The sequence below is a fragment of the Pelodiscus sinensis genome, chromosome 13 (genome assembly GCF_052426305.1).
Source record: "Pelodiscus sinensis isolate ZL-2025 chromosome 13, ASM5242630v1, whole genome shotgun sequence".
NCBI lineage: Eukaryota > Metazoa > Chordata > Testudines > Trionychidae > Pelodiscus > Pelodiscus sinensis.
In genome coordinates, this window is record NC_143064.1 from 48,254,342 (window position 1) to 48,511,708 (window position 257,367).

At 62.5% G+C, this 257,367-nt stretch overlaps 7 protein-coding genes across 40 annotated transcripts; 2 read left to right on the plus strand and 5 right to left on the minus strand.

The window, feature by feature from the left end:
- The first annotated feature begins 60,700 nt into the window (after positions 1 to 60,700).
- Positions 60,701 to 78,849, plus strand: LOC102446217 (uncharacterized). Of its 7 annotated transcripts, XM_089781691.1 has the most exons (6): positions 65,269 to 65,502; positions 70,370 to 71,503; positions 71,923 to 72,036; positions 73,034 to 73,228; positions 74,547 to 74,735; positions 75,887 to 78,849. In XM_089781691.1, the coding sequence occupies exons 2-5, from the start codon at positions 70,375 to 70,377 to the stop codon at positions 74,693 to 74,695; spliced, it is 1,587 nt and encodes a 528-aa protein (XP_089637817.1). In that variant the 5' UTR covers positions 65,269 to 65,502; positions 70,370 to 70,374; the 3' UTR covers positions 74,696 to 74,735; positions 75,887 to 78,849. The 7 variants fall into 7 exon arrangements, with proteins under 7 accessions (XP_089637820.1, XP_089637818.1, XP_089637817.1 ...); XM_089781694.1 differs by lacking the exon at positions 65,269 to 65,502 and adding an exon at positions 60,701 to 60,904 and having other exon boundaries at positions 74,547 to 78,849; XM_089781692.1 differs by lacking the exon at positions 74,547 to 74,735 and having other exon boundaries at positions 65,260 to 65,502; positions 74,895 to 78,849.
- Positions 78,850 to 82,575: 3,726 nt separating this feature from the next.
- LOC102446450 (uncharacterized) lies at positions 82,576 to 106,716 on the plus strand. The gene is made up of 15 exons (XM_025185443.3): positions 82,576 to 82,705; positions 83,182 to 83,307; positions 85,315 to 85,467; positions 87,535 to 87,671; positions 87,939 to 88,083; positions 90,848 to 90,958; positions 91,858 to 91,957; positions 93,745 to 93,866; positions 94,636 to 99,021; positions 99,887 to 100,384; positions 101,959 to 102,074; positions 103,161 to 103,207; positions 103,599 to 103,657; positions 105,628 to 105,685; positions 106,555 to 106,716. The coding sequence occupies exons 1-15, from the start codon at positions 82,604 to 82,606 to the stop codon at positions 106,686 to 106,688; spliced, it is 6,294 nt and encodes a 2,097-aa protein (XP_025041228.3). The 5' UTR covers positions 82,576 to 82,603; the 3' UTR covers positions 106,689 to 106,716.
- A 2,709-nt stretch (positions 106,717 to 109,425) lies between these two features.
- On the minus strand, positions 109,426 to 117,070 carry RPS4X (ribosomal protein S4 X-linked). The gene is made up of 7 exons (XM_075896574.2): positions 116,992 to 117,070; positions 116,674 to 116,751; positions 115,623 to 115,803; positions 114,864 to 114,961; positions 112,249 to 112,420; positions 110,617 to 110,774; positions 109,426 to 109,589 (listed from the first exon to the last, which is right to left on the minus strand). Exons 1-7 carry the CDS (start codon positions 116,992 to 116,994, stop codon positions 109,488 to 109,490), a joined length of 792 nt encoding a protein of 263 aa, XP_075752689.1. The 5' UTR covers positions 116,995 to 117,070; the 3' UTR covers positions 109,426 to 109,487.
- A 3,088-nt stretch (positions 117,071 to 120,158) lies between these two features.
- Positions 120,159 to 122,574, minus strand: CITED1 (Cbp/p300 interacting transactivator with ED-rich tail 1). Its single transcript, XM_089781698.1, has one exon. It carries the CDS (start codon positions 122,572 to 122,574, stop codon positions 122,101 to 122,103), a length of 474 nt encoding a protein of 157 aa, XP_089637824.1. The 3' UTR covers positions 120,159 to 122,100.
- HDAC8 (histone deacetylase 8) lies at positions 122,450 to 169,973 on the minus strand. Of its 21 annotated transcripts, XR_012895617.2 has the most exons (12): positions 169,817 to 169,972; positions 167,574 to 167,626; positions 166,407 to 166,537; positions 165,157 to 165,298; positions 156,219 to 156,331; positions 154,046 to 154,123; positions 150,665 to 150,773; positions 144,630 to 144,802; positions 142,958 to 143,052; positions 131,737 to 131,800; positions 130,230 to 130,335; positions 127,033 to 127,052 (listed from the first exon to the last, which is right to left on the minus strand). XR_012895617.2 is itself a non-coding variant. In XM_075896563.2 (11 exons), exons 1-11 carry the CDS (start codon positions 169,895 to 169,897, stop codon positions 122,571 to 122,573), a joined length of 1,098 nt encoding a protein of 365 aa, XP_075752678.1. In that variant the 5' UTR covers positions 169,898 to 169,972; the 3' UTR covers positions 122,450 to 122,570. The 21 variants fall into 21 exon arrangements, 11 of the variants coding, with proteins under 11 accessions (XP_075752678.1, XP_075752677.1, XP_075752685.1 ...); XM_075896563.2 differs by lacking the exons at positions 127,033 to 127,052; positions 131,737 to 131,800 and adding an exon at positions 122,450 to 122,587; XM_075896562.2 differs by lacking the exon at positions 131,737 to 131,800 and having other exon boundaries at positions 126,413 to 127,052; positions 169,817 to 169,971.
- Positions 169,974 to 170,831: 858 nt separating this feature from the next.
- Positions 170,832 to 230,093, minus strand: PHKA1 (phosphorylase kinase regulatory subunit alpha 1). 8 transcript variants are annotated; one of them, XM_075896556.2, is made up of 33 exons: positions 229,935 to 230,093; positions 223,344 to 223,502; positions 222,130 to 222,177; positions 220,925 to 221,093; positions 218,769 to 218,851; positions 217,754 to 217,834; positions 217,135 to 217,233; positions 216,437 to 216,583; positions 216,068 to 216,121; positions 214,699 to 214,821; positions 214,227 to 214,322; positions 211,839 to 211,946; positions 211,147 to 211,225; positions 210,559 to 210,693; positions 205,507 to 205,616; positions 204,716 to 204,860; positions 203,860 to 203,938; positions 202,897 to 202,976; positions 199,175 to 199,333; positions 190,497 to 190,591; positions 189,675 to 189,814; positions 188,571 to 188,727; positions 188,157 to 188,236; positions 187,381 to 187,459; positions 187,144 to 187,273; positions 185,416 to 185,517; positions 183,321 to 183,436; positions 182,056 to 182,094; positions 178,218 to 178,262; positions 177,429 to 177,578; positions 174,897 to 174,950; positions 174,373 to 174,573; positions 170,832 to 174,258 (listed from the first exon to the last, which is right to left on the minus strand). In XM_075896556.2, the coding sequence occupies exons 1-33, from the start codon at positions 230,010 to 230,012 to the stop codon at positions 174,085 to 174,087; spliced, it is 3,594 nt and encodes a 1,197-aa protein (XP_075752671.2). In that variant the 5' UTR covers positions 230,013 to 230,093; the 3' UTR covers positions 170,832 to 174,084. The 8 variants fall into 8 exon arrangements, with proteins under 8 accessions (XP_075752671.2, XP_075752669.2, XP_075752668.2 ...); XM_075896554.2 differs by having other exon boundaries at positions 202,813 to 202,976; XM_075896553.2 differs by having other exon boundaries at positions 216,437 to 216,694.
- A 12,074-nt stretch (positions 230,094 to 242,167) lies between these two features.
- Positions 242,168 to 247,242, minus strand: BMP15 (bone morphogenetic protein 15). Its single transcript, XM_075896549.2, has 2 exons — positions 246,549 to 247,242; positions 242,168 to 244,237 (listed from the first exon to the last, which is right to left on the minus strand). Exons 1-2 carry the CDS (start codon positions 246,880 to 246,882, stop codon positions 243,390 to 243,392), a joined length of 1,182 nt encoding a protein of 393 aa, XP_075752664.2. The 5' UTR covers positions 246,883 to 247,242; the 3' UTR covers positions 242,168 to 243,389.
- Between the last annotated feature and the right edge of the window lie 10,125 nt (positions 247,243 to 257,367).

The window sequence follows — 257,367 nt, forward strand, 5'->3', positions numbered from 1 at the left end:
GGCTTTTCTTTATGGTAATAATAAACCTTTAGTTGTTAGATGCTAAAGGATTGGCCCAGCGTGATTTGTGGGTAAGGTCCAGAGGGTAAATTGACCAGGGATCTGTGGCTGGTTTCTTGGAACCGGACAGAACTTGTTCGGGGTAGGTGGGATTGGGTGCTAGGACCCCCCACCTGTGTATGAGGCCCGGGGCCATCTGGGGCATGGATATTGCTGGGGTGTCGGAGGGGTTTTGCTCGGGAGGCTTCAGGCAGGCAGCTGAAGCGCTCTGTGGGACTGGTTTGTGGCCTGTTTGGAGAGGTCGCCAGTCTGGGGGCTGTGAGGAGCCCCAAAGTTGAGCAATTCGCCCTGAGCGGACGCCCTCAGCTGTGCCCAGACACGGCCTGGTCTGTCACAACCTCCCCCACTGCAACTTGAGTCTGTTGCTCCTCGTTCTGCAACCTGCCCCCACTGAGACCAGCCCTCTCTCCGGCCTCTTTGGAACCCCCTTCGGGTAGCTGGAGGCTGCTCTCAAACCCCCCCTCACTCGTCTCTCCTGCAGACTGACCAAGCTCCAATCCCTCAGCCTCTCCTCGTAGGTCCTGTGCTCCAGCCCCCGAATCATTGCGGTCGCCCCCCCGCTGGCCCATCTCCAATGCGCCCACGTCCTTCCTGCAACGGTGGGGAGGGAACTGGACGCATTACCCCGCTGTGGCCTCCCGAGCGCAGAACGGAGGGGAAGAACCACGCCCCTAGACTGCGGGCAGCGCTCCTACGAATGCCGCCCACGGTGCCGTTCGCCTTCTTGTCTAACTGCATCAGATTCCGTTTGGCCCAACCCTCCAATGTGCCCAGGTCACTCTGGGCCCTGGCCCTGCCCTCCACCGTATCTACCTCTCCCCTGGCTTCGTGTCCTCTGCGAACCCGCCCCCCGCCCTCCCCGGCCAGGACATTACTGAAGATTTGAACAAAACCGGCCCCACACCGACTCCTGGGGTGCTCGGCTTGACACATGGCTGCCCACTAGGCCTGGCACCGTTGATCGCTGAGCCCGGCGATCTAGCCAGCTTTCTACCTGCCGTACTCCACTCGCCCAAGCCAGACTTCCTGCACGTGCCTGCGACCCTATCAACGGCTTTGCTAAAGTCACGGTGCACCACGTCCACCGCCTCCCCCAGGGCCCCGGGGCTGGCTGCCTCATCCCAGAAAGCAATGAGGTTGGTCAAGCCTGGCTTGCCCGGGGTGAACCCATGTTGGCTGCTCTTGCAGCCGGGCCGCTTCTTGTTTTTCCTCTCTTCCAAATGCTTCCAAGGGATTCTTGGAGAGCCGGCGCCGAGTTTTCCAGGGACTGAGGTGAGGCTGCCTGGCTCGTAGGCCCCTGGATTCTCCTTCCCTTTTTAAAGACAGGACTGGCATTTGCCTCTTTCTAATCGTCCTGGCCTCCCCTGAGCACCACGAGTTTTCCTGCAGCCACCTCAGCCGGCTCCCTCAGCACCCCCGCGTGCGGTGCATCCAGCCCCGGGACTTGTGCACGGCCAGCTTTTCTAACTGGTCCTTCCCCTGCTCTTCCAGGCCGCAATGGCCCCTCCTCCCCACACCGCCCACCCAGTGCAGGTGTCTGGGGGCCGACCTCGGCTCTTCAGCTCTTCCCACGCCCCTGGGCTCCAGCCTGCCTCCTTGTTACTGGCACAAATTTCTCTGTCCCTTCCACACTGCAGGGACACGCACCTCTATCCACTTCCTAGGGCTCAAGGTGCAACCCTGTGATTTTACACACCCACCCTCACCCAATTCCTAGGGCTCAGGGTGTAACAACCCGCAGGTTGGCAGGGTCTTTAGCCACTGAAAGAGCCTCACACAGTAATGTCCTTATCCTCTTGTGATGGCACGTTGGGGTCCCCCATCTCCTGCACCCCCGAAATGGCACGAACAGACTCTGCCAGCCGGTAGAATAGAGGTGGTTTATTGCTTCCCCAGTATACAGCACAGCACAGATGTAATCAGGTTACAGGGTAGGCCTAGGATGCCTCAGCCCCCCTTGATATGGGGCAGGGGTCTCGGCTTCTAAACCCCCCAGCCTGTTGCTGAGGCTGCTTCCTCCATGCTCCCAGACAGAAACTAACTCACTCTCCTCCAGCCCTGCCCCCCAGCCAGGGCAGCATTCACCTTCCTTTGTCCCTCTCCATGGGGGTTAGCTGGTCGGACCGGTTGAGAGATCCCTTTGCATAATGACCCATCCCTGTCCTTCTGGGCTGTGGTACCGGCGGCAGCCAGTGGGGTTACCACAGACCCATAGAAACCAGCAAGTTCCCCCCCACTACGTCACACCTCTATTGATTGACAATTCCCAAACTAGCAGAATGCACATGCTAAGCACACAGGGTCGTGCTCACCAATTCTGGAACAGGCAGACTTCCCCTGTTGGCCAGGCAATATCAGTCTCTCTGGTCTTAGGCTGTGTCTGGGAGATGAGTTCTTCTTTTCCAGGTCTTTCCCCCTCCTCCTGGCCCTCTTCCAGCCTTTTCTCTTTCTTCCGTTACTTCTGATTACCTTTTTTTCCTCCTTTTTGAACCCCAGTTTATATAATGAAACCTGAGTCTTGCTTAGCTAGACCCTCACCAATTAGTTTAGTATAATTTTCCTAACCAATCCTAACAAAATGACCTAACCAATCCTACCCCACCACCTCCATTGATTTACACCTGGCAAAATTACTGATCCAGCGGACAGAAACCGTTACAAACCAGACCGAGATCACAGTCGAACAATAGGCCAGTGCAGTGACAATGCTCGTAGGAGGAGGATTCCACACCATCCTCTGTGGAGAAGCAGTTTCTGGCCAGACAGAATGGTGGGACTCACGTTTCTTTACCCATCCTGAGATCTGTCTCTTTACCTGGTGACAGTGGGCGGCTGTCAGGGCAACGTCCCCTCCTCACAGCCTGGGGTGACACTTTTTAATACAATTTAGATGGAATTGTGAGGATGTGACTCCAGACCTTACAGTAACGGCTGCTGCTCTTCAGTCTGGCTGCAGAAGGCGGCTCTGGTTCAGGCCTAGCACAGGCCTTCCAGCATGGCCACAGACAAGCCAGATGGTTACAGGGCCCCCCAGGTTTCCTGCCCCCTCCTTGCTGCTCACACCCCTGTAGACCCCCCGTTGTGACGGTTCACGTCCCGTGACAGCTGCCACTCTGCTGGCGCTTGGCCTTCCTGCCTAGGGCTCTGAACGCTGGAGCACGGTTCCCATATGCCGGCTCCAGAGCAGCGGAGGCCAGGAGCGCCGTCCTGGTGCACCCAGGGCACCAGAGAGATTGCGGTGCCATGCAGCCTGTGGCAGTGGGAAGGGTGGGCTCCCAGGCTGTGGTTGTATTTAGTGCCCAGCCTCCCCATCCAGGGCTCTCCTGTGCACACAGGCAGCGCGGCGCATGGAGCAACGCCACTTCTGAGCAGCCCTGCTTTCAACACTCCCTCTGCCAGTCAGCTATTGCAACACCTGCCGGGCCCCGAGCTGCGTGGGGCTCCAGGAACGCAAATCCGAAAGCAAGTCACGAGCCTGGGCCAAGGCGTCTCAGTGACGGGCAGCGGGGTGATTGCTGGGAAAGGAGAAGCCGGCCCTGGCGGGAGGGGCAGGCCATGGGCGCCTCTCCTGGCTGAGCAGCATCCCCCGCTGGGGCAGAATGACTGGGGGCTCCAGGACCCGCCACTGCGGAGAGCCCAAGGCCCAGTTAGTGGCTGGGATCCGGCAGGACGCACGCTGCAGAGCCCCGCTCACAGGAGGGAGACTGCGTGGGGTGGAACTGCGGAGAGCCCAGGCACGGAGCAAGGGCCTGCATGGGCCACGGGGGAGCCAGGGCGACCACCACGGGACAGGGCCTGTGTCTGGGCAGCGCCTGGCGCGCCAGGGCCCTGGTCCTGGCTGAGGCTGTTGTTTTTCTGCACCATTTTCTGCCTTGGCTGCATTTTTCCACAAGCAGGAAACTTGCAATTTTCACTCGCAGCTTCTCAGAAAGGGCTTTTTGTTCCCCACCTGCCAGCTCCTTCCTCTGACAATCACAGTGCGGGTCTAGCACAACAAAGGGATGTGGGGGAATGCCCTCCGGCCCGAGCCGGGGGGGCTGAGCGCACTGCTGGGCCGCGCTGGGCAGGGGATGGGAAGAATGGGACCCAGATGTTTCCAGCGGGCGCGCCCGTGCGGATGAAAAAGCCGGTTTTCGTGGGAGCCCGGGAGTCCCGTCCCCATCAGCCACTCGCCCCAGCAGGGGCACACTGCTCTCTAGCGCCCCCTCTGGCTGGGCTGGGCGAGGGGATCAGCCCCTGGTGAGCAGCTGGCCCGAGTCTCTCCGGGTGGCAGGTGACCTGCAAGCAGGCCAGGTGGCCCTGGGGCCTGCCACTGTGATAACGAGGCGTCCGGTGGCACCTCCGAGACCTACAGATCTACTTGGGCGTCTGCTCTCGTGGGGCAAACCCGCCTCGCCAGGTGCTCTTGCCCTCACCTGGCGGCAGGGCTGGGCCAACGGAGGGTGAGGGCGACGGAGCCAAGAGAACGGCCAGGCCCCGGGGCCCAGAGGGAGGGGGCAGCATGAGACCCGGCAGCGCTAGGGCCATGGAAACCACAGCAGCAAGGCCAGCAGCCGCCCATCTGTGTCCTGCATGGGACCGGGACCAGGCCTCAAAGCTGCCAGGGCCCCCGGCCTCCTCCCGCCAAACCTGGCAACAGCCTCGACCTCCAGGCTCCCCTGGCCTCTCTCCGCCCGCCCCTTCCCTGGTGCCTGCTCCTCCAGCATCTTCCAGAGGCCTTTCCACCTCCCAGCCATCGCCCTCAGCTGGTCCCCACACGCACACACAATGCACACGCAATGCACACACACACGCAATGCACACACGCACCTGCAATGCACACGCAATGCACACACGCACACGCACAACACTCTCATATGCAATGCCTGCATGCCCCCCACACACACGCAATGCACATGCACATGCAATGCACACACGCACACGAACAACACTCTCATATGCAATGCCTGCATGCCCCCCACACACACGCAATGCACACGCACACACGCACACACAACACTCTCATATGCAATGCCTGCATGCCCCCCACACACACGCAATGCACACGCACACGCAATGCACACACGCACACACAACACTCTCATATGCAATGCACGCACACACACAATGCTTGTCCCGGAGGGGACGGCCCAAGCACACCCACGCGGGACTGATCCTGGGACTCCATCCCTCAGTGTCCAGGGCCCAGCGCCGCTACGTGAGCCACCCTAGGAATGTCGCCCAAACCACTTCAGAGCTCGCCGCCCCGCCCCCTCCCGGCCGAAGGGGTTATAAATAACAAGTGTGGGAGCACCAGGCCTCCCCGCTGTGTACAGGGACACCGCGGTTGCCACGGCGACGGTAGCGTGGTTTCCATTTCCTGCCCGAGGGTGAGGTTATGAATCGGCAGCGCGTGGCCCCAGGATGCGCGGGGGGGGCAGTTACTACGGGAGATGCAACGTCTCCCCAAACAGTGACTCAGCGCTCACGCAGCCCTGACGGGGTGGCAGCCCCCGGCCAGCGCCCCAGCTCCGCTCCTATGGCCGCCGTGCTGCGGGGATGTGCAGGCCTGCTCGGCGCTGCGGGTGCCAAGGCTGGGCTGGGGACGCTGCAGCCGCCGGGCGGATTCGGTTTACCCCTCGCAGCCTCTCCCCCCCTTAAACCGCCCCAAAGCGCCGCCGGGCAGCGGCCAGGCAGCACGTTTTCAAAAGAGCCGGCGACGGGCCGTAGGGGCGGGGCTCCACACACGCGCCCGGTCTGCGGAGCGCAAGGCTAGCCCGAGTGCTGGGGTCACAGCGCCTGTCCCCAGCCCGGGGGGCACCTGAAACACCGCGAAGGCCAACACCCCCGCTCTCTGCCCAGCAAAGAGGTGCCATGGCTGTTCCTGCAGGGGAGGGTTGTCAGACCCTGTTGCCCCGTGGTCCCCATCAGGCCGACGGGGGCTGCGCGGCCTCGCCCTTGGGGACCGGGGTTGGGACGTGTCTGGCAGGTGTCCCTGTAGCACTGTGCCACCAATGGCTGTGTGCAGCAGGCCGCTCCCACGCACCACGGGGAACGCGCCCGGGGCAGGTAACTCCCCTAACAATGACCCAGCGCTGCCCCCGGGTGCAGTTGAAAATCGGGGTGAGGGAAGGGGGACCTTGGTGCCCAGCCCGGCAAGCACTGGGCAGGGGTGTTCACGGGGCACCGGCCTGCGCTCCCGCTGCACCGAGCCGTCTGTCATGCTTGACGGCTGAAAACCCAGGGCGGTCTCCAGGGGAGGTGGCAGCGAGTCGTACTGGAGGAGGGCTGGTGCCGGGCGTCTGGTTACCAAAAGCTGGGAGATGCTCACACTGAGCTGAGCTAGGTCGGACACCCCCCGGCTCACTGGCCCTCGCCCAGCTGACGTCTCATCTCCGCAGGACAAGCCTCCTTCCCTCCCACGGTGCAGCCCCGGCTGCCCCAACGCCCAGGCCGTTACAAAGCCGGGTGGGGGAGGTTTCTCCTGTGATCACCAGCCAGGCACATCCGGCCGGAGCCGTGGCTCCTGTCCAAGGCAGGAGGTGCGGAGCAAAGCCCTTTGCAGCAGGGCCAGATTCCAGATCACGGCACGTCCCAGCAGCTGCCTCTGCTCCTGCGGAGCCCCCTGGACACTTACCCCCCAGAGCCACCCCAATACGCGCCCCTCCCTTCACTCTGTCTGCCCCACTGGCCGCCCTCTGGGGCAGGGCCTTTCCTGCTACCCAGGCAGCCCCTCCTGTGCATTGGGGGCCTCTCGGCGCCCCAGGAAAAGCTGCCCTCATCCGTCATCTCAATAGCCCTGCAGCAGGTCCCTGGGCACCGCCCCACAGGAATGGAGCCTGCCAGGGGGCTGGGTCTGAGCCGGCCCATGGCTCCGCTTGCAGGCTGGGAGTCCCTGGGCAGCTGCCCCCCGCACTGGCACGAGGACACTGCCCTGCGCTTTGCCAGCCAGCCACACCAAGCAGCGACACAGAGTCAGGGCAGGCCCTGTTCCACCGCCAGCTTCCCCGTGCCCTCAGCCCTCAGCCCCCAGGCAGGGGAAGGGCCCAGAGGGGCTGCTCAGCCTAGGGACCCGGTAGCCAAGGGGCAGGAGGCGGGCTCAGCGGGCTGGCATCCAGCCCCGGGTGCCGAGGGCAGGACGGTGAGCGGCGCTGGCGGCTGGAGGGCGAGGCAGGGCTGGGTTAAAGGGCCGTAGGCAGGGCAGGAATGGCTGTCCGGATGGGAGCAACGGCCCCGCTTGGAGCAGGTGCCAGAGTCTCCCTCCCACCTGGGTGCAGGGGGCCCTGTGGGGAGGGGCCCGGGGACCCAGGGAGCACCTAGGAAGGGGCAGGACAGGGCTTTCTGGGCCCCAGGGGGAGGGGCCAGCGATTTCCTTGGAAGGGAGAGGCCAGCGGCAGCCGCTATAAACAACCCAGGCAGCCTGCACCCACGCAGCCGGCCTGCCAGGCGAGCCAAGACGCCAATCAAACGGCCCCAGCCTGCCCCCCGCCCCATCCCCCAGCGGCCGTTGCAGCGCAGGGGCCCGGTGCTCAGAGCCACGCTCCAAGCTGGGGCGCCCGGCGGGTGGTAGAGCCCAGCGCTTTCTGACGGGAGGGAGACGGTTCGACTCTGCGCCCTCCTGATGCTCCACCCGCCGACCCCCGTTTGGGAGCCTGGCTGCGGGCGGTGTCCAGGCGGGGCCCGCCCCAGTGCCCCCCCGTGACCTCGCGGGCTGCCGGGGATGGAGACAGGCCTGCCTAGGGAGGAGGCTGCTGAAGGGATCCGGGGGCCACGGGGGTCACAAGCTAAAGAGGAGTCAACGGGCGGGTGGAGAGCCAGACACGAGCCGCCGTTCTTCCGCTCCGCGCTGGCCGGTTCTGGGCACCACAGGGCTGCTGGGTCCTGCCCTGACTAGCTGGGCCTCGGTTTCCCCTCTGTGAAACGGGACGGTGCGTGACCTCAGTGTGGGGCCTGGCGGGGGCACTGGGCCGGTTGTGGGGAGCGATGACTCCTCCCCGCATGGCCTGCTTGCGGCAGACCCCACGCCCACAGCCATGGTGGCCAGGGGCTGTCCTGGCAGCAGGGCTGGCCAAGGTTTGTGCCGTTGCCTGGTTACCAGCTGGTCCTGCCTTGACTCAGTGGGTGATTCCCCCTGCTGTGATGATGTCACAATTTCCGCCCCACACAGCCCTGCCGCTGCCAGGGTGAGACCCACAGAGGCCAGTGGAAGGGAAACACCCACATGCCCTGCTGTGAGCCCAGCCCCCACGTGCCCTGCTGTGAGCCCAGCCCCCACGTGTCCTGCAGTGAGCCCTGCCCCCCACCAGCCCTGGGGTGAGTCCCAGCTCAGCCCCCATGCCCTGCATGGGGCTGGACGCAGGTGGCCTACCATGTCCCAGGCAGGTTCCCTCTAATTTTCTCCCTCCTAATGTGGAATAAATTGTGTTCTGTGCGCCGAGGCATGTGCCGATGTGCACCACCAGGAGAAACACACGCTGCCGGCTGGGGGCGCTCTGCTAACGAGTGGGCGGCCGCGCCAGTGCTCAGCTTACAGGGGACACAGGCCCTAGCAGCCCTGCCAGCCTTGCTTTCCAGCTGTGCAGAGTGCCCGGCCCATGGGGCTCAGACTGGCACTGGCCTGCCAGCCCTGGGGTGCTCAGGCCAGGCCCCAGCAGCGCTTGCTGCCCCCCAGGCCACCCCACCAGCGTCTGCCCAGGAGAAGCGCTCTCAGGAGGCGTGGGGCTCTCCGGCGTCCCTGCCATGGCAGCGCAGGCTGCAGGGTGAGCAGATGACCTCAATCCACCCGCCTGCAGGCTGCGTGCCGGGGGAGCCATGTAAACACGGCGCGGAGGCCGAGCAGGCTCAGACAGGACTTGTTATATAAGCCGCGCTGGCAAGGCCCCGGCCCCTCGGGGAATCTCCCGTCCCTCCCCACAGATTAACAAAGCAACTGGCGGGGCCGGCAGGCGGGGCCTGGCTGGGTCTAGCGAGGGCAGGCTGGCAAACGCCGATCGCGCCTGCGGGCGGCAAGACAGCCGGACTCCAGGCTCTGCCAGCGCCAGCGTGGTTCTGAGCCCGGGGGGGGGGAGATCCTGAGCTGGGAGGGGGGCCCGGGCAGTGGGAGTTGGGGGGCAGTGGGAGGGTGAGTGTCCACTGGCTAGGGAGCTACCCTGAGACTCAGGGCAGAAGCCCCAGCTTCTAACCCTCCCCTGCCCTGCATGTCCTGGGCAAGGCATTGCCTCCTGGCCTGGGCCTCAGTTTCCCCACGTACATTGAGGCTTATCTTTTCCTCCTGCACTGGCATCGGAGGCTGAGAGCAAAGCAAGAAGTGCCCTCTCACGTGGGCATACGCGTGCACACTCACATCTGCCCCCTTGCACCCTCACGCACACATGCCTACCCCCTGCTCCAGCACACATATGCACACCAGTTCGGACTGCGCAGCCACTCAGCAGCGTCCAATGCCGCCCAGCTAAGGAGCAGGGCACCCGCAGCTGGGTGGGTTTCTGTGGTTCTAATCGGGGGGCACATTTGCACTCGCCTTGGTGCACATAACCATTATTCTGCACATGGACGGAAAGGTCAGAGGGAGCCTGGACCCCACGGTCACCCCCCCTCAATGCCCCCCTGCTCCTGGTCCCGCCCTGCGGTGCCCGGGATTCCTCTGGCTGCAGAGCGCTCGCCTCGCCCCACAAGGACGGCCCTGGTGCGGTGACAAGGTGGCCTGGCCAATGGGGGAGGGGGTGATACCAACAAATCAGGGACGAGCCCCAGAACCCACCGAGCTGGGCGCCTGGCTCAGTGCGTGAGAGCCGCGGGAGTCCCCCGTGCATTGCCCCTGCCAGCGGGGGGTGTAGACCGAGGGTACGTCTACACTACAACGTTCATTCGAACTAACCCGTCGGCAAATCCAGCCGCAAGCAGGAGCGCCCACGTTGCCTGCCACTGCACCCGCCTGAGCGATGTGCCACCGGGCCTCTCCCACACCGTGCCGTCAGGCCCCTCCCTGCCACAGGCAGAGTGCCCTGGAAGCCGGGTGCTCGTGCGGCTGCCCAGGAGAGATTCAGGGGCCACCCGGCTGATTAGCAGAGCGCCCACTGCTAGGTTGTGTGTGTGTCCGGGTGGTGCACATTCCTCGGTGCACGTACAAAGCCTGTTCCGCACTCGGATGGGAAAATATCCACACATGGGTGGAAAAGATTAGAGGGAACATTGGCCACCGCGCCCTGCCAGTGGCAGCGGGCTCCCCGGCCTGCGAGGCGTCTCCCCGCCCCTCGCTGACAGCAGCCCAGGGACTGTGGGAAGCAATTGCAGACGGGCTGTGGCAAGGCGCTTAAGCAACAGGCGTGAGGGGCAGGCCCTGACGGTGGTGGAGACTCTGTCACTTCCTAGCGCTGGGGTGATGATGCCCCCGTTTCCAGGGAAACCAGCATGAACTCGATGCCCCGGTCTCAGAGGCACGTGATGGCTGGGCAAGGCCAGGGCCTGGCAGGGAGTTCCCAGGCGCTCGGAGCCTGGGCCGAGCAGGCCGTGACTAGCCCGCCACACTGGTGTGTGTGTGCCCCAATGGCTCAGCCCCCCCCAAACCCCCCGCCTGTACCCGGGGAGGCTGTGCCGGGGTGCGGGCGCGGTGTCCTCATTAGCACCAGGCAGCTCTGGGGGACGGTGGTGTTTGAGCCCGTGGGAGCGCCCACAGCCGGGCGATGGCAGAGCACAGCGAGGGCGGGGCCACCCTCTGCGCTCACATAGCGGTGCTTTGCTGGCGGCGCGCACACCCGGTCCCAGAGTGGTTCCCGTGTCAAGCGACTGAGTTTAACTACCCCGTGAGCGTCTCCGCGAGCGCAGCCGGTCTAGACACACCTCCAGACTTTGGCTTGTCGGTGGTTATCAGTCGACCTTTAGTCTGGCGGGCAAGGCCAGTGTCCTTTTACATAACACAGCTGAGCGGGTCTTGGACACTCACGACAAACCCCCCTGTACAGAACCAGCCCTGGTAAATTTCCGCCCACGGGGGCAGGTGAAAATGTCGGGAAGTTCTAACCGATGGAGACCAGAGCGCGGGAATGAAAACACGCCAGCCACCTCCATGACAGCTCTCGCCCCACGCCACGGAGCTCAGGCGGCTGCATAGTCTGTGTAGTGCGGGCGGCCTGGTTTACACTGCCTGGGTCACATCCAGCCAGGTACCCTGCTCCCTTTTACCATGAGGAACTGTGCTTGGCCTGGCCCTCAAGGAGAATCAAAGACAAACATTTCGTACTAACGGAAGCTTTGGAGTCACGCAGCACCTCCGAGCCTGACCAAAATCCATGCACAGGGCTGAGAGGAAGTGGGCAGTTTGGGGGGTTACATACAGAGGGGATCAGTGCCTGGATGTTACTGGTTTAATGTGACAAGGGGGGGGAGTTTGTTGTTTCAGGGAACCGCCCAGAGTTGGAGCCGAGGTGTCTGGTGCCCCCAGCCCTGCTCAGAGGACACGGCAGGTTCCGGCCAGACACAGACAAGGGGCTGCAGAGGGGACCCCGGCCACTGACCCAGCGGATCCCAGCGAGGGGGGAACATTGGACGGGGAGGGAGGCAGAGAAGAGGGGCCCAGGCGACCCTCTTACCTGGGAGAAGACAATGGCGGGGGAGGGGCTATTGCTGGGGGTATTGGAGGCTCTGCTGGGAGATGGGGGCTGTTTTTTGGGGACTGAGGGCAGAGCAGGCAGGACTCAGCTGGTGTGGGGCTGGGGGCCCAGGCCGACTGGCTGGAGGGATCCTTTGCTGTTCAAAGCTCAATAACCCATCCTGTTTGGTGCTGGCTGGGAGTCACTCTGGTCTGGAGAACAGGGGGGCGCGATTCCCTCTGGGAGGGGAGGCCCCGGGGTCCAGAGGGAGGGGACCCCCCGAGGGGCTCACGGCGGAGGCAGGTGGCTGGAGGCTCTGAGAGGCACCGTCCAGGAGGCAGAGGGGTGGACCCCCCAGGTGAGAGCGGGCCCCCCAAGAGAGGGTCGCTGCACGGGAGTGGCCCCCCGAGAAAGGGCTGTCTCGCTGCCGCTGGAGGGGGGACTCCCCGAGAAGGGGCTGCCGCACTGGAGAGCGGGGGTCCGCCCAGGAGCCGAGGGGCCAAGTGTGGGCGCGACCTGTGAGCCGTGACACTGGCCAGGAGCGTTTGTGAGCAACACCCACGTCCTCGGCTGAGCAGAGTGGAGGAAAACAATAAGACCGAATAACGAGCTGTGTTCTGCAGTGAAAAGGCCTCCCGCTCTCACCGCGCGGCCCTTTGCGAGGGCTCGTCGTCCACAGCGTTACTGCTCGCGGCTTCACCGGCGCTCACAAAGCCACGGGGCCGCGGTGACCATCGTTAGCCGATGCTTGAGGAGGTGCCAGGCCTGGGCCGGGGCCTCGCCGTGCCGAGCGAGGAACGAACAGACCAAAACGACCGAGTCGTGGAGTAGCACCTGGGAACTCTCCTCAGCCAATCCCAGGGATCCCGCGGACCGGAGTGACGCTGTTCCTTCAGGCAGAGGGTGGGCTACAGGCGCTCAGCAGAGTGACACCCATTCACATCCCCGCAGTGTGAATGTGCTGCAGGGAGGGTGCTGGGCTGCACCGAACCCTCGTCTCACCCGGCTTACAGGGCTCAGGTTCACCCCCGTCTGGGGCGATAAGCAGGTAGACCAGGCCCCCACAGCAGACACCCCCGGGGGAACAGTCCATCCATGGACCGCGTGACCTCCTCTCGAGGGAATGGAGTCGCTGCAGCGCTGGAAAAGCCCTCGGCGCCGAGCCGACACGGCAGCGCCGTTGCACAGGCAGAGCCGTGCAGAGGGTGCTTGGGAGCCTTGTGACTCCCGGGGCACAGTTACATGATTGGAAGTGACAGTGTAACTTAAGGGACATGCTTGGCGCTGCCTGGACCCCGACGTGGCGAGAACAGGCGCTCGCAAAACACAGCGGCCGGGAGAAACCGTCCCAGAGTTTCCGTTGATTAAAAAACCCTCCTGGAAGCAGGCGTTGGAAGGGCCAGGCTGGTGCTGCAGCAGTCCCTGAAAGTGAAAGTGGCGGTGAGCAAAAGTGAAAGTGATTCTGGGCGGCGACTGTGACTGTGAAGCAAAACACGAAGGCCAATTGTTTGGCTTTTAACCGACTTTCCTCTGTAACAAGCTGCGCTTTGCCCAGCCAAAGGTCCCGCCTGAATGCCATGACGGGGCCTTGTGAATTGCTGAGTGATCATGCTTGGCCAGTTTGCTGGGCAACTGTGTTTCTGCTTCCAACCCTTTCTTCTGCAAAACGACGAAGGGCCCGATCCTGAGCCGGTGGGACTCAGGGCGAATGTTCTGGTGCGGTGGGGGGCAGGAGGGGATCTGGCGCAGTTGCAAAGAGCCGTCAGCCTGGAAACCCAGGCAGGCTGGTGGGGGCGGTGCCTGAGTATGCGGAGAGCCTGGCGTATCGGCTCTGACCCCGTGAGCACCCGCTATAGAGCACCAGTGTCACTGCTCCCCAAGCAGCCACAGGCTGGACGAAGGTGCTTACCCACCGCGGCAGAGACTGGCACAGGGGCCGTGGGGCTGGCAGGGGGCGACGTGGGCAGGGCGGCGGGGCCCGTTCAGCGCACAACCGGCCAGAGCGGATCCCTGCCAGCGCGTGGTGCCCAGAGAAGGCGCAGGGCTGGGCGCGGGGGGCGCTGCCCGTGCTGCGTGGCAGCTGCTACTATCCAGCCCCACAGACGCCAATGCGCCAGCGACCCCAGTGGGGCTGACTAAGCCAGACTGCTGACAGCCCCTCACCGCCTGGGAGCCCACCGCTAACCGAGGGCTCCTGCCCCGCTGAGCCCAGCTCCTGTGCGCACGCTTGGCTCGAGGCACGTGGCAGGTGCTGGTGAAACAGGGATCCACGCTGCAGGTGATCCGGGGAGTTGGGGAAGGAGCGGCCTAGGGCATCAGGGACTCCCCAGCCTAGCCGGAGAGGTACTGCCCCATGCCAGCCCTCCAGGGCACAGGCCTTGTGTTCTGCTGCAGGGCCCAGGGCCCGGGGAAGCCAGCAGCGAATGCTCAGAGACACAGGCAGCCGGGCACGCCGGGCTGGCAGATTGGCTGCAGGACGTCACGTAGAACATGAAACAACCCTGAACTTTAACCTCGCCCACACCCCTCAGCTAGCCCAGTCCTGCTTCTCCGTCCCCCCACACTGCCAGCACCCCTCAGGCCTGACCCGCGGCCCCCATCTCCAGATGCAGCTTTGCCGATGTCCCCCCATGCCAGCGCGTGGCCCCCCGAACCATCTCGGGACCCAATGGAAATCAGCGGTAGAGATGATCCTCCCGCTATCCCTGCACTGCGCGCCCCACACATCCAGGCCCTGCTATCCCCGCACTGCGCGCCCCACACACCCAGCCCCCGCTATCCCCGCACTGCGCGCCCCACACACCCAGCCCCCGCTATCCCCGCACTGCGCGCCCCACACACCCAGCCCCTGCTATCCCCGCACCGCGCGCCCCACACACCCAGCCCCTGCTATCCCCGCACTGCGCGCCCCACACACCCAGCCCCCGCTATCCCCGCACTGCGCGCCCCACACACCCAGCCCCCGCTATCCCCGCACTGCGCGCCCCACACACCCAGCCCCTGCTATCCCCGCACTGCGCGCCCCACACACCCAGCCCCTGCTATCCCCGCACCGCGCGCCCCACACACCCAGCTCTACCAGCCCCCGCTATCCCCGCACTGCGCGCCCCACACGCCCAGCTCTACCAGCCCCCGCTATCCCCGCACTGCGCGCCCCACACACCCAGCCCCCGCTATCCCCGCACTGCGCGCCCCACACACCCAGCCCCTGCTATCCCCGCACTGCGCGCCCCACACACCCAGCCCCCGCTATCCCCGCACTGCGCGCCCCACACACCCAGCTCTGCCAGCCCCCGCTATCCCCGCACTGCGCGCCCCACACGCCCAGCTCTACCAGCCCCCGCTATCCCCGCACTGCGCGCCCCACACACCCAGCCCCTGCTATCCCCGCACTGCGCGCCCCACACACCCAGCTCTGCCAGCCCCCGCTATCCCCGCACTGCGCGCCCACACACCCAGCCCCTGCTATCCCCGCACTGCGCGCCCCACACACCCAGCCCCCGCTATCCCCGCACTGCGCGCCCCACACACCCAGCCCCCGCTATCCCCGCACTGCGCGCCCCACACACCCAGCCCCCGCTATCCCCGCACTGCGCGCCCCACACACCCAGCCCCCGCTATCCCCACACTGCGCGCCCCACACACCCAGCCCCTGCTATCCCCGCACTGCGCGCCCCACACACCCAGCCCCTGCTATCCCCGCACTGCGTGCCCCACACACCCAGCTCTGCCAGCCCCCGCTATCCCCGCACTGCACGCCCCACACACCCAGATCTGCCAGCCCCTGCTATCCCCGCACTGCGCGCCCCACACACCCAGCCCCCGCTATCCCCGCACTGCGCGCCCCACACACCCAGATCTGCCAGCCCCCGCTATCCCCGCACTGCGCGCCCTACACACCCAGCCCCTGCTATCCCCGCACTGAGCGTCCCAAACACCCAGCTCTGCCAGCCCCCGCTATCCCCGCACTGCGCGCCCCAAACACCCAGCTCTGCCAGCCCCCGCTATCCCCACACTGCGCGCCCCACACACCCAGCTCTGCCAGCCCCCGCTATCCCCGCACTGCGCGCCCCAAACACCCAGCTCTGCCAGCCCCCGCTATCCCCGCACTGCGCACCCCAAACACCCAGCTCTGCCAGCCCCCGCTATCTCCGCATTGCGCGCCCCACACACCCAGCTCTGCCAGCCCCCGCTATCCCCGCACTGCGCGCCCCACACACCCAGCTCTGCCAGCCCCCGCTATCCCCGCACTGCACGCCCCACACACCCAGCTCTGCCAGCCCCCGCTATCCCCGCACTGCACGCCCCACACACCCAGCTCTGCCAGCCCCCGCTATCCCCGCACTGCGCGCCCCACACACCCAGCTCTGCCAGCCCCTGCTATCCCCGCACTGCGCGCCCCACACACCCAGCTCTGCCAGCCCCTGCTATCCCTGCACTGCGCGCCCCACACACCCAGCTCTGCCAGCCCCCGCTATCCCCGCACTGCGCGCCCCACACACCCAGCTCTGCCAGCCCCTGCTATCCCTGCACTGGGCTCCCCTCAGCTTTGCCAGGGCACTTTATTTCCGTAACTCACGGGCGCTCCCATTCCAGGCCACGCAAAGAAACGAAGATATCCGAGAAGCAGGCGTGGCAGGAGAGGCTGCTGTAACATTTGCATAACCCCCTCCCGCCTGGCACCAGCCATGAATCGCAGTGTTGTTCCTGATAAAGCATTACACAGCACAATGGCATTCGCTTTCCCTTGGAGATTACACGCGCCTGGGCTTTTCGTGATACACCGTATCAGACACAATGCATTGGCTACAGCGGGGCCAACACTCCGCAACCAGCTTACCTAGGAAACAGTGCCACTGCTGCCCGCTGGGGAGCATCAGCATGGCTCCACTGTGGATCATAGACCCCACGCTGATGATGGCGATTCTCCCGCATCTCAAGCAGCAGTGCTGCATGCTTGCCAGTTTTATAGGTTCCTCCCTCCTCCATCCCCCAGCTCTGTGACCTGCAGCCTCCTGCTAGCCCAGCCCTGGGCCTTACCGCCACGGAGTTAGCTTCACTTGTCCTCATTGCTACAAAGGGGAGATAGGAATTAAGTGACATGCCCCACTGTGATGGGGTCTGTCTACACTACAAAGTTAGTTCGAACTAACTTTCCTAGGCGCTACACTAGCGCTCCGTTAGTTTGAACTTAATTCGAACTAACGGAGCGCTTAGTTCGAACTAGGTAAACCTCATTTTACGAGGATTAAGCCTAGTTCAAACTAGCTAGTTCGAATTAAGGGCTGTGTAGACCCTTAATTCGAACTAGTGGGAGGCTAGCCCTCCCCAGCTTGCCCTGGTGGCCACTCTGGCCAACACCAGGGAACCTCTATTGCCCCCCTCCCGGCCCCGGAGCCCTTAAAGGGCCACGGGCTGGCTACACAGTTTGTGCCAGTTGCAAGGCTGCAAGCACCCGTGCCAGCAGACCCTGCACCTGCCACAACATGAGCCAGCCATCCGAGGGCTCCCAGACCTCCACTGCTCCCCAGGACCAGCCTGGCGGCTCCCAGGAGCCTGCCCGGGGGCGCAAAAGGCGGGCGCCCGCCTGGTCAAGTGCGGAGATCGTGGACCTCATCGAGGTTTGGGGGGAAGCCTCCAATGTCCACGATCTCCGCACTAGCCACCGGAACACGGCCGTCTACGGCCGCATGGCTGCCAGCCTGGCCGCCAGGGGCCACCAGTGCAGCCGGGAGCAGGTGCGCTGCAAAATTAAGGACTTGCGGCAGTCCTACTCCCGGGCCTGCCTGCCAGGGGCCGACCCGGAGGCCTGCCCCCACTTCCACGCCCTGGACCGCCTACTGGGGGCTCATGCCGTCCCTGCCCCCCGGGACGTGATTGACCCCGGGGCAGAGGGACCGCTCCTGGAGACGGAGGAGGAGGAAGAGGGCTCTGAGAGCCAGGAGCCTGCCGCCAGCCTGCCCAGGACCCGGGACCCCCGAGGCACCCCACAGAGCCGCTCGCCTGCGTCGTCTGAGGCCGGGGAGGCGTCCACCTGTGAGTACCCTCGTGTTCCCCTTATGTGTACGGGGGGCTGGGGCGAGAGGGAGCCCCGGGACCGTGCGCCTGGGCCTTGCCCACCAAGAAGCAGCAGCTGGGGATCCTGCAGGGGCCCTGGCCTTGCAGAGGGGAGCTGCGTTTCACACACCTGGGCCCCTGGGGTAATTGACCGCTGGTCTTCTTGCACCACAGCCGCAGCACCTGGGACTGCAGGGCGCACCACCCCGCCTGCAGCAGCCGCCCGCACCCGGGCAAGCAGGACAGCCAGGAACCAGGAGGAGTACCAGAGGCAGCACCTCCGGTTCCTGGATCAACAGCTCCGTCTCCAGGACCACTGGGTCCAGGAGGACCTGAGGCTGCGCCGGAGGAGTCTGGAGGCCCTGGAGGAGCAGGGCCGTGCCCTGCGAGGCCACCTCCAGAGCCTGCTCGACCGCTTCCCATTTCCTCCTCCTGCTGCTCCCCCTGCTCCCCCTGTTCCTCCTGCTCTCCCTCCTGCTTCCGCTCCTGCTTCCTCCACACCCCCTATCCCTCCTGCCCCCCCCTCCACAATCATTTCCCACCGACGCCCCCGGACCCGCAGTGTGGCGAGACGGGAGAGGCAGCCGGACTCCCACCCCTGAGCTTTCCTTTCCCTTCCTCCCTTCCCTCCTCTTCCAGCTCCCTCGTCCCAGGTTTCCCCCTCCCCTCTCCAACCCTCATTCCTCCCTTCCCGCACCCAGTTATGTTAAATAAACAGACGTTTTTGTTTGAAAAACAGGTGTCTTTATTTTACAGTAGATAGGGAGGGGAAAGGGGAAGGGGGGTAGGGTGGAAGAAGGCCCCAGTGGGGCATGCAGGGAGAGGTCAGTCCTCCTCCTCCTCCACCAGGAAGCTCTCCCGCAGGGCTTCCCGGATCCGGACGGCCCCCCGCTGGGCTTCCCGGATGGCGGCGGTGCGGGGCTGACCGTAGTGTCCAGCCATGCGGTCAGCCTCAGCCATCCAGGCTGGCAGGAAAGCCTCCCCCTTTCGCTCACACAAATTGTGGAGCACACAACATGCCGCCACCACGGGAGGGACGTTGTGCTCGGCCAGGTCCAGACGTGTGAGGAGGCATCGAAAGCGGGTTTTCAGTCGCCCGAAGGCCCCCTCCACCACGATGCGGGCCCTGGTCAGCCTGGCATTGAAGGCCTGGTGGGAGGGATTGAGGTGCCCCGTGTAGGGCTTCATGAGCCAGGGCTGCAGTGGGTAGGCGCCATCCCCCACCAGGCACACGGGCATGTCCACGTCCCCGACCCTGATGTGGCGGTCGGGGAAGAAGGTCCCGGCCTGCAGCCGCTGGCACACGGAGGAGTTGCGGTACACCCGGGCGTCGTGTGCTTTGCCGGACCAGCCCACATTAATGTCCGTGAACTGTCCCCGGTGGTCACACATGGCCTGCAGGATCACGGAGAAGTACCCCTTGCGGTTGACGTACCAGGACGCCTGGTGTTCCGGGGCACGGATGGGGATGTGCGTCCCGTCGATGGCCCCCCTGCAGTTGGGGAAGCCGAGGGCGCCGAATCCCCGGATGACGGCGTCCGGGTCGGCGAGGCGGACCACCCTGCGGAGCAGGTTGATGGCCTTGACCACCTGCGGAGAGAGACACAGCAAAGCGCCAATCAGTGGGGCGCCCGGGTGGCTGGGAGCGTGCGTGTCCTGGCAGTGCCCCGCGCCCCACTCCCAGAAGCAACCCCCCTGGCGGCGTGTAGTAAGGCCGGGACAGCCCGATCCCTCCGGTGCGGGGCGCTTTCGCCTCCTCCCGCCCCCCTTTGTCCCTGGGGCGGCCCATCCCCTCCTCGCAGCCCCCTTCCCCCCCGGCTCGGTGGCCGACGAGCACCGTACCTGCATGAGCACCACTCCGACGGTGGATCTCCCCACACTGAACTGGTTCCCGACGGATCGGTAGCTGTCCAGCGAGGAGAGTTTCCAGAGGGCGATGGCCACCCGCTTCTGGAGGGGGATGGCGGGCCTCATGCGAGTGTCCCTTCTTTGCAGGGCAGGGGCGAGCCACTCGCAGAGCTCCAGGAAGGTGTCCCTCCTCATCCTGCAGTTCTGGGTCCACTGTCGGTCCTCCCAGCGCTCCAGGACGATACGGTCCCACCAGTCGGTGCTGGTGTCCAGATGCCAGACGCGGTGGGGCACGCCGGTGCCGGGGCGCCACCGCGGCTCCTCCACAGCCCCCAGGGCGGCCAGGCGGAGAGGCAGGGGGCTGACGTGCACCAGGTGGTGCCAGGCAGCCTCGAGCCATTGGTGGCAGGCTTGCAGCAGCAAGTCCAGAAAGTGCACCAGAAGTTGCAGGGCGAGCCGTGGCTCCATGTTTCCACCTGCGGCAGCCCCCCCCGAAGGGAAGCACCAACACAGACGGGCACAGAGACCGACGCTTTGCTGTCCCTCGGCGAGGTTGGCAAGGAAGCAGGAAAAGCTGAGAACCGGCTGTCCGGGGGGGTCCCTTTAAGCACGAGCCTCAGATAGCCTCAGACAGCAGCCACACAACGCAACTACTGACCTGATGCCCTGCCAGAACCGGTTTCAGCCGCCCTTAAATGCCCCCCTGCGTCCAATCAGTGTGGACGCGCTAGTTCGAACTAGCAAAACGCTAATTCGAACTAGTTTTTAGTTCTAGATGCGCTAGTTCGAATTAGCGCTGTAGTGTAGACGTACCCATGTAGTGTTGGTACCTTGCTGGTTGCTAGGCTGGGGCTGTGGGTGACCCCCACTGGCTGCTGTCTGCAGCACGGCCCAGCAGGGCAGGGGATGAGTCACTAGGCAAGGGTCTCTCAACCTGTCCGACCAGCTACCCCCCAGGGAGAGGAACAAAGGAAAGTGGGAAGCTGCCCCTGGCTGGGGGTGGGGCTGGAAGAGAGTTTAGTTTCTGTCTAGGAGCATGGAGGAGACAGCCTAGGGAAGGGGCTGGAATTTAGGGGCCCAGGCTCCCCCATCTCAAGGGGGGCTGAGGCATCCTAGGCCTGCCCTGTAACCGGATTACATCTGTGCTGTGTCCTGGAGAGGCAATACACTCCCTCTGTTCTACCGGCTGGTGGAGTCTGTTCGTGCCACTACAGGGGTGCAGGAGACGGGAAAACCCCAACACGCCGTCACACCCAGATCACACCCAGGGCCTGCCACGCGTCACCTGCTTCTAGGCTAGGGCCGCTCTGCCTGGCCTGGCTGCTTGCTCACGTTCTGGGGACCAGGGTGCCCCCCACGCCGGGGGGACTGGAGGCAGGCGCCCCGGGCTGAGGGCTTTGGCTCGTGTGAGGCAGGAGATCAGGCGAGATAGGTCTCTGCTGGGCTTGAAAGCTCTGCCCGCATTGCTCCGGCGTGGCCCAGCGCTCCGAGCGCCCGCTGGGGGGTCCAGGTCTGATCCAGCAGCTTCTCCTGGCCAGACAGCCTTCCGGCTCCACTGCCCTGGCACCTGCTGTGCTCCGCCTCCAGCTCTGTGGCAGGGAGAAGACCCCCCAGTGCTCCCCAGGCTGCCAGCCATGCTGACTGCCACCCGGCCCCCAGGGAGTGACGGGGGGGCTGGTGCTAAGGGCTCAGCACCCAGCTCCCTCCCTGCAGTGGAGCCGAGGGCGCTCAGCAGCACAGGCAGCTCGGCAGGCCCCGGAGCAGGCTGCGCTGCCCGAGTAGGGCCAAGTGGGGCCGGAGTTTCAGTGCCAGGGGGCCAGGTGAGGCCCAGCTCGGAGCCTGCCTGCCGCACGTGCAGCGGATCGGGGTGAAGGCGAAACGCAGCCCGCACAGGGCAGCATCTCCAGCTGCAGAACTGCCAGCGGGGACAGGCTAGACCCCCCTTCCCTCCCGCTCACGCGGCGGCCATGCTCTTCAGCGCCTGCCCCGCTGCGGCTTGCCCGCACCGCCCGTCCCAGCCGCGGGGACCCCCGCTGGCCCTGAGATGGCGCAGGCCGGCAGGGCTCCCCACCGGGAACACACGGGCTCCCGGAGCCCCAGGCTGGAACCTTTCAGCCAGCGGGCCTGGCAACGGGGAGCGCCCAGCGGGAACGCTGCCTCGGTGGCATGATCCCCGAGTCACTGCTCACCTTGGGTATGTCTCCACTACAGCGCTAATTCAAACTAACTGAATTCGAATTGGTTAATTCAAACTAAGCTACTTTGAATTAGCACATCTAGACCTAAAAACTAATTCGAACTAGCATGTCCACACTGAGTGGACCCTGAACCGGGGTTAAGGATGGCCGGAAGCAGTGCCGGCAGGGCATCAGGTTAGGACTTAGAGCGTGGAGCTGCTGTCTCAGGCTAGCCGAGGGCTGTGCTTAAAGGGACCCGACCCCCACCCCGGACAGACAGTTCTCAGGGTTCCCCGCTTGCTTGTCTAACTCAATGAGGGACAGCAAAGCAGTCCTGTCTTGGAGTGCCCTGAGTGCCCACACTCGGCACATCACAGCACTCGGCCATCAGCCCGGCTGCACTTGCCGCAGGCTGCCATCCGGGGAGGTCAATCGGGGGGCTGTCAGGATCCAGGAGGCCCTGCAGGAGAGCTTCCACCCCAAGGAGCCCGCAGAGCCACCCCAGTCCTCCCCATCGGGGGCTCGTGCCCCATTCCTCCCTCACCTCCTTCCACTTACCCCTCCCTAGCCCCCCTTCCTGATGTAAAAAATAAAGGACATGTGTGTTCAAAAATAGAAACTCTCTTTATTTAACAAAACTGGGAGTGCGGGGGGATTAACCTCTGGGGAGACTGGGAAAAGGAGGTGGGAGAGGGGAAGAGAGAGGGTGGGTGAGGGGAGGAGGAAAACTGGGAGGAGGGAGCTGGAAGAGGGAAGCCAGGGGAAGAAGGAGGAGGGGAAGTATCAAACTATGATACGCCAAATCTTCAGTACTGTGTACAGATGTGGTCTCCTCACCTCAAAAAAGATATTTTGGCCTTGGAAAGGGTTCAGAAAAGGGCAACTACAATGATTAGGGGTTTGGAACAGGTCCCATGTGAAGAGAGGCTAAAGAGACTGGGACTTTTCAGCTTAGAAAAGAGGAGACTGAGGGGGGATATGATAGAGGTCTATAAAATCATGAGTGGTGTGGAGAGGGTGAATAAAGAAAAGTTCTTCATTAGTTCCCATAATAGAAGGACTAGAGGACACCAAATGAAATTAATGGACAGCAGGTTTAAAACTAATAAAAGAAAGTTCTTCACACAGCACATAGTCAACCTGTGGAACTCCTTGCCACAGGAGGCTGTGACGGCTAGAACTATAACAGAGTTTAAAGAGAAGTTAGATAAATTCATGGAGGTTGGGTCCATGGAGTGCTATTAGCCAGGGGGTAGGAACGGTGTCCCTGGCCTCTGTTTGTGGAAGGCTGGAGATGGATGGCACGAGACACATGGCTTGGTCATTGTCTTCGGTCCATCCCCTCCGGGGTACCTAGTGTTGGCCGCTGTCGGCAGACAGGCTACTGGGCTAGATGGACCTTTGGTCTGACCCAGTACGGCCGTTCTTATGTTCTTATGTTCTAGGCTCAGGGCTCAGGGTCGGGGGTCTCACTGGACCAACTTGATTTTCATGCAAACCTGCTCCTGGGTTAGCATGTGGTCTTTGGTGGCCAGGCTGGCAGCTCTCCTGCCCTAGACGGCCGCATTCCTGTGCCTAGTGCGGCGGTCGTGGCCATTGGAGGCCTCCCCCCAAACCTCGATGAAGTCCACGATCTCCACACTAGACCAGGCGGGCGCCCGCCTCTTGCAGCGCCGGGCAGGCTCCTGGGAGCTGCCAGCCTGTTCCTGGGAAGAGGCAGAGGGCTGGGTGGCAGCGGGGGGCTGGCTCATGCTGTGCGAGGTGCAGGGTCTGCTGGCTGGGTGCTGGCAGGCTTGCACCTGGCACAGGCACTGTAGCCAGCCCGTGCCCCTTTAAGGGCTCCGGGGCCGGGAGGGGGGCAGAAGAGTTTCCCTGGTGGTGCCCAGAGTGGCCACCAGGGCAAGCTGGGGCGGGCTAGCCTCCCACTAGTTCGAATTAAGGGGCTACCCAGCCCTTAATTCGAACTAGTTAATTGGAACTAGGCTTAGTCCTCGTGGAATGAGGTTTCCCTAGTTCGAATTAAGCGCTCCGCTAGTTCCAATTAAGTTCGAATTAACGGCTGTTAGTTCGAATTAGCTTTGTATTGTAGACATACCCCTCGTGCACAGCAGCCCCTCTGCACCCCTGCCCGCCCCCACCCCCGCCAGCTGCCAGAGACACCACATCTGGGAGGAATCAGGGCCCCTGCCGCTGGTGACAGGGACGGGCTAGTCACGGCGTTGGCTGCCAGCATCAACGCTTCCAAACAACAACAGATCAGCCGAGGCCGACACACGGGAAGGGGGGATAAATCTTCCCTTGTTTTCCGGCTTTCCTTGTCCCGGACGTGCAGCACGTCCCAGTCCCCTGGGAAGCTGCCAGGGACACGTCTCTTGGACGGTGGCCGCCCGGATGCGGCGGTGGGAAGAGGCCAGAGCCATTTTCTGCTGAGGCAGCGAAGCAGCCCCGGAGCCGGCCCTCGGCAGCGCAGCCACGGGCTGGGAATGGCGGCACCACGCCCGCGCCGGCATCGGCGGGGAGCTGCTCTTCCGCTCCGGGCCACGGAGCAGCGAGGCGCCAGGCACAGTCCAGGCCACGGGGCCGGCCCCCCGGGTGCGCTGCTGGTGTTACACGGGAGTCAGGCCCAGAAGCGTGTGCCGGGGCGGGGGCGCGGCTGACAGCGCTGGCGACGGAGGCTTTGCTTGCCCGCAAGACGTCCTGCCTGCCTGTCCCCAATGCGCCGACGTGGGCCCAGCTCCATGCGCCTCTCCCCGACCTGGAGGGGCCACGTCTCGGCCTGGGGAGCTGCTCGCTCTCCGTGGCCTGTGGGCTGGTGTCGAGGGCCCTTGTCCACCAGGAACTGGACTGAGGCCTCCCCGACTCCTCTTGCACATGAGTGGAGCGGCTCGTGGGGGGTGTCTCTCAGGAGAGCCCCCCTCAGCAGCGACCCCCATGTGCCCGGCTAGTAACCGTGCACCCAACGCTGGCTGCACTACCCAGGCCCTGCCCACCCAGGCGCCCCACAGGCTGTGTGGGCCCCGCTGCTGGGCCCTGGGGGCATGTGGAGACACTCCAGTATGCACTCAGGGGTCCTGGGGGGGACCTGTGACAGCTCTTCTCACCACAGCTAGCTAGAGCCTGCCTGCGTAACAGCCAGCTCCGGGCCTGTAGCCAGGCCGGCGTGAGCAGCCGAGGTACTGTCTGCGTGGCACCCCACCACGGCCTGAATGGCGCATTGGTCCAGGAAGCCACGGGGGACACCCACCGGGCCGGCCTTCCAGCCTTGTCTGTGTCAGTGCAAAGCCAGAGAGCCCCAAGCAGCAGGCACCCTGGGAACCAGCCATACATGGCAGGGGGTGAGTAGAGATTTGCTTGGCTGTGTTGGCCGCCTGTTCTCCCACCCAGCAGCAGCAGAGCCAAACATGCCAGGCACTGGCCGCTGGCAGAGGCTCCTGGGTGAGACAGACCACGAGTCTGACCGTTCTTACGTTCGTAGGGGTCCTTCAAATCAGGTCAAACTCCAGTTAACAGCAGCAAGTGATTGTGCAACTCTGCTTGTCCCCATGATTCCCGGGGAGGGGCCGTGTGTGCGAGCGAGTGCTCCGGCTGGGAGTGACAGTTGCACATCTGCACCCCAGAAGCGAGCGCAAGGATCGGCCTGAGTAACGCTGAGAAAATCACTTTCATTTCAGCCGGAAACACTTGGTCCGGGGGCTGCCGCCGAACCGCCAAATCCATTCTTGGTGCCGCGGAACTAGCCGGTCGCCAGGCCCGGGAGTCAGAGCGTCATGCACAGAAACCTTCCCAGGCTGGTAACTCGCGTAACAGCGGCTCTGCTGAGTCCTGCCTTGCTGCCCGTTGACGCTGCCTCGTGGAGGGAGGTGGGGCTGGGGAGCTAAGCAAGCCGAGCCGGCAGCCTGGGCTGAGATGGGGTGAGGTGACGCGCACCTTCCTTTGGGAATTACCCTTCCCAGTTCCTAGTGGTGCTGAGTCATCCCTGCCGCACTGGGCCTCTCCTCCTGCCTCTTCTCGGAGCCTCCGGGACGTCCTGACCAGGGAGCATCCCTGTAGCAGTCAGACAGTCGCCGCCTCGGCAAGGGGCCACGCGCGGGACCCCAGCGTCCCCGGCCATGCTGGGGTGCAGTGTCTCCACCCGCAGTTCTCGGCGGAGGGGGGCGATGGGCCTGCAGCCTGGGTGACTCATCCATCGATCAGCCTCTCGCCATGCCCGGGGCCCACCCACCTCCTCCCTGTGCCAAGTGGGCGCTGGGCGGGGACCAGCGCAAATTAAATTACAGCTTCTCCCGTCTCACTGGGAGGCTAGTTACTGCTGGCTGAGACCGGCTGATCCATGTGAACTTCCTGGATGTGTCAAACGACAACGGGCCCCACTCCAGACACAGCGATTGCATCAGACAGCGCCCAGGGCGGGCGGCCGGGGGAGAGCGACTCCGCGCCAGGAAGCCGGCTCCCCAAAATAATCTCCCTCCGCCAGCCACAATGGGCTGACACGCACGGGCATCACAGGCCGCTGGGGTGGGGGCAGGGGCTGGAGAGCACGTCTGCAGCACAGAGGCGAACAATGAGGCAACCGCATGCAAGAGCTGCTAAGGAACAGAGCCTGTCCGCCAGAGCTCACCCTGGATTCCCTACCCAGGCCCCCCCGGCCGGAGCGCCCCGCATGCTCTGCTTCCCACGGGGCTTCAGAAGTGCCCTGAGCGGGAGGCTGGGAGCCTGCCCCTGGGCTGGAGGGGTGGGATGTGGGGTGCCCTGAAGTGAGAGCTGGGCTAGCCCCCTGGCATGAATCCGAGCAGGCCCCCTGCAGCCCAGGCGGCTCCCGAGAGAGATGGGCAGGAGGCGGGATCAGGCCTCGTCTGTGGCTGGAGGGCTCCCCTTGCTGCTCACTCACCACTGTGCTCCCCCAACAGCCCCTGCCGGCCCTCCGGCTGGGCCAGTGCCCATGGGGAAAGGAGCAGGCAGCGGGAAGGGAGGGCCGGTTTGCTGCGTGCACAGAGGCGGCAGGTTATGCGGGGGGGTGGGAACCAGCGTGGTGCCCTGTCCGTTCACGTCTTACGAAATGCGCCGCTGCCGCTCCGCAGGGCAGGCCTGCGCTGCCCAGTGGGATGCCCAGCCGGGTGGGAAACCCTCCCCCGCTCTGGCTGGCCTCTTTATGAAGCTGCCAGCAGCCAGGAAAATAATTGAATGGTCGTGAAACTTTGTGTTGTTCACACCGATCCCGGGCCAGCTACTCTTCGAAGTGTCAGCCTGTTGCACATACAGTCGCTGGCTGCCCACCACTGCACAAGGGCATCGCATGGGTGTGCAGAGCGGTGTGAGTGCTGGGGAGCGAGGAGCCGTGTGGCGGTGTCAACCTGAGCCGTGTTCTCTCTCTAGATACCGTACGGGGCTGCTGGGGGGACGCCGCGTTCCCTGGAGGGGGGTTGCTGGGTGTTTTGCTCCCCTCCCATCGCACAAGGAGCATCTACACTGGCGTGCTGCAGCGGGGCAGTCGGAGCCGTGCTGCTGCAGCGTTTCAAGCGCAAAGAAACCGCACTGCGGAGCTGGAGAGTCACCCCCGTCCCTGCCCCCTCGCTGTAGCTACCCCACCTCCCCGAGGGTGGATGGACGAAGCCGGCCGTGGCCCCAGCACGTCTGCACCCAGGCGAGGTCCCCTTCGCAATGCCACTCGGGAGGGTGGATTTTTCACACCCCTGCTGCAGCCTCCGAGGATAGAACAAGCAGCAATGGGCTTAAACTGCAGCAAGGGAGGTTTAGGTTGGACATTAGGGAAAAGTTCCCAACTGTCAGGGGGGTCAGACACTGGAATCAATTGCCCAGGGAGGTTGTGGAATCCCCTTCTCTGGAGAGATTGAAGAGCAGGTTGGATAAATGTCTATCAGGGATGGTCTAGGCAGTGATGGGTCCTGCCATGGGGGCAGGGGACTGGACTCGATGGCTCTCGAGGTCCCTTCCAGTCCTAGTGTTCCATGGTTCTATGATCACAGCTGGCTGTAGTCCCCTGTTTACAAAGATTCAGTCATCCAATCAGAGCACAGAAACAAAGGCATATGACTTAGGCAGCCAATCCAATCCATAATACCCACCTCTGGTAAGAGCCCCAGCACAACTGCTATTCCAGATGGGGAAACTGAGGCACGGGTGCTCTATCCACTAGGTCACACTGCCAGCCCAAACACTGGCTAGTGAATGGGGCATGTGAACCAGCCCATAGGCTGGCATTTTCCTAGGCTGTTTGGCGACCCCCTGCTAAGGAAGCAAAGGCAGATGGAGCTCTCCGGTCGCCGGACAGAGATTCGCCCAGCTCCGTGGCCAACTCCCATTGAACTGCCCTTGGAGTGGGGTGCAAACCCCCCCCCAGCCAGCTGGTTTCACCCTGGTCCTGGCTGAGCCTGGATGGAGCGGGCTGGGTTCCCAGAGCATGCGGCTAGCAGCCACCTCGGCGCCGGGGTCACCCACGACAGTCGTGTCACGTTACTGGATCTTGAGGGGAGCAGCCAGATCACTGATGCACCTATAGATGGGGGTGTTGGCCCCAAAAATGGTATAGAAGGGGGCCATGTGAGGTGTTGAATAGAAGCTTATTATCTGCTAATCCTATGTACGCTGTTTATGTGATTGTATAATGTCTGTGTGTGCAATTATTAGCATGTATTTGTATGGACACTGAAGATTTCCCTGCATGTGGTTGAGCATTGGGCAGGGCCCGGCCTATGGACATGCTAATTAGTGAGGCCCTGTGGGACAATGGCTCTCAATGGGCCAAGGACACACCTAAAGAATGGGGGCTGTCACCTGAGAGCTGCCAGCAGGGAACACAGAGATTGGCCTCTGGCCAGGTGACCTGCTACAGCCAAGAAGAGGCCAGGAAGGAGTATAAAGAGGCCATGTGGTCGACGTCATCTTGTTCTCAGCTCAGCACTTCATCCCAGAGGCAGCATTGCAGGGATCGAAGAGCCCGGAAGACCTGTGAACCCATCCTGATGCTAGGATGTGCAACAAGGACTTTTAAACCAGCAGCTGTAACATCTCTGCTAGAGCCTGCATCAAGAACTGGGAGATTCGGTGCATGTAACGTACTATCCTTTAACAACCTTACTCTCAGACTTTTCTTTATTGTAGTAATAAACCTTTAGATGGTAGATGCTAAAGGATTGGCCCAGCGTGATTTGTGGGTAAGATCCAGAGGGTAAATTGACCAGGGATCTGTGGCTGGTTTCTTGGAACCGGACAGGACTTGTTCGGGGTAGGTGGGATTGGGTGCTAGGACCCCCACCGGTGTATGAGGCCTGGGGCCATCGGGGGCACGGATATTGCTGGGGTGTCGAAGGGGTTTTGCTCGTGAGGCTTCAGGCAGGCGGCTGGAGCGCTCTGTGGGACTGGTTTGTGGCCTGTTCAGAGAGGTCTCCAGTCTGGGGGCTGTAAGGAGCCCCGGATTTGAGCAATTCGCCCTGAGCGGACGCCCTCAGCTGTGCCCGGACACGGCCCGGTCCGTCACAGGTCGTCCCGCTGGTGGCTGTTCCGTCCCCACCACAGTGACTCGTGCCTCCCAAGCCAGGGCTGCTTTAATCGGGGGGAGGGGAGGGCTTTCCTCACCACCATGGCTCATCCTGCCCAGCAGACGGTCCGGGACCCGGCCAGGAGCGGCAGCAAACCAGTCCCAGTCCCAGTCCCAGCCCCTGGGAAGGGCACAGCCATGTGCTGGCTCCCCCTGCCAGGCCCTGGGTGGCTGCCATGTGGGCTGGGACGCGTGAGTCAGAGCTGCTGATGCAAGCCAAGGGGATCCCCGCGTCAGAGCTTTCCCAGCGGGATGACTGGAGCTGCCGGCTCAGCAGGAAGCAATTAAAAGGCTCCTCAGCCCCTGCCAGTGCGGGGACAGGACACGACCAGAGACTCCCCCGACGCTCCCGGAGCTGTGCCGGCGCCTCCCTGCCCCGCCCCTCCCTGCCCCGCCCCGCCCCGCCTTTCGGTGGCTCTCACTGCGCTGCCAGGCCTGGCGTCCTCCCAGCTCTGGGCGAAGGGCTGGTGCCCTGGCCAGCAGCTCCACCTGGGCTGCCCAGCCGCCAGGGCAGGCTGCGCCGCAGGCTCCGGCTGTGAACAGATCACGCCTGAACTCCCAGACCACGGGCTCCTGGGTCTCTGGCTGACTCGTCTCGCTTCCCAGCCAAACGACGGCTCTGCCACGCCGCCAGGGGGCCAGGTTGGGAGGATCGTGCCCACCTGCCCTTGGTGCAGGGGAGCCCCGTCCACGCCTGCCCTGGAGCAGCCCACGGAGACCACCCCGTGGCCAGGCCTCCCTATGGGTCCGGAGCCTGGCACCGCTAGGTCACTGGGTCGAGTTCTCTCTTCCCATCCAGGGACCAAGGGGCTGATTTCTGGGTGTAACTGCTGGGCCTGGCAGCCCTGCAGGGGGGAGCTTGCTCTGATGCTGGGAGCAGTCAGGGACTCCAGCCAGCCCCGGGGGCGCCTGCCTTGCGCCAGCCAGGCCTTAGCAATAAGAGTCCGGGGAGCTGGCGCGCCCCAGGCACGAGCCGACCGAAGGGATGGCACCGGCCGGTCTCCTGCTTAGCCCCTGCCCCAGCTGTGGTCATGGCTCCCTGCAGGTCTGTGGGCAGAGGAGCAGGGTCTATGCCCGGTGCCCCCGCTGCCTCCTCTTTGCAGAGTTCCCCGGCTCCCTCTCCACCCACCAGCACCCCCCGAAGCCCGGCAGGATTCGCCCCTCGGGCCAAGGGAGCGCCCACGGGCTGGTGGGGCCGCAGGGTGGGATGAGCTATGCAGACTCCCTTGGGGGTGCCGCCAGAGCGGGCCGGACGGCGCATGCCGTGACCACGGGCCCCAGCCGGGATACAAACGCCCTGCCAGAGGCGGCAGCCATCGGGGCGGACACAGAGCTACCTGGGGCCTAGGGCTCTGTTTCAGGAGTGGGGGGCCTGCAGCGTCAGACTGGCTCCCAGTGGCCCGGCGTCGGTGAGGCTGCCTTTCCGGGCGCGGCTGCCGGCAGGGTGAGTAACACCGGCCCACGCGGGGCCTTTGCAAGAGGGGCTGGCGCGCTCGGACTGGCAGCGTGGCGCAGTGCCAGCGTGCCGGGGACGAGCCGCTGCGACGGGCGGTGGGGCTGGCGGATTTCTGGCCTCCGTGCACACACGTCCCGGGGCGGCACACAGCAGGAGCCTGGTGGGGAACCGTGTCCCTCCCAGCTCGGTGGGAGAAGCGGAGAGGAAGGGGGGGCACAGGGACTGCTCATGGACCACGGTTCCCCATGCAGGACCACCCCCCCCCCACTTTATGCAAATTGGCTTATGAATATGCAGAACTTGAACCCGCATTATGCATCATGTAACGTCAGTTTTCCAGCTCCAGCCTGATGACTCTGATCCCGGGTTGTGCGCGGCCCCCTCCTTGCGTGCGAAGGGACGGTTTGAACGGGGAAGGCGCTAATGAGGCCTCTAGGGAGACCCTGGGAACCTCATGGCTCAGTTCCCCCACTGACCTGTGAATGGCCGTGTTTGTCCGTGAGCCCAACCGTGGCGGGCCTGGAAGACGCGGGACCCGCCACCTGGGACTGGCTCCCTCTTGCCCGGGGGAACGGGGCGTCGCGGGGAAAGCGAGCAGGTCTCTGTCTCCTGCAGGCCCTTGGGGCAGCCTCGCCCCCCACGCGGAGGCCCCGGAAGCTCCTGAGCACACGGGACGCGGACAGAGTGCACCCGAGGGATGGCAGCTGGCCCCAGTTGCTAAGTGGAGGGGAATTAGCTGCCGCCTTTTTATTTTAATCGTCCCAGGTTAGGAAAGGAGGTGGGGGGGCACAGGACTTAGGAGGAGAGGTGGGGGAGGGGGCTTGGGGCTTGTTCACTCTGCAGCGGAGAAGAGGGAGGGGGGATCGGACAGCAGCCTCCAGCTCCCTGCAGGGGCGAAGGGGGGGAGACTGCCCTGCCCCCCTCCCCATCTCTGGGGTGAGCCCTGGCCCCCAGAGCTGCAGGTCACAGCCAGGCAGGCTGCTGAGCACTGAGCAGTTCCTGGGCACAGACGTGTGGAGGGCCCTTCGCGCCCCGCAGGGAGGGTTATTGGAAGGGACAGAGCCGGGTCCCTGCTCCCCGACGAGCTGAGCGTCTAGCGGGTTGTGAACCCCGGATGCCAGGCGGGTCAGGGCGAGGCCAGAGCCGGAAAATCGCTTTGTGAGACGCGCTCCCCCACCCGGCTGGGGCTGGCCTCTCGTCGCTTTCCCGCACGTCCCTTGGGAGGGGCTGGTGCCGCGCCCCGCGGTGCCAGGGGCCGGCCCGGGTTGTTTGCTCCCAAAGGTCCCTGCCCTCGCCCAGGCGACCTGGCTCAGCAGATTCCAGGGAAATGGGAGATAGCCTAGCAGGAAGCAGGAGGACTTTGCCTTGCCGAGGCCAAGGTGAAGGGCTGTAAATTCCTCGCTGTTTTTCCTCCGAGAGGCTGATCTGGGGAGGAGCAGAGGAGGGCTGGGCAGCCGGAGGAGGAGGTGGGGGAAGGGACGGCGAGGTCTTGTGCCAGCCAACCTGGGCGCAGAACCCCCGAAAGAAACCCACCAGGTCCCAGGCTGAGCAAGTGGGCGCATCAGCCGCGGTGTCTTTGGAGAGGGGCCTTCGCCCCGGAGCTGTGCAAACCCCGAACCCTGCGCGGGCCGAGCACCGGCGTGGGAGGGGGGCTCCAGCGGGTGGAGGGCTGTGTCTGTGGAGGTTTTGCAGACGGCTCTGGTCACACCGATTGCCAAGGAGCTGGGGAACACCCCGCGTCTGGAACTAACACCGTTGCTGGCACTGGGACCGCACAAAGGGGCCTCTCCAGCCCACCCCACGGAGCCTCTGCCCTGTGGGGACTCTCCAGCGGGCGGCCCACTGCCACCTCACAAGGCAGAGGGCAGGAGGGGAGATGGGCCAAGCAAAGGGCCTTGCCTGAGGCCACCCAGCTGGTCAGTGGCAGAGCCGGGAGGGGACCTCAGGCCAGTGCCCCGTGCCCTGGGTCTGATTGCCAGGACAGGTGCACACAGAGCGATGGGGAGGCGGGCGCACCCCAAACATCCCTGGGCACGGCAGAGGCATAGGGCAGAGCCAGGAACTCCATGGCCTAGGCGGCGCCCCCGAGTGGACGGGGCCCCGCCTGCCTGAGCAGCTGCCTTCCCCAGGGCAGCCCTAATCCCCTCATCCTGAGCTGCCCAGACCATCAAATGAGGTCAAAGGAGGCGATTTGGAGGCCCACGTGGCTGCTCGCTGGAAGCCCTTTGTGCTCTGCAACTCAGCGTCCTGGGGGGGCTGCCCAGGGCCGACCCCCCGAGCCTGCGGTTCTCACCCCCCTCCCGCGACAGGGCCCTGGTGCCGCACTGACAGGTGGACCCGGGCCCTGCGTGATTGCGAACGAGGGAGGCAGCCGCGTTGTGCTCAAAAGAAGCACCCGGGAGCTCTCTCAGGGGGATAAGGCAACAGGCCACATGTATTGACCACACCTAGATCCATCCATACTTGATCACATGCACAGGGTACGTCACACACACACACGCACACACACACTCGCGTGCACACACTCGCGCGCGCGCACACACACACACATTCACACTTGTGCGCACACACACACACACACACACACACACACACACACACACACACACACACACCGTCTTGTTGCTCCCCTCACTGCACTGGCCAGGTGAGCTAGGTGGCTGCTGGGGAGCCGTGTCCATGGCGACCCTGTGCCGGTGTGCTCTAGGGTTGCCCGGAGATGACAAGCTACGGAGAGAGCTTTGGAGCGGTGAGCGCCGCACGCGCCTCGCGGCCAGAGGCTTCCCGCCACCAGCTGCATCGCTAGTTAACGCTTCACCAGCGTGGCGAAGGGAGCGCCCGGCGGATTGTGCAGGGCGCTGCTCACACAGCCGGCCCGGACCCGGGGGCAACGCCTTGGCTAGCCCAGACAGACCCAGGGCCGAGATCAGGGTCCCGTTGTGCAGGGCACTGCTCACACGGCCAGCCCGGCCCCGGGGGTGACGCCTTGGCTAGCCCAGACAAACCCAGGGCCGAGATCAGGGTCCCGTTGTGCAGGGCACTGCTCACACGGCCGGCCCGGACCCGGGGGTGACGCCTTGGCTAGCCCAGACAGACCCAGGGCCGAGATCAGGGTCCCGTTGTGCAGGGCACTGCTCACACGGCCGGCCTGGACCCGGGGGTGACGCCTTGGCTAGCCCAGACAGACCCAGGGCCGAGATCAGGGTCCCGTTGTGCAGGGCACTGCTCACACGGCCGGCCCGGACCCGGGGGTGATGCCTTGGCTAGCCCAGACAGACCCAGGGCCGAGATCAGGGTCCCGTTGTGCAGGGCACTGCTCACACGGCCGGCCCGGACCCGGGGGTGACGCCTTGGCTAGCCCAGACAGACCCAGGGCCGAGATCAGGGTCCCGTTGTGCAGGGCGCTGCTCACACGGCCAGCCCGGACCCGGGGGTGACGCCTTGGCTAGCCCAGACAGACCCAGGGTGATCAAGGACCATCTTTTAATCCAGCTTCAGCACCAGGCACTGGACTCACTTCCGGCTGCTCTGTCGCTCTCCGCACACGTGAAGGAGCCAAAGCCCAGCACACCCCACGCTGAGCTGGGGCAGGGTCACGCTGCTCTGCACGGCTGACGCAGGGCAAGTCGCCGGCGCGTTGCAGCGAACGTGGGACTGCGCCTTCCAACTCACCAAAGCACCACCTGGAGCGAGGCCACGAGGCAGCTGTTCCCCCTCCCCCGTCCTGCATCCAGCCCCTCCATCTTGCAGATCTACGGGTGGCCAGCAGCATTCAGCCACTTGTGCGTCAGCAGAGCACCCCAGTGCACAGCAAAGAGGCCGCTGCGCTGTCCTCCCGCTTGAGGAACCTAGCCAGAGGCCAGACTGTGCTTGCGGGCAGCAGGCGTGTTAGGGCCTCTCCCCCGTGTCCAACGGGCGTACAGCGACTGTGTTCTCCGATTGCTCCCCCCCCCCCCCCGGCTCACATGCAAGTCAGTCACTTTGCCTCACTTTGGAGCAGGTCTTCTCTCATGCATCACATCGGGGCCCTCTCTGTGGCAACTCACTGGAACCGCTATGGTAAACTACGCCAGCAGAGCGCTCCCCGCTGGCATGCGGCTCCTAAAGAACAGCGACGGCTCCGGAACAAGCACAGTTCTCACCAAGTGGAGCAATCATTCCCCAACAAAAGTAATGTGTCCCCAGAACAGCGTGTCCACGTGGGGAGTGTGGCCGGGGACACCCTTGCAGGGGCTGAGACACCAGAGCCAGCCTGTTCTGCCAGCCTCAAACCCCGTCTTGCTGAGGCAGGCACCAAAGCCTCCTGTAGCAAATCTCACAGGCAGGGCATCACCCCGCTGCGGATACAGTCACTGAGCACGGCTCTGGGAGGATCCAGCTTAAGGGACTTGCCACAGCCCCGGGTGTTCGCTCCCCTTGGGCTACAAACCCAAAGTTCCATGAAGTTTGCCTCCTCCCTCAATGTGGAGGCCGGTATGCACAGCCCCCTCCCCCATTAGAAATTAAATAAACTGGATCATGTTATAAACTGGGAATATTTCAAATATAAAAAAGGTGGGTTTTAAGCGATCAAAGAGATAGCAAACAGAACAAAGCAGATTACTAAGTAAATAATATAAAGCTCACAAGCTAATCTAGATTCACTAAAAAACTGGTCCCAAATAATAACTTCTCACCCTAGTTACGGTTTCAGGTAGAATCCTTCACCAGCAAGACCTCTCTCTAGCCTGGGTCTGGCAGTGCTTCTCCTCCACCCCAGTTTTCAAGTATCCCTTTGGGGCAGGGAGGCAGAGCTGAAGCCAGCTGAAGACCAACATTGTTTTCTTCCCCCACCTTATCATTTCCATAAGGCGATTCCCACCCCCGTCCTCAGCAGGCTGCTAGCCTGACTCACGTGACTCTCGCCCAGGGTCAGTAGCCACATGGAACACCCGCAGGAAGGCTCAGCCAGTTTGCAGTCCACTGTCCTAGCTGATGGGCCGTTGTCCCTGTCTGGCTTTTCCACTGTAGTCCCTGACTGGCCCACGCCCAGCCCTCAGGCTCCCATTCACACCGGGCCAGGAGAAGTGCGGGCTGGCTTGTTTTGCACCCACGGTTTCATGATTTCTGTGGGTGCAGCTGAACCCGGGAACTGACGCGAAAGCCACCTCCGCTCCAGCTCACCAAGACTTAGTGCACGTGCACCAGCAAACCCATGGGACACGCACGTGCGCAGAGACAGGCGTTTGCATTGCAGCTGAATGGGGGCGGTTGCTGACTGGTCCCAGCCAGCAAGGGAAGGCAAAGGCTGTGTCCAGCTGATTGTGGGACGAGCTGTAGGCGTAAACCCAACTACCCATGCTTTGCACCCAGGCGTCTGCCATTACAAGATGCCAAAGGTGCCAACTGTCTAATCACACAGACCCAAAGATCCGTGCGCTGGCTCCGAGCACATCAGAAAAAGGTGAGAACATCTGGTGAAAAACAGGAAAAATGAACTTTTTTTTTCATTTTATTCAAAGTTTCGTGTGAAATCTTTTCGTTTCCAAATCTGACGTGGGAAAGCAAATACTTTTCTTATCTGCCTTTGTTTCATTTCCACGGGGAGGAGGGAACAAAGCAACTGCGGGGGGGGGTTTTACCTTTTCTCCTTCTTCCACTGGGAACAAAAGCAGGGAAGAATCCAGCACTAACCACTGGGGCTGCCACTACTTCCCAGGGGAAACTATCACCGACTTCCACACTCATCCCTCCGGCCAAGAGACAGCCCAGGGAACGACAGAGCAGCCAGCAAGAACAAACAAGCCAGCTCTCCGTCTCGATGCCCCTAGAAGGCAGGCGGGGGACAAGCAACAGACAGCATGGGCTTGGCAAGAACAAATCTTGTTGAACCAAGCGTCTTTGCCAGAGTCTTGTGGCTAGGAGGAAGCGGGAGCTGTGCTATATTCCAACTTCAGTAGGACTCTGGATGGGCTCACGGCACCTCCTCATACACAGGCTAGAGAAATCTGGTCAAGACAAACCTGCCCTCTGGTGCGTGCAGCCCTGGTTGGAAACACCCACTCAGTGAGTCACGGTCAGGCTGGACCCTACATGCACCGGGCCTGGGTCGAGCTCGATTCAGCATCTTCATAAGCGTGCGAGGAGCAGGCCAGCGAACACGCTTGTGCAGTCTGCAGACAATAGGCGGCTGCACGCGCGTTGGAGAACAAAGGTCTCGGCAGGAGCCTCGTCAGGCTGCGTCAGCCCGACCCACAGGGCGTCTGGCAGCACTTTGAAGACTCGCAAGTGCATGAGACTCAGTCTGTGAGTCTTCAAAGTGCTGCCGGACTCCTGGTCGGCTTTGACAAACGAGACGGGCTGGACGTCAGTGAGCAGACGCCACGTCCAGCCGCGGGGCGGGGATACTCAGCTGCAGAAACCCAAGCGGGGCCGGGTGGGAACTGCCTGCCTGCCCAGGGCTGCGGAGAGCGCTCCGGGGGGCTGGCTGACTAAACAGGAGCCAACCTTGTAGCTCTGCTGCACCGAAAGGGAACCTCCTGGGCTGGATTAGCTGGTGTGCTGTAAGCAAGAGCTGCGAGGTGAGTCTCCCGCGCTCCACGCTGCTAAGGCCTCCCCTGCAGGAGCATGGCTGCTTCTGGGCGCCACCGCTCGGGACAGTCGCAACCCAACGGGCAACTCCCGAGGAGCGCGACAGAAGTTACCCGGAAAACGCGGCGAGGAGGGGACCTGGGAAAGTGCCGGGTGTAGCCTCAAGAGAAGGCGCCAGCGGAACAGCCTGCCCACGTGTACAGGGCTGCTACGTGCAGAGGGTGATACGTTATTCAGGAAGGGCCAGACTAGCAGCAATGGGTTCCATGGCACCGAGGGCGGGGCTGGCTGAAACACTTCCCACTGTCAGGCGCCTAGCGCTGTGAATCGCCATCCGGGCGCTGATAAGAGCAGGTGACACACACCTGTCAGGGACGAATTCAGGGCAGGGGCTTGGGCTCAGCGGCCTCCCCAGGTCCCTTCCAGCCCCACAATGTCGGGATTCTGATTGACCGGCTGCTCTGCAGCCTCCATTTCATTTCTCGTCTCCTCTTCACGGCTCTGGGTGCCCAGCTCCGCGGGGCGGCTGGGGGGCAGGTCAGCTGGTTTCAGGGGTGCGCCGGGCCCCTGCCAGGGCATTCGGGGCGAGGCGGGTGAGGTCAGACCTCGGAGTGGCCAGCTGCGGTGGGTGACACCCGGCTGGCGGCCGGAAGCCCGGCTCGAGGCTGCAACGGGCAGGTTGCTGACGTGTCCCCTTGGGCCGGGAGCTCAGCCCGCAGCCTGTGCTGCTCTTGGTCCCCAGACAATTATAGCTCAGGCACTTATATACCCTCCGCGCAGCCCTGGGACAGGAAGGAAGCTCGCAGGCTGGGCCGTACGCGGCAGCTCCCCACCCCCGCCGCTTCCCCTCCCCCCGGCGTGGGAATTGGGCTCCTCCGACAAGACAAGAAAGTTGCTTTGTTTTGCAGCGGCTCAGCACAGACCGCAGCTTCTCCTTTCGGAGCCTGGCGCAGGCCCTCGCACGGAGCCGGACGTGGCCCTCCGGGCCCAGGTGCTGCCTCCAGCACCCCCCTCCCCGCCCACCTAGGCTTCTGCAATGCAGGGTCAGGGGCTGCCGGCCCACCCTGGCCAGGCCCTTATTGCCGCAGAAACTGCCCACGGGCTCCGCCTGGCCCCCTCACGCCATGTCACAGCGCAGCCTCGCGCCCCCCGCCATCGGGGCACGGTCTGCCCCAGAGCCCAGTCCGGCCACGCTGAGTGGCCTGGGCCACGTCTGCTTTGGGAGCATCTGTCCCCGGCTGCTCCCCGGCCCGGCCCAAGGCCAGAGCCAGCCCCACCTGGCAGGCTGTGCTGGGAACAGCTTCCCCCTCCCAGCCCCGCGCAGGAGCGTGGCCCCTACGCTGCGTGGCCGGGACACATGGGGGCAGCACCTCCTGCAGCTCTGTCTGGGGGAGGGACCAGGCTCGTCCCTATGGCCCCGTCCCCCCAGCACGGAGCGTGTGGCCCTGCCTGCCTGCTGGTTCCAGCGCAGCGCCCGGGGACGGCTCCCGGTCGGGTCCCAACGCTGCCAGGCCGGGCACAACCCCAGGTACCCGCCAGCAGAGAGCAGGGGCAGCCGCCGGGGGAAAGCTCAGCTCTGCCCGTTCCTTGGGGAGCCTTCTCGCCGGCCCGCGCTAGCCGGGCGCTCCCGGAGATGCGCAAGAGCCACGCGGGGCCTTGGGAAACCTGCGCCCACTGCAGCCACACAGGGGAGGAGCAACGTCCCCGCGGGGCGCCCCTGGGGGTCCGGAAGCCCCTCCCCGCAGCAGGGGCCGGGGCAGCTGGCAGCCCGGCTGGGTCTGTTCTGCTCGGTGCCCGTGTGCCGAGGCTGCGGGGGAGGGCGCTTGCACCCCAGGGACGGCGGAAATCAGCAAGAGGTGCAAGAGCCCCGCACTGCCCCACGCCAACCGGATTGGGCCCGGGGCCCGGGTGGGGCGCGCCACAGGGGGGCACAGCAGCGTCCGCCCCTCTGACCCGCCGCGCCATCGGGAACGGCTCCGGTAACCAGCCACCCCCGGGGCCCAGGAGCGGGCCTGGCCTGTGCTAGCACCAGCAGAGACCGTGGGCGGGAGCCCCGGCCCAGCCCTGCATCTGGGAGGCTCCCCCGGGAAGTTCTTGGCCTCTCACTAATATGCAAATTCCCCTCTCCAGGGCAAGCGGGGCCATGCGAAGGGCTTGCAAACCCTCCGGGCTGGGGCCGGAGCCAGCCGGGCGGGGTGCTGCAGCCAGGCCTGGTGGAGCGGAAGAAGGCAGGGCCAGATGAGCACTGACCACGCGCCCCAGGGCCCCACGGGCAGCTCAGGGCCTGGATCCCCGGGGGAAGCTGCCTCTCCCCAGCCTCTGCCAGGCTGGGCTCTGGCACCATGCAGCCCCCACGCCCCTCCCAGCCTGCAGGGACAACCCAGGCCTGGCCCCTCTGGCTTTGGCCCGGTGTCCTCGGCTGGGCGCTGCCACGGTGCCGTGCTGCGCCTCGGGGCAGGGCCGTGGGCTCTGGTGCACAGACAGGCTGAGCCCCGGGTCCAGAGCTCCCCGGTGAACGGAGCTGGCGGGGCCAGGGAGCGGGCGCTGCAGCCCCCGCTGGGCCCGTGTCGGGGCCGGGCCAGCCCCTCGCCGGGGCCGGGCCAGCCCCTCGCCAGGCAGCTGCTGAGCGAGGACGAGGGGCGGGACCCGCAGCCCTTGTTTTCTTGGCTTGGGCGGGTCGAGAGCTGCAGCCGCGGGGAGGCCCGGTGTCTGCACAGTTTGTTCTTTCCGACTTCCGCGTTCTCTGCTGCCGCTAACCACAGAGCTGCTCTCGCTGCCAGCCTGGTGCGGAGCTACCTCTGGCGGCGGGGCCCCGGCACCGCCCTGCGCCAAAGCAAAGGGGCAGCTACGCACCCACTGGAGACCCCGCCAGCCCACTGGCCCCAGCTGCCCCCCCGAGCCCCAGTCGAGCCACGATTCACCAGGAGGCCTCGCGCCCCCTCAGGCCTCCTTATTGTCATGCACCAGCCACGGCACCAAGGGCAAGGGGAGCCTGGGGACTAGCCCAGCCCCCATCCACTCCAGCCCTGACGGCTGCCCCCGGGGCACCGCTGGGCCGGCTGCTCAGCGCCTATAGACAAAGGCGAGCGCTGCCCCGGCTCTGTGCGGGGAGGTGAGGAGGCGGCTGAAGACGCCTTCCCCGCGGGGCCCAAGAGCGAGTCTGCGGTGTGGCTGCCCCGGGAGGGGAAGTGCTCCTGGGCCACCCATCCAGAACCAGCACTGGCTGCCAAAGGGCAGGCACTGAAAAGGCAGCACCTGTGGAACTCCACACCGCAAGATGTTGCTGTGGCAAACACGTCTGAGGGGGGAGAGTCCTCTGGGGCCAGTTTCCCTGGCAGCTGCAGGGGTCACTGGTGGGTTTCAGTCTTGCCCTAGGGGAGAAGCAACTCTCGCCCCATGGGCCAGGAGGCGTTACACTGGGACGAGTGAGCCGGGTTTAGAACCAGCTCCTAGAGCCTGCCGCAGGGTCGCGGGCTGAGCCAGGATCCTTGCCTGGTCTAGCAGCTGCTGCAGACTGCGTTCCAGGAGGCCTTGGGCTCCACCGGATCCTCCCCTCCCTGGCAGAGCCTGCTGCGGGGCGTGCAGGGGCGTCCCTGCCACCTCGCCCCCGACAGCCCCACCCCCGTGATTCCCAGCCATGAAGGGGGGGGCTCTGGGGGCGAAGAACATGCCACCCGGGGGGCAGTTCTGTGTGACAGCAGAGTCCTCAGCCACTGTCTGCTGCGCCCCCGGGCTGCGGGTCCGCCCCGCCTCAGCGACTCTCACGCCTGCGCTGCGTGGCCAAGCCAGCCTGCGCCTGCTCCGAGCTTTGCTGGGTGTTCGGTGGGCAGCCCCGCCAGGGCACAACCCAGCCCTCAGGTCCCCAAACTGCCCCACACTGCAATGCCGGGGCACCGCGCCCGTGTAGGCCTCTCGTGGGTTCAGGCATGGCAGCGCCCGGGCAGCTGGAGCAGCCTGGATGCCTGGGTCCCAGCCCAGCTCTGCTGCTGCCTCGCTGTGTGACCCCAGGCATGTCACTTAGTGCCTCAGTTTCCCCTGGTGGCAGCCCTCCGGCTCGGAGGGGCGCCATGAATGAAAGGTGCAGCGGACGTGCAAAGGACGTGCCCAGCTTCCCTGAGCAATACTCCCCCCGGGGCAGCCCCGGCCCAGGAGAGGAGTCAGGCCCTGCCATGTCTATCCCCGATGGGCACCCGCCTCTGCCCGTGCTGCCGGGCACCGGCCCTGCGCTGGCTGAGGGGCTGCCCTATCCCCACGCGCCAAGCAGGGCCCTTCCCCAGTGCACTGTGCAAGCCGGGCACGGGGCCAGGCGGGTTCCCAGGGCTGTGGCTGTCCCCTGGGAGGCCTCCCGGGGCAGTAGCCAGGGGACACCATTCTTCCCCGGACAATGGGGAACGGGGCGCGCGCTGCTGGCGCCGGCTCCAGGTGCTCTGGAGACGCCTGGCAGGGGCCCAGCCTGGCGGCCAGGGCAGCGAGCCAGCCAGAGGGACAGGGCAGGGCTGCCAGCTGCCCAGGGCTAGCGGGGATGACAGGCGGGAGCTGGCAGGGCGGTGGCAGCGGAGTGCTTGGGGCTGGCTTTGGCCTGGGTGGCTGAGCCAGGGTGCCGGGAGCTCCGTGCGGAGCTGGAGGCAAAACTCCCTGCAGGACCAGGGTGTCACCCTGGGAGGGTGGCGGGGAAACCTGCCCTGGCTGCCAGGCTGGCCCAGATGCAAGGCTTGTGCTCAGGGGGCTCACGCTGGCCTCTGCTCGCCCCCCGGCAGCGCAACAACCTCGGTCAGGGCGCCTGGGCCCATCTCCTCAGGCTGGGAATTATCTGACATGGTGCCCGAGCCATTGGGCGACCTACTGGCCTGTCACCCAAGCACTGGATCCTGCAGGGGGCAGCACTGAGCTTTGGGGGTCTGTGGCCCAAGCTGAGACATTCAGGGCTGTGGGGGTCAGGAGGGACAGTCTGTGAAGGTCGGGGCGGTGGGGGGTAGGGGGGCAGGCTGTGAAGGTCGGGGCGGTGGGGGACGGGGGGCAGGCTGTGAAGGTCGGGGCGGTGGGGGACGGGGGGCAGGCTGTGAAGGTCGGGGCGGTGGGGGGTAGGGGGGCAGGCTGTGAAGGTCGGGGCAGGGGGGTAGGGGGGCAGGTTGTGAAGGTCGGGGCGGTGGGGGACGGGGGGGCAGGCTGTGAAGGTCGGGGCGGTGGGGGGTAGGGGGGCAGGCTGTGAAGGTCGGGGCAGTAGGGGGTAGGGGGGCAGGCTGTGAAGGTCGGGGCAGGGGGGTAGGGGGGCAGGCTGTGAAGGTCGGGGCGGTGGGGGCTCAAGACACCGACACACAGTTCAAAGCAAACACAATGTATTAAAGAACAATCTCTAAAGAGAATAAGGAACAGAGGGGTGTGACGGCGGGTTGGGGGTCCCCCGTCTCCTGCACCCCAAAATGGCACAAACAGACTGCACCAGCCGGTGGAATAGAGGAAGTTTATTGCCTCTCCAGGATACAGCACAGCACAGATGGACTCTGGTCCCAGAGCTGGGCTAGGATGCCTCAGGCCCCCTTGAGATGGGGGAGACTGGGCCCCTAAACTCCAGCCCCTTCCCCTAGGCTGTCTCCTCCATGCTCACAGACAGCAACTAACCAACACTCTTCCAGCCCTGTCCCCCCAGCCAGGGCAGCATCCACCTTCCTTTGTTCCTCTCCATGGGGGGTGTCTGGCCATACTCGTTTGCATAGTGACTCATCCTGTTTTGCTGGGTCGTGGTACCCACGGCAGCCAGTGGGGGTTACCCCAGAGCCAGCAGCATAGAAACCAGCCAGGTACCCCCACTACGTCACAAGGGGTGAAGAGAAGACCCGTCGCCCCGCCCTGTGCCAGGGGGCATCGCTGTGTCCCAGGACCGGCTCCGGCGCCCTGGCTCCGGCACACTCTGGCAGGCCCCGCTCTGCTCCTAGCTCTCCCCTTAGCTCTGCCCCTCTGTCTGACCCAGGCAAATCCTGTTCACACCCCCGCCTCCTGACCCCCTCATTGGCCTGCCTGCCCTGTGTGACGGCACGTTGGGGGTTCCCCGTCTCCTGCACCCCGAAATGGCACAAACAGACTGCACCAGCCAGTGGAATTGAGGGTGGTTTATTGCTCCTCCAGCACAGCGCAGCACAGATGTAGTCTGGTTACAGGAACTGGGCTAGGATGCCTCAGGCCCCCTTGAGATGGGGGAGACTGGGCCCCTAAACTCCAGCCCCTTCCCCTAGGCTCTCCTCCATGCCCTCCGACAGCCAGCAACCAACTCCCTAACTTCCAGCCCTGCCCCCCAGCCAAGGCAGCATTCCACCTTCCTTTGTTCCTCTCCATGGGGGGTGTCTGGCCACTGGTTTGCATAGTGACTCATCCTGTTTTGCTGGGTCGTGGTACCCACAGCAGCCAGTGGGGGTTCCCCCAGAGCCAGCAGCATAGAAACCAGCCAGGTACCCCCACTACGTCACAGTTCTCCCCCCTCCGAGAGCGAACTGAGCAGGGTCACTCCGCTCGTGACCTAGGGAAGTTCGGGTCCTCTGCGTGGGAACCCGCCCTGGGGACATGGGTGCTCCCCTTGACTCGGGCCGGCCGTGGCGAGGCCCCACATGAATTGGCTTCCCTCTGTCCACTCGCCGCCCCGCTCCAGGGTGACTGGCCCAGGCCTGTCCTCGGGGGTCACACCCACCCTTCCGCTGGCCTTGATCTCTGGCCGGGGTCTCTCGGGCCAGGGCCATGAGCCCAGCGAGCCTTCTCTGGACAGCCAGGGTGGCTTCCACCCCCGATGCTCCATCCAGGGAGGACTTCCCCTCCCATAACTCTCTCAGCAAGCCCAGAGGGTCCTCTATCTGGGGTAGAGACCCCCAAGCCGCGTTCCTCCTGTCTTGGGCCTTCCCGCCCCTCTGGCAGGAGTCACAGGACCGGCAGTACCGCTGCACGGCTGTAAAGATTCCCGGCCAATAGAAGTGCTGGAGCAGCTTCAGCCGGGTGCTCCGGATCCCCCGGTGGCCCCCAACGGGGACATCGTGGGCCAAATACAGCAGCTTGAGGCGATACTTTCGGGGGACGACCAGCTGCCGCTGGACACCCCATGCCCTCGCCTTCCTGGGGGGGAGCCACTCACGGAACAGGAGCCCACGCTCCCGCAGGAATCTCTCCTGGCCACCTCTCCCCCGGGGCTGAGCTGCACGGAGGCCAGCCTGGTCCCTCAGCCTCTGCAAGGAGGGGTCTGCCTGCACCTCAGCCTGGAATTCAGCTGCTGAGGCAGGGATCGGGACCTGTCCCCCACCTCTGCCTAGGTCCGGAGTCCCAGCCTGGCTGGACCCCGTGTCCACTGGGATGGGACCCTGAGGACGCTGCCAGGAGTCCTTCCCTGGACCCACGTTGTCAGCCCCCCGCTGGCTCTGGCTCCGGGTAGTGACTAGAGCCCGCTGGGATTCATGGGGCCACTCCTCTAGGTCGTTCCCCATCAGCACCTCGGTGGGCAAGTGCGGGTGCACCCCCACTTCCTTGAGGCCTTCCTTCGCCCCCCATTTCAGATGCACCCTGGCTACAGGCACCTTAAACGGGGACCCGTCTATGCCCTTCAGGGTCAGCTGCGCGTGGGGTAGTATCCGCTCCTGGGCCACTATGTCAGATCGGGCCAGAGTCACCTCCGCCCCCGTGTCCCAGAAGCCCGTCACCTTCCTACCATCCACCTCCAGGGGTATGAGGCACTCGCTCCGCAGGGGCCGTCCTGCCCCCACCCGGTACACGGAGGAATCCGCCTCCTGAGAATCAGACCTCCCAGGGGAGGTGCACTGAGCATCCTTCCCCTCTCTCTGAGCTGAGGTTTGCCTGCCAGCCCCTGCCTCTGGGGCAGCCTGCCCTTCCTCCCGCCCCAGCCAGTTAACCCTGGACAGTCCCCGGTCCTGGGACCTGGTGCACTGAGCCCTCTTGTGGCCTTTTTGCCCACAGCGATGGCAAGTTAGGCTTTGGGCTGTCTCTGTCCAGGCCCTGGCTGGTTCTCTGGGGCGCAGACGACCTGTTCCTTGGTCTCGCCCCGTAGTTGACTCCCTCCGTCGCTCAGCCGAGATCCGGTCTCTGCGCGGTTCCCTTTCTCTCCGGGACTCCCGTTCACACCCGGACCGGCTCTCCGTGAACTCATCCGCCAGTCTCCCGGCCTCCTGGGGGTTCTCTGGTCTCCGGTCCTTGAGCCACAGCCTCAGTTTGGGTGGGCACGCTTCATAGAACTGCTCCATCATGACCAGCTTGAGCAGCTCCTCTGCGGTCTGGGCTCCAACTCCAGACACCCACTTGCGGCAGTATTGCGCCAGGTGGGAGGCCAGGTCCACATAGGTCTCCCGTGGCCCTTTCTGTACCCCCCGGAACTTCTTCCTGTATATCTCGGGGGTCAGCCCGAACTTGTGCAGCAGGGCCTCCTTGACTCGGTTGTAATCCCCTGGCTGTAGGTCCTCCAGCTGACTGAGCACTCCGGCCGCCTCCTGGCTCAGTGCGGGGATGAGCTCCTGCAGCCAGTCAGCTGGGGGAACCCGTTGCAGTCCACAGGCCCTCTCAAAGGAGCTGAGGAACCCGTCTATGTCACCCATGTCCTTCAATTGGGCCACCACGAGCCCCTCCAAGTGGCTGGCAGCCCTGGGACCTTGGGGCCCATCCGCACTTGGCGCAGCCGGTGCCCCGCCGGTTCTCCGCTCTGCCATGGCCAGCTCATGCTGTCGCTGCCTCTCTCGATCTTGGCGCTCCTTCTCTCGGTCCTGGCGGTCCCTCTCTCGGTCCTGTACTTCCAATTCCCTGATCCGCAGCTGGATCTCCAGCCGCCGCAGCTCCGCTGGGCTGGCCCCTGCCCTAGATGGGCTACAGCTTGCAGGCCTCCCGGGAGACGCTGTCTCATCTCTCCGTTGGGTTCCAGCGCTCCTCCCCCTCTCTGAGCCTGACACACTCTCAGGGGGGGTCTGGCTGCTTCCCCTGGGGACAAGATCCTGGCCCTGTGGCTGGTCATTATCTTCCAGCTGGGCAATCAGCTGGGCCTTGGTTGCTTTCCGCACAGGCAAGCCCCTCTCTCTGCACAGCCCCACCAGCTCTGCCTTCAAGAGTCGGGCGTAGGCCATCTGCCCGCTGGGCCCCTCGGTGCAGACTCACCAGTCTAGTGCTGCAGCGCCCCACGATTCCCAGGAACCGCTTCGCTCTGTCTCCAGCACGCCTGGCTCCAGGGCTCTTGCTTCTACTGCGCCTTGTCGCTTGCCGCTGGGAGCTTCATCCACGGGGTGCAGTGCATCCCACTTCTGACACCAGTGTGACGGCACGTTGGGGGTTCCCCGTCTCCTGCACCCCGAAATGGCACAAACAGACTGCACCAGCCAGTGGAATTGAGGGTGGTTTATTGCTCCTCCAGCACAGCGCAGCACAGATGTAGTCTGGTTACAGGAACTGGGCTAGGATGCCTCAGGCCCCCTTGAGATGGGGGAGACTGGGCCCCTAAACTCCAGCCCCTTCCCCTAGGCTCTCCTCCATGCCCTCCGACAGCCAGCAACCAACTCCCTAACTTCCAGCCCTGCCCCCCAGCCAAGGCAGCATTCCACCTTCCTTTGTTCCTCTCCATGGGGGGTGTCTGGCCACTGGTTTGCATAGTGACTCATCCTGTTTTGCTGGGTCGTGGTACCCACAGCAGCCAGTGGGGGTTCCCCCAGAGCCAGCAGCATAGAAACCAGCCAGGTACCCCCACTACGTCACACCCTGTCAATCAGGCGGACCTAGGGCGATGGCCTCTCCGCATTGTTCCTAGGCGCTGTCAGTCTCAGGGTCCTGATCTCTCATTGACCCTCCCCCTTCCTTTTGGTGCCAGGACACAGCCCGCTGAGTGTGGGTGAGGGGCCAGCGGCTGCAGGTGCTTGGCCGGAGCCGGCCCACGGGGACGGGTGCGGAGGGCGGGGACGGCCTGGCGAGCTAAGGCAGGTCCCAGAGCCCTAGGCTGAGAGGCGCCTGCCCACCCAGGTCCGGCATCTATTCCAGGAGCACCGACCCGGCAGCGCCTGGCACTGAGCACGCGGCCCCTCTCCGGCTAGCACGGCGCCAGGCTCTGGATCCAGGCCCCCGCCCCCTTGCAGCATGGCTCTGGGCGCCCCAAGGGAGCGGGCAGAACCAGCCGGGGAGGCAGTACTCGCTGGAGTGAGCCGAGGAGATAGGATCAGCAAGCCTGCCAAGGCATGCAGAGCTAATCCCACATTGTCCTGTGCTGGGAAGGCGCCTGGGCGGGCGGCTGGGGACAATGGGGCAGGCGGGCCGTGGGGCCTAGCTGTGGAATGTGGGGGGGCTGCCAGGCAAAGCCGGCGAGGAGACGGGCAAACCGGCGGACCCAAGAGGAGGCAGCGGGAGGTGGGCGCGAGGCTGGGGAGGGCAGCAGCGGAACGGGGACTCCGCCCCTGCGGGCAGACAGATTCCAGCACACGGCTTTGCTGGGCTTCTTGCTTGGTCCGTGGCTCTCCCCCTCCCCGAGGGGGGCCCTTGCACTCGGCTGGGCGCAGACCCAGAACACAGTCCCTGCCTGACAGCCTCCCAGACCCATTAGACAGGGTGCACATGTTGCCGATGGGGAAACTGAGGCACAGGATGGCCCTGGGACTTGCCCAGGCAGAGTGTGGCTGAGCCAGGCTCTGAATGCAGTTCTCCTGCCGCCTGTCATCCGGGACCTGCCCAGACGCTGCCTGGCTTGCCCAGTCCCCTCCCCCCCAGCAGCAGGGCATGGACATGACGCAGCCCGGGGCCAGCCAGACATGCCACCAGCCCTGCGTCCCCGTGGCCAGCCCAGAACCCGCCCCTGGTGCCTGGCGTCCCGTGGCTGTCACGCTGCTGGAGGGATGACTGGCTGTCATGTGCCTCTCCGCCGGCAGGGAAGGCAGGCGAGAGGCAGCCACGAGTGAAGCACCCAAGGCCTGTGGCGGGGGCGAGGCGGCTGCACGCTGCAGGGCACCGCCAGGCTGGCTCAGGCCCCCTGCGCCCCCCGCAGACGGACGGCACCCAGGCCACCCCCTCCTATCCCGCTGCACCCACTGAGGGAGGGGCAGCCCGGGCAGGTGGGGCCACGCCGGGACCTGCCTGCTGCCGTCAAGAGGAAGGGGCGGGGCCAGGTTCCTGGCTGTGCCACAGCCTCCCTGGATGGCCTTGGGGGAGTCCGTTCATCTCTGCTGCCTTCCCAGCGGCACAGCGGGGTTCACCACCCGCCCGCCGCGTGCAGCCAGACCGCGAGCCCGGGGCAGGACGTGTGCTGCCTGACTGGACGGGAGCCCAAGGAGCCCCCCTGCTGGGGGCACAGTCCCTACGCTGCTGCCGTGAGGCCAGTGCAGCCCCCAGCCCTGTGCAAACACGCCGTGCACCCCACACTCGCACATGGGCAAACCGAGGCACAGAGCTTGGCCCGAGGCCATGGCGGCTCAGAGCACGGGCCCCTGGCTCCGGCCCCTACCTCTCACGCCCTGCACACCAGAACGGGCATGCACAGCCGCGCCCCAGGTGGGGGCCCGATCCTGCGAAGCGCAGTGTGTCTGGGCGCTTAGCCAGATCCCACGGGCTTACCGGGATTAGACACGTCTCTGGGGCACGGGAACATCCGCCGTGACAGGAGACGGGACCTAATCCCGCCGCTCCGGGGCCAAGAAAACCAACCCCCGGGGCGGCCCACCCGCCCGCTCCACCACGGCCCCTCCCTGGCTGCATGCGGCTCTAGGTACAGAGGGAGAGAGGCTCGGTGCCAGAGGCGAGTGGCCCGCGAGCCGTGCGCAGCAGCCCTCCAGGAGACTGCAGCATGCGCTGCGGGCGCTCCGGGCCTGGCCAGTCCCACCAGTGCACACAGCTCCGGGCGGGAGCCAGCCCACAAGGTCAGCAGCCCCTGACTCCAGAGCTGAGACACCTCCCCCGGGAACCTCCCAACTGCCCGAAAGCTGCCTAAAGAGCCCGCGCCAGCGTCCACCTGGGCACAGCACCTCCCCTGGCACTGGCCCTCCGGAGCACGACACTGGCCCTCCGGAGCATGGCACCTCCCGTCCCCTGGCACTGGCCCTCTGGAGCACGGCACCTCCCCTCCCCTGGCACTGGCCCTCCGGAGCATGGCACTGGCCCTCCGGAGCATGGCACCTCCCGTCCCCTGGCACTGGCCCTCTGGAGCACGGCACCTCCCCTCCCCTGGCACTGGCCCTCCGGAGCACGGCACCTCCCCTCCCCTGGCACCGGGCCTCCGGAGCACGGCACCTCCTGTCCCCTGGCACTGGCCCTCCGGAGCATGACACTGGCCCTCCGGAGCATGGCACCAGCCCTCCGGAGCACGACACTGGCCCTCTGGAGCACGGCACCTCCCCTCCCCTGGCACCGGGCCTCCGGAGCACGGCACCTCCTGTCCCCTGGCACTGGCCCTCCGGAGCATGACACTGGCCCTCCGGAGCATGGCACCAGCCCTCCGGAGCATGACACTGGCCCTCCGGAGCATGGCACCTCCTGTCCCCTGGCACTGGCCCTCTGGAGCATGGCACCTCCCCTCCCCTGGCATCGGGCTCTGGATCATGGCACCTCCTGTCCCCTGGCACTGGCCCTATGGAGCATGGCACCTCCCCTCCCCTGGCACTGGCCCTCTGGAGCATGACACCTCCCGTCCCCTGGCACTGGCCCTCCGGAGCATGGCACCTCCCCTCCCCTGGCACCGGGCTCTGGATCATGGCACCTCCCGTCCCCTGGCACCGGGCCTCCGGAGCACGGCACCTCCCCTCCCCTGGCACCGGGCTCTGGAGCATGGCACCTCCCGTCCCCTGGCACCGGGCTCTGGATCATGGCACCTCCCGTCCCCTGGCACCGGGCCTCCGGAGCATGGCACCTCCCCTCCCCTGGCACCGGGCTCTGGAGCATGGCACCTCCCGTCCCCTGGCACCGGGCTCTGGATCATGGCACCTCCCGTCCCCTGGCACTGGCCCTCTGGAGCAATGGCTAGGCCGCCCCCACCGGCCGCTCTGGGCGCGTGGAGCCAGGGAGTCCCCCGGAGCCAATTGCTGGTCTAATCTCCCCTTGTCCGGCTGTAATCCACCCTTGGCACGACGGCCACCTCGCCGCTGACCCCAATCCCCTTGGAGCCCGGGGGTGGAGGTGCAGGTCGCTGCCACCAGACACGGAGCCGCAGAGAAGCGGCCGCTGAGAAACGCTGCCCTGGAGAGCAGCGCCGGGGGAGGGGTCATCTGTTAGGGTGCTGGGGCATGTCAGCATCCCCGCCCTTCCCGAGGGGACAGCCTGCTCCGGGTACGTCCTCCACCCCCAGACACCTTCCTCCTTGTCCTCTCCGGGGCTGCGATGGAGCAATCCCTGCCACACCCCAAGGGCAGCAATTCCCACTGGGCCCTGCAAGGCTGGGGTATATAGTGAGAAGTTTCCTTCCACCCCGGCCCTGTGCCCTGTGTGCAGGACCTGTCCCAGGCCAGCTCATCGCTCTCAGAGAAGGGGCAGGTGGCTGGTTCTGGGACGTTTGCAATATCCAGCATAGCGGGCACTGAGCAGGTATGTGGCTAGCTGGATTTTGTAGCGGCCTCGGGCAGGACTATGGTTAGATGAGGCTCAGAGGACAGACCCAAGGCCGAACCTGGCTCTGGCTCTGGCTCTGGCTCTGGCTCTGGCTCTGGCTCTAACCTGGACTTGCTGCTGCCAGGAACGCAACTCTTGGTCTTGCATGACTTTGGCCCCCACAGGCAGAAATCATCCTGAGCATATTTCTCTGTCTGTCCTGCTCACCTAGTGCAAAGGGAAGAGCACTAGGCCATGTCACGCACCACATAGCCAACCTGCGGAACTCACTGCCACAGGACGGCGGGAAGGCCAGAAGTATAAATGGATTTTTAAAGCACTAGCTACATTCCTGGAGGACAGGTCCATCAATGACTATTAGCCAGGATGGGCCGGGATGCACCCCATGCTCCTAACCCTCGGCCCACCTGGCACTGTGAGGGATCAGTCCATGATTTCTGTTGGCGCGCTCTGAAGCAGCTGGCACCAGCCCCTTGGCAGACACGGGTGCTGGGCCAGAGAGAGCATTGGTGCAGCCCGTGCTCATGTTCTTCACCGGGGTAAATGGCCAGGGTGGAGCGGGCCCAGGGCCTTTCAGACGATGGATTTCATTTCCCGGGGAGTCGATGCTTCCGCTTGGAACCGACGACATGGCTCCCTGTGAGCGCACGCTGCCTGCGATCGCAGCGTCCCGCGTCGGGCCTGGGGAACCGCTGGTTTGAGTGCCCGTGAGAAGAGAGACGGCTCGCACAGGGGCGCGGACGTAGGGCTGCTCCCCTGAGATCCCAAGAGAACCGCCACCAGCCCTTGCGCACGCTCCTCAGGCCAGACCGCGGTACGTGCCGTCGATCTTCTCCCCCGGGCCACTGTGAACCCGCCGTCGAAGGGCCATTTCAGTGGGGGCAGCTGCCTGGCCATCGGTGCTGGAGTCGGAGCGCTGGACCCCCCCGGATCAGCTCCCATCTCCTGGGGATGCCCGGGACACAGGAAGAACGGAGCTAACCCAGCGGGACCACGGCTCTCCAGCCACCACTGCCTGCTCAGCGCTGCACCGCGCAGAAGGGCCTTCGGGAACAGACGCTCATTTGGGGGCATCTCAGCCCCTGCCCTGAGCCTCCCCCGGGCCTGGGGGCTATGGCGTGCGCCACCCTCCGTGTACGGGCAGGATGCACAGCAGCGGCTTGGAGAACAGGGCCTGAAGCTGGGGCCGATTCCTCCCTCCCTGCCACCCGGCTTCCTTGGTGCATCGCCGCGGGCCACTGGTGCCGAGCTGGGACACCGAGCGGAGAACTGGGCTGTCCGGCCGGCTGTCCCGGGAGCTGCCCCCGCTGCAGCCCAGAGCTGGAGAAAGGCCATTCGCTTGCCGCACACCCAGGCAGCCTGGCCCGAGGGCAGAGCCTGGCCAATGGCAGAGCCGCACAGCTTGGCGTGGGAACATGAACCAGCGCCCGCGCGGTGCTCTAACAAACGGGAGACGACCCGCGGCCCTGTGGCGGACAGGCTGTGTTGTGAGCCCCGCCGGCATGCGCCAGCCCGGACCCTCTCCGCCCCTGCCCACGCAGGCTGTGCCTTTCACTGCCTCTCAGCGCGCACAAGCACCGCCCTGCTCACGCAGGTTCTCGTCTGGCCTGGGCGGCCCACCGGGACTGCAGCCGATTAGATGCAGCTTGTTTCTCGAGCCACCTTTCCCGGGGGCAGCGTGGCTTGCGACTGGGGGTCCAACCCTGAACGTGCCAGGCGCCCGCCAGCGCCAGAGGCAGGTACACGCGCAGCGGGAGGGGTGTGATGTCTGAAGAGGTGTTGCCACGAGACACACTGTGCAGGGCAGCGGGAGCCAGGCTGCGTCCTGGGACGGGGAGCGCCGTGGGAAACGGGTTTCCTGCCCCAGGAGCATTTTCAAGATTTAAACAAAACAAAGATCCCGATCCAGGATGCGGGGTCCAAATCTCAGAAGATGCTGGGTCTGAATTCCGCCTCCCCAAGGGGGGCCCGCTGGGTTGGTTTGTTTGCAGAACATCGAACGGGTTTGTGTTGATTTCGCGCTGGTTGCGAAATGACGTCTTTTCCCAGAGCAAACAAAGGCCGTTCCAGCCCCCAAACCCGAACGTTTCGTTCGGAAAATCTCAGAACAGGCCGGTCGGGCAATTTCCAAACCTTTTTTATTTTCCAACAAAATATTTGAAATGGAAAATTCCTCAAAGCTGGAAAGTTTTGGCTGGATCCAATCTGCCTTTTCTGAGCGACCTAGTCTGGCCTAGTGGATGGGAGCAGGAATCATGCCTACTGGTCAGAGCAGGAGTCAGGGGGCTCAGAGCCAGACACCGTAAGTCCAGTGAAAGCTCAGCCCCGGAGCCAGGACCGGAGCCAGAGGGAGGGATGAGGAGCCGTGCCCGGAGCAGTGCCAAAGCTTGTGGGAAGAGCAGGCCAGCCGCTGCCAGGGTGAGCAGACAGGTCCCTGGGCCCTCTCGTGCTTCAGGAGATGCCTGGGCCAATCGGAGTCGATGGGTCTTCCCTGGGCAGGATTTCCTGGGGCGCCTGGCGCACGGCTCTGGCTGGCATTGTGGCCCCGAGCTAGCCCTGGGGAAAGGCCCCATCAGACAGCTCCCAGCCTGCTGGATTAGGAAGGCGCCTGCTGGGCCGGGCTGGGCAGGCCCGTGGGCAGGGGGGCAGCGCCCAGGACAGCAGCGGGGCCAGGGCGTCGCTCAGCCCCGGAGGAAAACGCTCTCTGCTGATTCACCCCCACAAGGCTGAGGGGCGCCTGGCCCGGCGCGGCGCCTTCTTCTCAGGGCCAAGAAAAGCAGCGGCAGCCTGTACCCAGGCCCCTGGCTGCTGCCGCCGGCTCCGCTCCCGGGAGGTGCAGGGGAGGGTCAGGCTGAGGGGACGTCTGTGGCGGCGCGTCGGGGCCCCCACCCTGCACCCCGTAGCAGCGAGAGGAGACTCCGCAGCCAGTGGAACGGGGGGTTGGTGCTTCCCCGGGTACAGCCCAGCGCAGACGGGATGTGGCCATAGGGCGTCAGGCTGGCAGCTCTAGAGCCCTGGGGGCAGGGTGCCCGGGCCCCTCAATTCCCAGCGCTCTGCTCAGCCTGCTCTCTCCATGTCATCCCAGCCAAGACTGGCTCTTCCCCTCCCTTTGTTCCGACTCCGGTTGGGTCACTGTCTGCGACATGGGGGCCCTCAGGGGCACAGACAGAGGCCAGTAGGGGTCAGCCACAGCCCTCAGCCCACGCCTAGCGCCCAGCGAGTGGCCCGCCCCCCACTACATCACGTCTACACTGCCCCCCCACTCCAGAGTAACGAGCACCGTCCGGAACAACAGGCCACGTCTCCACGGCAGGCAGTTATTTCCAAAGAGTCAAGATACGGTCAAGGGGAGGACGTCTTCCTCCGCCGCCCGGAACCCCTTGCAGGAGGAGGGAGGGATGCCCGAGGACGCGGGCTCTGGTGGAAAGAGTGCTGAGTGGCCGCTGCCTATGTGGAAATAAGCGATGCAACGGACGTAGCTCCATTTGCGTGGCTGACCTGGCGCTAGGCCCTGCGGTGTCGACGCGCCCTAAGAAGGTCCCAGGCCTGTGGCACGGGGGGGTCAGAGGAGAGGGACCGTGCAAATCTCCCCGCCAAACGCCAGAGGGGATTCGGGACTCCCTCCTTCCGAGGCGGAGCCCCCGGAGGCGCCTGGCCCCTCCCCAAGGGAGAGCCGATGTGTATAGGGAGCGCGTGGGCCAGCCCCCTGCGGCTGGAAACTTGCAGCAGGGTTCCTCGTTTCCCTTCCCAAGGGGACGCCGCAGGAATGTCACACGGGCGCTGCAGCCTGAGATCTGAAACGACTTGCTTCCTCCTGTAGCTGTCCGACCCAGCCCTGCAGGAGAGCCCTGACCATCCTGGAACCAACAGGGCCCAGCATCTCGGAGAGGCACCCGCGCCCCTGCCGAGCCAGAGCCCAGCAGGTGCCCTGGCAGAATGGCAACCGGCCAAGGGATCAACCCTGGAGCCGGACACGTGAGGATCGGGCCCACCGCCCGAACGCAGGTCAAAGGCTGGGACCTGGGACCATCCGAGCACAACTGTGTGGAGGGACAGGGACTCATGGCCTGGCGGGGGAGGAGGGGGGGTTCTGTGCCTGCCAGGGGGGCATTCAGGGCTCGGGTTTCCCCATAGCGCTGGGGGGGCCGCCCTTGTCTCCGAATGAAGGAGGAGACGTTCTGGTCCCACCTGGCTCCAGCCGGCGAGGCGCAAGGGGAGACGCGCAGGGCGGCGGAGCTGGCACCGCTCGGGGGCAGTGCCCGCAGGTCCTGCCCAGCTCTCCGGGAGGCGGCGTCAGCTGACTGGAGGTTACGATGCAGAGTGACTGGAAAGCCACGTTTCTCGTGGCCACGCTCCTTCCCCCCAGGGTGCTGCCTGCACAGAAGGGGCGGAGCGCAGGGGTCTCGCGGGGCCTGCAGTGCACTGGGCTATTCTCCTGCAAAGCTGTCCCCCCACGCTCGTTCCTGCTCCCCCGGGTTATTCCCGGACGTCCCTGCAGGCCGGGGTGCAGATGGAAGTGGCAAGGGGGCAGGTGGCCCTGGGACAGCCCCGGCTGGCTGCTTCTGGCTCTCTGCCTGGACAGCGGGCGCGGGCGGGGAAGGATCCTGGCAGAGGCGAGGGAGGAGGCCGAGATGCTGCCAGGCTGGCGAGAGGGAGCCGGAGACACTGTCTCCTCTAAAGCAATCACGCAGGGAGCGCCCAGGCGGCCGGCCCGCCGGACACACGGCCCAGCACTCGCCAGGAGCTGCCCGAGCGGCGGACGTAGCAGGCTCGCTCTGGGCAGTCACTGCTGGCCACACCCTCTCCTGCGCCTGGCCTCTGCCAGGCTCCCCGGGCCTCCTGCCCGGACTCTTCTCCAGCAGGGTCTCCAGAGAGCCACACGGATGGGTCTGCGGCTCCCCCTCGCCCCCGGGCACCCCGCCCACAGCCCGGCGGGTTAGGCTGTGGCCCAGCCCAGGGCACCTGCCTCAAGTCCCATTTTGTGACCACTCAGCCGCGTGGCCTTGGAGCCGGCTGCTCTGCTCTCGCCCCCGAGGCTGGGGCATCCGGACGCTGCTGCTGCGTGGGCTCTCGTGCAGTTGGCGAGACCCTCACACAGACCCCCGCGCCGGACAGGGCGTGCGCTCCCTCCCCAGACGTGCCGCTCCCTCAGCCGGCGTGCCGCTCCCTCCCCAGACGTGCCGCTCCCTCCCCAGACGTGCCGCTCCCTCAGCCGGCGTGCGCTCCCTCCCCAGACATGCCGCTCCCTCAGCCGGCGTGCCGCTCCCTCAGCCGGCGTGCGCTCCCTCCCCAGACGTGCCGCTCCCTCAGCCGGCGTGCGCTCCCTCCCCAGACGTGCCGCTCCCTCCCCGGGCAGAGGGCAGCATCCCGCCCAGACCCCTCTTCAGTCTGGGCTTCTACCCCGGAACCGCTCTCTGCTCCTTCCCCCGTCTGAGCCAGGCTGGGCCGAGCAAGGAGCCCCGGGGACATGGAGGGGCTTTGAGGGCCGCAGGGTGCAGAAGGGGCTGGCATGGGGATACCCTGGCACCAAAGTCTGTAGCAACAGGGCCAGAAAGCAGGTGCCAGTGGGAAACACCAACCTGCAGATCAGGCCAAAGCGCCAGGACAACAAACCAAGTTACCAGCTCCGGGGGTGTGACGTAGTGGGGGTATTGGGCTGCTTTCTATGCTGGCTCTGTGGTAACCCCACTGGCTGCTGCCGGTACCACAGCCCAGAAGGACAGGGATGGGTCATTATGCAAAGGGGTCTCTCAACCTGTCTGACCAGCTACCCCCCATGGAGAGGAACAAAGGAAGGTGGATGCTGCCCTGGCTGGGGGGCAGGGCTGGAAGAGAGTGAGTTAGTGGCCGTCTGGGAGCATGGAGGAAGCAGCCTCAGCAACAGGCTGGGGGGGTTTAAAAGCCAAGACCCCCCCCCATCTCAAGGGGGGCTGAGGCACCCTAGGCCTGTCCTGTAACCTGGTGACATCTGTGCTGTATCCTGGAGAAGCAATAAACTCCCTCTATTCTACTGGCTGGTGGAGTCTGTTCGTGCCATTCCGGGGGTGCAGGAGGCGGGGGACCCCAACATGTCGTCACAGGGGGGCTCACACTTCTCCCCGTGCAACGCACAAGGGCATCCTTCCCCAGAGCTTGCTGGGTGGGGCTGCCCAGCGCCGCCTGGCAAGAGGGCGCATGTCTCCAAATGGTTATTCCCTGGCGGGCCAGGGCCATGTGGGCGTTTGCATGAGACAGAGGCCCCCTCGGGCCGAGATCTGTGACCTCCTCTCACTCCTCCGGGCACTACCATGCGGGGAGCCTGGCGCGGGCAGGGCTCAGGGGTGCGGGAATTGCAGGGGGGCTGGACACGAATAACCCAGAATGGAGAGCGAGACACGCTCCATCCAGCCTGCAGCCACAGGTGACGAGGAGCTTCCTGTGTCGGAACCCACAGCTGCAGCTAGAGTCGGCTGCAGGCGTCCTCAAGGAGGCTGGTCGAAGTTCTCACTTGCACGTATTGTTTTCAAGGTGTCTTCATTGTTTCTACCCCCAGCGCCACAGTGACAGCCCCGCGCCCAGCCCGGGGGGCTCCAGACCCACCCGCAGAAGGAAGAAATGAAAAAGAACCCACGACAAATACGGGCACTGAATCACTGGCTCCAGTTATGCAAGTTTTTGAACAAAACCCAAATTCCTTCCCTCCCAGGCAGCACCCGGGCGAGCGTGGAACATTTAACGCAGCATCCAGCGAGGAAACTATTCCAGAGTAACTTAGTCATCAAAGTGCTGGAAAAAACATGTGCAAGAAAGGAGCGGTGGCTAGGATCTTGCCAGTTCCTGAGACTGTTTGTCCCTCCCAGCCTGATCCCTGGCTCTGTTACCGGGGAAAATGCCTCGATTTCAGGAGTAATCCATGGTGAGTCGGGCATGCGTTCTGCCCTGCACGCAGCGATTGGCTTGCCCTGCCCCTGGCGAGGGGAGAGGGGGACTGTGGGGGGCGCAGCTGGCCAGGTGGCGGAAGGAAGGACAATGCAGATGTGAAGAAAATTGGACCTTCCTGCAGATACCATCCAAAGTTCTGCAGGAAGCCAGGCAGCCGGCTGGTGGGCCTGGCAGGCTCCCCTGGGGCTGGGCTGCCCTGCTCCCCCTGGGGTCATGCATTTTCCCACCCCTCCCACTTCGGCAGGGTGCTGGAACGCCAGGCTCCTAACTCCCTGGGTCCCGGGTTCCTCACACACCCACGGAGCCAGGGTTCTCTCCTGCCATCAGCCCCCGACGGAAGGGGCGCAGGAGCCGGGCTGGCAGCGGCACCACAGTGCTGCCGAATCAGCATGTTCCCTTTCAGGGCACGGTCTGAGGCTCCGCGTTTTCGTTCCAAAAAAGAACAAAACAAAGCTCGGCTACTCGGCACTTCCTGTGGGAGGGGAACCCGCGCCCTGCCAGCTCGGCTCGGCCAGGAGCCTACCGTCCCAAACAGCCCTCTCTGCGCGTGAGTGCGAGCGCTTCCTTGCCGGGTCACGGGGGCCTTGGCAGCGGCTCTGCTGGCTTTTTATAGCCCTGTTTTGCCTTCTCCCGGTCTTCATGGATCCGCACCGAGTCCTGGGAGATGGGCTGTTTGTGTGGCGCTTGGCAGGCGCCAGGCGTTACGTAAGCGCGAAGGGCTCTGAGGAATGATTGGCCGGCCCGCTCTGCAGCTTGTGAAATTAGCTGTAGGCAAGTGTCCCCTTCCTTGTGTTCCGGGGCCTGGTACCTGTCCCCCCTCCCCCCCGCCCTGTGTGTCCCCCATGTACGAGTGTGCAATTTGTGCCTGTGGGTCCCTGGAGCTGGGTGCCAGCCATGCGAGTGCGCCCGGGCTGTGGTGGGGTCCAGGGCTGTATCCAGGATGCAGACGTGTGCCTGCGCCCACAGGCGTGCGCTGCTGGGTGTCCTGGCACGAGGCTCGTCTCTCCTGCTCCCTGGGGGAGGGGGAGCCAGGCAGGGCCAGGAGCCAGGTTCTCTGGGAAGAGTGAGCTGACTGCGGCGGAGGGGTCAGACGCTGCCAACACGCCCTGTGCCTGCTCCAGCAGCCCGGCTCCCGGCCAGCTCCCACGCTGCTCGGTGTTGTTATTGATCATTGTCAGCGTCACGCCGCGGGAACAGACTGTCCCAGTGATCGCCGGGCCTGCAGCCGGCCCAGCCGCAAGCTGCCCCTTGTGTTCTCCTGCCCCAGGCGGGGCCACTCTCGGTCGCGCCGGCTCGTCCCAGGCCTGCCCAGGAAGCCCCCACCTCAGAGTGGAAGCTTGTGACGGGGGAAAGCAAAGTGGGCGGAAAGGCTGGTCGGGGCAGAGGGGTCTGTGCAGGGCCAATGCGCCCCACAGCCCAGCAGTCCCCTCAGCCTCGGCACAGGCTCCTCCTCCCAAGGGCCTGTTCTCACCAGGACAAGCAGCAATGGGCTGAAACTGCAGCGCGGGAGGCTCAGGTGGTCAAACCCTGAATTGCCTGGGGGGTTGTGGACTCTCCACCACTGGGGAGATCCGAGAGCCGGTCGGAGGGACACCTGGCAAGGATGCGCTTGGTCCTGCTGGGAGCGCAGGGGACTGGACTCGCCGGCTCTCGAGGTCCCGCCCCGCTCCGGTGTTCTCTCATTCTAGGAACACCCCGCGCACCGAGATAACCTCCGGCACAAGCTGTGCAGCAGCCTCCGCTCAGCAGAACTGTTTGTAACCAGGGCAGGAGCTGCAGCCCTGGGGGTGGGGGAGCAGTAACTAACAGCACAGGGAAAGGAGGGTTACAAAAGCAGTCCCAGGTGTTGCAGCCCTTGCAAACCAGTTCAGCAACAAGCAGCAGCCAGCCCAGGCCCTGGGTCGTGTCCCGGTGTGGACTGGTAGGGGGCGGCTCAGGGCACAGTGATTTCCTGACGGATCCCACACGGTGCAGTACAGACTGAGGCATTCGCTGTGCCCAGCGTGCCACGTGCACTCTCAGCCGGGCACTGCCCATCCAACAGCTGCAGCCACTGGGCCAGGGTTTCCCCGGCTTTCCCTTGACCTGCCACCTTCCTGAGGTGACTGGCCTGGCCACAGACAACTTGCCACGCTCACCGAGCTGTGTGCGCCCAGGATGGCCCTCAGAGACCTTGCTGAGCTTCCCAGGCAGACTGGGCGGAGGGCCCTTCAGCCGGCATCTCCTAAGGCTGCTCTTTGCTCTGGTGTGAATTGAAGGGCAGGTCCGGCCCGTCCTGCCTCCTCTCCTGGGAGTGCCAGGGCACAGCAGCGGCTTCCGTCCCCGCAGCCCACACCTGCGCTGGTGCCCAAGGGCCCACGGAGCGCTCCTGTCTGCCTGGGGCTGCCTGTTCCATGGGGTGATCCAATCCCAGGAGGCTGCTCTCTGGGCCACGCGTGGGCTGGGGTCCAAGCGGACCAGTCCCTCTGACCTTCAAGCCGCCTGAGGAGCCGTCGATGGGGAAGCACGGTCCCTCCCCGTGGCTCCCACAATACGTGTCCTAAACAATCTGAAAATGGCCCGGCCACAGCGCTGCTCATGGTCCCTCCCGGAGGGGGCAGGGAGGGCTGGCGCCTGAGTCCCGGGCACGGGTAGACAGCGTCCCCACAGCAGTGGGAGGGGAACGGCAGGTGCTGGGGGGCCCTTTTGTTCCATCAGCACAGCCAGACACTGACACTGGCAAAGGCTTCCCCGGGGATCTAGCCACGCAGACCTGGGCCGCTGGCTCCCCGCGTGGCCACATCTCCAGCACCTCGCCACCGGAGGGAGCAGGGCTTGGAGCGCAGAGCCTCCCTGGCAGGAAACAGGACATCCAGGCTTCTAAAATTAGCTCTCCTCCGGCGAGGGGCTTTGGAAAGGCCCGGGGGAGGCTCTTTCCTGAATGCAGCTAGAAGTGCCGAGTGCAGCAGCTTTCCTCCGCAGCGGGAACCGGCCAAGACGTTAGCAGGGTCAGAGGCGCGCAGAAACATCTGGCTGCAGAGAGCACGCTGGGTGAACACAGTGTACCCTGCCTACGTCCAGCAAAACTGCTCGGGAACCAGCTGGGACCCCACCCAGCCTGCCACCCCTCCATCCACATCTGCAGAGAAACAGCGACACCTCGTGGCACACGGTCAGTACGACACCACGTTGTATGGCCTTGAATTTTCCCCATGGCTCTAGGGCAGGCTGGGGAGCAGACAACCAGAAAGCAGCTGCCCGCTAGGATCCAGTTCTGGGCACTACAGTTCAGGGAAGATGTGGAGAAATTGGAGAAGGTCCAGAGCAGAGCAACGAGAACAATGGAAGGTCGAGAGAACAGGAGCCAGGAGGGAAGAACTGGGCTTGTTTAGTTTAGAAAAGAGGAGGCTGAGAGGGGACCTGGCAGCAGTTTTCAGGGATCTAAAAGGGTGTCACAAGCAGGAGGGAGAAATATTGTTCTGCTTGGCCTCTGAGGACAGGACAAGACGCAAGGGGCTTAAACTGCAGCAGGGGAGGCTGAGGTTGGACATTAGGAAACACTTCCTGCCTGTGCGGGTGGTAACACTGGAATCAATTGCCAGGGGAGGCTGTGGACTCTCCAACCCTGGAGATATTTAAGAGCAGGTTGGACAGACACTTGTCAGGGATGATCCCAGACGGTGCTGGGTCTTGCCGTGGGGCAGGGGACTGGACTCGATGACTCTCGAGGTCCCTTCCGGTTCTGGGGTTCTGTGATTCCAAGTCAAACCCTGGAGTGACTCTGCCCTCCCTGGTCCGTTTCTGCTACAGAACCGAGGGGCCCATTACGCTGACACCCTGGGGAAATGTCCAAACCAGCATGATGATCTAGGGCGTGCTGTTTGCACCGGCCTTTGGTAAATTGCACTGAGGCTGGAGACTTGGGGTGTGTCTAGACTACATGCCTCCGTCGACGGAGGCATGTAGATTAGCCAGATCGGCAGAGGGAAATGAAGCCGCGATTAAAATAATCGCGGCTTCATTTAAATTTAAATGGCTGCCCCGCTCTGCCGATCAGCTGTTTGTCGGCAGATCGGGGCAGTCTGGACGCGACGCGCCGACAAAGAAGCCTTTCTTGATCGGCACAGGTATGCCTCGTGAAACCAGGTTTACCTGTGCCGATCAAGAAAGGCTTCTTTGTCGGCGCGTCGCGTCCAGACTGCCCCGATCTGCCGACAAACAGCTGATCGGCAGAGCGGGGCAGCCATTTAAATTTAAATGAAGCCGCGATTATTTTAATCGCGGCTTCATTTCCCTCTGCCGATCTGGCTAATCTACATGCCTCCGTTGACGGAGGCATGTAGTTTAGACGTACCCTTGGTGACATCACTGTGCCCAGAGATGAGAAAGGCACGGCTCGCCCGTGGAGACAGAAATTGATGGCGGGCAGAGGGGGAGAAGAACTCCGTGGATGCCACATCAGCCAGGCTTCCATGGAGAACTATGAAAGGGGCCCAAAGCACCTTCAGCTGAGGTCTCAGTGTGACATAGTGGGGGTACCTTGCTGGTTGCTATGCTGGGCAGTGGGTTGTGAGTGACCTCCACTGGGCAGGGGATGAGTCATTATGCAAGGGGGCTTCGAACCTGTCCGACCAGTGATCTCCCAGGGAGCGGAACGAAGGGGAGTGGAGCCCTGGCTGGGGGCAGGGCTGGAAGTGAGTGAGTTAGGTTTCTGGCTGGAATCATGGAGGAAGCAGCCTAGGGAAAGGGGCTGGGATTTAGGGGTCCAGTCTCCCCCATCTCAAGGGGGACTGAGGCATCCTAGGCCTGCCCTGGAACCAGATTCCATCTGTGCTGTGCTGTATCCTGGAGAAGCAATAAACTCCCTCTGTTCTACCGGCTGGTGGAGTCTGTCCGTGCCACTACAGGGGTGCAGGAGACGGGGGACCCCAACACGCCACCATGCTCAGTGATTCTCTTTGCTAGCACGGCAGGCAGGGGACCGTGTGTCCTTGTGCAGGGGCTCCCAGAAAGCAGCATTTAGTCCAGTTGTTTCCCCAGATTTAGCCTGGAGGTGCAGCCAGAGAGCAGAGCCAGGAACAGACAGCAGGCTGGGCCAGCGTGACGTAGTGGGGCGACCTTGCTAGGGCGGTGGCAACCTCTGCTGTTTAACAGAGTCATTATGCAAAGGGGGCTCCAAACCTGTCTGACCAGCTACCCCCCATGGAGAGGAACAAAGGAAGGTGGATGCCGCCCTGGCTGGGGGCAGGGATGGAAGAGAGTTAGTTAGTTTCTGTCTGGGAGCATGGAGGAAGCAGCCTCAGCAACAGGCTGGGGGGTTTAGAAGCCGAGACCCCCCCCCATATCAAGGGGGGCTGAGGCACCCTAGGCCTGCCCTGTAACCTGGTGACATCTGTGCTGTGCTGAATACTGGGGAGGCAATACACTCCCTCTGTTCTACCGGCTGGGGGAGTCTGTTCGTGCCCTTTCGGGGGTGCAGGAGGCGGGGGACCCCAACGCACCGTCACACTGTTTCCCCAGATTTAGCCTGGAGGTGCAGCCAGAGAGCAGAGCCAGGAACAGACAGCAGGCTGGGCCAGCGTCTGATCTCCCCAAGGATTTCCCCCACCTGGCTTGTCATGGTGCCACTCTGAGGCGCCGGGGGAGGGGGGCGGACTGTCGCCCTCCCCTACATACAGAGTCAGAATTGCCTGGTGGTCAGTCCTGGTGCTGAATGGCATGTGACTTGGCTGCAGGGGCTAACCTGGATGTGGGGTCAGCCCTGAGCTAGCCAAGAGCACTGGGGTCTGTTGTGAGGTGCACAGGAATCACCAGCCCCACCCACAGCCTGGCCCAGCCAGCCAGGAACCCATCGCTAACCCTGGTCGCTATCAGCTGCTTCCCAGGAAGGGGCCAGACAGCCTCAGGGGACAGTTCTGCATAAGCAGCCACTGGGGATGTTCCTTCCCAATCCACTGTATGGGCTAGTCTCTACGGTGCCACAGGACTGCTCCTGGATCTTAAAGTTACAGACTAAAATGGCTCCCCTAAGGCTTCTCAGCAATAACATTAGCTCACTCACGCCCTCAAGCACAAGAGTCTATGCTCTACTTCACAAGGCTTTTCAGAAATCCCACCAGACGTGAGGACATAGATATCTCATCCTCCAGAGCTCATTGGTGTAGTGTGGCAGTGAGTTCCACAGGTTAGCTGTCTACTAGGTCACAACAGCCTACAGGTAACCATTTGCGCTGCTTGACAATACTCCCATGGGTTAGGCATTCACAGCTCTTCAGATGCTGACTGGTGCAAGATTTACACACAGAGAAGTTTCATACAATCCTACTCTTAGTGGGGTAGGGATCTTTCCAGCACCACAGAAGAATGGCCCTGTGGGATGAGCCCAATGGGCCATCTAGCCCATTTAGACAGTGGCCAACACAAAATGCTCTAGAGGGAACAGAGAGCAGGACGATCAAGTGATCCATCCCCCGTCATCCAGTGCCACCATCAGAGCTAGGTCCACCCAGAGCATACTGTGGCAACCTGAGCTTCTTGGCTAACGGCCATTGATGAACTCAGCTAACTTTCCTTTTAAGCCAGTTTCTCCCGCCTTTAACACCCCCATTTTCACATTAAGAACCAAGAATGGGACCATCCAGCTGACTTACACAGGGACTTCTGCTGTTACACAGATCTGGGTTTCTCCCACTGGTTTATGTCCACTCCCACTCATCTGAGGAAGTGGGCTTTACCCACGAAATCTTGGGATTCTAAGGTGCCATGGGACCACTCGTTCTTTCAGCCCAGTTCTGCTTGTGGCCTTCCAGTGCCCTGTGGCAGTGAGTTCCATGGGTTGGCTGTGCACTGCATGTGGAGGTGCTGCCTGTTTGTTGTAACTCTGCTAACTGCATGAGGCCTAGTGCTTGTGTGTGGGGGGGGGGGCGTGAAGAGCTACTGGGAGCTGCTCCTACTGCGCTGGCACCTCCTCAGGGTGCATCTGGTTATTAACACCCCACACGGCCTGACGGCCCTGCCTGCCACAGTGCAGCCCAATGGCCCCACTTGTTCCCATGGGCGCTCTCAGGCCCCTGGAGCTGCAGCACCTTCCACTGCGAGCCTGAACCCCGCATACTGACATCCCCCTCCAAACTGACCCTCACAGGCCCCTCCCACTGCGGCTGCAGGAGAACCCAGCTACACCTGGGCCCAATGCAGGGACCCTCAGCCCAGCAGCTTTTCACTTTTCTCTCTCAGCCCTTGTGGTGCGCTCCCTGGACTGCTGCCAAGGCCGGCCTGCAGCGGGCCCCTGCATCCCCCCCCCCAGTAGAGTCCGCGCCCTCGGGCCAGCTCCCCGCTTTCTAGACGCCCCGCCTGCTTCTACCCAGGTGACCTTCATCCCCAATCAAGCCGCCTAGCTCTGCTCCAGGTGCAGCTAATGGCTACCTGGCCTGGGGGGGGGGGGGGGAATCACACGATAAATGGCTCCCCGCCTCGCTGCTCGCGCTTTTCTAACTCGCTCTCCCGCCCCCCCCCTTGCTGGCTTGTTGCTCTTTCCTGGGCTGGAGCCGGCTCCCTGCCCCGCCTCACTGGCGCCGCTCTGCGCCCTGCGCAATTCCCATCGGCCTGGCTGGAGAGGGGGCGACCTGCGGCGCCCATGCGGGGGCCGGGCCGTGGCTTCGCACAGCGCCGCTCCCATCGGTTCTGCGGGTCGCCTGTCTCCACCCCGAGCGGGGCTTGCGGAGGAGCAGCCCTGGCGGGCCGAAGCGCTCTCCGAGCGGGGGCAGCCCGGTGGGTCCGGGGAGGGGCTGCTGGATCCCAGCGGGCCTTGCTCTGCCCGGCTCCGGAGAGCCCCGCGGAGCGCGCCGCGCGGCTTGGAATTCAGCATCCCCGGCGGGTTTTGCGCCGCGTCTGTCGGAGCGGGGGCGGGGGCGGGTCTGCGCTTCACCCTCCCTCCGCCTGGCACCGCAGTCTGACGGGCCGGGCTCGCCTCGGGGCCCCCCGCTCCTGCAGGAGCAGCCAGCGCAGGGCAACGCGCTCCCCGGCGGCTGGCGAGGCTGGGTTGCCACGGAGACACTGGCAGCGCGCTGCGCTCCGCGCCCCAGCGGGCGGGGACGCCTGAGAGCAACAGGCCGGCTCCAACCCGCCTGCCGGGGGGCGCATCAGCCCCTTCCCCGGCCGGGCCTGGAGCTCTCCTGCCGGCAGCGCCGCGGCCCCGGCACGGACCCCTGCGCCACAGCCTGGCCGGCTGCCGCGCCGGCCCCCGGGGGCGCTGAGCCGGGGCGGCGGCCGAGGAGGTGAGCGCCAGCCTCCGGCCGAGCAAGCGCCGCGCCGCGCCGGGGTGGGGATGCTCATTTCAGGCCTTGCAGCCGCCGCTCCGGGTGAGCAGATGCGCCCCGCGCGCACCCAGCAGGCGGCCTGGCCCGTGTCCGCGGGGCAGGTCTAGAGCAAGGCACCGGTGTGCGGGCCAATAGTGCAGCCAGGGCGCGTGTTTACAGTGGGGGGTCCATGGATCTGCCCCCGGGGGGAGGGGAGAAGGGACCTGACCCAGCGGGCGTTAGTGACCTCACTCGCTTTCTGCTCCGCCCCTGGGGTCAGTGGCTGAGGGGACTGTGGCAAGCCCACCGGAATGGCAGATATTGAAAGGCGGGGAAGGAGCAGGACAAACTCCCTGCACACTGGGCCGCCCAGCAGGTGCTGGCAGTGAGTCCGTGCATGTGGGTTTGAGCACCCGGTCAGCTGCGCCCCTCGCCACGGGCAGCAACCGAGCCCAGGAGAGCCGACAGCTTTGCAGGGCCCCAGGGCACGTGGGGAGAGGGGCCGGCTTCATGCTCCCTGAAGGGACTGGGCTTGGGGTAGAAAGGGCAGAGCTGGGCAGCCAGCCCTTGGCCCCGCCCGGACCGCAGCGTGGGCCCCTTGGCCCCGCCCGGACCGCAGCGTGGGCCCCTTGGCCCTGCCCGGACCGCAGCGTGGCCCCCTCGGCCCCGCCCGGACTGCAGCGTGGCCCCCTTGGCCCCGCCCGGACTGCAGCGTGGCCCCCTTGGCCCCGCCCGGACCGCAGCGTGGCCCCCTTGGCCCCGCCCGGACCGCAGCGTGGCCCCCTTGGCCCCGCCCGGACCGCAGCGTGGCCCCCTTGGCCCCGCCCGGACCGCAGCGTGGGCCCCTTGGCCCCGCCCGGACCGCAGCGTGGGCCCCTTGGCCCCGCCCGGACCGCAGCGTGGGCCCCTTGGCCCCGCCCGGACCGCAGCGTGGCCCCCTTGGCCCCGCCCGGACCGCAGCGTGGCCCCCTTGGCCCCGCCCGGACCGCAGCGTGGCCCCCTTGGCCCCGCCCGGACCGCAGCGTGGCCCCCTTGGCCCCGCCCGGACCGCAGCGTGGCCCCCTTGGCCCCGCCCGGACCGCAGCGTGGCCCCCTTGGCCCCGCCCGGACCGCAGCGTGGCCCCCTTGGCCCCGCCCGGACCGCAGCGTGGCCCCCTTGGCCCCGCCCGGACCGCAGCGTGGCCCCCTTGGCCCCGCCCGGACCGCAGCGTGGCCCCCTTGGCCCCGCCCGGACCGCAGCGTGGCCCCCTTGGCCCTGCCCGGACCGCAGCGTGGCCCCCTTGGCCCGCCCGGACCGCAGCGTGGCCCCCTTGGCCCGCCCGGACCGCAGCGTGGCCCCCTTGGCCCGCCCGGACCGCAGCGTGGCCCCCTTGGCCCCGCCCGGACCGCAGCGTGGCCCCCTTGGCCCCGCCCGGACCGCAGCGTGGCCCCCTTGGCCCCGCCCGGACCGCAGCGTGGCCCCCTTGGCCCCGCCCGGACCGCAGCGTGGCCCCCTTGGCCCGCCCGGACCGCAGCGTGGCCCCCTTGGCCCCGCCCGGACCGCAGCGTGGCCCCCTTGGCCCCGCCCGGACCGCAGCGTGGCCCCCTTGGCCCCGCCCGGACCGCAGCGTGGCCCCCTTGGCCCCGCCCGGACCGCAGCGTGGGTCCCTTGGCCCTGCCCGCACTGCTGTGGCCCCCTTGGCCCTGCCCGGACCGCAGCGTGGCCCCCTTGGCCCTGCCCGGACCGCAGCGTGGCCCCCTTGGCCCTGCCCGGACCGCAGCGTGGCCCCCTTGGCCCTGCCCGGACCGCAGCGTGGCCCCCTTGGCCCTGCCCGGACCGCAGCGTGGCCCCCTTGGCCCCCCCGGACCGCAGCGTGGCCCCCTTGGCCCCGCCTGGACTGCAGCGTGGGTCCCTTGGCCCTTGACTCCACCTGGACTGCGGCATCTCCCCCTCGACCCTACCCGGACCTCAGTGTGCCCCCCTTCAGCCCACATTGCTGCCTGGAGCACCTTGCACAGCACGCCAGCAGCAGTTTAAAGGCCCAGGGCTGTGCAGACCACTGCTGCTACCACGGCAAGCCCCAGCCCCTTTTGAATTGCCAGGCCCCAGGGCAGTTGTCCCCTTTGCTTCCCCCTCAGGAGGCCTGTTTGGCCCCTGCCTTCCTGGCACGGTGAGCAGAGCCAAGGCCCAGATGGGCCGTGGAGACCGAGCACACCTCTCGCCCTATCCACGCTCTCTGCAGGGCAGGACGCGGGTTGCCACGGTCAGGCTATGTATTACAATGGTAGGGCTACCCCGTGTCTCCTAAGTGACTTGCCACGGGACATCAGAACAGGTGCGTGTTAGAGATGAGGGGCTCTAATATTTATTTCATTTTCTTTCTTTTCTAGAGGACTACGTCTACACTGGCATGATTTTCCGCAAATGCTTTTAACAGAAAGTTTTCAGTTAAAAGCCTTTTCGGAACAGAGTGTCTAGATTGGCAGGATGCTTTTCCCAAAAGCACTTTTGCAGAAAAGCGTCCATGGCCAATCTAGACGCACTTTTCCACAAAAAAGCCCTGATCGCCATTTTCACGATTGGGGCTTTTTTGCGGGAAAACAAATCTGAGCTGTCTACACTGGCCCTTTTGCACAAAAGTTCTGTGCAAAAGGACTTTTGCCCGAATGGGAGCAGCATAGTATTTCTGCAAGAACACTGACAATCCTACATGAGATGGTCAGTGCTTTTGCGGAAATTCAAGCAGCCAGTGTAGACAGCTGGCAAGTTTTTCCGGAAAAGCGGCTGATTTTCCAGAAAAACTGGCCAGTCTAGACACAGCCTAGGAGTTGCATACAATGCTCCTGCCAGCTAATTGCTAAGTTATCTGCCAAAAATCACCCTAGTTCTCCAGTGCCTTAGTAGCCCTAGAAAGAGATGATATGTGTGGAGGGGAGGGGGTGAATGGGATTGGTCAGCCCTAGTTTGATGCTCAGTAACCCTGCTGTAGCTGCTGTCCTCAGTCTGCCCCCCCATGCTCTTACTCTCTTCCACCCCTCCCGATATGTACAGGTCACACACACACACACCCCCAACCAAAATCTGAAATGGTGCCCCTGCTTACCCCAGGTCAACCCCAGACACTTGCAACCGACCCTATTGTAAACTGTACAGAAGTATCAAGTGGGGAAACGGAGACGGAGCTTGATCCTGCCTTGAGGGCGGGGGGCTGGACTCGATGACCTCTCGAGGTCCCTTCCAGTCCTATTATTCTATGATTCCTATTATTCTATGAAACCAGGAGAGCTATTTCCAAGGTTAAAGCAGGTAAACAGAGCGACGCGACTGACACAATCTGACATTTCAAAAGGGAATACAAGGTTCTGAAATAAGCGAGCTCTGGGGTCCTTTAGAGCTAACCCAGACAAAGCACTGGTGATCTTTTGCTTATGCCTAGTCAACCTTGCCCCTCAGATGCCGAGAAACAGAGACAATCCGTTCCTTCTCCCTGGGGCTCTTAGCCCCTTCCTGCACTGAGCTGCAAACAGCAGAGGAGAGAATTCAGCTGGCATGGCTCATCTTTGGGTGTGGGGTAGAACAACAGAGACTTCTGTCCTCTCTCATGCCCCACACTAGACCATCTGGTGTCCCGCTAGTGTTGATGGACCGTTCCTGTTGGGAGATCAGCATCTTACACTAGTGAATGTGCCTCAGCGGTCTGGTGAGCTCACGCTCAGCTGTTCCCTTACAAAGCGGGGTGCAGATGTTCTGAGCGAGAGGGACGCCGGCTGCAACTCACAAGCCCTTCGAAAAAGACTCAGCACATTTATAACCCTGGTGCCTGCTTTACCTGTGCTGGCTCCAGTGGCTCTGCCAGGCATTTGTCACTGTTCCACTGAGACACGGGCCGTCGGCGCAGCTGGCACCTGGCCTGCTGCCATCACAGGCACACTGCAGACTAGCAGCAGTGCCAGCTGCCTACCGCCCCAGCCAACGAGCCCCAGCTCAGCCCTGGAGAGGCCGCCCTTGTGGACGAAGTGTGGCCCATTCGGTCCTTGGCTTTTCAGGGGGGGATTAGTGTCATAGTGGTTTCTGTGATGTAGAGCCCAGCCACTAGACTGGGCCCACAGATCCCTTCATGCAGGCCCACTACGCAGCTGCTGTCAGACAGGCACATCGGTCAGGCCCTCGTGCCCTGCTCCCGATTCACCCCAGAGATGTCGAGGTGAAAGGCTCCGAATCCCGCCCCATCCGCTGTCATCAACACGCCCCCGCGAGTCACATGACTTTGGGTGCCCCTCCCCCGGTCGCGAAACAGAAAGCATGCGGCCTTGCTTGACGTCTCCGACATGGTAACCTGAGGCGTTGCTTCTCCCTCTAGTTCGGATGCTGGTTGCGACGATGGAGAAGTATGAGCAGATGCTAACCATAGGCCGGGGAGCGACTGCCAAGGTCCTCCTGATGAGGGACACAGGGACAAAGAAACTGTTTGCCGTGAAAAAAATCAAGACCGATCCGTCCAAGAAAACGAGGACCAGAGAGGCAGTGCTTCAGGAGGTGACCATCCTGGGCAAACTCACGCACCCCCACATTGTAAGCTGCCACGAGCATTTCTTTGACAAGGAACACATGTTCATCGTCCAGGACTACTGCGACGGCGGCTCCCTGGACGACCACATTAAGCAGAGGAAGGAGGGCTACTTTCCCGAGAGCACCGTCATGGAGTGGTTTGTGCAGCTAGCGATGGCCGTGCAGCACATCCACTCCATGAAGATCCTGCACCGAGATATCAAAACATCCAACGTGTTCCTCACGAAGAAAGGGATGCTGAAACTGGGGGACTTTGGCATCTCGAAGGTCATGAACAGCACCTTGGACATGGCAAGCACTTTTGTGGGCACTCCCTATTACCTGAGCCCCGAGCTCTGCGAGGACGTGCCGTACAGCTCCAAGGCAGACATCTGGGCGCTGGGATGTGTCCTCTTTGAAACGTGTGCCTTGCGGCCGCCCTTCGATGGCATCAGTCTGGTCAGCCTGTTCTACAAGATTGTGCAAGGCCCCTACGCCCCGGTGCCGGAGTGCTTTTCCGAGCCCCTGCACGGCGTGATCCAAGCCATCCTGGAGAAGTGCCCCGCAAAGCGGCCCAGTGCCAGCGGCGTCCTCAACCTCCCGTATGTCCAGCACCACCTCCAGCTTTTCCTTCGTCACCGAGAGTCCCAGCTCTTCAAGCAGCAACATCGGGCAAAGCCCCACGAGGAGGACAGCCCGGATCCCCTCCCTCCCACGCCCCCAAGTCAGACGCTCCCGGCTCACCAAGGGAGGGACGCCTTCCGGCCAAAGTCAGCACCGCCGTACGTCAGCACACGCAGGCCCGAGCTTTCGGAGCCGGAGGAGCTAGACAGAAGCTCAGATTACTCCGAGGACTTTGAGCATGAAAGCGCCTCTTCCACCGAGGAGAACTTAGAAGACGACGTTCCCCTTCCGGGCCTGTCCACGCAGGCCCCACGAGAGAGCGGTAAGAGCTGGGTGCTGGCCACTGCTGCGGAGACTTTCTGCGGCTAGTCCGTCCTGAGCTTCTAACGACAGCAAAATTGGTTCAGACAGCAAGGGGCATCAGAGAGCCACCGGGAAACACTGGGTGGAGGAGGGAGGAAAGGCTCCGGACACCAGGTTCTAGGGAGAGCTCGCCAGGAACACTGGCAGGGGCATTAGGAGCAGGTAGACTCAGATCTCGGGTTAGGAAAGTAGCCCCCCTGGGGACTCCGCCAGGATTTCAGGTCTGCGCCGGGGCCCCAGGCTGGGAGCTGAAGTCTGGACCCAAACCCAGATTTGAATTCTGCATCGCAGGGGCTCTGGTCTCCCCCCGTGTTGTCATAGAAACCGCAGTGCCGTAAGGCTCCGCTCTGCCTAACAGGCCTCTTTCCTTCCTCGCAGGCCAGGCCAGCCCTCCTGACTCACCCCTGAGCACGGATTCACCAGGTACCCTCCCGTGTCCTGTCTGCGCCATCCCGGAAACCCGAGCAGGGACTCCCACCAGGACTGGCCTTGGTCAGAGAATGTGGCCCCGGTGCCAGCGTGTGCCCGCCGTGCTCTGGGGCGCAGCGGGGTTCGCGCCGGGAACAGGCTGGGAAAGAGAAACCGCAGCAAGGGGGGGTCTGGGTGTGCCGGGAATGTCAGGAGACCCCAGCTCAGCTGTGCACCCCCTGGGCACGCCAGAGAGCAGGCAGACCGGGGCAGGTCCCGGGGCTCCTGTTGCTGTGGTCGCGGCCGGTGCCCCAGGCCCTTTAAACCACCCCCAGGCCTCCAGGCGGTGCGGACCAGGCAACACTGAAGTGCTGGTGGGGGGAGACCAGCCCCCAGCTCTGCCCAGGGCCCCAGAGCCAACCCTCCCCGTTGCCCGGGAGTTCTGTCGGCAGCCCTTGTTGGGGGCTCACCCTTCTCTTTCTGAGCACCCCCCGTGCAATAAACCCCCAGCCCATCCGTGCGGCGGCAGCTGCCTCCCTACATGAGACAGCCAGGAGCTGTCAGAGCTCGCCGTGGAGCTAAGTCGCTCGGCTTTGGCTTCAGCCCTGGCTTGTGTGGCTGGAGGCCCGGTACCTCGCAAGCCTAATGCCAGCCATGCGTGGTGGACCCCTGAAACCTGCTCGTGGCCCCGGGCTCCTGGTGGAGAGCCACGGCCATAGCCAGGCAAACGTGCCTAGTGGGGCCCCAGCTAGTCCGGCCATCTCAGGGAGGCCTTGTCCCCCGGCTCTCTGGCTCTGTTGGGGAGGCACGCAGTCCTGGCATGTGTACAGGCCCCCGCCCCCCCCCCCCCCCGTGGCCCTCCCCTGGACAGGGTGGGTCGGAGCCAGGGTGGCGGTGGTACGGGGAGGGGCAGAGCGGAGAGGAGGTGCTGCGTAGGAGCAGAGATGTGCCGGGGGCAGTAAGTGTGCAGCACCTTTGCCATGCAGTGGGTGGGGGGTGGCAGGGGGTGTGCCACGTGGCTCTGTTCTGAGAGCTGCACGAGCCCAGCCTGATGCCCGGGGCTCCCTGCCTCCTGCTGCAGAGGGCAGGGATGAGGTGGAGCTGGCAGATTACCCGGACGATTTCGAGGAGGTGGAGGAGCCCAGCCTGGAGGCGGTGGTGAGCAGTGCCCGCTGCGCCATGCAGGTGCCAGCTGACAATGAGGCGTTCCAGGAGGATCCCCAAGGGCCCGCTGCTCTCTCGGCCTCCCTGAGGACTCTGCGGGAGACATGCACAGGTGAGGTGCCCCGGGCAAGACAGTAAATGCACTCGGGCCTGCTAGTCTTGCCTTCCCGTGCTGCCGGCAGTCTGCCGCGCCGAGGCAACCGGCTCCTGGGCATCTGCCTTGCAGGAGACAAGCTGGGCTGTGACAAAGGGCCCTCAGCTCGGGACAGATTCAGCTTCCCACAGCCTCTCTCCTTCGCACGCACTGTCCCAGAATCCTTTGCAACGTTCCCCATCGGGCAGTGGCATGGGCCCCTTTACCTTCAATACCTGAGTGTTAGCCGGAGGCTCAAGGTGGGCAATAGGAGTGGGGGTGACTCCACCCAGCCCCCCCTGCTACTTTTGGTGCCTTCCGGGGGCTCTGGAGGGGGCCGAAACGCAGCCACTGCTGGGGTGTAAGAGTGCAGTCAGGTAACTGATGAGCAAAAGAGGATTGGTTCATGCTCTGGACTGCACGCGTTCCCTCTCCCACCAGTACAGCTTTAGCAGCCCGGCTCTGGGACCTACCCCTGCTGCAGCTCTGCATTTAGAGTGTGTTCGGAGCCAGGCGGGCAGCCCGGCTCAGTCCTGGCTGGGTCCAGGAGCTCAGGCCCCCCAGGCAGGGGCTGCTGCCACCCCATGCTGCTGTCTCTGTATCAGAGGCAGCTGGTCCGCGAGGGGAGCTGGTTTTTAAACTGGTTCCCCCTGTGGGCCTGCTCCCGCCTGGCCCCCCCAGAGCAGTGCAGCTGTCTGACACAGGGGCAGCAGCGTGGGGGCGGGGGGCTCCTCGGGAGTGGGGCAGGAGCGCACTGGCCCTGGGGACTATAGACTCGTCGAGTACCCGAGGAGCATTCCTGAGGTTACTCGACTATTTGGGTAACCGCTATTTGACATCCCTAGTGACGCGGCCTGCTCCCTGCTGAGTCTGCCAGAGTGGGAGCGGTACCCCCCCCCCCCCCGCATGCATTGAAACCACTGAGCTTCCCGATCGCCCAGGGAGCTCATCGCCGTTACCCCTGTGCAGCGGGGAAGCTGGCGCAGAAGGTTCATCTGGCCCACCCCAGCGGGGCAAAGCAGGGCCCAGAATGCAGCCTGGCTGTTCCGTCCCATCCCCTGGCGTGGCATCCGCTGTCCCTGCCGCCTAAGAGCAGCGGGGGAGAGGAGGGGCGGAGAGAGCTACCTGCAGACATGGCGTGGAGCCAGAGCCGCCACCGACCGGCCATTGGGGAATGGCGGCCGCCAGCCCCTAAGCAGCAGGCTGGGACCAGGCAGGTGCGGTGAGGAGCAAGGGGCCCTGCTCTGCACATTCCCGCAGGGGCCCCTGGACTCACCCGTCTGACGCTTGCCTGCAGGGGAGCCCGATCCGTCCCTGGGCGACCACGTCCCGGCTCAGGCCCAGTTCGCGCCCGAGGATCTGCAGCCTCACTTTGAGCACCGGATGGGCCCTGACCACCTGGAGACCTGCTATCTGCTCCTCAGCTTGGACCAGGAGACAGCCTAGCCCCGGCGGAGCCGTGCCCTGCTGGCGGAATGCAAACAAGGTGGCCTGATGGTCAATGCTGAGTTTTCACTCCATGCTTGGTAGAGACCAGCCAGACCACAGGCCCGTCCAGCCCAGTGCCCTGCTGCCCAGAGCAGCCCGAGGGAGGGAACCCACCAGGGAATCCTCACGCGACCCCTCCCCTGTCGCCCATTCCCAGGTCCAGGGACTCGCCATTGGAGGGCCTTCCTCCACGCGCCCAGAGTAGCGTCAGCACCGCGCCTGCTGGAACCTGCGGGAGGAGAGGTCGGGGCGGGGGAGAAGTTGCTGCAGGAGCTCTGACCAGTGCAAAGCGAGGGCCTCTCTGCTCACATGACAGCTCCATTGGCCTGGGCTTATCTGGCGGCCCAGGCGAGGGGCTGGAGGAAGCAGCACAATAGGAATAAAGGGTTGTGGCGAACGTGAGCAGAATGGCCGGCGCGGAGCCCCGAGGCACATGGCACAAGCAGACGCCTCACTCAGCAGCACTTCCGGGAATCGCCCCAGTCCCTGTCCACATTGTGTCCCAGCCAAAGACCCAGCGACTTCCCAATGCTGCAGGCTCTGGCCACGGCAGCGCTGCCAGACCCCTACCAGCAGGGCCACCTACGGGGGGAATAAAAGGCAGATACTTGCAGGGATTGGCAGCTGGTTCTTGCTGGTACCCCGTACCGGCCTGCTTCCACCTCTGGGGCAGGGTGGGGGTCAGAGGCTGTGCCTGGGGGTTGGTCTTTGTCAGTTCACAGGGCCAGGGCCCAACAGGGTTGTACATTCTCTTCAACACAGAGCCGATTAGGGATAATGCACGTTAGCGAGCTCACGCCACTTCCCAGGCTCACTCTAGCAAGCGAAAGCACCACAGGACAATGGCTAAAGGCGTACAAGGCTCTCTGCAGTGCTCGCGTCCCGCTCCGCTCACCTCGCGCCCGGCCGCAGTGGACGTGGCTCCTGCATGGGGGAATCCTGCTCAGCCCTCGAGGTTGGGGGCCCGGTTGAGACTCATCTAGGGGCGGGTCTCCCCGGGATTTGATGTTAGCTGTTTACTGAGTGTGCGTGAGCGGGCCCGATGCCACTGTTAACGTTCCCACGGGGCTGGCTCTCCGCTAGCAAGCATAGGAAGCTGTGGCCAATGAAGGGCGTCTGATAGCTAACACCTGGGGTTTGTGCTTGCAGGCTACGGATACCAGGCTGTGATACAGCTAGGAAACTTCCATCCCTGCTCTCTGAGGCCTGCAGGCAGGCCTGCCAGCACGTCTCATGACAATCTTGCTGCCAGCTCTGCCCAAGAGACCCTTATTAAGGATTAACAGGGAGCAGGAAAATCCTTAGAAAACAAAATCCTGAAGCAGCATTGCCAATCCCAAGGGTTCAAACATCAGGAGCCAGGCCCCAAATCATGAGCATTTAAAACAACTTCAGACTCTTTTATCTGGAAGCCCAGACACTTCCCTTTTCAGTGAAAGCCAAGAGTCACACTTAGTGTCCCAAATTCCAGAGCCTGGTGGGTTAAAAATACCCACCAAATCACAAGCGTTGAGAATGGCCAACGGGAATTTTTGCAAAGCTCCCTGGCCTTGCTATTCTAAGCATGCTCTGTCAGCAACAGGAATGTTTTCAAACTTGACAATGTCCCTTTGAATCTGAGGCCGCTTTGAAGACCATGCCCGGGGTGCGCAGTTACTGCACTTACCATGAAAATAAAGCTACAGTGCAAACAGAGCTATTGATTACTAACCGTATCCATGCCAGCTTTCCCTAAACAAAGTCTGTAAACTGCTTTGCAGGGGAGCCCAGTTAGTCTGTAACAGGAAAACTTAAAAAACAACCAATGGTCTGGTAGCACTTGATAGACTAACAAAACATGTGGATGGGATCACATGGGCACAGCCCACTTCTTCAGATGACCGGAGTGCTGGAAGTCCAGAACCAAGAATAAATAAGGGAAGAGGGGGAGGAGGAAAAAAATTGGAGGGAGGGAGGGGAGAAGAGGACATTGGATAGATAAGTATCAGAGGGGTAGCTGTGTTAGTCTGAATCTGCAAAAGCGGCGAGCAGTCCTGTGGCACCTCACAGACTAACCGAAGTGTTGGAGCATAAGCTTTCGTGGGCAAAGACCCAGACATGCATCTGCCAAAGAGGGTCTTTGCCCACGAAAGCTTATGCTCCAACACTTCGGTTAGTCTGTGAGGTGCCCCAGGACTCCTCGCTGCTTATTGGGTAGATAAGTTTCACAGGGATCGCAGAGCCAGTCTGTAACAGGAAAACTTAAAAAACAACAAATAGCTAGTAGCACCTTAAAGACTAACTAGTTACCAGCGGTTGGTAAGAGCCATGCGTTTGCACTGGGGAAGGAAGAGGACTAACACCAGATTCTACACAGACATCAAGAACCACTGGCACCTTCATTGTTTGCTGGGCTGATAATGTGCGAGCCATCCAGATATCCCGATTCATACCATTTGCATGAGAGTTAAACTTGTGAAGGAAGTGGGGTTCCAGTCCTCTGTGGATTTGGCTGTAGAATTGGTCTGAAACAAAACAGCAACTTACAGATCCCTTAAGGAGTGTCCAGGGAGGTTGAAGTGTTCCCCGACAGGTTTGTGTGTGTTGCCTTTTTGGAGATCTGATTTGCGTCCGTTAATTCTTCCCCATAGGGACTGCCCAGTTTGTCTAGTATATATCGCAGAGGGGCACTGCTGGCATAGATCACTTTAGTGGATGTGCAGTTAAATGAGCCTCTGACTTGGTGGCTGATGTGCTTGGGGCCAGTGATGAAATCGCAGGTGTAGATGTGTGGGCAGAGTTGGCACCGGGGCTGGTTGCAGGGGTGGGTTCCTGGATGCTTATGATGTAGCGTGGTTCCTGGAAAAGATCTGTTTGAGGTTAGGGGGTTGTCTGTAGGCGAGAATTGGCCTCTAGGAGTGGGGGGTCATTTTCCAGGATAGGGTGTAGATTTTTGATAATGCGTTGGAGGGGTTTAAGCTGTAGGTGGTGACAAGTGGAATTCTGTTGTTTTCTCTTTTGGGCCTGTCTTGAAGTTCATGTCTGGGCACTCTTTTGGCTCTGTGGATCTGTTTTTTCACTTCACCAGGTGGGTATTTTAGTTTTAGGAATCAGGGGTAGCCGTGTTAGTCTGGATCTGTGTGACGGCATGTTGGGGGTCCCCCGTCTCCTGCACCCCGAAATGGCACAAACAGACTGCACCAGCCGGTGGAATAGAGGAAGTTTATTGCCTCTCCAGGATACAGCACAGCACAGATATAATCTGGTCACAGAGCTGGGCTAGGATGCCTCAGGCCCCCTTGAGATGGGGGAGACTGGGCCCCTAAACTCCAGCCCCTTTCCCTAGGCTGTCTCCTCCATGCTTCCAGACAGCAACTAACTAACCTCTTCCAGCCCTGCCCCCCAGCCAGGGCAGCATCCACCTTCCTTTGTTCCTCTCCATGGGGGGTGTCTGGCCACTGGTTTGCATAGTGACTCATCCTGTTTTGCTGGGTCGTGGTACCCACGGCAGCCAGTGGGGGTTACCCCAGAGCCAGCAGCATAGAAACCAGCCAGGTACCCCCACTACGTCACACTAGGCACGGTCGAGAGCTGTTAACAGAGACAGGTAGCAGGAGAGGCTCAGCCAGAGCCGGGCGAGGGAGTAGCAGAGGCTTTCCTTCCAGGCTGAGCTCCATGTGCAGTTTGGAGAGGGCCAGCAATGGGACAGTGGTGGTGACCTGCAAGGGGGGGCCACGTTCTTTCCCGCCCGACGCCAGACGGGCATTCCCTGTGCAAGCTGGCAGCTGTGCTGGAGAAGATTCATGGACGGAAAGGGTGAGAAGCCGCTGAGAATCAGAGAGGTGCTGAGGAGCTCCTAGCCAGCCAGGCTCAGAAGTTCCCAATAGGAAGGAGCTGGCCATCGAGGAGTCCGAGGGAGGAAAGCAGAGAGGAGGCCTGGCCAGGGAGAGATGTCAGTCACCCTGATCCACAAATGGACGCAAGCTTGCGAGCAAGAGGCACAGGCCATGCGCTCTGGCACCCGCCAGCACCCCACCTGGCAAGCCGGGCAGGCCTGGGAACTGCTCAAAGGTTTCATGATGGTTTCTCTGTAATTAGTTTGTGCTGAATAAAAAGTACTTTGCTCCATGGTACCTGGCTCGTCATCCCTGGCTCGTCACCCTGAGCCAGCAGAGCAGCAGGCGCGGTGCAGAAGCCGGCCCTGCTGAGATTGCCACAGGGAATTGTGGGAGTGTGAAAAGGGGCTTTCTGGGAACTCTGCTGAGAGCGTCAAGTCAGGGTGAATTGCTTCGAGACAGGGCTACCGACAGCCCAGGCCTGGGGCTCCTCCACCCGGAGAAACCCCAACCAGCTACAAAGAGCAGCAATTCCCTTACACACTCCAGTTCTCCTGTGCCGCCACTGGCATCCCTTCCTATCCGGAGGAGAGGTAGGGAAAACAATCTCACCAACAAAAAGGTTCTTTGAATCCCAAGGGACCAGCCCCCGTCCCAGCTCAACTTATAACTCAGAATCTTACCCCAAACGCATGCTGTAGCCAAGCCTTTAGAATCTTAGATAGATAGATAGATAGATAGATAGATAGATAGATAGATAGATAGATAGATAGAGGGGGGTGAGGGGATAGATAGATAGATAGATAGATAGATAGATAGATAGATAGATAGATAGATAGATAGATAGAGGGGGGGTGAGGGGGTAGATAGATAGATAGATAGATAGATAGATAGATAGAGGGGGGGTGAGGGGGTAGATAGATAGATAGATAGATAGATAGATAGATAGATAGATAGAGGGGGGGTGAGGGGATAGATAGATAGATAGATAGATAGATAGATAGATAGATAGATAGATAGATAGATAGAGGGGGGGTGAGGGGGTAGATAGATAGATAGATAGATAGATAGATAGATAGATAGATAGAGGGGGGGTGAGGGGATAGATAGATAGATAGATAGATAGATAGATAGATAGATAGATAGATAGATAGAGGGGGGGTGAGGGGGTAGATAGATAGATAGATAGATAGATAGAGGGGGGGTGAGGGGGTAGATAGATAGATAGATAGATAGATAGATAGATAGATAGATAGAGGGGGGGTGAGGGGATAGATAGATAGATAGATAGATAGATAGATAGATAGATAGATAGATAGATAGATAGATAGATAGATAGAGGGGGGGTGAGGGGGTAGATAGATAGATAGATAGATAGATAGATAGATAGATAGATAGAGGGGGTGGGTGGGGATAGATAGATAGATAGATAGATAGATAGATAGATAGATAGATAGATGGGGGGTGAGGGGGTAGATAGATAGATAGATAGATGGGGGGTGAGGGGATAGATAGATAGATAGATAGATAGATAGATAGATAGATAGATAGATAGATAGATAGAGGGGGGGTGAGGGGGTAGATAGATAGATAGATAGATAGATAGATAGATAGATAGATAGATAGATAGATAGAGGGGGGTGAGGGGATAGATAGATAGATAGATAGATAGATAGATAGATAGATAGATAGATAGATAGATAGATAGATAGAGGGGGGGTGAGGGGGTAGATAGATAGATAGATAGATAGATAGATAGATAGATAGATAGATAGAGGGGGGGTGAGGGGATAGATAGATAGATAGATAGATAGATAGATAGATAGATAGATAGAGGGGGGGTGAGGGGGTAGATAGATAGATAGATAGATAGATAGATAGATAGATAGATAGATAGATAGATAGAGGGGGGGTGAGGGGGTAGATAGATAGATAGATAGATAGATAGATAGATAGAGGGGGGGTGAGGGGATAGATAGATAGATAGATAGATAGATAGATAGATAGATAGATAGAGGGGGGGTGAGGGGGTAGATAGATAGATAGATAGATAGATAGATAGATAGATAGATAGATAGATAGATAGATAGATAGATAGATAGAGGGGGTGGGTGGGGATAGATAGATAGATAGATAGATAGATAGATAGATAGATAGATAGATGGATAGATAGATAGATGGGGGGTGGGGGGATAGATAGATAGATAGATAGATAGATAGATAGATAGATAGATAGATAGAGGGGGTGGGTGGGGGTAGATAGATAGATAGATAGATAGATAGATAGATAGATAGATAGATAGATAGATAGATAGATAGAGGGGGTGGGTGGGGATAGATAGATAGATAGATAGATAGGTAGAGGGGGGGTGAGGGGATAGATAGATAGATAGATAGATAGATAGATAGATAGATAGATATTAAATTGTTAAAGGAATCAAATACATACACCAATTTCAAAGTTCTTGGTGCTGGTGTCGGCAAGTCTCTGGAATACATCCCCCTTGGATGAACTCCCAGGCCCTCAGACTTGTGGCGGGAATCCCATTGTTCTCGCTGTGCAAAAGTAAATTATCCCAAGATGGAGTTTGAAGTCACATGATCAAGTCCCCTGTCCATGCAGGAGTCAGTTTTTTGCAGGTGGACACCAGGGCCCGCGTTCCAGATTGCGGGTCCATTCAGTGAAGCTGCTGCTTCCCGTCTCAGTGTCTGTCGGGTGTCTCTGGATGGGCCAGTCAGCCTGGGCAGCCGGTACTCGGAGCTGTAAATACGAAAACGGCCCATGCGCAGGCGCAGTATAAACAGAGCCAGCCAATCACACGCTTTCACTAACCACCTCGCGTGGCCCGGGCTGTCCGGGATCTGTCGCAGGCACGGAACAGCAGCTGCGCCCGTGAGCGGTAACCGGTGAGTCCGTCTCCCCGTCCAGTTGAGCAGAGGCCCGAGACCTGACTGGGGAGCCCACGCAAAGGCCCCTGTGACAGGAGCAGGGTGTGAATGACAAGGGACGGGGATTCGCTCCCTCCGGGGCACCGGGCACTGCTGGCGGCAGGCAGGACGCTGGGCCGGCTGGACCTTTGCTCGGTGCCCGCCTGGCTGTGCTCATAGTAGGCAGTTTCCGCAGTGCCGGGGTGTGCAGGACGGCTATGCCCAGACCGGCCTTGTGTGGGGACCGCTCTGGGCGAGCAGCGTCTCTCTGAAATCCCCGTGCTCCAGCACAGGGGCCTGTGGTGCTGAGCCTGGCATGGCTCAGGGTAAGGCTGGACATTCACCCCTCGCTCCAAGAGGAACAAAGCCCAGTGTGCCGCCAGCTTGGGGCCTCTCCCCGGCGGGCCCCCACCTCCTTGGCTCCGCTCAGAGCACACTGGAATTTCTAGCTCTGGGGACCCAGAGGAGCCTGGGGAATTAGGATCTCTGTAGGCAGGGAAAGCCGAGGAAGCACCCCCCACACGCAGCCGCTGTGGAGCCGGGTACTGACGCAGGAGCCTGGGAAGTAGAAGGTTCATCCTAGCGAGCTCCTCCGCTTTAGGAAGACCCCAGTTAACTCAGCAGTGCTGGCGTGTGTGCGCCAGTCAAACCCAACTCCCAAGCTGGGCGAGGAGCAGTAACGGGAAGGTAGAACTCCAGAGGGTAGGGGCGCCCCTACCTCCGACGCCCAGGGGAGCTGCTAAGCAAAGCAGCGTCCCCAGGCTGCGGCTCCCAGACGCTCTGGCTCCCAGGCCTGCAGGGGCCGTGTGTCGCAAGGGGAGCTCGACGACAGGCCCTGCAGGTCGCTACGGCCTGAGCCTGCTCCCGTCAAAGACGGTGGGAGTGGGAGCCGGGTCTCGGAAGCAGCAGGGAGAGCCTGTGCCAGGAAGGGTGGAGGGTAGGAGACAGGAATGACCCGCCAGGCTCTCCAGCAGCTGCTCCCTACGCGGGGGACGGCCCCAGAACCCCCGGCTGGCGGGACAGCCATTGTGAGCGAACACTGCCGGGCGCGGGGCGCGCTGGTTCTAGAATCGCAGCCCAGCGGCGGCAGTTGGGGCCAGTGCGCCGAGGCGGGGGGAGGACGATGGGTCCCAGACGGGGGGTGCTGAAGACGGCCATGGAGCACTATCTCTGCGCCCGCTCCCGGACGGCCGACGAGCTGCTGGGGACGGCGGAGGCGGAAGAGGTGAGAGACTCGCAGGAGGGTTTTCCTGGGTGCCCTGTGGAGCAGGGGGCGAGAGCGGGGAGAGGGAGAACGGGCTGGGAGGGGACACACCATCGAGGTTACGTATGAAAAGAGACGCTGCAGCGTGAAGCGCCCACTCTCCCCCGCGCCCCGGCGCTCGCCTCTCCATGAGGCTGCCTGGGCGTTACGGATTGAAAGGACGTTTTGGAGCCAAGTATCTCAGCCCCCGACTCCCCCGGCCCCCCAGTGCAAGTCACTCCACCCCACAGACCTCAGAGAGCTTCGTATCTGGCCCTTGGGCCTTTCAGGAGCAGTCTGTGAGGACAGGCGGCTCAGCCACGCCCCAGTGCAGCTGCAGACTGCACTCCCCACCAGAGAGCCGCACTGCATGGCTCTCCCCAGAACGCAGGCCCTTTGCTTCCGGCTAGACGGCCCCGCAGAGCACGTGTCAGACTGAACCCCCGTTCTCTTTCTAGGGCAGGCACAGAAAGCGATTGGCAGCGCTCGCGCCCAACCCACTCCTGGATTTGCCACTCGGGGCCAGGCTGCCTTTGCTACCCGGCTCCAGCAGGTTGTTCTATTCCACGCATTTGGGCAAACAGGTAAACCAATGGCTAATGAAAGGGGCCACTCGTCTCGTGTTCGGTCGCCCCCTCCTGCCGCTCGCAGGCAGAGTGCGCCGGAGAATAGCAGGCGCTTTTAGTAGCCTCCCGCGGATAACACAGCTGCAGGCTAATCGGAAGCAACGCGCTTGAGCCAATGGCCAGTGGGAACATCAGCTGGCCTGGCAAATGGCAGTTCTCAAACCAGGCTCAATCGCTTTAGAACATCTGGGCTCTGCCAGACAGAGTCCTGCTGCGCTGGGGCCGTGAGCCAGGAGAAGATGCTGAAGGCAACAAAGCCACCGAGTCCGTTCCCGGGCATGCGGAGGAATTCCGCCGTCCTGACCCTGGAAGAGACCAGGCGGGCTCAGACCCCGGATCTCTAGGGCCTCTCTCAGTCTCTAGCCATGAGAGGTGCTGCTCCAAGGGACGCTCACCAGCGACCGTACCAGATTCCTTAGGAGAAGGGCACGGGCCATGCATGCTGGGCTCACGCTTGGATTTACAAAGGCACCCAGGGATGTGGCATCTGCTTTCCTTGGCTGTCTCTGGAGATCTCAGCTCTCTGGCACGGAGGGGCAGGCCATGGCAGAGCCCTGGAGGGGACCAGCATGGCCAAGTCTGTGTTCATGGAAAAGGCCGCCTGGCAGTGCAGACTGGAGGTGCCCTCGTCTGAGTCACCAGCGGGGGGCTGGGATCGGCTGGGGTCACAAAGCTACCAAGGCTCAGCGGGGTTAGTCTGTGACTTGACAAACTTGGACAAGCCACCTGAGTAGCCTGCGGCACCGTCGAGACTCACGCCCAGAGCCACACGGCACCATGCGCTTTCGTGGGCGCAAGCCGCTTCCGTTCCCCTCTGTCTTCGGGCTGGGGGTGGGGACTGCACGCCTGCCCGGGGGCTTTGGCCGGGTCGCTGCCTCGCTACAGCCGTGTGTCATCGGCTCCTCGGGATTCACGCCTTCCGGAGTCGAGAGACCTTTGCAGAGTCACAGGAGCATCCTGCTGCCTTGAGACGTTCCCTCAAGCTCTCTGGACGCAGCAGCAACCTGCGGAGGGCTCTGGCCATGCCTCCCCCGGCAGTGAAAACAAGCCTGGGAGACTTTCCTTCTGGAGGACACCAGGAAAATGGCCCAAAGATTTTTCACTCTTTAAATCCGTATTGCTGCAGCGTCTGGGGAGGGGGAATCAAACCTGCCTGAGCCAGCCCGTCCGTGGCGCAGGAGCCGAGAATAAGAGAAAACGGCCCCGTGGGGAGCTGACTGGCGTGTGGCTCTATTCTCCAGGTGACTGTTGCGCGAGGACCTGTCATAGGCGCGGCATTTTCTGGGATTAATGTACACGGCAAAGTGAACCCTCCTTCAGGAACGGGTCCCTTTACTCTCCTACGTGTCTTGACATCTTACAGCTCATTGGCTTACTGTACGTCGGAGCAACAGCCACAACTGACAAGGGAAATCTGAGTTTTTCTGCCTGGAGTTTTTCAGAAGTCTGGCAATAGGTTTTTTTTAATTAAGGTAAAATAGTTGAATCAAGCTTAGGGTCTGGTTTTCAGACTGGGCTTCCATTTCCGCAGGGGCAATCTGGCTCTTACAGTGGATGGCATCCCCAATTTGCAGCTGCAATGCACTTTCAGAAAAAGCCAGGAATACCTTGCATGTGCCGCACTCAGGCACATCCACTGCCAGGGCTAACTGTGTCCGGAGAAGCAAATTTGTACATTTTAGTCGAGCAACTAAAAATCTCAATAAATCTCTGAAATGATTCGTCTTGTTGGCACCGCAGCCAATAGAGTTACCCCAGAACTGACACGTGTCAGATTAGGACAAGCGTAACTGTCACTTTACGAGTGCCACAAGTTCAGAAATCCTGCATTCGGGTCAGATGCATCCCCAGCGGGATTGTGCTGAAACCAGGACGTACCTACCTGCCCGAACAACACTCTCATAGAAAGAACTTGGGACCATCTCTCTCTGCCTGGCCGTTGAGCTTTTCTTCATATTTTTGCAGCTCTATCAGCCTTCTAGCGGCTTCGATCTCGGGGATCCTTTCTGCCAAATAATGGCAGCGAGTCTGCACAGCCCTCCCTGGTGCTCCTACTACAAGCGCACAGACAGTCTGCGGAGAGGCAGAAGAGCCAGCGATGTCGGCAGTGAGAGTCCGGTAGGTGAAATCGCAGGGGAGGGGTGTTCACATGCACTTGCACGCCCAGGGTGTTTCATAGCAGGCAGCCCGCACGGGGCAGGTGGCCGTGCAATAAACCAGCGCACGGCAACCGCTTGTGACTGCGCCTCCCCGGGGCAGCACATGCTCCCTGTCCATCGCGGACTGGCCAGCTGGGTCGTGCATAGAGGCACAGAACACTAGAGCTGGCAGGGACCGCCCAAGACCTCCCAGCAGGGCCAGGCACCAGCAAGACCATCCCTGGCAGGCGTCTGTCCAGCCTGCTCTTAAGTATCTCCAGGGATGGAGATTCCACAACCCCCCAGGGCAACTTATTCCAGTGTTTCACCCCCCGCACAGGCAGGAAGTGTCTCCTAATGTCCAACCTCAACCTCCCCTGCTGCAGTCAAAGCCCCTTGCTGCTGGCATCTTGGGCGTGGGTCAGCAGGTGCCTCCCCTGCCACTGGCACGGGAGCGATGGGCAGTGTCCATCTGGCTGCTTGTGCAGGGAGGGAGACGGGGTCTGCCCACACTTGTGCACACGTGCGAATAAGGCCAGGGCTGAGGCACCAGGGCAGCCTTGTCATTCAGGGCTGTGCTGCTCTCAGCGCCATTAGGCCCCTTACATTAACGGCTAATGTGCAAAGACACGTGATGGTTCCCGCCCGCTGCTCATGCAGCCACTGGACGTTCCTGGAGCTTACGCACATGCTCAGCTCCCTGGGGCTGCCGACTTCCTAAGCGCAGGGTTCAGGATGTGGGAAGGACTCAGGGCTGGGGCAGGGGGTGAGATCTCTGCCCGAGGATGTGGGCTCTGGGGTGAGGGGTCAGGGTGGGATGCAGGCTCCAGGGAGGTTGTGGAATCTCCATCACTGGAGATATTTCAGAGCAGGTTGGACACGCACCTGTCAGGGATGGGCTGGCTGGTGCTGGGTCCTGCTGTGAGGGCAGGGGACTGGACTCAATGACCTCTCGAGGTCCCTTCCAGCTCTGGGATCTATGGTAAAACGGCAGCTCCCAGAGCTCAGCCGGAGCGTCCTGTCTTGCCGTGGGAACGATCGCTTCCTGTCACTTTGCTTTGTCCAGAGCTGGGCAGCTGCTGAAGGCGGCTGCTCCTAAGCCAGTCTTGACAATTTCCAGGGGAGATGCTTTTCCCTACATACTCCAGCGGGTACTTGGTCCTTCTGAGACTGCTGCAGAAGGGAAAAGAAGAACCCACTTATTAAAAGATTGAGCGTTGTCTGCAAGCCTCCCTTTGTCTTCGAGTGATAGTAAACGCCCCGAATGCCCCTTCGTGAGCATGGTCCTGGTGCCGACTCGACAGCTCCCCTTCCCATAAGGCAGCAGACGGACCCCTGTACTGCAAAGTACCCAGCATATGGCCTACGGGCCGTACCCAGCCCAACAAAGCATTTCCTAAGGCCACCGCCTGTTCACAGAACTAACGGTAGTGGTTTGTCGTCATGTCTATACCCTTTGAGTTCACACAATTCTGTACCCAGCAACAGAGCGCAGAGAAACAAACTATCGAAATCTCTACCAACCAAGCTGAATTTAACATAAAAATCTCTGCAGGGGCCTGGAAACCTCATTAAGTGCATGGGATCTGGTGGGCCTGCCCCGGGCTGTGGTTAGGGTTACGTGGCCCTCCTGTGTGGTGAGGCTGGACATGACAGCGGATGGGAGCATCCTGGCACAGCAGAGAGCTCCAACAGCTTGTCTTTTGTGCGCTGGATAACACACAGGTAGCAACCCCACCTGCCCTCCGCCTGTGACCGCCGGAGGGGCAGACCTGTGTGCATCCACAGGCGGGTGCTTTGTTTCCTCCACGGCCCTCGAAAGGGTTTGCTGATTTTCGGTTCAGTCGGATCCAGGGCGTGGCTGCAGCTCTGCTTGCTCGTTCCCCAAGTGGAGGAGGCTGCGGGTCTGCAACGGGCTAGGTCCTGCGGCAGGGTCCCTCCTCGTGTCCGCCATCGGCAAGGCGCCCGTCTGAGGCCTTGGCACAGCCTGGTGCCGACGAAGCTGTTCCTGGTGAACAGAGCCCTAAAGCCCATTCTCCCTTTCCAGAGAGTGCTAGAAAAACCTGTTGCAAGACGCCAAGAAGCCAGTCTCCTTCCGGAAGGAGGCGACACCTGTCACTTCGGGGAGTGGCTGTCACAGCAAGGTCCCGATCTACATGATGCAGAGGGACAGGCGAGGAACAGGTACAGGAATTCCCAAGGTCTGTGCAGGCCTGTGCTGAGCTCCACGCAGGCCGCCTGGGATATGCAACATACCTCAGTCCCATTCCAATGTGCTTATTCACTGGGGGCGAATTTTGCTAGGATCTTTGTGAAATCAGTTTGACATTTTTCAGGTGGTTTGGGGAAACAGGAATCCAGGCAAAGCAAATGGCTGGAGCAGAGTAGAAAACAGACGAGTAGAGCTCATGGCAAGCGATTCTAACGAACTATTTCTGCTTTTCTCCTAAGAGAATTAGACATGATTAATAAAGAACTGGAAGAAATCAAGACGACTCGAGAGGAAAAGCATCACCTCCAGTGGGCTGAGGGAGAGAACAAGCACCATGGCCACAACCAAAAGAAACAACTTAATCTTCGTCAAAAAATGGAGGAGGTTAGACACAGGCAACTGAAAGACACGGGACCGATATAAACACTTACCCACCTTCAGGAGAGGCGCTGACAAATATTTAAGGCTGCTAGCCGGCAGTGCCACTTTCTGGCAAGTCCGGAACGAATTTTTAACAGTTGCTGAATCTTGCAAACATACATACAAGCCGTTAACTTGAAACATGTGGGCAGTTTCACTGAGTTTAATAGGACTGGATGTATCCCTAGTATAAACACATGTCTGGGTATGTTGCAAGAAAAAAACCCACCTTGTTCATTTTAAAACCAGATAGGCTTAAACCAATGTAGGCATAACCTAGGCTGAGTTACAGCTCAAATTTCCAGATACTGCCTCCCTGTTTTGTGCCTGCTTTTTACAGTCACAAATCCTACCCTTCAGACAGGTGGTAGGTACCTGGCCTGAAATCCTGGTTCCAGGGTAGTCAATGGGCAAAGCCCCTGTGGAATCGGAGAAGGCTAGGCTTCACTCCGGATCTGCATTCACAGGCAGGTCATGTGAGACAAGGTGGGTCCATGAAATCTTTTTCTAGACCAACTTTTGCTGGTGAAAGAGACAAATGTTCGGCCTTGTGCAGAGCTCTTCTGTGTGCGCTCAAAAGCTTGTCTTTCACCACCAGGAAATAACAGGGAATCTCTCACCTGCCTGGTCGCTCTAATACCCTGGGACCAAGGCAGCTACCGTTTAACGGCAAGCGATCGGGTATTTAGCAGGCGTGGGAGTAGGATTTGGGCCAGTGGTTATTTGTAGGAGCCAAACAAACAACAGTAGACGTTTTCTGGATGCAAAGCGGTGCTGGGAAGAAGGGAGACTAGGCTGAAGATGGAGCGCTAAATGTGGCATTAGAATTGTACCGTTAGAGGATCATGTGGCACATGCCACGTGGCAAGTCAGGAATATCAAACGGGGCGTTGATGGCTGATATTATCCAGGGGAGCAACTTGCCAAGAGTTGTGGTGGATTCTCCAGCACTGAGTTTTTTGATCAAGCCTGGATGTTTTTCTAAACGATCTGCTCCAGGCAAGGGCACCGACAACCTTGCCGGCTCCATGGGCAGGGGAGGGATGACTCTGTGCTCCCAGAAGGGGTGGAGCCTTGGACCAAAGGGGCGTGGCCACGCCATCGAGAGCAGGCTGCACCGGCCCCTCCCAGGCAGCCCTCAGGGTCACAGGGCTCCAGCGGCAATTTAAAGGGCCCAGGCCCTTTTGTATCACCAGGCCACCTGCCCCCTTCCCTCCCCCCGTCAGCAGACCTGGCTCCAGGGTGATTTGGGGTCGTTCGATGGTTTGTCTTACACAGGAGGTCGGGCCAAATGATGACAGTGGTCCCCTCCGGCCGTGAGAGCTACCAAGGGCCCTGGAGAGCACTGGTCATTCTGGGTTCGCTCAGGGGAGGAGGTGGGGGAGAGGCCAGGCCAGGGGCTTGCGGAAGGGGCGGAATGGGGCAGGGCGGGGGAGGAGCAGGGCGTGGGGGAAGGGGCAGGGTGAGGTGGAGGGGGCGGAATGGGGCAGGGCGGGGGAGGAGCCGGGCAGGGGAAGGGGCAGGGCGGGGTGGAGGGGGCGGAATGGGTCAGGGCGGGGGAGGAGCCGGGCAGGGGAAGGGGCAGGGCGGGGTGGAGGGGGCGGAATGGGTCAGGGCGGGGGAGGAGCCGGGCAGGGGAAGGGGCAGGGCGGGGTGGAGGGGGCGGAATGAGGCAGGGCGGGGGGAGGAGCCGGGCGGGGGAAGGGGCAGGGCGGGGTGGAGGGGGCGGAATGGGGCAGGGCGGGGGAGGAGCCGGGCAGGGGAAGGGGCAGGGCGGGGTGGAGGGGGCGGAATGGGGCAGGGCGGGGGAGGAGCCGGGCAGGGGAAGGGGCAGGGCGGGGTGGAGGGGGCAGAATGGGGCAGGGCGGGGGAGGAGCCGGGCAGGGGAAGGGGCAGGGCGGGGTGGAGGGGGCGGAATGGGTCAGGGCAGGGGAGGAGCCGGGCAGGGGAAGGGGCAGGGCGGGGTGGAGGGGGCGGAATGGGGCAGGGCGGGGGAGGGGCAGGGGGGGGCAGGGCGGGGTGGAGGGGGCGGAATGGGGCAGGGCGGGGTGGAGGGGGCGGAATGGGGCAGGGCGGGGGAGGAGCCGGGCAGGGGAAGGGGCAGGGCGGGGTGGAGGGGGCGGAATGGGGCAGGGCGGGGGAGGAGCCGGGCAGGGGAAGGGGCAGGGCGGGGTGGAGGGGGCGGAATGGGTCAGGGCAGGGGAGGAGCCGGGCAGGGGAAGGGGCAGGACGGGGTGGAGGGGGCGGAATGGGGCAGGGCGGGGGAGGAGCCGGGCAGGGGAAGGGGCAGGGCGGGGTGGAGGGGGCGGAATGGGGCAGGGCGGGGGGGGGGGCGGAGGGGGGGGGGGAGGAGCCGGGCAGGGGAAGGGGCAGGGCGGGGTGGAGGGGGCGGAATGGGTCAGGGCAGGGGAGGAGCCGGGCAGGGGAAGGGGCAGGGCGGGGTGGAGGGGGCGGAATGGGGCAGGGCGGGGGAGGAGCCGGGCAGGGGAAGGGGCAGGGCGGGGTGGAGGGGGCGGAATGGGTCAGGGCAGGGGAGGAGCCGGGCAGGGGAAGGGGCAGGACGGGGTGGAGGGGGCGGAATGGGGCAGGGCGGGGGAGGAGCCGGGCAGGGGAAGGGGCAGGGTGGGGTGGAGGGGGCGTGCGGTGCACCCCCCAGCCGAGGGGCAGTCGGGGCCTTTGCGGACAGCGGTCACCGCTCGGTACAGCCCGGCACGTGTATGCTCCTCAGGCCTGGAAAAAGAAGGAAATGTTACTTCTGCTGAAAATCGGAGCTGACGTGCGCGAGGAGCTGAGAGCTGAGCAGCTGCGACGGAAAAGCAGACCAGAGAAAGCCCCAAGGGTACGTTGAACCTGCTGCTCAGCCCTCTCGCGCCGCAGAGCAAGGGCGCCAGGCCAAGGCCGGGGGGGCATCATTCTTTCTGGGGCCACTTCCGAAATTTTTAAGTGGCTCCAGGTCACTCCGGAAGGGGCGGGGCCTCAAGTGGAAGGGCGGGCCGTCAAGCAGAAGAGGCGGGGCCAAGATACTTCCAAGCTTCCCCACTCACAGACCATGATTGGTCTGGAGGTGGGGGAGCGCCTTGGCCCCCCCCAAGATTCTCCCAGGCGCCCACCCCCCTAGGGGTGGGAGGAGACTTCATGCGCTCCCCCTTCTGCCCCATGGCCAATCAGGGCTTGGGGGCAGTGGAGCACACGAAGTCTCCTCCCCCTCTACCAGGAGCGCGTGGCACTTCTAAGTGCCACATGCTCCTGGCAGGGTGGAGGAAACTTTGTGCGCTTCCTCCCCCTCCCCCCCCCTCGAGGCCCTAATTGGCCTGGGGGTGGGGGAGTGGCAGGGCTTCTGCGGGCTGGATCAACCCGGATCTGCCCCTGGCCAAGGAAACTTAAAGACACTTAGAGGCCTAGCTCCATCCAGATGACTGAGCGCTGGGCACCTAAACATCTTCAGGAATCAGGACGCTGAGGACGAATCCCCAAAGAGCAAAGGGCTGTCCCGAATGCTAGCCGGTGCCAGACGCCCTCCTAGCAGCTTCCAGCTTGTGAGTGTTGCGCTTCGCGGGGCAGCACACGCGCCTCGAGAGCCAGCTGGAATTGCTCGCTCTGGCTGCACCGTCTAACAGATGAGATGTTCTCCCACGCACCCATCCAGCACAATGTCCGTGCACTTAAGAACAGCCGTTTGCTCTCTGCAATGGAAGTCGTGGTTGACCGACACTTCCGCGTTTTCCTTAACTTCTCCAGAGACAAATGAAGCTAGAGAAAGAAGCGGCCGTCCGCCTGAGAACGCTGTGTGCGGAAGGCTACCCCAGTGAGGAAGCTGACAGCCACGGAAAGGTTTGGGGTAAGCCATTACGCGAGGACGCAGCTTACAAAATGGGGCTGTAAACATAACGTAATCTGTACAGCCCGGCTGTTTCCTCCTGCCTAAGCCCCAGCGCCTGTGGCCACGCTTGCTGCCAATTCCACAACCTCCCCTGCTCATGCAGCCTGCGCCCTTGTGACGGCATGTTGGGGTTCCTCTGCCTCCTGCACCCCCGTAGTGGCACGGACAGACTCCACCAGCCAGTAGAATAGAGGGAGTTTATTGCTTCTCCAGGACACAGCACAGCACAGATGTAATCTGGTTCCAGGGCAGGCCTAGGATGCCTCAGCCCCCCTTGAGATGGGGGAGCCTGGGCCCCTAAATCTCAGCCTGTAGCTCAATCTGCCTCCTCCATGATACCAGCCAGAAACCTAACTCACTTCCAGCTCTGCCCCCAGCCAGGGCTCCAATCCCCTTCTTCCCATTGTTCCGCTCCCTGGGAGATAACTAGTCAGACAGGTTCAGAGCTCCCTTGCATAATGACTCATCCCCTGCCCTGCTGGGCCGTGCTGCAGCCAGCAGCCAGTGGGGGTCACCCACAACCCACTGCCCAGCACAGCAACCAGCAAGGTACCCACACTACCTCACAGCACTCCTCGGCCAAATTGGAGAAGGTGCAGAGAAGAGCAACAAGAATAATTAAAGGTCTAGAGAACATGAGCTGTGAGGGAAAACCGAAAGAATTGAGCTTGTTTAGTTTGGAAAGGAGAAGACAGAGGGGACAGGATAGTGATTTTCAAGTACCTAGAAGGGTGTCACAAGGAGGAGGGAGAAAAATTGTTCTCCTTGGCCTCTGGGGATAGAACAAGAAGCGAGGGGCTTAAACTGCAGCAAGGGAGGTTTAGGTTGGACACGAGGAAAAACTTCCTACCTGTCGGGCTGGTTAAACACTGGAATCAATTGCCTGGGGAGGTTGTGGGATCTCCATCTCTGGAGATATTTAAGAGCAGGCTGGACAGATGCCTGCCAGGGATGGTCTAGACCAGGGTTTCCCAACGTATGGGTCAGGACCCAAATATGGGTCACCATTACATTTCAAAAGGGTCACCAAGTGTCTCCCCAGGTGGCTCTGTCCTCCCTCGTCCCCCCATTCTTGAATTGCCTTGGGTCACCAAGTCGTCCTGAATTGTCAGAATGGATCCTCATCTGGAAAAGGTTGGGAACTGCTGGTCCAGACGGTGCTGGGTCCTGCCCTGAGGGCAGGGGACTGGACTTGATAACCTCTCGAGGTCCCTTCCAGGCCAGTGTTTCAGGGTTCTAAGTATTGTCAATCTGACAAGCGCCATCCCTGACGTGTTTGTCCAACCTGTTCTTAACCCCCAGTGACGGAGATTCACAGCCTCCCTAGGCAATTTGTCCCAGTGCTTAAACCTCCCTGACCGGACGTTTTTCCTAATGTTTAACCTAAATCTCCCTTGCTACAATTTAAGCTCCTTGCTTCTTGTCATTGGCTAAGGAAACAATTTATCACCCTCCTCATTTTAACAATCTTTAACCTAGTTGACAAGGGTTATATTCCTACCCTGCCCCTCCCCAGCCCATCTTCTCCAGATTAAAGAAACCCATTTTTTTCAATCTTTCCTCAGAAGGAGCCCATGTTTTCTAGACTTTTCGTCATCTGTGTCGCTCTCCTCTGGACTTGCCCCAGTTTGTCCACATCCTGCATTCACCTCAAACTCACGGCAATACATTCTCTTAGCTGCCCCACGCTATCACATTTCTGTGTCACAGTTGTACACCTGACGTTTCTGTAATTGTTTTCCCAGGAGCCTATGCCTGTAGTCGACCGTCAGGCAATGGAAAGAAAACATCACTTCCGCCAGTGGCCTCTCAGCAGCCTTTTGAGCCGACTGCTAGTAATCTGAAGAAGAAAAGAGCACGCTTTCAGGTATGGGCGGACTCCACCTTCCGATCTCAGACAGCGAAGTAAAGCAACGGACGCACGTTGCCGTGTGGCAGGTATGAGAAGGGTTCGCATGGATGCGTCACCAGACGGCGCTGGTACTTGCACACGTATCCGTTCCTTTACCTAGCATGTGAGCAGGGCACAGTCTTTGAGGAAACGTTGTATTGTTGTTACTCTGTGATACGGCCTCTTCTGGGGGAGGATGCTGCCGATGGGGAGAGTTTGCCTTAATCTCCCTGGGTAGAGTCAATTCTTGTGGCAGCGTTGCTTCCTGGGAACCAGGCACTGCTGCTGGCGTGGAGGTTTCTGGGTCCCCCCCGTCTGAACGCTCGGCATTGCCGGGGTACCAGCTGCACTCTCCCGCCAGCACGGGACGGTGTCCATGCTCATTGCAGGCCTGCTCGGAGCCCTCCCTGACACTGCCGCAGGGGCCACCAGGCAAATTTCAGTCGCCCTGGCTCATGGGGTGAGACCCTGGCTCTGCTGGAGTTGATGGCACACGTCCCAGGCACTCCAGTGGGGGCAAGAGAGGGCCTGCCGTAGCTTCAGAGCCCCCGAGCAAGCCCTGTGGCCCTAATGGGTCACCCACTGGTGAGCCTTAGCCGGTCACCAACGTCACCGCTCGTCATGGCTGCTATGGCCACCCTGTATGCTTGAAGCAGACACAGTAAGTCGTTTACACCGGGGAGGAAGGAAAAACCGGAGTAAATGAACACGTTCCCTTGCCCTTTCATATTTGCTTCTCTTACAGAAGCGCAGGACTGAAGACCTGAACAGTAAAATCCAGCATATTATGACCTGGTTCCTGGCTGAAGTAACAAGTATCTTGTACCCCGCTGTGACAAAGTATGAAGAGACAGCCCGAGCCAAGCCACCTGCGACAGCTGACGGGCCAGTCCTCTCTTCTGAGAACTCTAGTAGCTGCAATGAAGAGCTCTTTGGAAGTCTACCACCCTCCAGAACCAAAAGGGTCTTCTTTCCAGGCTCAGAGGGGAAACCCACCAGCTCACCAGCCGATCACAAGACAGTGCCGGAAGGGAAGCTGTCTCAAACGTCACCTTTCACACCTCTGACGAGGAGCACACGGGTGTCTCTGGAAAGTGAGTTCTGCAAAGGAAATATTCACAAGAGAAAAACACCTCCGTCCCAGACTAAAAATGCGTTGAGTTTTCAGAGGAAAGTCATGAGCATGGGAGGTGCAGGTGAGTTTCCCAGCAAGAACTTTGAAACAGAGAGGTTTCCGTTCATCCCAACTTATTTTACATTTGAATCGACAGCAAACGATGCCAACCCCCAACACTGTCTGAGTGGCGGGGATATTCCTTCAGCCGTAAGCCAAAGCCTTCCTAAAGACAGTGTTTTTAAAAAATTATTGGAGCAGCAAAGAGGAACTGAAGCAAATGTCACTGACAACTTGAAGATGCTCCAGGTGGCTGAGAACGTTGTCAAGGACGTGTTTATGAGGGTGCAAGATCTGGACCATTCTGTCCGCATTCTAAAGAAGGCTCCAATCGAGATTAGTGAAAGATTGTTCTGTAGTAAATTTAAAAGAACCGAACCTCCAGGGACTTTCCAGAAAGATTTCCAGAAAGAAATTGGATTAGTTGCTAGAGAGATTGTAGCAATCGTGTTTGATAACTTTCACAAGTGTTTGGCATCCAGCATCTCGACTGCCCCTGGGTCAACCAGCCGAGTTTCCAAATCAGAAAAAAAAAAAGGTGCGCAATCTGACTCGCCTGTTTACGACCGTCACATTTCTTTGGCTTCTATCGATAAAATGGCCAAAGCGACGGTTGAAAGTGTTATATTCACACTGGAGTCCTTCGTAGCCTTTCAATTTAAACATGACTTTAAATGTAAATTTTCTGAAATAGTGAAACTCCCTGTTGAAAACAGGTCTGGTGCCCAACACAAACCATTCCTGCGGCCGCTCTCAACTCAGGTAGCAAAGGAGATAGAAGTATCATTTGAACATACAGTGCCAGGGACAACCAGTAAAAGAACGCTCCCCACGTTAGAACCCTTTCATAGTTTTCCTGACCTGTCACGGGTCAGCAGTATGATTACCAGGGAGAGCATACAAAATGCCATTTGCCAAGTCCAAAGACTCCATTCGGAACTGAGCATTTATGCTAAAATTGCTGTCACCAAAATTCTGGAAATCATCAAGTGGAAACCTGAAAAAGAACCTAGCCACAGAGAAACATCTCCATTTAGTGATGTCTCGGAAGAAAACATCCTGGCGAGTCAGCTAACTGGTGCCATATTAGAGCAATGCAGTCAAAATTTGATGGAAATTACTTCAGAATCCAAGTTTGAAAATCCTCGGATGGAGAAACCCGGACGAGCCTTTGGAAATAATAAAACACCTAATCAGGGTGTCACGAGGTTGGGAGGCATGAAAATGTCTGCGAAAAAATTAAAAGCTGACTTAAGAGAAACCTTTCCGCCTATCAGTGTTCCCGACATGATGATTAATTCAGAGGAAAAAACAGAAATGTGGAAGGACATTCCACGTAATCTTCCAACTCTCCAGCGTCGCAAATTCTCTGCCCGAGAAACTTCCACTGCATCCGAGAGAATCAGAAAGTCTATTTTCAGCGTCACAGCTCCCAAACCGAGATTTTCTAGGCCAGCGCCAGAATCAACACGAACACTGAGCTCCAGGATGACGCTACCCCCGATTGGAAGACAATTTGCAAGGAAGTCGTTCTGTAAGATAGACACAAAGAAATCTCCCAAAGGGGAAGCAATGCACAGGGGTGAAGAGGATGGGGAGTGCCTGCCGTCACGTGAAGCCGAGAGGCAGGCAACACAGTCTCAGGATGGAGTTAGTTCTGCTGCTTTTTTGAAAGAAATGTGTAGCGAACTGCTAAGCAAGTTGATCATGTCTTCTCACACCAGAGACACGCAGGACAGAAAAACGGAGGTCACGGAGCCTTCCCAGGTGGTGACAAATATCATCGATTCAATGTTAAATGAGTGTTCAAAGTCCCACGTCAAGGAGCCGTCACCCCAGGAAGATCCGGACCCCCCACCGCAGGTTAGCACATTGGCCACTAAGATTATTCACTCCAGTTTGTGCGACATTTTGAAAGAAAGTGGCTCTGAAGCCTCAGATTATACAGCCATCAAAAGTGACCACAGTGCTTCAGTAGAAACGCTGGCTGCTTCAGTAAGGAGAGAAATTATTGATTACCAATTTCAGGGACCACTGGCAAAAGCTTCATCTTCTACTGTAGTTAAACCTCTAGAATCTGGGCTGATTGCTGACGAGGTCTCACAGAAGGATAACAAACCCAGCACCCAGTGCCAGACTGTTAGGGTACCACATGGATTTTTAGAAGACGTAATTACCAAGCTGTTATTGAAAATGCTCCCGGAACACTCCGACGTGTCTTCATCTGCAGAAACGGAAAATCAGATTGCAGAGTTTGACTTTATTCACATGACGCTGGTAAGTAAGGTTAGGACAGAAATCTCTAAAGAGCAGAATCGGATTATTCAGTACGTTAAGGATTTGCACCAAGATGGGGATTCCGTTATTCCAGCGGTTGTAGAATCAGTCTATCATAAGCTTCTGCCACAGTTTGGATCCCAATTAACAATGCAGAAGTGTTTAAAAAGTGGGTGCACAATTCTTTCGGAAGCAATAGCTGACTTGGTGTTAACAGAGGTGTCGGAAAATCACGTGCAGACCCTCTTTTCTGGGGAATTAACAGCTGACCAGTGTGCTGGAGCTGACAGTGTTGTGGAAGACATGCTTAGAGACCTCACCGAACCCTCAGCTCACCCAAATCCCGTCACATCAGATGTCGGGGAATTCTCTTCTCTCATCATAGAGGAACTTTCATATAAACTTTTACATAAACTTTTGTCCATATTCCCCACCGTGGAGATGGATGAACAAAATCCTTCTTCCGTGAAGCATTTAACCTCCAAAATAATGAATTCGCTGAAAGCTCTCCTTTCAAAAAACCAACTGAAGATCAGCGACAGCAGCAACGAGCCAGACTCATTGCAAGAAGACGACAGCAGAGCTTCTGGAGAAGCAGCCGGTCCTGTCTATACGCACATCTTGAAACACTCCGACTCTGACATTTCTATTCACAAAGATTTAACAAACCCGAATGACGTTTTAGCTAACAGAGTAGCTTCTCTGGTGCTTGGTAATCCTTCTAAACACGAAATCCAGCTCACGTCACTGGAAGAACCACCCCCCACTTTCCCTTTGATGCTGGAGGCTGTCAATATTTTTAAAAAGATTCTTACCAGCACAGAGCTTCCGAAACCTCCCCTGGCATCACATAGCCCTGTGTTACCGGTGATGTTTGTGGAAGAAATATTAAGCAGATTCTTGTCTAAAATCTTAAAGCCAACTCACAGCAGAAGCTCAGAAAAAAGTTTATCAAAGACTGAAGTGAATGAAGTTGCGGGGAAGCTGAAAGAGTCCATGGAAAAACTAATGTTCCAAAATAAAATCAGTTTTGTGGAAGGAGCAGGTGATGTGGCCAATTCAGAGCACAACGAAACTCTGAACCAAGTGGCTCACGCCATTTACAGTAATGTCCTGCAAAAATCTGGATCGCAACAAGACTTTTATGACAGTGTAACGAGTTCCAGAACAAATTTTCCTCAGCAAGTAGCCAGTATAATAATTAATGAAATCTCTCACTGTCACCTGGCCCATGCTTTCAAAGGCAGCGCGCCGATGGTTAGCCAGAGCGCCATGGAACTCAACAGAATCGTGGAGCGAGTCCACGCGCACGTTTCCCTTCACACCCTGCCTGAGCCCAGATGTTCCAGGGAGCCCCTCGGAGATGAAAATGCAACCGAGCAACCGACAGAACCCAGGCTGCCCATTAACATAATCCCGTACACTGGGAACAGCGCGCTAGAAATCGACCCGGCCATCGTGCCCGACCAGTTAGCCGTTATCTCCATAGAAACGGAGCCTCTGGAGGAGCTGAAAAAGGCCTGCAGTGCTTTCGCAGGGCTGAGTCTGACGGACCTGAGGAGAGCCACCGTGGCTGGGAACAGTCCCACGGCCAAAGCCAGCGTTGCTGAAGAGAGGAAAAAGAAAGAGAGGCGCCCGTCCCTGTGCGCGGCAGGCCGGCTGGATGTCAGACCGAAGGAGGTGAGCAAGCAGAATCCGACTGGCCATTGTGTCAGCCTGGGAACTCGGTTTTGTCTGCTTGTAACCTTCCCTGTGACGCCCCTTTGCATGTAACGTCCAACGTGGCTGAGGCAGCCCCATCCTTTGCACCCACGTTAGCAATGTCCAGACCACGCTGGACACGTTTATGGAGGGGAGGGTGTGATGGGAGGGCGACAGTGCCATAGAGCCGCTCTGAGGCTGCTAGCACAAATATCTCCAAAGGCCAGGGACCAGACCTAGGTGGGGAGGGCGCCGAGTTACTACAGAGAGTTAGCTCCCAGGGCTCACGTCTGGCCGGGGGCCCTCAGCAACGTGCCCAGGATCTAACTAAGCACCATATCTGGGCTTGGGAAGGAGCTTTTCCCTAGGACAGGCTGGTGAGAACCCCTGGGGTTTGCCCTTCGTCTGCAACGTGAGGCAGGGGTCACGCGCGGGTTTAAACCAGTGTAAGCCAAGGACTCCTTATTACTCGAAGCTGTTACCTCCCGCTGCGATGCCACCCGCGACTCAGCCGTGGCTCAGGGTCTGTTACAGGAGTGGGGGGGGTTCGGGGGCTGATCATAATGGCCCCCCTCAAAGTCTTTGAGTCCAGGACAAATGCGCACCGAGGTGCACGTGCATTCCGGTTTCCCTTTTGTCATATTCCCATGGGGTTTATTTTAAATTTCTAATAGAAAAATCAGGATTTTTCCGAATTCTCGATGGAAGTGAAAACGATGTACCCAAATGCAAGTCAAAAGAGCCTCAGTTTATGTCCTCTAGCTAGTGAACAGTAGAAAAAAAAACCCCTAAGAAACCTGACTCTGAAATTAAGCTCGCTTCAAAAGCTCTCTCTCCCTTGCAGCTTACCAGCCGAAATTCATTCTGGGACATGTTAAAGCCTGACCTCGCCAAAGTGGAAATTTTAAAAGATGTGAAGAACCAGCAGGACCTTATCAGGAGACTCGTCGCCCGTGATATCGAGGCAGAGGCGGGGCAGCAGCAGGAGGAGGAGGCAGCTTTTGAGAACATTTTAAAAGTCGAATCCTCTTTGATTTTTGAGAGCCGGTCCCGCCCGGGCACCGCAGGGAGAGAGGGCGCGGCGTCTGCGCGCCCCTCGAAGCAGCAGCGGTACGAGAGCGAAGCCTCTTTGCCAGCAGTCAGGCCAAGCACGAGCAGCCAGAAGAAATTTCTGTCGCTGAGCAAGTGCTGCCAAGCTCTGTCCAACTCGATCCCTGAAGACATTGAAGACATCGTCAGAGAAATCAAAGATGACCAGGATCACCTGAGCCGTCTCCCTTCGGCAAGCCCGCGGGACCCTCCAATCGCCACGCCAAGACCCGGGAAAGAGGCTCAGGACCAGGTAAGCGGAGCGTGCAAAGCTTGGACCAGGCCCCTGACGACCCTCGGCCAAAGCCTTCTCCCGCCCGTGTCCCTGAGCGCAGGGCCGGGAGTCCCCTGGGTGACCTGCAGTGCCCCTCCCAGCCTGGCACTGCTCCTCCAAGGGCCGCTGAGAATTAACAGGGAGGCGGAGCAGAGATCAGAGCCGGAGCTTGTCCAGCAGCCCCCTTCACCGGGAGGAGGAGTCCCTATGGAATTCACGGGCAGCCATGCCAACCAGCAGGCGCACCGAGCGAGCAGGAGAAGAGGGGTGGGATCCAGGCAGGGGCTCTGGCGGATCCATGGGGCCTAGAAAAATGACAGGCGCCAAGTCTGCAGCACGCAAAGCTGCGTAGGCACCGACGCTCCCCTGCCCCGCGTGGGGTGAAACAGCCAGCCAAGAATGCGCGCGCCAGGAGACGGCGCCCACCTGGGAACATTTAGCCTAGTGGTTACAGCGCTTACCTGGAGGTGGCAGCCCCGGGCTGACTTCCCTCTCTCTGCCAGCCGGGCTGACAAGATTTTGACAGAGGCCTCCCACCTCTCAGGAGAATGCTCCCTGCTCCGACTGTACTCGTCACTTAGCCCCCACAGAACAGCCTCCAGGGGTTCCCACCCCACCCCGAACATGCCACAGCTCAGAGCACTGCCCCCCAGGGCCCCCGACAGAGAGGGCAGGGATGTGACCCTGGCTCCCCAACATCCCAGGCGAGTGCCACCTCCTAGCAGCTTCCGAAGGGGCCCCGAGCACACCTAGCAGCCTGGGCCCGGCCCGCGCCAGGCAGCCAAGAGCCCGTCTGGTGACTCACTCGGCCTCAGCCCCAGACAGGCACCTGGCCCCCTCGCGAGAGGCAGCCGCATGACTGCCCAGAGGCAGAAACACAGGCACCAGGGAACTTTCACCCTGAATATTTAGGCACCAAGCGAGTCAGGGCACCTGCCAGGGCCGGTGGGAGTCCTGTGGACCATGAAAGAGCCAACACTGGGGCTCGGGCGCCTAAACCCAAGATTTATGCACCCAAGTTTAGCTGCCTAAGCCCCTGTTGGATTCCGCCCAGACCGCGTTCCTACGCCGTGCAGACATACGGGGCTTGCTCAGCTCGTCCGGATTCCTGCCAGCCTCTCCTCCTACATGGCATCTCCCGCCACTTGTCTGAGCCACTTGGCCGACCTCTTCAGTACTTGGCCTCCAGGTTACGTGGAGGTTTAATGCATTCGAGCGCCCCCGGTGTCCACCTCCCTCACTGCCATATTATTGGTTGTTACATTGTTTAACCCTGAAAATCCAGTGAAAAAATTCATCTCGCTAATGTAGAAAGGCTGCTAAGGAGGGCGGATGTCGTGAACACCCCGAGGTCAGAGAAATCCATGCAGCCCTGTGTTTGCACCGGTCCAGCAACAAGAGTCCTTTGCTACCCTCGAGTGTCCTCTCTGGGGCAGGAGCAGTCAGCTGGGGCGACCAAGGGGCACCAAGCAGGACCAAGATCAGAAGCAGGGCAAAGATCAGTGAGCCAGGGAGCGGAAATGTTGCCTGAAATAACTGTACATGTTCTCCAGGGTGCGAAAGACACTGCAGCAACTCACGGGCCCCTGCCTGACTCGGAACAGAATCTCATCGGCTCAGCCTCCAGCACAGATGTGTCCGCTCTGAACAAGGACAGCACATGTTTAAGGTAACTGTGGGGGTCTGTATGTGAGAGGGCACTGGCCCCATGCTGACCTCAAGGGGGTTAATAGCACACTAGGGAGGCTGCACTGGAGGCAGCCAGAGAAGGCCTGAGAGGAGCAGCCAATCAGGGTGAGGCAGGCCCATATAAGAGCTGCAGAGCAGAGCAGGGTCAGTTGCTCCTTGGAGCTCAAGGAGGGAGCACTAGCTGCTTTGCAGGTGGAGGGAAGCTAGCCCCCTGCACAGGAAAGTGTTACTGGTGGGACTGGTGGAGCTACAAACAGCCCTGGCTGGCTGCTGGGGTTTGCAAGCTGAGGGCCTGAGGCAAGGGCAGAGCAGGAACGGGGGTCACTGAGAAGTAGCGGGGAAGTGGCCACAGCCCTCAGCAGGGAAGCTGCTGTGTGGCGCCCTGCAAATCCACGGCTGCTGTGTGTGGCGCCCTGCAAATCCACGGCTGCTGTGTGTGGCGCCCTGCAAATCCACGGCTGCTGTGTGTGGCGCCCTGCAAATCCACGGCTGCTGTGTGTGGCGCCCTGCAAATCCACGGCTGCTGTGTGTGACGCCCTGCAAATCCACGGCGACCTGCAGCTCATTTCTGTGGATACAACATGTATCTGCACAGGGCTCTCGCTCTGGGCAAGAACAGTCTCTGGTACACATTAGACCAGCCCAGGGACTAAGCTGTGCCCTTGAGCCACCACCCAGGAGAGATTCGAATGCTGCCCAGCAGATTAGCAGAGCGCCCACAGCCAGCAGCCTGTGTTAATGCAGGTGGTGCACGTCCGCACATGCCTTGGTGCACATAACAAAATGCATTCCACACATGGCTGGAAACATTAAGAGGGAACACTGCTGGGGACTGCTTTCACTGATATTGGATGCCGAAAGCTGCCAGGAGCCCAAACCGCAGCTAGAGATCAGTACAGCATAGGGACCTCTGTGCCTGGGGCTGGTTTCAGTGGGCGTATGCCCCAAATCGACCAGCAAGGCAGGGTCCAGCGCAGCGCCTAACAGTCCAGCCAGGCCCTGCTCTGCAGATGGAGCACGCGGGCGCAGTTTGCGGTGGCGCTCAGAACCGTTCCTTTGCTTGCAGGGAGAGTGCCGGAGAGACAGCCCCGGTGCCTGTGGCGCAGGACAAAGGTGAAGGCTGGCTTGGTGCTTTGGGGTGCGATGCTTGGGAGGGTTCGATGGTTCCCCCTTTAGCTCACCAACGACCTGGTGCCAGGGCGCCGGTCCCTGGGAAACCTGCAACACTGGAGCATAAACTCGGCGAGCTCACGCTTCCGTATGGCGCCATTCGCCTTCCAGCTGCCACGCTGGCACAGCGCCAGGAGGCCCAGAGCCCCTGCGCCGTGCCCAGACGCCCACGGTAACAACCCCCCCGTGCAGACACGGCTCCCCCGCGAGGTCGGTGCACACGGTATGTCCGTGCAGCCTGAGACACGAGGCTGCGAGCCCCGGCCCGACGGCGATGGCAGGCAGCCCGGAGAGCGGAAACGAGCCCTGCTGAGCCAACGCCCGTGTGTTGCAGGAACGTACGACACCATGCACGAGGCTCGGGACACAGAAGACACCTCAGCGATTTTTGAGGTAAGTTTGTGCTAAAGCTGCCAACGACACCCACCCCCCGGGAGTGGTTTCGCCAGGCTCCCCCCTCTCTGCCCCTCCATTCCCACCGGCACTGTCCAGCAACTGGCTCTGCCGGCCACACCAATGAGCCGTTGTCAAGGGGAGTCCTCGTCCCTCGGGGGTTTCCACTGGGCTCCTGCACGGAGCTGGGCAGAAACGCGAAATCATTGCTGGGGGCTGCAAGCCTCACGCGATTTGGGGCACAGGCCAGTGCAGGGAGCGTCCGGCTCACACAGAAACCTGAGCCCCCGACACGCCTCAGCCCAGCCGCCTGCAAGGCCCTGCGCCCCGGAGCCAAGAGCGCAGGTCAGTGGAGGGGCTGTCCGGCCTCCCTCCCCCACCGCCCCGCGGACAGCGGGGCCCTGCCCCAGCACGCGTCCCGCGACTGACGCTGCAGAGCCCTGCGCCCGGGGTCCCCTCCTTGGTGCCATTGTTCCCCTGAAACGCGGGTCCTCGCCCCACCCCACCGACGGGCGAGTCCGGGCTCCTCCTCTGCCCCGGTGCCCAGTCGGAGGGTGCGGCCCTGGGCAGCCAGGGACCCACATTTCTTGGCTTTTAGAGTTTTACACCTGCCCCCAGCCCCTCTTGCCAGCCCGGCTGGCTGCTCGACCTTGCTTTGAAACAGGAGCTGGAGCTCCGATCTTACGCCCCCGCCGGGCCTGTGGCCCTTTAACGGCTCCAAGCTGCTCCCATCCTCTGCACAGGCCCCGCCGGCTCGGCAGACGCGGCGCAGGCTGGGCCCCGTGGTACCCACGGCCGTACAAGTGTCTGTGCATTTGAAAACCAAGCAGGCCAGCCGAACCCACACTGCCCTCCCCGGCGGCAGGACAGCCGAGTGCCACCCTGGCACGAGCCCTCCCAGCCGTCAGGCTCAGGGCGGGCCACAGCGTCCCGGCCAGGTGGAAATGAACAGAGCAGAGCTCCCCGGGCCGGGCCGGCTAGCGGGGCCTTGGCTGCACCAGCACGGCGCAGAGGTGTGGGCGTCATCGCGGCTGCGTGTGGGGCCGGGAGAGCCCCGAACGGGCTCTGCCAAGCATTCAGCGAACGAGCCGCAGGCCGGCAGCCTGCCTCGCCGGGAGAGCCGCAGGGTCCTGCTCTGTGTACACCCCAAGGGGGGTTTCTGGTAGCCGGGCTCCAGCTCCCGGCCGCACCGGCAGCGAAAGCAGCAAGTGCTGGAGCGGACGGGAGACGGGGTCAGGCCACGCGCTTCCCAGGGGCGATTAGCTGTCGGGACGTCTCGCCCGGGCCACCATGAAAGTGGCCCTTTTAGAGCCGGGGGGACACTCGCTCCGCCAGGCCCTGCGGGGCTCAGTGGAGGAATCGCTGGGCGGAATTATCCAGCCCCGGCCCCGCGTCCCAGGTAGTCCAACGCCAGGCCTGGCGGCCCCATTACATGGGGGGCTGCCCACAGCTTGGGTGAGAGGCCTGCACTGGTCCCTTGTGGGCAGGATTGGAGCCCTAGTCTCTGCTCTCTCTCCTCCAGCCGCCCAGTCGCCTTCCTTTGCGTGTTCTGCAGCCCCCCGAACGGCAGGCACAGAACTGCTCTGCCCCCAGGAACACGTCCCTCTGTTCCTAGCGGTGTCATAGCAGGAGCTGCTCCGTGGCCTGCTCACTCTCCACACTCCAGGCCTCCTGGCGGCTGCTTCTAGAGGCAGCTGCTGGCGGACGCCCTCTGCTTAGCTGTGCGGCTCTGCCGGGAGCACAGACACGCCTCTGAGCCCCGCAGCTCTTTGTTGCTCACCGGGAGCCGGGTGTCGGAGCCCCAGTGCGGCACCGCGAGGCACAAAACGCCCACGAATCCTCCGTCCCAAGGAGCAGCGCAGGCCTGGCAGAGCCGTTCCCGCCATGCTCACGAGCCGGGGGCCGAATGGCAGCACTCGGCTCCTGGGACGCCCGCCTGGTGCCTTCTGACTCTCCCTCTCCCCGCGCAGCTTGTCTCGCCCTACGAAGACGTGGGACAGGAAGACTCCCCGCTCCAAGAGAAAACAGGTAACGGGGCACATGGGCCCCCCTCGTGCAGCCTCTCTGCCCCTGCCACGCACCAGTGGCGTTCATCCACGGGAGCACACACGGGAATGGAGACACTGAGGGATTAAGTGACTTGCCCAGGGTCACCGGGCCGTCTGTGGCGCAGCCAGAACTGAAAGGCCACGACACCAGCTGTCACCTGCAAGCCCAGGGCCCTTCTGGCCGGTCACCAGTCTCCCCGCTGGGTCTGCAGCCAGTTTGCTTCTTGTTCCAAGCTCTTGGCTCTAGGGCCCGCTGCCTGGCTCCAGCCTGGCATCTGAGGCGTTTCTTGGGGCGTGGGGCACTGCCAGCCCTGCCCCCGCCCCTGGACTCAGGGCCGAGCCCTCCGGAGGCCGCACGCTGCCCTTTTGCCGCAAGCGCTCGGGGGCGGGGAACCGGGCCTGGCACAGGCGTGTCTTCACCCGAGGGGCTTTAGGAGCACCCGTGAGTTCCAGCTCTCGGAAACCAGGCCAAGCGCGGAGCTGCTCCCGGCCCGCTCTGAGCTCAGCCCTCCTGAGCGCGGCAGCTGCCCAGCGTCTGTCCTGCCCCCGTCTGTCCTTAGAGTCCGTCTCCTCCTCCGCCCCCTCCCCCCCCGCTCAGAGCATCTGTTCCAGCGCCGCTCCCCCGAGCCAGTGGCCCCACCTCCCACACGGCGCCAGGCACCTCCCGGTAGGGCACTGTCTGCCGGCAACCCGCTGCGTGGGGCGCCCGCACGCCCTGAAGGCAAGGTCACCGGTCCCTCGCCAGGCCCGGCGCGGGCGGTCCCAGTTCTGTGCTTTGGGAGCGGGAGCCCTCGCCGCCAGCCCGGCGGGCCCCTGCGCAGGTTACTCACCCCCGCCTGTTTGCTCCAGTCGCTGCGGCTGCCTCGGACTCCAGCGTGCCCAGGCAGCGGCCCTCGTCACTGTTCAAGAAAGTGCCGGCTGCTCTGTCCAGAGTCTTCTCGCGAACTTCTGCGGCCAGCGCGGCTGCCCCGGAGAGAGCGTAGGAGCCACGGCAGCACGGGCGCCGCTTTGCCAGAGAGAATAAATATTTTGGTCAAAACGTGTGGGCTTGAGCCGGGGGCAGCAGGGTGTCGGGGGGCAGGCAGTGGCAGGGTGCCAATGGTTCCAGCCCGGCGGGGGGCAGGGTGCCAATGGTTCCAGCCCGGCGGGGGGCAGGGTGCCAATGGTTCCAGCCGGGGGCGGGGCAGGGTGCCAATGGTTCCAGCCCGGCGGGGGGCAGGGTGCCAATGGTTCCAGCCGGGGGCGGGGCAGGGTGCCGGCAGTTCTGGCCGGGGGGGGGTGGCAGGGTGCCCACGTTTGCAGTGATCACTGGTAGGTTTTGCCTGGCGGTGTTGAAGCCCAGCAGAAGAGACATTAGATGGCCCAGCCGCGCGCGGCGCACCCAAAGGACACAGGCCGTCCAAGGAGGGGCGCCTGGCGGATGCCCCATGCAGGAGACGGGAGCTGTCCCAGTCAGCGGGCAGTGCCAGGAGGGGCGGGGGAGCGGTGCAAACCGGCCCGGTGCATTGCGGGGACCCCAGGCAGTGCCACGACAGGACAGAGCCCGCCACAGGCTCGCTGGGGTGCGGGATGGAGCCGGCCAGCGGGCAGCGCCATGGGACAGGTGGGCATCCCAGGGGCTCAGGAGCACCCCAAGCCGCCGGCAGCGAGCGGAGCACCAACGCCAGCAGAGACCGGAGGCTTCTGAGCTGTTTGGCGCTTCTGCGTGGGACTGATCGGCGCTGCCAGCGCCTACAGCGGCAAGCCCAGCTTTGTCTTGGGGGCAGGCAGGGAGTTTGTTACAGAGGGAGGCGGGTGACTCAGAGCAGGCCGGGCATTCCAGTCGCTGATGGGTCCGTAGATCCCATTGCCCGAACGCCACTTCAAACGGAGGGGAGGAACCTGGGGGAAGGGGGGAGTCCTGACCCACAGAAAAATCAGTCGAGGGCTGCACACAAGTGAGACGCCTGGCCCCTGACTGAGGACAGCCCCACGTTCCCCTCACTCCCAGAGCCGTGGGGGCCCAGCTAGCAGATTCTGAGAGCTCCAACTCCATGGGTGGCTGGCGAGGGGGCTGGAACATCATCATGGGGCCTGGGAGGGAACCCTGAGACTCAGGCCAAATCCAGGCAAACCAGGGGCCATATCTGACCCCCAGGCCTTAGTTTCCCCAACCCTGAATTAAAAGATGGGGAAGAGGAATGAGGGTTGTGCTGCTGGGATTCGCATTTGGAGCATTGAAAATGGAGGTCGACACAGCTACCTGCCTCACTGCTGGACACCAGGCGGCTCCCAGCGGCCTTGCAGGGAGGTTACTAGAGGAATGGGAAGCCCCTGTAGCCGTAGCGTGAGACAGCAGCACAGCGCAGGCAAGGCCCTAGGGCCTGGTTCCTTGGAGGTTGAAGGGCGATGTGGCACGTTCTAAGCCGTTGCCCCATGCAGAGCGCGAAGTGGAGCTAAACACACAGCTTGGCTAACAGCTCTGAAGCGTCACTGCAGGGGACACGCTGCTGGAGGTGCTTTAAGTCAAAAAGGTGCCCAGGGCGAGGTGGCCACGTGAGCATTGTACAAAAAATTCCTTGGTGTAGAAAACTGTGTGGGGAGCAGCTAGAGTCCCCAAGAACAGGAAGAGGATGAAAAACTCCTGGCCTGTGTATCTGAGCTGCAGTTAAGAATCAAAATGACAACCTGGTAAAAATCTCCTTCATATTGATGTGCAATGTCCCTTCTCCTAAGGTAGTTTCAAGAAACATGTAAGAAACATGTAAGCAGCCACATGTAGGGCCAGAGAAAACCTGCCCCAAACCAAGCACCAGGTGAGCAGCGGTTCCAGGGGGCTCAGAACCAGGTTGGGTAGAAGGGGGTATAGAACAGAGGACAGAAGGCAAAACAAGAAAGCCAAGCAGGAGCCCGAGTCGTGTGACCCAGGGAAAACTAGCACTCGAGGGCCTGATGACCAAAGGTGCGTGAAGCAGTAAGCTAGGGGACCGCACCTTCCATTCTGCTGGCGTCAGGGACTTCGTACATTCTTTGCAACAAGGTTTCATCTGAAGCAGATGGTGGGGAAAGGGCAGGCCTGGCCTGGGGGAGGAGCCTGCTCCTTGGGGAAGCTCTCAGCAGCTGAGGGCACATGCAGGGCACTCACCCCCCTCTAGCCCTGCCACTGAGCAACTGCCCAGTCCCCTTGTCCTGCCAGGGCCCCAGCACAAACAGCCACAGGGCCCTTTGACCAGCAGCACAGGTTGAAAGGAGGCACCATTACCTCTGTTCATTCTAGATACCCAACGGAACCAGCGTCCTAAATCCGCTGCCTGCGACAGAATCAAGGTTGGTTCCAGTCTGCTGCCGACCCTATTAAGGGCTGGGACTACAAAGTGCAGCAGCCCGTGAGTACTGCAGGAAATGGACAGGACTTAGGTTACACAGGGATGGCACCAGGCCTCTGGTAAAGGGCTGTGGGAGTCACGCTGCAAGGTGTGGGGGGGATACAAAGGCAAAGGCTTGTCTGGACTTTTATAAAGGGGAAGGAGACTTGCTGCCAGGTTTGCTGGTCTCACACTGGGCCTAGTACAGTAAGCGCCACTGTGACTTAGGGCAGAATTGGGTTTTTAAAAAGGGACAGGCCGTCCCGCTGCTGCCTCGTCCACGTGACCTGGTGCCCAGCAAGACCAAAGCCCTCTCACTGGCCCAGCTGCAGTGCACTGCCCCTTTGGCCATGGCTGCAGGGAAAAGGCTGCCTCGTGTGGTAACAATTTTATTTGACAAAGGAAAAGGCCGTCTGCTGTTAGTCCCCTCCTGAGCGTTTAGCTGCTGCTCTGCTTGGCTGCCAGTCTCTTGTCTCGCTCTTCGGCAATGGTCAGACGGATTCCCTTCCCGCGGGGCAGGGAGATCCAGGGCTTGTTACCCTAAAGCAAGAGGGGAGAATCACAATCTGGCACAACAAAGCAACCTTCAATAGCATGGAAAGTGCTCTCCCCCCCCCCCTCCCAGATCACTCCAGGGCTAGGAGAATCTCCCTTTGAGAAGAGAACTCCCGTCCCTGGGCTGTAGCTCCTAGGGGCTTGTTTAACACAAGAGTTGACGATGGGATTCACAGGTGCAAGCGGCCGCATGGACACTCACTTCAGTTTAGCTTTCGTCTATTGGGAGCAGATTTTAAGTTACACTGAAATAAATGCTTCAACGCAGAACACGAGCAGCCACAGAGATCTGTGCCAGTTTAACTGACCTGGTTTAAAAGCCTCGTTTAGACAAGCCCTTAGCCTAAGAAATCCATCACAGAAATCAGTCAAATTAACCCCAAAACGTGAGGCACAGTCAGCTGCTGGGCCAGCGCGTTCCCTGGTCCCAGCTCGCCGGTCAATCCCCAGCAGATTATCGGATCATGGGGGCTTTCCCTATGTGCAGGGCCTATCGCCAGCACCACTGAGCAGACAGCCACACAGTACAGAGTGACAGGCTCATCTCTCAGGAGGAGGCCCTAGGACAGTAACTAGCCCTGGAACAATTTACCAGGGCTGCGGTGGTTTTCAAGTGATGTTTTCTACAAGACGTGCTCTAGCCGGCAGGGGATTGGCCCAGGGAAGTTCTCTGGCCTGCGCGACACTGGGGAGGGAAGCACCCGAGGCAGTGGGCAGTGCCCATGGAAACGTATCTCCAAATAGATCTGTTGGGTGTTAAGGTGCCACAGGGCTCCGCATGGTTTCTGCAGGTGTACCCCTCCCCCACACACCCCTCTGCACTGGAGAACGGGCTAGATCACCAGCAGGTCCCTTCTGGCCAGCGTGGTAAAGAGCAGGCAGGTTTCCATGGCACAGCACAGGAGCTCGCTGCCCCCGCCAGAGCATGTCCGGCTCCCTTGCAGCGAGCCTGCCCCTTCAAGGGAGAGAGGGAGGGAGGGAGACACCCCCGGTTCCAGCTGCTCCCACTTACTTTGCCAATAACAAAAATGTTTGAGAGCCTAGTGGCAAAGCTGTTGCCATTGGCGTCCTTCACATGGACCACGTCGAAGGAGCCTGGGTGTCTCTCCCGGTTCGTGATCACACCGATACGGCCCAAGTTAGCACCGCCAGTCACCATACACAGGTTACCTATGCGGAAGGAAGGGCCGTTAGCCAGTCTGAATCTCAGTTCCAATCTCTCCCTGACCACGTGCATCATCTGTACCACGTGTGGCCCACTGCTAGAGATGGGGCTCCAGCTGCCTGCTCTGCTGCTGGTACGGTACGGTCACACGCTGGCAGAGGCCACGCAGAAACACTAACAGTTGGACAAAAGCGCTTCAGCATGGGCTCCTGACCAGCAGCAGCATAAAAGTATGGGCAGTAGAACCACAACTCTCTACAATAACCGTGCAACCCCCCACTCCCCTCCCCACACACTCCTTTGGAGCAGGACTCCTACAATTACAACACCATGAACTTGTAGACTTAAAAGCTGAAATTATGACATTTACAATCTTTAAAATCCCACGACTGTGAAACTGACGCAAGTGAACTGAATTTGGTAGGGCCCTAGCTATGACCCAGGGTTCTCCCCAAACCCCTCAGTATGGTCCTTCTGAAGTGAATTTCTCAGGAATTTCTTTAAGCTCCTGCATGGAGCAATACTGACACTGAGACGTGACATCAAACACAAGCCACACTTTTTGCAGAATTTACAGAAAGCTGCACCTCCCCCCCCCCCGTGGATCTGTCCCTGCCTTAGCATGGCACAAGATGTTATAGTACCAGTTACGGCCAGCCCCTCCACAACAAGGCACAAATGCATCACTCGGGCAAGAGATTAATTTGGGTTTGCAGCGGGGATCACACCCCAGCACATGCGGCACCCCTTCTGGGTTGGGCAAGGAAGAGGAGATGTTGGGCTGCCTTCTGTTTGGGGGAGGACAGTCCACATCCAGTAAATTCTCCCCCCCAGGTCACACGGGGGGCACCTCCTCCGCCTTGACAACTGGAGAACCACGGCCTCTTCTTGCAGGACTAGCAGAGCACCGGAGGGGAGAAGACCCTTCTGGCAAACAGAACGTAAGATCTGGCCCTGGCTGAGGCCATCACATTACATTATTCTGTGAGATGGATCCACGCTCCTGTGCCAGGCAGCCCGTGAGCTGCACTGTCCCTGCGCCGCTGCAGCCTGAGAGTTCAGGCCTGCTGGAGAGGTGCCGCCTTTGAAACAGCACCAGCCTGCCTCAACTGTATCCTGGGGGAGCGGCTCTCGAGCACGACAGGGCAGGGGCAGTGAAACTTCCCCCCCACTCCTGTGCCATCCCATGCCTAGAATCAAATGCTCGCAGGCGACAGGCAAGAGTTGGCCTAAGGGAGCTGCCGATTCTAGACCCACCTGGCAAAGCAACACCCCCAGGCACCACTGCCCACACGTCAGCTCTGTGCCGATTTTCACACCCACATCCCCGACAGCTGCAGGGCACTGTGCTCGGACCCAGCAAGCCAATATTGCCATTGCACTCATCACCACAGTGCGAAACTGCCCAGGCAGTTTCACAGGGAAATCCTGGTCCTCTGCTTCGGAGAGCCGAGTGGGGGAGGGGCTGGAGGAACGTACCGGTGTCAAACTTGATGAAGTCTGTGATCTTGCCAGTCTCAAGGTCGATCTGGATCGTGTCATTCACCTTGATGAGGGGATCTGGGTAGCGGATGGTGCGGGCATCGTGGGTCACCAGGTGAGGGATTCCTTTAGTGCCCACCAAGATCTTCCTCACCTTGCACAGCTTGTACTGGGAACACAAGCCAACAGCAATGAATGCAAGCAGGCTACAACGGTGGCTTACAGGGCAGGAGCTAGGTACAATGCATGAAGCGCACTTCAACCTCCATAATCCCAGCCCCCGGGATCCAGGAACACCCATGGTTTGGCCTCTGGCACAGGAGGGATCAGCTCTGCCAGAGAGCGGGGGCAGCGGCAGTGCAGCCGAGCGCTGGTCTGGATGCCCGCCCAGACCCCGCGCCCCCAGCACCCTTCATTATGGTCGGGAAAATTCCAAAATCCAGCACAGCCTATTTCCCCAGGGCACCACACTGAAGAGGTTAAAGTGTGTCACTGCCACACTGCAGCTGTGGCCCTGCTCCATGAGCCCCGTGCCGAGGGCAGAGGCCAAGCTCCACTTCAGAGCAGAGACTTTCAAAATAATCATTTACTCCCGAGTGGAATTAAAAAGAGCAACTCCCCCGTCCCAGCACTCCCACCACGAGGGTCCTGCTGCCGGCCCTGGGCAAGTCAGGAGAGAACTGCCGTCTCCATCAGGCGCTCGCTGACATCCCGGCTCTGCAACAAGGACGCGGCTGAGGCCAAACGCCACTTGAGCCTTTTCAGCTCGGCGTTCGGAGCTTCCCAACACAAGCTGAAAGCCTCTTACAAAGGGAGCTGCAAACCTAACAGGCAAGTAGAAGAGAAACCGATTTCCAGATTCTGCTTCCATTCTTGATCTCAAGACCGTGGCCCATGACAAAGAGCAGTTGTCAGAACCCTTTCCTGTGGGGTCAGTCTCCAGCTGTAGCCCACCCTACAGAGCTCTGGGTGTCTAAGGGCTTTCTGAGCTCTGCGCCCTGCATGGCTGCTTCATGTCTCTGGTGTACATACAGGAGAGACTCAGACTGCAGCGTAGCCTGGAGATCGGAGCAGTCAGGCACTGAGTTCATATCCACCCTCACCTGCTTTGCAGCAAAACAAGTTCATCTTCACCTCTTAATGCTCCTCTAATGTTACTGCCTAGAGAAGCCAAGTGCTTCAAAAGCTCCACAAGGAGATTTCAGCCTGGGTCTGCTCAGAAGTACAACCAAAGGCAGCACAGTGGCCAGCTGTCTGTTGTCTGTCATCTAAATTCCTGAGTTTACAAATCAAATGTTTTCTCCTGACCTACCAGCCTTAACGTCTCCCCCGGGACCTGGGAGTCAAGCTGAGACCTTTCCTGCTCACGGACCACCACCAAGACACTAGACTTCACTGTCCCATTAGGGACACCAGCGCAACCCGAAATGGCAACCAAAAGAAACGAACAAGTGACACTGGGACTAGAGGAAAGAGTTAAAAGCACCTGGTGGTCCAGATTTGGCCTGCAGCCCAGATATTGGCTTTCCCTGGCCTAAGGCAGCAGTTTGGGGCTGCCGAAAAGGGACTAGTTGACCACAGGTGCAGGGAGAGTAGCGCACTGCACAAGAACTCAGGCGTGAACATTTGCCCATAGCTCTTTAGTGAAGCAATTAACCGAGGAATAGCGCTGCTGATCTTGTAGCCAACTGAGTATTTTGACCATTTTTATGTTGTGTTACTTCAAGCGCTTTGTAGACACCCCAATGAAGAGCTGCACATCATCCCCTATTCAAAGGCTCCAAAAAAGGGTTTACAGCAAGGGTAACACCACAACAGACTCCTCTTTAGACCGCCGCATACTGGACAGCTAGCTACGTCCTTCTGTGCCCGGAGACTATGCAAGTCCTCTCCACTTCCACCCCTTGAACTCCAGGGACACCGCACCTGATTATCTGGGTCATTCAGTCTAAGGGCTTGGCACATTTTGTCACCAAAAACTGCCTTCTGGTGACAAAACAGTAAGAGTGTTTACACTGAGACTTTTGTCAGGAAAAACACCCAGTCTTGGCAACAAAACTTCCAGCAGTTGCAAGAGATTTCACAAGTATCCCACAATGCCTGCCCTGATAGCTGTGCTCAGTGTTGTGTGATCTTTGCTGCCCTGCAGGCATGGATTGCTGAGTGAGCTGCTCCAAAGAACAAACTACTGGAGTGCTTCTGTACTGCCTTGCACTAGGAACACAGCGGCAGGCAGGCTGCTGCTGGAAGAGGGCTGGAGAGACGGCTTTGCTGCTTTGACATCCCTCAGCTGGAGAGCTTACAGAGCAGCTCTGCCTTCCCTCAACACTGCACTGTGGATGTTTTGCTCTGCGGACAGGGCGCTAGCAATGTGGCCATGAAAAGTCGACAATGAGAGGCGGAAAAACTGGTCTGACCAGTTTTCACTTTTGTTGACCTTTGCGACACTGATCACCAAACCTTTCCAGTGTAGACACAGCGTAACTCTCAAGGCAGTAGGGCTGACACCAACTTAGACTCACACACTTGGCAGTTTGATATCTGCAGCAAAACACAGCCACCAGGTTCAAAAGCTAATGAAACATCACCAAGCCCTGCCAGAGCAGACTCACCTTGGCCTCTTCAGCTGTGATGCGGTGAACAGCAAAACGACCCTTGGTATCATATACCAAACGGAAGTGCTCACCAGTCTTCTCGATGCTGATGACATCTGGTTTAAAAAACAATCATGAGGCAGGCCAGGGAGGGCACTGTGGGTCTGTGCTCCCTGGCACAACCCCCCTCCTCACCCCCCTGCTATGGGAGGAGCAGCTCTGCGCACTGCCATTACCCCAGCTGTGGGGGAAGGGTGGGGAAGAGGAGCAGAAGCATGCAGAGCTGCTCAGCATGGAGCTTTAAGTGGACTTCCTTTATTTTCTGTTTGATCAAACTGCCAAGTAGCTACAGCAAACGTTCCCGGGATAAGGGTTCTACGCACAAATCAGTGTTTCAGCCCAAGGATGCTCAGAGAAGGGTAGTTTTATACAATTTGTTCAACTAGGAACACAAGCCAACAGTTCTGAAGACTCAGCCAGATGCTCTTCAATTTAATCAGTTGAGGGTCCCAGAAACTACCTTCAACATCTGGAGCAAGCATGTCAATGATGCACCGAATGCCGCGTTTGGCCAACTGTGGCCTCTGGTTACACACGCACTTAAAACATTAAGCAACACAACCCACACTGCACAGCACCCAGCTGCACAACTACCAAGACCAAGCACTGGCTTTTAGGGCACGGGGACGGAAGGCTCATTCTTGGCCATGCAACAGCTCCTTAAAAGAAGCATTTTCCCCCTCCCCCCCACATCTCCCAAGAGTCGTCTCCACTCACCCATGAAGCCAGCAGGATAGGTGATGTCAGTGCGGACTTTGCCGTCAATCTTGATGAACCGCTGCATGCAGATCTTCTTGACTTCATCTCCTGTCAGGGCATACTTGAGCCTGTTCCTAAGGAAGATGATGAGTGGAAGGCATTCCCTCAGTTTGTGGGGGCCTGTAGATGGACGAGGAGCCTACAAACAGAAGAAAAATTTAGTCTATGCCAACTGTGCTATCACATCAGCAAATAGTAACACTGATCTTCCAAAAGAGAAACAGCAAGTGCTCAATAAATACTGGGTTAGACTTATGACTTCTTCACAATGTCACGCAGTCTCGATCCCATTGGCTCACAGACAACCTTGCTCCTTATATGCCAGAGACAGCAACAGTAGAAGCACACACAACAGCAGTGCCTGGGTGTAAACTATTGGTGACTAGGGGCACGGAGTTCTCAATGAGCAGACTCGACTCCAATGTCATCTCACTAGCCTCTCGGGCAGAAAGCATGACCCATCTATTTTCTCAGGCTGTTGGCGGAAGGGGAGGAATAGGAGTCGAAAGTGTAAAGATGTTTGGAATTGAATTTGATACAGGTTTGACATGTTACACTGTGTATTCAGTTCTGTACCTATACACCCTAATCATCCCACTTTTCACATCACAACACTCAAGCTTCCAAAGTAAAAGCACGCAATTTGGTTTAATTAGGGCTAAATATGCAACTTAATCTACGCTTGGGGCAAACCACAAGCTAGCAGGGAAATGAGCCAGGCCAGTCTGCTCCAAACCAGTCGGACGTGCAGTTTTCAGACAGGAATGAAACCCAGCAGCCTTGCAGAGGGCGAGAAGACCCAGGCTGCACTTAGTTTAGATTTGCGAGTTTAGTGGATGCAAACGCTGAGTTCTCCTGTGACACGGCACCGAGTCGCTGTGCGAACGCAGGCCACAGAGGCAACGGGCTTCCCTCCCTTGCGAGCACCACTCCCGCCCCGCCCCGCCCCCCGAGGGCGAGCAGCCCGGAGAACGGTCCCCGCGCGGCCGGGGCTCCCCGGGGCACTTACGAACACTCCGGTCAGCTTGTCCAGCATCCAGTGCTTGGGCGCCGCGACGCGCTTCAGGTGCTTCTTGGGCCCGCGAGCCTAGGGAGAAAGAGGCGGCTCAGGACCCCGCCCCCCTTTGCGGGCCCGGCCGCAGCTCCCGGCGGCCGCTCAGGCCGGACCCCCCGTGCGGGGCGCTCCGCGGCCGGGCGGGGCGAGCGGCTCCGGGGTCCGACCCCGCTCCCCCCGGCCCCCAACGGCGGGGCCCCCTCGCGCCGGCCGGGCCCCGGCGGGCGGCGGATGGCGGCGGATGGCGGGGCAGGGCCCGGGCGCACGACTCACCATGGCTGCGCTGTGCCGAGGAAAGGGCCCGCCGCTTCCGCCTCGCCACGGATATCCGGCCGGCTGGACGGCGGCCCGGCGAGGACAAGCCCGGTTGCAAGCGAGTGCGCCACAGCGCCCCCTGCCGGCGGGGAGGCGGCAGCGCAGCCAGAGGAGTCAGTGGCCGGCCTGGCTGGTCGAGAGTCCTGGGGCTGGGCAGGAAGAGCCGCGTGCAGCTGGGCAGCCGGCTAATGCACGAGGCACCCGCAGAGCAGGCCTGGCTCCGCCCCTGGCTTGCTGGGTGCCCTGGGGCTGGTCCCCTGCAATGGGGAGAGGAACGCTACCCACCCTAGCGCCACGTGGTGCTGCGTCCCTCCAGTGGCCGGACCCCAGTCGGGCCAGCCCGCAGCCCACGCGCCGAGATCCCCGCCGCGGCAGTCTCAGATCCACCCTCAGCTGCCCACGGGTGGCCGTGGCATTGACATCCTACCCCGGAGTGACCTGCCCTGGGGCTCAGGCACGGGGCGCTGTGGGCCGGCGGCCTCTGTCCTTGGCGCTTCCAGCCTCTGCTCCAGCAGCAAAGTTCCCGTCTGTAAAGCCACTAAGCACCTGGCCATCGAGCCGATAAAGAAAAGTTATTTATTAGTTCCCTAAATAGAAGAACTAGAGGACACCAAATGAAATTAATGGGTAGCAGGTTTATAACTAATTAAAGAAAGTTCTTCTTCACACAGCGTGTAGTCAACCTGTGGAACTCCTTGCCAGAGGAGGCTGTGAAGGCTAGGACTATAATAGAGTTTAAAGAGAAGCTAGATAATTTCATGGAGGTTAGGTCCATAAAAGGCTATTAGCCAGGGGATAAAATGGTGTCCTTGGCCTCTGTGTGTCAGAGGCTGGAGAGGGATGGCAGGAGACAAATCGCTTGATCGTCTTTGGTCCACCCTCTCTGGGGCACCTGGTGCTGGCCACTGTCGGCAGACAGGACACTGGGCTAGATGGACCTTTGGTCTGACCCAGTACGGCTGTTCTTATGTTCTTATGAGCCCCTGACGGTGCATGCACCGGGGCTGCAGCTTAGCACAGCTAGGCCTTCCCACCTCCCTGCTGGGGGAGCTCTCCCCAGGCCGCGGCCGTCAGCTCTTCCGGGTTAGGACGGCCCATGGTCCGGTTGAAAAGGGACCCTGCACATCAAGCGTGGTGGCCACCCGCATGGGCAGGCAGGATGTGCCCAGCTCCTGGGAAGAGGGGCATCTCCCTCTGCTCCCTAGGCACAGGGGCGCCGCACACTGCCCCCACCCGGAGCACTGGCCCCACAGATCCCATGGGGGCGGGGTGAGCAGGGGCTCAGAGGGGCAAGGCTGCTTGTGTGCGGCGGTTGCAGTGATGGGATGTGCAATACCTGGCCCGATAGGGCTCTGCTCAGTCACTACCCACGAAGTGCAGCGAGCAGGAGGGCAGGGGCAGGGCAGGGCAGGGGCAGGGCAGGGAGCCAGGCCCGGTCCCCCCCCCCCCCTCCTCACCTGCAGCCTGGGGAATGAAGTGCTGCTGGACCATCGCTGGTGTTTCAGTTTTGCTTATAAAGGGTTAAACGCGGAGTCAGGCGGGCCCTGAGAAGCCCCAGGAAGTGCTGGCAGGGAGCCAGTGGGAAGAAGGGGTGAGGCCGGGTTTGAAACAGGTGGCCTGTTTGAGTCTCCTTTGCGGGAGCTTTAATCCAGGAGGTGGGGAGATGAACTGAACCAGGCAGGGACCGTGCCCAGAGAAGGGACGTGTGCCTTTGGACCGGACCCTGGGAGGGCGGCTCTGGAGCAGACGGGGCTGTTGTACTAGACCCCACCAGGCTGGTTTCTTTGGTTTGGCGTTTGGATCCATTCCTCTGCGCTGAGCCCGCCCCCCGCGGAATCCCGGGAAGCCGTTCTCGGGCTGTCTGGTTTCTCGGGTGCTCCGGAACGCCTCGGCTGCTTGCTTTGTGAATACACTCGCCCCTTTAAAGGCTGAGCGGGTGCTGGGCGCTCTGCGTGGGCCTGCCCAGGATTTTAAAGCAACTTACGATGGGCTTTAAAAGGCAGGTGTGTTGGGTCCGGCTGCCTGCGCTTGTCTCAGCACCCAGGGCGGGTGGGCTCCAGGGCTGGGGCTTTATGTACAACACAGGCTGGTGGAGAGGGCCCCCTCCCCCCGTCTCTGCCTTGTGGCTGTCTGAGCCCACCGGTGTGTGCGCGGCCCGGCCGGTGAAATGCCACCCGCGGGAAGGGGGCCGGGCAGGGCGCCGCAGGAGGGGGATGCGCGTGGCACCGCGGTGGGCTCCGACTCTGCGAGCAGCAAGAGCCCACGGAGCAGAGCAGGCCCAGCCTTGCAGTCAGGAGCCACTGTTGTGGGGTGAGCACAGGGCGGGCTCTCCAACCCCCTTTCCTCCCCAGCCCGGGGCCTCTGCTCTGCACTGAGCCAGGAGGGAGACTGCACAGACCCCTGAGGGCAGGCCCTGCCCCCCAGCACCACGCAGGCTGGGAGCCCAGGCACTCCCCCACCCCATAGAGTTATCCCCGCGAGCAGAGTCCTCCCCCCGGGCCACAGGCAGCCCCTCGGCCTCCCATGGCCGCCTGGCCCCTCCACTGGCTAGTTCAGCGTCTCCTGCTGCTCTGCCCCCCCCCCCCCCCAGCAGCTTTATGGTTTGCTCGGCCCCAGGAATGGTTTTGCTTGTCACCCCCTCCGGAGAAACCTCACCCGGCCTGAACCTCGCAGCCCAATGGGGAGCGCCAGGACCCTGCCAACGGGCCAGAAAGCGGGTTCGAGCTGGGAGCTGGGAGCCCTGTGCCCTCCCTCTCACTGACCCTTCAGCACAGAGCTGCCCTGGCCAGCCCCAGCCAGCCCGCTGCTGCGTCTGAACCAAGCAGGCCCGGTCGGGGAGTCCCTTTGGGTTCTCAGTGTGTGTCCCGCTGCCGCTGCCGTTTCTTTCCTCCCTGCTGGGATTTTACCAGCTGGATTCTCGCATTTCAGCAGAGCAGCAGGCAGGGCCCTTGGTCCAGCTCACAAAGGGTCCGAAACTTCCCAGGCAGCCTAGGGGCTTTAGGCACATGCCAGCTGACCAGCCAGATCCCCCCCCCCCCCGGCAGGGTGCCCTCCCCCCACGGGGAAGGGCTGGCTCCGGCATGTGGGATAAGCCCCGGCTCTGCCCTAGAGACACGTCCACCAGCCCAGAAGTTTGGTCCCACAGAGCTTTGGGGGGAGCCCGGCTCCTAAGGGGGAGGGGGGAGGGGCTCAGCCTCATTACAGAGCAAGGGGCCGATGGCCTAGCGCAGCCGTGGGGCCTGGCAGCAGCACTTGCGGGAGGGGTGCAGGGAGTTGCCAGGCCAAGCCCAGGGGCCTGGTTTGAAGCGGGGCCCTTGTGCTGGCAGCCCCCCCAGCTTCGCCGGCGCCTGCCGCTGCTCCCTGGCCACAGGGGCCCTGCCTTGCCCAATGCTGGCACCTCGCTCGCCCTGCACACCCGGGGGCTCCCCTCAGCTGCTGAGCCCCCCTCACCGCTCTGCTCAGGCGCTTGGCTCCGGGGTCACAGGCTGGAGCCAAAACATTCCAAACTGGGACCAGCCTGGGAGCTTCTCCCACAGCCCGGCCTGGGGGCTGTGCTGGACCCGGGGGGGTGGGGGGCACATACACAGCAGGGCTTGGACATGCTACTCACCGAGGGGCTCCTTACAGGAGCCCAGCTGCAGCCCGAGCAGTGAAACGCTCCCACTAGCCCTGCACAAGGGGGGGCAGGGCCCAGTGTCACCACAGTCCTTACTCCACTTTCTTTCCCAGCCCCTCCTGGCCGGGGGCGTCTGTCCCGGGGGCCCAGGGGGATGGACGAGGCTGGGCAGGTCGCGGGCCTGGCTGCTGTTCTGCCCAGGGCAGCTGGCATGTGTAGAAGGGGCAAAGGGAACCCACACGTCTGCCCCTGGCTCCCCAGACCCTGGGACGGCCCATCTCTCCCAGAGGGGAGGGAATTCACCCCTCTGCACCCCCCCGAAAAACCCAGCCCCAAGTCACCCCTGGCCCCCAGCAGGAGGCACTAGCAGCCCTGCCTTGTCACCCCCCCAGAAACGAGATGCTAGAGGCTGGGAGCAACGTGTTCCACCCTTTGGTTTAATTGGCATCAGCGGCACAGCAGGGTCAGAGGTCACCAGGCATTGCCGGCAGGTCTGGTTCCCCCCAGCTAGAACACCCTGCCCCCGGGGAGGCGGCTGCCGGGCACCCTGCCGAGCGCCTCCCCCAGGTCAGATCCCGCAGGCACGGCTGCACACGGCTGGCTGAGATCAGGAGGAGCCCAAGCCCCCGTCTCCCGCAAGCAGCAGCCCTCAGAGCTGCGCCCGGGCCAGCCGGCAGAGTGGGAGCTCCGGCTCCGGCTCCATAAATCAGCCAAAGGGTGACAGGAGCCAGGCAGCTTCCATAAAACCGGGGAAGGAGACGCCACATGGGAGCAACCCTCCCCACTGCTGCAGGAACAGCCCTGCCCCCACCCTGGTCCAGCGCCCCCAGCAGCAAAGTCCCTCGCCGGCACCTCCGTAAAGCGAGGTTCTGGCCCCCCACGGGCTGGGAGGCATCTCCGGTCCCTGGGAGCTGCAAGGGACCCTCGGGGCAGCCCCTCCCCATGTACGTATTGCGCGAGCCTCCTTGTCCGGCTTCTGCCTGGCCACGTCCCGCCAATCCACCTCCATGGCCAGTGGCAGCTTGGGATCCAGCCCCCAGGGCACACGTCCCTCCAGCACCCCCACCCGGCAGCGGCTCGGAGCCGCAGGGTCTGCCCACGCACCCCCAGCCGTGCTGCTTTCTTCAGCTGCTCCAAACGGCCTGGATGGGCCCGGGCGCAGGTTCAGCAGGGACTCCGCTCCTGGAGCACTGAGATCAGCGGCCAGAGAGCCTGGGCCGTGACGCCAGCCTGCCCTGGGGCTGTCCTTGCGCCCTCCCCTGCAGGGCGCCTGTGGCCGGGTCAGCGGCCGGAGGACCTGGTCTGTCACGCCAGCCTGCCCTGGGGCTGTCCTAGTACCGCCCCCTGCAGGGCGCCTGTGGCCGGGTCAGCGGCCGGAGGACCTGGTCTGTCACGCCAGCCTGCCCTGGGGCTGTCCTAGTACCGCCCCCTGCAGGGCGCCTGTGGCCGGGTCAGCGGCCGGAGGGGAAATCTGCAGCAAAGTCAAACTCGTTGTGGCCCAGCCACAGCTCTGGCAGCTCGTTGGCTCTGTCCAGGCCCAGTTCCACCACCAGCGACATCAGCACCTCCTCGTCCACCGGATCCGAGTCGAAAACGCCCTGGCTGGGGCTGCCAGCAGGGGGCACCAGTGTCCCTGGGCCCAGGGGCTGTGCTCCGAAGGCCCAGCTCTGGATGGAGCCAGCCTCTGCCGGGTGCCCCGAGATGCCCAGGGCATGGTACTGGCTGTTGAGTTTCTGCAGCTGCATGCTGGCCAGCAGGTGCGGGGCTGTCTGCAGGGCGAAAGGGGGCTGCTTCGAGGGCGGGGGGGCTGCAGAGGGGGCCATCATACCCGTGCTGGCCACGTGGGACCCCACGCTGGGGTAGTGCAGGATGGTCACAGCTTTGTGGTCCTTCATGCTCAGGCTGGGAAAAACCAGAGAGCTCATCTCCTGCTACGTCCTGGAGAGAAACAGAGTCCTCACTACGAGAGCCAGGCCCCCATGCGCCTCCCCGATCCCCCAGTCCTGGGCACTGGGAGAAGCCCCCCCAGGCAGCACCCTGCATCCCACCCCATGCCACAGGGGAGCCAGCATCAGGGCTCTGCCTGGTCCGGCCCAAGGCTTGCACTGGGTGCTCAGGGCCACCCCCGGCCGTCAGCCCATGAACAGGAGACGAACCCCCGGGCCCAGGACCAGCTGGTGTGGGCTGCTGGCTCTCAGCCTGCCAGGGCGCCCCCCCGGCTGCCATCCCCTCCTGCTCACCTGGTCATGCCACCCTGGGGCGAGGTCCCGCACCAAGCCTGCCCCAGACTCCTGTGCCCGGAGCCAGCACACGCAAGGGCCGGACTGATGGGCAGATCACACCGTGGTGCCGAATGCAGCCACCCCGGGAGCAAACCCAGTGGTGCCTGCACATGGGCTGGTCTAGCTGGGGTGTGGGGTCTCCCTCCCAGCCCAGCCTCCCCTGCCGCCTTCAGGCCTAGATGCTGGGGCAGGCGCTGTCTCCCGCAGCGTCCCGAGAACGAAAGTCGCTGCCCCGAGACTGAAATGCTTTAGCCACCGAACTGGCAGATGCCGCCCCTCCCCCCCCCCCCCCAGCGCAACCCAGCCTGCCCAGTCGCCGAGGGGACCGGACGGGAGGGTTGGGGACCCCCCCATGGGAGCAGCACCCCAGGCCATGGGCCTGCAGGTAACCACCCCGCCCTGCCCCGCAGCACCCACACCCAGAGCTCCCTTGTGTGTGTGTGTGGGGGGGGGGTAAAGCTTTAAAGCGCGATGGGCCGCACCTCACAGGCCAAGCCCCTGCGCACCAGTGCGGGGCGGCTCGGCGGGTCCTTGGGGGAGGGGGTCGAGCCCGAGCGCGGGGGGTGAATTGCTCGCAGCGGGGCCTGCGCACGTGCGCAGCAGCTCGGCAACCCCCCAGGGACGCCGCGGCTCGCGGGCACGGGCACCACATGGCCTAGGCCCGTTAAACCAGCTGCGCGGCGCTTCAGTCGGGACCCCGGGCCCGCCGCGCCCCGCCCGAGGGAAGGAAGGAGGCGCTAGGGGCAGGGGAACGCGGCGGGGCAGCTGCAGCCTCTGCCGCTCGGGGCACCGCTGCGGAGCCGCACGGCGCGGGGCAGGCGCGGGGGCCGGGCGCTGCGGTGGCGCACGGCGCGGGGCAGGCGCGGGGGCCGGGCGCTGCGGAGCCGCACGGCGCGGGGCAGGCGCACGAGTCCCGCAGCAGCAGAGCGCCCAGCCGCTGCGATCCCAACTTGTGGCTGCGCAGGGGAGGCGAGGCTGGCAAAGCTCGGCCCTTTCCCACGGTTCTGCTAACGTGTCACCGCCCCGCGCCGCTCACTGACAGCGGGCACGGAGAGCGCACGTAGGAGGAGAGTCGCCAGTAGCCGTACAGGGGCTATGACACAGAGCTGGGCCATTCCGAGCCTGCCTAGTAGAGGACAGAGCGATGACACAGCCAGGGCGGATAGAGGAAGGGCCCTCGCGTACCCCCCCCCTCCCCCAGTACAGCCGGACCAGGGAGGAGCCCTCGCTCGCTGCAGTCCCCAGTGAGGTGCAAGGGTGGCAGGACGGCCCAGTGGTTAGTGCACAGGAGCACGTCGGGAATCTGGGGTCACTTTCCGCAGCGACAGGCACTGCTGCTACCGACCTGCCTGGATGAACCCCCCCCCCCCCCGCGCCTCAGTTTCCCCCGGGGAAAGCAGCGCCCGCTTCCGCGCTCGCAGCCGGGGAGTGCAGCGGTCACACGGGACAAGCACCTGGGGACAACGCGGTGTCACTCGCATGTCTCAGTCACGGGGGGGGGCCGGAAATGCAGGGCCCCCCGACGCAATCTGGGGCACCTACGACGGTCACCCCCGGGCCAGGATGGAGAAACCCCCCGCGCGCAGGGCCCCCGAGACCCGCCCGCCCCCCGGTCACAAGCCGGCCGAGCTTCGCCCCCCACTCAGGCCGGTTCGGCCCCGCTCTCACCTCCCAGCGGCTCCAGCGCAGCCCCAGCTCTGCCCGGTGGCCGGGACACGCCGCGCCGCGCTCCGCCTCTTATACCCGCCGCGCTCCCGCACATGGCCCGGCTCGCCGAGCCCGCCCCAAAACGCGGCCGCAAGTCCGGGAGCAGGAGGCGGCTCCTGCCCAGCGCCTGAGCGGAGCCGGCCGCGGGGGGGCCGTGGGAGCGCTCGGCAGGGGCCCCCGCCCGGGACACACGGGGCCGGTCTCTGGCGGGGGCTGGGACGAGGCGGCTCTTGCTCTGGCTGCAGCGTCCGGCCGGACAGAGCTAGGCCCGGCCACTCGGGGACCCTGCGCCCCGGGTCACAGCGCGGCTCCGCGCCCGGGGACGGGCCAGGCCTTTCCTTCCCCCTGGCCCGGAGGGAGCGGGGGCCAGTGTGTTTTCTGGGCCGCAGCTCGCGTGGGTCCTTCGTCCCGGTCCTAGCGCTTCAGTCTGTAGCAAGAGTCCTCCCGAGGCAAGAAGCAAACGGAGCCGGGCACGCGAACCCCGCAGCTTCCCAGACGCCTTGCTTGCCTCTCCGGGCCCAGGCTGGTTGCAAAGCGTAAAGGGCAACAGCAACCGGTGTTTGTGTTTCCATTGGCCGGGGGATTGTGCAAACAGCTTCCCTGCTAGAGACAAGGGGGCAAAACTTCTATGGGACCAACAGGTGCTGGGGAGAGGGGGCGCAGCTGTGTGAGGACGCCCCCTCTTCCAGTCTCTGCTGTCCTGGCACTGGCTACACCCCTGGTGTTGGCAGAGATGTCCCTGTTTGTGCCAGGCCCTTTATTCCCTTATGGATTCCGGGGGGGGGGGGGGGGATGCGCCTAACCCCAGGGTGACCCACTACCACCACTGCAGCAGGACAAAGCGAAGGGCTTGGACCAAGGCGCTGTGGCCTGGGGCAGGGGGTATTAAGCTTTGTCCATGGTGTAAAAAGCTCCCCAGCGGGGCTTTGCCCGTGAAGGGACCCGACTCGTTTTCAACACTGCGGCTCCCTGTCCTGCTCCGGGGAACCCCGGGGCACGTGGTTTCCAGCTGAATTTCTCTCCTTCCGGTTTCACCATTTGTCTTCCAGCTGCCGCTTTCTAGGGCCAGGAGCAAGGTTGATGGTGGCTCCTGCGCCTTGGCTCTGGTCTCCCAGGCGGGCGAACAGGATGCTCCGAGCTTGTGAGTGTATTTGCCCCTCGCTCCACCAGTGACCTCCCTCCTGGTACCTTCAGTAGGGAAATGCCCCTCCCCCAGAGACAAGCCCCAGCCAGCCCTGCCCAACGAGCCAGGGTGCCAGCTGCGTGGGGAGCCCGCTGCGTGGGGAGCCTGCAGCCAGGCCCATTCAGTCGCACTGGCCCCAGTCCATCCATGTTCAGACCTGGAGTCAGACGCTCCTGCATGGTGGGGGCAGGGGGACTAGGGCTGGCGGGCCCCTGCTGTGGCTCCTGCACTCAGCACAGCTGGGACCCTAATCAGAGACACCCCCCCCCCCGGAAGCTGCCGGAATGGCCGGGCAGGGGCAGAGCCCGTCTGCGGAGAGGCCGTGAGCGTGCCGGTCCATCGGCAGCCAGGCCCTGGGGCTAGCACGAGGCCGTTTATCGGCAGGAGCCAGGGCTCCAGCTGCCGGCTGTGATTACACGGGAGCCGCCCGGCCGTTCAGGGGATGTGGCCCTGCTATCAGCAGCAGCAATTAACGGCCCGCCGGGCTTGCTGGCCACGTAGCTCGTCCTGGCCCCCAGCCAGGCTCGGTGGGCAAGCTGCCTCTGGGCTCCTGGCACAGGCTGTGCCATGCTGGCAGCTCAGCAGGAGCCCGCACAGGCCAAGGCCCAGGGGAGGTGGGGATGGAGCCCTGCTGGGCCCTCAGCCTGCGCCTTGCCATGCCCCTGCGGAGGTGGCTCCAGGCAGGTGAGGCCCACCGGGAAGGAAGGGCAACCGGCTCCCCAGCCGTGCACAGAAGCAGGGGTTAGCAGCTCTGCTCTGCTGCCCAGGAAGCCGTTTTTCTGTCCCTCCTCCAGCAGCCACAGAGAATCAGGCCCTTGGCCCAGCCCGGCGGTCGCAGCAGAAACGGTTCAACCCTTTTATTTGTTAAAAACACACCTGGCTAAAAAGACACTTGTCCCACCCACCCCTCCCCCGGCAGGGACGCAGCCTCTCGCTCAGCGCGCCCGAGGCGCACGTCACAGCGGTGTCGCCCGCAGCCCGGCCAGGCCGGGGCCCCTCACAGGACCCGCAGGGACCATGAAAGCAGGTTTGGGGAGAAGCTGTCGGAACAAGGGGCTGGACGGCAGGAGCATGGGGCTGCCATGTGCTCACAGCCACTGGGGTGCCCCCGCCCCCGGCGCTCCCTGGGATGGTCCAGAAGAGGAGGAATTCCTTCCAACGTCCCCCGCAGGCTGCCTTGGCCTCAGGAACCCACCTCTCCTTGGCAGCTAAGTGACGTGCTTCAGGTTCCCTGTAAACAGGAGAGAGCGCCTCAGAGCAGGCTCCTTTGCTTGGTCTTCATCTCTGCTGTGTCTGGGGGGGCCGCCCTCCCGAAAGCCCAGGGACTCCCCTAGAGCATGCTGGGAAACCAGCCTGGTCCCTGGCCGAGTGACAGACAAGCATCTGGCCTGGAGCCTCATCATTAGCTCAGAGAGCAGCCAGGAGCCTGCATGCCCTTAGGCCCGGGGCTCCCCAGGTGCCTGCCCGCCGGGCTGGTGGAGGGGGAGATGCTCCCTAGCAGCCGTGCTGTGTGGGCGAGGGAGGCAGGGAACTGGGCTCATGCTGCATCACAGCAAGCGGTGCATGCCTGGCCCCGGCCTGCTCTCCTGGTGGCGTTTTGCCAGCGTCCTAGTCCCTGCTGACACGCCGGCTGGGGCCAGCGGCTTTCTGCCCTGCCTGGGCCAGGAGTGCACCGGGCAGTGGACCACTCCCTGAACGGACAGCACGAGCCACTCCTGCTGCAGCTCCGAGAAGAGCCCCGGCTGGCGCGAGCCCAGCACTGCTAGAGGAAGGCAGAGCCAGGCCCAGGGCGCTGACCCGAGAAAACACTGGGGGCTGTAGCACATGGCGGCTCCCTGGCCCAGGCTGGGGCCAGCCTCCATTGCCCTGCTCTTGGCACTGTGGGGAAGCAGCTGGTCTATTTCCTGTTCTTCAGGCAGCCAGGTGAGCATCTGGGGTGCAGGCCAGCAGCGCGGCCTGTACTGGGTTCTGTTTGGTGAGCCAGCCTCTCAACACCTGCGGCAGCCTGCTGCACCCTCCAGCGCCGGCAGAGCTGCGTACATTTCAGCCGACTTGGCAGCCTGCCGCCATTTCCAGAGGCGAGGCCCGAGGCAGGCCGCCCCGCTTGGCATGTAGCTACACGCCCTTCTACCACAGCATCCTCGCTAGGGCCTCCCTGGCTCTCCGGAGCAACCTCGCCAACAGGCTTCCCAGCTGTCCTGTCTCTGGCCCCCTTCTCCTGGGCCAGCAGCCCCAGCCCGGCGCCGGGAACAGGCAACACCGGTGCACACCCGGGGCTCTGCACCCAGGCCCTGAACAGGAACGCAGAGCGCATCCCCAAGAGCCCTGCCTAGCTGCCCAGTACTGCAGAAGGCCCCGGCTCCGCTGCCAGCAGTGGCCAGCTGCACAGTCGGGTCTGTAACATGCAGCCGCACCCCAGGGCTGCCCCAGCGCCTGCACGTGAGCAGCCCCCGGAGAGCAGCTGGGCTTTGGCTGGGAAGGGAGAACACCTAAAGTAAGGGCTGAAGCCCAAAGCACTTTCCTCCACCCATCCGGTCTGAACTGCTACTAAGCCTGCAGGTCTGTACTAAGCTGGACACGCAGCAGCGAGCGAAGAGACTTCTCCCCTTCCCCCAGGCAACGGGCAGCACCGATACCCTGTGACGAGCGAGACCCAGGCCGTGCACACACCGTTTTTCTGTCCGCAGGGTAGCGAGCCTGCCCTCCATCTCTCATCACTTCTGCTGGCAGAGATGCCCGTGTGAGCTTGGCAGCAAGAATCCATTCCCGAGTGCTCTTACAGCCGGTTAGCAATACAACCCTAGCACACGGCCCCGTGCTCCACCCTCTCGACAGGCGTTATTCTGAACCAACGCCTTGAAGCATCAACCGCACCAATTTCCAGGTCAGGCTCGAGGCAGCCGTCCCGTCCTAGTGCAACCTCAGTACTAGCAGGCTTTCATTTCGAGTGCAGACACAGGCATCTGAATCCGGTCTGGCACATGGCTCCTATTAAGGACGCCCCTGTCTCTCCCACAAAGGCCCGTGCCTCCGGCGTACCTTCTGAGTGATTGATCATGTGCAGTACAGGGGCACACCTCTTCCTGCCTCCCCTCCCCCCACCGAGGAGAAGTGGTTGTCACTCCACAGGGGTAATCGTAAACCTCCGGAACGCCAAGCCAGTCCCAAAGACAGACTCTACTCCCGTCTGCGGGCGTCAGTGTTACACACCATACAGGAGGCAGAAGAATCTGTTCCCCGTTTACTTCAGACATAGTCCTCAACTCCTGTGACCTGCCACGTACCACTGTAGGGAGCCTCACCTATCTCCCTGGCAGGATTGGCTGGCAGCTGTGTGTTCACACGAGAACACGACAGTCTCTGCTTCGCAGACGTCCCTTTCTTACAAACCAGCATCAGCACTAATCCAAGAATCAAACGCCTTGTTTTCTTGTGGGCCTGTGTGGTGCACCTGAGTCCAGCGCACACCTCTGACACTGGGCGTTTGAGCACAACTTTCCTAGTGCTTCCAGCTCTACACCCGATCGTTAACACTGAACACTAAGGTCCAATTCACTTTTGCGGTTCTGCCATCCACTTAGAGCTCAGGCAGTAACACTAAACTGCTCCGCTTGTGTTCCCCGCAGCATGGCAGGAGGGTTAAACGGATCCCGTACCCAATCACAATACTTACAAAGAAAACAGGAGCAGGAAGCCCTAACCTCCCTCCAGAGCCGGGAGTGTCTCGGTAGCACTCAGTTCCTCCTAGTGCAGCATGGCAGTGGAATCTGGAACTCCAAGGAAGAGCCACACTCTAGCCTCACCTAAGCAGCTGGGCCTGGCCCACCCTTCCCCATAAGCAGCTGAAATGAATTCAAGAAATGTGGCTAGAAGTGGGCATCTTGTGAGCTGTGCGCACAGGAGGGGGTGTTGTGGGGCCCTTGGCTCTGGACACATCCTGTTAATCCAGCAGAGCCCACACCTTTGCCTTTGGGGGCCTAAACTCATTTTGCTTGGCTGATGCTCTGCTGGAGATATGAGCCTGCTCGGCTGGTAACTCAGTCTGTGCTGGCGCAGCAGCCGCAGACCGGTGTAAACAACGAAAGCTGAACAAGTGCTGGGTCTCTGCTGCTGCCTCCCCGTGCGCACGCGAACGACGGCAGCGGACTGGATTTTTCAGCATTCCATGGGCCACAGACCACAGCGCAAGGTCCTGCCTGGAGGTCTTTTGCACTTCACAACAAGCCTGTTACCACCTCCAATGCTGGGCGGAAGGAGGCTGCCTTGTATGTTAGCACGTCAGGCACATGCAGGTCAGCTGCCTAGCCAGGGCCGTGCAGACACCAAGAGAAGTGGTCTCCCCTTTGACGGACCGGTTTGCATTTCCCAGCACCCAGTGGTCTGTCTCCCAGGGCAGGGGGAAGCTCACCTTTGATGGTGCTGAGGATTTCTTGGACTCTGTGTGGCTCGTTGCGGTCTGGCCGGCAGCTCGGCGTGATCTCCAGCACGTAATCAGGACCGTACTTTGTGAAAAACTGCAGGGAAAGGAAACCAGCAAAGTCGGCACTGATCTGGGCGAGGCTCGAGAGGTGTCCCAACAACAGTGCAGTCGGGGAAGCAGCTGCAGGGCACTTGGGGTAGTGGAGACCGATTCCCAGTCAGTTCCAAATGTGCTCCTGATATTCCAGTGAGAGACCTTCTGTCCCGCTCTAGTCCAGTGGCTATTTCCCCATGTCGAGTGCGAAGCCCTGCCCTGCCCTGCCCCTCTCCTCTGCGCAGCTCCTTTAGTCCGCGCCCGCGGGATGCAACTCCACAACTGCTCTAACAATTCAAGTTCCACAGACAGCTGTGATCCAGCACTGCAGCTGTGAATGTAATTGCATTCTTCATCCCCCTTGGCACACCTGGCAAATCCATTTAGCATGGTTACATCACACGGACCCCTGCCTGTATTGAATGAGAACACACAATAAAATCCACACTCTGGCTGCATCTCCATGACACTTTGGAACCCCCGCCCTGCACTATTACTGCACGTTCTTTCCCCGGCATGATCCCTGCGACCTCAGCTCAGAAACGCAGTAAGGAACGGGGCTGTGCACAAGCCTGTTAAACACTTACACAGAATGTGCTACAGATGTGCAACTAAGTGCAGGTTTTCCTATTAGTACAGAATGCCAGGAATTATTGCCTGTGTGATGTCGTTTCATGAGCACACCACTCCAAGCACCGAAACCAGACACGCAGGAGATTTTAAAAATGTGTCTGGTTTTGGCATGCGTGTTAGAAATGGATCTGTTAGAATTCTGACTTAGCCTAAACGGTTGGCCAGTTTGTGAGAAAGGAACGGGACACGCAGGAATCTGGCTTCTTGTAGCAAATCGAGGGACTGCCCCTCCCCCCGGGATTAAACAGCACAGGGCTCTCCTTGGAGGCTGTGACCTCAGGAAAGGTGGCATGTGGCAGCTCGAGGGCAGCAGCTGGGAAAGCTCTCCACCCAGTGCACCAATACCATGCTTCAGTTCTGATGACCAGCAACCACTTCCAGAGGAGGAGAGAAATCTCCAGGACTCGAGTCAGTTCTGAACTTTGCTGGCAGCCTGATGGTGACTAATTCTGCCCCCAGGCCACTCAGAGCAGACACCCAACAGCTAAGCCTTGCAGTCACTTCCCTATCGACCTGGGCGGGATCTGAGGGTGTGGTTTGTACCTGGTCACCACCTTCCTCCTCGGACTGCGGAACACAGCTATGGGTAACTGCTCGCCGGCTTGCCAGTGGAACAACACTGGTACAGGCATTTATGGAACCCGCCACTGAAGGGTAAGGAAGCAGAGAACGTCTTTCATCCTGCCATGCCCCTGCTTCTGCCAGGAAACAGAGTTAAGGGGCCTCCAGGAACGCTCCCGGCAATGCAACAGCGGCTGGAAATTCTCACCTTCTTACTCATCCAGGCTAGATTGTGGCCAGGCTGCCTGCAGGGCCCCGGGGCAGGATTCCTCCTAGAGCAGCAGGAGGCGAAGGCCATGTAAGCGCAAGAGTCATTTCTCCTAGGGTAAGAGTTTCAGAAGCATTCAAAGCCCATTTTCAGAAGAGTCTAAGGCCTAGATCCTCAAGGGTATTTAGGTGTTACACTCCCACTGATTTCAAAGGGAGTAAGCAGCACAGATACCTCTGAGGATGTGGGGGACACCGCGGAACTCTTTGGGAATCTTAGCCAGTCTGCACATCTCCAGCAACCCACGGATTACAGGCTCTAGATTGCAGTTTGCAGGGGAGCTTAGTGGCCTGCGTCACCAGCAGGTCATGATGTGCAAAGCAAGTTACTTCAGGGACTTTACATATTCAGGTGAAAAAGCTGCTAAGCTCCACCAGGTATTTTCCTTTCCTTGCTATAAACATGAGAAATCAAATGCAAACCACTGTAACGTAAGGGCTGCAGAGTTAAAAGGTAAAAAGGTTATGGTTCGAAGAGCAACATTGCCTAGTTGCACTGTTTTCCAGTGAGGTTTATTCCTGGGACAGTACACTATGGCTTATGACATAAGTATAACAGAATCACAGAGACCTCAGGAGGCCATCAAGTCCAGCCCCCTGCCCAAGGCAGGACCAATCCCAACTAAATCAACCCAGCCAGGGCTTTGTCAAGCCGAGACTTAAACACCTCTAGGGATGGAGATTCCACCACCTCCCTAGGGAACCCAGCCCAGTGCTTCACCACTCTCCTAGGGAAATAGTTTTTCCTAATATCCAGCCTAGACCTCCCCCACTGCAACTTGAGCCCATTGCTCCTCGTTCTGCCATCCGCCCCCACTGAGAACAGCCTCTCGCCAGCCTCTTTGGAATCCCCCTTGAGGAAGTTGCAGGCTGCTCTCAAATCCCCCCTCACTCTGCTCTTCTGCAGACTAAACAGACCCAAGTCCCTCAGCCTCTCCTTGTAGGTCATGTGCTCCAGCCCCCTCAGCATTTTGGTCGCTTCCGCTGGACCCTCTCCAATGTGTCCACACCCTTTCTGTAACAGGGGGCCCAGAACTGGACGCAACACTCCAGAAGTGACCTCACCAGAGCTGAATGAAGGGCAATAATCACTTCTCTGGATTGCTGGCAATGCTCCTCCTAATGCACCCGAATATGCCATTAGCCCTCTTGGCTACAAGGGCGCCTGTTGACTCATCTCCAGCTTCTCATCCACTGTAACCCCCAGGGCCTTTTCTGCAGAACTGTTACTAAGCCAGTCAGTCCCCAGCCTGTACCAATGCTTGGGATTCTTCCCTCCCAAGGGCAGGACTTTACACTTGTCCTTGTTGAACCTCATCAGATTTCTTTTGGCCCAATCCTCTAGTCTGTCCAGGTTCCTCTGGACTCTATCCCTGCCCTCCAGGGTACCTACCTCTCCCTCCAGCTTAGTGTCATCCTCAAACTTGCTGAGGGTGCAATCCATCCCCTCAGCCAGGTCATTAATCAAGATGTTGAACAAAACTGGCCCCAGAACCGATCCTTGGGGCACTCCACTAGAAACCACCAACCTGACATGTCCATACAAAGAAGTTATGGACAACAGTCAGGATAATATTGGTGTCAGAGCCTCAACTTTTTCATTTCCAGACTTTAATGTCATACAACTAAATCACAAACTCCACATGAATACAGGTTTCTGCAATTACGTTCTCAGGTATATCTTGCTGTTTACTGAAAAAATTCAGATGTGTTGTATTTAAAAAGTAGAGTCCTAATCCTGCAATTGGCTGCATGTGCAGCCTGTTCCAAGGACTCTATGTGGATTCAGAACGTGTGAATTCTCAACTGTACTGAGATTTTCTATTTTACAACAAAATTCAAGACTCTTAAAACTCCTCAATTAAACATGCAGCAAATGACTCTGGGGTATTTACTTATTTCTGATGGGCTACAGAGGGCCAAGCATGGGAAGACATCCCTACCCCAAAAACCAAAAGGCCAGCTTTGATTCTTTCCGAGATGGGGGATTTTATGAGACTTACGGTTTCTAAAATGGCTACAAACAGCCCAGAGACAGCTGCCATCTTGGAATCAATCCCTGGCAGGCTGGACAACAGCCAAGGGAGGTTTCAAGGCAGCAAAAAGACTCGCTTTGTTTCTCTTGGCAGAACAAAGACAAAGTTCAGAGAAGGCAACTTTGTGCTCCAAGAATGACAAAACCAGATGCCTTCATTGTGCCTCACAGTCATATATCCCCGGGGGAAAACACCCAACCCAACCCAACCCCCCTTTGATATTAGAACCCAATAGTTTAGAACAATCAGTACAAACGTTTGTAGAAATCCTCAAGAGCAGAAAGCAACATGGGCCTAAGCCTGCCTGTCGGGCAAGTCAAGCCTTTGACTCTCCGCTGACATTAGCCACAACTGGCCAACTATGGGGACGCAGGGCATGGGAGAGAAGCCGGGGAGGCGGAAGACATGGCTGCTGCCGGAAAGGGAGTGGAGAGGGGAGAAAGCCAGGAGCAGTGAAAGGCGGGTGGGAGTGGAGAACAGAAAGGGGCAGGAACAGCAGTGCTCCTGAAAGGAAGGAAGCCAAATGCAAGAGCAAGACACGGAACCAGTCAAAGATCTGCAGTCACTGCATGGAAGGCTAGACTTCCTGCTTGGTCTCGCTGCAACTCTCCCACAGCAGACGGGAGCGTGCAGCCCTGCACTTACCACCTGGCCCAGCGACGACCCCGCACAGGCCTCCCACATCAAGAGATGATCTAACGCGGCTTAGCGTGGAGTGCTTCTCTGCCTCCCGGGTGGAGTCTTTGGCCTTTCTTCAAAACCAGCTGAGCTCCTTCCATTGCCTCCTGAGGAAAGCACCGCGGCGCACACGCCTCAGCCACACTGCTGATCCAATGGAAGCCGAATTTGACACTAGCTGGGCACCCTGGGTTACAGGGCCTGGTACGTACTGGGCTGTTCCACTTTCAATTGCCTCGGGGCAACATGCTTCAGCAAATGCTCTGCCCCAGGCTATGAACTCGTAACTGGTTCTCTAGGAAGGGGGCAGAGCCTGGGTTTGGATAGCAGGAAAGTGGCCAGGATTACATTCAACCTGCTCTGTGCTGCTCTCAACACAGCCCAGCCTGACAGCTTGACTGCCAGCTTTCAGTTAATCAGAAGAGGAGTGTGACGTAGTGGGGGTATTGGGCTGCTTTCTATGCTGGCTCTGTGGTAACCCCACTGGCTGCTGCCGGTACCACGGCCCAGAAGGACAGGGAGTGAGACATTATGCAAAGAGGGTCTCTCAAGCTGTCTGACCAGCTACCCCCCATGGAGAGGAACAAAGGAAGGTGGAATGCTGCCCTGGCTGGGGGCGGGGCTGGAAGAGAGTTTAGTTTCCGTCTGGGAGCATGGAGGAGACAGCCTAGGGAAGGGGCTGGAATTTAGGGGTCCAGGCTCCCCCATCTCAAGGGGGGCTGAGGCATCCTAGGCCTGCCCTGGAACCAAATTACATCTGTGCTGTGCTGTGTCCTGGAGAAGCAATAAACTCCCTCTGTTCTACTGGCTGGTGGAGTCCGTTCGTGCCATTTGGGGGTGCAGGAGACGGGGGACCCCAACGCGTCGTCACAATGAGTTCCTATTTAAAGCAAAGAAAATATGGAACCAGGAAGTGCCAGCCCTTGTTTCTCTGTGAGGTGTTGACAAGCTATTAAATCATTAGCAGTTCCTTGCCAGGAGCAGCAGTGTAAAGCCAGGAGCCTGACATTGTCAGCAGCTCTGCGCAGACACAGGCAGAGAAAGCACACGCGGTTATCTCAGAGCCGTGGCAAAGGTTCAGCTGCCGTTTCCGCTAGACGCAGGCCACTTTCCCACCAGCCTCATGTGTTTTGTCGATCTGTTTCCCCGATTCACCTGTCCCCTTATGGACAATGCAGACAGCCTGCACAAAGATCACCAGGTGCAGACGCGCTCAGAACAGTCGGGATGTAGCAGCATGAAAGCAGACAACTCCCAGGAGACATTACAAAGTTCATGACACGAGGGGATCCCCCCGGGATTACTTCAGCGACTGGCAGGTAACCCAAGCCGCTACATCCTTGTGCCTGCAGCAAAGAGACAATTGTCATGGCGGAGCCTGATCAGCTGTGAAGAAGTTTGCAGCACACAAAGGGGAAAGTTGATGTCAGACCCAAGGAGCAATGGGACAGGAACCATCTTGGATGACAGATTATTTCGACTGCATAGCACCTGGCAGCCCCACTGAGATCAGGGCCCCATATGTGACGCACTGTAGGAGCACAAGAGCTAATGATCCAGGTTGGCAAGATGTACAGCGTGGGAGGGAGAATGGAGGCAGAGAGGGATCCTGACTGGTCTAAAGACATCCAACAGGTCAGTGGCAGAGCTGGGAAAAGAACCCAGGTCTTGCGGCCCCAGGCTAGCCACAGAGGAGTCCAACACAGGAATCGCAGACTCCAGGCAGAGCGCAAGACCAGACTCAGGTGGTGAGGGCTTCTGGGATTGACGGGGAAAACGACCCGACCGAGGTGGTGACATCGCTTCGCCCCCTCCGTGCCTGGGAACGGTCAAACCCTCCATGACAGAGACGTGCTCTCTCGGATCTCACGGGGTGCCGCGGCACGTTCAGCCTGCACAAACCAACCGCCCAGCTGCTCCTGCGGGGCAGCAAACCACTAGCTTGCTGGGGATCCAGTCCCCTTCCCGTGCACAGCTTGGGAGGGGAGATTCCCTTTAACAGGTTCAGTTCTTCCGCCCCGGAAGCAGAGGGGAGTGAGGGCGGTACGGGCTGACAGCTCAGCAGGACTTCCGGGCATGAAGCCATCTGCACGTGACCGTGCCTGGAGAAGTCCTGGCCACCCCCGACTCCCCTGCGTCTCTTCGGGGAAGCAAACCTGCATATAAAGGGGAATCTCCCTTCCCTAGCTGCTGGGTCTGAACGCAGCAGGGGCAACGCCCCTTTCAGGAGACTGTCCCCTTTGTAAAGTCTGGGACCCTGCGCACACCAAAGCCAGCCCCGCTCTGGCAGTACCGGGTGAAGGGCCTTTAGGCCCCGCACTGCTGCTCTGTAGCTGGGAGTCTGCCTGTTAAGAACTCCTAGAACCACATTCCGAAGGAAGCTTCCTCTTACTGTAGCTCCAAGCAAGGCCAGGGCTTGGCTGTGCCAGGACAGTGGGGCTGCTGCTCTCAAAACCAGCAGGCAGGTGTAAGGGGCTGGCTGAGAAAGCACCTTCCCTCCTCCTGGACTTCCCCAGCCCCCACATTCGGGTACTCTGAAGCCCTCCCCTCAGCTTCGTATGGGGAGGTGGCTGGCTATTCCCTTGGAAAGGGCCCAGTTTGCTGCTTTGCTCACTCTGGCTGGGGAGCGCGGGGGGCACACGAGCATGGACCTCCCCCAGCTGTGTGCGCTGGAGCTGCAGCAGCCATGGAGCGGCACCTCTCACCCGGCCCCAAGCTGCTGCGGTACGAGGGGGCTGGGTCGTCCCCTCCCCAGGGCAGCCTTGTCCTGACCCCTCCTCCCAGAGCAGCAGTTCACATGAAGCCTGGCCAGTTTCATGGTACCCTCCAGCCCCAAATGAATGGGGTTAAGGGCCAAGCGGCAGCGGGGAAACCTGCTAGTAAGAATAAAGTCGTGTGGCTGGTGGTGGAACAGGCGAGTGCGCGAAGGAGACGCCCCGTCTGGCCCGAGCTCCCTGCAGCGTCGCCCTGGCCATGCGTTGCCTGGATTCGGGGGGAGGCACGGGAGAGCAGTTACACACACGGTGCAGAGCCGGCCTCAGATCCAACCCGAGGAGCTTCGGGCAATGCTCCCGGCTGAGCCGAGCCTGCAGGCCACTCCGCTCAACGGGGGAAATGCAGCCCGCGCCGCTGCCTGGAAGACCAGAGCAGGCGCTAGCCCCTCCAGCTGGGGCCAGTTAATAGCCAGGGGGATGAGCATGGCTGGCTTTGCCAGCTCCAAACAGCAACGCAATGACCACAGGCGACGCGGAACTGGGCACCGTTAACCCTTCCAGGCCCAAATCCAAGCTGCCCTGCCCTTCTTGCACCAAAGGGCCCAGTGCTGCTGGAGTCCCACCACGAAGACCCAGGCCAACAGAGGCTGGGTGTGTCTTGCACTACACGCTTGCTCCTTTAACCAAAGGGGTCTCCAGACATGCAAGCCTGGGCGGTTGCTCTGCTTGCCATTCGCAGCTGGGGGCGCTATCCAAACGCACGCTGGGTGCTCGCCCTGCTCCCTGCACGTCTGACCGTGTTTGATTCGCTAATCGACAGGAGCCAGCATGCCCTGGTCTTGTTCCTGGGCCCGCACGTCAGCCCTACCAACGCCGCCTGGCCCCCGTTCCTGGACCTCCGAGGAGAGATTAGCGCTAATGGGCCAAATTGGCTTCTATCACCTTCCGAAACTAGGCTCTGACTCGCTTCCTCTTGTCAGGGCTGGCAGCATTGGCCAGATCCCAGCCCGGGAGAACAAACTGTCTGTTCTCGGAGCGGTACCACGTGGGCAGCCCCATCCTGCCTCCCAGCTTGCAGGGGCCATCCGGGGGTGAAAGGCTCCTGCGGTACAAAGGGTTACGCAGATGAGGCCAGAGCACGGCATGCTAAAGCCTGCAGCCATGCCCCCACCAGGCCACGGCGGCGCTGCGGGCTGGTTCCGAGGAGCACCCGACGCCGAGACTCTCCAGACTGGGCTGGAAGGTTCCTGAATCTGCCAGTGCTTCCTGCTGCTGATTGGATGCTGGGATCCCGGCCCTGGGTCATTGCTGCTGGTACCAGGAGACGGAAAAGCAGAACAGCCGTAGGAAGGAAAAACCATCAAACCGAACTCTCGCCAACCTTGGGGTGAAAGTGCTGACGCAGGGTGGGCGTCTTGCCAGTGCCTAGCCCCGAAGCAGCTCTTCCTCGCAATGGGAAAAGGCAGAGCCCCGAGCTGGGAAACGAACCAGGCCGGGACAAAGGCTGCTACGGAAGGTGGAGGGAATGGCACCTTGACCGCCGACGCCAGGACTCTGCATCCGCTCCATCCAGCGGGCAGAAGGGGCCGGGCCTGAGTGACACCTCTCTGCTTGTGCAGCTTGCTGGCCGGCTGCACCCGCCTCGCCAGCCCCTCGCTCCATCCAGCCGAAAGCGCAGACCACTCTGGCTATTCTTTCCGACACGGGCCCCGCTGACTGCTCCTTCTCTGACAGGTCCCTGGGGGAGGGCTGGAATCACCACACCGCCACTCCCTGGAGGCCGGCCAGCGCCTGTTGGCTTGGAGGGGAGCGGCATGCGACCGTCTCTTGCGGGGAGGTGGAGTTGGCCTGCAGCGCGCGGGGAAGAATGAGCTACTCCTTCCAGTGCAAGCCGAGGAAGACTGGGTGGGAGCATGATGGGATGCAGGGCATTCCAGAATGATGGGTCCAACGCTTTTTCCTTTAGAAGCACGTGGCCAGCGCACCAGTCCTGGCACGACCATCCCGTCCCCTGGCATTTCAGAGGCTGGTGGGAACTGGCCCCCCGCCCCCTCCCTGCCTGGGCAGTGGTCACAACCCTGGAGAATCCCCCTCGGGATTCATGGTGCGTGCAAAGGGAGATGCTCACGGCTGCTCTTCAGGCCCACGAAGCTGACGGAAAGAACCTGCCTTTGAGCTGCAGCGGTTCGCGGTGGATTCATCACTGTGGGCTGCGTAACTGGGGCACACGTTACCTGGGCTGCAGGTGGCAGGGCAGCAGCAGCCTGGACCCCAGCATGCAACTCTCCTGGACCCCTCCATGTGGGGCTGGGGGCAACCAAGACTCTGGAGCCTGCAGGAAGCCCTCAACCTCGTGGGGCCAGACAGCATGCTTGCTCCCAGCTGCCCACCAGGCAGGCGAGCCAGCAGCCCGGCCAGTAACACGCAGCTGGGCTTGGAGTGCGAGGGGCAGGCCAGCCGCAGGTTGAGAGCCGCTACATCAGACTGACATAGTGCGGGAGGGGCATGTCCTTTAGTGGGCCAGCTTCTACTGGGAAGAGCCGTACTGACATGCGGCACACCCCATACGGACCGTCTGCACGAGACCCAGCTGGTCACAGCACAGTCTGGCCCAGCCCAGATGCTTTGGGACTCCAGATCTAGTCGCTACATTTGGGGAACTTGCCCAGGAGAACACTGCCAGCGCAATGCAGAGCCCAGCGGTGGGACAGGGACAGGGACAGGTCCTTTATGTGGTGCACACGCCACCCCAGAGACGGGGGGGGGGGGGGAGAGGGCCAACTGCACACGCCCAGCCCTAGAGAGAAGGCCAACTGCACACGCCCAGCCCCAGGGCGGGCGGGTGGGGGGGAGGGCAAACTGCACACGCCCAGCCCCGGGGGTGGGGGGGAGAAGAGGGCCAACTGCACATGCCCAGCCCCAGAGGGCGGGGGGGAGAGAAGGCCAACTGCTTCCCTCCATAGCTGACAGTGGGAGCTGGGGACAGCCAGAGCCAAAACCAATTCAAAGCAGAACAGGGCCTCTGCAGGCGAGGGGCTGCCCAGGGCCTCACCTCTCCTGAGGTGGTGGGTAGCACAAGCAGAGGGACTGCTTCCCTTCACCTGCTTTGGCTGCTCCTCCTGTGGCACCCCCAGCCTCTTGGCAGCAGGTACACAACGTATGTTGCCAACCCACCGGGAGGGCAAATGAAGCCAAGTGCTGAGGTGCTCCTGTTCAGCAGGGAGGGGGGGGGGGTTAAAGAAAACACACACAATCTTTCAGCGTTCTTGGCAAGACAGCCAGTTGCAGGAATTGTCCCGCTTGGTCAGAGCATGAGCACTAGAAGCGCATGCGATCGCCGTGAGGGAAACGGGAGCAGCACAGCTCGACCCTGCGACAGGAAATCCTTTCCAAGGGAACCTGGGCAGTAGCCTGGGGGTGAAAGCTGCAAACTGCTCCATGGGTTTCACAGCAGGGTTATGCATGTATCTGCCACGGAGAGCAGGAGAACCAGAGCTCTCCACGCCCACCTGGAAAGCAGCACCCACAGATGCCCTTTTAAACATGCCCAACATCGACTCCTCTGGCCACCGCGGAGCAGTGGCACAAGCCATGGCGTTGCTCCGTCCTCCTGCGTGCTGTGCTTACAGCAACACGTAGCAAGGAACCGTCGGCCCTGGCCACGGCCCACCACTGTGGTAGCTGCATTCACTGCTCACAAGTGCACTGGGTCCCTCCGCAGCTCCTCAGCCTTCTGTCTCAATTACCCTAAGTAGTTACGTTGCCCTCAAGCTGTGTCACTTGGCTCTCGCCGTCTTTACCTGGACCACTGCAGGTATTCAACAGGGGCCCTGGTATGCAACTTGTGCATGCGGACAATGGACCAGCTCTCCGGAGTGGTGCCATCATCTCAGCCAAGACCTGAGCAACGCCAGGGCTTCGGCTTGCTCTTGCAGCTTCTTCGGAGGGACTTTGTCAAAGGAGTTTAAAAGGCCTTTTAAACATCCAAATAACTGGGACTCAGCTGGCACCACGATGCTGAGACATGAGTGCAGACAGACGGAGGGAGCGCTGAACTGCAGTTCCTTTCCCTCAATGCTCTTCGCCTAGGGCTGTACAGCTCCACCCGCCTCTTTTCAGCAAGTCATCTGGCATTTAAATAAGGATCAGCATCACACTGCTTGCCCTGAGCACTATCCTGTAGAAATGGTGCAAAGCAAAGGCATGGGTCAGCCTAGGTGATCCAAGGGGCTTTAAGCAGAGGGGAGGCCATTTGATGCCTGGTAGGAGAGGCTGTTCCAGACACAGCGGGAGAAAGCACGAAGGAGGAACAGCCGAGCTCGGGGCACAGCATGCAAGCAGGCAGGAGTCCGGAGATGGTAGCTGGGCTAGCAGACCAGAAGGATGAGTGCGCCTTCCCAGGACAACCATTCCTAGGCGCTTGGGTTTGGAAACGCAGCTTACAAAGACGCAGTTCCTACACCTCCTCTGTCCCTCGACAGCTGATTTGCTGGCTGAACCAGCTGATGCCCACACTTCACTACAGGCAGCGATGCTGTTGGTACTCTCCTTCATGGCCCGACAGCCAGGCACTAAGATCACAGAACTGGCTGCAGAGCATCTGCTTAACCCTTACTGATGGCCGATGGCTCGACAAAAGGAATGGGGATTTCTGCAGGGCAGCCGGTGCAATGCCTCCCCTCACCGGATCCCAGGCCCTTCCAGCCACTGGCTCTGGGGCCACCCCCAAGCACATGGCCGTTTGCTAACATGCACTCAAGACGGCTCACTGAGCAATCCCTGGAGCATGCAGGCGCTGCAAGGCTCCAGGAAGCTGCTGGCCAATCGCAGAGCAAGCCCAGCTCTGCCAGCAAAGCTGCCCCATACCAAGCCCATACCCCAGATGCAAAAGGCAGATGGCTTGGGGCCCAAGCGATGCTGGTCTCTGCATGGCACCATCCTCCAGCTGCTCCAGGTCAGCACTGCACTAACCCCTCCGGGCCAGGAGCACTCAGACGGATTCCGAACTGGCACCTCTCTTACTCGCCACATAGACGCGAGGGTCACTCACATGCTCGCCAGCTATGGCCAGAGGTTCCCATTTACACAGGCCTCTTGCACCTTACAATCGCTGTCCCCCGCTGGCGAGCTCGACTCTGAAATCCATTTCCACCCCAGGCACTTGCTCTGTGCCTCCTCCTGGGCGCCTCCGGAGAGGGCCACTCCCGACGTCCGAGACAGCTGAGCCCTCCACTTTGGCTCGGCAGGGCTGCTAGCACTGGACCTTGGTGGGGGACAGAAGAGCCCTGAAGCATGTACTGGAAGGTGCAAATGTGTCCCTAGCCAGCATTCCTCTATGCTGCTCCTAGTCCTGGGGAACACCTTGCTTGCACTGAAAGAACAGCACCTGCCTTATGACCCTGGGGAAAGCAGCTGTTGGCACCGTCTGGAAGTTGCCTCTGGAACTTTCTAGAAATCTGGGGAAAACAGGGAGCAATTTAACAGGAGAGGGGGCTTGCTTTTTTCTGGTGAAAATATGTGCACGTCCCAAAGAGCTCTTTGTGCAACCAGGTGAACCCCTCTCAAACTGCCTGGCTTCTGAGACGCAGCTGGTCTCGGGTTCTGGAAACAAGAGTCCACTGTGCTACTGGGACAGTGTGTCATTGTTACAGGAGCGTCTCTCAGCAAAAGCCGTTTCGATTAGGTGGAATGACTCAGCTCTTGCGCTAGAAGGGCTGGTTTGTCAGAGCCTTACCTCGTGATCAGGGATCTCGGAGGATAGTGTTCTCCCCACGATGACCCCAGTCAAGTATGTCCAGCAGCGAGCTGTGTTGGCAAGGTTGTAGCCTCCTGTCTCCACCAGGAATTGTGAAATTAGGAAGGGGAAGGGGAGAGAACGAGAGAGCCCGTTTTAATGAAAGGAATGCATTGTGAGACGCAAGAGACTTGGTATCTGCCATGCAGAGGAACGAGGCTTTTTGGTTACTCTTCTCGGGTGGAGCACTGGAGTGGTATTTTTCACCTGTTGAATGCACATGCTTAGCTAAAGCAGTAAGTCACCTGAACTAAGGGAGACTTGCAAAATTGAACCCAGAGGTCACCTCAGCCATTGCACATGCAATATCATCTACTGCTCCAGCTTCGCTCCCAGGGATGCCTGCAAGCCTTTGACTCTGGGGCCAAGGAGGCATGCTGGGGAGGCAGAGGCTCATGCTCAGCATGGAAGGAGTTAGCAGGAGTGGAGCAGAGCCGACTAATCCGCTACAGCAGTTTGGGATCTGTTCTAACCCCCATTGGTGACCCACAGCGAAGTCACGGATAAACACCACTGAGCATTGCTGGTAAGATTTCCATTGGCCCCACCTCTCAGCATGCATGCCCCGAGGGGGGGACAAGAGGGGAATATGCTCTTCTTTAAAAGTGGGGAGAAACCATGGAGGCAATGGGAGCGGTGAAAGAACCCCAAGTAGGTTCAGCCCCAAATGAACACCCCCAAGTGGGGCTCCGCTAGTCACAAGGGCAGCACTGCCGATGTTCTTCCAGTCACACCACCCGGAGGCCTTTCCACGAGTGACGAGTAACAATCCAAACTCCACTTTGGAAGAGTGGCACCGATTCTCACACTGCCCCTGCAGCCCCCACGGCCATCGTCACTGCTGGAACGGAGCCATCGGGGGAACGCAGTTCTGTTTTCCCTCAGACAGCGGCTACTTTGCTCACTTCTGGACAAGTGGCAGCTGAACCCCCTCCTCCGGGCCTCTCCTCACTCTCCCAGCCCGTTGGAACAGGGGACAGCCACCCAGCAACGGCGGCAGCGAGGGCAATTTTTAGGCCCGCTCTCTTGGCCATGCTGCTAGAGGATAACGTTAGCCCCCCAACGGTAGCTGCCACTCAGACCGCCGACGCTGTGGGCAAGGCATCTGCCAAAGGAAGCCGAGGAGATCCCTGGGACAGCGCTGGCACAGAATTGCTTGTTGGCTGAGTGGCAGAATGCGCTACAGGCCAAGCACGCAAGGGGCTTCCACCACAGCCAAACCTCTGGTTTACCAGGAATGCCACCAGTGCCCCCGAGAGCGGCCTGCTGCCAAAGGCGCCAGGCGAGGCCGGGAGCAGAGCGCCTGCCTTTCAAGAGAAGCCCTGCCGCACAGATCACAAGAGCTGGGGCTTAAAGCAGCCATTGAGCAGACAGGGTCAGAGGTCACTGGGGTTACCAGCTCTGGTCTCTGGAGAAGCCAAGAAACCTTTAACCCAGGATCTGGGAGCCAGGGGCGGAGACTGGGATCTGCGGGCCCCAAGGAGGGGAAGCCTGTGTACTCAGTGTACCCCAGTGCACTCTCCGGCCCTTCAGCTGCCCTTCTCAGCCGCCGCCGCTCCCAGGAGCAAAGGGGCTCGCTTTCCAAGAGCAGCATGAGCTACGGTGCACTTACCCCCGCCCAGGACGAGAGTCGCCAGCTGCCACTGGAGAACGTACTTCAGACACTTGCCAATCCCCACCGGAGTCATGTTGAATGAGCACATGGGGTCCCCAGCGATCGTATCTGCGCCCAGCTGGAGGACTACTGCTTCCGGGTTGAACGCCGTGTACACCTCCTTCAGCACACTGCAGGCAATAAACCAAAGCCGAGTTGCCCACAGGGCCAGAGACAGCTAACCCACCCCTTTACTCAGCCTTTCCAACCGCTGGCCAGGGTTTGCAGTCTGAGCAAAGGACTTTCCTGTTTCCCAGAACACCGCTCTGGTCAGGCCTGGACTCTGCTCTCAGTCCCACGGTACACTAACCGGGCCTACAGGCGGGCGGGCAGGGATTCTGCAGTACCAGATACACCAACAAAGATCCAGCCAGCGGCTCCAAAAATGTGGTCCACAGATCACCCGTGGGAAGAAATCGCTTCTGCTTCAGCAAAGAGGGAGAAAACTATCCGCAGATCTCCCTGGACCCCATGTGACAAACTAGGGAGCTGGTTTTGGGGAAGACTCCTTCCTGACAACACCTCACGTTTCCCTGCGGGTCAGCAGGCGCATCAAGCATCGGCAGAACTCCAGCCGCGGCTGCACTAGCGCGTGGGTGCAGAACGGGGCAAGCCTCAGCCGTGTTAGTGTGTGGCTGCAAACACAAGGAGCCGGGCGGCACTGTAGCGACTAGCCCATCTGAGCAGGAGCTTCCGTGGGGAAAAAGCACTTTGTCAGCTGCACCCCACCACGTGGCTTTTCCCAGGCAAGCTGGTGCCCGAATACAGCTGCTAGTCCCTAAGGTGCCCCAGGGCTCCTCGCTGTGACACGTGGACAGTCCAAGTGAGCTGCACAGGCCTGCAGGACCAAGGCCCGGGTGAAAGCACTACTTCCCTCCTCGGCGTGGGCTTGTCTCCCTGGGGCCAGTTCGCACCGTGCTGGGGGCCATGCAGGCACTGCTGCTGCACACGCACTGTCCCGAACGCACTCGGATCTTCTGCCGGGCAGCTTGCAGCGTGCAGCAACTTCAAGCAGGAAGCACACAGCAGACGCCCCTTCCAGGGGCTGGAGCGTGCAGAGTCTGCCAGGCCACGAGTGGCCAGTCCAGCGCCGTGCCAAGGGTGACAAGCTCAGGGAGCAGCCCAGCCCGGCCAAGCTGGGGTCAGCTACCTGCGCTTACAGCCCATCAGAGGAGCGTGGCCTGGCCTGGGGGCGTGTCTAGAGGCCTCCGTCCCAGGGCTCTCAGACCAGCATCTTTCAGCAGCTCTAAATTCACTCCCAGCACGGACGTGGCCGAGGATAAGTGCCCCTTTGTTCCATACGGAAAGGGCAGAAGAATGGGGCCTCCTGACTGGCATGCAGCTGGGAAGGGAGGGGGAGGAAACCTCTCCAGTGTCTCGAGTGAAAGATGAATGGAAACCAGAATGCCATGAGCAGGGATGAGGCAGACCCAGGAAGGGCTGGAGGCGTCAGACCTTCTCCTAGCTAGCCACGGGTGAATCTCAGCACGCTTTGTGGTTTTGAAACGTTTCGAAGAGTTCCCAACGTCTGGGCTTCTCTTCAAGCATTTACCTTGCCCGCTGAAAAACGAGCAACGGAATCGTCCCCAACCTTCCCGGGACAGCGCCCCGAACCCCCAACCATGGCCCCCCCACTCTCCTCCCACCTGCCACAGCACCCAACCTCACAGGCTGGCTCTGCCTCTCCCGTAGCCGAACCAGATCCTCATCTGACCGTGGGATGCTAAATAGCGGTTAATTGAACAGTCACGTACCCTCCTGAATTCTGATTGGTTAGTCGACTGTTCTATAGTCCACGGGCAGGGCCGGCAGCCGGTGTGCTCTGGCCTCGCTCCCAACAAGCCCCCTGCCACAGCAGCGCGAGGGGCCAGCGGGAGCTGGTCCACAAGGGGAGCCCGCTGAAAAACCAGCTCCCCCCTCAGACCGGCTGCCTGTCGCCCAGTGCTGCCTCTGATACAGAGGCAGCAGTGTGGGGTGGCAGCAGCCCATCGGCGGGGGGTTGAACGCTGTTCAGTAGCCCCTATGGGACGCCTATGGGGGCAGGCAACTGACCATCACAGAACATCCTCCCCACAAACATGTTTTCCTGGCACCAAGACAAAAGGGACCGCGTGGAGAATGGGCTCTCTTCTCACTCCAGGAGCCGTCTCCCTAGTGCCGGGCGAGGCACACTCATTAGGACGGGGGCCAGGGAAAGCCCTGAAAACGAAGCTGCCCCTGGCACCCAACCCTAACCCTGCACCATCTTCAACCCAGGGAAGGGGCTGGGCAACCGCACTCTGCCCCGGGCCCCGCCTCCCTCTGCCTCCTTCCACCCAGCTTTGCTGGTCTCTGGCAGCCTTCAGCTACACTATTGTAAGGACCTATCAGACTTGTAAAAGATCAAAGGTCCTGCCTCGGCCTCCGCGCCACACTGCAGCAATTACTAACAATGACATTGAACCGGGTTCAGAGCTGCCCTACACAATTATCCAAACGCCATACCGCCCGGGAGCAGGCAGGAGTGTCTCTTCTAACACATTACCAAGACAGTTTCCCCAATTATCACCTGTAATACCATTAACTCACAAACATCCCACTCTCCCTACCTTTAATATCAGCAATTCACAGACACTTACCTTCCTTCCTTCCCCTTCCCACCCCCCCGCATCCCCCTTCTGTTCTGCAATGTGATTTGTCCTTTTCATATTTGTTCATTTTTTTTAATTGTATCCTTTGGTATATATGGTTGTGACTACTTTCTTCCACTATTTGATCTGAGGAAGTGGGTCTGGCCCACGAAAGCTCATCACCTATTAAACCATCTTGTTAGTCTTTAAAGTGCTACATTGTCCTGCATTTTGCTTCTTCTAACACAGAAGCGTTCACACACGTGCACTATTATTTAGAGAGGCCAGTTCAAAGTGCACATGGTTTAACGCCCTTTTTATTCCTTTATCTCGTTGTGCTGCAACAGATCCGTCCTAGAGGATGAGGAAGGCTGTTGCCGCCAAGACGGAGGAACGTGGCATGGGTCTGCCTCACTTCTTACTGGGACTCGGCTGCGGGAAGGCCGAAGAGCAAGCGCCGAGTCTGGCTACTGGCCAGAGGAAAAGCGGCCAATGAGCAGGGCCCGTCTCGCCAGCAGGGGTCACTGGTGAGAAGAATACAAGGAAATACTTGGCAGAGGGAGTAGTCCCGTTTACAGAATTCATTGTCTCAGAAGGTTGCAGGAGCCAACCCATGACTGCTTGGGAAATGGATAATTGACTCCATGGTTATTGTTCTAGCTCTGAAAAAAAGGCAGACGGAAGGGACCTTTTAGCTCCTTTAATGCTCTCCAGGGCAAGCCAAGGTTTTCCCACTTAGTACATTTGACTTCACAACTGTTTTATCAGGAGATTTTCAGTGTGCTCTGTTTGAATAGTTTTACATTCGGGTTTAAATCCCAACCTGAGTCACAAGTAAAACAAGGGGTGGGGCCCTTACTGGATGAGGGAGGTAACCTAGTGACAGATGATGTGGGGAAAGCTGACGTACTCAAGGCTTTCTTTGCCTCTGTCTTCACGGACAAGGTCAGCTCCCAGACTAATGCACTAGGCAACACAGTATGGGAAGGAGGCGGGCAGCCCTCGGTGGGGAAAGAACAAGTTAGGAACTATTTAGAAAAGCTAAACATGCACAAATCCATGGGTCTGGACTTAATGCATCCGAGGGTACTGAGGGAGTTGGCAAATGTCATTGCGGAGCCTTTGGCCATTATCTTTGAAAACTCGTGGAGATTGGGAGAGATCCTGGATGATTGGAAAAAGGTAAATGTAGTGCCCATCTTTAAAAAGGGAAGAAGGACAATCCAGGGAACTACAGACCAGTCAGTCTTACCTTAGTCCCTGGAAAAATCATGGAGGGGTCCTCAAGGAATCCATTCTGAAGCACTTGGAAGAGGGGAAAGTGATCAGGAATAGTCAACATGGATTCACCAAGGGAAAGTCATGCCTGACCAACCTGATTAGCTTCTATGATGAGGTAACTGGCTCTGTGGACGTGGGAAAGTCAGTGGATGTGATAGACCTTGACTTTAGCAAGGCTTTTTATACAGTCTCCCACAATATTCTTGCCAGCAAATTAAGGGAATATGGATTGGATAAATGGACTGCAAGATGGATAGAAAGCTGGCTAGACTGTCGGGCCCAGTGGGTAGTGATCAACGGCTCCATGTCAGGTTGGCGGTCGGTTTCTAGAGGAGTGCCCCAAGGATCTGTTCTAGGGCTGATTTTGTTCAGCATCTTTATGAATGACCTGGCTGAGGGGATGGATTGCACCCTCAGCAAGTTTGCAGATGACACTAAGCTGAGGTAGAGGTAGATACGCCGGAGGGCAGGGATAGGGTCCAGAGGAACCTAGACAGATTAGAGGATTGGGCCAAAGGAAATCTGATGAGGTTCAACAAGGGCAAGTGCAGAGTCCTGCCCTTGGGACGGAAGAATCCCAAGTATTGTTACAGGCTGGGGAACAACCAGCTAAGTAGTAGTTCTGCAGACAAGGCCCTGGGGGTTACAGTGGATGAGAAGCTGGATATGAGCCAACAGGGCGCCCTTGTAGCCAAGAAGGCGAATGGCATATTCGGGTGCATTAGGAGGAGCATTTCCAGCAGACCCAGAGAAGTGATTATTCCCCTTTATTCGGCTCTGGTGAGGCCACATCTGAAATATTGTGTCCAGTTCTGGGCCCCCCCACGATCGAAAGGATGTGGATGCATTGGAGAAGGTCCAGCGGAGGGCGACCAAATGGGGCTGGAGCATACGACCTATGAGGGGAGACTGAGGGATTTGGGTTTGTTTAGTCTGCAGAAGAGCAAGGGGGGATTTGAGAGCAGCCTGCAACTTCCTGAAGGGAGGTTCCAAAGAGGATGGCGAGAGGCTGTTCTCAGTGGGGGCAGGTGGCAGAACAAGGAGCAATGGGCTCAAGTTACAGAGGGGGAGGTCTAGGTTGGATATTAGGAAAACTATTTCCCTAGGAGAGTGGTGAAGCACTGGGATGGGTTCCCTAGGGAAGTAGTGGAGTCTCCATCCCTAGAGGTGTTTAAGTCTCGGCTTGACACAGCCCTGGCCGGGTTGATTTAGTTGGGATTGGTCCTGCCTTGGGCAGGACTTGATGACTCCTGAGGTCTCTTCCAGCTCTGTGATTCTATGAATTTGATGGCCCCTTCCCTACTCCTGGTTGGATGTTTATTGCAATCCTGAAATCACCTTGTCCACTGACTCCGCATGCTCAGAAGTGATCCACGACCGGAATACTGGAGGTGGTGGGGGAGGTCCGGTCGTTCATAGGTCTGGACAGACATGTATTGACAGGGCTGATTTGGGAAGCTTGCACAAGGACTGCTGATGGTGTGTCTTGAGCTAGCAACTGGTGCAACTCCTGACTTTCACAAGCACTAGTGCTAGCCTGACACACAACTGCATGCAGCAGCACCCTCAGATTAATCGCCTTTACACAAGAGCAGGCCCTCCCTGGATTTCACTGCTAGCTAGACAGACTGATTCAGTGGTTCGTGCCATGCACCTGGGAAGGGGCAGCATTAGACTCCTTAGAACCCAGCGTTCCAATTCCAGCAAAGATGGCTCAGTCCTTCTTGGATAGATCAGTCCAATGGAGCTTTGCAAACCCCCATAACCACGTCCCTCTCTGTATGGACACCAGAGAGCCCACGGCACTTATTCCAAGACTGGATATTGCCCCAGTGTGCTTGATTAAAATTGTACCCCTGGGCCCCTCAGAGTACACACCCCGTAGAACAGGGTGCTTGTGCACCCCACCCACAGGTGGATGCCATTGCTGTTGGGTGCTTCTGTAGCTACAAGGTGAGCTCACTAGTGAAGACAGCCCTGTGTCTATAAACTGACACCGTACATGGGGCCAAAACGTAAGTCACAAAAAGATTATTATTAAAAACCTGCCCCGGTTTTGTTCTCTGAAATGCTCCGTTCAAATAAATAGAAAACGGATCTCACGTCTCGCAGATCTGGTAATATTTCTCATCCCGAACGCCATCCTGGAGAGGTACGTTGACACTGTAATATCGCCCCTTCCCCAGGCCAACGTCAGTCACATCTCCTGTTCCTGAGGGACAAAAACAAACCCAAACTATCAGTCAGCTAAGGAGAAAACAAGCACAGTAACATCAGCTGCAGATCTGGGAGGGCAAGAACTGATGGCCAGCATGCTTTCAGAGAGGGCTCCGATCTACTTCCAACAGGGGAGCTTCTGGAGTTACCTCGGCCAAGAATCATCTGCCACGGGGCATGGGCTTTCACACTTCAAACCCTGCAAACTACAGCCCTGGAGAGAGGCCAGACACTGCAACCCATTAGCAACAGTGGGAGTGGAAGTGAGAGTGCCAGGCCTCCACGCAGGCTGCTAAAGCGGCAGTGGCAGACTCAGATGGCAAAGGGAGGGAGCAAAAGGGCTTTGGTAAAAGCCGCTGACCTAGTCAGGTGTCAAGGCTCTACATTTTCAAAGGCTTGTAGTAAATATTAGGTTGCCAAGCAATTACAAATGTTTTTGCTCAATAATCATCAAAACGTACTTAATATTTGTGGGTGCATTCTACGTTTTCAAACGTATTGATGTAAGTTACAACCCATAACACGACGCGGACAGAGCTCACTTTAGATTTATTTTTTGCAGTGCAAATATTTGTAATAAACAACCAGCATGTTGCACAATTCACCTAATACAAGTACCGTAGTGCAATCTTTATCATGCAAGTTGGACTTGCAAATGCAGAACTATGTGAAAAAATCACCGGAAAACTCAAACAAAGTGTGAGCGCCTAGAACAAGTTAGTTTACCTTTGCAGGAGATACTGCTACCTGCTTCTTGTTCACTGCGTCACCTGGAAGTGAGAACAGGCGTTCACCAGGCACTGCAGCAGCCCATCTCACTAGAGATGCACTAATGATTCAGACGTCCCTATAAGCTGCGCCCCCATTCCAGAAGCCAGGCACCCATGCTGACGATGGCTTCCGCTCAGTAACATCCAAAGCAGAGCGACCGACCCACCAGCCGAGTCAGGGGCCTTCAGCAGAAGGCAGATTTGCCTTTTTTCGGTTCAGGGTTTATAGTTTGGTTCAAAATGCGAGAATGTGGAAAGCAATCTACAGACAGAAGGTGCACCGCAGGCTAAGGAGACTGCGCTACGATAGTTGTATGAGCTCACTCTTTGGATTCTCCTTTGTACTCAGAACACCATTGTGCACAGTGAAATGTGCACCGTGACTGCGTCGGAACGGAAATCAGCACAGCCGAAAGGCGCTCGGTACTGGCGCCCAAGCTGGAGAGAAAAGTTCCTCTCTCAGCAAGGCGGTTAGCTCTGGAGAGCAGGGCCTGTCTCACCTTGGGCTTTGCTCGGCTGTGCACTGGCTCCCATCCACACACGCTCCGCTCTGGCCAAATGCAGTGGTGCTTTCCACAGGCAATGGCTGGCCCGTCCGACCAGCCTAAGGCCTGAATGCCGCCTGCACGCAGGCTGCCAACTTGCCTACTCCGCAGCGAGCACACAGGTCATTTGGACACCAACAGCTCTCTGACCCCCCATCCCCCACGCGCCCTGGGCACACAAGTTCTCCGGCAATCCGGGAAAGGATCAGGGAGCAGCTCAGCTTCCTGCAGTGCTAAGAACGAGGCGACGGGCCCCCCAGAAGTCCCAGCAATGGACATGGGGAGCCCAGCACCTGTGTGGACAGTCACTGGAGTACGGCATGGCTGCTCACACCCGGGCTAGGCCAACCCACATGCCAAACCTCTGCATTAACCTGGCAGTGAGAAGTGTCTGCAGAGCACCTGGCAAAAGGGGATTCCATGGGGGCCGGGCACCTGACAGAAGCAGGTCCCGTGGGGGCCGGGCACCTGACAGAAGCGGGTCCCATGGGAACTTCTGGGCATTACCAGTAACTGGTCAGAGTCTGCAAAAACACGGTGCATGCCCCACAACAAAGCCACACTCAGGGCTTCCGATTTTCACTGTAAGCAACACACAGCAATAGCAAACCAGACCCGCTGCTTGTATTCCAGGGCTCGTCCTCTCAGAGCAGCACTGCAGACTGCACATGTAGTGCACTAATTAGCCAGCGGCGACCCTGCTGCACTTTACTGTGGCGCTGGGTAACACGGGCTTGGGGAAGCAAAGCACGAGTAGTGACATTATGAACTCCTGCAAAGCAGACGCTTGGCTCTAGTGGTTACAGCAGCAGAGAATCTGGCCCGGGGTTTGCAGGCCGGCAGCTATTCTCGAGCGGCTCTGGCAGCGACGCTGCTGGCAAACATGCAGTGAAGGGACAGCTCCAGAGACGTGCTATTTTGGGCTCAGTCCTGTGAGGTGCCGAGTCCACTGGCTCCGATCCAGTACAGCTCTTAAGCATGTGCTGAACTTTAAGCACCTAAGTCGTCCCGAGGAAATCGATGGGATTGTTAAACGCTCCAAATGAAGCACGTGTGTTGTGCTGGCTCGGGGTGGGGCAGGATATGACGAAGATAAAGCTGATCTTAAGAGCTCTGTCTGGCTCCCTAGGAATCGATTCCTAGCACTGCACTGGAAGGGATTTAGACAGATTCACTGAGCATTTACAGTGCACTCGGCTCAGATGGTAAACACTAGACTCGCCAGTTTCACACACAAACAACAAAGAGTCGGGTGGCACCTTAAAGACTAGGCAAACTGGGCTCCAGGTTACTTCTGCTGAAACAGACGAAGCCTCCAAAACAGTCTGACACAGGGTTTCTGCACGGCTCTGCTGAGTTTGGGTTGCTAACAGTGCAAGGACGTGGGAACTGTCTTTACATTCCGTTACAAAAGCTGACATGAATTGAGGTGTGTCAGATTATTTAACGCTAACATTAAAAACTGGCTACGGATTTTCTTTAAACAAAACACCTGCCTGAATCCCCATGGTAGAATCCTCCCTGGGCTGCGTACAGCCCAAGCTGAGCCTCATGTCTCCTGGCTGCCAGCACCTTGCACTGCAGGAAGTGTAGACACAGCGGTTCCCAGCCTTCCTCTCCTGAAAAAGGCACAAGCCAGGGTGCCTGGCATCTCACTGCCCACTCCCCTCCAACGGTGCCCGCAGGGTGAGGTTGCTCTCAGCGCCCCTTCTGGGCTGGCGCTCCGGACCCCAGCCCAGGCAAAGAGCGGCAGCACTGGAACGGACCCAGCAGGGTCCCTTGAGGCGTAGTGTCAGGGAGAGGCTGAGGAAGTGCAGTACTGACTGTGCACACTGTTCTGGGGAAAAAAGACGCAGAAACGGGGAGGAGGGGAAGCTGGAAAGAGGGACAGGGAAAGGACTTAACCCAAATGCAGAAACTCTGCTGGTTCGTGAAAACGGAAGTTTGCTTGCCTGGGAAAAATCCTGGGGAAAACTTATGCAGCGACACAGTCATGACTTTGGAGGTGAAACTGAAGGCATCTTCCACCCCTGCCAGAGAGAGAGAAGGAGCAGCTCAGGCGTCAATGGTTCACAAGCTACACATTACGAAGGAAACGCAAGCGCATGCCCCAACCAAGCAACGGGGGGAGGGCAGATCCGACCCAGTCAATGCACGTGGGGACTTAGCGCACGGAGACAAGTTCAAATGTAATGCGGGTCACAAGCCACATGAATTTTGCTGGTCTCAGCCTCGTCTGCACATCCAGGCCTGGCAAAAGCCAGCAGCCTCGGGCTTGCCTGCTCCCACTGGAAGAGCAGAGGGCAGCCTGCAGCTCAGAATTGGGGTGCCCCAGGATAGCCTGACTCCTGATTAGAACCAGCGTGACGGGCCTCTCCCCTTCTGCAGCACACCAGTTCCAGCCCTCTTTGTAGCATGCACAGACAACGGAAAAAAGGTTGCACAAGACTTAACACAAACCAAATGTGGGGGGGAACGGACTAAAATGAAACACGCCGTAAAAGTTAGAGAGCAGGAAACGTTAAATAGGGTTGAAATAATGGCCCCAAAGCTTCAGCAAGGCCCAGTCCCGCTTTCCTTTTATGGAATCATCAGTCAGTGCTGACTGCTGCAGCCTCACAAGTCTGCACCGAGGCAGCAATGGCCGTGAGACAGTCCTGCACTCCGTGTGCAAGGGGAGGGGCAGGGTGCGCTGAGACCCTGGGCGGAGGGGCTTAAGAGAATCAGAGCTTGCTGCTTGGAATAGCTACGCTGCTCAGAACATCAGCACAAGGCCTCGGGTTGCAATAATCAGGCACAACCCCCAGGGGCAAGGCACTCACCAGAATGCAGGCATCTAAACTCTCCCTGCAGTCGATGGCTAGAGAGCTTGAAGAGCTGGGCCTAAGCGAGCGGAGGGACCCGCACCTCGTACCCTTCTTCGTCGCAAGGCAAGAGCCGCCCTCGAGGCGTCTCCTCCACACACAAGGCAGTGCCTCACTGCTGCTCACTCCCCCAGGGCACTGACGATCCCCCACCCCGCCCCAGCTCTTCACCGATACCAACCCATGTGAATCAGTCGTGCGCCCCATCGACCTGGATCTCGCCTGCCCGACAAAGACTCAACTCACTGAAGACTCCAGTCGTGGAGATTGGAGCAAACAGTTAAAAGAATCGGCCTGACTTGTACCGGCCCCCTGAAAGCGCAGAAGCCATCTCAAGGTCTGGCTAGACCCCCAGCCAACTGCGGCAAACCTCCACGAGTGAGAAGGCTGGGACTGCTCTGGATGCACCAATCCAGACCCTTACCTCTGAGGGTACCGCCACGCCCTCAGCATGGGAGAGCACCTTCAACCGGGATCAGCTGTGCGGCGGGTTCCCCTTTGAAACGCCGCCTCCGCATGTTTCAAAGGGGCCGCCGTGGAGCCCGGGGTCAGCGCAGCATTACCATTACCCCACAACCTGGGGACTCCCCAGCTGACCCTGGGTTCTGCAAACCCCCCGGGCTCCATGGCTTTGAAATGCACAAGAGCCCCCGCTGGGGAGACTTGTACATTTCAAAGCAGGCACTCCATGCAGCCCGGAGTCAGGGGACTTCTGGCCAGCCCCAGGCTGCCTGCAGATTTCCGCATTCCTCCTTGGAAATGTCCAAGAGCCTATCAACTAGTCTTTTCCAGGAGGGGCCCTAAGCTGCATCGCCTGCTCCCTCCCCTCCTACCCCTAAATAGTCAAAATAGCCTGGCTCTGCCAATCTCATCTACTTTCACAGCCTGAAGAGCACCCCTCCACCTCCTCCTCGGGAACCGCTTCCCCCTCGCCGGGGCTCATTAACTGCAGGGAGAATGTTCTAAATAGTTCTGTTCTATTCTAAACAGCAGTTCTGCTGGGGGAGACCTGGGCCCGCCTTGCACAAGTCGGGCTGGCCAGTCGCAGCTGTCCCGCCGGCCTCCGAGGCGAAGCAACACCAGTAAAGGGGAGATGAGGCTGCTCCTTCGTGCACATTGTTTGAGGACGGATATTTGTGATTTGCGGCTGAGGCATCCAGAGTGCAGGCCAGGGGCTTGCCACGTGGTTTTACAAACCCCTCGGTGATCCTGGTGCCCACAGAGGCTCCCCGAAGCAGGGCCCTCCGCGAGGCAGCCTTACCATCCCCATGATGCAAGTCCAAGTCGATGTAGAGGATGCGATCAAATTTCCGACGCAGATGCAGAATGCCCAGCACGGCGTCGTTTAGGTAGCAAAAGCCAGACGCTTCGTCTCTGCAAGGAAACAGTCGGGAAGTTAAACGTCCCCAAGCGGACACTCGACAGTTGCGCACCCGCCTTTGCCCCTGCACCTTCCACCACCGCCCCCCCAGCAGCCCAGCCTCTGGCTAGTGTGGACTGGAAGGCAGAGCAGGAAGAGATCTGAGGCCCAGCTCTCAACTAGCCCCCGGTCAGGAGCATCGAGAGCCATCCACAAACACGCAGGGTGGCTGGTCAGTTACGTGGGAGTCTGGAAACCTGGCTCCATGTCCAGCTAAATAGGAGACTGCCGGTCTCACCCTAATCCACACCAAAACGGCCACCCTGGCCTCTGGGGGCTTGACGGACGGCCCATGGCCGGTGCTGAAGAGCAGAGGGCAATCCGGAGCATTTCCCTGGCGTTACCACCACATGAATTTGGCGCTACCGTAGGGTGGCAGATTTAGGCACCGGACTGTCGAACTCCTCTGCCTGTAGCACATTACCAATAGGGAGGCAGCAGCTGGCTCTGGTTCTCAGCCCCCTTGCAGGAGTTGGCTGCCAACCCACGCTGCAGGCTCTGATACAGAGGCAGCAGCCGGCTCCCGGAGTGGGACCTAGAGCCAACGTGTAATTGTTAACAGTAACCGATAAGCTCATGCTTCTGGGTTAACCGCTGAACCGGTTCCTCCATTACACCCCTAAGCGAGACACTGCAGCGCACCTAAGGCACACACCTGCACGCGCCCAAGGCCGAGCTAACCGGCGGAGGCAGTCTCAGCGGATGGGTTAAAGTGCGGTCTGGGCGCTGGACTCCTGCTGCTAAGAACCCCCGTGAACTAGCAGCCAGCAGGTAAGTGTCGAAGCATTCGGCACTGGCCGCACTTCAAGGGAAGCAGCCAGGGCACTACTGCCCCGGGCTGGATCCCACTCCCAGCCCCAGCCGCCACCCTGGCTCCTTTTGGATTTGAGGGCTGAAATCCAGCTCTCAGCCTGCATGTGCAGGAAGCGCATCTCCCCAAGGAGGCGTTCCAATGCAGCCCTGGGGAAGAGGAGAGCAGCTTTAAAGCCCCCTCCCCCTCCAGAAAGTCTACCAGTGAGGGTGCCATTGGGGTGAGAATTAAGGGCGGCAGGAATAGTTTCTTCCTCCCTCAGGGCAAGGAGGGCCCACAAAATCAACGTGAACCGTGCTTTCCTTGGTGCCATGGACCTGCACACAGGTACATACGGGGAGCAAACGCAAGCCGTGCGGGAACGAGCTGATCTCCGCTAGCGCAGGGGACTTCTCCCTTCCCAGCTCTGCCTCCACAGTAAAGCCCCATTTGTGTGCCAGGAATTCTTCCTGTGCACAAGGCTGATTTAAGGAGGCAGCAGGCAAAGGAGTTAGAGGAACCCGCCGCCTGTGAGGAGCCAGGCATCTGTGAGCACCAGGCAGACTCAGGGGGTCTGTGGCAAGCACGGAAACCATCCAATACAGAGGCCACCTAAGCACAACCCATGGAGCTCTGGGAGAGGCAGCCCAGCATAATGGACACGATACCACAGAGCAGGAGTAGGACACCTGGCTCCCCGGTGCTGCCACTAACAGGTTGTGTGACCACGGGGCAGTCACTTAGCCTCCCCAGGCCTCAGTTTCTCCCTCAGGAAAGTAGAGGTAGCAATCATCACTCCTCTAGGAAGCCCAGCGAAGGAGAAGGAAGGAGATCGGTAACCTAGCATCCAAGACACAGTAGCGAGCCTCCTGGGCCACAAACCTTACTGTCACGTTATTGGCTTGTGAGGGGAGCAGCCGGGTCACTGCTGCACCCATGGGGGAGTGTTCGCTCAAAAGTGGTACAAAGGGGGCCACGTGAGGGGTCAAACAAAAGCTTCCTTTCCTCTGATTTTGTATCTGCTCTTCATAGATCAGCATGTGGAGTTAGGAACATGGCCCCCTTTGTACCACTTTTGGGCAAACACCCCTCCATGGGTGCAGCAGTGACCCGGCTGCTCCCCTCACAAGCCAATAATGTGACACTAACTCCCTTGCTCCTGCTAGCAGGGCATTGGGCTGAAGGAAAGGGCAGCTGCAATCCCTCCATCTTAAGGAAGTGAAGGGGAGCCCTCCAACATCTGGGACACTTTCCGGGTAACTGTTGGTGGCCCAAGTTTGAGCAGCCCTTCCCTAGGAGGCTTAGGAGGGGGCTGAAATCTAGAAGAAATGCTGGTGCCTTTCTTCTAGAGTGCAAGCCAATCACAAGCAAATCTGTGACAAAACCCCTTTTGCATGCTCAAGGCCCAGTCCCAAAAGCTGGCCTGCGATCCTGCGTGCCCAAGTCAGCCATGCGATACATCAAGAGCCTTTCTTCTCAGCCAGGGCCTTGCTCCCTTCGGCAGCTTCGCCAGAACCCTATCGTACTTGGAGCTAGGCTCCAGCAAGGCCCTGGAGCACAGCCACAAGAAGCCTTCCAGGCGGGCAGATGTTACTGGTTCCCCCTCAGTGTAGGCTGGCCCCCAGCGTGGCTGAGAGCCTGAGCCAGTCGAGTCTGTGGAGCAGAGCTGAGAGGTTCACTGCTAGAGGCAGTGTAACTCAAGAACGAAGGGTCACTCAATGAAATTAAGATACAGCAGATTTAAAACAAACCAAAGTGAGTATTTCTTCACAGAACACACAGTCAACCTGTGGAACTCCCTGCCAGAGGATGTTGAGAAGACCAAGACTATAACAGGGTTTAAAAAAGAGCTAGACAGATTCACGGAGGACAGGTCCACCAATGGCTGTTAGCCAGGATGGGCAGGGAGGGTGTCAGAAGCAAGGAATGGGTGGCAAAGGATGAATCACTTGATGATTCCCTGTTTAGTTCACTCCCTCTGGGGCCCTGGCACTGGCTCTGTGGGCAGACAGGGCCCTGGGCTGGATGGACCTTTGGTCTGACCCGGTCTGGCCACTCATATTCCTATGCCCCCTCTGGCTCAGTTACAGGCCCTCCCCGGTTCCTTATCCATGCCTGCTGTTAGCACACATCTCCAACAGGTGGAACTGACACACTAGATGGGAAGGGGTGCTGAGTTACCATGGAGACGTCTTTCCCAGGTGTCTGACTGGTGGGGTGGGTCTTGCCCACATGCCCTGGGATAACTGATGGCCATGCCGGGGTCAGGAAGGAACTTCCCCGCAGGTCAGACTGGCAGACATCCTGGAGAACGTTCACTTTCCTCTCCAGCATGGGGCCTGGGTCACTTGATATGCACTAGACTAAACGGTGGATTCTCGGGTACGTGAAGGCTTGAAACCAAGGCTTGAGGACTCTGGGGCTATGACAGGAGTGGGGAATACAGTTGTGCAGGAGGTCAGACTGGATGATCACACTAGCCCCCTCCCGCAGAAAGACAAGGCAGTAGCTGCCGCTGTCTGGCTCTCTTTGCAAGCAGAGCAGAGGAGAAACGTAAAGGAAACCAGAAGTGGCAAGTGCCCAAGTGCACCTTCCAGCAGGGAGAATTCACTGCTTCCAAGATGCCCCCGAGATTCATGGTGGATGCAAGCTTGGAGTGTGGTACCAGAGATCAAAGGGCAGCGCTGGAGCCATAAAAGGCACCAACCCTTCGCCCCAAGCCAGCCTAGGCTATTTGGAAGTAGAAGCCCTGAGCCCGTGAAGACTGTGGTTTCTGTTTCCACGTTTACGACCTCAGGAAGCAATTAAGCCAACATCCTACTTCCCCCACAAGCAGGTTATTTTGACAAAGGGGCACTTATTCTAGATACACCCATTTGGCTCAGGGCTCCAAAACAGAAGCATGTGTGCACTTAGGTGTGTAAATCCGTACAACAGTTGCAGAAAAAGCAGCAAGTAAAGGAAAGATGTAAGCTGAAGAATGGATTTATTCACATGCAGTGCTGCGTAGCAGCTCCCTCGCTAAGATAACAAGGATGGTATTAGCTAATTGCATACCCTGAGCCAGCGTGTGTCCAACAGACAAACCCTCTCGCCTCATTCTGTTGTGCACCATGCCTACCGTTTGTGAGTATTGTTCACTCTTTCAATGTGCCACTGCCAAGGCTGAATTGGAGACAGAGACCCATGATAAAAAGTGTAGGACCATCATACAATGCCTCTACCGCCCTCACAGCACTGCTAATCATTTCTGAGGACACAGGTAACTGGCGAAGTACCAACAATTAGTGAAGAGCAAGTAGAGCACCAATATGCAAAGAAAACAGGAGTCTGATCCTAGCAATGCCCATCTGAAAGCCCAAGCACAATCCCCAAGAGAAACGATGGGCCGTCCAGCATGAAGAAAGACCTCACCAAATGGACTCCAGCAACAAGCAGCAAGATTTTATAATATCTTCACATCCAGACCAAGTTCCTCCCTTCTCCACAAGTGCAATGACTTGAGGGAGGGGAACTTCACTAACAAGCCTGAGCGCTGTTGCCAAAATGGTCACCGTGCCGGGAACAGGACAATCAGAACCTTCCACCCAGATCCCCCCTTTCCAAACACCCAGCACTCCTGCCTCCTCCTCTCTCCTCCACCCCCCACCCCCAGTTCAAGTTGCCTGTCAAATGCGTAGCTCTGCTGTCAGCTCCAACCCAATGACTTTTGCAGACCAGAGCTTCTCTGGTTTTACAGCATCATTATTTCCTCTATTAAAAATGGGGGGATGGGGAAAAAACCTGGAATCATTTAACTACCCAGTGTCCCCTCTGACATTCTCTCTGCAGTTTGCTCCACCACTTTCCTGGTGCTAAAGTCAACGTTTAAGAAGCTACATTGCCTGAATGTGACCTCTTGCGGTTATGGCCAGCACCTCTGAGTACAGCGACTGAAAGGCCGCAAAACGATGGTCCCTCCCAGACCGTTTGCTTCTGTGCATTTGGCAATGCCTTGTGGGCAGCCCAATGCCCTGCTTCCCATGAACTCAGGTTCCTGTGTTGCTCCCACTGACCTGTCCCACTGCATGGGGGAGAAATATGCAGCAGACTGAGAAAACATCACTGCAAAGCCATTCGCAGTGGCGGGGTAAGGTAGGACTAGAGCACCATTCTGAAACTGACCAGATTTCACAGTGAGCCTGAAAGCCCCACAGACCCATCTATCTGCCAGAAGTGGGCCCGCAGTCTGAGTCTGGAACACAAGCCACAGCTAGCAATGGGCATCTGGCAGACCCGTGTTCGCTTGTTTGGCAGGGACACAACTTGACTTTGAGCTGGCTTTAACAAAGATCCTAGTTTAGGACTAAGCACCCATTGACAGAATAGCCAGAGGTGTTTCCTTTTAACATCCACTCTGCCTCTTCCCACCCCCAATCCACTTGTCCCCCAGCACCTGAGGCCCACCCCCTCCCCTTCAGCCCACCGCTTGTCCTCCCACCCCCGCCACGAAGCCCTTGCCTTCTTCCAGAAGAACTTGCCCATGAAGACAAGCCCTTAGATCCACCAAGCAAAGCCCAGGCCCTGCAGCGTGTCCGTAGGATTCACTGAACTACCACTTAGACCATGTTCCGAACAGGCCTCCAAGTGTCGGCTGCTGGGTGACTGTAGGGAAGGTCTCCTCCTCTGCTGCCCAAGCATGTTAACGAGCAGCCTACATTTGTCCCAGGCAGGCGATGCATTTTCAAGGCCAACCCATGGGATTTCCACCCTGGACTGGCGCACGAGCCGCAGGGGCGGCCCTCCATCGCCGCAGGCCGCAAGACTGTCTAACGGAGCCGTGCTCCTGGGACAGGGTAGTTGTGCTCACGGCGCTGGTGTCCCTAGAAATTTACTGGTTAACTGGTAACTGGTGGGGGCTGAGGCACCTTCCCAGCAATTAATTCCCTCTTCCTCAGCTGCTGTCACCCCCACTCGCCCAAGCATCTGCCCTGCTTCTGAAGGGTGGGGGAGATGCACTCCTGTATTGGAGTGTAAACGACCGACTCTCTTCTGTATTAATGCCCTTACTAAGGAACCCGTCTGGGAAGTATTTCCTGACTCTTTGTTAGGTGGCTGACAAGTATTCTGAAATCAATTACCAAAAGACCTGGAACTGGCATGTTTCGATCGTGTTATTTGGATAAGTAAGGCGTGCAGACTTTTAGGATATTGTGTGCAGAAGTTTTAATGTTTGGCACAGAACTCCCCTAGGGGTAACATACACAATCACGAAAACGTGGCCCACACCGGCGGCCCGCTTGCCTAGAAAGGTTTGTCTGGGGCTCTCCCGCGTTTGGAGCTGCAGGAGTGTGGGTGGGAGGGAATGTGGCGCTGCCTTAGGCAAGAGGCAAAGGAAGGCTTCAGGACACAACACACACGACTAGGAAATTGAAGCGCAGTGGGGGTAGGCCCGAGAGGTCTCTCTCTATAAATACACCAGAAGCAGCTGTTAAGGGTGTGACTCTGGGCTGACACTTCACCAGGGCCTTACACTGTGCAAACAGCACAAGAGTCCTCATTAAGTCCAAGCATTTATTCTATTCAATCCTGTCTGTTGCGGTTCCAGGATGAACTACGCAACCGAGCCACCAAGATAAAGATCCACTAGCGGACGAGGTCACACATCAGTGAAGGTTTATTACAAAGCAGAACCAAAGAGCCTCAGGAAACAGTGGGCCGAGAATAGAACCGCTAACAGCAGGCGCTGAATGCATCCAGGTCGGGGGAAAGGGGTGTTCTTGCTGAGGCAGTTCACTTGACAGCGGAGACAGGAAGTGGTTTTGTCTGCGTTTAGCACAGCCCCGTAACGGTTCTGCAGATGAACACAAACGTCGGGTGCCTCTAATACTGATCCCAAAGAGCACACAGCAAGACTAGTGTTTAAAATGCACGTTGTGGGCAGGAGTGACAGGGCCGCCAGGGAAAAGCCTCAGCTGCAAGTTAAACACCCAGCGGATTCACAAGCGTAACAGAGTATCTATAACCAGGTGATTTTTCTTTGGCTTTATTGGACACGTTCAGGATGCATCATCTGACACATCAGTGACCGACGGAGGCTCCTGTGGGACAACCTCCAAGCTCGCGGGAGTGAACGCTTTTCTCTGAGCAAAGCTAATGCCAAAGACACTGTTACGTCCTTGTCAATGCGCCTGTCCCGGGAACGGGAAGTGCCCTCAGAGCTCCCCAAGGCATTTTCAGTGAGACATCTGGAGACTGATTTCAAAATCCCAACTACCTGTACTGACGTTTCTGTTCGGTGCACCAGAGAAAAGAGATGGTCTCAGCTGTCTCACGGCAGGCTACGTTTCCGGCTAGTGCCAGACGCTATGGACAAGCTATTAACTCCTGAGGACAGATATTTGTCATGGAAATACCGACAGAACCTTCAACTAGAGACACAATACACAGCTAAGAGACTCCACGTGCTTGCTGAAGTGGGGGAACGCCACTGGACTTAATCGAGAGCTCTCCCTAGTGGTACTTTGGCAAAGGCTGCAGAGATTTGAAAATCAGTAAGCGAAACCTGCCGTTTTCAGCATGCAACATTTCCTCCCAAAACAGCACGAAGGACTCAGCACATCAGAGACGCTGTCTCCTAGTTCCAGGCATCACTGATCTGGCAGACCCTAGGCAGGCCAGTAAAAACAGCACAGCACAAGAAGCTGTTAACATTCATTCGACCTGAGCACAATGAAACTGTTCTGCACTCTCCTTACATCTTCCCAGACTGCTCGGGAACACAGCTGCAGTAAGTTTGACTGGCCCCATACTGGGCCACAAAGGGCAAGAAGGAATCGCACTCAGGCCCTAAATACAGCATTCCACAATCGATGAGGTACTTTGGGAGGATTTATTTTCCAATACTGCAGCTTTAGGTTACTATGGCAGGCAGGATTCCAAAACAATAGGCTATTAGGAGTGCGAATGGCTAAGTGCGGGACGGGGATGGGGGGGGGGGGCGGGCCCCACCCAGCCAGAGTGGGCCCCCACTCTATAGTCTTACATCCCGACAGACTACTGGTCCAAACTAGTCTGGAAAATCTTATGGTTGGATTAGAAGGAGGGTCACTTTTTCACTGTCAGGCGGCTGTTGCACTTCAGAAGATAAAGCACCGCTGTCGCTTGAAACTCAGCCCGTAATAAGGGGACAAGCCCCAGCTAGCTGCATACACCTGGGCTACGTCTACACTGGCACCTAATTCCTAATTCCAATTCTTGAAAGTAGGAATAAGAGATCCTCCAGCAAAGGGCTTTATTCCGGAGGATCGCGCCAGTCTAGACGCTTTTTTCCGGCTTTTCCCCAAGCCGGAAAAAAAGCGGCGGCCATGTTTATTTAAATCCGCGGGGGATATTTAAATCCCCCGCGGATTTCCCTATTCTGACTTACCTGCTTTGCATGACTTTTCCGGAATTAGGGGCCAGTGTAGACGTAGCCCTGTAGTCCAGTGACCTTCTGGGAACGAGGGCACCTTAGAGGAAAAGTCCCCCTCTCCTCTCGGGCTGCTCTGAGAACTGCCCTCTCCCAGCTGTTCGGGTACAGCGCTAACAGGTACTTTCAGAGCGCAGGAAGGACTATGAAGACCCAACCCCCAATCCCAGCCCACCTCACCTCTTCTTAACGCCTTCATTTGTATCCAAGTTTCCTATTTCTTCAGTGCTTGGCAGCACACCAGCAGTTTGCCTGTCTGTCTAGCACCGAGCAGTGCAGCGGCCCTGGGAGCACGTGAGGTACTAGCAGAGAATTAAGCGACCACTCGACGGCACACAGCAAAGAGCATGGGAGGGCTCCTCCGTGCTATGTCCCATTTCTTCCCCAGCTGCCTCTTCTCTTTCAGCCCGCCCACCCGAGCAGCCCCCGATACATTGGGATTGGCCTCTGTGGCTCCTGCGGGGCCGTGGAAAGCCAGGAGCTCCGGGCTCATTCAGACACCAGGGTGGAAAGCGCGCGGTAACAGGCTGTGTTCTTACTTCTTTGCATGGTGCCACCCTCCAGGCCAGTTAATCGCTACCTTGCACTTGCCGTCCATCAGACACTGGGCTGCAGTGATGGTGGCCCCTCCGACAGCGGCTGCATAGTCAAAGACCCCTTCAGTAGCAGGGCAGTCGTAACCTAGGGCAAGAACCAGGGAGTGTCACTGAGTGGGAACATGGCTGCATTCCTGGGGGACTAGGGACTGCACTGGGCTCTACTCACAGCTCTGGCTGCCCCGCCCATGCTGCTGCCTCTGATACAGCCATAGGGCGGCGGCTCCACAGGAGCGGATACACTTGTGGAGACGCCTGAAAGCCCCAAGTAACGGCTCCTGGCTCCCTTCTCTCCCCCACTGCTGCCTCTCGAATAGAAGCAGCAGTGGGGGTGGGTGAGCAGGCAGCTCTGTGGGATCTGGTGCTTGTGGGGAGCCAGCTTAAAAGCCAGTTCCTCACAGGCACCAGTTCCCCACCCCCAACCCTTGCTGCCTGATACAAAGGCAGCAAGGGAGGAGTGCGTGTAGTCATCAGGATTACCAATCAGTTAATCGTGTAGTCGACTACACATTGACATCCCTAGCCTAGACAAGGGCCAGAAGTCACTGTTTATTCAGCCCGGCCACCGACGTACAGTTCCAAGATGTCCCTTGGGGTCCCATGGTTATCGTCTCTGGGGGGCAGCAGCCGTGCCTGCCAGCCCACCTCGACAGGCACTCGACACGCTGTCTATGCAGCCATTCCCAGAGCACTACCACAACCCCTAACCAATGCATGTCTGCTGCAGGCAGTAGAGACTCGCCAGAGCAAATGCACTCAGTTTCCAAGTAAACGCTTGTATTGTGTCTAGCTTTCAGCCTTCCAATTTACCCTGTGACCTGAAAGATATGCTGGGTTAATTCCTCGTCACACCAGCCCCTGTAATACCGACCCTGAAACCAAAACTCAATTAGCATTGTGTTAACGGTGGACGAGACAGCTAGAACCTAGCTCCCTGTCGGACACATGCTGCCTCTTGCAGGCGCTATTTGGAGAAGAGGTCTGCACTGCATGTCACAGAGCGGTGCAGTAAGAGCAGCCCGTTTTTACAGTCACTCCCCAGAACAGAACCATCCTTTGGTTAAAAGGCTGAAAAGGAGAAAACCTTTGAAGGCTTCTTCTGGTGAAAGCCCCCTGTGAGAAACGCACAAAAGGGCAAGCTGAAAATGAACACAGCCGCCTTCCCCTGGGTCTCCGCTCAAAAGGCCCCTTACCCAGCCCGTACTCCACGGACTCCGGGTGGTCGTCGTCCCCCTCCTCGCTGACCTTCTGCAGGTGTTGCAGATAGGCATCCGTGTGAAAGCTCGCCATTTCCTCCAGGGACGCCACCTTGGGCTTGACTAGCCTAGCAAGACCGACGGAACAAGATCAGCATGGCAGACTCAGGAGGTGTCGGGAACCCCTTGGCTGCAAGCTTCTCAGTCTGGATCTGAAATTCACTTGTGCTACCAAGACAGGGGTGGGCAAACGGGCCTCCACAGGCCAGACTCGGCCCACGGAGGCCCTGCCGCTGCCCTGGCCCCAGGCCTTAGAACGAGACGCACAAGAAGCCTCCCCTGCCCTGTCCGGAACACGTGGTGCTTTTAAACGCCGCACGCTGCTCGCAGGGCGGGGGAAGGGCAGAGGAGGCTTTGTGCACTCCCCCGCCCCCAGGCCTAATTGGTCTAGGGGCAGGGGAGCGCGAGAAGTCTCCTCCCATGCCAGGAGCATGGGCACCCACGGGAACCATGGGGGGGGGGGGACAAAAGCACTCCCTCACCCCCAGACCAACCATTGTCTGGGAGTGGGGAACCTGGAAGTCTCCTGGCCCTGCCTCTTCCACTTGATGCCCCACCCCTTCCTGTGCAGCCCGAGGCACTTGAACAATTTCTAAAGTGGGAATCATTGCCTACCTCTGTAGTAAGATAAACAGGACAACGCAGCCTTTTAACCTTTCACATCCCACATCTGGCCCCCTGGCTCCAGAACTGGTGTCAGCCTTCTTGAACCCTTAGTTCCTACCTGAGAGTTCTGCTTTCCAGTTAGCACCTTTAGGGGCAGGACCACAGCAAAGCAAGGACACCCAGCTTAGCAAACCAATGCGTTACACGCATGCACCCTTTACTGTCACAAAGCACAATTTAGAGGTCAAGGAAAACTGCAAACTCCTGAATGCATCCCCCTCAGTCTGATTAACCCCCTACTCTGACCCCTCATGAGTTTCACCATATAAATCACCAACACAAGAAGTCAGTGGACGGGTTTTATGAATGCACAGAATGCAGGGCCCAGTCCTGCAAAGCGCTGCCGGGCACTGAGTACCCGGAGAGCTGAGGATACTCAGCACCTGCAGCATCAGACAATTAGCATACAGCCTTCAGGAAAGAGGTGATGTCACTTACCTCATGTGGTCCAGTAAGGAATATGCTTTGATCAAAGAATGCACCATGCTGGCCTACAGGGGAAGAGAAATGAAGAGCACAGGTTACCAGGTGACGCATGCCTGAGCCGTACGTAAAAGCATGCCAGTGACGCTCACCCTCACACAGACTTGCAGCAGACATGGCAGAGGTCCTACCCCGAAATGGTGCTGGTGTGTCCAAAGCCCAGCAATGTGTCTTGCTGATTTCCCTCCAAAATACCTGGGTTTGGAAAAATCCAGCATTCGGGTTTTACTGATTTTCATCCAAATGGTGGATTTTTCAGGACCCAGGACATTTTTGCAGGGAAACCAGACAGAGCTGTGTGGGAGGGCGAGCCAGGTTGGGGGGGGGGGGGGCTCTATATACTAGGGGCCAGTAGTCATGGGGTGCACCCTTTGCTCCCCTCACATCTCAGCACTTCACCATGGCTCCATCTGCTCCCTCTGCAAAGTGGCAGAATGAACAGGAAGAAAACTAGGTCCTGGAAGCTGAGAGGCTGACCCGCTGCAGAGAGTGGAAGGCTACTGCCACACGGCGAGACGACCCCTACCTTCAGATTTCAGGTGTTATCCATTTTAATTAATAAAAATGAAATGATAAAGAAATGTTATAAAATAAAACCCAAACCCAAAGGGCCTATGTACATCATGCAGGTGACATCCATGTGATGCGCTGCATCTAGCATGCATCTCACTTGGACTCAGTCCACTCATCCGTCTCCCAGAGACAGTCACTCACTCCTGAACTCTGGGCAACTTCAAACAGATTTTGCCTTGTTTTACTTTTTTCTTTGCCTTTTAATTTAAAAGGCAGGGTGCAGACTTTGCTATAAAGATTTTATCCAGATTTATTCAAAATTTGCCTCAAGCCAGCAGCCTGCTTTTGGCACAAGGAGGAGTTATCCTAGGAACCCTGTGCAGATACAAAATTTTGTATCTACAACTGAATCTGCAAAAATGAGCCTCAGATATCTGCACCCACATCTGCAGATACCTGCCGATATAAAGCAGACATCCATGGATTTCTAGGGTTCTACTTATCCCCAAGCCTGTTACATTCTTTCAGGCTCTAGCTATCTCAAGTTTTGTATACTCTTAAGCTTCCCTGGATCAGAGGATATTGAAAACCCCTTAGCACATATTGCTCCCCTCCACACCAGGAGACCCCGGCTACCCAAGAGCCAGGAAGAGAGCAGCTTGATTAGAGATTAGGTCTGCTGGGGTCCCCCTGCCCCCGAAGTTATCGCAGGGAGAAGGAGATTTTTACACAGAATGTACCAAAGCAAAACAGATCTGTGCCCGGTTGTTCTAAACTAGGCTCCCGGCTGCTCCCTGGCCAGGTCTGAACGGCCGGACACAGCCAGCGAGCGCCCGTCACCTGCAGGGAGCAGGGCGCGTCTCCAGCCCCCCCTGGCGCCATGCACCAGGGCCGGGCACAGGCCTTGCAGCGCAGCGCGGGGGGCTGCACCTCACACTGCTTTGTAAACCCCCCCCCCGCTACCCTGGCCCCAGGCCCGCATCGCTCCCCCAGGGCCCTCCTCGCCTCTGCCCCCCTCGCCTCTGCCCCCCGCCCCCACCAGGGCCCCCCCGCCTCGGCCCCCCAACACCCCGCCACCACGGCCCCCCCGCCTCTGCCCCCCAGCGCTCCACCCCCCACCAGGGCCCCCCCCCTCTGCTCCCCAGCACCCCGCCCCCACCAGGGCCCCCCCGCCTGTGCCCCCCGCGCCCCGCCCCCACCAGGGCCCCCCCGCCTCTGCCCCCCGCGCCCCGCCCCCACCAGGGCCCCCCCCGCCTCGGCCCCCCAGCACCCCGCCACCACGGCCCCCCCGCCTCTACCCCCCAGCGCCCCACCCCCCACCAGGGCCCCCCCCGCCCCTGCTCCCTGCCCCCAGCCCCCTGCCCCCCCCACGCCCCGCCCCCCCCCCCCCCGCCTCTGCCCCCCGCGCCCCGCCCCCACCCCCCCCCCCACCAGGCCCCCCCCGCCCCCCCCGCCTCTGCTCCCTAGCACCCTGCCCCCACCAGGCCCCCCCCGCCTCTGCCCCCCAGCGCCCCGCCCCCCACCAGGGCCCCCCCCGCCTCTGCCCCCCCCTGCCCCCGCCCCCCCCGCCCCCCCCACCCCCGCCCCCAGGGCCCCCCCCGCCTCTGCCCCCCAGCACCCTGCCCCCACGGCCCCCCCCCCGCCTCTACCCCCCGCGCCCCGCCCCCCGGGCCCGGCTCACGCACGCGCTTGGGCACTTTGCAGAGCGAGTCGCACAGCGCCAGGTACTCGGCGCCGCAGACATAGACCGGGGGCAGCGCCTCCATCGGCCCCGCGCCTCCGCCTCGGCCAACGGCTCGCCGGGCGGGCGCGGGGCACGCCGGGAGCTGTAGTCCCGCGGCGCGGCCCGTGCGCACAGCATGCTGGGAGCTGTAGCCCTGAGGGCCAGGACCCTGCGCGGGGCATGCTGGGAGCTGTAGTCCCGCGGCGCGACCCGTGTGCACAGCATGCTGGGAGCTGTAGTCCCGCGGCGCGGCCCGTGCGCACAGCATGCTGGGAGCTGTAGCCCTGAGGGCCCGGCCCCTGCACGGGGCATGCTGGGAGCTGTAGTCCCGCGGCGCGGCCCATGCACGGGGCATGCTGGGAGCTGTGGCCTCATGCGCAGGGCACGCCGGGAGCTGTAGTCCCGCGGCGCGGCCCGTGCGCACAGCATGCTGGGAGCTGTGGCCTCATGCGCGGGGCACGCCGGGAGCTGTAGTCCCGCGGCGCGGCCCGTGCGCACAGCATGCTGGGAGCTGTAGCCCTGAGGGCCCGGCCCCTGCACGGGGCATGCTGGGAGCTGTAGTCCCGCGGCGCGGCCCATGCACGGGACATGCTGGGAGCTGTGGCCTCATGCGCGGGGCACGCCGGGAGCTGTAGTCCTGTGCCCCACCTTTCTCCACAATCCAGTCTGCACTGGGACCAGGCTGGCTTCCCTGCACGTCCGAGCAGCCCCCAGCGCTGCCTGGAGCACCGCACTCCAGCGGCCCTTTCCTGGGCCTGCAGCCCCCTTGGCAGGGAACACGCCGCTCGCCCCAGTGCTGCCTGGAGCACCGCACTCCAGCGGCCCTTTCCTGGGCCTGCAGCCCCCTTGGCAGGGAACACGCCGCTCGCCCCAGCCGGCTTCGGGACGGGCAAGCAGAATGGCCCCCAGGACCCCCGGCGGGGGCCGACCCCCAGCCGCCTGGCCATGGCCCCGCGAGAAATGAACAGACACGCAAGGGAGAGGGAGGCGTTTTATTCTAGCCTGTCACACTTCAGACAAGTTGGGCTTTTTTGTTTTATTAGGGAAAAAAAAAGGTCTGATGTTCACATGCGTCTCAGCCTCACTCTGAAACCAAAGGCAAGACCTAGGAAAGGCAGATTTGTTACATGGCTGTGTAGAGGAGTGCAACTGTGCTAGGCCAGCAAACCCTCCCAGTGGAGCGCAGCACGCGGCCTGACGCTGGAACCCCTAACTACCTACGGCCCAACCGGGCCCCGGCTGGCCTCACACCCCTGAGTGTGTCATACCAGGTGTGCAGGTGCAGCTCAGCCTCTGCTCTCTCCAGAAGCAAAGCTGAACGCAGCTGAGCAGAAGCCCCCTGGCAGGACGCCGGGTTCCTGGCCCATACGGAGGCTCTCTGGAGCACACGCTGTCTAGAGCCCCTGGCCTGTGGTGCCAGAGCCGGAGATAGAGATGCCCAGCATCCCACTGTGGAGGCCCAGAACTCAGCACTGGCTGGCAGCACTCTCCTTCCATGGGGAGAAGGGTTTACTATTCATGTTGCTCCTCAGCCCCCGGTGCCCATCAGTACAGCAGGCCCAGAGGGCTTGGGGCTGGGTTCAGAGGACAGGGGTGGCAGGATGGATGGTCGGAGCCCCCGCTCCAAAAACAGTCCAGTTTTATGGCCTGTTCTGTTCCAATAAATGCCCAGGAGCGTTCCCGTCCAACACAGAGATTAGCCACTCTGCTTCCTTCCAGGCATCCACTGCCACCCGCAGCTGTTCTTCCAGGACCATGGCAAGAACTTCCAGAGGCTTGGCTGGGCAGGTCCTGCTGCCAGTTCCGCCAGCCCCTCCTCCCTCTGCCAGGAGTGACTGGTTTGCAGCGTGGAGGAACTCGGGTGTTTGAGCACAAAGCAACTTTCCAGATACACCCACGTCACGAGCCTTCACGCGTGCACTAGCGTCTCCCCCGCCCCCCAGCAGCCAGAGGCGCTTCATTCCTTTCTCAGGGGCAATAGGCATTCGTGCATTCACATCGGAGGGCCCAGGTTCAAGCCTCCTCCGCGGGTGAGCTAGCTGCATGCGAGACCCCCAGCTCCCGGAGGGCTCCTGTTGTAAGACATGGTACCGACTGGATATGAAGCAGCCCCAACTCAGGCATTCCCTGTCCCCTTCTCTGGGGGACAATCTCTCTGGCACTGGGAGGAGCTCGACTGTGACCATCACACTCCAGTAACTCTCAAGGCATCCTGCTTCCACACCAGGGCGGACCAAAGGTCCATCCAGCCCAGAGTCCTGCCTGCCCACAGTGGGCAATGCCGGGGGCCCGAGGGAGTGACCAGAGCAGGGAACGACCAAGTGATCCCTCCGCTCGCCCATTCCTAGCCCGACAAACAGAGGCTGGTGCCACTATAGTCCCAACTGCTGCAAGGAGCTTGAGGTGCACGAGTGAGAAGTGGGCATGGCGCTGGCACTCAGCATGGCTGTGGGGCAGACAGCTGGAGAGCACCAGGAAGCCTACGGGCCACGTGGAGCCCCGGGTCGATTAGAGGGACAAAGTGCGGAGGGCGGCAGGGGAGGTTTCTAGGGCACACCTGGAAGGGGCGCGCAGCCACACGGGGCCGGGCTGCGGCGGGAGGGAGGGCAGGAGAGTTGTCTGGAGGCCCCCTCTGCAAGACGAGCATGACAGAAGCCAGTCTGGTGGCAAAGGGCAGGAGTGGGGGCACGCTGGTGGTGGGCCTTGGAAGGGGCAGGGCTCCAGGAGGCAGCCCTGGGGGTGCTGTTGGGGAGAAGGGCAGAGCTTGGGCACCTGCGGGGGGTAAAAGTGCGGGGCGGGGCTGTGGCTGGGTTTGCCCTGCAGCTGGCACTGGGAGCCGAGTCACTGCTCTGCAAGCGAGGGAGCCGGGGGCAGGAGCCGCATTCGCTGCCAGGGGCTCTGAGACCAGAGTCCCTGGGGGGACAGACCCCAGCGAGGGCCCCTCCCCATTGCCGTTCTGACCAGGCACGCGAGGCAGTGAGAAGACGGCCAGGGCTCTCTGGGAGGGGCGGGGGCAAGTCGCCAGGCCAGGGGTCAGGCGCACAGCATGTCAAAGCCTGGCTGCCTACAGCATGGGATAGGGCTGGCGAGCCCCCAAGAGGGCCCAGGGGCAGCTCAGGCTCCGTGCACCCACCTGTAATTCTACCTGGTTCCCTAAAGCTCCGTGGCTCCGTGGAGTGCAGGAGCAGGAGGATTCCATGGGGCACAGGAGTGGGGGAGCGCGGTGGGGCAAAGCAGGGGGGTTTCTGTGGGGCGCAGGAGCGTGGGGATTCCGTGGGGCACAGCAGGGGGAGCGCCGTGCGGCACAGGAGTGGGGGAGAGTGCCGTGGGGCCTCCATGGGGCACAGGAGCGGGGGGAGTGCTGTGGGACAGCAGGGGGCTCTGTGGGGCACAGGAGCGGGGGGGGGGAACGCCATGGGGCACAGGAGCAGGGGACGTGCCGTGGGGCCTCCACGGGGCACAGGAGCAGGGGGAGCATCGTGGGGCCTCCATGGGGCACAGGAGCGGGGGGAGCGCTGTGGGGCACAGCAGGGGGGGTCTCTGTGGGGCGCAGGAGCAGGGGGATTCCGTGGGGCACAGCAGGGAGGAGCACTGTGGGGCACACGGGGGTGGGGGGGAGCGCCGTGGGGCCTCCGTGGGGCACAGGAGCGGGGGGAGCGCTGTGGGGCACAGGAGTGGGGGCCAGCCTGCAGCACGGGAAGCAGCATGTGGGCCGAGGGGGCAGAGCGCAGGGACGCGGTTAGGGTCGCTCCGTTAATGCCAGGAGGGTTGCTCTGGGCCCTGCCACAGCAGGACAAGCCACAGCTCAGTTTCTAAAACCCTCCTTCCAAATGCCACACGCCAGTGCAAACCCTGCCAGGCCGGAGGGAAGCCAGTGGGGTCAGGGCAGCCGGAGCCTGCCCCACTCGCCCCTCTCCGGGCAGCCCCCAGGCTGACTAAGGCACAGACGGTCCGGGGGGAGGAGCTGGGGGGCTGCATGCAAATCACACACACACACACACACACACACACACACACACACACACACACACACACACACTCTCTCCTGCCCCATCGCTGGGCCGCAGCAGAGGCCCCTCCCCCGCTGGGGGCAGCTCTCCGCAGCTGTGGGGTAACCCAGGGCCAAGCCAGATTCTCACCCCCGGCACGGAGACAGCCTCCAGCAAGCTAGCGCCACGCCCCAACGCAGCCCCGGCAGGGTGTAAACTCCAGCTGCAGGCCCAGGCGGAGCTACTGCATGGTGCAGCCACTGCTGGGGAGGAACTCCTCCACATACGTCGCCACGGCTCTGGAGAGGTAGGTCATGGTGCCAAACCTGCCACTCGGGGCGCTGTCATAGAGCAGGGTGCAGATGCCTGTGGCGGGATCCTTCTCCAGCATGTTGTCATCGGCGCCCAGTGCTTTCTAGGGGGGCAGAAGGGAGTTAGCCCCCAGTGCACCCGAGTGGCATCCCGGCCCCCCAGCGCCCCAGCCCCACTGCACAGCCTGGGCCAGCTCCAGCCCCGGCAGGGTCCCCACCTGCTCCTCGCAGAACAGGCTGTTCGCTATGTGCACAATCTGCTCCACACCAATGATGCCGCCGATGCTGGGCACCTCCACGTCAGCCAGCATGGTGAGGACAAGGATGGCCTCCACCAGGAGCTGCCTGTACTCCGGCTGCGGGACACGGTTCAGCACGGACTCCACGTGCACTGAGAACTTGATCTCCCCGGGAGTCATCTGGCGAGAGAGGAGCCCGTGAAGAGCCTTGCGCACCCGGGCGGCCCCCCGCTCCAGCCCCGCCGGCAGCACGGCGCTCCGGGTCCCGCGGTGCAGCTGGGAACAGTCCCGGCCTCGCTCGGCGCACGCGCACCCCGGCTTGGCCCCGCGCCCGAGCTGTCGGGATGGCAGGAAGGACGGTGCGTCCCCACAAAGGCGGCTGCGCTCCTCCCGCTCCCTTCGGAATGGGCAGTGCCGAGCCCCCGGAGTCACAGCCGTAGCGCTTGTGACGGGCGCGCTCACCCCATGCTCCCGCAGATCACGGCCCTGCCCAGAGCACTCACCTCTCGGGTCGTCGAGGCAGGAAGGACAAAGCCCTCCACGGAGAGGCCGTGGCACTGCAGGAGAGAGCCGGGGTTAGAGGCTGCAGCCCGGACAGGCCCGATCGCCATCCTGGGCTCCCAGCGGAGTGTTTAAAACGCTGCAAACCCATCGCGCTTCTTCCCGTCACCTTGCAGCCCTGAGATCTACAGGCAGCCTCCGGGCACACGGGGCTCCTGGCAGACTCGGGGCTTTCCCACCAGGCCTGAAACAGACCCCACAGTCCTAGAGCTGGGCGGGGCCTCAAAGGTCCCCAGGCCCCGTCCCCTGCCCTCGCAGCAGGGCCATGCGCCGGCTAGTCACTACACTAGCCACTAGCGGCTATCTGGCCGGCTGGGCGGGGCTAGCTGGCTCTCACAATGATTTACATTTTCAGAATAATGGGGCTAGTTTGCTTCAGAACGGGCTGGACACCACAGATCTCTCCCATCCCTGACCGGTGCGTGTCCAACCTGCTCTTCAATATCTCCAGGGACGGAGATTCCACAACCCCCCGGGCAACTTATTCCAGTGTAACCCCCCCGACAGGCAGGCAGGGTTTCCTCATGTCCAACCTCAACCTCCCTGGCTGCAGTTTAAGCCCCTTGCGTCTTGTCCTGTCCTCAGGAGTTGAGAACAATTTTTCTCCCTCCTTGTAACCACCTTTTAGGTACTTGAAAGCTGCTTTCACATCCCCTCTCCGTCTCCTTTTCCAGACTGAACAAGAGCAGCTTTCAGTCTTCCCTCCCAGCTCACGTCTTCTAGACCTTTCATCATTATTGTTGCTCTTCTCTGGGCAACGAAGATTTCTCCTCCTCTTTCCTGAAATGTGCTGCCCAGAACGGGACACACCACTCCAGCTGAGGCCCAGTTGGGGCAGAATTACTCCTCGGGGCCTGCTAACAGCCCAGAAGCATGTTTGCTTTTTTGCCCGTGTCACACTGTTGACTTATATTAAGCTTGTGACCCCTCTGGTCCTAGATGCCTTTCCACAGTGCTCCTCCCCAGCTATGAACAATCTCCCAACCCAATGTACAATACGACGGGGACTAATTTGGCTACTCAAGAGAGATCTTGGAGTCACTGTGGATCGTTCTCTGCAAACAGTGGGCAGGCAGTCACAAAGGCAAACAGAATGTTGGGAGTCATTCAAAAAGGGACAGAGAAAGACAGAGAATAGCTTATAAATCCAGGGCACGCCCACATCTTGAATGCTGCATACAGGTGTGGGCGCCTCTTCTCAAAAAAGATACATTGGCACTGGAAAAGGTTCAGAAAAGGGAACAAAAAGGATGAGGGGTTCGGAACGGGTCCCATATGAAAGGAGATTAAAGAGACTTGGACTTTTCAGCTTAGAAAGGAGGAGATTAAGGGGGGATAGAATAGAGGTCTATAAAATCATGAGTGGTGTGGAAAAAGCGAATAAGGAAAAGTTATTTACTTATTCCCACAATATAAGAACTAGGGGTCACCAAATGAACAGGCAGCAGGTTCAAAACAAACCAAAGGAAGTTTTTCTTCACTTGGTGCACAGTCAACCTGTGGAACTCCTCGCCAGAGGATGCGGTGAAGGCCAGGACTTTAACAGGGCTCAAAAAAGAGCTAGATAGATTCACGGAGGTTAGGTCCATCAATGGCTGTTAGCCAGGCTGGGTAGGAATGGTGGGTGTCCCTGGCCTCTGTTTGTCTGGAAATGGGTGACGGGGAGGGATCACGTGAGGGTTCGCTGTTGTGTCCCCTCCCTCGGGGGCACCTGGCACTGGCCCCTGTCGACAGGCAGGACGCTGGGCTGGATGGACCATTGGTCTGACCCCGTCTGGCCGTTCTTATGTTCCTTCCTAGGCTGACTCCCCCCACGCTGGATGTGTAGCCCCCAGGCCATTGCAGCTGCAGTCTGGCTGTGGGCACCCACAGCGGCGCAGGAGCCTCCAGAGCGCTGTGGCTCAGCTGGCCAAGTCCTCGCAAGGTGCCCGGAGGGTGATGAAGGGCTGATCACAACAGCCCCCTTGTTTCCTTGCATCTCCCAGATAAGCGGCACGTCTCGCACCCAGGCCTCGCTGGGGGACCACAGCCTTGCAGGCCGGCTGGCACCAGGACCCTCCCCTGCAGACTGGCAGCTCCGCCGGGGCAGAGCTCCGCCCCAGCGTGGCCTGCGCCAGGCAGGGGGCCCAGCGGGGCCCACAGCTGCAGCTTACAAGCTGCCAGGGGCCGAGGCTGGGCTGCCCTGGCTAGTGCAGGGGCCACACGTCCCCCCCAGCCCCTCCCAAGCGGCACCGTCAGCCCAGGGCTGCTGTGTGGTGCTGGCGGAGGGAGCAGGTCCCAGCACTAGAGAGCAGCACCCGGCTTTAGAGGCCCGGCCTGGGCTCAGACAGCGCTCCCAAGCACCCCCCAGGACGGGGCCCGGGGGAGGGGCGCATGCGGCCGGTGGGCTGTCCCGGGGGAGCCGGATCCCGGACGTGCCCCGAGCCAGGCGGGGGGGGGAGCGCCGCACAAGGGGCAGCGTGGGGCCACCTCACCTTCTGCAGAATTTTCCAGACCTTCTGGTAGAAGCCCACGGGGACCCTGTTGAGTGCTCCGTCCAGCCGCCTTCTCCGCTGCCACTGGCCGTGGCGGCCGTCCATGGAGCCCTGCTCCCCCAGCATGCTGGCAAAGGACCCCCCCGAACCCTGAGCACAAACAAGGGACAGAGAAGGCCGGAGGACCGGGGTGAGCCTCAGAGCCCCCAGCTTGCACCGGGCCCTGCTCCCCAGGCTGCGAGCTAGGGCCAGGCCGGGCGAGCACCCCAGCGGACGACCGGGGTAGGTCAGTAGAGGACACTCCCCTGCCAGCCGCATGGGCCAGTGTCCACATGGGCTAGGGGACACAGCGCCGGTGCCGGCTGAGGAGACAAAGCCGCTGGGGCCACTAGAGACCCCCGACAGCCTGCGCCCAAGCCGGGGCACGAGCCGACAAGCCAGAGGGCTCTTCCACGCCCTCCTCTCGAGCCCCTAGGGCAGCGGGCGACAGGGCCTCACAGGGCCCCAGGCCTGCTCGGCTCACCCCACGCCCGGGCTGGGGGGACAGGCCAGGAGGGAAGGGCGCTGTCTGCAGCCTCCTGAGGAGAGCACGTTAGCCCCAGCGGCCGGGCCTGGCTTCCCAAGCGGCCACCCGCTGGCTCCCTGCCCTACATGGCCGTGTAGCCTTCCTAGCCAGCCACAGGCGGCCACGCTCCGCAACCCCCACCCCGCCCGCAGGAGATGGCTCCACTCCCCCCCTCCCCGAGGCGGCCGCGCCCCATTCCCCGCCCCCCACGAGGCGCACGTTACCGGAGAAGATCCTGACTCCATCTCCAGCGAGTGGAAGCCGCAGGACTGGAGGGGAGAGAAGAGACAGTCAAAGCCTGAGGGACGCAGCAGGCGGCACATGCGCTAGCAGAGCCTGGGCAAAGCTTGCGGCCAGTCGGGGCTAGCCCAGGCGGGTGCGGTGGCCAGAGACCCGGGCCAGGCTAGGAAGTCGTGCCAGAGCAGCGCGGCCGGGGGCAGGACCAGACCGAGGCAAAGATTCAAGAGCCAAGCAGGTGCCTGAAGAGGCGGGTGAACAGTTTAGTGTGTCCAGGTCTCACGCGCCACCGTGGGAAATCCACGGAGTCGCTCCCTTCCAGGGGTACCTGGTGTGACAGCGTGTGGCTTTCAGACACTGCCGCTTCCGCCTGGGCACCAGTGATCCCTGGGGGCGGCCGCTCGGGAGAATCCAATGCCGCCTGGCTGATTAGCAGCTCGGTTCGTTTCTGCTGGTGGTGCACATTGGCTCATGCCTCGGTGCACAGAACAAAAGTTGTTCCTCACATGGATGGAGGAGCTTGGAGGGAACAGTGCTGGGCGCCGCCAGCCCCTCGGCCCAGCTAGGATCTCGGGGAGGGGAGTGCTGGAGGGAGAGAACTACGCAGGCAGGGGCTCCGGGTGGTCGGGGGACAGCCAGTGAGCTCATGCCAGCAGCACGCAGACGTAGGTAGCCAGGCCGCGTGACGGCCGGGAGCGGGGGAGGGAGAGCTGAAGTCACACGGGGGGGGGGGGAGTTTAGGCTCTAACAGGCGCCCCTCAGCGTGACTGGGGCAGCCAGCAAAGGCAGCGTCTGGCTGGGGCACAGTGCCGCGCGCTCCAGGGCAGGCTGCAGGCTCTGACCCAGGGGGCCCAAGCAGCTGTGCGCATGCAGACAGGCCCAGTCGGAGCCACAGCACCGTCATCCAGGTCCTGCGCCAGGACTCCCCTCCCCCAGCCCGCCCTGGACGCTGGAGGGCTCCTGGGAGGAGAGGGTCAGTTCTCAAACGGAGAGAGGCGACTAGGGGAGTCCCGCTGGCGTCCGTCCTGGGGCCTGGCTGCGACGTGGGGGGGTGTCTGCTCTGTGACCCGGGGCCCCCGCGCTGCGAGATTCCCACGGACTCACCCCATGCAGATTGGCCCAGACACCCCGGCCAGGCCTGGGCAGGTAACAAGGCTCTTCCCCGGGGGAGACAAAGGGAGGGCGGGGACGGCCACCTGGCTGGGGGCAGGGCCTGGGAGCTGGGCAGTCGCTGGCTGGGAAACATGAAGGAAACAGCCTAAGCTGGGTGCTGAGGGCCTGGGGGGGCGATGGACCCCTAACCCAAGGGGGCTGAGGCATCCTGGCCTTGACTCCCCTGCCCACGTCACGGCTGTGCTGGGCTGTGTCCTGGAGCAGCGATAGCCCCTCCCCGTTCTACCGACTGGCGGAGTCTGTTCGTGCTGCTACGGGGGTGCAGGATCGGGGGGACCCCGACCATCCCAGCGGCCTAGCCACCTATTCATAAGCGACCAGGGCAAAGGGGGAACCAGGGAGCCTGCAGGGGATTCGGCCTCTCACGATGGTTCGGAAGCAGGCAGACTGTGAAGGGCTCCCCAAGGAGCTCACCAAACGGCAGACGAAATGCAACGTGGGGAGTGCAATGGAGTGCCCAAAGGCAAACACAAAGCCACTGTGCATAAAGCGATGGGGACTAGGTTAGCTGTCACCACGCCAGGGAGCTCTGGGAGTCACTGTGGAGAGGTCTCTGAAACAGCCACTCCGTGTGCAGCGGCAGCCACAAACGCAAACCGAATGGGGGAATCTTTAAGAAAGGTCTGGAGGAGACGGAGAAGATCGTATTGCCGCTGGGTAACCCCCGGGACGCCCGCATCTCGAGCGCGGCGCGCAGGGAGGGCACCGTAGCGCAAGAGATCCCTCGACACTGGAAAAGGTTCAGAAAAGGGAACCAAAACCGATGAGGGGTTGGAGTAGGGATGGTAAGGACTAGTCGATACGCAAATGCTTATCGGATAGACGACAGGCTAGTCGACTAGTCACTCCCCCTCCCTTGCTGCCTCTCTCAGATAGAGGCAAAAGGGGAAAAGAAGAGGGGGTACTGCAAAGCGGCAGCACCGCACAGAGCCCGGGGCCAGCGGGGGACTCCACACGGCTCTGCTGTCACACTACCGGAGTTTAAGGGAAGCAGCCAGGTTACTGCTGCGCCCATGGGGGGTGTTTCAACGAAAGCTTCCTCCACTGAGTCTGCATCGAGAACTGAGAGATTCGGTGCATGGAATGTAAGTTACCGTAACAACCTCACTCTCCGGCTTTTCTTCCTTTTAGTAATGAACAGTGTTAGATTCTAGATTTTAGATGTTAGAAGCTAAAGGATTGGCCCAGTGTGATCTGTGGGTAAGGTCCAGAGTGTAAATTGACCTGGGATCTGTGGCTGGTTTCTTGGGACCGGACAGAACCCGTTGGGGGGAGGTGAGATGGGTTCTATAACCCCTCACCTGTGCTAGGCCCGGGGCTGTTTGGGGCACAGAGAGAGCTGGGGTGTCCGAGGGGTTTTGCTCGTGAGGCTTCTGGCTGGCCAGGCTGGCAGCTGGAGCGCTCCGTGTGTCTGGTGTGTGGCCTATTTGGGAAGGTCTCCAGTCTGGGGCTGTACGGAGCCCCGAGTTTGAGCAATTCTCCCTGAGCGGACGCCCTTAGCTGAGCCCAGACTTGGCCTGGTCCGTCACAGCTGCTGCTTTGAAATGCCACCGCGGTATTTTTAAGGGGCAGCACCACCCTATCAACTAATCGAATAGTGGATGCAAAAATGCATCAACTATTCAATGAGTCAATTACATGATACTTAACACCCTTGGTTTGGAGCAGCTGCCATATGAGGAGAGATTAACAAGACTGGAATTTTTCAGCTTAGAAAAGAGAAGACTAAGGGGGATATCCGAGAGGTCTACAAAAACATGGCTGGTGTGGAGAACGTAAATAAGGAAAAGTTAATTACTTGTTCCCATAAAAACAGAACTAGGGGTGGGTCACCAAGTGAAATGAACAGGCAGCAGGTTTAACACAAACAAAAGGAAGTTTTTCTTCATGCAGCGCAGTCAACCTGTGGAACTCCTCGCCAGAGGATGTTGTGAAGGCCAAGACTATAACAGGAGTTCAAAAAAGCACTAGATAATTTCCTGGAGGCTAGGTCTAACAACAGCTATTAGCAGGGCTGGCGTCCCAAGTCTCTGTGTGTCAGGGCCGGGAATGGGCGACAGGGGAGGGATCACAGGGTGATTCCCTGTTCTGTTCCCTCCCTCTGGGGCAGCTGGCACTGGCCTGTCGGCAGGCAGGACACTGGGCTGACTCCGCCTGGCCGCTCTTGCATTCAGAGGTCTGCTGAGTGCACGCCACCACTGACCCCCGGTACATCCCCATCCTGTTCCTCTTCCGGTCCCACTGGGCCTGACCAGGCTGGCCCCGGCCAGCAGCCAGAGAACCAGAGGAGATCCCAGACTGGGTCCCCAAATGGCAGCGCTGTTAGTCTGCCTTAGAGAGACCCTGCGCTGGAGTCCACCTGCCCTTCACGGCTTCTCCGGCCCCTGGCCACCACCCCCAAGCGCGGGAACGCAAGGCATGAACCCGCCCCACAGCCTCTCTCTAGCTCGTTTGCTGGCTGGGCCTCAGTGACGGAGCTGCAGCCCCCGGCACCTCCAGCCGGAGAGCTGACCCGAGGCCCAAGCTGCCAGGGGAAGCCAGCTCGCCTGCTCTGGCTGGACACAAGCCCGGCAGCTCATGCAAGCTGGGAAGCTTTCTGGGGACGCCAGGCTGCGGAAGAAGCCGAGGCTTGCGGGGAAAAGGGGCTGTCACCTTGCTGTCCCTCAGAGACTGCCTACGCCTATCCAGCTGCTGAAAGAGAAAAGGGAGATCGCCAGGCGTGTGAACGGGGCGGCAGCGACCCCTCCCGGTCCCCTCTGCCCCTGCGCCGGGCCCTCCGCACCACTCCAGCGCTGACCACTGGGCCGCTGTGCACGTGGGGACCGGGCGACTCGCCCCCGCAGAGCCGGCGATGGGACCTGGCGTGCCATGACCAGTGCCCTAACCACTAGGCCCTCCTCCCTCTTACGAGCCCAGCCTCTCCCCTGCTGCATGCAGCTTTTCCACCCACACGCCCCGGAACAACCTGCCTGTTTGTGCGGGCCGGAGCCCAGCAGGGGCGAGGTGCGCACAGCCCCGGGGCCAGAGCCGGAGCCGGAGCCCAGCAGGAGCGAGGTGCGCACAGCCCCGGGGCTGGAGCCGGAGCCCAGCAGGGGCGAGGCGCACACGGCCCCGGAGCCAGTGCCGGAGCCGGAGCCGGAGCCCAGCAGGGGCGAGGCAAGCACGGCCCCGGAGCCAGAGCCCAGCAAGGGCAAGGCGCACACAGCCCCGGAGCCGGAGCCCCGCAGGAGTGAGGCGCACACGGCCCTGGAGTCGGGGCCGGAGCCCAGCAGGGGCGAGGCGCACACTGCCACAGCACAGGGCCAGCAGGGAAGAGGCCCGGGGAACAGCATTCCTCCGATGCCCAGGAGGCAGGGTTCAAGAGCAGCCCCGGCTCTCCCAGGACCCCTCGGCCTGGCTCAGCAGCTCCCTCATAGGCACAGGGAACAGGAGCCAGCTGCAGAGCCCAAGCACAAGGAGGAACCCAGCTGCTCTCCAGAGAGCATCCTGAGCATGCTGGGGCCAGGCATCTACCCCCTGCTGCGCCAGGCTCCGGGACTTTCCTGCCAATGGGGGGGTGAGCCCGATGCCCTTGCTAGAGACGCGCAGTCCCTGCTGCCACTGGAGCTGGGGGAAGAACTCCCCGAGCTGTTGACAGGGCGGGGCCCCCGGCAGCGGGTAGCTCCCATCCTCTCCAGCACAGGGCAGGATGGCAGACCCGCACCAACCTACCACCCAGCTTCTCACCAGACAGACAGCCCTGCCCCCTGCTCCCTCCAGCCCCGCCCTCCACAACCCCCCCCACAGCCTCCAGCCCCGCCCTCCACGTCCCAGCCCCACCCTTCACGACCCCCCCGGACCGCCAGCCAGTTCAGCCCCAGCCCCTCCCTCCACAGCCCCTTGGCCCCCAGCCAGCTGGCCCCTAACCCCAGCCCCACCTGTTTGATCTCGCTCTTCAGCTTCACGATCCCGGCTCGCTCTGTTTTCGTGGCTCCCACGGCACCGACCTCGCGGATGGAAATGGCGGGGGTGAGGGCCGAGTCGACGGAACGCACTGCCACGGGAGGGACAGTAAGGACACGCTGCACGGAGCACAGCGACGTGGCACAGCCAGGGCACCTGGCGCCCACGGCCCCGCCCACGCACCGCCAGCAAGCAGGGCCTGGCCCCCACGGCCCACAGCCCTGCCACCACACCGCCTGCAAGCCCCTGCACCTGACACCCCATGGCCCCGCCCCCGCACCGCCAGCGAGCCCCTCCGCCTGACACCCCATGGCCCCGCCCCCGCACCGCCAGCGAGCCCCTCCGCCTGACACCCCCACGGCTCCGCCCCCGCACCGCCAGCGAGCCCCTCCGCCTGACACCCCATGGCCCCGCCCCCGCACCGCCAGCGAGCCCCCTCCACCTGACGTCCCCACAGCTCTGCCCCGCACCGCCAGCGAGCCCCTGCGCCTGACGCCCCCACGGCCCCGCCCCCGCACCGCCAGCGAGCCCCTGCGCCTGACGCCCCCACGGCCCCGCCCCCGCACCGCCAGCGAGCCCCTCCGCCTGACGCCCCCACGGCCCCGCCCCCGCACCGCCAGCGAGCCCCTCCGCCTGACGCCCCCACGGCCCCGCCCCCGCACCGCCAGCGAGCCCCTCCGCCTGACGCCCCCACGGCCCCGCCCCCGCACCGCCAGCGAGCCCCTCCGCCTGACGCCCCCACGGCCCTGCCCCCGCACCGCCAGCGAGCCCCCTCCACCTGACGCCCCCACAGCTCCGCCCCCGCACCGCCAGCGAGCCCCTCCGCCTGACGCCCCCACGGCCCCGCCCCCGCACCGCCAGCGAGCCCCTCCGCCTGACGCCCCCACGGCCCCGCCCCCGCACCGCCAGCGAGCCCCTCCGCCTGACGCCCCCACGGCCCCGCCCCCGCACCGCCAGCGAGCCCCTCCGCCTGACGCCCCCACGGCCCCGCCCCCGCACCGCCAGCGAGCCCCCTCCACTTGACACCCCCCATGGCCCCGCCCACGCACCGCCAGCGAGCCCCTCCACCTGACAACCCCACAGCCCCGCCCCCACACCGCCAGCGAGCCCCTCCACCTGACACCCCCCATGGCCCCGCCCACGCACCGCCAGCGAGCAGGGCCCCACGCCCCCATGGCCCCGCCCACGCACCGCCAGCGAGCAGGGCCCCACGGCCCTGCCCATGCACCGCCAGTGAGCCCCTCCACCTGACACCCCCACGGCCCCGCCCACGCACCGCCAGCAAGCCCCTCCACTTGACACCCCCCATGGCCCCGCCCACGCACCGCCTGCGAGCAGGGCCCCACGCCCCCATGGCCCCGCCCACGCACCGCCAGCGAGCAGGGCCCCACGCCCCCATGGCCCCGCCCACGCACCGCCAGCGAGCAGGGCCCCACGGCCCCACGGCCCCGCCCATGCACCGCCAGTGAGCCCCTCCACCTGACACCCCCACAGCCCCGCCCACGCACCGCCAGCGAGCAGGGCCTGGCGCCCCCATGGCCCCGCCCATGCACCGCCAGTGAGCCCCTCCACCTGACACCCCCCACGGCCCCGCCCCCACACCGCCAGTGAGCCCCTCCGCCTGACACCCTCCACGGCCCCGCCCACGCACCGCCAGCGAGCCCCTCCGCCTGACACCCCCCACGGCCTCGCCCATACACCGCCAGCGAGCAGGGCCTGGCGCCCTGGCTTTAACCAGCCCAGAGACTCCAACCCCACGAGCTAGCGCCAGCGAAGGGGGGTGCCTCTGGGCCCAGCCGCTGCCCTGCCATCCCGGAGCCACGCCCCTTCCCGCACTGCCAGCGCCGGGGGGCATTTCAACACTGAGTTCTGGGCGGGGCCCGTGTGAGTCCAGGCAGCCTGAACCGCAGCGGGAGGAGGAAGGACCCGGGTCTCAGGACGCCGGCAGCCCCGCCCCAGTGGGAGCGGGGCACGGCCGGGGCAGAGCGCGTGCAGGGGCAGCTGCACCCGGGAGGCGGCCCAGCCCTGCTCCCACAGCCCCTGGCGGGGTCAGCGCCCCGACAGACTCACCGCTCTTCTCCACCCCGAACTCCTTGCCCGAGAAGATGTGGTGCAGGAGACTCTTCATGTCCGAAGGGCTCAGGTTCATCAAGCTCTCGGTGGCCTCCTCAGCTAGAGAGCAGAGATTCACGGGTGGGTGCGCGTCAGCCAGGGCCCCACGGGCGGAGAGGGGGGCTCTGGGGCTCATTCACCAGCCCTCCCTGGAAGAGAGGCGGCAGCGGCACGGCCAAGCGACCCCGCCAGCCTGACGCCTCGGGGCCCAACCGAGCACTCCTCTCCCGGCTGGGTGTGCGCGGGGACGCCCACGGCCCCAGGACGCACTCGGGAAGTGGGGTATTTCCCCCACTCTACAGCAGGGGAACAGGGGGAAGGAGAATTCAGGGCACATCTACACTAGAGCCGCCCGGCTTCAGCACCCGGAGCGACACCAGCACAGCCGTAGGCTCCCCCGCGGCGCTAGGCCCGCTCCTCCCCGAGGCTTCCTGCTGCCGGCCTCGTGGTGTCTGTGCTGAGCTGCAGGTTCCATAGGCCGGGAGAGGTTCCACACCTCCCCAGGATCTAACTGTGGCACCTACCATCAGCGTGTAGACCCGCCTGAGTGACTTGCCCAAGGTCACACCGGGAGTCTGTGGCGCAGCAGGAACTGCGCTCAGCTCTCTGAAGCCCCAGGCTAGTGGCCCGTGGTCTGGGCCAGCCGCTCTCAGCCAGGGTATGTGTCTGGGGCAGGCAGAGGGCGGCCGGGGGTGCATCAGCTCGGCTACCCCCGCCTAGCTGCCCCGCAGGCTGCGTAAAGCACGAGCAGTCGGTGCAGAGCACGCTGCACGCAATGGCTTGTTCCGGCTGCTCGACGGGCTGCAGCCTGAAACGCGAGGACAGCACTGGGTGCCCAAGGACTGCTTTCCAGCCATCCGTGCGCCGGGCAAAGGCCGCGAGGGCTCGGGAGCCAGGCACCGGGACCCGGGATTTCTAGGTCTGGGTCTGTAAGCAAGTCGCTGGGGGGCACAAACCAGCCAGACTGCAGAAGGGGGCAGCGCCCTGAGCCATCGGCATTTCCTTTAACCCACATCACCAGGACGGGGGAACTGAGCGTCCCGTCAGAGGGAGGGGCCGTTTCACGCCACCCCAGACGCCGAAGCACTTCCCTTGCCGGTATCTCCGCAGCCCAAGCAGCTAGCCGAGCGCGCAGGGAGGGGCAGGCCAGTCCGAGCAGAGCCGCTGTGTTGGGGTCCTATCGGGCGCTCGGTGCGCCTACGAGCCAGGCATCTCCCTTCCACGCCCTTCCCAGCGGCGCCCGCCCAGGGGGCAGGCGGGAGCCATGCTCGGGAACTGGCTCCCACGTAGCCGCCTGCCCCGGGGCCGATGGTGGCGGGAGGAGGAGGGAGAAGGCGGGAGCTGGCTCACGGTGACGCTCGCTCCCCTCTCCCCGCCCCGTGTAAGCGTGAAACCCCCAAACATTTCAGCAGCTCCACGCCTAGACGAGATTTAACCCCAATAGCCACGTTACTCCAACCAGGGGCCCACAGAGATTCCCAGACACGCCAGGGCCTGCGGTGAGCCTGGGGGACGGAGTGTTCTCCCAGCCCTCTCCTGCCTCGGGACCCCGGCTGGGGGACACCGCGCCGGACACCTCCCCCGGGCAGGCAAAGGCAGCCGCTTGCTGCCCCGGGACACAGGCAGCGAGGGCGACGCTCCCGCCCTTTGTCGGTCTTCTCGGGCTGGACCCAGAGGGGCCGGTACCTGAGCAGTGCAGCGAGTGCGCCAGCTCCGTGGCCATCACCTGGATGATGAGCCCAATGCGCAGCCGGAACATCTCGGCGAAGAGGCCGGGCTGGGTGCGCATGTACATGGCCAGGTAGACCATGATTTCCTGAATGGGAAAAGCAGGGAGACACGGTCACAGACCAGCCCCCCAGGGGCAGGCCTCAGAGGGCACCGCCAGGCCACCCGGGCCCTGCCAGGCCTGGGCCCCCTCACCTGGGTCAGGATGGAGATGCTCATGTTCTTCTCGCTGGCCTCGTCAATCAGGCGGGTGAGCTCCTCGTAGGGAATGGGGCTGAGGAGACGAGGGGAGTGACAGGCACACAGCCAGGGAAGGTACAAGCCACAGCCCCTCCGAGCAGGGCCAACGCCCTTCGCCTGCCCTTAGCCCCCCCCCACGGGGTCCCTGCGCCCAGCTCGCGAGGGAGCACGCATGGCTGGGCCCCTTTCCTGGGGGTGGCAGAGTCCCCAGGCCAGGGGGAGCCAGGGAGAGCTGTCACCGGCTGTTCTGTTCCCCCGCCCACCCTCGCTACGGGCCCCCGGCCGGGCCCGAGGGATGCACCCGCTACGGGCCCAGGGACGCACCCGCTACGGGCCCCGGGCCGGGCCGAGGGACGCACCCGCTACGGGCCCCCGGCTGGGCCGAGGGACGCACCCGCTACGGGCCCCCGGCTGGGCCGAGGGACGCACCCGCTACGGGCCCAGGGACGCACCCGCTACGGGCCCCGGGCCGGGCCGAGGGACGCACCCGCTACGGGCCCCGGGCCGGGCCGAGGGACGCACCCGCTACGGGCCCCCGGCCGGGCCCAGGGACGCACCCGCTACGGGCCCCCGGCCGGGCCCAGGGACGCACCCGCTACGGGCCGAGGGACGCACCCGCTACGGGCCCCCGGCCGGGCCCAGGGACGCACCCGCTACGGGCCCCCGGCCGGGCCAAGGGACGCACCCGCTACGGGCCCCCGGCCGGGCTGAGGAACAAGCACCCAACTCACGCAGAGATGGTCTTCTCCCGAGGCTCTGGGGGCAGCCCCACCGTCAAGTGCTTCTGATGGGACAGGAGGTCAGTGCAGGCCTGGACAGAGACACCATCGCGCCCTTGGTTATGGCTGCTGCTCCGCCACGGAGCCTGGGGCCTCACGCTGCCCCCCTCCCTCCCAGCGGGCATCAGCGGCCCCTTCCGACACCGGGCCGGGGGATGCTGTCTGCAGGGGCCCCCCGGCCGGGCTCTCGGCCCCGCCTGCACACCCCAGTGCTCCCAAGGGACCAGGCCACTCAGCACCTCCTCCGCCTCGGGGACCTCCGTGCGCGCCAGGAAGCGGGCGAGCCCCGAGACGCACCCTCCGCCCTGTCAGCAGCCGCCTCTCGGGACGCGGCGCCTCTGGCCCAGGCCCCGGGCCCAGCCTCACCTCGTCCAGAGCTTCCACCTTCTTCTTCAGGATCCCGGAGATGTAGCGGATCAGGGCCCACTGGCGGGTGGCCCCCACGCTGGCGTACAGCTCGGTGAGCAGGTCCCTGACGGTCGCACCCGGCTGCCCATCGATTTCCGTGTCCCAGTCGGGCCCCCTGCGGCAAAGGGGACGCCGGTGACAGCGCAGGGCGGGGGAGAAGGCCCAGAAGCGCAGCAGCACGGCACGGCCGCTCAGGTCGAGCCAGCCCGCTGAGGGGCCTCGCTGGCTCGCACACACAGCACCGCGCAGCTCCCCGCGCGCCAGCCGAGTCCGCACGCGTCACAGGCACAGCGCTCATTAGCGGGGCTGCCAGCACGCACCGGCTGGGGGGGGCTCGTTAGCGGGGCTGCCAGCACGCACCGGCCGGGGGGCTCATTAGCGGGGCTGCCAGCACGCACCGGCCGGGGGGGCTCGTTAGCGGGGCTGCCAGCACGCACCGGCCGGGGGGGCTCGTTAGCGGGGCTGCCAGCACGCACCGGCCGGGGGGGCTCGTTAGCGGGGCTGCCAGCACGCACCGGCCGGGGGGGCTCGTTAGCGGGGCTGCCAGCACGCACCGGCCGGGGGGGCTCGTTAGCGGGGCTGCCAGCACGCACCGGCCGGGGGGGCTCTTTGCGGGGCTGCCAGCACGCACCGGCCGGGGGGGCTCGTTAGCGGGGCTGCCAGCACGCACCGGCCGGGGGGGCTCGTTAGCGGGGCTGCCAGCACGCACCGGCCGGGGGGGCTCGTTAGCGGGGCTGCCAGCACGCACCGGCCGGGGGGCTCATTAGCGGGGCTGCCAGCACGCACCGGCCGGGGGGGGCTCGTTAGCGGGGCTGCCAGCACGCACCGGCCGGGGGGCTCATTAGCGGGGCTGCCAGCACGCACCGGCCAGGCGGGTGTGGGGTCCCAGCACGCGAGGTTTCTAGGAACGGGGAAGGGGTCGCTCTCCCCAGCCCTGCCTCAGGACAAGGGCAGGGCCTGCCAGGCGCCAGCGCAGGGCGAATCCGTGGCCGGCCGGCCTCCCCCAGCGAGCCAGGCAGGCCGGGATGCAGGGAGACGGAGCCAGGCAAGGCCACGTCCTACCTCAGGGTGTGCAGCATGTAGAGGAGGTCGGCCTGCTCCTGCAGGGTGGGGCAGGCTCGCAGCTGGTCCACCAGGGCCTTGCAGTCCACGTCCCCAGCCTGGTCGCGGGGCAGGTTCACCAGGGCGTGGAGCGAGGGACTCTGGGGGAGGAGAGGCGAGAGCTCCAGCTGGGCCCCGAGCCCCAAAGCACCCCCACAGGGCAGCCGGCTTGGCCTGGCTCCGCTCCCAGAGCCCTGGCCCCAGCTAACGGCTGGGCAGCCTGCTCTCAGCGAGCCACCCCACAGCGAGTGGCTGGGGCAGCCTCTGCCTGCCAGGACCCTACCTGGAGGCTCTGCCGGGAACGCCTCACCAGTGCCCCACGCCCGCTTCCCGCAGAGCCACCACTGCCCCTCGTGTGACCTGCCGGAGCAGCCGTAGATCCCCCCGGCCTCCCACACCAGTTCCTCCAGCCAGGCGGTGCCGGAGCTGCTGAGCAGCTGGCCAATAGGCCTAGCCGGCCCCGGGCCACGCCGCAGGCATCCACGGGCCTAGCCGGCCCCGGGCCACGCCGCGGGCATCCACGGGCCTAGCCGGCCCCGGGCCACGCCGCGGGCATCCACGGGCCTAGCCGGCCCCGGGCCACGCCGCGGGCATCCACGGGCCTAGCTGGCCCCGGGCCACGCCGCGGGCATCCACGGGCCTAGCCGCCCCCAGGCCACGCCGCTGCTGCACCTGAGCGGCAGCCTGAGTAGGTGCCAGCTGGACAGAGAGGAGCCAGGCAGCTGACTCTCGAGCTGGGGTGCACTCAGCATTCACCACCCCCGCTCGCAGCCAGTCGGTCACCTTGCCATCCTGCTGGGCTGGGTGGGTGGAGCCCAGCAAGTGCACTGAGGGCTGGGAGGCCTGGAACAGCTTGGACGGGATGTACATGTTGACATCTGCAAGAAACAGACATTGCTTGTGGAAGGCTTCCAATGGCAGCACGGAGCCACTGCCCCCGCCATGCTCCCCGGCCCGCCCCGCCCCACGCAGGGGCCCCGCCCCACGCAGGGGCCCCACCCCAGAGCTCGGAGTCCCCGTTACCTCTTGGCGCAGCCGCCCGCTGTGCTCAGAAGGGACTGCCAGCCCCCAGCCCTGCCCCGGGGCACAGGACTGGGGGTGGGACTGACGGGCATGCCGTAGCTTCTACTCTGGGGCATTTGGGGGCTGCAAAGCATCGGCGCGAGGGCTGCCTGGCGATCCCACAAATCCAGCCAATTCCTTGCACTGCTTGGAGCAGTCGTCCAGAGCCGGTTATTTAACTCCTTCGGGATGGTTCCGCCATTTCCTTGCCGCACAGGACAGGCGCCGGAGCTCGCGGTGTGCTTGGAACGAGCACCCGCACTATGGCAGCTGCCCTCAGGAGCGGTGGCCGGAGGGCGGAAATGCACCCGACTGTTTAGCACAGCTGGCATGTAAATACAACGCGACACCAGCTTCCCCAGCCCACGCCTGCCCTCTCGTTAGGGGGCAGTGCAGACGAGAAGCAGGCAGCACTATCGCCCGTCAACGTAACCAGCGCGTCTGAGCGACCGGCTGACAGTGAAACAACCGAGAGGATCGCGGGCTCCCGGTGTCCGCTGGGGTTCGGGTCGGTACCAAAGAAATCAACCTCTGTAAATTGCACTTTCGCGGTGAAGCGAGGGCCCCGCAGCGCTTGTGTGAGGGGAGCAGAAAACCGCTTCTCTTTGCCAGAGCAAGTACTGGTGAAATAACAATCCGGGGAGCGTCGTGCACCGGCTGCCACAGAAACCGGGCCGCTGGGCAAAGCAGGAAACCATCCAAAGAACTGGGGCTCTCGTTGAGCAGGCGTAACCTGCAGCTAATCGCGCCGGGAAGCTTTCCCACGGGAGGCAGGAGAACAGCCCTGGGACGGGCTGGCCAGGACAAGGGAGGAATCACGCTGGTCTCAGGCTCTGACACCGACAACTTCGGCCACCTTGGTAAAGTCCCTTACCCTCACTTTACAGACGTGGAAGGAAGCCAAGCGGCTGCCGGGTGGGTTAATTTGTGCCAAGTGCCAGTAACGCTCGAGAGGCCGATTCGCGTCCCCTGCTCGCGGCAGAGCCACTGGCCTGGAGACAGGAAGGGCAGACGCGCAGCTCGGGCCAGACGGGCACCTCTGCACCCAACGGGGAACACGGAGCCTGCCCCACGGCCCCCGCCTCCCACGCTGGGCTGAACTCGAGTGGGGAGAGGCCTCCAGCCTCTCAGCTAGGCCCTGCCCCGGCCATGACCAGTCACATCATACGTCTCCCAGCGGTTCCAGCCCACCCTACGCCACGAGGGGCGGGCCTAGTGGCCACGGCGACAGATGGGCAAACGATTCACCTCGGCTCCAGGAGAAACCAAGCATTTCGTTGGCCCCACGAGACAAGTGGCCTTGGCTCCGTGGCTGGGTGCTGTCTGCAGGACGCGCCTCCTTTGAGAAGAGGCCAGACACCTTCCGAAGCAACCATTACCCGGGCCAGCGCGGCATTCTCAGGCTGGGAACCCTTTCGCCGTGTCGCAAGTAAACGAGTATCCACGGACTGGGCCCGCTCTCCTCGGGGCCACGGGCAGCCCCCGCCGGGAGACGCCGCCGACTCCACCTGCCCAGCGAGGCCAGCGGGAAGCAGACCCCTCTCGCCGGCAGGTTTCGGTCCCACTGAGGGAAACACCGAACCGCGCAGCAGCCCCGACCTCCCCAGGGCTGGCGCACAGGCCGGCACGAGAGTCCCACGGAACGTCTGCCCGCGAGAGGCTGGGAAGCTGCAGGCCGGCCGAGTTGGCCTCCACACAGATGGTTTGGGGCCTGCTTTCTGGCCAAGGTGCCTGTGCAGAGCGGTAACCGCCAGCCCCCGCAGCGGCCCAGGCGAGGTAGTGTGGTGCAGCCGCTGGGATGCTGGAGAGCTGGCGTCAGACACGTGAGCACCATGCTGGGTGTCCACAGGCCGGCAGGTCCAGGCTGCCCAGGCTAGAGCTGGTTGGTGGCCGGAGGGGTCGCTTGTGACACAGTTCAACTGGCAGCAGAGGCAGGGCTGGCACGGTGCCACAGCTCAGCTGGGGCAGCAGTGAGCCCTGCCGCGTCGTGCCAGGGCCGGTGCCAGCTGCTCGGCGCCCCAGCCTGGGCAGGGCCGCACAGCACCCCTCTGGCTGGGACAGACAGACAGACAGACAGACAGACGGGAAGGAGTGGAGTCTGGGATGTGTAGGGAAGGGCACAAGGAACCAGGGAGGCAGTTTTCTTGGTTAGCAGCAGGACTATTAAGTTTTAGGCGACAGAGAGAGATGGACACGCAGGAGCCCCACTTGGACAATGGGAAAAGCCCCAACCACCTCGCCTGCACTGGAAACACCTCGGGAACCACACCACTGGCAGGCAGCAGCCCTGCATACGAGCTCCCCTGGGCCAGCCCGGGGGGACCTGAGACCAGGGCAGAGGGAAGGGAGAAGGTCCCGGGGGCTGGCTCTGCTGCTGGCCCCACCCAGAGTTAAATACGACTCTGTCTACACTGGGGGAATGCAGAGCGAGCCCCAATTCGTAAGAGTGGCCAGACGGGGTCAGACCAATGGTCCAGCCAGCCCAGGGTCCTGTGTGCCCACAGCAGCCAGTGCCAGGAGCCCAGAGGGAGGGAACACGACAGGGAATCCTCACATGACCCCTCCCCGTCACCCACCTCCAGACAAACAGAGGCTAGGGACACCATTCCTACCCAGCCTGGCTAATAGCCATTGATGGACCTAACCTCCGTGAATCTATCTAGCTCTTTTTTGAACCCTGTTAAAATCCTGGCCTTCACCGCATCCTCTGGCGAGGAGTTCCACAGGTTGGCTGTGCGCTGAGTGAAGAAAAACTTCCTTTTGTTTGTGTTAAACCTGCTGCCTAGTCATTTCATTTGGTGACCCCTAGTTCTTATATTGTGGGAATAAGTAAATAACTTTTCCTTATCCCCTTTTTCCACACCAGTCATGATTTTATAGACCTCTATCCTATCCCCCTTTACTCTCTTTTCTAAATTAAAAAGTCCCAGTCTTTTTAATCTCTCTTCATATGGGACCTGTTCCAAACCCCTCAGCATTTTTGTTGCTCTTTTCTGAACCTTCTCTAATGCCAACAGATCTTTTTTGAGATGAGGCACCCACATCTGTAGGCAGTATTCCAGATGTGGGCGTGCCATGGATTTATATAGAGGCAATAAGATATTTTCTGTCTTATTCTCTGTCCCTTTTTGAATAAAAGTGACGAGGAGTCTTGTGGCACCTTATAGACTAACAGATTTATTGGAGCATAAGCTTTCGTGGGCAAAGACCCACTTCGTCAGATGCACGTAGTGGAAATTCCAGAGGCAGGTATAAATATTCAGGCATAAGAAAAGAGTTCCAATCAGAGTAAGGCTAGAGGTAACGAGGTCAATTCAGTCAGGGAGGACGAGGCCCACTTCTAGCAGTGGATGTGGAGGTGCGAACACCAAGGGAGGAGAAACTGCTTTTGTAGTTGCCTAGCCAGTCACAGTCTTTGTTTAATCCTAAAGTGATGGTGTCAAATTTGCAGATGAACTGTAGCTCTGCAGTTTCTCTTTGAAGTCTGATCTTGAAGTTTTTTTGCTGCAGGATGGCTACCTTTGATTCTGCCACTGTGTGTCCATGGAGATTGAAATGTTCTCCTACAGGTTTTAGTGTGTTGCCTTTTTTAATGATTCCCAACATGGATTTGCGTTTTGTGACGGCCGCTGCACACTGAGGGGATGTTTGCAGAGAACTTCCACAATCGCTCCAAGATCTCTCTTGAGCAGTTGTAACTAAATTAGCCCCCATCATACTGTATGTGTCGCTGGGATTACTTTTCCCGATGTGCATTACTTTACATTTATCAATATTGCAGTTCATTTGCCATTTTGTTGCCCAATCACTGAGTTTGGGGAGATCTTTTGGAAGCTCTTCAGTCTGCTTTGGTCTTACCTCTCTTGAGCAGTTTGGGATCATCTGGAAATTTTGCCACCTCACTGATCACCCCTTTCTCCAGATCATTTATAAATAGGTTGAATAGGATTGGTCCCAGGACGGACCCTTGGGGGACCCCACTAGTCACCTCTCCACTTGGAAAACTGACCATTGATTCCTACCCTTTGTTTCCTGTCTATTAACCAGTTATCAATCCAGGAAAGGACCTTCCCTCTTATCCCATGCAACTTACTTTACTTAAGAGCCTTTGGTGAGGGACCTTGTCAAGGGCTTTCTGGAAATCTAAGTCCACTCTAGCCACTGGATCCCCCTTGTCCCTGTTTGTTAACCCCTCAAAGAACTCTAGCAGATTAGCAAGGCAGGATTTCCCTTTACAGAACCCATGGTGACTTTCCCCCAACAAATTACGTTCTTCCATGTGTCTGACCATTTTCTTCTCATTTCCCGGTACTGACGTTAGACTTACCGCTCTGTAATTGCCAGGGTCGCCACTAGAGCCCTTTTTAAATATTGGCGTTACATTAGCTATCTTCCAGTCATCGGGTACAGAAGCGGATTTAAAGGATCGGTTACACACCACAGTCAATAGTTCTGCAATTTCCCATTTGAGTTCTTTCAGAACTCTTGGGCGAATGCCGTCTGGTCCCGGTGACTTGTTACTGTTCAGTTTCTCAATTTGTTCCAAAACTCCTCCAATGACACCTCAATCTGGGACAATGCCTCAGATTTGTCACCTACAAAGACTGGCTCAGGTTTGGGGATCTCCCCAATATCCTCTGCCATGCAGAGTGAAGCATAGAATTCATTTAGCTTCTCCGCAATGACCTCATCATTGTGGAGTGCTCCTTTGGCATCTCAATCATCCAAGGGCCCCACTGGGTGTTTAGCCGGCTTCCTGCTTCTGATGCACAGAAACGTTTTGCTCTGACTTCCTGAGTTTTTGGCTCGCTGTAACTCCCTTTTTGGCTTATTATATTTTTACACTTAATTTGACAAAGTTTATGCTCCTTTCTATTTTCCTCACTAGGCTGTGATTTGCACTTTTTAAAAGAGATCTTTTTATCCCTTACTGCTTCTTTCACCTGGCTGTGCTTGGGGTATACATTTAAGTTGGGCCTCTATTATGGGGTTTGATAATTTTTCATGCATCTTGCAGATATTTTACTTGTGTCCCTGTACCTTGTAATTTCTGTTTAACTAACTTCCTCATTTTGGAGTAGTTCCCCTTTCTGAAATGAAATGCCAGTGTTGGGCTGCTGAGGGGTTTGTCCCGTCACAGGGATGTTACATTTTATTACATTATGGTCACTATTTCCAAGTTGTCCAGTTCTATTTAACTTTTGAACCAGACCCTGCGCTCCACTTAGGATTAAATCACAAACAGCCTCTCCCCTTGTGGGTTCCAGAACCAGCTGCTCCAAGAAGCAGTCACTTAAGGTACCAAGAAACTGTATCTCTGCATCCTGTTCTGAGGTGACATGTACCCAGTCAGTACGGGGATAGTTGAAATCCCGCACTATGATGGAGTTTTTTAATTTGATAGCCTCTCTAATCTCCCTTGGCATTTCATAGTCACCATGGCTATCCTGGTCAGGTGGTCGATAATAGATCCCCACTGCTCTATTCTTATTATTGGAGCATGGGATTACTATCCATAGAGATTCTATGGAACATTTTGGCTCATTTAAGATTTTTAATTCATTTGATTCTACATTTTCTTTCGTGTATAGTGCCATTCCCCCACCAGCACGACCTGTTATGTCCTTCCAATATATTTTGTACCCTGGTATGACTGTGTCCCATTGATCGTCCTTATTCCACCAAGTTTCCGTGATGCCTGTTCTAGCAATAGCCTCCTTTAAAACTAGGCACTCTAGTCACCCATTTTACCATGTAGAATTCTAGCATGTGTGTCTAAGCACTTTAATAATCTGTCACTATTTATCTGTCTGCCATTTCCTGGTGTGTTAGACTCTTTCATTTGATTGTGCCTCATCTGATCCGAGCCAGACTTCCATCCTCTCCCCCTGCCTGGAACACAGAGCATCTCTATTAATAGACCCTCCCCTAAGAGATGTGTCTGTCCAATCCATGTGCTCCTCCGCACCTGTTGGCTTTGCCCCAGCCCTTAGCTTAAAAACTGCTCTACGACCTTTTCAATGTGACGTGCCAACAGTCTGGTGCTATTTTGGTTTGGGGGGAGCCCGTCCTTCCTGTCTAGGCTCCCCCATCCCAAAAGTGTCCCCAGTTCCTAATAAATCCAAACCCCTCCTCTCTACACCATCGTCCCGTCCACGCATTGAGACTCTGAAGCTCTGCCTGCCTACCTGGCCCTGCGCGTGGAACTGGAAGCATTTCCGAGAATGCCACCATAGAGGTCCTGGATTTCAGTCTCTTTCCTAGCAGCCTAAATTTGGCCTCCAGGACATCTCTCCTACCCCTCCCTATGTCATTGGTACCTACATGCACCACGACCACCGGCTCCACCCCAGCACCGCACATAAGTCTGTCCAGATGCCTCGAGAGATCCGCAACCTTCGCACCAGGCAGGCAAGCGACCATCCGGTTCTCCCGGTCAGCACAAACCCAGCTCTCTGTGTCTCTGACGATCGAATCCCCCATTGCTGACACCTGCCTTTTCCTAATGGCGGGAGTCCCCTCCCCCGGAGATGTCTCCTCAGTGCGAGAGGATCCCAGAACATCACTGGGAAGGAGGGTCATTCCCCTCTGCTCTCCTTCCCTGAGCCTTTCCCCCTCCCTAACCGCGGGGGCTGTCTGACTGGAGGTGGGCAGTTCTAGGGGAAGCCTCGCCCACGTACCTCTCGGCCTCCCTCCGCTCCTCCAGTTCAGCCACCCTGGCCTCCAAAGCCCGGACGTGGTCTCTGAGGGCCAGGCGCTCCTTGCACCGAATGCGCACACGCCAGCCGCCCGCAGGGCAGGGGAGACACACGCTACCTTGGGCGCAATGAGCCGGACAGCCCCCACTCTGCTGCTGGGCTTCTGCTGCCTTCGCCCCTGCAGCTACTTCGGCTAGGGAGGGGTTTATGTAAATCAGCTCGTTAACGAATGGCCAGTGCCCCCCCGCCCCCTCCCACTGCCCCCAAAACCGCCTGTTGGCTGCCCCGGTTGCTCACTCACAGGCGGATAAAGCCCTGGCCTTCCTGATAGCCCCGCCCCGGCTAAGGCTTGACCAAGGAACAGCGCCCCGGCCATGCGGGACCAGCATGCCAGAGCCAGAGCGAGGTGACGCTGGGGGGGGACTGCCTGCCCCGGCCCTGGCCGCAGCCCGAGGGAACCCAGGCGGGGTGCTGCGCGCTCACGGGCAGCTGGCAGGGACGCTGCGGAGCTCCAGGTCTGTCGGCTTTCGCTGCTCCAAAAGGGGGCTGGGCTGGGCCAGGCCAGGGGCAGGAGTGGTGCTAAATGCTCCCCCCCACGAGCTGCAAGAGGGAGGGATCAGACCCAGGGCACAGCGTAAGGGCATCTCCACGCAGGAGGTCCTGCCTGGCACGGCTCTGCCAGGTCTGTGCGCCACCCTGCAGCTCCGCAGCCTGGGAGCGCAGAGCGGACCGGAAGCGCTGCCGCCACAGGGCTCCCCAAGTAAAACCTCTCTGCCCCGCCCCAGGCAGGACGCGCGGGGCCTGCTCGCCAGCGGCTGATCCAGGCAGCGTTCACCCCGCTGGGGAGGCATCGGCTGCGAACCTCCTGCCCCAGGGGGCTGGCGGCCCGGCGGAGAACCCAGCGCAGCCCGAGCAGCACACAGCTGTGGCCCAGGTGCCAGCCCTGGGGCCACGCGGGTGCCACACAGCGAAGAGCCAAGAAGCGCGAGTCTGGCTGAGCACATGGCTGCAGCCTGCCAGTTACGCCGCCCTGGCACAGACGCAGCGAGGGCAGTGGCTGGTCCTCCGCCTCCCAGGCTCGGGGCTGCACGCAGATGCCCAGGCGCGCGGCAACAGAAGGGGCAGGATGGGACGACACAGCCGACCCATTTCTAGTCCTAACCCCGCCTTCTCCCCCATTTGCTCCACATCCACCCGAGCCCCAAAGCCCCCCGGGCCGCCGCCGCACGCCAGGGCTTGGGGAGCACCCGTGACAAGCCACGAAACGCCAGCAGAGGCGGATCGGGGAGGGAGCAAGGTAAGAACCTGAGCCAGAGGAGAAGCTGGAGGCGGGCTCCCTTTCCGTGGGGAGCGGCCCCAGTGGCTCTCGGCAGAGGAGCCAGGGCAGCCCCCCGCAGGAGCAGGTATTGGGCAGGGCGCGGCAGAGAGGGGAGCCGCAGGGAGGGCTGCCCACCCTCACAGCAGTGCTGGGACTCTGGCCTGGCTAGACCCCCTCGGGGCACCGGGAAAGGGCCCGGGGCACCCGGCCGGCTGTGCCATACAGCCCCCCAATGTGCCTCACGTCTGCCAGCAGTACCAGCCTGCTCCCGAGAGCGGGGGGGACGACGAATTCCCTCTGGGGAGCCCCCACCCCCCCGGGAGCCAGCGCTTGGCTGCAGAAGTGCCCATGCACGACCCGGGCAGGCCGGGCGCCGTACTCACTCTGTACGTGCAGCTCTTTGGCCTGGCACGCCAGGGCCATGAGGTCGCGAGTGGTGTGCACGGCGGCTCGGAAGCGATGCAGCCCGCCCTTCTGGGCAGCCCGGGGAGCCGCCTGCTCCAGCAGGTCTAAATACTGAGCCACTTCGTCGTAGGCATCAGCTGCAGGAGCAGGCAGAAGAGAGGGGTTGAGTCACGTGTGCCAGGCCGCCTGGCGCGCAGGGACACCAAGGCACCGCAGCCTCACCTGCCCGGCCGGCTCGCTCAGAGGGGCCCTGCGCCGACCCGGCTCCTGCCCCCAGCCCCATCTCCGGCCGGCTCGCCCAGAGGGGCCCTGCGCCGACCCGGCTCCTGCCCCCAGCCCCATCTCCGGCCGGCTCGCTCAGAGGGGCCCTGCGCCGACCCGGCTCCTGCCCCCAGCCCCATCTCCGGCCGGCTCGCTCAGAGGGGCCCTGCGCCGACCCGGCTCCTGCCCCCAGCCCCATCTCCGGCCGGCTCGCTCAGAGGGGCCCTGCGCCGACCCGGCTCCTGCCCCCAGCCCCATCTCCGGCCGGCTCGCTCAGAGGGGCCCTGCGCCGACCCGGCTCCTGCCCCCAGCCCCATCTCCGGCCGGCTCGCTCAGAGGGGCCCTGCGCCCGACCCGGCTCCTGCCCCCTCACAGCGCCCAACCCCTCCTCCGGCCGGCTCGCTCAGAGGGGCCCTGCGCCGACCCGGCTCCTGCCCCCAGCCCCATCTCCGGCCGGCTCGCTCAGAGGGGCCCTGCGCCGACCCGGCTCCTGCCCCCAGCTCCATCTCCGGCCGGCTCGCTCAGAGGGGCCCTGCGCCGACCCGGCTCCTGCCCCCTCGGCGCGCCCAGCCCCATCTCCGGCCGGCTCGCTCAGAGGGGCCCTGCGCCCGACCCGGCTCCTGCCCCCTCGGCGCGCCCAGCCCCATCTCCGGCCGGCTCGCTCAGAGGGGCCCTGCGCCGACCCGGCTCCTGCCCCCTCACAGCGCCCAGCCCCTCCTCCGGCCGGCTCGCTCAGAGGGGCCCTGCGCCGACCCGGCGCCTGCCCCCTCACAGCGCCCAGCCCCATCTCCGGCCGGCTCGCTCAGAGGGGCCCTGCGCCGACCCGGCTCCTGCCCCCAGCCCCATCTCCGGCCGGCTCGCTCAGAGGGGCCCTGCGCCCGACCCGGCTCCTGCCCCCTCACAGCGCCCAGCCCCTCCTCCAGCCGGCTCGCTCAGAGGGGCCCTGCGCCCGACCCGGCTCCTGCCCCCAGCCCCATCTCCGGCCGGCTCGCTCAGAGGGGCCCTGCGCCGACCCGGCTCCTGCCCCCAGCCCCATCTCCGGCCGGCTCGCTCAGAGGGGCCCTGCGCCGACCCGGCTCCTGCCCCCAGCTCCATCTCCGGCCGGCTCGCTCAGAGGGGCCCTGCGCCGACCCGGCTCCTGCCCCCTCGGCGCGCCCAGCCCCATCTCCGGCCGGCTCGCTCAGAGGGGCCCTGCGCCCGACCCGGCTCCTGCCCCCTCGGCGCGCCCAGCCCCATCTCCGGCCGGCTCGCTCAGAGGGGCCCTGCGCCGACCCGGCTCCTGCCCCCTCACAGCGCCCAGCCCCTCCTCCGGCCGGCTCGCTCAGAGGGGCCCTGCGCCGACCCGGCTCCTGCCCCCTCACAGCGCCCAGCCCCATCTCCGGCCGGCTCGCTCAGAGGGGCCCTGCGCCGACCCGGCTCCTACCCCCTCGGCGCGCCCAGCCCCTCCTCCGGCCGGCTGGCCCTGCTGCTACTCTGTTTCCATGGGGAGACCCTGACGGGAGAGCTGGGCCCCGTGTGGGACCCCTGGGGGAGTCGCCGTTACCCAGCACTGGGGAAAGGAGGCGGCACTGCTGGGCACCGCTCCTAACCGCGGGGGCCGGGGCGTGCACAGGCAGCACCACCTCAAGCCAGCGCAGCGCCTGGGCCCGGACAGCCTGCGGCAATCACAGGCCTGGCCTGCCCCTCAGCCCTGCCTTGGCCTGGCCTCCGCCTTGAGCGCGCTGCCAGGGCCCCGCGTCACTCCCAGCTCCCCTGGCCAGGCCCTGCCCAGCCGTCCCCCCGCTGCTTCTCTCCAACCGCACAGCGCCCCTCTGAGCAGGGACCGGCTCGGCCGTGCCCGCTGGGATGCCAGTGCTGGCTCTCGCGTGCAATCGGGTGCGAGAGAGAACCCGGAGCCACTCGATAAGGCTGGTCTCCAAGCCCGCAAATCCCGGACGTCATCCACCTTTTCTATCCCTCTCCCGCCTGGGCCAAAAAACCCAATGGCCCCGGCTGGCCGGCCCCAGGAGCGGTTTGCTGCCAGCCCAGCCCTGCCCTGCCGCCACCAGACTGGCAAACCGAGGCTTGCAAAGGACTTCTACGCACTGGCGCTCCTGGCCTGTAGCATGGCTAGTGAGCACGGCCCCGCCCTGTTCCCGGAGCCCCCGCGCGGCACAGACCCACCTGCCACGGCGGCGCCCGGCTCGCCCTTTCGCCCGCGAGCCCCCGTGAAGGGAGCGTGTTCACACCCTGGCCTGCCAGCCACATGCAGGCAGCCGCACACTCGCTCTCCACGGCGGCCCAGGCGCCTGAGGGGGCCGATTGCGAGGCCCACGCGGTGCATTAGCCTCCATGCAGCCTGAGGACCCACCCCAAGCTCCAGCCTGGTGCACCCTTGGGAGAAGGGTCGGCGCGCCACAGGCAGGGTGCAGTGCTGTCAGGCAGGCGGCCATGGCACTCGCATGCAAAGGGCCCCGTGCTGTGACGGCATGGGCATGGCCTCACAGCTCTCCTGCCTCCCCCGACTGCCCAGCACGCCTGGGACCTGCTCGAATGCGGCACTTCCCGAGGCCCCGGGCCGGGTTTGCCACCTGGGCTCCGTGCTGTGGCCACACAGAGCAGCACGGACATGGAGCGGGGTCGGGGCCCCGAGCGGCTGCCGGGGATGTGGGAAGCCGCAGGAGCGCTCGGCGGCAGCGCTGTCTAGTGAGAAGGGCTGTTTGGCCAGCGCAGAGCCCCCAACTTGCCCTAGAGCTGCAGCCTCCCAGCACGGACACAAGCCCCTCGCCCAGCCCAAGGGACCAGACGAGCCAGGGGGAGCCCCTGGGGGAGCCCCTGCCAAGCATGGAGCCGGGGGTGAGGCAATGCAAGCGGGGGACAAGCCGTTAGTGGGGGACAGAGGAGGGGCAAGGAAAGGGATCGGGACGGACACACGGATCCAAGAGCTCTTTGCACCTGATGGAGAGGAAACAAGCGACCTCGGCTAGCCGCTCTGGCCCTGCCCTTTGCCCGCAGCCCCAGGCCTGGCCCCTCCAGAGACCAGAGCCCTGACTGGGAACATCGGCGCGACCCCGGAACGGGCGCCCACTCGGGCACGCTGCTTCCCAGGGCCCGAGCAGCCTGGCCGGGGCCCCCAGCGCGGCCGCTGAGAGCCAGCAGCACCCTCGGGACGGCCCAGCCCCGAGCTCCCCCTCAGCACCGCCCCCTCAGGCCGGCTAGGCTGACAGGCTCAGGCCAGCGACCCCCCACGAGTCGCCTCGGAGCCCGGGCCGGTGGGGGCTGCAGCCAAGCGGGGGGGGCGCCTGGCCGAGAGCGTGGAGTTCGCTGGCGTAGGGACCGACCACGGCCTAGTCCGGCGCCCGCCCCCCGTCCTTACCAGCCTCTGCCAGCTGAAAGCCATGCAGCCAGTCCTCGGGGTCGAGCGTGCTGCTGAGCCCGTGACCGTGGGCACGGCGCTTACCCTCCGGGCCGGGGTCCATGAAGCTGAGGTGGGTGCGGCACGACGTGGTCAGGAACTCGGACAACTTACCCGTCTGGGTCCTGGGCGGGAGAGAGCCGGTCAGACGGGCCAGGGCTGGTCCTACTGGCTCTGCCTGGGCGGCACGGTGCCCCCGCCCGGCACTGCCGGCTCCCGGCCGGGATGCCGGACTCTGCGAGCCCGAGGCTGCTGCAGCCCCGTGGGGACGTCGTGTGAGATGCTGCAGTGACCACCTAATGGGAAAGGCTGCCAGGCCCGGGCACTCGGGGGCAGGGCAGGAGAGGGAGAAGAAAGGCCACGGGGGGAGATACCAGCGGGCCAGGTCGCTGGGCGGGAGGATCCCGAGGGAGCTGAAGAGAGGGAGAGGCTGAGCACGCGACTGTCTCCCCGACCCTCCATTACCAGGCACACAGCCGCCCCCTCCAGCTAGGGCGGGCCTTCAAGAGGCAGGAGGAGTGCCGGGGGGGCTGCCTGAAACCCCTGGCAATGGGGACTGGGCGTTAGCAGGAGGGGTCAAACTTGGACCTCGACCTACAGGCCTCCCCCACCGAGCTAAGAGGCAGCTCCACGGCCCAGCCACTGGGGCAAAGCGCCACCAGGGTAAGCCTGGGTTCCCGCCACGCGCCACAGCTGGACAGGGCCGGGGGCAAGGCCCCACCCTCACTCAGGGGCTAGAGGAAAACATTCCTGCACTCTGAGCCCCAGCCACCGTGTGCCCCACAGCCCCCTGGCACCGGGCGATCCGCCTCGGCACTGCCCCAGCCTGGCCTCTGGGGCGGCCGAACTCTGCCAGGGACAGACACACCTGCTGGCAGAGCACCGCCCATTCCCCTCCGCCCCAACCCGAGCCCTGCGCCCCAGGCTCCCTTGCAGCGTCCCGGAGGGCGCGTGGGGCCGCAGGGCCCAGCTGGCTGGCACGGCGCCACGGCAGGCGCTGCTGCTCACCTCGCCCCGCCAAAATACCCGTCCTGCAGCTTCCGCAGCATGGCCAGCACCGTGGGGTGCACGCTGGTTCCAGTGTCGTCTGCCAGAGAGGGGCCGGGAGTGAGCTGCAGGGCAGGAGGGCGCTCGCGGGTCTCTCTGGTCACGGGGAGGATACCAGGAGGCCCCCCCCAGGCCAGCACATACAGACCCCCCCACCCCCCCGTTATGCTCCAATAGCTTCCCTGGCCAGCCAGGGGCTGGGCTGGGGCACGAAGAGCTTAGATCGGCCCATGGCAGGTCCACGCCCAGCCCTGCCCCGCTGGCGCACGCCCTCGGCAGGAACACTTCCACCGACTTCCCCCGGGCTCTCGGCTGGGCGCAGACCCCTGCTGGCAAATGGGGGGGGCACTGGCTGGGAGTGGGGCGGCCCCCCTGGGCCAGGGAGCTGGGAGCCAGCTGTCATGAGCTGCGAAACTGCCAAGAGCGGCAGCCGGCAGGGCAGGGCGGAGACACCCCCGACCTCTCCCGGGGGTGTTAGCTAACGGGTACGAGGAGTCGAGCGCCCGCGCTTACACCACCATTCGACAGCCCCTCCCAGGGACCCCGGCCACCCCGGACGGCTGCCTCTGCGGGGTGACGGGCGGGGGCCGGTCTGCAAAAGCAGCTCCCGTCCATGGGGCTCTGGGCTCGCGTGCAGAGCAGCCTCTGTCTGCAGCAAGCCTGGGCCTGTTGTGGACAGAGGCTGCTCTGTGGCAGCCTCCCCTCCCCCAGCCCCCAATGCCCCCGTGGGCCGCTCTGACCCCGCGGAGTGCAGCACCTCCCCCGCAGCCGCCCATCGACCCGCCCCCGCCCCGGGCTCAGGCAAGGCAGCCGTTACCGAGCATGGTCTGCGAGATGGGGAAGGTGATGGTCGGCCGCCCCGTCATCCTCCAGCGGCTGCACAGGTAGGAGAGGTCCGTCCGCAGCATCTCCACGATCATCTTGTTGTCCAGGGCCAGGTAGAACTGCTGCTGGTCGAGGAACTGGGGGTGCAGAAGCGGAGCCGCGTGTCACAGGGCGAAAGTCGGGGGGGGGCAGACAGGGAGAGCTGGGTGGGGCCTTCACGGGAAGCAGCAGCAAAGCAGGAAGGCTCCCCGGCGGCTCCTGGCTAACCGGCTGCAGGGACACGGACCGAGGCCCCCGTGGACCAGGCCGAGATCGGCAGGCCCAGTCTGACCTGAGACAAGGGGGTCGGGGGGAGATGGCCGTTACTGTGGAGATGGGGGCTCAGAAGAGCTGCAGGTGGCTGCAAGCCTTGATTCCCCCGCCAAGGGTAGAGACGTTCCCCCCATCCCCCGCGTCTCTCCACCACCCGGGGACCGAAGCAGCTACCACGAGGGCCGGGACGCCGGCCGGCCGCCCCGGGCCGATACCACGAGGGCCGGGACGCCGGCCGGCCGCCCCGGGCCGATACCACGAGGGCTGGGACGCCGGCCGGCCGCCCCGGGCCGATACCACGAGGGCCGGGACGCCGGCCGGCCGCCCCGGGCCGATACCACGAGGGCCGGGACGCCGGCCGGCCGCCCCGGGCCGATACCACGAGGGCCGGGACGCCGGCCGGCCGCCCCGGGCCGATACCACGAGGGCCGGGACGCCGCCCGGCCGCCATGCTGCCCAGGGGGCACCCACCTGGGGTGTGAAGGTGAATATGGTCTTTCTGATGTCGTACAGCTTGGAGGTGCCCAGCACTCCCATGTAGCGGAAGGGCCGGCCGCTCAGGTTCATGCGCTTGTTGCGACCTGTGAGAAGCATCAGAGGGGTAGCCGTGTTAGTCTGAATCTGCAAAAGCGACGAGGAGTCCTGTGGCACCTTATAGACTAACTGAAGTGTAGGAGCATAAGCTTTCGTGGGCAAAGACCCACTTCGTCAGATGCATGTAGTGGAAATTTCCAGAGGCAGGAATAAATATGCAGGCCAGGATCAGGCTGGAGATGACCAGGTGGATCCAATCAAGGAGGATGAGGCCCACTTCTAGCAGCTGATCTGGAGGTGTGAATTCCAAGAGAATAGAAGCTGCTTTTGTAGTTAGCAAGCCATTCACAGTCTTTGTTTAATCCAGAGTTGATTGTGTCAAACTTAAAGATGAACTGTAGCTCAGCAGTTTCTCTTTGAAGTCTGGTCCTGAAGTTTTTTTGCTGCAGGATGGCTACTTTTAGATCTGCAATTGTGTGTCCAGGCAGATTGAAGTGTTCCCCTACAGGTTTTTGTATGTTGCCATTCCTAATATCAGATTTGTGTCCATTGATTCTTTTACGTAGGGACTGTCCTGTTTGGCCGATGTATATAGCAGTGGGGCATTGTTGGCACATGATGGCATATATTACGTTGGTGGATGTGCAGGAGAATGTACCAGTGACAGTATGGCTGATCTGGTTAGGTCCTGTGATGGTGTTGCTGGTGTATATATGTGGGCAGAGTTGGCACCGAGGTTTGTTGCAAGGATTGGTTCCTGAGTTCGAGTTCGAGTTATTATGGTGCGGTGTGTAGTTGCTGGTGAGAATATGCTTCAGGTTGGCGGGTTGTCTGTGGGCAAGGACCGGCCTACCTCCCAAGGCCTGTGAGAGCGAGGGATCATTGTCCAGGATGGGCTGAAGATCACTAATGATGCGTTGGAGAGGTTTTAGCTGGGGACTATAGGTGATGGCCAGTGGTGTTCTGTTGGTTTCTTTCTTGGGCTTGTCCTGTAGCAGGAGGCTTCTGGGTACACGTCTGGCTCTGTCAATCTGTCTCCTCACTTCCTCGTGTGGGTATCGCAGTTTACAGAATGCTTGTTGAAGGTCTTGTAGGTGTAGGTCTCTGTCTGAGGGGTTGGAGCATATGCGGTTGTACCTCAGTGCTTGGCTGTAAACAATGGATCGTGTGGTGTGTCCGGGATGGAAACTGGAGGCATGCAGGTAAGTATAGCGGTCGGTAGGTTTTCTGTATAGGGTGGTATTGATATGACCGTCACTTATTTGTATCGTGGTGTCCAGGAAATGGACCTCCCGTGTAGATTGGTCCATGCTGAGGTTGATGGTGGGGTGGAAGCTGTTGAAATCATGGTGAAATTCTTCCAGAGTCTCCTTCCCATGGGTCCAGATGATGAAGATGTCATCGATGTAGCGTAGGTAGAGAAGGGGTGTAAGAGGACGAGAGCTGAGGAAGCGTTGTTCCAGGTCAGCCATAAAAATGTTGGCGTATTGTGGGGCCATGCGGGTGCCCATAGCAGTGCCACTGGTCTGGAGGTATATGTTGTCACCAAATCTGAAATAGTTGTGTGTGAGGATAAATTCACAGAGTTCAGCCACCAGTTGTGCTGTGGCATCATCAGGAATACTGTTCCTGACAGCTTGTACTCCATCTGCATGTGGGATGTTTGTGTAGAGAGCCTCTACATCCATGGTGGCTAGGATGGTGTTTTCTGGAAGATCACCTATGCATTGTAGACAACTCTCCAATACCAAATTCTACAGGCCACTTTCCTCAGATCCCACTAAGGAATATACTAAGAAACTGCACCATCTGCTCAGGACACTCCCCAAACAAACACAGGAACAAATCGACACACCTTTAGAGCCCCGACCAGGGTTGTTCTATCTATTACCCAAGATCCACAAACCTGGAAATCCTGGACGCCCCATCATCTCGGGCATTGGCACTCTTACTGAAGGACTGTCTGGCTATGTGGACTCTCTGCTCAGACCCTATGCCACCAGCACTCCCAGTTACCTTCGTGACACTACGGATTTCCTGAGAAAACTACAATGCATCAGTATTCCTGATGATGCCACAGCACAACTGGTGGCTGAACTCTGTGAATTTATCCTCACACACAACTATTTCAGATTTGGTGACAACATATACCTCCAGACCAGTGGCACTGCTATGGGCACCCGCATGGCCCCACAATACGCCAACATTTTTATGGCTGACCTGGAACAACGCTTCCTCAGCTCTCGTCCTCTTACACCCCTTCTCTACCTACGCTACATCGATGACATCTTCATCATCTGGACCCATGGGAAGGAGACTCTGGAAGAATTTCACCATGATTTCAACAGCTTCCACCCCACCATCAACCTCAGCATGGACCAATCTACACGGGAGGTCCATTTCCTGGACACCACGATACAAATAAGTGACGGTCATATCAATACCACCCTATACAGAAAACCTACCGACCGCTATACTTACCTGCATGCCTCCAGTTTCCATCCCGGACACACCACACGATCCATTGTTTACAGCCAAGCACTGAGGTACAACCGCATATGCTCCAACCCCTCAGACAGAGACCTACACCTACAAGACCTTCAACAAGCATTCTGTAAACTGCGATACCCACACGAGGAAGTGAGGAGACAGATTGACAGAGCCAGACGTGTACCCAGAAGCCTCCTGCTACAGGACAAGCCCAAGAAAGAAACCAACAGAACACCACTGGCCATCACCTATAGTCCCCAGCTAAAACCTCTCCAACGCATCATTAGTGATCTACAACCCATCCTGGACAATGATCCCTCGCTCTCACAGGCCTTGGGAGGTAGGCCGGTCCTTGCCCACAGACAACCCGCCAACCTGAAGCATATTCTCACCAGCAACTACACACCGCACCATAATAACTCGAACTCGAACTCAGGAACCAATCCTTGCAACAAACCTCGGTGCCAACTCTGCCCACATATATACACCAGCAACACCATCACAGGACCTAACCAGATCAGCCATACTGTCACTGGTACATTCTCCTGCACATCCACCAACGTAATATATGCCATCATGTGCCAACAATGCCCCACTGCTATATACATCGGCCAAACAGGACAGTCCCTACGTAAAAGAATCAATGGACACAAATCTGATATTAGGAATGGCAACATACAAAAACCTGTAGGGGAACACTTCAATCTGCCTGGACACACAATTGCAGATCTAAAAGTAGCCATCCTGCAGCAAAAAAACTTCAGGACCAGACTTCAAAGAGAAACTGCTGAGCTACAGTTCATCTTTAAGTTTGACACAATCAACTCTGGATTAAACAAAGACTGTGAATGGCTTGCTAACTACAAAAGCAGCTTCTATTCTCTTGGAATTCACACCTCCAGATCAGCTGCTAGAAGTGGGCCTCATCCTCCTTGATTGGATCCACCTGGTCATCTCCAGCCTGATCCTGGCCTGCATATTTATTCCTGCCTCTGGAAATTTCCACTACATGCATCTGACGAAGTGGGTCTTTGCCCACGAAAGCTTATGCTCCTACACTTCAGTTAGTCTATAAGGTGCCACAGGACTCCTCGTCGCTTCTGTGAGAAGCGTGAGAGGACGGGAGGGGAGGGGAGGGGAGGGGGAGGGGAGGGGAGGGGAGGGCACCGCCGTGTTACTGGGAGGCTCTGGGGGAGACCAGCTCAAAGGCTGGGCACTTGAAAGAAACACTCTGGGGACAAGCCGCACGGGGGCAGGAATGGGCTCATCGCGCCAGAGCTTCGCTCCGAGGACAGCTCCCGCCCTGCACACGCTCAGCTGCGCCTCAGGCATTACAGCCCACCTGAGCCAGGCAGTGCAGCCTAGTGGGCAGAGCACCAGACTGGCACTCTGGAGATTTGGCCTCCTGGAAGATCCTGACAAAGCCCCTGGCTGTGCTGTGCCTCAGTTTGTCTGTCTGTCAAACGGGGACATACAGCCCCGCTAGGGTGAGCACTAGGACCCGGCTCTGGAGAGGAGGGAACGGTTATAGCCCTGCCACGGGCTCAGCAGGGGCCCACAGACAAGCCGCAGGGAAGCTATTGCTTGGCTTCCTCTTTCAGCGAAGAGGGGAGGGGGCAGGGTTCCAGGAAGCTGGAGGCTGCGCCAGCAACGGGCCCCTCGGGGGCGGGCAGAGCCCAGAGAGGCCACCCGGGGAACGCAAAGCCCAAGCGATGCCGCAGGGGGACGGCTGGCCAGGGAGCAGCATCGACTCCCGCTGGCAGGACGCCCGGCTCCGAGGGCTCCCTCAGCTCAGTGGCTCTCGGCCCCTCCGGGGCTCGGCTCCTTGCTCCCCCAGCACAGAAGGGCGGAAGCACCCGGCGCCCGACCAGTGCACCCAGTGGAACGCGAGCCCCACGCTCCCGCAGACACGAGCCACGGCCTGGCCCGCTGCACAACCAGCCACTGCCTGCAGGAGACCACGTGGCCCGGCTGAGAGCCGCGGCCGTATCTGGGCAGCAGGGGAGTTGAGCGGAGCTGCCCCGCCGTGCTCCAGGCCCCAGGGCAGACTGGCCGGCCGGAGGCTGGGTAGCCCACGGGGTCTGCGAGCAGGAGCGCGGCTCCGCGGCCACGGGGGTTTCAACGGGAGCGGAGCCATTTCCACCGACGGCAGCGCGGCCGAGGCCCTTTTACCCGCTCTGGGATTGGATGGGACCGGACCAGCGTGGCCGCGCCGGGGCAGCCGGGCGTAGTCAGCTGCGACCCACACTGGTGCTGGAGGGGGCTCGGGGCAGGGAGCTCTCCCAGGAGCAGGGACCGGCAGACACACCCGTGTTCAGTCAGGACAGGGCTACTGGCAGCCTGAGGGGAGCCCCGGGGGTGCAGGCAGGGCCTCAGAGGCGGCAGCGCCCACGAAAGGACCCGCTGCTGGCAGGCCATTAGCACACGCTGGAAGCCAGGCGCAGAGAATCGAGTGGCCCTCCCGGCTGCCCTTCCCTGCCCCCCGTTCCGGCCGCTCACCCAGCCTGGCGTAGATGTGGCTCAGGATGCGGGCCGGCTGCACTCGGATGGGGGAGACGTCAGCCACCGTCTCCACCTCGATGCCCTGCTTCTTCAGGAGGGCCTTGATGGCCTCTGTCTCGGCCAGGATGCACACTGGGCCGGGCAGAGAGCAGGGTCAGCGGCTTGGGCTCCGTCACACCACGGGCCAGCGCCCGCCCCTGCTAACCCGCGCCCCGCGCCAAGCTGCGCCGCCCGCCACGAGGGGGTCTGAGCCCCCCGGCAGTGACAGTGGCCACACGGCACCGGGGCGGGGAGCAAGAGCGGGGCTGGCAGGAGGCACTGTACTGCCCATAGCAGCTTCCGGCCTCGCACGCTTCACACCCCTAAACCGGCCCCTTGGGAGCTCCCGCGCCGCTGCAGCCACCTCTGGGGAACGCCAGCGCAGCTGGGTAACTGAAGGGGACGAGGAACCTTGAGACCAGAGTCCTGGCCCTGTGTTGCTCAGAGGGGCGGCCAAACCGACAGCATCTCCCACAGCACACTGGGCTGGGGCGCACTGCCCCGCCGAACCGCCCGTTCCCAGGCCCGCCAGGCTGCCGCGCTCACCTTGGACCACCACGTCCGGCTTGGGCACCGTGGAAAACCTGCGATTCAGGGGGTCGATTTCCCCTGGCGCGAGAAACCCCTGCAAGATACAACCGGGAGGCCTTGTCCTCAGGGACAGCCCTCGGCGCAGGAGCCATCGCATCCCACCCCAAGGACCTGGCCGGGGGAGCCCCCGTGCGGCTCACACTGGCAAGGAAGAGCCCGGAACCCCCTTCCCCGCTGGGAGCCAGGACAGGCAGGAACGAACGCGCTCGGGCAGAGAGAGCACCGAGCATGCCGACCCCGCGGCGCAGCAGCTCTGGAGGCAGGAGGGGGCTCGCCCAGCCCGGGGAAGCCAAGCGCAGCGGCCACTGGCTGCAGGGGGCACGGTGCGGCGCCCGCCGTGCTGAACGGCTGCAGCCTGGGCTAGCCTGGCGGGCAGCGGCCGATTCTTTGGAGCAGCTTTCGGGACAGCCAGCCGCGAGCCGGGGGGAGAGGGGCAGCGGACCGGCTGGAGCCAGGCCCTGGGCGGAAGAGGCAGCGCGCCCCACGTGGGAGCCAGAAGGCAGCAGCTCGGACCAAGACTTCTAGGAAAAGCCACCGAGCCCAGGGAACGCCGGGCACCTCTCGCCGACTTGGAGCTCTCCCGGCCTGAGCGCTCAGCACCCCAGGGTCCAACGCCCTCGGAGCCCGGAGAGACGGGCCCCTCTCACCTCGGCCATCAGGCACCCCAGGATGTAGAGAGACTGGCCCCACATGTGGGGCAGCTTGCCCATCGGGACCCGGTCGACAGAGTGGGGGTGCAGGTACTCCTCGTCCACCTGGGAGACAAGGCAGAGGTCAGGCAGCCCACAGCGGTGCCCGCCCGCCGGCCACGTTTGCAGCTGCTGCCCTATGCCCCCGGGCACGGGGCGGCGGCCAGGCAGGAACCGGGCTAAGCGGCTCGCGGGCCGGCAGCTGAGCGGGACCCAGGCCGGCAGCGGAGCCCCCAGGCAGCAGCAGTCGGGCCCAATGTTCTCTAATAGTTTCATCCATGTGCGGTATACATTTTTTACATGCACTGAAAGTCCAGCAGTGGGCGCACCGCGGCTCGACCAGGCAGCATTTGAATTTCAAGCTCCCGGCTGGCAGGGACCACTGGCTGGGACCCGGGCCAGCACCCCTGCTCCCGCTGGAGGAAAGGTGTCAGGAGCACTGGCCTGAGCCGGGGACCCGTGGGGCAGAGCCACCTTGGCCACCGCACGCGGGGCCCAGAAGCAAGGGGCTGGTCCAGGAGGGTGGGTCCCAGGAGCAGAGGAGGCCTTGCAGGGGGGAGACCCGGGGGCCTGTAACAATACAGGGCTCTCTGGGCAGGGGAGGGAGGGAGGACTGTGGGTGGAGCAAAGCGACTGTCCGGAGGGAGGTTCCCTGGGTGTGACGTAGTGGGGGTCCCTTGCTGGTTGCTATGCTGGGGCTGTGGGTGACCCCCACAGGCTGCTGTCGGTACCACGGCCCAGCAGGACGGGGTGAGTCATTATGCAAAGGGGTCTCTCAACCTGTCTGCCCAGCTACCCCCCAGGGAGAGGAGCAAAGGAAGGTGGATGCCGCCCTGGCCGGGGGGCAGGGCTGGAGGAGAGCGAGTTAGTCTGTCTGGGATCATGGAGGAAGCAGCCTCAGCAACAGGCTGTCCGTGCCGCTACGGGGGTGCAGGACACGGGAAAACCCCAACGCACCGTCACACTGGGGGGGAAAGGGGGAGCAGGTGAAGGCCCTGGGGCCGGGAGCCGTCTGACAGGAGCCCCGCCTTGGGCCTGCAGGAGGAGGCTCCGGGAGAGCAGCAGGTCTGGGTGGGGCCCTGGCGCAGGACAGTGGAAGGGGGCTAGGGACCTCGGACTGGGAGAGCAGAACCCCTGCCCTGCGCCCGGGTTCGACGCTGGGGAGACGATGCCTCTTGCCAGGAGGGAACTGCAGGGGGCAGCCCCATAGACCCCCAGAGGGTCGGCGTTTGCGGCCGGGGCCCCGCGGAGGAGGGGAGGGGGGCAGGCCCCGTAGACCCCCAGAGGGTCGGCGTTTGCGGCCGGGGCCCCGCGGAGGAGGGGAGGGGGGCAGGCCCCGTAGACCCCCAGAGGGTCGGCGTTTGCAGCCGGGGCCCTGCGGAGGAGGGGAGGGGGGCAGGCCCCGTAGACCCCCAGAGAGTCGGCGTTTGCACCCGGGGCCCCGCGGGGGGAGGGGAGGAGGGCAGGCCCCGTAGACCCCCAGAGGGTCGGCGTTTGCAGCCGGGGCCCTGCGGAGGAGGGGAAGGGGGCAGGCCCCGTAGACCCCCAGAGGGTCGGCGTTTGCACCCGGGGCCCTGCGGAGGAGGGGAGGGGGGCAGGCCCCGTAGACCCCCAAAGGGTCGGCGTTTGCACCCGGGGCCCCACGGAGGAGGGGAGGGGAGCAGGCCCCGTAGACCCCCAGAGGGTCAGCGTTCGCACCCGGGGCCCTGCGGAGGAGGGGAGGGGGGCAGGCCTCGTAGACCCCCAGAGGGTCGGCGTTTGCACCCGGGGCCCCGCGGAGGAGGGGAGGGGAGCAGGCCCCGTAGGCCCCCAGAGGGTCGGCGTTTGCACCCGGGGCCCCGCGGGGGAGGGGAAGGGGGCAGGCCCCATAGACCCCCAGAGGGCCGGCGTTTGCACCCGGGGCCCCGCGGGGGGAGGGGAAGGGGGCAGGCCCCGTAGACCCCCAGAGGGCCGGCGTTTGCAGCCGGGGCCCCGCGGAGGAGGGGAGGGGGGCAGGCCCCGTAGGCCCCCAGAGGGCCGGCGTTTGCACCCGGGGCCCTGCGGAGGAGGGGAGGGGGGCAGGCCCCGTAGGCCCCCAGAGGGCCGGCGTTTGCACCCGGGGCCCTGCGGAGGAGGGGAGGGGGGCAGGCCTCGTAGACCCCCAGAGGGCCGGCGTTTGCACCCGGGGCCCCGCGGGGGGAGGGGAGGGGGGCAGGCCCCGTAGACCCCCAGAGGGCCGGCGTTTGCACCCGGGGCCCCGCGGGGGAGGGGAGGGGGGCAGGCCCCGTAGACCCCCAGAGGGCCGGCGTTTGCACCCGGGGCCCTGCGGGGGGAGGGGCCAGGCCCGTCTTGCCCGGCTGCGCTCACCTTGTTGGCGGGGACGCTGTACAGCTCCGGCACCAGGCGAAGGCCGTTCTGCCCCTTGATGAGCACGGCTTCCAGGGCCTCCCTGTACTCCTGCACCTGCGGGAGCCCACAGGAGTCAGCCTCTGCCCCGGCAGCTGGGGAGGGGAACACGCAGGGACGTCCCAGCCACCGCCAAGGCGGGTCCCTGCGCGGCCGCCCCCTGTTCTGCTCTCTGCTCCGGGGCGCCGCCCTGCCCGCCGTCGGAGGAAGGACCGGGCCGGGGAGGACGCAGGCAGCGCCGAGGGAGAGCCTGCCCCGCAGCCGTTCAGGGCTGTCTGCTCCGCGACTGGCCCCGGACTGGGCTCCGCCGCCCGACGTCACACCAAGCGCCCAGCCGCTCTGCCCTCCCCGGCAGGGGGGCGACCGCCAGGACACCGACCGTGTGACACCCACACAAAAGCAGCCCCCCCCCCGGGGCCCCGCCCGCCCCAACCTGCTCCGTGTTGCCGCTGAAGAGCCCGTCGATAATGAAGTAGGTCCAGAAGAGAGGCCACTCGCACTCGATGTTCTCGAAGAGCTTCAGCTCGGCGGGCTCGTAGTAGAGGCGACTGGGGTCCTGCGGAGACACCCAAAGCTACGGGCCCAGCCAGGCGCAGGCTCCCCGAGCGCCTGGGGGCTCCACGGGGACCCCGGCGGGAACGGCAGCCCAGAGAGGCAGGGCAGCGCCCAGCCAGGCCCCTTGGCACAGCACGTGCCCGGAAGCCAGGAGGGCTGGGCCGGGGCGGGAACCGGGCGCGTGACCAGCCGAAAGGCCGGGGACCCAGGGCAGACAGCGCTGGACGTGCTCAATGGGGCCCGGCCGGGGGCAGCTGCCCACCCAAGTTAGCAGGGCGGGGGCAGCTTGTGGGAAATTCAGGGGCGATTTTCCCGCTGATCCCAGCAGCGCCCACGTCGGAGACAGGCTACAGCTGGCCTCTCCCCGAAGCCGGGTCTCTCAGCCACGGCTGCAATGCTGCCGGCCGGGACGCTCCGGGCAGAGGCAGGGACACGCCGCGCTCGGGTTATGACCAGCGAGAGCTCAGTCCAGGCAGACGCTCAGACCCGCCTGCTAAAACGCGGCACCCCCGGCCCTGACACCCGACGGCCGCAGGGCGGGGAAGGGCAGCGCAAGGAGCCCCAGGCGCCGTGCGGGTTAAACGCCTGGCGAAACCAGAGGATCTCTCGTCCCGCAGCAGCGCCGGAGCCTCATTCACCCCAGCGCCCGAAGGGCTCGTGCATAAGCAACGCAAGCCCCCCTACGCCAGGCTCCGGAGGCGGCGGCTCTGGCCTGGCCTCTGCACAGCGAAGGAGCAGGCGCGGAGCAGGGCAGAGCTGTGCCCTAGCCAGGGCTGCTGGCGTTACATGCCCTGCAGGGCCCCCAGGATGGGAGGAGCAGGGGCCCAGCGTCCACGTGCGCCCGGCCGGGCGAAGGCCGAGTAGGGGTGCCGGGCGGGAGAGGGGTAAGGACGTTGAACAGCGATTAACTGACTAGTCGCCGGGCACTTCCTGGGGGCTTTGTGCATTTCAGGGCAGAGGCGCAGCATGGAGCCCGGGGCCAGCGGGGGGCTCAGGGTGCCCACTGACCTGGGCTCCACGCGGCGCTGCCACTTTGAAATGCCACGTCTGCTGGGGACTCCCGCTGACCCCGGGGTCTATGGACACTAGGCTCCCTCGGAGCCCGCACCGCTGGCCCTGGCTCTCTGGGGCAGGCCAGCGCGTCTCCGGCTCCCTCCAGGCCTGCCGCCAGCCAGCCCCGCTCACGCGCAGCCAGGGAACGACGGTGCAAAGCAGAGGGAGCCCAGCAGCAAGCCTGGAGCACGCACCTCTCTGGGGGTCCTGTACCCGTCCCGCAGGAAGCGGCAGCAGCCGTAACGCCCCTGGCGGAGAGAAAAGTCACTGGGCAAGGGCCCCTCACACAGCATGGAGCCTGCAGCCCCCCCGCCGCCTCTTGGCCTGTGTCAGCGGGGGCGGGACTCCCTCCCGCACGCCCCCCGGCTGGCGGGCCAGGCCACAGCCGCAGCCGCAGCGCAAGGCCCCTGGCTCCTGGAGGAGGGACACGCTCGGGCGGCGGTTTGTTCCTCTCCGGTCTCGCCGGGTGGGGCCCCAGCGGCTGGTCCCTGCCCCCTGAGGGCCGCAGGGCGGGGGCACCACGGGGCCGGCGGGGGTACTGGCCAGCCTGGAGAGACGCTTACCTGCAGCTTTGTGATGATTTCTTGCTTCGTTAGCTCCACCAGCTCGCTGTCCTCCACGGCGAAGGCGGGGTAGGAGATGACCGAGAGCAGGCTGGCGTCGATCTCCTTGGAAGTCGAAGCCCTCGGCAGCATGGAGTGGAGAATGGACTGGGAAGGAGAGGGCCGTGCCAAGCGCTGTCCCTGCTCGCCGAGGGGCGCTGGGCGCTGGTGTGAGTGTGGGGCTGCCGGGCGGGGCACCGCGGGGACCACAGGGCGGCACTGTGGGGCCACAGGACAGAGGACCGGGGAGCCCGGGGGTGGAAGGGCTGTGACAGCGCAGAGGGGGTGGGCAGAGGCAGCCAAGATGACCAGATCTGAGGGGCGTGGCGACCCCATGGGCCAGGGTACGGCCTGGCAGCCCGGCATGTGCCCGGGGAAGGGCTCTAACCCTCCTCCGCCCACCTCCGGCCCAGGGCAGGTTCCCCTTTGCACCCCTGCCAGCTGGATTCTTATCAGTGGGGGCTGGTCCTCCCTCCCCCCCAGCTCCCGGGGAGCCACATGGCGCCGGCTCCTGCTGCCTGCACACACGCGCTCTGGGCTGGCGGGACCCGCAGGAGGGAGGGGCACGGATCATCCGCTGCACCCGCAGGCCGGCCTGGGACCCGGGGGCGGCTGCTCGCCGCGGAGCCAGGGCCAGACCGCGGGCGGAGGGGCCCTACCTGGCAATGCTGCACCTCGTCCGTCAGGACGTGGATCACCGACTGGGGGCCGCCTTTGGCGCCAAAGAGGTCCAGCTCGTCCAGGGCTTCGAGGGCAGCCTGCGAGCAGGAGCCAGGCAGAGGCCAGGGCGTGAGACGGGCGCGGAGGCGGCAGCTCGCCGTGGGACCCCTCCCCGCGCGAGGCACAGACGAGCCACGACAGGCAACCCCAGGAGGGCCGGGCTGGCCCCGGGTTTGGACTGTGGAGCTGCCACCCTAAGCCCTGCAGCAGCAGAGGGCCAGACACCCCAACGGGCAGCTTTACCAGCCTGACTGCCGGCAAGGCACCCTCACGCAACACCCCACCCGCACTGCACAGACAGGGAAACTAAGGCACCGCAAAGCACCCCACGCTGGACACTTCCCACTCGAGGGGCTGACACACACCAGCGGGAAAAGGCCTGAGCTCTCGCCCGAGACTCGTGAACAGCTGCCGTTTGGTGCGGCTCCTGGGGGGAGTTTTATGCCCCCTCCCCCTCAAGATAGGAGCTGCGCCCCAGGCAGGCTGGAGGACAAAGCAGACCAAGGAGCCCTGGGAGGAGACCCCCAAACCCATCCCCAGCGCCCGCTCCTGGCTCACCTTTGCCATGCCGATCGAGCTCACGTTCAGCTCCGTGATTCCCTGGTTCGTCTTGTCTCCGCGTTCCCAGATCCCAAAGTCCTGCCACAAATCCACATCGGCGCATCAGGCGACACGTTGGCCAGCAGCCCTGGGAGCCCCAGCCCAAGGGAACGCCCTGCGACCGCAGGATCCTAAATCCACGGGCCTTCTCACACCCAGAGCTCAGAGCGGTGGAGCCACGCAACAGTCCTGCTGCACAGGTGGGGAAACCGAGGCACAGAAACACAGCCACTGGCCCAGTCACCCAGCAATATCACTGCGGGACTCAGGACTCACAGCCCAGCAGCCCTGGCCACGAGCAGGCAAGGGGGCCATTTCAGTCAGCCCCCACGCCGCCGCCCCCAGGGCCCGCCCCGGGCAAAGCGGCCCCCACGCCGCCGCCCCCAGGGCCCGCCCCGGGCAAAGCGGCCCCCACGCCGCCGCCCCCAGGGCCCGCCCCGGGCAAAGCGGCCCCCACGCCGCCGCCCCCAGGGCCCGCCCCGGGCAAAGCGGCCCCCACGCCGCCGCCCCCAGGGCCCGCCCCGGGCAAAGCGGCCCCCACGCCGCCGCCCCCAGGGCCCGCCCCGGGCAAAGCGGCCCCCACGCCGCCGCCCCCAGGGCCCGCCCCGGGCAAAGCGGCCCCCACGCCGCCGCCCCCAGGGCCCGCCCCGGGCAAAGCGGCCCCCACGCCGCCGCCCCCAGGGCCCGCCCCAGGGCAAACCGGTTCCCATGCCCCTGCCCCCAGGGCCCGCACCAGGGCAAAGCGGGTCTCACATCGCCACCCCCAGGGCCCGCACCAAGGGAAACCAGCTCCCATGCCCCCGCCCCCAGGGCCCGCCCCGGGCAAAGCGGCTCCCACGCCCCCGCCCCCAGGGCCCGCCCCCGGGCAAACCAGCTCCCATGCCCCCGCCCCCAGGGCCCGCCCCGGGCAAAGCGGCTCCCACGCCGCACTAGGAGGCCGGGGCGACCAGGCGTGGCTGCGGGGGCTACTCACGGCGGTTTTATACGCTGCTTCGATGTAGAACACGACGTTCTGTATGAAATTCACCTCGTCCAGGCTGTGGATGATGTGCAGCCCTGGAGGAGGGAGGCCCGTGAGCGCACTGGCCGTGAGGGGCCACCGCTCTCCCCACCCAGCTCACACGACCGCACTGCAGCCCCCGCCACCCTTGGCTAAGAATTCGCTCCTCCTGGCCGCATGCCCACGCCCGGCCACGCCTCCCCCACGGAGCCCAGTCCCGCCATGCGCCACGGGGCCCTCCCACGGCGAGTCGCTCGCCAGCTCAGGGCCACGAGTCACGCACCGCCCTTGGCTAAGAATTCGCTCCTCCCGGCCGCATGCCCACGCCCGGCCACGCCTCCCCCACGGAGCCCAGTCCCGCCATGCGCCACGGGGCCCTCCCACGGCGAGTCGCTCGCCAGCTCAGGGCCACGAGTCACGCACCGCCCTTGGCTAAGAATTCGCTCCTCCCGGCCGCATGCCCACGCCCGGCCACGCCTCCCCCACGGAGCCCAGTCCCGCCATGCGCCACGGGGCCCTCCCACGGCGAGTCGCTCGCCAGCTCAGGGCCACGAGTCACGCACCGCCCTTGGCTAAGAATTCGCTCCTCCCGGCCGCATGCCCACGCCCGGCCACGCCTCCCCCACGGAGCCCAGTCCCGCCATGCGCCACGGGGCCCTCCCACGGCGAGTCGCTCGCCAGCTCAGGGCCACGGGTCACGCACCGCCCTTGGCTAAGAATTCGCTCCTCCCAGCCGCATGCCCACGCCCGGCCACGCCTCCCCCACGGAGCCCAGTCCTGCCGCGCGCCACGGGGCCCTCCCACGGCGAGTCGCTCGCCAGCTCAGGGCCACGAGTCACACGCTGCCCCTGGCGGACAGCGCACTGGGGGCGGCGGCGGCCTCCTCCCAACGGGGAAGCAGCGTGGAGCCAAGTGCTGTTACTGAGCTGCCAGGGCGCAGAGCGCGCCGGAGACACGGACTCGCGCCAGGCCCCTGGCCTGTGGGCGCTGCCGAGTGACGCAGGGGCTACTTTCTCCAGCGCGGCCACACGGCAGCTCCCCGGCCGGGTTCCAGGTGCGAGGGTGGGACGTCACACCAGTGCGACCGCCTGTGGCTGCTCCCCGGCAGCCAGCCCCGAGTGCGCCGCTCACAGCAGGCTTTCAGCCCAACCCCACGGCGGGGTCTGAGCCGCGCACAACCAACGCCAGTGTCACCCCAGCAAAGGCAGCGCCGGAGCCCGGCCCCTGCGTCCATCCGCTCGGCCCCAGGCCAGGTGCAGCAACACACGCTGCCTCCCCCACACCACGCCAGCAGCCTCAGCCCAGACCCTGGCCGCTGGGCCCATGGCCTGCTCAGCCTGGCTTCATCTCCTGGGGCTGCCGACAGCGCCGGTGCCTTTGGGCCAGCCCCGCCGTGTGCTTGCAGGGCAGCGCGCCAGAGGTGGCTGGGCCCCGGTACCGATTCAGGAGCCGGCGCCCGGCTGAGCCGTCAGCGTTCCGAGCACCCCGAGACAGTCGCTCCAGGCCGGGCGCTTGTTCGGGCCCAGTGTGTGAACGTTGTCGGCCCCGCATCACTGCCGGGGGAGGGCTGGGCCCGCCACCTCCGAACAGCGGCTCCGCCCGCCGAGCTCAGGCTGCCCCAAGGTGAGCAAGTGCTGCCCCAGCCCAGCCGAGTTTCACGGCCGCTAGAGGGCTGGGCCCTCTCCACAGCGCAGGGCAATGACTGCTGGGGTGGGCACGTGCAGGGGCCTTCAGCGCCTCCAAGCTCTTTCCACTCATGAAGTCTCCCAAGAAGGTCAATATTGGGGGAAACTGAGGAACGGGCGTGCGGCACGAGTTGCCCAGGGTTGCACAAGAACCTTGGTTACGCCAGGGATAGATCCCAGCTCGTCCATCTGCGAGTCTTTAGTCCACGTTCCCCTGGCCGCGGACAAGGCGCAGGCCCGGAAGTCAGTCGATCTGTGCTCCCTTCCCAGCTCCGACACCAACCCCTGTGGCCTGGGACACATCAAGTCCCACCCCCGTGCCTCGATTTCCCCATCCGCAGCACAGGGACGATACCACCTTCCCGGCCCTCAGGCGGCGAGAGGCATAACCCCCCGCGCCGCGGCCCCACAGCTGGCAGCACCAGAGCGCTGCCCCGGGGTTACCAGAGGCCGTCATCTGCGCCAGCATGAGCAGGTAAATCGAGGTGGCGTCCAACTGCAAGTGACCCCACTGGTCATCCCCGACCACCGTGGCGCAGGTGCGGGTGTTGTACTTGGCGTGGAAGCTGTCCTGGGGGCTCTGGCTGTACTTGAACGCCTCCACCTTGTCCGCCTGCAGCGCCGCGAGAAGGGAGAGCACAGTCACACGCCTGCTGGCAGCGGGGGCCGCGCGCCGGGCCGAGGGGGGGGGCTGGCAGCGGGGGCCGCGCGCCGGGCCGAGGGGGGGGCTGGCAGTGGGGGCCGCGCGCTGGGCCGAGGGGGGGGGCTGGCAGCGGGGGCCGCGCGCCGGGCCGAGGGGGGGGGGTTGGCAGCGGGGGCCGCGCGCCGGGCCGAGGGGGGGGGCTGGCAGCGGGGGCCGCGCGCCGGGCCGAGGGGGGGGGGGGCGTGTCTGGCAGTGGCTCCCTGACCAGGCCTGTTACAAAACCCTGAACAGCTTCGGGTTACAGCTTTCCTGGCAGGGCCGTGGGGGGGCTTCCCCCACGAGGGCAGCGGCAGCTCGGGGCCGGAGCAAGGCTCTCCAGGGCCCACACGCAGGGGACACGTGTGCTCGGGCCACGCAGGCCACGGCTCGGCGGCAGGGGAATCACGAAAGGGACGAGGTCTGTGGGGGTGGGCGGATGGGGCCTGCAGCCACTCGAGCGGCACCAGCAGCCTCTGGGCTGGGTCTGGCCTCTCTGTCCAGGAAGGTGGGTCGCCAAGAACGAGGCCTTGGGCGCGGCTCCTGGGCAGACGAAGAGCCACCGGCGGGGGAGGAGGCGCCCCGCTCCGAGGGACACCGAGCGACACCGAGCGCCGGCGCGGAGGGCAGCGTGGGAAGCCCGGACACTGGGCTCGGGGCTGGAGCCGGCTGCGGCACAAGAGTCATGCCAGGACGCACCCAGCACCTGCTGACTGAGCCGGGGACCCTGCAGCATTTGCACTTAGCTCCCAGGGCAAAGGGGCCGATCAGGGCGAGGCGCTAGCGAGCCCGGGGCCCGGCTGGGGCTTGGCTGGGGGAGCTGCCTTCCCTCTGGCTGGCCGCTGCGGGGGGCTGATGACAGAGGGGTCGGGGCAGCGATGCAGAGAGGACCAGAGCGAGGGGCAGCGGGGCGCTCAGGGACAGGAAGGGCCGAGCTCACTGGGTGCCCGGCCCAACGCCAGCGCCGTACCTGTCTCATCATGCACTGCAGCAGCCCCCGCATCAGTTTCACCACACTCTGCAGAAAGGAGGCCAGGCCTGGTCAGCACATCGGAGCCCTGACGCAGCAGCAGCTGGGCCTGACCTTTCGGAGCCCGCGGCTGTAACCGGACCTGCCGCTCACATGCCCCGCACTGGCGCTCCAGGCCAGCGGCCGAGGGAGGAGCAGGTCCCAGGGGACAACCCGGGTCCCCAGCCAGCGCAGCCCGGAGTCCTGCCAGGCTCAAGCCCAAGTTGGACTCAGGGGTCGGCCACACGCATGGAGCCAGGCTGCTCCCCACCGCGCAGCCCCTCCACCTCCGCCAGCAGGATCCCGGGGGGGCGGGGGAGACACCCAGAGCCCTGCCCCTTGGTAGCCCAGGTTGCCGTGGCACGTGCCAAGACACTTCCCCAAGAGAAGAGGACAAGGCCACCCCCGCACTGTCCCTCCAGCCTCTCCCCAGTGCAGAATTATTGTGTTACGTGCTCACTCCCCGGGGCCCAAGCAGCTTTGCCTTGCCCCCAGTCCTCCCTTGGGGATCTCCCGGGCTCGGTCTGGTGGAGGACAAATCCTCCGGACCCCGCGCTGGCCGTCAGCAGTCTGAGGGCCCCCCGCCACCGGTGGCGGATGCTGAACCGTGGGGTCAGAGACCTTCGCCCATCGCCTGCCTGGACGCGCGAGGAGGCCGGGTGCGCTAGCAGCACAGCGGGGAAGACTCAGGACAGAGCCCCCTCCCCAGCACAGCGACAGGCCCAAGGGGGTCCCCCCACGTGAGGCTCAGGGAGCAGGTGGCACCCACGTGTCCACGGCCCCACGGAGTCCCGGGGGACAAGCCCCCAGAAGAGGCTGTGGGAGGAGGCGACTGGAGGACCCAGCAGCGGGGACGCCGGGGCCTGGGACAGACCCCGTCCAGAGAAGCAGCCCGTGAGCGGCGCGCAGCCCTGCCGGCCGGGGGGAACGGGACCAGCTCGTTTCAGGCTCTCTGCAGGGCGCACCAGCTACCCTGACGTGTGAGCGCCAGCGGAGGGGGAGGCCTTCGCCCTGGGCACCGAACAGGCCAGTGGCTGCGGAGGGCGAGGTGGGATTCCGCGGAAACGCCCTCCCCTACTGGGCCCGCTGCCGACGGGTTCGCCTTTCCGCTGGAGGAGTCCGGGTGCCCGGGAGTCCCGCTGGGAGCTCTCCAAGTCCCGCCCCTGCCCCCATACCTGCTCTAGTTCGTACGCCTTGGCCTTGTCCTCGTCGCGGTCGGCGTTCTTGCGGTACGCCAAGCCCAGGCCCCACACCGACAGCACGCTGTAGACGTTATCCCGCACCCAGGCATCCTTGTGGTCGCAGCTGGCCGGGAGCAGCCCCGTCACTGGGTCCTGCAGCACCGGGGAGGGAGAGACCTGGGCTCAACTTCCAGCCCCGAGCGCTCGGGGCAGGCCAGCCACGGGGAGACAGGCAGCCGGGAAGGGCGCCTTGCTTACCCACGAGGAACGCAAACAGGGGAAAGCCAGGGCCCCCGGGGTCACGCGCCAAAGCAGCCCTGCCCGCCCCCCTCTGGCCCACCATGACCGTGAAGTGCGAGCCCCTCACAGTCTTCTGGGGCCTGCCTATCTTCAGCTACATCTCCAGCCTACCACTCCCACGAGAGAGGGCAGTGCTCCAGTCCCATTTTACAGATGGGGAAACTGAGGCACCGGGGCTCAGCGACTGACTGGGGAGAATTGAACCTTGATTTCCCAGCCTCTGGACACTCCTTCCTCCCTCAAAGCTCAGCTCACGACATTGCAAAGGCCCCAGCCCACGGAGCGCAGCGCTGCTAGGCAGGTGCTCCCCACGGGACACAGCGCGAGCGCAGAGCTCCGAGGCCACTTGAGAGCTTCTGCCCCTGCGATCTAATCCCTGCGCCGTGGCCAGCTCCCTCGGCATCTCCCCACGCGGCTCCCGGCTCGATGCGCTCCAGGGCCCAGGCTCGAAACCTCGACGTCCGCCGCCTGCCCAGGGCACCAGGCTCCGCCCCGCCCTGCGCAGAGATGCCCCAAGGTCTGCACAGCCCAGCAGCAGCCGCAAGGACCCCAGGACTCCACAGAGCTCAGCAGGTGTTACCCACAGCCCGCATCAGCTCAGGCCTTCTGTCACCGTACCGGAGTTTACGGGAAGCAGCCAGGTCACTGCTGCACCCATGGGGGGTGTTTGCCCCAACAGTGGGTACAAAGGGGGCCATGCGAGGTGTCCAATGAAAGCTTCCCTTCTACTGAGTCTGTATATTCTATTCCTGCGATTGTATGAGATCTGTGTGTGGAGCTATAGACAGACTCTGCGCGGAGACCGGAAGTTCCTCTGTACGTGGTGGAGCGATGGGCTCAGCCTATGGACCTGCTAATGAGCAAGGCTCCAGGGACAATAGGTCTCAAGTACCAGAGACCCACCTGGGAAGGAATCCAGGTGCCTGGCCACTGACCATGTGACTCTCTCCAGCTTGGAAGAAGCCAGTAGGGATATAAATATGCCACGTGGCATCCTCCATTTGGGTCTTCAGCTCAGCTCTTCATCCCAGAGGCAGCATCGCAGGGAACCACGAGCCGGGAAGAACCGTGGCCCCATCCTGACCTAGGATGTGCACCAAGGACTTCTAAGCCAGCAGCTGTAACATCTCTGCTAGAGCCTGCATCGAGAACTGGGAGATTCGGTGCATGTAATGCACTATCCTTTACAACCTCACTCTCAGGCTTTTCTTTCTCTTTCTAACCTTTCGATGTTAGATGCTAAAGGATTGGCCCAGCGTGGTTTGTGGGTAAGGTCCAGAGTGCAAATTGACCAGGGATCTGTGGCTGGTTTCTTGGAACCGGACAGAACCCGTTGGGGGGAGGTGAGATGGGTCCTATAACCACTCACCTGTGCTAGGCCCGGGACTGTTTGGGGCACAGAGAGAGCTGGGGTGTCCGAGGGGTTTTGCTCGTGAGGCTTCTGGCTGGCCAGGCTGGCAGCTGGAGCGCTCCGTGTGTCTGGTGTGTGGCCTATTGGGAAGGTCTCCAGTCTGGGGCTGTACGGAGCCCCGAGTCTGAGCAATTCTCCCTGAGCGGACGCCCTTAGCTGTGCCCAGACCCGGCCCGTCACACCTTTCTACAGCACAGCCGGCCAATGGGCCGAGCCACTGCCCCACACAGAGCACGGACCCACTGGGCTGAGCCCGGCCAGCCACACCCCACGGGCTGGCCCCACACAGAGCACGGACCCACTGGGCTGAGCCCGGCCAGCCACACCCCACGGGCTGGCCCCACACAGAGCACGGACCCTCTGGGCTGAGCCCGGCCAGCCACACACCACGGGCTGGCCCCACACAGAGCACGGACCCACTGGGCTGAGCCCGGCCAGCCACACCCCACGGGCTGGCCCCACACAGAGCACGGACCCACTGGGCTGAGCCCGGCCAGCCACACCCCACGGGCTGGCCCCACACAGAGCACGGACCCACTGGGCTGAGCCCGGCCAGCCACACCCCACGGGCTGGCCCCACACAGAGCACGGACCCTCTGGGCTGAGCCTGGCCAGCCACACCCCACGCGCTGGCCCCACACAGAGCACGGACCCTCTGGGCTGAGCTCAGCCAGCCACACCCCACGGGCTGGCCCCACACAGAGCACGGACCCTCTGGGCTGAGCCCGGCCAGCCACACCCCACGGGCTGGCCCCACACAGAGCACGGACCCTCTGGGCTGAGCCCGGCCAGCCACACCCCACGGGCTGGCCCCACACAGGGCACGGACCCTCTGGTCTGAGCTCAGCCAGCCACACCCCACAGGCTGGCCCCACACAGAGCACGGACCCTCTGGGCTGAGCCCGGCCAGCCACACCCCACGGGCTGGCCCCACACAGAGCACGGACCCACTGGGCTGAGCCCGGCCAGCCACACCCCACGGGCTGGCCCCACACAGAGCACGGACCCTCTGGGCTGAGCCCGGCCAGCCACACCCCACGGGCTGGCCCCACACAGAGCACGGACCCTCTGGGCTGAGCCCGGCCAGCCACACCCCACGGGCTGGCCCCACACAGGGCACGGACCCTCTGGTCTGAGCTCAGCCAGCCACACCCCACGGGCTGGCCCCACACAGAGCACGGACCCTCTGGGCTGAGCCCGGCCAGCCACACCCCACGGGCTGGCCCCACACAGAGCACGGACCCACTGGGCTGAGCCCGGCCAGCCACACCCCACGGGCTGGCCCCACACAGAGCACGGACCCTCTGGGCTGAGCTCAGCCAGCCACACCCCACGGGCTGGCCCCACACGGGGCACGGACCCTCTGGGCTGAGCCCGGCCAGCCACACCCCACGGGCTGGCCCCACACAGAGCACGGACCCTCTGGGCTGAGCCTGGCCAGCCACACCCCACGGGCTGGCCCCACACAGAGCACGGACCCTCTGGGCTGAGCCCGGCCAGCCACACCCCACGGGCTGGCCCCACACAGAGCACGGACCCTCTGGGCTGAGCCCGGCCAGCCACACCCCACAGGCTGGCCCCACACAGAGCACGGACCCTCTGGGCTGAGCCTGGCCAGCCACACCCCACGGGCTGGCCCCACACAGAGCACGGACCCTCTGGGCTGAGCCTGGCCAGCCACACCCCACGGGCTGGCCCCACACAGAGCACAGACCCTCTGGGCTGAGCCCGGCCAGCCACACCCGACGGGCTGGCCCCACACAGGGCACGGACCCTCTGGGCTGAGCCCGGCCAGCCACACCCCACGGGCTGGCCCCACACAGGGCACGGACCCACTGGACTGCTGCGTCTGGCGGGCACGGCAGCCCCTGCCAGCCCGGCCTTTGCAGACCCCATGACGGACACTCTCCCCTCCCCTGCCTGGCTTCAATCCCCATTTACTGGGCCAGCGGCTGCAGTGGAACAAACCCTCGTTGTCTGGGCCCTTTCGGGGGGCGGCGGGAGGGCCGGCCGCACGCAGCGCCAACGGCTTTGCCATGGCTACCGCCGAAGAGCCAGTGCCAGGCAGCCCCTGCGCTCCCCTGGGCCCGGCTCTACCGGCCGGAAAGGCGGGAGCACTTGGCACAAGGGGTTCGTCTCAGCAGACATGACCCCCCCGGCCCCACCCCCGCTCTGCAGCACCAGCCTCAGCTCCCCTGTACACCTGCTTCTCGGCAGCCCTCCTCTGGAGCGGAGCGTTTCCCCCCCGCCCTGGCTGCTCAGAGTTCAGGGAGCCAGTCACTCCAGAGCCCCCGGCCCGGCCCTGGATCTCGGGGTGCCGGCGAACGGCCGGTGCTGCCTAGGCCAGCGCGGGGAGAGCCACTAGGGTGCTGAAAACAGGGAGCAAGATCCGTCCCATGGCGAGGCCCCCGCCCCCACACACCATCCCTGCGGAGTGACGCCTGGGTGCTGGCAGGTCTGCAACCAGCGCTGGCGTTTGCCAGGGCACCCAGCCGGCAAAGGGCGATGGGAAAGATGAAAGGCTCCGTGCCCAGAACCCCCCACGCCGATCTGCCTGGGGCAGGGCAGAGCCCCAGTTCCCAGGACGTCCAGCCCGCACATACCCTGCAACCTCGGAAACGTGACGCCTCCTACCCTGCACCAAAGCTGTCGGCTTGCGCGGAGGGGCGGGGTGCGGAGACCCTCGCTACCTCCCTTCGCGCAGCGCCCTGCCGGTCCGGATGCCATTCCCAGCTCAGGCAGACGCACCCCTGCAAGCGCTGACTGGGCCGGCCAAACACCCCCCTTCCGCGACCTAGGCTCGCTCTCAGGAGGCCAGCTGGCCCACGGCAGCCACGCTAGAGCCCTAGCAGGCTTAGCGCCAGAGCAGGTATCTCTAGCAGCACAAGCAATCACACCTTCCAGCCTCAGCATCTGCTGGGGGGGGGGGGGGGTTTTCCCCACTACTCTGCCCCACCCCAATTATCTCTGCCTGTGGGATCCTCCTCTGGAGAAAGCCAGATGCAAGGTGAAATCAACACCCCGTCTTTTCCCTGCTGCCCAGCAGGCTCCACATGGCAAGAGGATCTGACCAGGCAAGTTCAGTTCCCCCTGCAGCAGCCCGGGGAAGTCCGGCAGGGTCGGAGAGACGCTGCGTGGCCACAGCAGGAAAGGGCCCTAGCTGAACCCCAGAGCGCTGCAGACAGACCTACATCCTGCCACAGTTGGGGGCTCAAAGGTCACACCTCTCAGGCAATGCTTCCTAGTCACTAACGGGGAGAACAGGGTCTAATGCTTCAGAGACACGAGACGGCTGAGCTAATACCGTGAATTGGGCCCACGTCTGCGGGCGAGACCCCGGCTTCTCACACCGCACAGAGCTTGCCTTGCGGTCTCTGGAAGCTCGACTCTCTCGCCAGCAGAGGTGGGACTGACGCCGTTCCACCTGCTCTGCCCCCACAGAATGCTGAACGTTTGCAGAGTGCCGCACAATTAGCCCCCAATTACCACGAGGCAGGAACTATCCCAGATTGCAGAGCGGGAGAGGAGGCGGCAGAGAAACTTTGCTGAAAGCCACATAAAGCCAAAGGCAGAGCCGGGCTGGAGTGTCTGGTCTCCAACTCCAATTCGGAGCCGGGACATCATCTGCAGAGAACGACCCGGGGGGCTTTCAAAGAAATAAGGGGGGGGGGCTCAGGCTTCTGTAGTGTCTTTGGGGTCTATTCAACAAGCAGAACTGCGTGAAACAGAAACCTGGACCTGATCCCGGGTTTGGGCTTGTTCTAGGGCAGCGAGCGGCCAGGCACCCTCCGTGTGTGTGACGGGAGAGTTCACACCGGTTCTCTGGCCATTCCTTTTGCTGAAGAGCAGCTGGGTTTCTGTGCTATCCCATGTGGTCTGAGTGCGCGCTCCAGACACCTGGCAGATGCATTTACAGACTGTGGGTGCGTGCTCTGCTCTCTGGACTGGAATCAAATGATCCTTGAAGAACATCCGCAATTGGAAAGATTTCCCAAGATACAACCGGACACCCAGCCAGGGAGAGTGAATGTTCACAGCTGTCACTTGGGGTGACAGGGAAGCTGAGCAGCAAACACAACCGTTGCAGCAAAGTGATACAGCAGAGCACTGTGCACGTGGTAAGGATGTTAAATATTGACGAATTGACTAATCAAATAGGGCTACTGCTACTCCAGCTGATCCTGGGCTCCACATGACTCTGCTGCTTTGAAACGCCGCAAGAAGCCTGACACTGGGCTCTCCGCAGTGTTTCAAAGCGGCAGCGCCTCTCAGCGGGACGCTGCCACTCAAACACCGGGACGCGGGACGCAGCGGGTTAGGGTTAGGAGCGCTGCCACTCAAACACCGCATGCAGCCTGGGGACACCCCAGGAGGCCCCGGGCTGCACGTGGCATTTCAAAGCAGCAGTGCTGCGTGGAGCCCGGGCTCTGCCGCTTTGACGTACCCCCTCCCTGCCTCTTTGACAGAGGCATTAAGGGAGAGGGGGACAACAAGTCGACTTGCCTGTTGACTGTCCGATAAGCGTTTGCTTGTGCGAGAGTCCCTGGCTCCCCTAGCACACAGCTCTGTCCGCCAGGGATACCCAGCTCTCCCCTCTGTCCGGTGCACCGGGAGGTGCTGGCCTAGGCTCCAGAAGGCGGGTCTCAATTCCTGCCTATGCCACTTGGGCCCAGACCCCAGGGCCACTAAGCACCTGAACCCGCTGAGATCCAGGCTGGGGCAAGTGATGGGCAGCAGGGAACAGCGCTCCCGCCCGGCCGGCACCGTGACCCGACAGGCTGGAGACCGAGAGGGGCTCCCCAGCACCGCCACGGGCACTTGCCGCCGCGCCCTGCCTCAGTTTCCCCAACTCCTGCCCGTGGCCGGCCCCTCACCTGGTGGCAGAGGATGGTTCGCTGCAGCAGCCGGGCGTAGCCGTCCAGCCGCACCCCGGAGTTGCTCCGGCTCCGCATGGCCCCGCTGCAGCCCGAGCTCGCCCGGACCGTCCCGGGCCCCGCCCGCCCTGAGCTCGCGCCGCCCACGGCCCGGCCGGGCGCACCGCCGCACGGCGATTGGCGGGGAGGGGAGGGGGCGGGGCCTGTCCCCCCAGGTCCTGGCAGCACCGTACCGGCTGCGGGGGCGGGGCCGAGCGGAGCGCGGGCGGGCGGCGCGGGCCGGATACCGAGCTGCCAGGACCGCGCCCAGGCCGGCCCGCTCGGAAGTGCCCGCGCCGCGGCTGCTACTTTTAGGGGCCGAGGGGAAAGTGCCGGCCCCGGCGGCGGCGAAGGGCGCAGCGTCCCCGGCCCCGCCTGCAGCCCACGGGCGGGCCCCGGGCAAACTGCCCCGCAATTGCAGGGTGCTGGGTGGAGCTGCCCCCGGATCGCAGCCACCTGCCCCCCGGCTCCCCCCCGCCCCCGCACCCCCCGGCTTCCCTCCGCAGCCCCCGGCCCGCACCCCGCCCCCCCTCCGCAGCCCCCGGCCCCCCCCGCCCCGCACCCCGCCCCCCCTCCGCAGCCCCCGGCCCCCCGACCCGCCCCCCGCTCCCCCTCCGCAGCCCCCGGCCCGCCCCGGCCCGCACCTCGCCCCCGCCCCCCCTCCGCAGCCCCCGGCCCCCCCCGGCTCCCCTCCGCACCCCCCAACCCGCACCCCGCCCTCGACCCCCCCCGGCCCGCCCCCGACCCCCCTCCGCAGCCCCCGTCCCCCCCGGCCCGCACCCCGCCCCCGGCCCCCCCCGGCTCCCCTCCGCACCCCGACCCCGACCCCCCTCCGCACCCCCCGGCCCGCACCCCACCTCCGACCACCCCCGACCCGCACCCCGGCCCCCCCCTGGCTCGCACCCCGCCCCTGCCCCCCCCGGCTCCCCTCCGCACCCCCCGGCCCGCACCCCCCCCCCGGCTGCCCCCCGACCCCCCCCGGCTCCCCTCCGCACCCCCCGGCCCGCACCCCCCCAGTCCTCCCTGGCTCCCCCCGGCCCCGGCGCCCCCCGGCTCCCCTCCGCACCCCCCGGCCCGCACCCCCGCCCCCCCAGCTACCCCCGGCCCGCACCCAGCCCCCGGCCCCCCAACCCTGACCCCCCCCGGCTCCCCTCCGCACCCAGCCCCTGGCTCCCCCCTGCCCCCCCCTGCCCACACACAGCCCCTCGCTCCCCCCGGCCACCCCTGACTCCCCCTGGTACCCCCTTGGCTCCCCCCGGCCTGCACCCAGTGGGGGGGGGCGCTTGGGCCTCACTCCGAGGAGCCCCTGCCGCCCCATGCTGCTGCCTCAGGGTTGTCCAAGCCCCCGGTGCCACCTTCCTGCCCTCTGGGGCTCCTCCCGCCCCGTCCAGCTGCAGGGGGGTGTTGCCCAGCTGTCCCTGAGGGAAGGGCCGGCTGAGGGTGACACCACGTCAGTAGAAACTCTGGGAAGACAATGGAAACCCAATGGCCAGGCCATTGACCTGGGGGGAGGGGGATCTCCCCACCTCTGCGCCATGTGGAGACCCGGCTGGGCACGAGGAGGCGAGCGCCAGAGACCTCGGCCGTTCCCTGGCCGGAGGAGACGGGGCAGAGGGGATGCCCCAGGACCCTGCATCGCGCTGTGCATGGAGCAGCCTCGCTCAGCACCAAGAAGCTCCCGGCCCCTGCTGCACCCCTGCCCTTCCTCTCCCCGCAGAGCAGCTGAGAGCCCTGCCTCAGCGCAGCGCGTCTGGCACCAGGCCTGGGGAATCTACAGCTGGGAGCCCTGGGTCCTGTTTGTACCTGCCAAGTGATGGGGCAGCCTCGGGCCGGGGCCGGGTGGGTGGGTGCACTGGCCCTGTAGCTGCCCCCCGGCACTGGCCCTGTAGCTGCCCCCCGGCACTGGCCCTGTAGCTGTTCGCTTTAGGCTTGGAACCTGGGGTGCAGACTGAGCCCGTGTCCTAGGAGGGGAGGGTCTCTGGGATGGGACAGGGAAAGCCACGACTCCACCTCCAGTTGGCCCAGGCCCCGGAGCAGTGGACAGGCCCTGCTGGCCTGGGCGCCGGCTGTTGCTGAGCACACCATAGCCCCATGGGGTGAGTTGAGGGCTGCTCAGGGCCAGGCCTTGCATGTGGAAAACTTGCCTGCCTCCCTCCGCCTGGGCCCGGCCTGCGTGCGCGCAGGCGGGAGCTGGGCCAGGGGCTGGCAGACACAAACCCAGCGGCCTCTCTGCTGGCCTGGGATGCATGGGGCAAAGGCCCTCTGATCTAGTGGGGGGCGGGCCACTCGCTGGTCGCTGTGCTTGGGCTGTGGGTGACCCCTGCTGGCCTCTCTCTGTAAGCACAGCCCAGCGGGGGGCGCCCTGAGGGTTCTGAGGTGCAGCCAGTGGGAGGGGGAAGAGTCAGTCTGGTCTGGAAAAACAGGAAGGGAAGAGGCTGAGCTGAGTACTGGGTTCAGGGGCCTGTGGACCCACCCCAAGGGGCCTGAGGCTGCCTGGCCCTGACTCCTGTAACCACGTCACGTCTGTGCTGGGCTGTACCCGGGGAAGCAATAGCCCCCTGTTCTACCGGCCGGCGGAGTCTCCTCTCGCTGCTACGGGGGTGCAGGGTGGGGGGTCCCCGACGCGCCGTCACAGGCCCGTCAGTGGCCCCGGAGCTGTCCTCTGAGTTCTCTCTCCAGCGCGGCATGGCCTTTGCCCGCCAGCCTGCAGCCTCTGCAGCTCAGCCAGCACCCAGGCCGGGGGCAGCCTGTGGGAACCAGGCGCTGGGCCTCTGTGGACATGCCCCCGGCTGCTCCCATGCGCTGCTCATCTGCAGCTCCCTGGAGCACGGCCAGAGGCGCTGAGCTGGCAGCCAAGGGCTGCTCTGCTGACTCAGGGCTCCTAGGCGCCACTGCCCGGGGTGCTCAGAGCTGATGGGCTGCAGGGCTGGCAGGAGGGGGGCTCGGCTCCTTTCACAAACACTCGGGAAGTGGCAGCCTTTCCGGCCAGAGGCGTTTATTGCGTGAGCAAGGGAGGGTTCCGCGGTCCCGGCAGTCCTGGGGTGCCCAGCGATGCCGCCGGCCAGGAGCCTGGGGATCCAGGCCTCTCCAGGACGAAGTCCATGTTTACCCCCACCCGTCTCTGCAGGGCAGCATTGGGTGCTGTCCATCACCTTGCAATGGGGGGGGGAATTCCCCCCCCCCGAGCCCATCCCCAGGGGCAGGCTGGGAGTCTGCCCACCCCTGGGGCAGGAGGGATGCTAAGGGGGGAGGCTCTGCTGGGCCAGGCTGCGGGGGCATTTCCTTCCGGCTGGCTCCAGGGAGGGATCGCAGCCCTTTGTCCACGTGACCCCTCGAGCCCCAGTCTCCATGCACAGAGCAGTGCTGGGGCCAGGAAGGGCCCGGTCCCCCCGCTCCAGGTGGGGCCCCTGCGCGCTCAGGCCCCTTCAGTACCAGCAGCAGGCCCAGGGAGCAGCTGGGGGTTGCGGGGGGTCCAGGCTTGGAATTCACCCTGCTGGGATGGGACAGCCTGAAAGCCCCTCCCCCGGGCGAGTAGCGATGGGCTCCAGCGTTCAGCACACGTACTGCGGGGGGGCGCAGCGCCTGTCCCTGGGGAGGCAAAGCAGCTGTGAGCCGAGGGGGAGTGACCATCGCCCCGTCCCTGGGCAGTGGATCTCCATCTCCATCCCCAGCCACCACCACCAGGGCCCCCACCTCACTGGGATTACCATAGCAACTGCCCAAAGCGGTCCCCGGCTCCAACCACCCCCGGTTCAGGAGGGGCTCAGGCCTGAGGGTCACTGGGTGTGTGGGGGACCCCAGGCTGGGTTAGCAGGGGCTGCGGCTCCGGAGTGGGGGGCGCGGCAGAGGCGGGGGGACCCCAGGCTGGGTTAGCAAGGGCTGCGGCTCCGGAGTGGGGGGCGCGGCAGAGGCGGGGGGACCCCAGGCTGGGTTAGCAAGGGCTGCGGCTCCGGAGTGGGGGGCACGGCAGAGGCGGGGGGACTCCGGGCTGGGTTACCAGGGGCTGCGGCTCCGGAGTGGGGGGCGCGGCAGAGGCGGGGGGACTCCGGGCTGGGTTAGCAGGGGCTGCGGCTCCGGAGTGGGGGGCGCGGCAGAGGCGGGGGGACTCCGGGCTGGGTTAGCAGGGGGCACGGCGAGGGGGGTGCCAGCCCGCGGTCTGGACTCACCGGCACATGCTGGTGCTGCACTCCAGGCCATGCCGGCAGAAGGCTCCCAGCGGCTTGCTGCCCACCATCCTCCAGAACGGCGTGGCCCTGGCTGCCCGGCGGGCGGGTCCCTCGGCAGGGCCCAGCCTGAGACTGGCCGGCGGGGAGGGCAGGCGGCTGGCCGGGGCGCTGAGCAGCATCCTGCTCCCGGCAGGGCCTGCGGTTCCCTAGAGCCACAGGAGAGGAGCAGTGGTGGGGTCATTGCGGGGGGGGGGAGCAGTGGTGGGGTCATTGCGGGGGGGAGTCATTGCGGGGGGGAGCAGTGGTGGGGTCATTGCGGGCGTGGGGTCATTGTGGGGGGGAGCAGTGGTGGGGTCATTGCGGGGGGGTCATTGCGGGGGGGAGCAGTGGTGGGGTCATTGCGGGCGGGGGTCATTGCGGGGGGGAGCAGTGGTGGGGTCATTGCGGGGGTGGGGTCATTGTGGGGGGGAGCAGTGGTGGGGTCATTGCGGGGGGGGGTCATTGCGGGGGGGAGCAGTGGTGGGGTCATTGCGGGGGGGTCATTGCGGGGGGGAGCAGTGGTGGGGTCATTGCGGGGGTGGGGTCAATGCGGGGGGGAGCAGTGGTGGGGCTAATGAGGCAATTAGCTCAGTCCGGAGAAGATCTAGGATGTGGGGCACAGCGACGGGGCACAAGGGGGCAGTTACCCCCAGGCACCACGCTGGGGGCACCAATGTAGTCCCCCTCCGCTCCCCCGTCATCCCTCGGCTCTCCTGCCCCTCCTCTGCCCGCCCCCAGCCCGACCCCCCATCTCCGCCAGCGGGTTAGTGTGTGCGGGGGCCAGGCCCCATACTGGAGGGGCAGGGGGAGACGCAGTACAAGCTTCCCCTCCCCGGGCTGGGCTCAGCCGGGCGCCAGGTTCAGGGCGCTGCCGTGGGGCAGCGGCAGCAGCACAAATCTGGCCTTTGCCCCCGGGCGCATCGCACGCGTGCGAGGCCTGTGCGCAGGGGGGTGCGAGGGAGAGCGCCGCGCAGGGCAGGGGCTGCATCTCACAGGCCTGTCCTGCAATGCTGGGAGCAGGAGTCACCGCTGGGCCAGGCTGGGGGACACGCTGAGGGGGCTCCCTGTGCCCTGGGGATCCCCGGCCTCCCCGGACCTCGATCCTGGAGCTAACCTACCCCGAGGGAGAGAGCGGTTCCCAAGCTCTCACCCACAGCTCCCCCTGCCTCCAGCGCCATGGCGGACCAGCGACCCCCGGCCCCTGGAACAGCCTGAGCCAAGCAGAACCCGCCCGGACGTTCTCCTTCCCTCCCAGCTCAGGGGTCCTGGGCCTCCACTCGTGGGGCGCGCTCCGATCTCTCCTGCACCGTCTGTACGGGGCACAGTAGCTGGGCCCTTAGTGCCAAGCGGGACCAGGCCCTTTCCTCCCGCCATGCCCGCGGCACATCCGCTAGACTCCCCAGAGTGCCAGCATTTCGCCGCCGCGGCCTGGGCGGCTGCACGACCGAAGGAGCCGGCAGAGCTGTCCCGCGCACGGCCCGGCCGCGTTCCCCAGGGAGCAGGGGCATGCGAGGCCTCCTAAGCGGGTACTTTGCACGTGTCTTCACTGACGTTCATCTCCGGTGTGTCCAGATCCTTTGGCGTCCTAATCCCTCCCCCAAACGCCTGCAAGCCCTGCCCCGCCTGGGCGCCTGCCCCGTCACCGCTGCGCTGTGTAAACAGGCATTAGACAGCTCCGCTGCTTGCCAGCATCAGCTGTCCAATCTCCTGCTGGCCACGCAGAGGCCTGCGCCCCGGCACCTTCCCCCTGCTCCCAGGGCCCCCCCAGCCAGGGGTCCCTCCTTCTGGCTCAGTCTCTTCCTACCCGCGTTGCTTCTCCTTAGCAACTGGTCCAAGGTTTCCACTTCCGGGGGGCTCCTTAGTGATTGTCGGGCCCCGGCCAAGGGAGCTACGCGCCCCTCTTCCCGTCTGTGACGTAGTGGGGGGCGGCCTGCTCTGTGCTGCGCCATCCCACGGACTCACCCACTTGGGGGTGGGCCCAGACACCCCGGCCCAGCCTGGGCAGGGAACAAGGCTCTTCCCAGGGGGGAGACAAAGGGAGGGAGGGGACGGCCACCTGGCTGGGGGCAGGGCCTGGGAGCTGGGCAGTTCTTGGCGGGGAAAACATGGAGCGAAGAGACTGAGCGGAGTGCTGGGGCTTTGGGGGCCTGTGGACCCCACCCCAAGGGGCCTGAGGCTGCCTGGCCCTCACTTGGATGCCCGCATAGAACCCGGGCTGGGCTGCACCTCGCAGAAGCAATAAACCCTCCCTGTTCGACTGGCTGGAGGAGTCTCATCTCGCTGCAGACGGGTGCAGGATCGGGGGTCCCCGACGCGCCGTCACACCACCGTCCGCTCCTTGCTTCCCAGGAGCCTTTGCAATTTGCCTGGAGACACAGCCAGCCTGCTGGGCTCCGCCTGCCCTCCGATTTTCTTCCCACAGACCTTGGCACCCTGTCCTCCGAGTTTGTTAAGATCCCGGGGGGGGGGGGGGGGGGGGGGGGGGGGGGGCAGTCCAATGTCCTTAGGCTGCTGTTCTCATGTCAGGGCTGCCAGCGAGGCTGGACCTGTTCCTGGAGCTGCTATCACATGACCCAATCTCATTAAAGATTAATTCCTGGAGACTCCAGGACAACCTGCTTCTGCTTCCTTTCCCGGGACTCGCGATCGCGTCTCCAAATTGCCTCCCCGCCTGAGAGCCGCGGCCGGCCCGGCTCACGCCCTTCGCCAGGTGAAACAGGCCGTCCCAGGAGAGTGCTGGTCACTTGGGCTTCGCCTCCACTGCGCTGATTTGTGCAAGAAATATGCAAATGAGGCAAAGCGTGTAATATCCCCATGCCTCATTTGCATAATTAATAAGCAGCCGCTTTTCGCGCAAGAAGCTTTTGCGCAAAAAGGAGCCGTCTGCACAGCTCCATTCTGCGCAAATCCCCCTCGCGCAAGAGCCGCTCTTCCTGAGAAAAGCAGAACGGCTCTTGCGCAAGGGGGGTTTGCGCAAAAAGGTGCCGTGTAGCCTCTTGCACAAAAAGCAGCCGCTCATTGATTATGCAAATGAGGCGCTGCAATATTCCATGCTCCGCCTCATTTGCATATTTCACAGCGCAGTGTAGATGTAACTTTGGTGTTTCGCTGCATTGCTTTTCCTCCAGCTGTCTGCGTAGTGAAATCCCCCTCGGTAGCACGCCGGGCTGCTGGCTGCCTTGCTGTTCGCGCTCCGATCCCCCATCCACCTCCTCTTCCTGGGCTGGGGGAAGGGGCTGTGGCAGCCCCCACCACGACACGGCCCTTGCACCAGAGACTCTCTGCTTGTCTGCCTCCCACCTCCAGCCCCTCCGAGCAAGGGCACAAATGCTGGATGGGCCAGGGGCTGTGGGCGGGAGGAAGGGGCACCGGCAGGGCTGGGCTGGCAGGGGCTGTGGGCAGGAGGAAGGGGCACCGGCAGGGCTGGGCTGGCAGGGGCTGAGGGCGGGCGGGAGGGAGGGGCACCGGCAGGGCTGGGCTGGCAGGGGCTGAGGGCGGGGGTGAGGGGCACCGGCAGGGCTGCTGGGCAGGGCTGTGGGGCGGGGGTGAGGGGTGCTGTGTGCAGGGAGCCCAGGGCTGGGCTGGCAGGAGGTTCTGGGAGGGATTGGAGGGGCCCCTGCCCGTGTGACCCACGTTTGCCTGCACCAAAGGCCAGGGCAGGCCCCGTACTCCCTGCGGCAGGGCGGGCGGGGGAGCAGTCTGGGAAAGGGAGCTGGGTTCACAGCACCAGCCGCGTGCAAAGCCCTCTGCATTCAGCCAGGCCCAGGCCCTGCAGCGCCTACGCCCCCACGGGAACCGCAAGCTGCCAGGGCTGCCGGCCACAGGGCGAGCAGGGGACCTGGGGGCAGCCCCAGCTCTGTGCTGCTGTTGACCGTGGCAAGGCGGCCCGCCCGGGCAGCGAGCGCCTGGTTCCCTGCCCCTGGGAGCGCTGGATGGGCGGCGCACAGGCTCTCTGGGTGCCCCCCACTGGGTGCCTCGGTCTCCCCGGGGCTGGCAGGGAGGGTGGGGCTCAGCCTAGCGAGGAGCCGGGCAGGCCCCACCCTGCTCTCGGTGGCGCTGCTGCAAGCGCAGGGTCCCCCGCGGGAACCACTTGCTTGGCTCCCGTGCCCGCTGCGCGGCCCCTCCCCCCACGCTGCTCGGGGCCGCCCGCTGAGCCCCGGCTTGGGCAGAGCCAGGGCAGGCGGCGACGCGCTCCCTCGGCACGGCCCTGCCACTGGAGAGCCTGCGGGGCCCCGGCAGCACCCAGCCCCGAGCGCCCGCTCCCTGCAGACCCACTCACCGGCCAGCAGCGCAGCAGCAGCAGCAGCAGCACGCCGAGGAGCAGAGCCTGCCTGGTGCCCGGCGCCCCGGGGAGCCCGCTGGCCATGCTGCCTCTGCCTGGGCAGGGGCCCGTGTGGACACGGCCTGGAGCTGCCCTCCCAGCACACGCAGCTGCTGGCCCTGCTCCCCTGTGATCAAATATTTGACAGGTGCCGGCTGTTTGGCAACTGCCCTGGTGAGTCTTATCAGGCGCCCCACACCCCTCCCCCAGGCCCCGGGCCAGATCCTCAGGCCACCCCTGCAGCACACGGACATGGGGACGCGCCGTGGGGCACGGACTGACCCAGCGCGGGGGGATGGGGACGCGCCGTGGGGCACCGGCTGACCCAGCGCGGGGGGATGGGGACGCGCCGTGGGGCACGGACTGACCCAGCACGGGGGGATGGGGACGCACCGTGGGGCACGGACTGACCCAGCACGGGGGGATGGGGACGCGCCGTGGGGCACGGACTGACCCAGCACGGGGGGATGGGGACGCACCGTGGGGCACGGACTGACCCAGCGCGGGGGGATGGGGACGCACCGTGGGGCACTGGCTGACCCAGCGCGGGGGGATGGGGACGCGCCGTGGGGCACGGGCTGACCCAGCGCGGGGGGATGGGGACGTGCCGTGGGGCACGGACTGACCCAGCGCGGGGGGAGGGGGACGCGCCGTGGGGCACGGACTGACCCAGCACGGGGGGATGGGGACGCGCCGTGGGGCACCGGCTGACCCAGCGCGGGGAGAGGGGGACGCGCCGTGGGGCACCGGCTGACCCAGCGCGGGGGGAGGGGGAGACGCCGTGGGGCACCGGCTGACCCAGCGCGGGGGGATGGGGACGCGCCGTGGGGCAAGGACTGACCCAGCGCGGGGGGATGGGGACGTGCCGTGGGGCACGGACTGACCCAGCGCGGGGGGATGGGGACGTGCCGTGGGGCACGGACTGACCCAGCGCGGGGGGAGGGGGATGCGCCATGGGGCACCGGCTGACCCAGCGCGGGGGGAGGGGGACGTGCCGTGGGGCACAGACTGACCCAGCGCGGGGGGAGGGGGACGTGCCGTGGGGCACAGACTGACCCAGCGCGGGGGGAGGGGGACGTGCCGTGGGGCACCAGCTGACCCAGCACAGGTGGACTCGGTCCCCCAGCTGCTGCCCAAGTGCCCCGGCCTCCACCCCTCTGAGCTCCTCTGCCCCCCAGGCCCTGGCCCTGCTCTTCCCGCGTAGGGCCGCTGCCTGTCAGGCAGGCGAGTCTGGGCGCACAGCTCAGGCGAGGGCAGCAGACCTCGCATCGCTCCAGCCCACCCCAGAGCCGTGGGGCTGGCACTGAGCTAGGAGCCCAGGCCATGTGGGTTCTACTCCAAGGCAAGTCCTGGGGCTGCTCTGTGGCTCAGTTTCCCCTCCCCCCCTTGTCCCTAGCTGGTGAGCTCTGTAGGGCAGGGTCTGTCTCACCGGCAGCACCTGCTGCTCCCTGCACACCAGCCCCTGGCTCACGGAGAGGAAGGGGAGCCCCAGCTGTGGGGCACAAGGGGTTAACCCCAGCTCAGGCAAAGCTGCCAGGGGCAGGGCGCGCAGCCAGGCTCCCCTGCTCTGACCCGGGCGGAACAGGGCCAGAGCCCTTCCCACTGCACCTGGCCTCAGCTGACTCCAAGCCCCGGGGTTAGGCTGGCGGAAGGTTACGCCCCCTCCCCCCCCCCCCCCCCCGGCAGGCTCCAGCATAGCAGGGCAGCCCCAGCGCTCCCCCAGAGCAGAGCCCTCTCCTGCACTGCCCCCCCCCCCCAACACGGAGCTGCCCGGCCCAGCCCCGGGCCCCACAGCCACCCTACTGGAGGCAAAACGACCCTTTTGCAGCCCGGTCACCGGGGGCAGAGTCTGGCCTCATGCGTGGGGCTCCCCTGCCCTGCCCACAGCAAGGGGCGAGCTGCTGGCCAAGGCCTGCCCATCCCACAGGGGCCCGGTGCCCAGCTGGCCTGGGGCAGGGTTGTCTCCAGCGGCTTGCGTAACGCGGCACCAGGCCTGGCTGGCGCGGTGCTGACTCTGCAGGGCCACACGGGCACTTCCCCCCCAAGACCCTGCCAGCAGAGATCAGCCTCTGTCCCTGCCTTGGCCAGGCCCAGCGCCTGCCGGCCAGCTCTGCAGGACCCCCGCCAGGCCCGGCTGCTCTGGCCCAGTGCACCATCGCTCTCAGCCAGAGGCAAACGGCCGCCTGGGACCAGCCACCCCCCGAGCACCACCGGGGCTAAACCCTCATCTGCTGCCCTAGACCAGAGCAGCCGGCGGGGGCGGGGCGAGGGCTTGGCCCAGCCGCTGGGCTGGCCCCCAGGATCTGCAGGCCAGGGAGGCTGTGATGCCCAACGCAGCACTGTGGGGCTGTGACATAGTGGGGGGGCTGGCTGCTCTGTAACCTTCCCCTGTGCTGTGAGATTCCCAGGGACTCACCCGACACCCGGTCCCAGCCTGGGCAGGTAACAAGGCTCTTCCCGGGGGAGAGAGGCAGGGACGGGCACCTGGCAGGGCAGGGCAAACATGAAAGGAAGAGACTGAGCGGAGTGCGGAGGGTTCAGGGGCCTGGGCACCCCTCCCCCAAAAGCCCTGAGGCTGCCTGGCCCTGACTCCTGTAGCCACATCACGTCTGGGCAAGCAATAACCCCTGTTCTACTGGCTGGCGGAGTCTCCTCTGGCTGCAGATGGGGTGCAGGACCAGAGGGGTTACCTGCCGCAGGGGGCTGCTTGTCTGATGCTGAGGGGGAGGGGGAAGACCCTGGTAGCCTCAGTTTTCCCATCTGTAGCATGGAGAGAATGACATGGGGGAGAAAAGGCCCCTGCTCCGAGGCTTGTCACATGGGAGGCACGTGGCCTGCACCAGCTGCTGGTAGCCCTGATGCCAGCTCCCAGCACAGGCGGGGAGAGGGACAGGCTGGGGTGGGGCTCAGGTGAGGCAGCCCAGAGGAAGATGGAGCCAGCCCGGGGAGCACAGGATAGAGGCGATCAACCACTGACCAGCCCCAGCTCCGTAGGTGGCTGCTCCTCTGCTTGCTGGCTCCAGCCTCGGGCCACCCAGCCACAGGGCGGAGGGGAGGGGAGACACCCCTCACCCCTCCCAGCCATGGGGGGCAGAGCCTGGCACTTGGAGCCTAAACACCTTGGAGGACGAGGGGGCAACTCCCCTCCCCCAACTCCCCTGCACAGTCCCAGCCTGGCTCCGGGGCAAGGCAAGACCAGGCAGGTCAGAGGGATCCCCTCCCCCCAAAGCAGAGCTGGCCCAGCCAGCTGCCCCGCCCCCTGGTCACTGCCCTGCCCCAAAGCCCCCCCCCCCCCAGCAGCTCCGCATCGACCCCCAGGGACTCGGCCACTGCCCCGCTCGGAGCCACAGGCATACGGGCCCCAGGCGGGCAGTGCACCGGGCCGGGGCCCCATCCTGGCCCACGAGGCTTTGCTGGGGCGGGGGCTGCTCTGGCTCCCCGCATGCTGAGGGGCTCCGGCCAGGCTCCGCGCTGGCTGCCGGGCCTCAGTCCTGGGCCTGCCAGGAAGGGGGCATTGCCATAGCCCAGGGGATGGAGGTGCCACCCTGCACCTCCGGCCGGGAAGCAGCCCGCCCCGGCCACAGGGCAAGGGGCGAGCACACGGGGCCTGGACTCAGCCCAGGGGAGCAGCAGGGACGGGAGGAGCCAGGGAAGAGGCTGCGATTCTCTGTAGCAAAAGGAGTCCGTTTATTTACACAACAGCACTTAAATACAGCAGGTAATAAATAGATGCAGGTGGCAAGAGCGATTCAGCCCACCGGGGAGGCTACACGCCGGTGCCAGGCAGCGCCGGCCAGGGACCCGCGGGCGGGGGCAGCAACGGGTCGAGATGGAGAAGGGTCGAGACTCTGCTCAAGGGAAAGCGAGGCAGGAAGGCTGCGTTAAGGCTAAAAGCTCAGCCCCGTTAGTGGGGTGGGGGAGGGGAGTCAGGCAGTCCCTGCAGAACTAGGGGCTGGAGTCTAAAACGCGTGCCGGGAGAGGTGGGGGCCACTAGCCGCTCGGCTGGGGGCCCGGAGCCAGGAGCCAGTTGCATGCCGGCACTGGGCCCGGCCGGGGTGCGTTTAAGCTAAAAAGGTCGGCCCCTCACTTGGAGCGTCCCAGAGCGCCCGCCTGCCAGGGCTCCGAGACAGGGTGTCCCTGCGCTCCTCGCTCACGCAGCGCACCTGGCACGGGCCACAGGGCTATCGGACAGGCCAGGCGGCTAGTGCCCGAGTGGGAGGGCGGGGGCAGCACTAGCCTAGGCCCGCCCCATGGAAGCCCTTTGAGTGGCGGCCCTGCCCCCAACAAGCCAGCGCTGGGGGGCAGACCCACTGGGGAAGCAGTTGGGGCTCTGCTGCCAGGTTGCCAGCAGCAGATTTAGCTTCCCTGGGCCAAGATCTTCAAGCAAGGGGCCAAGCGCCAGGCACCCCACCCACAACGCCAGCCTGGCTGCTCTCCGGAGAGCTGCCTCTTCGGCGCCCGCGGTGCCTCCGAGCAGGCTCCCTGGGCCACAGGGAGCCGTCACCCCCCTCCCCCCAGCAGCGCTGAGCAGAGGGAGCCGTCACGCCCTACGAGGGGCCCAGTTCCACCCCAGGCAGAAGCAGGAGCATCAGACAGACCCCCGGGGGCGGGACGGCTGCCCCCTCTCCGGAGGCCAGCCCATCTCGCCGTTTGCCCAGTGGCGCTCCCAGGAAGCGCCCGCCCTTTGTACCCAGCCCAGCCAGCGCTTCCTTTAAAACTGCAGCCCCGCAACATTTGCAGAAGAGTCCATTTGTAAAAGGCCCCAGCAGAGCCCGGTGGCCGTTGTGCAGCCTGGGGGGGTTGCTGACAAACTCTGTAAAAGCCCCAGTCCCGGTGCGGGGTGGGGCTCGGCTCAGGCCGGGTGAAGGGGCCGCGGCACGGCGCAGGGCGCTAGCGACAGGTGCAGGACTCGGCGATCATGTCCTCGTACTCTTTGTAGAGGATGCTGCCGCCGGGCTCCAGCATGAGCACGCTGATGGGGCTGTACTTGTAGGGCACGCAGGAGGGCCGGGGCACGCGCTGGTCCACCAGCTGGCTGACGAAGTTCTGCACCACGGCGTGGTTGGGGGCGTGGTAGCCGTAGCGCAGGATGCGGGGGCAGGTGCCCTTGCAGTACTTGGGGTTGTACTGGTGGGGGGCGATGATCCAGCGGTCCCAGCCCAGCTGGGCGAAGCGGACCCGGAAGGAGCGCAGCGCACACACCTCCGTCTCGGCACTGCTCGGGGGCACGTAACCGGGGAACTCCGGGACAGGGCTGCCTGCCTGGCGCGCTCTGCGCCTTGGCACCGGCCCGCGGCGCGTCTCCTGGGCGCCGGCGCTGTCCCGCTTGGCCCGGAGGCCTGGCCCAGTGGCGTTGAGGTAGAGCAGCAGGAAGGGCTCATGCAAGGAAGCAGCTTCCTCCCAGCCAGCCGAGCTGGCCGCCGGTCCCAGCCGCACGCACACGAGTCTAACGCGGAGCAGCCGGCTCTCCTGGGAGTCCCAGGCCCATGGCAGGAGGTGGGGGGTGACGTCCTGCTCCGCCCAGCTGGCCATCCCCGAGGTGGCAGGGGGCTTCCGGTGGCCTGTTGGCGGGGGAGCGCGCCCGGAGAGCCTGCCCTCGCCCTGCAGCCGCACCACGCACTCCAGCCGCGCGAGAGCCAGCGGCAGAGCCGCAGGGTAAACCACCGTGGCCCTCACCAGCTGTTCCATCTCCGGCTGGACGGTCAGGCGGTAGTCCAGGGTCCGCACATGCCAGGGCCCTGCGGGGGAGGAGACGGGCGTTATGGCCACAACAGCCGGACACAGAATCAGCCTCCCGCTCCCCTACAAGCCACTTTGGTGACTGTGCCCCCCCAGAGCTGCCCAGCCGGCACCCTCCACCCCTTTCACCTGCACAGACAGGGGCTTTCTGCCCCCCTTGCTTGGTCCTGTCCCTAAATAAGGAGCTTTGCTCCCGAGTCGGGCAGTTCCTGCCTGGGCTGCCCTAGAAGGCTCTGGGCAGCTGGAGCAGGCACCGACACCGGAGATCAAAGGGGAGCTGATCCGGTCCGTGTCTGTTTAACTCGAGTGCCCCCCCAGCTGTCGGAAGAACCTGCTGGCCAAGGCTGCCCCCCCAGCAGGGCAGAGCCACATCCCTGGTCTTCCCAGAGACCTCACCCCTTAGACACACAGGTATTGGCCGGCAAGCAGGAAATACCCCCTGAAAAGCATGGGGGGGCCACATGGGCGGCACTAAGGGAGTCCGGAGGGCACAGAGCGCTAGAGCCAGACGTGTCGGAGCCTCCCGCAGCGCTGCCCGGAGGGAAGAGACGCCCAGGCCGGGGCAGAGCTGGGAAGAGCCAGCCGTTACCCCAGAGGGGCAGGCCTTTCCCTCGAGCCAGTGCCATGCCCAAGACCCTGTGCAGGGGACCCCCAGCCACGGCAAGAGGCATGGACCAGCCAGCAGCAAGGCCTAGGGGTTAGGCCAGGAGACCTCGGTTTCCTGCTCACGCCAGGCCCTGGCCGTGTGACCCGGAGGGTTTCTCGATGGGCTCAGGGCTACCAGGGCAAAGCCTGGCCACTGCAGAGGCACAGCTCCCGTGGCAAGGGGAAGGGCAGGCGCGTGGCATGAGTAGCCAGGCTGGCTCCTTCTCCAGCCACGGAGCGGGGGAGCCGGAGCGGAGTCGGCCACACACCAGCCCTCAAGGAGGGGCAGCATTGCCGCCCCCCCCCCCCCCCAGCAATGTACAGCTCCAACCTAGAACCGCTGGGAGGGGCGGCTGGGTAGCCGGCTGCTGGGGTCCCTGTCAACACCAACAGGAAGGAACAAGTCCCCGGGGGGCCCCTCCCAGCCAAGAGCCTGCGGCACAGCAGCCACCCACGGGGGCAGGACTCCCAGCGGGGGGGCAGCTGAGTGTCTGGAGGGGCTACGCCCAGATCAGCACCCGCCCGGGCAGCTCTCCCGCCCCTGGAGCCGTGGGAGCCAGCATGGCACAGACACAGCACCCGCCCGGGCAGCCCTCCCTCCCCTGGAGCCGTGGGAGCCAGCGTGGCACAGACACAGCAGCCGCCCGGGCAGCTCTCCCGCCCCTGGAGCCGTGGGAGCCAGCGTGGCACAGACACAGCAGCCGCCCGGGCAGCTCTCCCTCCCCTGGAGCTGTGGGAGCCAGCGTGGCACAGACACAGCACCCGCCCGGGCAGCCCTCCCTCCCCTGGAGCCGTGGGAGCCAGCGTGGCACAGACACAGCAGCCGCCCGGGCAGCTCTCCCTCCCCTGGAGCCGTGGGAGCCAGCGTGGCACAGACACAGCACCCGCCCGGGCAGCCCTCCCTCCCCTGGAGCCGTGGGAGCCAGCGTGGCACAGACACAGCAGCCGCCCAGGCAGCTCTCCCTCCCCTGGAGCCGTGGGAGCCAGCGTGGCACAGACACAGCAGCCGCCCGGGCAGCTCTCCCTCCCCTGGAGCCGTGGGAGCCAGCGTGGCACAGACACAGCAGCCGCCCGGGCAGCTCTCCCTCCCCTGGAGCCGTGGGAGCCAGCGTGGCACAGACACAGCAGCCGCCCGGGCAGCTCTCCCGCCCCTGGAGCCGTGGGAGCCAGCGTGGCACAGACACAGCAGCCGCCTGGGCCTGGCCGCAGGGGGCAAGGCAAGGTCCAGAGGTCCCCCTTGGCCCCAGCACGGTGCGGTTCCCAGGGGGCACGAGCCCCAAGCCACGGGGGGAAGGGAGGGGTGAGATGCTGCCTTAGCCCCGCCTGCCACCAGGCCCAGGGCAGGGTGCACGGGCAGGGCCCTACGTGCCGAGCACCCCTCGAGCCAGCCTGCCCCAGCAGGGGGGCTGGGTAGCCAGGGCCTGCTCTGGAGAGCCCAGCATATGGGGCCAGCTCTGCACAGCCAGCCAGCGCCCCCCGCAGCTGCCAGAGCAGCTCTGGGACCCCAGACCCAGGGAGCCGGGGCAAGCCGGAGGCAGCATGGAGAGGGGCCAGGTGGGGCACAGAACCCTCCTGCCCCTCCCTGCAGGCACAGTTGGAGCTGCGCCCCCCCCCCCAGGATCTCCGTCAAGCCCTAGACCCACCCCCCCCCCAGCAGTGACTCACCTGCCCCAGGCTGCCGGGTGGAGGCGAAGGGCCGGAGGAGGCGCAGGGCGCTGGTGCCCAGCGTGCGGTGCCGGCGGGGGCGCCCAGCCCGGTCTGCCAGGCCCCGGTACAGGTCGAGCATGTAGTGCAGCGGCTGCGAGCTGCCCGGCTGCGTCTGGGGCCGGCCCGGCCAGGCACTGGGCACCTGCCCCAGCAGCTCCTGGAGAAGGGGCAAGGCAGGCACTCCAGCCAGGACACTCAGGGCAGCAGGCTCCGTGCCGCCCGCCCCCCCACTCAGCGCCAGGGGGAGCAGGGCCAAGAGGAGCAGGCTGGCCAGGGAGCAGAGGGGGCCCATGGCAAGGGGCCTGACGGGGGGGCAGCAGGCTCTGGCTAAGGGGGGACAAGGGCTCGGAAGGGCTGGTGCTATGGGAGCCACAGGGCAGGTGGAAGCATTCTCCCCGCCCCAGGCAGCGGCAGGTCCCAGGGCCCTCCTGCCCCACGCTGGGCCTGTCAGCCAGGCAAGTCCTGCCCCCTCGAGGGCAAACCTAGGGCCTAAACCAGCCCCCAGGCCGGGCACCAGGTGCAGTTAAAGCCCTCAGCCCAGGGCAGGGCTCAAGCAAGGGCAGCAGGACCAGCGCTCAGTGGGGGCAGGGGTCCTTGGGCCCGGTCTAGCTCCAGCCCCTCCTCTCCGGCCCAGCACCGCAGTGAGAAGGGTGCTGCCCGCCCGCCCATTTTAAAGGCCCCGTGTCAATCAGGATTTAAAGGGCCAGGAGCTGTTCTGCGCCCGCTCCCCAGGGCAGCCCTGCTGGGGCGGGTGAGGGACGGGGGCTCACGCTCACCAGCATTCCAGCCCCTGGGCCACCCAGAGCCGCTCTGAGAAAGGGGGCACACCCCCAGCCCCCGCCTGGCCCCGGCTGTCAGCGTCACGCAGGGCAGAGGGCCTCGGGGCTAACCAGCCAGAGCGCTCCACTGCTCACGGGGAGTCAGTGCAAGGGGGCAGCCCCATCGGGATCCTGGGGCCAGCGACAGCGCACGCCAACTCACTCCTTCCCAAGGGCCAGCCCCACAGGGTCTCCCAGCTCTTCAGCACCTGGGAGAAGCTCCCAAGGGGCTACGAGCTGGGTGGGGAGACCTCGGTGTGGTTCCCTACTGCATTCCTGCACCTTTGCTGGTGTGTCCCTCACCTCCCTGTTCAGTGCCTCAGTTTCCCCACTTGGAACATGGGTTTGAGAACAAAGAGCCACCTTGCCCTGGGTCATTGGGCTTGACGTGCCAACGCCGATGAGACTCTTGGAGAGCTCTGCAGGGAGAGTGCTTTGGGAGTGCGGCACATTATTGGCCTTCTAGAGATGGGGAAACTGAGGCACAGACAGGGAAGTGACTTGCCCAAAGCCACTCAGTGGGTCAGTGGCAGAAACCAGGTTACAGTTTACTTGAGTTCTGGTTTCCTGTGGCTGAAAGCACCAAAGCTGCCAGCCCCTACCCAGGGGACTGCTTCCCCACAAGAGTCCCACGTGCCGGAGAGCCTGGTGCTGGGTGTCCCTCGCTGGGTCCATGCTGATGCCACCCCCGCACCACAATCTGTTTGCTTTCCGGCCCTGCCCAGACTGTGAGGGACTCCAAGAAGATCTCACCAAACTGAGTGCCTGGGCAACAAAATGGCAAATGAAATGTAACGTGGATAAGTGTAAAGTAATGCACATCGGGAAACATAACCCCCAGCTATCGGTACTGTGTGATGGGGGCTAATCTGGCTACGACAAATCAGAAATGAGATCTTGGAGTTATCGTGGATAGTTCTCCGAAAACTTCCACACAGTGTGCAGCGGCGGTCAAAAAGGCAAATAGGATGCTAGGAATTATTAGGAAAGGGATAGAAAATAAGACACAGAATATCTTACTGCCCCTGTATAAAACTATGGTACGAACACATCTGGAATACTGTGTACAGATGTGGTCTCCTGTGACAGACCAGGCCGGGTCTGGGCACCGCTGAGGGTGTCCGCTCAGGGCGAATTGCTCAAATCCAGGGCTCCTCACAGCCCCCAGACTGGAGACCTCTCCAAACAGGCCACAAACCAGTCCCACAGAGCGCTTCAGCTGCCTGCCTGAAGCCTCACGAGCAAAACCCCTCTGACACCCCAGCAATATCTGTGCCCCAGGTGGCCCCGGGCCTCATACACAGGTGGGGGGTCCTAGCACCCAATCCCACCTACCCCGAACAAGTTCTGTCCAGTTCCAAGAAACCAGCCACTGATCCCTGGTCAATTTACCCTCTGGACCTTACCCACAAATCACGCTGAGCCAATCTTTTAGCATCTAACATCTAAAGGTTTATTATTACAAGAAAGAAAAGCCTGAGAGTGAGGTTGTTAAAGGATAGTACGTTACATGCACCGAATCTCCCAGTCCTCGATGCAGGCTCTAGCAGAGATGTTACAGCTGCTGGCTTAAAAGTCCTTGTTGCACATCCTAGGTTAGGATGGGTCCACAGGTCTTTCCAGCTCTTCGATCCCTGCACTGCTGCCTCTGGGATGAAGTGCAGAGCTGAGTACAAGATGGAGTCAGCCACATGGCATCTTTTATAAATCCTTCCTGGTCTCTTCTTGGCTGCAGCAGGTCACTTGGCCAGTGGCCTATCCCTGTGTCCCCGGCTGGCAGCCCTTAGGTGTCATTCCTCATTCCCAAGGTGTGTCCTTGGCCCATTGAGAGCCATTGTCCCACAGGGCCTCACTGATTGGCATGTCCATAGGCCGGGCTCTGCCCAATGCTCAACCACATGCAGAGAAATATTCAGTATCCACACAAAGTACATGCTTATAACTTCACACACAGACATTATACAATCACATGACCAGCGTACACAGGATTAGCAGACAGGAAGCTTCTATTCAACACCCCACATGGCCCCTTTTATACCATTTTTGGGGCCAACACCCCCACCTATGGGTGCAGCAGCGATCTGGCTGCTTCCCTCAAATTCAGTAACGTGACATCTCCGCACCTCAAAAAAGATATTTTGGCCTTGGAAAGGGTTCAGAAAAGGGCAACTAAAATGATTAGGGGTTTGGAACAGGTCCCATATGAAGAGAGGTTAAAGCGACTGGGACTTTTCAGTTTCAAAAAGAGAAGACTGAGGGGGGATAGGATAGAGGTCTATAAAATCATGAGTGGTGTGGAGAGGGTGAATAAAGAAAAGTTTTTTATTAGTTCCCTAAATAGAAGAACTAGAGGACACCAAATGAAATTAATGGGTAGCAGGTTTAAAACTAATAAAAGAAAGTTCTTCACACAGCGCACAGTCAACCTGTGGAACTCCTTGCCAGAGGAGGCTGTGAAGGCTAGAACTGTAACAGAGTTTAAAGAGAAGCTTGATAATTTCATGGAGGTTCGGTCCATAAAAGGCTATTAGCCAGGGGATAAAATGGTGTCCCTGGCCTCTGTTTGTCAAAGGCTGGAGAGGGATGGCAGGAGACAAATCGCTTGATCATTGTCTTCGATCCACCCCCTCCGGGGCACCTGGTACTGGCCACTGTTGGCAGACAGGATACTGGGCTAGATGGACCTTTGGTCTGACCCAGTACGGCCGTTCTTATGTTCTTATGAGCACTGACTGGCCAGGGTTCCCTGCAGGGACAGCATGAGCCAGTGGTTAGAGCACTCCTGGATTCCAATCACACACTGCGTGAGTGTGGGCAAATGCCATGCCTCAGTTTCCCCTGCTGTGCAGATTATTATCTGTGCTGCCACGAGCTGGAGCGCTCCCCAGCCTGGGTGGCTGCCCCGGGAAAGGGAGGACGGAGGGGGGACTGAAGAGCTGGGGACTGATTGGGTTGCCAAACACAGTTCCTCTCTCCAGCAAGCATGTGAGGCAACCGTAGCCTTCCCCGCCACGGCCCCTCCTCCCCTCCCAGGATCGCTGAGTGTCTGGCATCCCTGGCCCCGGGGTGCAGCTGACCCAATTCTCCAGCAGAGGTCACTGCAGACCTTTTCGGGGGGGCTTGGTCCATGGCCTGGCAGTAAAATCTCTGCCCATCCCTGAGTCTTGGAGCAGAGGAGGGAAAAGGCCTCTCCTGGGCGTTAGAACCCCAGGGGCAGGAGACGCCTGCTCCATCCCGCTCAGAGCTGGTGGCTTTGCAGCTCTGGCTGCTGTTTCCTGCGTTTGGGCTGGGGAACGGAAGAAAGAACCAATATAAAGTCCCCCAGAAGCGAGGGCAGGGTGTGTTCCTCCCCCAAGTCACCCCTGGGATGGTCGGGGTCCCCCCGATCCTGCACCCCCGTAGCAGCACGAACAGACTCCGCCAGTCGGTAGAACGGGGAGGGGCTCTCGCCGCTCCAGGACACAGCCCAGCACAGACGTGACGTGGGTAGGGGAGTCAGGGCCAGGATGCCTCAGCCCCCTTGGGTTAGGGGTCCATCGCCCCCCAGGCCCTCAGCACCCAGCTTAGGCTGTTTCCTTCATGTTTCCCAGCCAGCGACTGCCCAGCTCCCAGGCCCTGCCCCCAGCCAGGTGGCCGTCCCCTCCCTCCCTTTGCCTCCCCCGGGGAAGAGCCTTGTTACCTGCCCAGGCCGGGCCGGGGTGTCTGGGCCAATCCGCTTGGGGTGAGTCCGTGGGAATCTCACAGCGCGGGGGCCCCGGGTCACAGAGCAGACGCCCCCCCATGTCGCACCTGCATTGCCCCCCAGCCCTGCCCTCTCCCCACAGCAGTGGCGGCCCAGCTGGGAGCTGCTGGGGCGGCATCACCAAGGGAACGGGGTCCCCTGACCAGCTGGGGAAGGGCTCTGGGCAGGGGTCCCATGGGCGGGGGGGTGATTAACCCCTCCAGGGCCGGCTCCCAGCCGGGTTTCTGCAGCCCAGGCTTGAGGTGGGCTGGGGGCAAAGAGTGGGGCAGACCCGGCTCCCAGTGCCGTCCAGTCCTGCTCTGCAGTGCCCAGCCTGAGGCCGGAGACCACCAGCCCCGCCAAGGGGCCGCGGCGCGCCCGGGCGTTTCCCGCACGCCCACCCTCCCTGGCCAGCCCGTGGCCTGGGTGCGCAGAGGAACACGCCAGAGCGACCAATACTGCTGGGACGAGCACGGCTGGGTCTCCGAAATACGGACGGGTGGCACCTTACGCACACGGCGTGTGCCCCTCCCCCCGCCTGCAGCCCCTGTGCCTGCCCCCGCCCCGTGGCGTGTGCCCCTCCCCCCGCCTGCAGCCCCTGTGCCTGCCCCCGCCCCGTGGCGTGTGCCCCTCCCCCCGCCTGCAGCCCCTGTGCCCGCCCCCGCCCCGTGGCGTGTGCCCCTCCCCCCGCCTGCAGCCCCTGTGCCCGCCCCAGCCCCGTCGTGTGTGCCCCTCCCCCCGCCTGCAGCCCCTGTGCCTGCCCCCGCCCCGTGGCGTGTGCCCCTCCCCCCGCCTGCAGCCCCTGTGCCTGCCCCCGCCCCGTGGCGTGTGCCCCTCCCCCCGCCTGCAGCCCCTGTGCCTGCCCCCGCCCCGTGGCGTGTGCCCCTCCCCCCGCCTGCAGCCCCTGTGCCTGCCCCCGCCCCGTGGCGTGTGCCCCTCCCCCCGCCTGCAGCCCCTGTGCCTGCCCCCGCCCCGTGGCGTGTGCCCCTCCCCCCGCCTGCAGCCCCTGTGCCTGCCCCCACCCCGTGGCGTGTGCCCCTCCCCCCGCCTGCAGCCCCTGTGCCTGCCCCCGCCCCGTGGCGTGTGCCCCTCCCCCCGCCTGCAGCCCCTGTGCCTGCCCCCGCCCCGTGGCGTGTGCCCCTCCCCCCGCCTGCAGCCCCTGTGCCTGCCCCCGCCCCGTGGCGTGTGCCCCTCCCCCCGCCTGCAGCCCCTGTGCCTGCCCCCGCCCCGTGGCGTGTGCCCCTCCCCCCGCCTGCAGCCCCTGTGCCTGCCCCCGCCCCGTGGCGTGTGCCCCTCCCCCCGCCTGCAGCCCCTGTGCCTGCCCCCACCCCGTGGCGTGTGCCCCTCCCCCCGCCTGCAGCCCCTGTGCCTGCCCCCGCCCCGTGGCGTGTGCCCCTCCCCCCGCCTGCAGCCCCCTGTGCCGGGGGGGGGGGGTGAGGAGACTCAGGGATGGGCAGAGCCGGGGGGGTGAGGAGACTCGGGGGGCATGGGCAGAGCCAGGGAGGCTCGGGGGGGGGGCATGGGTAGAGCTGGGGAAGCTCGGGGGGGGCATGGGTAGAGCTGGGGTGAGCCCCTGGCAGTGGTAGGCCGCCTAGGGTGAATCAGCAGAGATGTCGGGGGGCTCACACAGCGCAGCTACTCGCCTGGGGCCCAGGCTTCCCCCAGCCCCTGCCCCCTGGCCATGCACAGACCTGGCAGCCCGGGCTGGGCCGGGCCTGGTGGCTGGAAGGCCGCATGCCTGTCCCGCGGGTTAATGATTAGCCGGATCGCATGAGCCCGGGGCTGCAGGGCTGCCGTGGGTCCTGGGTGCATGTGTGGCAGTGGGGCAGTGGGGGCGAGCGCCTGTGTGCGCCCTGGCTCTCTGCTCCTGCTGGACTGGCGGGGGGGGAGGGGAGTTATTAATTAGTGGCTAGGACCAACGGGGAGCACTTCTCCAACTGCCCTTGTTGTTGGGCCTGTGCAAAGCTGGGGAAAGTCCAACTCCCTGCTGCAGGGGGATAATTAACAGGGGCAGGAGGCAGGTTCTCCAGGAGTAGCGTGGGGCCGGGAAGATGCTCAAGGGGCCAGGAATGTGCCTGCCTGGGGGGTGATGCGCTGCAATGCCTGGAGAAAAACAGACCAGGTGTGGGCTCTGTGCAGCAGCCACTGCCTGATAGCGCAGCACCCCCCCCCCCGAGCCAGCAGGCCCCTCCCCGAGCCAGCAGCACCCTACCCAAGCCAGCAGGCCCCCCCCCCCGAGTCAGCAGGCCCCTCCCCGAGCCAGCAGCGCCCTACCCAAGCCAGCAGGGCCCCCCCCGAGTCAGCAGGGCCCTCCCCGAGCCAGCAGCACCTTACCCAAGCCAGCAGGGCCCCCCCCCCGAGCCAGCAGGCCCCTCCCCGAGCCAGCAGCACCCTACCCAAGCCAGCAGGGCCCCCCCCCGAGTCAGCAGCACCCTACCCAAGCCAGCAGGCCCCTCCCCGAGCCAGCAGCACCCCCCCCCCCCCGCCGAGCCAGCAGGCCCCTCCCCGAGCCAGGAGCGACTGGCACGGAGGCAGCCCCAGGAAGCAGCAGGAAGGGCAGGAAACCAGAGGTGTGTGCAGGAAAAGACCTGAGGAGAACTCAAAGCCCCTGGCAGGAGGGATCCAACGACCCCACAGGAAGAAACCCACTTCCTGGGCAACCCTACAATAACAAACCTGCCTTCCCCCACAGCCCTACAGTAACACGCCTGCCCCACGGAGCAGCCCTACAATAACACAGGACTGTGGCCGGCATTTGGCTCGAGTCCATTGGGACGCCCCCAGCTGCGCTCGCGAAGCAGGGGCAGGCGGGCAGGGCCAGGAAGGCCGTCAGGTGACTGCCTGAGGCCATGCAGCTCAGACGTGGGCACAAGAAACATCCCTGGGCTCCTGGGATTATTAGTTATTAAATAATTAATAGGGATTATTTAGGGATTATTTATTAGTTTTAAACCTGCTACCCATTAATTTCATTTGGTGTCCTCTAGTTCTTATATTATGGGAACTAATACACTTTTCTTTATTCACACTCTCCACACCACTTATGATTTTATCGACCTCTATCATATCCCCCCTCAGTCTCCTCTTTTCCAAACTGAAAAGTCCCAGTCGCTTTAGCCTCTCCTCATATGGGACCCAAACCCTCATTATTTTAGTTGCTCTTTTCTGAACCCTTTCCAAGGCCAAAATATCTTTTTTGAGGTGAGGAGACCACATCTGCACACAGTATTCAAGATGTGGGCACACTATAGTTTTATACAGGGGCAGTAAGATATTCTTCGTCTTATTTTCCATCCCTTTTTTAATAATTCCTAGCATCCTATTTGCTTTTTTGACAGCCGCTGCGCACTGCGTGGATGTTTTCAGAGAACTGTCCACGATAACTCCAAGATCTCTTTCCTGATTAGTTGTAGCTAAATTAGCCCTCATCATACTGTACGTGTAGTTGGGTTATTTTTCCCGATGTGCATTACTTTACACTTGTCCACGTTACATTTCATTTGCCATTTTGTTGCCCAATCACTCAGTTTGGTGAGATCTTTTTGAAGTTCTTCACAGTTTGCTTTGGTCTTGACTATCCTAAACAGTTTGGTATCATCCGCAAACTTTGCCACCTCACTCCTCACCCCTTTCTCCAGATCATTTATGAGTAAATTGAATAGGATTGGTCCCAGGACTGACCCTTGGGGGACACCACTAGTTACCCCTCTCCAATCTGAAAATTTACCATTTATTCCTACCCTTTGTTTCCTGTCTTTTAACCAGTTCTCAATCCAAGAAAGGACCTTCCCTCTTCTCCCATGGCAACTTACTTTACACAAGAGCCTTTGGTGAGGGACCTTGTCAAAGGCTTTCTGAAATCTCAGTACACTGTATCTACTGGATCCCCCTTGTCCGCACGTTTGTTAACCCCTCAAAGAACTCTACTAGATTAGTAAAACAGGATTTCCCTTTACAGAACCCATGCTGACTTTTGTCCAACAAATTATCTTCTACGTGTCTGACACGCAGCAGGCCGGGATGGCGTGACTAGCAGGAGCTGCAGCCAGACCCCCGAGGCAGCACGGCAGCAAGGCCCCCTGCGCTCTCCCCCCTCAGCCTGAGGCCAGGGTCTGGAGTGTCAGGGAGCAACGTGGTTGCATGGCCGTGATCCTGTACTTGTGGGATGCACCCAGAAGCCTGGCAGTGCAGTGACCTGGCCAGGGGCACCAGGGAGGCCTCTGCAGCCACTGGCCAGCAGGGGGCGCTCCCATGTGGCCCATCTCTCTTGAGCATGGACCAGAGCAGCACAATTGGCATGCTTCCTGCAGGGGGGCAGGTGGTGGAGGTTTCCAAAGCCTTGGCCTATTTAATCCGAGCAACAGACGGGCTGGGGGGCAGGACCGTGGCTCTCTCACAGATGCAAGGCGTGGCTTGAGGCATCGCTCTGTGCCTCAGTTTCCCCATTTATAAAAGGGGGCTAAGGACACTGAGGTCCTGCATGTGGGGGCTGTGAAGGTGACTGAGCTAACGGCTGCGCGGGGCTTTGAGGCGCTCTGCAGGGAGCGCTGAGAGAAAGGCCAAGAGTGATTTATGAATGAAGGCTGACGGGCTGTAGATGCACTAATGGCACAGCAATATCCAGCTACATGCTGCTATTTACCCCTCCCATGATGCAGAGGGGCAGGTCTGTTACCGCAGGGTCCTTCACACCTGACACGGGGGGCAGGGATTATCCCACGTGGGTTACTGTGGGGCTCTGCCTTCCTCTGACGCATCTGGTACCAGCCACCGTGGGTAGTGGAACTGCCCTGGGGTCTCGTCCAGGCTGGCAAGTCCTGTTCCGGTGAACGAGCGCAGCACCCTGCTGGTGCACCGGTCACAAGGGCCCTCAACCTCCATGCTCCCGGAGGCCCTGGCCCTCTGACGGCCCCTGGCTTGAGTGCCCAGCATTTGCCAGTGCCAGTCTGACGAGATGGACCCTTCATCGGCCACGTTCCCAGGCCAGTGCACAGCACAGTGCGTTGGCGCTCTGGGGCCAGGGGTCAGGTCTGCTAGATAGTGGGTGTGGCTCGATCCCAAGTCACCGTCCTGCCGCGGTGGCTCAGTGGCTTCCCCGGGCACTGCTCTGCCCGGCTGGCTGTGCATCTCAGTGAGGGCAGGGCAGGGATCCGTCCCATGCTTTCAGCTGGCCCAGCCCGCTAGCGTGGCCATGAAGGGCGCAGCCAGGCAGCTCAGCCACGTCGGAGGGCATGGAAGTACATTCCGGTGGGATGGGCTTGGTGCCGGGATCCCTGGAACGGAAGCGAGGACCCACCCTGGAAATGTGGCCATGCAGTGCGGCCCCCCCGGCGCCTCCCCCGCCATGGCACCATGGGAGCTTTCTGGCTGCTGCTCACTCAGGCCTGAAGGCAAAGCAGGGCCCCGCTCTGGGGAGAGGGCCCACGGCTGGCTGGCTGGCTCGGTGCCTTTCCTCAGCCTGGCGAGGCTCCCCCGTGCGCCCCAGTCCCCAGGGAACCCCGGCCGTGGAGGCTTTGTGTGTCTTGCCCCTGGCTTCCTTGCAGCCGCTACCTGGGGCAGCCTGGAGTCTCTGTGCCGCGGCAGGGAGGGGCTCCCCGCCCTGGGCCCCGGGGTGGCTGGGCTGAGTGAGGCGCCGGGCGCTGTGCAGTGAGCAGCAGTTTAACAGCAAGGGCGGGGGTGGGGGCAGGGCAAGAGAGGGTAGCCCTGTGATTTCGGGCGCCCTCTTCGCCCTAGTGCCCGAGTCACAGAAAAGGAATTGCAGACAGGCCTGGCAACAGGCTCCCCGCTGCTCTGGCAACAGCACAGGGTCCTGGATAATTCCCCATACAGGGCTGGGGGGTCCAGTGGTTAGAGCACTTAGCTGTGAGCTCTGTCACTGGGATCAGGTCTGTGCTGTCCCAGATGGCTGGTGTGAGCGAGGGCAAACTGTCTGGCTGGTTCACACCTGAGCAGTGGGACAACGGCCGCCGGCTTCCTCCCCGGGGAGGTGGGAGGGGACGGCCCGGGGCTGGGTAAGCGGGACCAGGGAGGTTTGGGCAGCAAGGCCCAGCTGGGGGCTAGCGCCCGCTCGGGCAGGTTTCTCGCCTTCTCCAATCAGGGTTTGGGCTTGAAACTCACCAATTACCAGCTGGCCAAGCAGTGAAAGGGCCTGGTGCCCGGGGGGCCGTGGCGCAAAGGCGGCCGGCCTGCAGAGGAGATGCTGTCTCTGGGTGGCTCTGTTTGGCGCCGCGCTCGTGGC

What these genes read in the sequence shown, in the direction of transcription:
- LOC102446217 (XM_075896575.2), top strand. Translation starts at nt 66,059, where the DNA reads ATGCTCATTTCAGGCCTTGCAGCCGCCGCTCCGG. An exon ending in TCCCACCAGGACTGGCCTTG is followed by an intron (nt 72,037 to 73,033) that starts GTCAGAGAATGT and finishes CTCCTGCTGCAG; the next exon opens with AGGGCAGGGATGAGGTGGAG. An exon ending in TCTGCGGGAGACATGCACAG is followed by an intron (nt 73,229 to 74,546) that starts GTGAGGTGCCCC and finishes GCTTGCCTGCAG; the next exon opens with GGGAGCCCGATCCGTCCCTG.
- LOC102446450 (XM_025185443.3), top strand. Translation starts at nt 82,604, where the DNA reads ATGGGTCCCAGACGGGGGGTGCTGAAGACGGCCATGGAGCACTATCTC. An exon ending in TGGATGTCAGACCGAAGGAG is followed by an intron (nt 99,022 to 99,886) that starts GTGAGCAAGCAG and finishes TCTCCCTTGCAG; the next exon opens with CTTACCAGCCGAAATTCATT. An exon ending in GGAAAGAGGCTCAGGACCAG is followed by an intron (nt 100,385 to 101,958) that starts GTAAGCGGAGCG and finishes CATGTTCTCCAG; the next exon opens with GGTGCGAAAGACACTGCAGC.
- RPS4X (XM_075896574.2), bottom strand. An exon ending in ACAAGCTGACCGGAGTGTTC is followed by an intron (nt 115,804 to 116,673) that starts GTAAGTGCCCCG and finishes TTCTGTTTGTAG; the next exon opens with GCTCCTCGTCCATCTACAGG. An exon ending in TCACAGCTGAAGAGGCCAAG is followed by an intron (nt 112,421 to 114,863) that starts GTGAGTCTGCTC and finishes TTGTGTTCCCAG; the next exon opens with TACAAGCTGTGCAAGGTGAG.
- CITED1 (XM_089781698.1), bottom strand. Translation starts at nt 122,574, where the DNA reads ATGAGCTCTCTGGTTTTTCCCAGCCTGAGCATGAAGGACCACAAAGCT.
- HDAC8 (XM_075896562.2), bottom strand. Translation starts at nt 169,897, where the DNA reads ATGGAGGCGCTGCCCCCGGTCTATGTCTGCGGCGCCGAGTACCTGGCG. An exon ending in TTCCCCAGGATTTTTCCCAG is followed by an intron (nt 150,774 to 154,045) that starts GCAAGCAAACTT and finishes TTTGTCCCTCAG; the next exon opens with GAACAGGAGATGTGACTGAC. An exon ending in CCGAGATCCCTGATCACGAG is followed by an intron (nt 130,336 to 142,957) that starts GTAAGGCTCTGA and finishes CTTTCCCTGCAG; the next exon opens with TTTTTCACAAAGTACGGTCC.
- PHKA1 (XM_075896551.2), bottom strand. Translation starts at nt 230,012, where the DNA reads ATGCGGAGCCGGAGCAACTCCGGGGTGCGGCTGGACGGCTACGCCCGG. An exon ending in CTTTCAGCTGGCAGAGGCTG is followed by an intron (nt 199,334 to 202,812) that starts GTAAGGACGGGG and finishes CTGCTCCTGCAG; the next exon opens with CTGATGCCTACGACGAAGTG. An exon ending in GTTCGGGGTGGAGAAGAGCG is followed by an intron (nt 183,437 to 185,415) that starts GTGAGTCTGTCG and finishes CTCCCGTGGCAG; the next exon opens with TGCGTTCCGTCGACTCGGCC.
- BMP15 (XM_075896549.2), bottom strand. Translation starts at nt 246,882, where the DNA reads ATGGGCCCCCTCTGCTCCCTGGCCAGCCTGCTCCTCTTGGCCCTGCTC. An exon ending in CACCCGGCAGCCTGGGGCAG is followed by an intron (nt 244,238 to 246,548) that starts GTGAGTCACTGC and finishes CCTCCCCCGCAG; the next exon opens with GGCCCTGGCATGTGCGGACC.